This window comes from Pristis pectinata, chromosome 11, assembly GCF_009764475.1.
Source record: "Pristis pectinata isolate sPriPec2 chromosome 11, sPriPec2.1.pri, whole genome shotgun sequence".
Taxonomy (NCBI): Eukaryota; Metazoa; Chordata; class Chondrichthyes; order Rhinopristiformes; family Pristidae; genus Pristis; species Pristis pectinata.
Genome location: NC_067415.1, coordinates 38,294,158 through 38,582,515, shown reverse-complemented (window position 1 = coordinate 38,582,515; position 288,358 = coordinate 38,294,158). Strand labels below are relative to the sequence as shown.

At 40.5% G+C, this 288,358-nt stretch overlaps 5 protein-coding genes across 14 annotated transcripts; 4 read left to right on the top strand and 1 right to left on the bottom strand.

Moving 5' to 3' along the window:
* The first annotated feature begins 6,147 nt into the window (after positions 1 to 6,147).
* Positions 6,148 to 37,373, top strand: LOC127575928 (interleukin-18 receptor 1-like). 7 transcript variants are annotated; one of them, XM_052026176.1, is made up of 13 exons: positions 7,069 to 7,135; positions 7,632 to 7,754; positions 13,902 to 13,985; positions 15,605 to 15,884; positions 18,313 to 18,487; positions 19,546 to 19,693; positions 21,643 to 21,711; positions 26,948 to 27,074; positions 27,502 to 27,647; positions 29,828 to 29,971; positions 31,371 to 31,532; positions 34,941 to 35,223; positions 37,228 to 37,373. In XM_052026176.1, the coding sequence occupies exons 3-13, from the start codon at positions 13,922 to 13,924 to the stop codon at positions 37,229 to 37,231; spliced, it is 1,602 nt and encodes a 533-aa protein (XP_051882136.1). In that variant the 5' UTR covers positions 7,069 to 7,135; positions 7,632 to 7,754; positions 13,902 to 13,921; the 3' UTR covers positions 37,232 to 37,373. The 7 variants fall into 7 exon arrangements, with proteins under 7 accessions (XP_051882141.1, XP_051882136.1, XP_051882138.1 ...); XM_052026178.1 differs by adding an exon at positions 14,647 to 14,724 and having other exon boundaries at positions 34,941 to 37,373; XM_052026177.1 differs by having other exon boundaries at positions 18,427 to 18,487; positions 34,941 to 37,373.
* A 27,006-nt stretch (positions 37,374 to 64,379) lies between these two features.
* LOC127576158 (X-linked interleukin-1 receptor accessory protein-like 2) lies at positions 64,380 to 119,287 on the top strand. Its single transcript, XM_052026546.1, has 17 exons — positions 64,380 to 64,579; positions 65,614 to 65,791; positions 68,573 to 68,747; positions 74,295 to 74,363; positions 77,379 to 77,637; positions 78,672 to 78,849; positions 81,633 to 81,807; positions 87,355 to 87,423; positions 90,439 to 90,697; positions 91,732 to 91,909; positions 94,693 to 94,867; positions 100,413 to 100,481; positions 104,997 to 105,120; positions 108,829 to 108,965; positions 111,627 to 111,776; positions 113,572 to 113,751; positions 118,597 to 119,287. Exons 1-17 carry the CDS (start codon positions 64,380 to 64,382, stop codon positions 118,947 to 118,949), a joined length of 2,928 nt encoding a protein of 975 aa, XP_051882506.1. The 3' UTR covers positions 118,950 to 119,287.
* A 6,271-nt stretch (positions 119,288 to 125,558) lies between these two features.
* LOC127575784 (sodium/hydrogen exchanger 2-like) lies at positions 125,559 to 194,311 on the top strand. Of its 2 annotated transcripts, XM_052025874.1 has the most exons (12): positions 125,559 to 126,015; positions 137,964 to 138,427; positions 144,369 to 144,619; positions 161,860 to 162,077; positions 163,388 to 163,590; positions 172,056 to 172,145; positions 174,449 to 174,519; positions 183,668 to 183,829; positions 184,389 to 184,485; positions 186,839 to 186,961; positions 188,162 to 188,249; positions 192,573 to 194,311. In XM_052025874.1, exons 1-12 carry the CDS (start codon positions 125,718 to 125,720, stop codon positions 192,917 to 192,919), a joined length of 2,412 nt encoding a protein of 803 aa, XP_051881834.1. In that variant the 5' UTR covers positions 125,559 to 125,717; the 3' UTR covers positions 192,920 to 194,311. The 2 variants fall into 2 exon arrangements, with proteins under 2 accessions (XP_051881834.1, XP_051881836.1); XM_052025876.1 differs by lacking the exon at positions 172,056 to 172,145.
* A 1,558-nt stretch (positions 194,312 to 195,869) lies between these two features.
* On the bottom strand, positions 195,870 to 223,099 carry mfsd9 (major facilitator superfamily domain containing 9). Of its 3 annotated transcripts, XM_052025877.1 has the most exons (7): positions 222,944 to 223,099; positions 215,709 to 215,936; positions 211,910 to 211,997; positions 210,756 to 210,799; positions 203,484 to 203,613; positions 201,750 to 201,959; positions 195,870 to 200,269 (listed from the first exon to the last, which is right to left on the bottom strand). In XM_052025877.1, the coding sequence occupies exons 2-7, from the start codon at positions 215,787 to 215,789 to the stop codon at positions 199,467 to 199,469; spliced, it is 1,356 nt and encodes a 451-aa protein (XP_051881837.1). In that variant the 5' UTR covers positions 215,790 to 215,936; positions 222,944 to 223,099; the 3' UTR covers positions 195,870 to 199,466. The 3 variants fall into 3 exon arrangements, with proteins under 3 accessions (XP_051881837.1, XP_051881838.1, XP_051881839.1); XM_052025878.1 differs by lacking the exon at positions 203,484 to 203,613; XM_052025879.1 differs by lacking the exons at positions 215,709 to 215,936; positions 222,944 to 223,099 and adding an exon at positions 222,758 to 222,843.
* A 7,312-nt stretch (positions 223,100 to 230,411) lies between these two features.
* On the top strand, positions 230,412 to 263,452 carry LOC127575786 (transmembrane protein 182-like). Its single transcript, XM_052025882.1, is given in 6 exon segments — positions 230,412 to 230,642; positions 233,244 to 233,340; positions 233,343 to 233,363; positions 244,321 to 244,419; positions 251,588 to 251,725; positions 263,226 to 263,452. Coding segments are annotated over 6 exon segments (732 nt in total). The 5' UTR covers positions 230,412 to 230,492.
* The last annotated feature ends 24,906 nt before the right edge of the window (positions 263,453 to 288,358 follow it).

Sequence of the window (288,358 nt, the reverse complement as noted above, 5' to 3'; positions counted from 1 at the left end):
GGGGACTTTTTACGCAGAGCACGATTGATATCTCGAACAATGCCACCAGAGGTGGTGATGGAATCAGATACAATCACTAAGTGTAAAAGGCATTTAGAGAGATACTTAAATAGTACCTAATTTGGGCAAACACATTAGTGTAGATTGACAAAAGGATCAGCACAGATGTTGTGGGCAGAAGTGTACTCGATAAGATATGAATTGAAACAGAGTAGGCAGCTTGGCACCACTAACTTGTTCTGACATTTGCCTTTTCTGATTGTAATCATTGTACTTATATCTAGCCTGCTCGCTTATCAATGTCTACCTTAAAAATATTCTGAGTGTTTTCTTCCGCTGCTCTCTGAGACACACAACTCTCTGAGAAAAAAAAATGACTTCAACTCTGTCTTAAATGAGCAATATATTATCAAGCTAGTTCTAAATTTTCACAAAAGCGGAAATATTCTCTTCCCATGCACCCTTTCAAGACTATCACAATTTTACATGTTTCAATCAAGTCCCCTCTTAGTTCCAAAACATCTTCAGATATACACCTAACCTGTCCCTCCTTGCTTCATAAGACAACACCCAATCCAGGTATTAGTCTAGTAAACCGTCTCTGAACTGCTTCCAACATACTTACATTCTTCTTTAAATAAGGAGATCAATAGTGTACAAAATATTCCAGACTTGGTCTCACCAATGCGTTATATAACTGAAGCATAACATCCCTACTTTTGTAGTCCATTCCCCTTATAGTAAATGATAACATTTTGTTGGTTTTCCTATACTGTACATGTATACTAGCATTTTGTAAATCATACAAGATGGAGGTATACCAATTAATAAAGAAAACACAGGGGTCCAGCAAAGATCAGTAATTGAGCCCCAGCTATTCATAATGCATATCAATGACTTAGATGAAGGGACTGAATGTAATATTGCAAAGCTTGTTGATGAATCAATGCTGTGTGTGATTGTGAATTGTGAGGGGACTTCAATAAATGCTGGAGACACAAGAGACTGCAGATGCTGGAATCTAGAATGACAAAAAATCTGCTGGAGGAATTTAATGGGTCGAACAGCATCTCCTGGAAGAAAAGAATTGTTGACATTTCGGGCCAAAACCCTACATCAGGACCTTAGTCAACCCAATTCCTCTTTGTATGACAGTCCTGTTATTGCAGGAATCAGTTTGGCAGATATTAATTTCATTCCCTCTGTGGCACTCAGTTCTGATGCAGGGTTTTTGCCCGAAATGTTAACAATTCCTTTCCTCTGTTCGACCCACTGAGCTTATCCAGCAGATTGTTTGATGCAATAAGAGCTTCAAAGCAACACAGACCAGTTGAGTGAATGGGCAAGAACATGGCAGATGCAGCATAATGGGGATAAATGTTGACTTATCCATTTTGGCAGGAGAAACAGAAAAAACAGAGTGTTAATGGATGGTGATAGATTGGGAAAAATTGATGTAGAAAGGGATCTGGTTGTCTTTGTGCACCACTCACTGAAAGCAAATATGCAGATGTAGGAAGCAGTTAAGAAGATAGGCTGGCCCTCTTTGCAAGAGATTTTCAGTGCAGGCGCCGTAATGTCTTTCACTACAATTATACCAAAAACTTTGGTGAGGCCACACCTGGCATATTGTGTGCAGTTTTGTTTTACGTCCCTAAGAACTTAGATGTGTGCCATAGAGGGAGTGCAATGAGTGTCCACCAAACTGATTCCTGTAATAACAGGACTGTAGTACAAGGAAGAAATGGGTTAACTAGGCCTGTGTTTAATGGAATTTAGAAGAATGAGAGGAGATCTCATTGAAATGTACAAAATTCTGACAGCGCTCAATAGGCTGGGTGCAGGTAGGATGTTTCACCTGGCCAAGGATAGGAGGGGAGTGGATATAGAACCAGGGATGATAGTCCCAGGATTACATTACATCCTTAAGATGTGATAGCAGCTTTGACTTGTTATGGCTCTGGTGCAATCCCCAGAACAGTTTCTGTAAATTAGGATGTGCAGAACAGAATTATAGAGTCATACAGCACAGAAACAGGCCCTTCAGCCCAACCAAGAACCAAGATGTCTATCCAAGCTAGTCCCATTTGCCTGCGTTTGGCCCACATCTCTCTGTATCTTTTCTTTCAAGTGAGCTGAGTATGTTTCATTCTATCTTGCCAGAGACCTGTGGATGCTGTGGCAAGGCAAGGGTTAAGATAGTGTGCAGGCAGAGGTGGTGGTGCTGCTGCAAAGCTACCACCTGATGCAGACCCACTTTTCCAAATGCCATCCAATGGTTTATCATCTTTTATGCAGAACACCAGAGGCCATCCATACCAACCCATAAGGAACCCTCTCAGTTTTTCCCAAGGCAGTTGTGTTCATATACAGCAAATCTGCGTCTTTTCCCACCAATTTCAAACACCATGTTTTAACCTTTCTGCGTCACAGAACAATGATATCACCGACTGTTTACTCACCCAAGCACCAGAGACCCTGTGGGCTTCTCACCTCTTCGGGAACCCCAGTACAGCATGGTGAATTAATTGCCAATCTCCTTTCTGCTATTCAATTGCATTCTGTGATTGCTGTTGTTAAATGTAAGGCTGATACTAATGGAAATGATGAAGTGTCTAAAGATAATAAACTGGCTGATTATGGGCATGTGGTAATGTGTTCAGACTGCCAACACCTTCCCAAACTCTATTGATGTACATTTACAGTGTGACGCATCAGAGACTGAAAAGACTCTATGGACTTCATACAATTACCTAAGTGTATGGGTTATTGTTGTGTACTTGTTATTGTGTGTTTATTTTCCGGATGGGTAGAAGCCTATCCAGCTTGTAGAAGTGATGCTACAACTGTTGCTAAACTTTTATTCATTCCTAGGTTTGGAATCCCTGAGAAGATGTCAAGTGACAACACTTTGCAGTGTAAACAGCACTTTGCTTTGCCCGCACCACCCACAACTGAATGGGGCAACAGAACGACAGAATCGAATCCTGAAAAACAGACTGGTTAAATTATGCGAGGAAACAGGGCTGAAATGGCCAGAGGCACTTCCCCTGCCCTCATGACAATGCGCTGTGCTTCAAACCGTTGAACATCTCCACATGAGACAGTATTGGGAAATCCCATGCTCTTACCAGTTGCGCCTTCCCTTTCTGTCAAACAGATGGACATCCATACCATGAGTGAAAGCGTGTTGCAGTATTGTATGGCACTAACGTGAACTCTTAAAAGTTTCCATCAACAGGTAATTGAAGCCCAGAAGGTCGTGACGACTACAGAGTGCCATACCTACCAGCTGGGAGTTTGGGTACTTGTGAAATCCTATTGACGGAAAAATGCCTTGAACCCCAGTGGGAAGGTCCATATCAATTGTTGCTGACCATGCACACTGCCATGAAGGACCAGGGAACGGGTGGCAAAGACTCCGAGGACAAGTACTAACTAACTAACTGAATTATTTGATCACTTCCATTTGGAGTTTTAAGTACTCATTATGTGTTTTAGGTTATGGATGTTCTGTGTGCCTGTCCTTTGCTTAAGTGCAGAATTGCACTTTTTACATCTTAGTTATGAATACACTCTATGTTCCAGTCAGTCAAGTTGTTGGGTATGTTCTAGCAGACCCAGGAATTCAGCGGGAGGCATTCCCTTGGATCCCATCCCCTTTTTTTTCTGAAATGGAAGCCTGGCACCATTTCAACAACACGACTAGGAAAACACAGCGTGGTACCTAGCGGCCGGGGAGGGAACTGGAAAAGAATCAGGAAGGCCCAAGACTGGTGGTATTGGGAAGCAAGGTTGGGGCACTGGACTGCAGTTTGAAGGAAAGATGTATACTATCTCCCAGCAAGTAGGCACCGGCTTTGATGGGTGGTATTTGCCTTCGTATAACAGGACCCTAGCACCACCCTCTTTAACCATGATGAGGCGAAGGAGAGGCGAAGGATGGACCTGCCAACAGCAAGATACTACCTGGGTGGGAAATAGCACATAAAGATTCAATAATGTGCAAGCCACTGCATCATCCCTGACCTTTAACAGGACATACTGCGTGTGCAGCATCAAGGCGTATCCATGGTTGCCGAAAGGACAGAAAGACTGTTGCTATTTGGCCTACATAATACCACATATGCACCACCTGCCATTGCTCTCCCTACGTCCAGCTGTGCGAGGCCACCCTCGAAGGGCTACCACAGAGGCTGAACGCTTCTGGATAATAGCGGCTCCATTCTGGGGACCTGCAAGACTGGTTCGCGAAAACATCAATATGGCCTTGGCAATGAAGAAATTGGCTAATGAGATAGTCCTAGCATTACAGGACACCAGCCAGGCCATTAAGGACATTACATTGAGATGGAAGTGATTCGAACTGTGGCCCTCCAGAGCTGGTTAGTGTTAGACTTCCTACTGGCCGAGGAAGGCAGTACTTGTGCCATTATCAGTCGGGAATGTTGTATGTACATTCCTGACTTGTCCGAAAACATCACTGATTTGGCTGCACACATCCAGAAGGAGGCTAACAAGGTTAGAAAGATTGGGCAGGAGTTACATAGGACCCCTTCATCACCTTGGGGTCTCTTTAGTTGGTTCAATTCCCTGTTTGGCGGGGGGGAGTTGGGGCAGCTCCATCATACAATGGATACTCGGCCTTATTTCTGCTGGTTGTGATATTCATTTTGACAGTCTGCAGTCACCCATGCTGAGCAAGGTCCTTGAGAGCACAACTCCTCTTTGTATAGCAAGGGAGCCGAGGTCACCAGGCATACCAAGACAAAATGCAAACTAAGGATTGCAAGGTGCACACTAACGATTGGACAATTACTTTACTAAATCTAATGTATTATTGGCTATTAACATGTTGTTTCTATTGGTCATTAACATCTATATTAATAGAATGTGATTGATATTTTATGTGTGCAAATGAGGGATTCCAAGGTGCCCAAAGATTTTAACTGGTCAATATCTGTTTAAAAAGACAACTCTGTTGAAATTTTAGAATAGTTCTGTGTCAGGGGCCGGACTGTTCTCCTTGTGCACAAGTAACTAAAGTGTGATTGGGAAATGAGTGCAAATTGTCAGAGTCCAGTTAATTGGCGACGACAGACCCAGAGGTGAAACAGGCACATTGCTTTGCAATAATTGCAGGGTCTTCCTTGGTGCAGGGTGCTATTAACTGGATGCATATCACCTTCTGGACCTTGTTTACCAGCTCAGAGATGTATTGCAATGGGAAGGGATTTTACTCCCTTTATGTCACACTGCTGTGAGGCCGAACACAGTGCACCATGTAGGTCTGGGTCTGTATCCTGACAGTGGAAATAATGTTTTCATTCAGTGTTGCTCTTTTATGCTATCTACACAAGCAAGGTCAGAGTATCCCATACACAAGTGGACAATACGACCTCAACAAATGTCAAGTTTAGCTCACAAAATGCAATAGAACTGACCAATGGTGAGCACATTCTACTGTTACTACTGTTTAGTCTGTCCAGAAGGAACCCTGCGTTGCTCAGCACACTGGCTCCCGACATTTGTGGAGGTCTGTTATTTGTTACACAACCCTGCCAATAAGAGGGTTTGATCTTTCCTGCCAGCATCTGTGTGGTACAGGAAGAGGGGAGGAGGAAGAGAAGAGGACGGAGAAAAGAAATATAGCTATCCCTATCTGTCTGAACTACTCGTGATCACCTTCTAATTACAATATACACAATTGAGCTTCCCAGCTTGACAAACTGTTTTATATCTTCCTTTCCTTTCTTCATTTGGTGATCATTACACCTGCTGCTTGCTTACAACACACATAACACATATCCATTGGTCGGCACACACTCCATTCTGAGCTCTGTTGTGGGAGGAGATTACCGGGCAGAAAGAGAGAGAAGATTCAAAATGAGCCCAAAGCTTTCTTGAATGAAATGCATCATCCCCATTGACTCCCAGGAATCTCCGATTCATCACTGCTCAAAGTGGAGAAGGAGAATTGGGGATGGTATTGAGAACCTCCAATCCATGCGTCTGGAGCACACAGCATTCCGGTGTAAACGGTGGAAGGAGCGCACTGTCTCACAAACCATCCCATCAGGCAGCTCCAGCCCCATCTGTGGAAGAGCCTGCATTTCCCACATCGACCTCACCAACCACCTGAGAACAAAAAGAACTAGCGTGGAAGTCAGTCATCCTGGATGCTGAAGGACTCACAAAGAAAATTCCAAGGAGGAATAATACCGTGAGTAGGAGACACAGGAGACACTGCAGATGCTGCAATCTTGAGCAACACACAAAATGCTGGAGGAACTCAGCAGGTCAGGCAGCATCTATGAAGGGAAACGGACAGTCGATGCTTCGGGTCAACACCCTTCATCGGGATTGAGACTGAGAAAGATCTCGACCCGAAACGTCGACTCTCCATTTCCCTCCATTGATGCTGCCCGATCCGCTGAGTTCCTCTTGCGCTTTGTGTGTTAATACTCTGGAAAGTTAGTAAAGTTGTTTGGAAAGTTAGTAAAAATCCTACCTGTTGAGGCACTGTTAAGGAATGGTTGGTGTGAATGGTCTGCGTGCCAAATCAGAACAGAAAATTACCGAAGAGAAGCTTTAGATAAGCTTCATTAGATGATCATACTGAGAATCTACGTTTCATTTCCACCTTGAAAGTCAACTGTTTACCGTGTTTGCAACTTTCACTTCCATACTGAACAGACGGCAATGGAAGCACAGGAATTAACAGACCTTAACTTCAGACACGAATCTTTGCCTGAAGTTAAAGTGTGTGCTCGGTGTATCCAGCAGAGTTCATCGATTTCCCAGGAGGCAGCTTTGAGTCATTCCAACGGCAGATGAGTTCCTGGTCTTGGGTTTGAGCAATTTGCTGACGTCCAGCATCTCCCCATCCTTCCCCACCCCCCAACTTCCTTCCCCCCCACTCCCCCCCAAAACTTCCTCCCCCCCCCAACTTCCTCCCCCCCCCAACTTCCCCCACCCCCCAACTTCCCCCACCCCCCAACTTCCTCCCCCCCCCCAACTTCCCCCCCCCCAACTTCCCCCCCAACTTCCCCCCCCAACTTCCTCAATAAAAACCCGCGTCCTTCCTTGGTCGCCTCGCCAGATGCATCCTCTTCGCACCGACTTCTGTGCTCTGGTAAGTTTCCGAAAATCAAAAGCTGGCAACCTCCTCTAGGGCTCGAAGTCGGGTTTCGGGACGGAATGCGCATTGCCCAACAGCCAACCCTCTTCCCTTTACTTTGAACGCAGGGTTATTGTGATGGCGCGTGTGGAGAGCTTTTCGGACACAACTGCCTAAGAAAATTACATCACAACCATAACCTAACCCGCTAAATTATTCAACTGCCCATCTGCACCCCACCTTTGGTATGCAGGATCCCGGAGTCTTGCTTTTAAGTACATGCGCACCCTGGATGTAAATGCGAGAAATAAATATGCAGTACTGTAATGTGTTGGTATTTCAATCTGCTCCCCTTGCTGGGTGTGGCTGGGATTGTGGTGGGATCTCTGAGGACCAAATTGACCAAATAAATGTGCATGCTTACGAGCAAAGCCATTTAATTTACCATATATGGGAACCAAACATAACCCTTTATTTTTGGTATCTCTGCTGGATTGTCGGTGATCACCAGAATCGGTTTCACTACCGAATGATAAAAGGAGAACCAAGAATTTCCGATTTTGTAACCCTTCTAAGTCATCACCGCTGCGATTGATTGGCGTTGTCATTAACTCTTTGCTCCCGTAATATAAAGGTAAGTCCGTTAAGCTTTCTAATTATCGTAGTTAACGTAGAAAAGAGCCCAACGTTTTCTAACACTGTAATTAAAATGTGCCGTGATGATTTCAGTAAAATTGTTTGTGCATATCCTTTCTAAGGTAATTTTATTTTATCCAGAAGTTGAAACATTACAGAGACCTGGTTGCATGAGGGACAGGTCTGGCAGCTCAACATTCCTGGGTTTAGTTATTTTAGGTGTGATAGAGAGGGGTTAAACAGGTGGAGGATTGCACTACTGATGAGGGAGAATGTCACAGCGATACTCAGAGGGCTCATCCACAGAGGCAATTTGGGTGGAACTCCGAAATAAGAAAGCTGCAATTTTGCTGATGGGATTATACATCAGGACCCCCAGTAGCCACCCAGAGGTGGAGGAACAGATCTGTAGACAGATTATGGAAAGGTGCAGAAACAAAAGGGTTGTCATAGTGGGGGACTTTAACAGTATTGGTTGGAATTTCCTTAATACAAGAAGCTTAGATGGGGCGGGATTTCTTCAATGCATCCAAGAGTGGTTCTTGAAACAGTATGTGGAGAGTCCAACTAGAGGAGTGAACGTACTGGACCTAGTTTTGGGAAATGAGCCAGGCCAGGTGACAGACCTGATAGTAGGTGAACATTTTGGAAATAGTGACCACAACTCATTATGTTTTAAGATAGTTATGAGTAAGGATAAAATAGAATCTTCAGGAAGGTCCTAAATTGGGGGAGGGCAAATTAATGACAGGATAAGACAGCAGCTAAGGGGCATTGATTGGGAGCAGCTGCTGTTGGACAAGTCCACGTCTGACATTGTGGGAGTTGTTTAAAGACCAGCTGATCAGAGTGCAGGATTGGCATGTTCCAGTATGGAGTAAGGACAAGGATGGTAAGGTAAAGGGAGCTTGGATGACCCAAGAGGTCCTAAATTTAGTCAGAAAGGAAAAGGAAGCACATGTAAGGTTTGGGAAGCTAAAATCAGACTGGGCCCTTGTGGAGTATAAGGATAGCAGGAAACCTTTAAACTGTGGAAAGTCTGTGCAATGTTGGTAGTATGTTTATTTCCACTGAAGAAGTTTGGTGCTTTCCATCTGATCTTTTGTTTTCAGTGGTTGACACTTCCAGAATTTTTTGGCAGATGATTATCTTTATTAAAGGTTGTAATGGTTTGACGATTCAGGAACACTACTGTCATACAATTGCTCTGTATGTCATGTGCGTGTGTGTATGCACATGTGTATGTGTGTGTGTGAAAATACAAATAGACATTTTGTAAGAACAAGGCTATCATATTTTTAAAAAGTATTGAGAACCTAAGAGTGAACAGCTCTTTATGTGTGATAAAACCAAAAGTATAAAATATAGGTGTGAAGTCATGGTAGAGTAAGATCACCCTTAGTTTTAAGCTTCTGCAGGTTTGTTGGTGTTGCCAAAAATATGTTTGAGTAAAAGATTTTAGAACAGAATAATTATTCAAATAACCTTTTCCCATGTTGATCGACTGTTTTCAATGGCTTGTTGCCATTGCTAATACGAGCTTAATTCCTGAGTGGTAAATCATACTCAAAGATATCTTTACTAAGGTTTCTGAATTAGCAGGACACAGGTTTGTGATAGCCATTTTCACAGTTATATTTCTGAAGCTTTACAGAGATAGAAGAAGTGGGTTTTTACTTTATGAAACATATGATTAGTTTGATTTGCTTTTGTAAAAGTGGTCATTATGGTGTATGTCTTAGCTGCACTGGAAATTGGAGTCTTAAGGATGGTGGGTTGTTACTATTTTAAGAGTCAGTGTCATTAGATAGGTTTTACATGTATATATTTTGTGTTTACTCAGTCTTTGAGATGGAAATACATCATTTAATGATAAATTAGCCATAAGATCAGATCAGAAAGATAAATGAAGTATGAGTCTTCCTGAAGATTCAAGACTCAAGATAACTCTGCCAGAAGTAAACTAAGGTTATTTTAAAATATTTTTCCAGGGAAAGTGACAAGATGAATAAAAACACATACAGAATTTCATTAAAAAGCTGTGATAAAGAAAGCACAACAAGTTTGGTGTTGAAGAGTATTTTTAGAGCCACTGTTGGAGAAATACTTGTTGATAGTGGTCTGTTGCAACTGCAGTACATTCTCTCACCTACCCTTGGCTCAAGAGTAGGTGAGAGAATGTACTGCAGTTGCAACAGACCACCATCAATCCATTCAATGTAACTGAATCAGTGCCAGTGGTTTCCCTCTTGTGACAACATGAATCTTATTGTATTCAATCTGTGTCACATACGTCAGCTGCAGAGAACATAAGGAATAGCAATAGGAGTCAGTTATTTGGGCCCCTCATGTCTGCTCCACAATTAGATTGGATCATGGCTAATTTTTTTGCCATGGCACCATTTTCTTGCACTACCCATATAACATGTGATTTCCTTAATATCCAAAATTCTATTGATTTCTGCATTAAACATCAAGTCAAGTTGAGTTTATTGTCATGTGCATGCACGGTGAGGTACAGCTATAATGGAAAACTTGCTTGCAGCAGAATCACAGGCATGTAGGTTCAGACAACATACAGAATATAAATTATACATAAATTACACATAAATTATACCAGAGTGAAGAAAAAAGTGTGCAAAACAAGATATTAGTGCAAAAATGAAACACAAGTGGAGACCAGTCCATGGTAGTGTAAGAGGTGATCAATAGTGTTCTGTTGCTGCGGTAGGATTAGAGTTGTGCATGTTGGTTCGAGAATTTGATGGTGTAGGAAAGTAACTGTTCCTGAACCTGGTGGTGTGGGATTTCAGGTATCCGTATCTTCTGCCTGACTGTAGCATTGAGGAAAGGGCATGACCTGGATGGTGGGGATCATTGATGATGTGTGCCTCCTTCTTGAGGCAGCACCTCCTGTAGATACTTTCAGTGGGGGGGGGGTGGGTAGGATGTGGCCATCATAGGTCACGTTGTGTCCATTACTCTCTGCAGCCTCTTATGTTCCTGTGCAATGGAATTGCCGTACCAGGCCATGATGCAACAAAGTCAGGATACTTCCTTGCATCTGTAGAAGTTAGAGTATTTGATGACATGCTAAATCTCCTTAAGCTTCTAAGAAAGTGGATGCGCTGGTTGACCTTCATTATTGCATCTATGCGGTGGGCCTAGAATAGGTTATCTGAGATGTTAACGCCCAGGGATTTGAAGCTGCTTCCTTTGACCCACCATGTGGCCTCCTGACATCCCTTTTCTGAAGTCAATGATTAGCTCCTTGTTTTGTTGACGTTGAGCGTGTGGTTGTTATTGTGGCACCACTCAACCAGGTGTTCTATCCCACTCCCGTACACTGACTCATCACCACCCATGATTCGGCCAACAACAGTGGTATCATCAGTGAATTTGTGGATGGTATTGGAGCTGTACTTAGTCACACAGCTGTGGATGTAAAGAGAGTAGAGCAGAGGGCTAGGCATGCAGCCTTGAGGTGCACCAATGTTGATAGGCAGTTAGGAGGAGATGTTATTACCGATCCATACTGATTGTGGTCTGCCAATGAAGAAGTCAAGGATCCAGTTGCAAAGGGAGATACAGAGGCCCATAATTAGGAACATAATTAGTGACTGAACTTCCAAAACCCTCTTGGGTAGATAACTCCAAAGAGTCTCTCCCTCTGGGTGAAGAAATTCCTTCTCATCTCAGTTCTGAACGGCACCCCCAATTCTGAGGTTGTGACCCCATCCAGGGAATATCTCTTTATGACATAACAGTAGGCCATTTCAGCCCATTGAGTCCATGCCAACTCACAGATTTTCCTCGTAACCTATTTTCTTCCGAGATTCTACCACTCACCTACACACTAGGGGAAATTTACAGCAGCTTCTTAACCCACCAATCTGCACATCTTCAGGATGTGGGAGGAGACTGGATCACCAAGGCAACCTATGCAGTCACGGGGGGAACATGCAGACTCCATACTATCAGCACCCGAGACCAGGATTGAACCCAGGTCACTGGATCTGAGAGGCAGCAGCTCTACCAGCTCCACAGCTGTGACACCCCATCCCAGCATTCACCCTATCATGCTCTTTAAGAATTTTGTATGTTTCAGTGATTTTTTTTTTCTAAAACTTCTTATAACTCTTTATCAACTGTAGACTTGTTGTCCTCCATTATTTTCTAAAGGTTTTTCCATGTGTTCTTCCATGCAGTTCAACACAAAATATTTGTTTAATTTCTCTGTCATTTTTCTCTTGTCTCAGTCTGTAAGAGTCCCATATTGACTTTTGCTAATTATTTCTATTTTATATATCTATAGAATCTTTTATAGTCTGTTTTTAGGTTTCTCACTAGATCACTCTCAGTTTCTAATTTTCCATTCCTTATCAATACTTCAGTCATCTTTTGCTGAATTCTGAAGTTTTCCTGGTCTTCGTGTTTATGGTTCTCTTTGGCAACATTTTCCTTTGATTGAATACTGTCTATAAGTTCTCTTGTTAGCCACAACTAGACCTATTACATTTTGTGCCTTGTTATTTCAGATCTTGAAACATAAACCATTGCTTGCTTACTGTCATGACTTTCAATGTAACTTTCCAATCCACCATAGCCAGCTCACTTTGTAGTTTGCTTTATTTAGATCTTAGACCCTGGTTGCAGATTGAACTAAATCCTTTGCACAAAATGTTATATTATGATCATATTTCCATAAAGGCTTCTTAATTACCAGATTATTAAATGATGCTTTCTCATTACACTGTACTAGATCTAAAACAGCCTGTTCCTTCTTCAACATTTTGATCAAGAAAACCATCTGTCATACACTACCTGAATTCATTCCTCCTGACTATTATTAATTTGGCTATTTGTCTACATGTAGGTTAAACATCTCCATGATTATTGTACTACCTTTGCTACATGTGCCTCTGATTTCCTTATGAATATTGCAATTTGAAGTCAGAAGGCATATCGTCAGTAGAAAACCATTATGGTCCAATCGCAACTCTTTATATTGACTCAGTGGCTGAAATGCAGCTGGCACAGTTGGCTGCTGTGGAACAATTGCTGCCAGGAAACTGGGTATAGAACTGCAATATGTGCTGCCACACAGCCATATCAATTGGATGATGAGGGAGTGGAATCCCTATGATTTCTAAAAAAAATTGGCAGAGCTGATAGGTGGCACCTGCAATGTGATTAGCTTACAATGAATCACACTAAATCCCCTTGGTGACTATGCTTGCTTGTTTTTGAAAGATACCTCCAATGTTGCTTTATTACCTCAGCACTGCCTGAAGTGTTGGTCTAAACCAAGTCCCAGAAATAGGATATGAACCCGATCACACTCAAAGGAAAATGTCAGCACAATGCTGACATCTAAACTAAACAACTAGAAGTAGAAATTACCATGAACATCTATTAGCTCCAGCAACACTAATGTAAGGTTGCTCTAAATATTATGCACATTTTAGTTTTATTGATTTGCCCTGCCATATTCCCAGATCCCTGTAATTTAACTTCAAAAAGTTAGATTTGATTACTGTTTTCAGCCTAGGAATGGGGACAAATTGGTAGATGGAGAAACTATTTCAGCTGATTGGAGCATCTTAGAAGTAGGAGCAAATTCTAAAGTTTAGTTCCAGGCCTTCCAGGAATAGAGTTAGGAAACACTTCAACATGCAAAAAGTGGTACATTAAGGAATATTAGAAAAGGTGGCTATAAGGAGCTGGTTGACACATGATTTCAGCCATGATTTCTTGAGTGGTGAAATGGTCTATTCCTTTTCTGCTGTTCCAAAATGTGAGAGAGCAAATCAGGGAGTGCAAGCCACTAATAAATATAAGTTCCAAGAAGCTTCTTTACCCAGAGAGCAGTAACAAATAAGAATTTACAATTCCATAGAGTAATGGAGGGAAAAAAAGCAGTATGTATTTATGGAGAAGTCAGGTAAATACATTAAGGTGACAGGAATAGAAGAATCTGGTGATGAGGGTTGTTCAGATTAGGTTCAAGCTCCTGTGGAGCAGAATATTAGGCCAGTTGGCACAAATGCAATTTCAAATATGGAAGTAGTCATTCTGGATGTTATTAACATTCTTTGATTTTATTAAATTAACATTTCCTAACATTAGTAATATGTCATTGCAGTGTCGAACTGCAATCAGATCATGGTAATGGATGTGAAATATTTGGTATTGATAACATTCTGTTACGTTGTGGGAAGAATTCAAGGTAAGCAAATCCGTCATCTGTATTCCCTGAAGTGTGCTATATCTAGCCCAAACAAAATATTTCAGTTCTGAGAGGAGCCATGCAGCCTCCACAGAAAAGGTTGTCAGTAGTCACCAGATCCATTGTCCCAGTTGGGTGCAATGAGAGGCCATTCAAAATGCCTAAATGGAACTTACACCAGCTCTTAGCTGGCAAAAGTTTCACTGAACCCTATAATATGACCAGCGGTTGAATTCTTGCAGTAGGTTCTCATAGCTCCTTTACAAGCCCTCTGGAATACAGTAAACCACCAATAATCTACTATCTGTTCAGAAATGCTGATGGTTTGGCATCTGGCTCACTGGGTTCTGTTTGCTGCACTCGTATGAAGCTCACCGGTTCCCTGGAAACTTTAACGTACTGCATGGTGTCTTAAAAAATGAATTAAAAGGATGTTGGTGTATTAATAGGAGTAATACCCATAGTCTGGAAAATCTGCCAGTCTGGCACCACCAACGTTTTGAGCATGTCGGGTTATCAGAACTTAAATTGCACTCTTGATGGAAACAAGTATCAATTCAAATTCAACCTCCACTGGGAGAACCCTACATTTGTCCCCAACTGAAATTTCAGCCAAAAAAATTGTAGAAGTATTTTCATAAATTAAACATTTTTCTTGAAGTAAAAGATACTGGAGGAAATCTGAGGAAACAATCCATCGGCTGAAACCCACTTAGCTGAGTTCTACTGGAAGAAGCAGGTAACATACAGCTATTTCCCAGTTAACCTTTGCCTAATATGAGACCTTTCTATGTTACTGATTGAGTGAGATTATTCCAAGCCAGATGAAGCATTGGGGCATGTCAAACCCAGGAAAGACCCTGAGGCAACCACAGGACTCATATTAAGCATTATAAAGGGCTTCCTAAATCATTCTGCGGAGCACTCTAGGTGGGCCACGGAGCAGACTCAATGGGCTGAATGGCCTAATTCTGCTCTTATGTCTTATGGTCTATTCTGGAGGGCACTTTAATTGCCAGGGGAGGAACCCAATCCATTATGGGATGTCAGGCATATGTTATCTGGACACAGATTCTATTCAATCTCTTGGTCTTTATACATTGCTAGATGAGTGCTACAACACTCATTTATAAAAGAAATAAATTCTGTTGCTTTTTGCAGTTAAATAACAATTAGCCCCGCCACACAGATTCGGGAAGTCCAGGGACTGTCAGGACAAAAGCAGCAGCAGGGAAATTATTATCAATCATAAGGAGGGTAAAACATAGTTCCCTGCTCCCCCCAACCAAGTCCGGTCACACTGGCAAGATGAGTCATGTGAATATCAAATGAGTCATTGATTCAATCTGGTTGCAAAGCTGGTGCAGTAGAATAGCCTTTCAACTGTAGGCATTGGTAGTAGTGGCATTCCATTTCAGTAATGAATGATCAGCCTCTGGAAAAAATATGCACCAAAAGAAAACTCTATTCTCGTGAAATCTGCGTTTTGTATTAAAGGAAAGTCTTTGAAATGCATTAACTCACAGTAAACATCCAAAGATTGAATCTATGTAACATAGTTTCTAGTATTTTACTGTAAATTCTGCAAATGATTGATTTTTGTTTCCTTTTGTTGTTAGGAAGTCTGACTAGCAAGTGTTTTCCATATAAATCTGGACTAGTCTTCGTTACCGAAGGGGAGCACGTCCGTTTAACGTGTAATCTGTATAATGCATTCACTCCACTTGACATGAGCAACCTTCAAGCACACAGATTGAACATCAGCTGGTTCAAACATACTTCTGAAGGTGGTCATAAAAAGCTTTTAGGAGAAGCAGGCAGGATTACCTATGAAGGAACCTCATTAGGATTTTGGCCTGCATTTGTGAATGACACTGGGAATTACACTTGTTCTGTCTTGTAAGTAGCAATGAGGATGATTATCTACAGTTCAGATTTTCCACATGTTGTAACACCCAAGTGACTTCACTATAATTTCCCATATATTCTACCCCACCTAATTTGGCACAGCTCCAACCATTTTGCCTTGTAGTACAGTTTTCTTTGAATAAGTATCAGGTATATTGGAAGCCACTCCTCAAACAGGCAGGGACTTGTATAGCTTCATATTTTGGGGCAAAACTGTCCTGTGGATGCATAGATGTTGTTTGTAAAGAATGTTGACAGAGAATTAATGTTCAGCATTTCTTGAGAATCAACCAATGCTATGGACTGATATAAAGGAAAATATTGTGATGTTAGTCACGTTTGGATTGTTTTAGATTTTAAGTTGGCACCTAATTTCAAAAAGTAATTGACATACTCAGTGAATCAATAAGAATTAAATAAATTAAATTTTATTTACAGCGTGGTAACAGGCCCTTCCGGCCCAACGAGTCCACGCCGCCCATTTTAAACCCAATTAACCTACCCGTACGTCTTTGCAATGTGGGAGGAAACCAGAGCACCTGGAGGAAACCCACGCAGACACGGGGAGAACGTACAAACTCCTTACAGACAGCGACGGGAATCGAACCCTGATCGCTGGTGCTGTAATAGCGTTGCGCTAACTGCTACATTAATGCATAAAGTGACCTTCTCGGCAATATAGTGAAAACAAAAGACCGAGTATTAGATTCTGTAATGAACATATGTATAATAGTATGGAATATTCCATTGGGTGGGCCAAATAATCTCTTTTCTGTTCTCATTGTTGAGATTGCTAACTCAACTTTTGCCAATCTACGCATTAAAATAAAAAGGATTATTTTCAGTAGATGCAGTGTTTTAACAGTGGTGTGGAGCTAAAGGATTTTATGATAAATATGTTTGCTGTATTTGCATGTGATGCAAGTCTTGTGTAATTTCTTTGACCAGACTTGCAGAGATTTAAAACAAAATCATTAATAGTGCTATTCCTTTTTAATAACTTTGTGAAGCTGTTTAGCTTTGTGAGTTAGGAATTACGTTGGGTCTCTTTGTAGCTTGATGCCTTTTTGATATACAGGAATGGAATATTGATCTTGTGATTTTATGGAAATGTATTTTAACATTTTATTCAAAATACTTGACATCACAAAATGTACTGGGAGAATTTTGACCCTTGAGGATGCAGGTGATTTGGGAAAACTTTAGAGTTCTCAATCCTGAGCTCAATGCATCTGCAAACTACTCAGTGATGTTTTAATTGGAGGCAGTTGCAGGACTGGTGACTAGTATACCATGAGGATGTTGCATAGACGCTGCTAATCTGTACAAAGTTTTAACAGAAATGATATTTTTAGCAGTGTTTGGGCAGGATTCCTCTGATTTGGGAAGCTGGGCATGGAAAATGGTTGAAACCAAGAGATAAGAAAGAAAAAGTGTCAGAAATACTCATGTGTATCTGAATGACTTAAGTGGTGGTCATGCCACATGGGAGATGGAACTCCCACCAGTTACATCATTTAATCTCTTGTGGTCACCACTCCATTACAGACATTCCTGGTGCACGCTCATTTTCTGACTTTTCTGGTTTTGATGAAATGCCATTGAGCTTAGAAATGAATTCCGCTTCCTGATCTACAGAGTAGTTCCAAAATTTTCTGTTTTCATGTCAGTTTTCCAGGATCTCCAGTTTGTGTTTGCTTTTCTGTCCCAGATAAGGGCTTTTACAGCATGGCTTGTGGGCCAGAAAGGGCAGAATAGCTCCTGTTTTAAAATAACTTGATTAAACTCAGACTCCTGCAATTAGCTAACCACGTCTTCTCATATGATGTTCAAATTGCCTCAGTCTCCAAATGCATGCTTTTATAAGCATGCCTGACATCGTTCCCCTCCTTTACTGCTTGTGCCTCCACACCCCATACACCCTCACTCCCACCACAATGTCAATCTGGCTGGTGGCTGGGAAAATCATCAACTAAAAAAGGACAGTCTGTGGAATATCAGCATAAATCTGAGTTTCCCATCCAAAGATCCTCCCTGTCACTCTCTTCCAGCCCCAATAAATCAAGGGTCAAAATTAATTAAAATGATTTCACAGTATTTATTTTTATTTATTTCTGTTTGGGATGTTGGCATTGCTGGAAAGGCTAGCATTTATTGTAAGCCTCTGACTGCATTTGCAAAGTTAATTGTGGGTTACCTTCTTGTATCATCGTAGTCCTGCTGGTGAATGTACCCCCACAATGCTGTTGGAAAGGAATTCCAGCATTTAGACCCAGTGACTATGGAAGAATGATGATCAGAATCAGGCAGAAGGAAATATCTAAAAATACTTAGAAATGATGAAGATTAAACATTGTGGTTGTACATCAATAATAATTGTAACACTACTACATTTATGTTGTTGATTTTGTGTTTACAGCAATAGAACTTATAATGTTAGTAGTGCAGGCACCTCTTTGAATGTACACAGGAATGAAGGATTGTGCTCTGATTGCTTCTTTTCTCGTACCGAATCTGTTGGAAAATCAATTAGGTTGTCCTGTCCAAAACTGAAAGATTATAACAGCAAGGAAGATAATATCATATGGATGAAGGTAAAAACATTCTTAGATTTTATGTACCTATGTATCCCCATAGATTAGATATCAATTTAAAGGACTAAATTACTTGTATGTGCAGAAATTCTACAAAATCATGTTACTTTAAAAAAATTATATTCTCAAATAAAATGTAAAATAGAGTCTGTAATAATACTGTTGTAAAAACACATCTATTGGAAAAGTTATGGTAATTATTTAAAACATGAAGATGTTATACTTCAAAAGTTATTCACTGACCCTAAGTGAATGTGGACTAGCCAAGGGATGAGCTACAGTTCGATATTAATATCTTCATTCCATCTTTTCCTTTTTTGTTCCATTGATGACTCCATAATTGAGTAAAGAATTGTACTTCTACAGCCAACAATCTACTAAATCTGCTAAAAATAGCTTTCTTTTAATTTTAATTTGAAAATAAGTCTGAATATAGTAGCATTGCTACTTGACATGTCAACTTAGCATACACTAGTAGATGTGTAATTGAGCAAGCAGAAAGGAGGTGAGTGATGTCAACTGGGATGATAATTTCATATTATTTTAAAGGTTTTGAAGGACATGTAAGAGGATAATCAAAATTATGAAGGCATACATGACAAAATAAAGCCATTCTAAAAAATTTAACCACATGAAGTTATGAAGGCAGTAGGATATCATTTAAGAAGTTCTGTACTGTTTTTTAATGAGGTGGTATAAAAAGGTAAATCCATTCTGTCAAAAACAAAGAAGCAGAAGACTCTGCAATCAAAATTAATCTGTTCTGCCAACAAAAGTGCATTTGGAAAAATTCACCCACTTCCAACTGCTGTCAGCTCTACTGACTATTAGTAGATTTACAGAGTATCATTCATAAGATTATTAATGCATATTAATGGAAAAAATATTTACCATTATATTTTAGACGGTAACTTGCAGATTGGGTCACTCAACACTTGTGGAAATTGATCACTATGTATCAATGTAATAAAAAATGGTTGACTTCCTCAATGTGTAACAGACATCTTCCCTGACAATGCAAATGGAAAATACCACCATTATATTCTTGTAACTTTCAGGACTGCAAGGACAAAGTTCACACAGGGAATGCATATACCATTTTGAAAGTGGAGGAAAAGAGTGCTGGATATTACTCATGTGTACTCACCGTAGGAAAAGATGGAGTACAATATAATGTTACAAGAACAATTAAATTGAAGACCAAAGGTATAATTATTACCTAATTCACAATTTCAATTAAATAAAATGCTTTCTGATGTGAGTTGGAATAGCCTTCATGGGTGTTGGGATTGGTCTAAAAAGTGAATTCCTTTTGTTCATATGGGCTCCTCCTTAAAGGGACAGATTAGCTAAGGATGGACAGTCATTGCTGAGGGGTTCTTGATGCTGGCAGGCAAACCCAGATGATCTCAATCCACCAGGACAATTACATTTGTATATCTAGTTGAGTGAGATGGTAGGGTACAGGTGGAGATAGGATTGAGAAACAAAGAGGTGGCAAGGAAAATCTCTGGAAGATGTGTGATTGGTACCATTTGAGGAAGTATTGGTGACATGTTGCTGAATTTTAACTCCACTTTTTGTGGAAATTAGTCTGATTGACAGGCTTCCTTTCCAATCAGATGAGGAAATGTTCTGAACAGAGTGCAGGAGCCATCCTCAGGAGCAGATTGATCTGATCTCAGGCCTGGGTGTGGGGGATGTCTGGTCCCACAGGTGAGACCGATCACTGCCTCCAGGATTATTTGTGAAGAGACAGTCTGATGTGTGAAGAGTGAGCTGTCTGCTCTTCTCTATGAAACTGTCCCCCTTCCTTTCAAATGGCAGTTTTTTGAGGCCTAAATGGATTAAATCAGAGGTGGCCAGCCTCATTAATGTATTAGTTGCCAACTTGCCTCCCTTCAGTGGGTTCATGTATTCATTTATACGGTGAGGGTGTTGCTGGCCAGAGCAACTTCCCATACCCACCTTCCCCCCCCCCCCCCCCCCCCCCCCCCCCCCCCCCCCCCCACAACCTTGTCCCACCACTATTAAACTTGGAAATGGATAGGTTAGAGGGAGATAGGCTTTGAGATTTTTAAAATGTTGACACATTTTTGGATGTCATTTTACCTGAGTTGCTATTATGTCTGTGGAGCCATGGTCCAAAATTGAAATTCAGAGAGTTTTCTTTTGGCCTTTAGAATAGCTTTTTACACCTATGGCAATATGGCATCCTCTGCCTTCTGGACTTAATAATGGTCTTGGGGTTAAAACTAAAAGAATGGAGTGGGCTGCAAATTCCGAGGGAGTCAGATTGAAGTAAGCAGTATGAAAGGAGAAACTCAAGTGCCCATTGTCATAATCTCAGGTTTTGATAAAAATATTTCAGTAGTTTATGTACAATCTAAAATTACACCTACTTTGATACCTTTGAGTCCAAGTTGTTCATTGGTGTGAGTCAAAGGCAGTGTAAGAACCAACAACCTTTTTAACCATTTCTCCTTTCAATAATCATCTGAGAAAGGATATACTGTATCTATCGAACAAAAGCTTACTATTGACGTTTCAAAGTTTAAAACATAAGGTATTTATTTCTGTATTTATAATCTTATTTTAGTTACAGCCATAAAATTATCTAATTCAGCATTATGACAGGGTGACAATCAAGGTGGTTATCAAGGAGTTACTGGAAGATGATGTAACTCAGACTTCCTATGCAAATCCAAGGATTCCACCCATGATGCGATTTTAAGAATTCGGTGAGATATTTACCAGCTGAAATCCAGTGTGAACTCCATATGGGCCTTTTTGAAAGATCCCACATTGCATTCAGTCAGGGATAATGGATGCAGAATTACTCGTTACCTTTGTCCTGAAGACGATATACCTTCCCTCAGAGATGAAGCATTTTGTTTTGGCCAGACGAAACTCATCTTCTTCTACTAGAACCTCATCCCACAAGACAGAATTAGAGTTCATTGTTCTGCTTCCAGCGATTTGATTCAGGACTGTGTCATGGTTCATGGTTGGATAGGATCCCTTCCCCTGACTGTCTTACAATGGAAGAGTGTTTGACCTTTGTTTATTTCAGTATGTCTGCTGTTTAAATGTGGTATAATGGTCTTCAATTAAAAATTAAAATCTGTTACTAACTTTCATGTTTTTTTCCACAGGGTATGTTGAACGATTTATACCAAAATTAGTTTATCCTGGTAGGAAAGAACAAATTGAGGTTGAACTAGGTATGTATAATTTTGAGTAGCTTTTTAAAACAACATCTGTTGAAAGTGCTGCTCATGCAGGAGCTTACTCAAGTACCATTCTTCATGTGTCATTCAAGACTACTAAACACCTGCCTACTTGCTACCAGGAGTGATTGGATAGCAAGAGCTCTACTTTTTCATTGCAATTCCAGGCACAAAGCTGAGATCTGTTATTAAAACCAATGGCCAAGAATCTAAACTAGCAATCTCTAGCCTATGTGGTTTAGTAGCCGATAAACTGGATTTCTGTGTTATTTCAACAGCAGCATTAGCCCATTTATTTTCAACACCAATATATCAGTGCCTGTTGTCACAAAGGAAATCCTTCAGATATTTGCTGCAGTCATTTGCCTCAGGAGAATTTGGTGTGGTATACTCAGTCATGCTGTCGACTATCGAGAAATCTTGGGCATGAGAACCTATCAGACTCCAGCTCTAAGAGTAGCAAAGCAAGGCAGCTGGCCACCTGCTCATTACAAAAGCACAGAGAGAAGCCCTGGGTTCCCTGAAGGTGAACCCAAGAGATTCCTGGGTTGATGGCGACCATGTCATTGAGTTAATAGAGAACCAGTGCCAGGGTTTTTGGAAATTTGTGGAAGCTGATAGATTGGTCATGTTATAATGTGATTCATCCTGGTTAGGTCAAGTAGCGGTTAAACTTGCCTGCCTCATGACTTCTGTTTCTCAGACCGGAGAACGTTGTAGGAATGTTCTGGTGAGCATGACAGTAAAAACTGGCTTGTAAAACACAGAAGCACGAGATATGCCTTATCTTCTAGAAACTATCTGCGTGATCTATTTTCCAATTTGAATAGAACTCGGAGGCCTGAGTTCCTCACGTTGCCTGCAGATTTGGTGTTCCTTTGCTGGATTTACTGTAGCTAATCACAGAATATTTGATTATTGAGGGAAACTTAATGACCCCACTGTTGGAATTTGCAGAGTGCTTGTCACCTAATGCATCCTAAATGTGGGGAAAATGATTTTTGAGTGGCATTGTGAGAGTGGCTGTTTTGAGGTTGAAGTGCTGACTTTGAGGTATCAGTGTTGAGGCTTTGTTGAGAGTGGCTTTGGCAAGGAGGCTGAGCAGTGGTGTGACAAGATAAGGTTAGAGCAGTTGCATGCTCCTCCTGCAGAATGTGGGAGATCAGGGAAACTCCCAGTGTCCCTGGTAACAACGTCTGCGGGAAGTGTGTCCAGCTGCTTCTCCTGACTGAATGCATCTAGCAGCTAGGATGGCAGTTGCAACTGCTCTGCCCAAGACCACAAGAAATTGCAGGGGTGTGGACAAAGTTCAGCACATCGTGAAAACCAGCCTCCCCTCTGTGGACTCTGTCTACACTTCCTGCTGCCTTGGTAAAGCAGCCAACATAATCAAAGACCCTTCCCACCCTGCACATTCTCTCTTCTCCCCCCTCCCATCAGGAAGAAGATACAAAAGCCTAAAAGCATGTACCACCAGGCTCAAGGACAGCTTCTATCCCGATGTTATAAGACTATTGAATGGTCCTCTAGTACAATAAGACGGTCTCTTGATCTCACAGTGTACCTCATCATGGCCCTTGTACCTTACTTTCTACCTGCACTGCACTTTCTTTTTAACTGTAACAGAATATATTCTGCATTCTGTTATTCCTCTCCCTTGTACTACCTCGATGTGCTTATGTTTTGGAATGCTCTGTATGGATGGCATGTAAAACAAAGTTTTTCACTGTATCTTGGTACATGTGACAATAATAAACCAATTACTATTCTCAAGGATGAAGGCAAGCAACCAGAAGTTGTTGTACATATTGGTACTAATGACATAGGTAGAAAAAGGGTTGAGGTCACTGCAAAATTAGGGAGTTAGGTAGAAGGTTAAAAAGCAGGACTTCTGGTGTTGTAATTTCTGGATTACTCCCTGTGCTATGCGCCACTGAGGGTAGTAGGAGGAAGATAGGGCAAATGAATGCATGAATGAAGGGCTGGTTAAGGTGAGAGGGATTTGGGGTGGGGGGGCACAGGGGGTGAGACCCAAAGTAGTAGTGTAACAAATGAGAATGTTGAAGCAAACGTGGAGTTTAAAATGAGCAAGTCCAGTGGGCAGGACAGGGAGCCAGGAAGGTGTGGTAGGCTAAACTGCATTTATTTTAATGCAAGGAGCCTGACAAGTAAGGCAGATGAACTCCGGGCACATAGGATTGTGATATTATAGCTAATACTGAAACATGGTTGAGGGGTGGACAGGACTGGCAACTCAATGTTCCAGGCTATAGATGCTTCTGGTATGATAGATAAGACAAGATTTCTTTATTAGTCACATGTACATCGAAACATGCAGTGAAATGCATCTATTGTGTAGAGTGTTCTGAGGGTAGCCCGCAAGTGTCACCACACTTCTGGCACCGATATAGCATGCCCACAACTTCCTAACCTGTACATCTTTGGAATGTGGGAGAAAACCCATACAGACACGGGAAGAACGTACAAACTCCTTACAGGCAGCAGCTGGAATTTAACCCAGGTCGCTGGCGCTGTAATAGCGTTACTTTAATTGTTACACTACCATGCCTGCCCAGGTAGACTTAAAACAGGAGGGGGGAGTTGAAATATTAGTTAGGGAGAATATCACAACACTACTTAGAGAAGATATTCCAGGAGGAACATTCAGCAAGGCCATATGGGTAGAATTTAGCAATAAGAAAAGGGTGATCATTTTGATGAGATTATACTATTGGTATTGGTTTATTATTGTCACTTGTACTGAGGTACAGTGAAAAACTTGTCTTGCATACCGTTCATACAGATCAATTCATTACACAGTGCAGATACAATGAGTTAGTACAGAGTGCATTGGGGTAGTACAGGGTAAAAATCAATAACAGAATACAGAGTAAAGTCTCACAGCTACAGGGAAGTGCATTGCACGTAGACAATAAGGTGCAAGGTCAAACAAGGTAGATTGTGAGGTCAAGAGTCTATCTCATCGTATAAGGGAACCGTTCAATAGTCTTATCACCATGGGATAGAAGGTGTCTTTGAGCCTGGTGGTATGTGCCCTCAGTCTCCTGTATCTTCTGCCTGATGGGAGAGGAGAGAAGAGAGAATGACTCAGGTGGGTGGGGTCTTTGATTATGTTGGCTGCTTTGCCAAGGCAACAAGAGGTATAGACAGAGTCCATGGAGGGGAGGCTGGTTTCCATGATGTGCTGGGCTGTGTCCACAACTCTCTGCAGTTTCTTGCAGTCCTGGGCAGAGCAGTTGCGATACCAAGTCACGATGCATCCAGCTAGGATGCTTTCCATGGTGCATTGATAAAAATTGGTGAGTGTCAAAGGGGACATGCCAAATTTCTTTAGCCTCCTGAAGAAGTAGAGGTGCTGGTGAGCTTTCTTGGCTGTGGTGTCTATGTGGTTGGACCAGGATAGGCTATTGGTGATGTTCACTCCTAGGAATTTAAAGTTCTCAACCCTCTCGACCTCAGCACTGTTGATGTAGACAGGTGCATGTACACAGCCCCCTTTCCTGAAGTCAATGACCTGTTCTTTTGTTTTGCTGACATTGAGGGAAAGGCTGTTGTCATTGACACCATGTCACTATAGGCCTTCAGTAGTCAGCAGGAATTAGAAGGGAATATATGTAGGGAAATCACAGGTAGGAATAATAGGGTTACAATAGTAGGTGATTTTAACTTCCCTAATATTGACTGGAACTGCCATAGTGCTAAGAGATTAGATGGGGAAGAATTAAGTGTGTCCAGGAAAGTTCTCTGAAGCAATATGTAGATGGCCCTACAAGAAGGGGGCAACACTTGATGTCCTGTTGGGAAATGAGGCTGGACCAGTGGCTGATCATCTTTGCGACCAGTGACCCTAATTCTATTAGGTTCATGATAGTTACGGAAAAAGATAGGACTGGTCCACAAGTCATAAATTGGACCAAGGCTAATTTTGATGGCATTAGACAGGAACTTGCAAAGATTAATTGGGAGAGGCTGTTAGCAGTAGACTTTTACAAGTGAGATAAGAAGAATTAAGGGCTAGCATGTTTCTCTTAGAGTGAAGGGCAAGGTTGGAAGGATTAGGGAACCCAGGATGATGAGGGATGTTGAGGCTCTGGCCAGGAAAAAGAAGGAAGCATGTGTCAGGTATAATCAACTGGGATCAAGTGAGTCACTTGAGGAGTATAAGGGGCGTGGGAGTACACTTAAGAAGGAAACTAGGAGGGGACAAAGGGGGCATGAGATGTCCCTGGCAGATAAGGTAAAGGAGAATCTTAAAAGATTCTACAAATATATTAAGAGCAAAGGGGTAACTAGGGAGAGAATAGATCCTCTTAAAGATCAGTGTGGTAATCCATGTGAAGCCATGGGAGATGGCGAGGTCTTAAATAAATGCTTATTGGTTGTATTTACCTTGGAGAAGGACATGGAAGCTAGTGAGTCCAGGAAGAGAACAGTGATATCCTGAAGCATATTAATATTATGAAGGAGGATGTGTTGGTGGTCCTTAAGCACGTAAAGATGGATAAACCTATGGGTCCTGACTGAGTGTATCCTACGATGTGGAAGCAAGGCAGGAGATTTCTGGGGCCCTGGCAGATATTTTTATATAATCCTTAACCACAGGTGAGGTACTGGAAGAATGGAGTGTGGCTAATGTTGTACCTTTATTTAAGGGTTGCAAGGACGAGTCAGGGAGCCTTACGTCAGTAGTGGCAAAGTTGCTGGAAGGGATTCTGAGGTACAGGGGTTATTTGCATTTGGAAAGGCCAGGCCTGATTAGGGATAGACAGCAAGGCTTTGTTTGTTGGAGATCATGTCTCACAAATTTGATTGAGTTTTTGAAGATGTGACTGAGTCCCAATGGTGACCAAGTTTAATTTGCTCTTGCTCTCTCGATCTCTCTTGTCTGATTTAGATGTTTATACAAGAGGTGAATATAAGCAGGACAGTGATCCTGGCATTTAATCCAAGATCACAACCACAGAGGATCTATGTTGCTGATCTTGACCTGATAGAAGCTCCAATCCAATTTGGGAGCCCATGGAAGGAATACAAGTCTTCAGTCCCATTCTGAATTTTCTGTTCAGTTAAATGAGTGATAGGGAAAACAAAGATTATCTTGTTAGAATTTAGTTAATTAGAACAGTAAAAATACATTAAAAGGGATAATTAATTAAATAATGTTACAAAATCAAAGTAATATACATTATTGAGCTTTTTTTTGTTTTAGGAGATAAGAGAGAAATTGAATGCAAAGCAGTTCTTGGCTACAAAAACAATCTTTTCTGCATGCTATATTGGCGATATAAAAACAGATTCTTTGAGATAAATGGAACAGTCTATGAAGGTCCTGTGAGGTAAGAGGTATACTGATATAGATTATACGCTGCCCATTGTCGTCTTTTGCAGAGAAAACAGATCATTGGATGCAATATCCTCCAGAGTTCAATTACCGACTGTGTTGATTTTCCAGTTTATTGCTTTATATCAGCCTTTGTTTAAACTGGGAGGTCCTCCAGGATTACAGTCACTGAAGTAAATAGCTAACATTTATTTTCATAGTAATTGATGAAAATCCATAGAAGAAAGTAAGTTTTATTCTTGGTGTTATTAATCCAAAATCCCATCAAGCATGAGTAAATGTGCAATTATACTATCATGTTCCATTTAACACCTCCCACTTTTATAAACAGCTTATAAACAGTTCCACACAAGCCTTGGGTGCTTAATTAACATCATTCAGTATTTTCAATAATGAAACTCTCACAATTCTGTTCCCTTTAGGAATGTCTCAGAAGGCAATAGAATATATATGATAAGGCCCCTTGTGTTCAAAGGAGTCAAAGCAGAGCATCTGAATGAACCTTTTACTTGTGCTTTAGATTGTCCAGAGACTAACTTAAATGGTAACATCACTCTTCTGGAAAAAGGTATTGCATTCTCTCATTATAGTAATCGGACAATAAATTGAAGCTGGAACACTGGATTACTTCTGATGATCAAAATCAGTGAAAAATTAAGCATCTGGGTTAGAATGTTCCAAGTTATTTTAGGTCGGCCTCAGATTGAGCAATAGTTATGTTGCTTGGGTTTTCACTTGCAGTGGCTGCTGCATGTCCATGGCTGATACTTGGATAGAATTGACTTGTTAAGAAAATAAGGAGGTACAAAACAGGACCAAGAGTAGATCATGTTATCCTTTGAGCCTCCTCTACTATTTAATAAATTATATCTTGTCTGATCTTTGGCTTCCAGTTTTCTGATTTCTCCATAGCCCTTGATTCACCTACAGTCCAAAATCCATCTATCACACTTTGGAATATACCGCATAACTCAGAATGCACAGCTCTCTCGGATAGTGAATTGCAAAGATTCTTAAGAGTAGAAGTTCTTCCTTGCCTGAGTCTTACGTAGCCGACCCCTTATCCTGAGATTATGCTTCATCGTATTATGGTGCACTATAATTTTGATTAGTCCACCTTTGTTGAGTGCTTTAGTTTTATACAAGCACTCATCCTGGTTCATCAAGGCAACAGGGATACAACTCGTATAAAGGGAGTATGGGAATATGAAAAGAGGTCAATTGTTAAATTCTGTCTAGGCTCTAATTCATCACTGTTCTTTTTTTATTGTAGTGCAGTTACCTATTCTCTTCATTGCATTGATATAATGTGTGAGAAAAACTCAGAAGCATTAGCTATGGATCATGTTAAAACTGGAAGGTGTTATTGTGGTTTGCAGATGAATAGCATTTAATAAGGAACAGAACTATCGGTAGTGGGAGGGAGAAAAACAGACAAAAAGAAGAGAAACCACTAAAACGCTTGTTGAAAACCAGAGATGGATAAATGACATGACTCAATAAGGAGGCAAAGTGAGAGAAATGAAAGACAAAAGCAAAATGCTTCTGTTCGTCAACCGAAACAGAAATGGCATTTTTTTTTCACCACCACTTCAAAGATGGGCTTCTCCCCTTTATTGTTTATCTATTTGTATGTGTTTTTTTTGTTTCCTTTTGTTCCTTCCATTTCTAGATGCTGTTTACGTGTCATTTTTTCCATTTCTGTAGAAGGGTCCAGCCCTGAAACATTCATTATTTTGATCGTCCCATACCTTCTGTCTGACCTGCTACGTTTCCAACACTTTTTTTTATATACATGCAGGATTTTACGTTTTGTCTAAAGTATTTGCGTTAGGTTTGGATCAGCACGAGCAAGTGTAATGGTGGGAACCAGGGGAAGGGAGAGTGAGAAGAGGGAAGGTGAGTGCTGCAATCATGATTTCCACAGCACCTGCTGCAAACTGATAATCAGTAGTAAGTTAGATTGTGTCAAAAATTATTGTTACACTCTACTAATTCCTGCCCACTTCAAATAATTGATTAAAATAAAGATTGAAAAACCTGCCAATGCTAGAAATCTGCCATTAAGTCAAAAAGTGCTGGAAACACTCAGCAGGCAATATCTAAATGAAGATAAATAGTTAGCATTTCAGGTCTTTGAATGTTTAAAATAAACGGCTGAAACAATGCACTGATAAACAACATTGCTGAAGCCTGACAAGTGGTATTTGCTCTGTATCAATACCACCTAACTGCACAAGCAATAGAAGGTCAATCCACTGCTCTTATCTTCTCCACCATTCAATAAGCTCATGGCTGATCTTGTACCTTAACAGCATGTTCCTTCACTAATCCCATATCTCTTGATTTTCTTATTATCTAAAAATCTGTCAACCTCTGTCTTGAACGCACTTGGTGACTGAGCCTTCATGGGACTTATGGGCATTGCATTCCAAAGATTCACTACCCTCTGGGTAATGAAACCTCTGGGTACTGAACAGCCAGCCCCTTATTTTGAGATTGTGACATCTGACACCTGGCCAGAGGAAATGTTATCCCTGTCTATTATCCCTGCATCCATCCTCTCATTTGTACATTTCAATGAGCTAACTTCCTAATCATTCCCTTTCTCACACATATACCTTTCCATAGAGAGAAAGATAACTGCAGAAACTGTAGAGCTTTGTGTTCTCTGTGGTTAATAGACACTGCAATATTTGATTGGTATTCTGCATTTATGAGACTGATCACAAATTTTATTTTCCTTAGGCAAGCATGACACCAGTCTAATATTCCTGCTGCTCTTCACAACCTTGGCTGTTATCATTATTGTAGCAGTTGTCTATGTCAGGTTCAAGATAGACTTTGTTCTTTGCTTCAGGGACTTAACCTCCAGGGATGAAACTCTACAAGGTAAAATTCTGAAAATAAAATGTATATATAAATCTTATTTTGATTCATATCAAAGCAATGGATCATGTGCGCAGACAGGTCAGCACCTCTGCCTGGTCAGGACATCGACACATCTGTAAGATGGGGTTGCAATCACCTGCATCCTTCCACATCCTAAGCAGTCTGTTGTGAATTTTAAAAATGCACCAAAATTCATTCTAAGTCACAGAAACACCAAACGCTTTTACTATGCAAATGATTTCTAAAGCAGGAACTGCCACATCACCTTCCTACTCCCACCACCATCAACCAGGTGACGTCAGCAGTTTTAGCAAACTTCACAGTTCTTCACCCTTTTCCCCCCTCCCACAGGCCCCAGACTCCTCCAGGAAAGTGATACCTTCCAGCCTGGAAGTGCAAAAGTAACTTTGGTGACTGGTACTTTGGAATTGTTTTACCTGGAGTTTATTTTGAACCGACTCTGCGTTCTTAGCAACGATACACCGTTCCTGTCACAAATACATGACGTACCTCCTCCACTGCCAGAAGAATTCCAAGCGCAAACTGGAGGAACAGCACCTCATTTTCCATTTTGGAACCTTGCAGCCTAACGGAATGGACATTGAATTCTCCCACTTCAAATAATCCCCACACCCCTTCCCCACAAACATCCCTCCCTCCCCCATGCTTCTTCTCTTCTTCCCTTTCCTAGCCTCTTTTTTTCTACCTTTTTTTTCCCTTTCTCTCCTTACCTTTGACCCATCCCGCCAGTGGATCCGCTCTCCCCTCCTCCCCCGCACCTGCCTATTGCTATCTCTTACCTGCATCTACCTATCACCACCTTGTGCCCACCCTGCCTCCCCTCTTTTGTCCACTAATCATTGCTCTGCTTTTCCCTCCTATATATTGGGCTTCCCCTTTTCCTATCTTCAGTCCTGAAGAAAGGTCCTGACCCGAAACGTTGACCGCCTGCTTTTCTCCAAGGATGCTGCCTGGCCTGCTGAGTTCCTCCAGCATCATCGTGTTTTTCATCTAGATTCCAGCATCTGCAGTCCTTTGTTTCTCATGAAGTAATAATTTGTTTAAATCATTTAACCTGGGTCCAATACATGTTGTAGGATTTGGTTTAAATTAACATGACGCCTCCTCTTGATCTAGAGGAGGCTTGGGAAAGCAAATCATGGCCACAGGTTTGGTGAAAATGGGCAGGTTATTATCTACTGTTTTTAAGGTGCTGTTTGCCTTGGATGAAAGCCTAAAAATTTAGACCAGCAGCTTTTCACAATATCCACACTAATGACTGGAGCTTTCCATTTCAGTGCAGCTCATCCATTGGTATATAAGGCAATAGTCATCAGTACATAATATTCAGCGCAGTAACTACAGTAATTAATACTGATATTTTGGATTTGATTTTCAGATGGTAAGGAATATGATGCATATGTATTGCTTCTTAAGAGCAATGAGGCTCTCATCAGTGCTGAGGGAGAAACTTTTGCTTTGAAACTGTTACCTGCAATTCTAGAACAAAAATTTGGTTATCGGCTGTGCATTTATGAACGTGATGTTCTTCCTGGAGCAGGTAGGATTGCCTCTTCAACTTAAATGCAGTGCTGAAAAAATACACTTTTATGAGAAAATACATTTATTAGCATCTACTTCCTTAAACCTTTTCTTTATCTTACCTCTAACCAGGAATGCAAAAATTTCATCAATGTCTTTGTCTTTGATGCTTCAAGTGTGCTCCTATTCAGCCAAACCCATCCTATTCCCTTCCACTGCATTTCTATCTCTCTCTCTCTCTCTCTCTCTCTCTCTCATTTCTTCTCTGACTCTTGGCTCATCTCATGCATTCCTCTTAATGTCAACCTAACTTTGATTTCTAGACAGCATACCAAATAATATTGTAAATACTTTCTTCTCACTGTTTTAAATTCATTCATGGGATATGGACATTGCAAAGCCAGCATTAATTGCCCATCCCTTGTTATCCTTGAGAAGCTGATAGCAAATTGTTTCATTTAACACTTGCTGCCAGTGTGATGAAACTACATCTGTTGAATTACCTGAAACTGTTGAATTTAATATTGAGTCCCAAAGCTGTTCCTTAAGTTAATGTTAGGCCTCGTGGGAAAAGAGTATGAGGCCGCAGACAGATAGGTCAGAGGGGGAATGGGATGCAGAATTAAAGTGACAGGCAACTGGAAGCTCAGGGTAACCCCTGCCAAATGAATGCAGGTGCTCTGTAATGTGCTCTCCCAATTTACGTCTGGTTTCTCCAGTGTAGGGGAGACCACATTGTTAAAACCAAATACATTACAATACATTAGATTAGATGAAGTGTGAGTGAATTGCTGCTTCACTTGAAAGGACTGTTGGGTCCTGGATGATGGGAAGAGCAGGTGTTGCATCACCTGAGGTTGTATGGGAAAATACCACGAGAAAGGGAGTGGTTGGTAGATGGAAGGGCAGAGCAGGGAGTTGTGAAGGTAATAGTTCCTTCAGAGTGCTGAAAGGGGAGGGGAAGAGAAGATGTGCCTCATGGGGCAACCTTGTTATGGTGGAGAAAATCGAGAAGGAGGTTGGAGGTAGGTGGGGATAGTGACGACCAGGAGAACTCTACCTTTACTCTGTCTGGGAGGACGAGGGACGACAGTGGACACATGGGAATCGATGAGATGCAGTCAAGGGCTTTAACAATTATGGTGAAAGGGAAACCATGGTGAAGGAAAAAGAAAGACATCTTAGTGGCACATGGCTGTGGAAAGGCTCATCATTAAAGTGGAGGCAGGGGAACTGGGACAATGGAATAGCATCCTTACATATTTTTGGGTGATACTCAATCTACTTTGAGTTAAAAGTTGAGAAGCCTGAATCCATCATCAGTTGCTCCTCCCACAGACTCCAAATTTCTGTCACTAATTCTGTCCCCTACTTTGACTGAAGTAAACTGCTCACAATTTTGTCAATCAACTTAGATGATTGTGCTGTTCTGCATCATATCAAAAGGTCAAACATTTGAGGAAAGATATGAACAATACAATCAGCAGGTCAGGCAGAATTTATGGAGAGAGAAAAACAGAGTCATAGAGCAATACAGCATGGATCCAGGCCCTTCGGCCCAACCAGTCCATGCCAACCACAGTGCCCACCCAGCCAGTCCCAATTACCTGCATTCAGCCCATATCCCTCCAAGCCCCACCCCTCCGTGTACCTATCCAAATGCTTCTTAAATGGTACTATTGTACCTGCCTCAACCACTTCCTCTGGCAGCTTGTTCTATATACTCATCACCCTCTGCATGAAAAGGTCGCCCCTCAGGTTCCTTTTAAATCTTTCCCCTCTCACCCCAAATCTATACCCCCTAGTTTTGGACTCACCTACCCTGGGGAAAAGACTGTTACCATCCACCTTATCTATTCCCCTCATAATTTTAAACATTTCTGTAAAGACGCCCCTCATTCTCCTACATTACAAGGAATAAAGACCCAGCGTGGCCCAACCTCACCCTATAACTCAGGCCCTCTAGTCCTGGCAACATCCTCCTAAATCTTTTCTGCACTCTTTCCAGTTTAACCATGTCTCTTCTATAATAGGGTGACCAAAATTGTACACAGTACTCCAAGTGTGCCCTCACCAACGACTTATACAACTGCAACATAATGTCCCAACAGCTATACTCAGTGCACTGACTGATGAAGGCCAGCGTGCTAAATGCTTTTATCACCATCCTGTCTACCTGTGACTCTGCTTTCAATGAACTATGTACTTGTACTCCTAGGTCCCTCTGTTCCATTACACTCCCTAATGCCCTACCATTAATAGTGTAAGTCCTACACTGGTTTGACTTTCCAAAATGCATCACCTCACACTTATCTGTGTTGAAATTCATTTGCCACTCCTCGGCCCACTTCCCCAACTGATCAAGATCCCACTGTAATCAATGATAACCTCCTTCACTATCAAAAACTCCTCCTAATTTTCTGTCATCCACAAACTTACTAATCAGGCCTTATGCATTCACATCCAAATCACTTATGTAAATAATGAGTAACAAATGTTGCAACACCAACCCCTGTGGTACACCACTAGTCACTGGCCTCCATTCCAAGAAACAATCTTTAACCACCACCCTCTGCTTCCTACCTCTGAGCCAATTTTGAATCCACCTCCCAACTCTCCCAGGATTCCATGGAACCTAACCTTCCAGACCAGCCTGCCATGTGGGACCTTGTCGAAGGCTTTGCTAAAGTCCAAATGGACAACATCCACTGCCCTACCCTCATCTACCCTTTTGGTTACCTCTTCAAAAAACTCTAAAAGATTTCACATGCACGACTTTCCATGCACAAAGCCATGCAGGCTTGGTTTATCCAAATGCTGGCAGACCCTTTCCCTCTGAATTCCCTCCATAACTTCCCCACTACTGATGTCAGGCTGTGGTTCGCTGGCTTGTCTTTGCTACCCTTCTTAAACAACAGAACAACATTAACCAACTTCCAGACTTCAAGAACTTTACCAGTGGCTAATGATGAAGCAAATATCTCAGCAAGGGCCCCTGCAATTTCTTCTCTAGCTTCCCACAAAGTCCGAGGATGCACTCGGTCAGGTTCTGGAGATTTATCCACCTTATTGTGCTATAAGGCTGCAAATACCTCCTCCCTTCTAACAGGGTTAACATTTCAGATCAATGATCTTTCATCAGAGTTCTCCACAGAAGCTGCCTGGTCTGGTGAGTATTTTTAGCATTTTCTGTTTCAACCTCAGGTTTCTAGAATCTGCAATTTAATTTTTGCCTTTGAGAGTACATTCGTGATTTAAGAAGTTTGACAAATCTGAATCGTGCAGCCAAGGAGCAGCATAAAATAAAGCATTACAAATATCTGAGTATTCAGGTTAATGATCTGTAAAGTAGCACAGGTTTGTGATTTTGTATGTGTGTGTGATTATTGTATTAAATTATTTGATCATCTACTTTTTTTCTTTGCAGCTTCTGCCAGTGAAATACTTTCCTACATTAACAAATCCAGAACATTGATTATTATACTGTGTGCGGAGTGCATGGCAAATGATAGTTCTACGTATGGCCTGATGACAGGTCTTCATCAAGCTTTGGTTGAGAGGTTAATAAAGCCAATACTTATTGAATATCTTCCAATAAGAGACATTACACTTTTACCACAGTCACTTCAACTTATTCTGAAATCAGACAGATCAGTGAAGTGGACAAATGAATCTCTATCACAGAATTCATACTTTTGGAAAAAGATAAGGTACCTTATGCCAGCAAAATACACTAAAACAGCTGGGTGGTCCTGAAGTGGAAGAACTGGTTACTCATTCTTTGACACCAGAATCTGATAATCAAGTGATTATGTGATTACTGATAATGAATTGTGGAAAATTCGTTGTGTCTGTGACAATAGAATAAATAGTTTTCAAGTTCGGTAAAATCTTTAATATTTTGAAATGAAATTACAAAAGGATTGACAAATAAGACAACTAAGTATGTAACAAGAAGTAGTAATGTGACAAATACTTGCCCTTTTAATCTGCAATCTACAATATCATACCTCAGTACTTAAGTAATCTGATCTCTTCAAAGATTTCAATTGGCCTGAGGATATAGAGAACTATAGAGGATAGAATAAACATCCCAGAAATAAATATAAATCAGGAATTCAGGAAGCATGGGAGACAATCAGGAAAATTACCATAATCAAGAAAGTGGTAGTGAGCAAGTATTTGCAGCTGTGGGCGAAGAAGTAATTGAATTCTCATGTGTTTCATCCGAGGGTTTTCAAAGAAGTGGTTTGTGAGATGGTTGAAGTGTAATTATTAATTTTTTCAAAATTCCCTAGATTTTGGAAAGGTCAAATAAATTAGAAAATAGTAAATGCAACTCTCTTATTCAAAAAGGAAGAGATAGAAAGCAAGAAACTACAGGTTAGTTAGCTTAACATCTGTCATAGGGAAAATGTTAGAAGCAATTCTTGAAAATATGATGGCAGGTTCTTAGGAAAATTCAAGGCAACCTGGCAAAGTCAACTTGGTTTTGTGAAAGGGAAATCATGTTTGACCAATTTCAGAATCGGGTTTTATCAGAACACTTTGAAGCTGTTTCGCGAGCTGATGATAAAGGCAGACTGGTGAATCTATGATACTTAGATTCCAGCAGACATTTGATGAGGTATTACACCAAAGGCGACTGTGGAAAATAAAAGTTCATGGTGTAGGAGGTAACATATTGGCATAGGTGGAAGATTGGCTGACTAACAGGAAACAGTTATTTTTCTGTTTGGCAAAATGTAATGAATGGTGTGCCACAGGGATCTGTGCTCTCAAGAATTACAGGTTATCCAACTAATTTGGATGAAAGAGCTTAAGATATAGTTGCTAAATTTGGTAACACAAAGGTAACAAAAATAAATGAAAAATGCATATTATCTAACTGGGGAGAGATTGCAGAACTCTGAGAAGCAAAGGGATCGAGGTGTCATGAGGTATCATGATTCACAAAAGGCTAGTATGCAGGTAAAGCAAGCAATTAGGAAAGGTAACAGAATATTATTGTTTACTGCTAGCAGAATTGAATACAAGAGAAGGGAGGTTATATAAAGCATTGGTGAGCCCATATCTAGAATACTGTGTATAGTATTGGTCATCTTATTTGAGAAATGATGTAAATGTGAAGTAGTTCAGAGAAGGATCGCAAATACTAATATGAGGAAATGTTGGGCAGGCTAGGCTTGCATCCAATTAGTCTACTGGGGTGGGAGAAGGCTTTGTTGAAACATATAAGATCCAGAGGCATCTTTCCATGGTAGATGTGGGATATGTTACTTTTTGTGGGGGAATCTGGAATAAGAGGTCACAGTTGGAAGATAAAGGTTTGCCCATTTAAGACAGAGATGAGGGAATTATTTGGCTCGTCAGCAAATCTCTCAGCAGGTACTGGCTTCCTCAAAGGTCAGTGGAAACGGAGTATTTGAGTTTTTTAAGGCAAAAGTAGATAGCTGCGTGATAAGCCAAGGGTAGGCTTGAATGCAAAGTTGAGATAACAGTCTATGGTGACCTTGTAGATTGGTGGAGCAGCTCCTTCTGCTCCCAATTTGTACATTTATATGTTTAGAAGGAACATATATGTGCATGTTCTGTAACTTTAGCATGTTTTTCAGAAATTTGGCGTTATTAATATTGTCTGTTTACTGTTAATTCTTCAGCAAGGTCTCAAAAGCAGCAAAGCAATGAACACAACTTTGTTTTTTATATTATAGCTGATGGAGAAAGGTCGAACATAACATTAGGAGAACTTACTGCTCTTCACTGAATAGTTATGCAGGGTTTTTAATATCTGCCTGAAGTAATGGAAAGGTCAAATGGAACATTTGAAGTAATCTTTATTTCTATTATTAATTGATTATTTGTCTAGCACCTCATGAAGAGTTATTTGATTTAACATTGAATGTTTTAATAAAAATAAAATTACTCCATTTTACTTACATATGTTGTAGTCATGAATTTATAATCTGATCAGATTTTTTTCAAAATGTTTAAAGGGCTGGAAAATTTTCATTGGAGATGGCAGATCTTTGGAGGAGAAGCCATGTTATACCTAGTGAGTGCAATCCTTCTGGGCTCTAATATTCTGACTGCACAAGGCTCATGGCATTATGTGTGGAAGAATAGTCTTTGCACCAGACTGGAAAATATTATTGCTGGGCCGAGTGAGAAAGTTCAATAAAAATCAAATTTTCAGTTTTTAATAATAACACATATTCAAGAAAGGGATTTAGTTGAAAAAGTGTGACATGATTAAAATGTGAAGATCAACTTAGTTAACACAAGATATTGTTTTTAACATTAAACATATTTCAAGAAAACCCTTGTCACATACAGACATGAATGCTGATGATTTTCATTGAGGTTCAGTTGATGGTTTAAAAGATGTAGAAATGATTAACTTGTTATAAATGGTTTTATTAACAGCCAGGGAATGTTATGACAATTCTGGCAGCAAAGTGTGACACCAGAGCCAGCAATATATCGATTGAATTTATCTATATAACTAACATGATTTGCTTTTTCATTTATGGTAAAATTATACAACCGTTATAACACAGAATAGAGTATAAATTTGATCTTACATATAATTTTAATTTGCAATTATTTTAGATAACTTGTTCTATGCATTGAAGTTTGTACTTAATAAGACTATTCATTATAAAGTGCTGCATCACTAAGTCAGCCGACTAAGGATATTCCATTACATTATAGATGTCTTGCTTTTATAAAATCCCATAATATTGATATATTGGGCATAAAAAAGAGAATTTTAATAAATACTCTTCATTGGTGTGAACCTCTAAAAATTTGCTTGTTTTGGAAGCCTTGATGTATAAAAAAAAATCTACCAGGCATGAATTAACCAGCATTTAATATTTGAGAAGTCATTTTCAGGCTTACACAAACATCCTTTAATTGCTGTCTGGATGAAATAATACTAATACTTAAGGTTCATATTGTTTTAGTCAATCGACCATGACATTACAATGAGGAATTGAACAAACCTCTGATGTTTGTGTGGATGGAAGATGGAACACTGTTTGCTGAAAAAACATGTGGCTGATCCAACACAATGTGATTTCTAGCACATGCCAAGCTTGACGATGCCAATTACTCAAGTATGATGGTTAATCAAGATTTAGCCCTCAAGCTCCCATAGAACTGCATACCCCCCAATCAACCTGGCCCCTCCCATGGTGCTGATTCTCTGTTGGCCCAGGCTTTCCTTTGGTACTGTCCTTCTGTCAGCCTGGCCATTCTTTTAGACTTAAGATATTCCAGCTGCAGTACATGTTGACAAGGAGAATGGTCAAGGAAGGCACAGAGCAGGACATGCTGCTGGACAAAGGAGGAGGGACTCGGGGAGGTGGGTTCTCAACAGAAGCCCATACATTGTATAGGAAGGAATATTATCGAAAACCCAACTGCAAAGCATGATTGAGTACTTTGTGTGCATGCAGTGAAATCCTGGATGTTCGATCTATACCCTACGCGCAGAAGAATTGTACATGCATGGAGGCTGCAGGCTATATGCAGTGAGGTCAAACAGTGATCAACACTCAGTTGTCACCACTAGTGGTAATTCTACCACTCTGGAGAGACCAGTGAATTGCATATGCCTCATGCAATGAAACACTGGAAGGCTAAGACCTGCTCCTGAATTAGCTAAAGAGCTTGACGTTAGCCAATATGAATCCGCACACTCTAGGGCATTGACCTTCCGTAAACTAGGTTGTCTTTTCAGCTCCACTCGCCCTTTCTATATGGAGTCACACCCTTTCACAAGATCACAAGACAGAGGAGCAGAAACAGGCCATTCGGCCCATCGAGTCTGCTCCACCACTTCACCATGAGCTAAACTATTCTCCCATCTAGCCTAAGTTCCCGGCCTTTTCCCCATATCCCTTGATACCCTGACTAATTAAATACCTATCAATCTCCTCCTTAAACACCCCCAATGATCGGGCCTCCACAGCTATAGGTGCCAATGAATTCCATAAATCCATGACCCTCTGGCTAAAGAAATTTCTCCTCATTTCTGTTCTAAATGGGTACCTTCTAATTCTAAGACAGTGCCCTCTTGTCCTGGACTCACCCATCAAGGAAAACAACTAAGCCACATCTACTCTGTCCAGTCCTTTCAATATTTGAAATGTTTCTATGAGGTCCCCTTTCATTCTTCTGTATTCCAATGAATACAGTCCAAGAGCCGACAAACGCTCCTCGTATGTAAGCCCTCTCATTCCGGGAATCATCCTCGTAAATCTTCTCTGAACCCTCTCCAACATCAGCACATCCTTCCTAAGATAAGGGGCCCAAAACTGCACACAGTATTCCAAATGTGGTCTCACCAGTGCCCCATAGAGCCTCATAAACACATCCTTACTTTTATATGTTATTCCCCTCGAAAGGAATGCCAACATAGCATTTGCTTTCCTTACTGCCGATCCAACCTGGTGGTTGACCTTTAGGGTATCCTGCACGAGGACCCCCAAGTCCCTTTGCACTTCTGTACTTTGAATTTTCTCCCCATCTAGATAAGAATCTGCCCATTTATTTCTTCTTCCAAAGTATACAACCGCACATTTCTCAACATTGAATCTCATCTGCCATTTCTTTGCCCATTCTCCTAAACTGTCTAAGTCTCTCTGCAACCTTTCTGTTTCTTCAATACTTCCTGCTCCTCCACCTATCTTGGTGTCATCTGCAAACTTAGCCACAAAACCATTTATTCCATAATCTAAATCATTGATATACAGTGTAAAAAGAAGCGGCCCCAACACTGACCCCTGCGGAACACCACTAGTAACCGGCAGCCAACCAGAACAGGATCCCTTTATTCCCTTTGCTTTCTGCCTATCAGCCAACGCTCCACCCATTCTAATATCTTTCCTGTAATTCCATGGGCTCTCATTTTATTCAGCAGCCTCTTATGCGGCACCTTGTCGAAGGCCTTTTGAAAATCCAAATACACAACATTCACAGCCTCTCCCTTGTCCATCCTACTTGAGATTACCTCAAAAATGTGTTCCTGAGCCACCATCCTGAACTTTTTCTGGCTGCCACCCAACCTTCATATTAACACCGCCATCATATCTTTGCCATCCCTCAATCATCTCCCCAGCAAACACTCCCTAACACACAATCAGTTCTTCAGCCCTCTACCAGTCATCTTCCCAGCAACCCATAAATGTTCATTTCACCCCAGTGTTTTCCTCACTCCCCCTTCTTTTCCCCACTCCCTCAATCCACAACCAGCTCTTCAAAATGTATGAAAGTCCAGAGAAAATAACTATATGTGGTTCTGGGTGCAAAGACTATCCTTCCGCATATTGTGCTATGGGCTTCGTGCAGATAGAATATCAGATCCTGGAGCTTGTACTCATTGACCATGATACGGCTTCTCCACCAACACAGTGACTCTTAAATGTGCCATCTCTACTGAAGATTTTCCAGCCCCTTAATTTTTGTGCTCCTTTCTGTTGATTTTCTTTTTAAGAAACTTATATAATTTTTAATTTTGTTTTGTATGTTGTCATTAATAACAGCCTTATTTGTTGAAGTGTCTGACAGTATTCAAACCCTATCTGCTTGAGCAGTTTACCCACCCACCCAGGTGAAGTCCCCAATCCCACTCTTTTTCTCACTTCGATTATATGACTGAAAATGCCAAAGAAAAGCAGTTTATTTCTTCATGTACGTTTCTCCTCTCACAATCCTACTTGTTTTTATGCTTGCTCATTTCCCACTTTGTCCGGGTCATTGAGTGGACAATGTTTCCTGATTTTACTGCTTTCAGAGTTTTGTCAACATGCTTGGGCAAACTGGAGCACTCTATCACACGCTGATAGAGGGAATGATGTGACAGACAGGAAACCAGATGATTAACCAAACTTCCAGACTTTTACCCATCTATACTTTCTACTTTGATATGATCAAGTGTGCATAAACTTGTTGGAGAAACTTTCTTTAAAATCCATCATTAATTTCAGAAGCTGTTAAGACCCTATCAAATGGCTCTGTGAGAATAATCCTGCACCTTTTTGTAGGGCAAATTCAAAATGATCAGGCAGGGTTCAGATCACCTGTGCTGGAATAAATGGCTAATGAAGCAGTTAACTCTTGGCAGGACAGGGAGTTTGTTCTGCATCAATGATTTCAGGATTCTATCAGCACAGTGAGTGTTTATAAACTAGATGGATCAAAATGCTTTACTGCAAAGATTTGGGAGGAACAGGATCCCGCCAGCCCCACCCACAGATTGTCAAACAGTTTCCTCTATTCCCTGGCATTTTATCAGCTGAGTATCCTGATATCAGACTTCCAAAACAGGCACACTCTACCAAGCTTTCTCACAACAAAGCATTACTAGGCGAACAGAACAAATGGTTCAAGGATGCTTCTAAAGCACCATAGAGTCATACAGCATAGAAACAGGTCCTATCTATCCATGGGGTTCTGGATAGGTTTGTCCCATTGAGGCAGGAAAAGGATGATAGGGTGAAGGAATCATGGTTGACAAGAAATACGGAACATCTAGTGAAGAGGAAGAAAGAAGCTTACTTAAGGTTTAGAAAGCAAGGATCAGACAGGGCTCTAGGGAGTTACAATGTAGCCAGGAAGGAGCTTAAGAATGGACTTAGGAGAGCTAGAAGGAGGCATGAGAAGGGCTTGGTGAGTGGGATTAAGGAAAACCCTAAGGTTTTCTACTCATATGTGAAGAACAAGAGGATGATTAGACTGAAGGTAGGACTGATTAGGGATAGAGGAGGAAATGTGCCTGGAGGTAGGGGAGGTCCTCAATGAACACTTTGCTTCAGTATTCACCTATGAGAGAAACTTTGATATTTGTGAGGGCAATGTAAAACAGACTGATAAGCTAGAACATGTCGATGTTAAGGAGGATGTGCTGGAACTTTTGAAAAACATTAGGATAGATAAGTCCCTGGGGCTGGATGGGACATATCCCTGGATACTATGGGAAATGAGAGAAGAAATTTCTGAGCCCTTGACGATGATCTTTGCATCCCCACTGGCCACAGGAGTAGTGTCAGATGATTGGAGGGTGGCAAATGTTATTCCTTTGTTCAAGAAAGGGAGTAGAAGTAACCCTGGGAATTATAGTCCAGTGAGTCTTACTTCAGTGGTGGGCAAATTATTGGAAAAGATTCTTAGGGACAGAATCTATGAGCATTTGGAGAAGCATTGTCTGATTAGGGATAGTCAGCACGGCTTTGTGAGGGGCAGGTCATGCCTCATGAGCCTGATTGAAATCTTTGAGGATGTGACAAAGCGCATTGATGAGGGTAGAGCAGTGGATGTGGTGTATATGGACTTATGTAAGGCATTTGATAAGGTTCCTCATGATTGGCTCATTCAGAATGTCAGGAGGCATGGGATCCAGGGAAACTTGGCTATGTGGATTCGGAATTGGCTTGCCCATTGAAGGCAGAGGGTGGTTGTAGATGGAGCATATTTTGCCTGGAGGTCAGTGACCAGTGGTGTTCCGCAAGGATCTGTTCTGAGACCCTTGCTCTTTGTGATTTTGATAAATGACTTGGATAAGGAAGTGGAAGGGTGGGTTAGTAAGTCTGCAGATGACATGAATGTTGGTTGTGTTGTGGATAGCGTAGAAGGATGTCGAGGGTTACAACGGGACATTGATAGGATGCAAATCTGAGAAGTGGCAGATGGAGTTCAACCTGGAAAAGTGTGAAGTGATTCACTTTGGAAGGTCGAATTTGAAGGCAGAATACAGGGTTAATGACAGGATTCGTAGCAGTGTGGAGGAACAGAGGGATCTTGGGGTCCAAGTCCATAGATCCCTCAAGGTTGCCGCGCAAGTTGATAGGGTTGTCAAAAAGGCGTATGGCTTGTTGGCCTTCATTAGTCGGGGTATTGAGTTCAAGAGCTGCGAGGTAATGTTGCAGCTCTATAGAACCCTGGTTAGACCACACTTAGAATATTCTGGTCGCCTCACCATAGGAAGGATGTGGAAGCTTTAGAAAGGGTGCAGAGTGGATTTACCAGGATACTATCTGGATTGGAGAGCATGTCTTATGAGGATAGGTTGAGTGAGCTAGAGCTTTTCTCTTTGGAGCGAAGGGGGATGAGAGGTGACCTGATAGAGGTGTACAAGATGATAAGAGGCATAGATCAAGTGGACAGCCAGAGACTTTCTCCCAAGGCAGAAATGACTCATATGAGGGAGCATAATTTTAAGGTGATTGGAGGAAAGTACAGGAGGATATCAGAGATAAGCTTTTTACACAGAGAGTGGTGAGTGTGTGGAACGCGCTGCTGGGGGTGCTGGTAGAGGCAGATACATTAGGGACATTTAAGAGACTCTTAGATAGGCACATGGATGATAGAAAAATTGAGGGGTATGTGGGAGGGAATAGTTTGATTGATCTCAGAGTAGGTTGAAAGGTCAGTATCACATCGTGGGCGAGAGGGCCTGTACTGTGCTGTATACTACTCCCATATAGCAGCACTTGGTCCATAGCCTATCGTGCCTTGACAATTCAAATGCTTATCTAGACACTTGTTAACTGTGGTGAGTTCCTGCTTCCACTTCCTTTCAGACAGTCTAGTTGTGATGTCAATCACCCTCTGGGTGAAAAGAATCTTCCTCAGTTCCCTTCTAAATCACTTACTCCCACCTTAAATATATACCCACTGGTCTTAGACACATCTGCCATGGGGTAAAGTTTTTTATTTACTCCCTAACCCATCCATATGCCCCACATAATTTTGTATACCTCTGTCAGTTTCCCCCCTCAGCCTCCTCTGTGCCAAAGAAAACAAGCCCAGCCTATCAAGTCCCTCATTGCTGAAACGTTCCATCCCAGGCAACATCCTAGAGGATTTCTTCTGCATTCTTGCCAATGCAATTACGTCAGTCCTAAGGTATGGTGACTGGAACTAGATGCAATATTCCAGCTGTGATCTAACCAATGTTTTACAAAGTTAGACCAAGACTTCACTGCACTTATATTCTATGCCCCAGCTAATTATGGCAAGCACCCATATACCATCTTTACTACCCTATCTACCTTGAAAAATATGTAATATCTCCACTGAATCATAGGAATCTCTGGCTCCTGACTGCTGAAAATGAGGAAGGAGCATTTGGAAATTGTCTCTCACAGCTTTTGCTTCCAAATTTTTGGTTTCAGTTATTTCTAATAGCTCTGGATCAAAATAATTACCCAATTTCCCTACAGCATCAAGATATAATTTGTCCTGCATGGCAGAGATTTATCTATGCTTGTTAAATGTTCTGAGTTCCTGATTCCTCTTCCTCTCAGGCAGAGTATTCCTGATGTCAGCCACCCTCTGGGTGAAAAGATTTATCTATTGTTCTTCTAGACCAATCTTCATCAGGAGTATATTTTTTATGGCTTACATCACATTATTTTTGGCTCAAATCATGCCACCTTCTCCTCAAATTTTCAGGAGACTGTTCACTTTAAAGAAGATCTCCATTTATTAATTCATGCACTGAATAGTTTTCAAGTTCACTCATACATGTTGAGGCCCCTGATGTAGCCAGTCAGAGTAGCAATTCAACAGTTACACAGCTAAGAAATTGAGATACGACCTCCATAAAGCTATCAGAGATGCCAAGAGACAATACCAATACAGAATCGAGTCACAGACCAGTTGTGACAGGGCTTACACACTATAGTGGGCTACAAAAAGTCGGGCAGCAAAGTCAATGACAGCGCATCCCTTCCTGATGAGCTTAATGCATTCATTGCATGTTTTGAACAGAAGGATATTGGAATGTCACCACCCATCCTGACAGCTTCCAATGCACCTGAACCCACAGTCACATTCTGGATGTAAAATCAATCTTCCAGAGAGTGAACCCACAGAAAGCCTCTGGCCTGGATGGTGCCCCTAGCTGTGTCCTTAGATCCTGCGCAGATCAGCTGGTGGGGTATTTGCAGACATTTATAATCTCTCCCTGCTTCAACCTGAGGTTCCCACCTGTTTTAAGAAGACCACTATCATCCTGGTACATAAGAAAAACAAGGTAGCGTGCCTTAATGACTACCGCCTGGTGGCTCTGACGTCCACCATCATGAAGTGCTTCGAGAGGTTGATCATGGCACGCATCAACTCCAGCCTACCAGACAGCCTTGACCCACTGCAATTTGCCTACCGCCAAAACAGGTCTACAACGGGTGCCATCTCCCTGGTCTCACACTCATCTCTGGAGCATCTGGACAGTAAAGATACCTACGTTAGACTATTGTTTATTGACTAGAGCTCCACCTTCAATATTATAATTCCAAGCAAACTCATCTCCAAACTCTGAGACCTGGGTCTCAACACTTCCCTCTGCAACTGGATCCTTGACTTTCTGACCAACAGACTGCAATCAGTAAGGATAGGCAGCAAGACCTCTGCCACGATTATTCTCAACACTAGTGCCCCATAAGGCAGTGTCCTCAGCTCCCTATTCTACTCCCTATATACTCATGACTGTGTGGCCATATTCTGCTCTAATTCCATCTACAAGTTTGCAGATGACACCACTGTAGTGGGCCGTAACTCAAATAACGATGAGTCAGAGTACAGGAAGGAGATAGAGAGCCTAGTGATATGGTGTCATGACACAACCTTTCCCTCAATGTCAGCAAAACAAAAGAGCTGGTCATTGACTTCAGGAAAGGGGATGGTGCACATGCTCCTGTCCACATCAACGGTGCTGAGGTTGAGAGGTTTGAGAGCTTCAAGTTCCAAGGATTGAACATCACCAGCTTCCTGTCCTGGTCCAACCAGGTAGACCCCCATGGCCAAGAAAGCTTACAATCACCTCTACTTCCTCAGGAGACTAAAGAAATTTGACATGTTCCCTTTAACCCTCACCGATTTTTATCGATGCACCATAGAAAGCATCTTATCCAGACGCATCATGGCTTGGTATGGCAACTGCATCATGGCTTGGTATGGCAACTGCTCTGCCCGTGACCACAAAAAACTGCAGAGAGTTGTGAACACAGCTCATCACATCATGGAAACCAGCCTTCCCTCCATGGACTCTGTTTATACTTCTCGCTGCCTTGGTGAAATAGCCAGCATAATCAAAGACCCCACCCACCCCAGACATTCTCTCTTCTCCCTCTCCCATTGGGCAGAAGATACAAAAGCCCGAGAGCACGTACCACCAGGCCCAAGGACAGCTTCTATCCTGCTGTTATAAAACTATTGAATTGTTCCTTAGCATAATAAGATGGACTCTTGACCTCACAACCTACCTCGTTATGACCTTGCACCTTATTGTCTACTTGCACTGCAATTTCTCTGTAACTGTAACACCTTATTCTGCATTCTGTTATTGTTTTACCTTGTACGACCTCAATGCACTGTGTAATGAATTGATCTGTACAAACGGTATGCAAGACAAGTTTTTCACTGTGCCTCCGTACGTATGATAATAATAAACCAATTTACTGATTTACCAATTAAACCTGGAATCTATGTCAATGCTGCTGTTCCTTGACACTGGCTTGCAATGCTTTGTGTGCTGTCTTGTCAGTACTTGAGGAGGCCTTTGTAAAAACGATTCCGTGTGTTTACTGGAAAACATGCTGGAAAATCATATTGGTTCTTCAAACTCAGCTAAAATTTACTGAACAAAAATCATCAATGAACAACAATCCTGAGGGACAACAGTCTGGGATCTCATTCTCATCTTCAATTTATAGTCTTCAAAACTGCGTTGAGGCATGGGACATAAATATTGAAAAGGTAATGGTTTCAAGGCAGAATAGTTGATTTATTTACATGTTTGTGTCTCAGACTCCTGCTGCAGACTGAGCTGGTTCCACTCAGGGTCCTGTTACATGGTTTACGAAGCAGCAAGACATTACATAACACTCCTGTCATGTTGTGTGCCTACAAAATATATATATATATATTATATATTATGTGTATATATATATATATATATATTTTTATATATATATAGAACACACACACAGAACACACTATAGCCTTCGCAGAGATATTTCCTAGTCCCTTGATATGATTTTTAAAGGTCAGATGGAAGAGCTCACTCCTTGTCAGAATATTCTGATGCATCCAAAAACTGGTTAGACAGGAGATTTGGCTTAACCAACTGTTAAAATTGTTTTCTGCTGACATATGGGCAGAGATTGCTCTTCCTTCTCCCCTATCTATTCATGGGTTCCTTGCATTACCGAGTCACGAAAGATCAGAATGGTTAGGGATTGTAAGTTGACACAGGAGGATTCACTCATGAAAAGTTGAAACGTTCCTATGGGCCCATGTTTGCAACCGATAGGAAATTCTAGCCCATTAAATGAATGCAAATTATGCTATTGAACAGGATGCAGTAGATACAACAAAAATTAAATGGAGCCCCTGAGACAGTTTACTTTGTGCTTCATTTTAATTCCATTGGGTCCAGCATCTTATATCTGACTCAAGTGGTGAATTTGTGCAATAATCGACAATATAACTAAAGTTATTTTAAACTTGTAACTAACTGGTTTTAAAAGTGGAGACTATGTCTTTTGAGAAGTGAAAAAGTTTGAAATTGGAGAAATAAGACAGTGGTTAATTATTCCTGATTACCCAACAAGCCCTGTATTTCTTGATTGGACTTCATGATGTTGAGTTTATTGTCATGTGCACAGACACAGTGAGGTACAGTACAATGAAAACTTGCTTGCAGCAGCATCACAGGTATGTAGGTACAGACAACACACAGAACATAAATTATACATAAGATGTTACCACACAGTGAAAAAAGAAAATAAAAGACTGTGCAAAAGCAAGGCCTCAGTGCAAAAAAAATCATAGACAAGTTCATGATAGTGTAATGAGGTGGTCCGTAGTGTTATGTTGCTGAGGGAGGGTTAGGGTTGTGCAGGTAGGTTCAAGAACCTAATGATTGCAGCAAAGTAGCTGTTCCTGAATCTGATGGTGTGGGACTTCAAGCTGTACCTCCTGCTTGACTGCATTGCCCCATAATAGTCGATCTAGACAGTTGTGAGTAATAAGATGAGGAGGAAACCTTTGATCAGCTTCAGTAACCTTTTATTAGTCATCATAAGCAGTTATTGATCTCCCCTGAGAATTTGATGAATGGGCTAAGCAAGTCCTTTAACAGCTAAAGCGGCTGTGTGACACTGTATTCAAGAGTTAAGTACTATCAATATTTTGAAATCAGACTTGCTCATGTTGTGCTTTGGAGATGTTGGTTACGTCTTGTCCTGCCTAATCCTGTCTGTGGGCTAATTCCAAAAAATCTGTTGCAAATAGAAGAACTCTCAACCTCCTGCAATGGTTTGAGTCAAAAGAATATAAGAATGTAAAATTGTAGGAGATATAAGCAGGAGTAGGTCATTTCTCTTCTTGTGCCTGTTCCACCATTCAATAAGATCATGTTTGACCTTTCTCTTCTGTGCTAACCCGAATCTCTTGATTGCCTTGAAAATGTAAGATATAAAACATGATCAATAACTTTCCATGTAGATTAGGTTAGATAACATTTCTGATATTGTGTTAAAGACATTATTCCCATAATATTTCATTAGAGAAATCCATATGTGCCTACTGTATGTGTTTGTGTGTGTGTGTGTGTGTGTGTGTGTGTGTGTGTGTGTGTGTGTGTGTGTGTGTGTGTGTGTGTGTAGTGGGGAGGAGGTGGTGCTTCCTGAAAGTAAGGATGGCCCATTTACATGATTTTTTAAATGATATTAGATTTGGCATTTGCACTAACTATGCGCCAAAATTGTCTGTGTTCCAATTTCTAGGCATTTTTAGCTTGTTGTTTTTGGAGACTGTAATATGTTGGAGGTCTAGGTTGTCCTTAAGGGGGAGAATTGTTTGTTCCCGGTGAATTGGCTGTTTTGTGTTATTTTAAGGATATTTAATAAAAAATAATTGACCCATATTTGTCTGCTATCCATTGGAATGCAGAGAGGTCACACTGCAAAACTCTGAGAGCAGCAGAAGGCTTTTATCTTCCATCAAATCTCCCTTCCCACCACACATCACTACCTGCCTTCAATATTCACACCAATCCCTCATCCGGCTGTGGGCCATGGAACAGGCCCATGGGTTTTCCGAGTTTCTTCAGAAGTTGCACAAGACAAATCGTTGTTGCAAACAGTCTCTGATGTGCCGATAGGAAGCAGGTGAATGGTTTTACAAGGCCATTCATGGGGCCTGGTCTGTCTTATTCACATATTAATCAATCCCAGAAAAGGAACCCGTGCCCCCCCACCCCCAACAAATGGCAGGACCTCTAGCTTTCCAGCAGCCTGAAGAAAGGTTCCCTGCAGCAAAATGGGAAGATTCCACTATAAAATCCTCTTAAGTCATTAATGGCAGGGTACTGACCTCATAAATGAGCACATCCTGGGAATTTGCTATGGACTTTGGGGAGAAAAAAGCAGTGAACAGAAGTTGTGTACCCTAGTATTTAGCAGATCTGTGTGAGTGGAGTGAGGTACAGTTACAGTTGGTGACCTTGAGCAATGCTCCTGCTGAAGATGGTTCCCAGCTTTGGTACAACTTATTTGAGTTCATTGTGGTTAGCCACCACTACTGTGAGGATCCTGCATTTTATCAGCATCCGGTGGTGGTGATGATGGTGGTTGGTGGGGGGGGGGGTGGTGGTGTATGCTGGGGTGGGGTAGTTCTTTGTAAGTTATACATGGAATTTTAAATTCTGATCAGTTATGAAGACAGAAAGTAAAAACAAAGAAACTAAAAATTAGTAGGATGACGAGTGGAATGGGAGTAACTATTACATAAATTAGCATTAACATTGTACTAACTGTAACGTTTAGGGGAGGGAAAAGGTGATATGGGGGATTTCATGAGAATATTATGGGTGAGCAACGGAATTTCTCAAGTAGCTATCGCTTGACTGTTGTGGTCAATAGGCAATAGCAATTCTAATGTCATGCTTCCGGTGAGAAAGCAAGCTCACAGCTAACATTGACAGCAGGTGTAAACAAAATTAAAAATTAAAATGTTGTTTTCAGAGTGGATTAATGAAGTTCGTTTTAATGAAACAATGAATAGCACCAAAAGTTAAAGTTTGGAACTTCCCACACATTACATGATGATTTTGAATATTACCCAAGTGATTTTGCCAAAAAATTGATTGCTTTTAGAATTAACTACTTACTTCTGGAATTTTTTTCCAAGAGGCCCACGCACATGACAGACATGCAGAACTGTTGAGAGTGTGCAGTAATGTCAAAGGCATACTGTGCACAAAATTCATCTTCTTATCCGGGCATACACATTCGTGCATAACAACACATTGTGCTGGAAATACTCAGCAAGCCAAGCACCATTTGTGGAGGGAGAAACTGAGCTAATATTTCAGCTCAATAACCTTCCATCAGAAGTAGGAAAAGTTGGATATTAAACATGTTTTGAATTGCAAAGGAGGAGAGAGGTGAAGAAATGAAAGGGAATTTCTGGATTCGGGTGAAGCCCGAGAGAGTCTGAATGACACAAGCAGTGATAGTGCTGACTGGGAGAGGATGTCGAAGGCTTGTTAATCACAACTGATCTTTTTGGAGGACATGTAAATAGAACCAGATGAATGAGAAGAAAGAGAGTGAAGAAAGAAAACAATGCTGTAACTGTGAGATACAAAACATTGAAATTGTTAAAATAAAGGAGAGTGTTGAAATACTTAGCAGGTCAGGCAGCATCTGTGGAGAGAGAAGAATGGAAATCTCCTGAGTATTTCCAACAAGTTCTGGTTTTATTTCTTATTTCCACAATGTACAGTTCTTTGTTCTCTGTAGAAAAACCACTGCAGCAAAACAGTAATTCTACTTAGGGTTGAGGGAAGTAATTTGCTAATCACAAATGTGAGCTGCTAAAGGATCCCTTGATCTGTCCTTGTCAATGGGTAATGGCTAGTTTTGGTGCCTGAAGCACAAAGATGCCATGCCCCATGTCCTTGTGAAGGTTATAGAATCATAGAATTGTACAGCATCGAAACAGGCCATTCGGCCCAACTCGTCCACACTGATCAATGGACCACGTTCCCTATTAACCCCAGCACTTGGTCCATAGCCTTCTATGTCTAAATGATTCAACTGTTCATCTGGATTCTTCTTGTATGCTGTCAGTGACCCGGCTTCAACCACTCTTTCAGGCAGTGCACTCCAGGAACTTACTGCTCTCAGGGTGAAGGAAACTTCTCTCAAATCCCCTCCGAATCTCGTTCCCCTTACCCTCAACCAATGTCCTCTAGTTTTATCTACCTCTGATATGGGGAAAAGTCTCCTGAAGTCTATCCTATCCGTACCCATCATAATTTTATATCTCAATCACGTCCACTCTTAACCTCCTCTGCTCCAGGGAGAAAAGACCAAGCTTCTCCAGTCACTCCTTATAACTGAACTGTTCCAACCCAGGCAACATCCTGGTGAACCTCTCCTGTACCCTCTCCAGCACCACCACATCCTTCCTATACCTTGGTGACTTGAACTGCACGCAGTACTCCAGCTGAGGTCTGACCAACATTTTATAGAGTTGGAGCATAACTTCACTACTTCTGTATTCAGTGCCCGGACTAATGAAGACCAGTAAGTCGTATGCCTTCCTAACCATGTTGTTTACGTTTATTGCCACCTTTAAGAATTTATGGACTTGTACTCTGAGGTCCCTCTGTTCCTCAATACTCCCTGAGGAATATGAGGAGTGACTAGAAAAGCTTGGTCTTTTCTCCCTGGAGCAGAGGAGGTTAAGAATTGCCTTGATTGAGATATAAAATTATAAGGGGTATAGATAGGATAGACTTCAGGAGACTTCTATTTATGGTGTATGTCCTAGCCTCATTACTGGATTATCCATCTGCCATTTCTCAGCCTATTTCACCAAAACATTGGTATCTCTCTGCAGCCTAAGACTACCCTCCAGATTATCAACAACTCCACCAATCTTCGTGCCACCCACAAACTTATTAATCTTGCCTCCCATATCCACATCCACATCATTCACGTATATTACAAACTACAAGGGTTCCAGCAACGACCCTTTGTGGAACATCATTAGCCACAGGCATCCCATTGCAAAGACAACCCTCTACCTTCACCCTCTGTCTCCTATTCAGTAAGTGGAAGGCCTTCAAAGGCGAAATTTTGAGAGTGCAGAGTTTGCATGTTCCTGCCAGGATTTAAGGCAAAGTTAACAGGCTTAGGTAACCTTGGTTTTCAAGGGATATTGGCAATCTGGCTAAGAAAAAGAGAGAGGTGTATAGCAGGTATAGGCAACTAGGAACAAATGAGGTACTTGAAGAGGATAGAAAATGTAAGAAAATACTAAAGAAGGAAATCAGGAAGGCAAAAAGAAGACATGAGGTTGCTTTGGCAGATAATGTGAAGGTAAACCCGAAGTGTTTCTACAAGTATATTAAGAGTAAAAGGATAGTAAGGGACAAAATTGATCCCCTAGAAGATCAGAGTGGTTGTCTATGTGTGGAGCCTCAGGAGATGGGGGAGATCTTAAACAGTTTTTTTGCATCAGTATTTACTCAGGCATAGTGTATATGGAAGGAAGGGAAACAAGGAGTAGTGTCATGGAACATATAGAGATTAAAGAGGAAGAGGTGTTTGCTGCCTTACAGCAAATAAAGGTAGATAAATCCCCTGGGCCTGGCATGATATTTCCTCGGACCTTGAGAGAGACTAGTGTAGGAATTCAGGGGCCCTGGCAGAATGTCCTTAGCCACGGGTGCAGTGCCGGAGGACTGGAGGGAAGCTCACGTTGTTCCGTTGTTTAAAAAAGGTTCTAAAAGTAAACCAGGTAATTACAGGCCAGTGAGCCTGACATCAGTAGTGGGTAAATTATTGGAAGGTGTTCTGAGAGATTGGATATACAAGTATTTGGACAGCCAAGGGTTGATTAAGGATGGTCAGCATGGCTTTGTGCATAGTAGATTGTGTTTAATGAATCTTGTAGAGGTTTTTGAGGAGGTTACCAAGAAAGTAGATGAAGGAAAGGCTGTGGATCTTGTCTACATGGACTTTAGTAAGGCCTTTGACAAGGTCCCACATGGAGGTTAGTTCAGAAGGTTCAGACCTAGGTATCCATGGCAATGTTGTAAACTGGATTCGAAATTGGCTGTGTGGGAGAAGACAGAGAGTGGTAGTGGATGATTGTTTCTCAGACTGGAGGCCTGTGACTAGTGGTTTGCCTCAGGGATCTGTGCTGGGGACCATTGTTGTTTGTTGTCTATATCATGATCTAGGTGATAATGTGGCAAGTTTGTTGATGACATTAAGATTGGAGGCGTTGTGGACAGCAAGGAGCCTTTTAAAGCTTGCAGAGGGATCTGGACCAACTGGAAAAAATGGGCCAGAAAATGGCAGATGGAATTTAATGCAGACAAGTGTGAGGTGATGCATTTTGGAAGGACAAATCAAGGTAGGACATACACAGTAAATGGTAGGGCACTGAGGAGTGCGGAGGAAAAAAGGGATCTGTTACCTCTTCAAAAGAATATCAGTCAGATTGGTCAGACAGGATCTGCCCTTGACAAAGCTATATTAGCTATCTCTGATTAGTCCCTGCTCTTCAAGTGATCATTAATCCTTTCCCTCAGAAATTTTTTCAGTATCTTCCTTACTGTTGACATTAGGCTCATAGGTCTATCATTACCAGACATTTCCCTGCTGCCCTTTTTGAAAAGGGAGACCATGTTCGCTGTCCTCCCAGTCAACTGGTATCTCACTTGTCTAGCAAAGGATTTAAAAGTCTCAGCCAGAGCCCCAGCAATCTCTTCCCTTGCCTTCCATAGAAGCCTGGGATAAATCCCATTCAGTCCTGGGGATTTAATCCACCCTTAAGCCCTCCAAAGCTTCAAGTACCTCCTCTTTATTTATGGAGACCTGCACTAGATTTTCACCAGGAGCCTTCTCGGATAACCTCCTCAATACTGAAGTGATGTAATCTTTGACTCACAGTGCAATATCTCTTCCCTTTGACTTCCTCTCTGCCTAGCCTGAAAATTTAAACCCATGCTCGGTAAAAACAGCCAACATAATCAAAGACCCCAGTCATCCTGGACATTCTCTCTTCTCCCCCCCTCTCATTGGGCAGATACAAAAGCCTGAAAGCACGTACCAGCAGGCTCAAGGACAGTTTCTATCCACTTATAAGACTATTGAACAGTTCCCTAGTCTGATAAAATGAACTGTTGACCTCACAATCTACCTCATTATGGCCTTGCACCTTATTGTCTGCCTGCACTGCACTTTCTCTGTAACTGCAATACTATATTCTGCATTCTGTTTTTGTTTTCTCTTGTACTACCTCAATGCACTGTTGTAATGAAATGATCTGTATGGATGGCATGCAAAACAAAGTTTTTCACTGTACCTCGGTATATGTGACAATAATAAACCAATTTAATTGACCTTGGGAAGGTAGTGCTGAGCTGCCTTTGTGAACCACTGCAATTACAATAACAGCAATGATACAACTGAACAGCTTCCGAAGACATTTCAGAGGGTGGTTAAGAATCATTCACATTTTTTTGTGGATCTGGTGTGAGGCAAAAGCTAGAATGAATAAAAGTTAATAAAGTTGGAAGATTTCCTCCCCAATGGAGATCAGTGAACCAAATCAGAATGTGTGAGAATATTTGGCACCTTAAACTGCATGTCTGAAACCTGTTGCAAATTAGTTTGCAAAGCGACAAACATTTCTTCTCAGCATCCTTTTCACTCCACGTTTCAGCTTCCACACTCCAACACCCCAAAACTGAATCAAAACTAAAATAAGAATTGGTAAAGTATGTGAAATTTGGTGTGTCCAGATTGTTCTCAAAGAAACCAGAAAACTAAGTTTTTATTTCTAAAAAAATGTTTACCTCAATAATGATTGAAGGAAAGATAAATTAAATTGTTGCCTGTCATTGTGTTTCGATTTCCTGTTAAGACCGTACAGCCAAAATTATGAAGAAATGTTTTTATTTAGAATGTGCACCACAGGAAACCATAAGTGCAAGATATAACCCGTCTTTATTTCCTTATTGAGAGCTATTTTGATTAAAAGTATTCAACCTCACAAATATATTTTGCTATTTAAGTCAGCATTTTTTATTCTTAAAAAGCATGAGAAGTACTATATAAAATATTTTACTTGTATCATTAGGAATATAATAGGTAAGAAAATTGTAAGCGTATATGATAGACCATGTTGATTTCCGTCCATTTCCCTTTGTTGCCTACCGCCGTAACAGTTGCAGAAACGATGCCTCTATGCAGCAAATCTTCTGCAGAAGCTCCAGTTGATTCAGAAAAACTAGCTCCAATGATGTGCAGGTACTTGACAAACGCAACAGGTTATAAATGTGGACCGGAGAGTGATCGTATAGATAAGGTACGTGTAGCCTTAATGGAACGAGACCTGTGTGAACCCTTTGAAACTGTCAGTGACTCAGAAAACAAACGGAAAAAGTACTTCTGATAACTTTAACATACTTGCAAACAATAGATAACAGCTATATTCCATATCATTAAAGAAACAGGTAAACAACTTATCATATTAAAAATTCATGGAGATTCTTAATTTTCAGTATTTAGTTGTCACTCGTATTAAGTCATTGTATCAAGTTGAAGTGGTAAATATGCCGTTCATTATTCTCCGTTCAATACTTGCTTATTTGTTGTTAATATATCTATTTTAATACAAGTTGTGCTTTGCTAAAATTATGCTCAAGACTTAAGTGTATGTTGCCTTTCTGAAGTAAAGTTAACTGTTGGATTTATTTTTGTTTGCAATATCTATTAGAAATAAGTTGTACTTGAAAATATGGTGTAAAAATGATAAAATGATGTGTACTCTTTTGATTGTCCAGGACGATTATTAGATTTTTCTTCAAGTTATGATGTGAATATCTCTTTAACTTACCTTGTTGATAATGCAGCTGTGGCCTGAGTGAAGTTGAAAACACACGTGGCCCCAGCCATGCAGTACCAGTATATTTTACCCACGATGAAACAAAAATAAAATTTTGGAAGCACTTAGTAGGTCAAACAGCATTCGTGGGGTAAGAAACAGAGTACCAAGGAAATTAAATTTTTATATTCTGTAAGCTTGCAGGAAGCAGCACTAATACAATTAACAATGCAATGGAAGAAAATCTTTTCATGCTACTTTCTGTACTCATGGAGAACCTCACAGGTTTCATTAATCTTGTTGCCAATTTCACCTGGTCCATGTCTGACCCTCCCTCCCCTGTGTGTCTCCATCTCAGGAAAGAAATTTGCAATGGATATATCCATTCTAAGTTTACTAACTTCCACAGCTGCATTGACTGAATCTCTTCCCAACCTGCTTCAGATGACTCTATTCCATCCTCCCAGTTTCTCCATGGTATTAGCTCTGATGAGGAGACTTTCCACACCAGTGCCTTTGAGATGTCTTCCTTTTTTCTTAATATGTCTATCCCTCTACCATAGTTGACATTGCCCTCAACCTTATCACTTCTATTTCCTGTATGTCTACTGTCACTTGGTCTCTTCTCAGCCAGAACATGGATAAGGTTCCCCTTGCCCTCACTTTCCACCCCATCTGCTCTACATTATGGATCAGCCTCCATAATTTCTGTCACCTTCAACGAGATTCACCATTAGACACATTTTGCCCTTCCTTTCAGCATTTCAAGGGAATCATTCCCTCCCTGGTCCATTCTTCCATCTACATGCAAACACCTTTCCATCACCAACCCCACCCCCACCCCCCTCACCACCCAACACTTTCTTGTGCAACTTCAGGAGAGCCAACACCTGGCCTTTTACCTCTTACTTTCCCACAATTCAGGGACCCAGATGGTCCTTCCAGGTGAAGCAATAATTCACTTGCACTTATTACAATTGAACATCCTGTATTTTCCGCTCACAACATGTTCTTTTCCACATTGGAGAAACCAAACTCAGATTAGGTGATCGCTTTGCAGAGGACTTTTGTTAAGTTCACAGAGGTGACCGTGAGCTTCCAGTAGCCTGTTACTTTCCTTCTCCCACTTTAATTGCTCTGTCTTTGGCCTCCTACATTCCTCCAACAATGACCATAGTAAGCTTGAAGAACAGCAATTCATCTTCCATCTAGGTACCACATAGCCCCTGAGACTCAATATTGAATTTAACGATTTCAGGTAACCACTCTGTTTTATGTCCCTCTTTCCATTGATTAGTCTTTCAATTTGTTTTCTTTTTACTTCATCTGTCTCTAACTGTCAGTATCTACAGTAGTTGTTACCTTGACATCTTTGTCCTGCACCCTATCACAGACATTCCCTTAGTTCTTTCCACTCCTTCTCCTTTCTACAGCTTTAAAGCACACATCAAATGGAAGGTACAACCCAAATGCCAACTCAGTTTCTCTCCCTTTCAATTGTTGCTAAGTGCTTCCAGCACTTTTTGTTTTGGATTGCAGCATTGATGGTTTTTTACTCCATGCCGATGGTGAGTTGAGTTACGTGCATCATGTATGTTGGGCCTTCTTGGTAGCTAGGACCTGGAATGGCAGGTGGAGGTCATGCACACTTCTTATATTAAAACACAAAGAAAAAATTATATTGAAGAACTATCCAATAACCACAAGAAGCAATATAAATGTTTGGATGCTTTATTGAATGCACAGTGCCACAATGGTCAGATTGACATGTGGGCATAAAACTGCTCATAAGAAATAATGGAAATGACTGTAAATGAGCTGGCAGCCTTTTTAAATCCCATTGAAGGGGAGGAGTGAATTTCCCATCTTTGCCAACTTCAGAGAAGGTGTAAATCCAAGGAAAAAAATGATAAGAAACATAAGATGATGTGATTTTTTTAAAATATAACTGAAAACAGTTTGATGGACACAATACTTTTGTCCCCCACTCATTCACATGTCCCAATATCCATTTAAAAACACACATCATTGTCATCGAGTATCCACCACGGAAATAAGCCCTTCTGCCCACTAAGTTTGCACTGACTAGCAAGTACCCATTTACACTAATCCTACGCTAATTCCCATTTTTGTGCAGACCTTATTTTTCTGTGAAATTATTTGCTGAATCACTCTACACTTGGAGGAATTTCTAACAGTCATTTGGTATTACTCTGATTAACAGTTCCTTGGAAGATTTGAATTATTTTGTGATTGCTTGTTGAAAATATTTTGTAGGTTAGATTTTAACTGCACTTTGAATTGGCTTTGAAAATTTATCCTAATCTTTGTGAAATCTGAGCGATTGAACCAGATTTTATGACAGCAGTAATCAAATAATAAACCTGTATTGAGAGTGAGTGCTGCCTTTACAGTTTTGGACTGAGTGACAGGGGCACGATTGCACTTGGAGGGCACCTTAAAGAAACATACACACATACACAAGCATTATTAATGTGTTTAGTAAACCTAGAAGTCTGGAGCATACCTATGTCCAGTACCATACCTGGTTGATTCCAAAACTGGCCATAAGGTAAACACTAGTAAATCCAATAGGAATTCAAGGGGAATTTCTTTATTCAGAATAATTAGGACAATGATGTACAATGCACCAAAACCTTTCCTTCCACCACCCTCACCACCACCAGTCCAAACCTCATGATGACATGAAAGTAGTTGCAAAGACAAGTTGTGATGAAGCTATTGTGACTCTGCAATGGGAAATAAATAGGTTGAGTGAGTGGGTGAAAAGTTGTCAAATGGAATTCAGTGTGGGAAAATGTGAGGTCATGCACTTGATAAGAGGAATCAAATGGCAGATTATTAACTGAGTGGAAAGAGACTGCAATTGAGTGAAGGAGGTACTCTTGGCATTAATCACAAAATGTTAGCTGAAAGTGTAACAATTAGGGAAGAAGGCAAATGACTTACTGGCCTTTGCTCAAAGTGGTTGGAGGATTGGAATTTAGAAAAATGTAAGTTTTGTTACAATTGTACAGTGTATTGGTAGGGTGATACCTGGTGTACTGTGCACAGTTTTGATCCCCTTATCTAAGATAGGATATAATTGCACTGAAGGCAGTCCAAAAGAGAGTCACCAGTCTAACTTTTGGGATGAGAGGATTGTCCTATCAAGAGGAGCTGAACAGGTTGGGTCTGTATTCTTTGGAGTTTGGAAGAACAAGGGGTGGTCTTATCAAAACATATAAGATCCTAAGTGGGCATGACAGGGTAGATGTTGCCTTGTTTTCACTAGTGGGAGAGTCTTGAACACAGGGACATAGTTCCAAGGTAAGGGGCTGGTCATTTCAAATGGAGGTGCATAGAAATTTAGTTCTGCAGAGGGTGGTGAATCTCTGGAATTCGCCATACCAGAAAGTTGTGAAGGCTGGTTTATTAGAAGTATTCATAGTGGAGGTAGATACATTTTTGAAAGGCTAGGGGATTGAGGATTGTGGGATTTGGCACAGAGGAGGAGTTGAGTCCTGGGGTAGATCGACCATGATCATATTGAATGGCTGGACATGCTTGTGGGCCAGATGGCTACTTCTGCTCCTATTTTCTTGTGTTCCTGTGTTCAGAACCTCTGATGTGACACCAAGTTTTGGGTAGACAGGAAGTCCTGCTGCTTACCTTCCATGTGGATACCAAACTTTTAACATTCCAAGAAAAATTGCCTAAAGTACAGTTTTCTTTTTGTGTGATTGATAGCCCTTCAAAACATTAACATGTCAACTAAACTTGCCAACTCAGAGCTTGAAGCCTTTACAACCTGAGTGTTAGTTGGTTCCAGACTATTAAACTTTGCATCTTTCAATGGCCTTGTGACTAAGTGAGAATTGTAGCTTGGTTCTGGTCTCCAAGTATTCTCCTGCAATTGCCACCAATAGATTAAAACAATAACCCCCACAAGCTATGAAGCAGAGGACTACACAGTACCCCAGTAATGAATGAAACATTGTAGACCACAATGTGCCCCAGCTATTTCCAGAGTGGCACAGCTGGAAGTTAGGAGATGATCTCTAGCCCATTTATGGAAGAGTGGTATTGTTTGAAGCCTCCACAGAAGCAGGTATTGGAAAATAGTAAGTGTGAGAAAAGTTGATGTAAGGTATATTAAGATTGACATAATTTACCCTCTCTCCTTCTATATTCCCAAATTTGTACAATTACTAAATTCCCCGGTTAGTTTGAGAGGGCCTTGTCTCAAGCACTGTTCTTGTGCATGATGCTGATGCTGTTGTTGATAGGAGGGGATAAGATGCCCTATTTATAGGCCTTCAGAAGCCCTATTTATTGCAGTGTATCCAGGGAGGAGTCTAGGGGAAATTCCCAGTCAGTTTCAATGAGAGAGGAGCTCCATCAGTTCCCAAAGCAAATGTCCTATCCTGCCCTTGGGACCAGTGTTTACTGGAACCCTCCTGAGGTAAAATATTTAGCTCAATGGTATAAATCTGTTGAACCTATATGAAAAGTTGGTCCAGCTACTATTACTTCCAGTTCTGGTTGTGTCACTTTGTAAAGGAGATTTAGGTGCTGAAGTGGGTGCAGGAAAGATTTACTGGAATGGTTTCAGGGGTGAACAATTTTAGCTATGTGGCTCGACTGGAGAAGTTGGAGTTGCTGTCCTTGAAGCAAAGAGGGATGAGAGAAGATTTGATTGAGATGTACAAGATCAGGACTAGTTTGGATGGGAATTATCTAGAGGGAATTTATTTAGAGGGAAAGATGCCCCCATTAGTGATGGTTTTAGGACCAGGGGACATAGATACAATACATAGTTTTGGACAAAAGATGCAAGGGGGATGTAAGGGAAAGATATTTTTACACAGAGAGCAGCCATGAACCAGAATTCACCATCCATAAAGGTGCCGGAAACAGAGTCAATCAGGGTTTTTTTAAGCAGATGGAAAATAATTTGTAGGTTTATAGGGAAAGGACAGAGTAATGGGACATACCGGATTGTTCTATTGGGAGCCACCCAATGACTCTATCAGCCAAGTGGCCTCCACCCATGCTATATTTACTCTATGAGTCAGTGGTTCCATGAAAACTAGCATTACACTTCTTGCAAATTTCGTGTTGTCTCACTTTCCCAACAACCTTACCGTTGGATCAGTGTGTTAACTCAGAAAACGTAGCTGGTTAGTTGACAGGACCAGAGCTTTCAAGGTGATTCAGGGATGGCAGAGGTGGAGATGGGAGTGGGAGGTGGTGGAGGGGCATGGGAGAGGCAGCAGAGGGAGACATACAGTAAATATAGAAGGTCAACAGAAATTTTGATGAGTTCTTCCTTTTCAGCATCTTGATTTGCAAACTGTTAAAGGTGATGGTGGTTTATTTGTGGTCAGAAAGTCAGGTGGCCAAAATAAAATGAATATTAATAGTAAGCGTAAGGTTGGGGAAGAAAAGTTAATGAATATTTTAAAACCAATGGAATCATAGGTTTTGTGTATAACAAATGTACTAATCCTATCTTTTTTTTATTTGAAACAGGATGATAAAGAATTTTTGGTTTATATTTTTTACCTTCACAACCTCAGAATTGAGAGAAGGAAACATTACTACACAGCCTCTGTATTCCTCAGATTCCTCAGGTTAGATAATGTCACTATTTTTCACTACACAAACACTTTTAAATCATAAGATGAGATTTTAAGAATTTACACCAATGAAACAATGCCCATCAGAAGCATACAATGACAATTTGATCTTGAAGGTCACAATCTTTGGGGAATCATTCTGTAGTTTATGATCAATGGTCTCATCTGAATTAATCTGGGGAATCTCCTTTGAGCTGCCTCCAATGATACTATATTTTTTAAGGTAAGTGGACCTGCCCCTGCTGCACAACACTACCCCCTGACAATAATGTAATTGTAGCTGATGTGAGTCACCTTTTCTATTTGGGGAACCAGCTCTCAGTGAAGGCAGACATTAATGATGAAAGCCACCACCTCCAGAGAACTGACACAGTCTTCCACTGCCTGAGGAAAAGGACATTTGAAGACCAAGAACTGAAACCCAGCACCAAACACATGAGCAGTATATCAGATACGTGGACCATTTTACAATAAAGAACTTCAAGTCACTGGGGAAGTATCACCAACATTGCCTCTATGAATTCCCCTAAATCCACTGGCTGGCAGAATAAGTGAACCAACTGTCTCCTGGCTTCAAGGTTCTGATTGTGCTCAACCAGCTCCAATGGGCAGGCCATATAGTCCATATGACTGACTCCAGACTCCTGAAGCAACTACTCCACTCGAAGCACAATTCAGGCAGTTCCATGGATGATGGAGGAAACCCATCACAGATATCCTCAAAACATCTCTGAAAAAAAATGACATCCCTATAGTCTCATGGGATCCCTGGCCTGAGGCAATTCACATTGGCTGAAAAATATTGGGGAAGTCACCATGCACTCTGGGTTCCTTTAATGGGACCACGCAGAGGCTGAGCAAGCAGCAGAACCGAGTCCACCCACGACATCGAGCTCCAACTGTCTCCCTGAGGCAGAGACTCTGGATCTCACAAAATACTCATCAGTGACCATAGAATTCACTGATTCGGAGGGGCAGCAAGTTAACTTTCCCCAAGGGGATGCCTATGGTTGATAGTTAACCTTGGGAATTTTCTACCCAAGGAGACAGAGGAGACACAGTTCCTGAGTATATTTGAGACACAGAATGATAGATTTTGGGATCTGAAGAAAATCAAGGGATTTGTAGTTAGTGCAGGAAAGCGGCACTGAAGAATAGGTCTGCTGTGATCCTACTGAGTAGTGGTGAGGGGTTGAGTTCATTCCTATTCCTATTTTTTGAAAACTGCAGAAGCTGGAAGCCTGAAATAAAAACAGAAAATGCTGGAAAAGTTCAGCAGGTCGCGTAGCATCTGTCAAATGAGAAACAATTAATGTTTCAGGTCTGCGACCTTTTGTTCTGGCAACATTCTGATGAAGGGTTACAGACCCAAAATGTTGACTGTTTCTCTTTCCACATATGTTGTCTGACTTGCTGACTTATTCCAGCATTTTCTGTTTTAATTCCGGCTCCAATTTCCAATATTCTTGTGTTCTTTAGAGTTTAAAAATCAAAATCAATTTTAGTGTTGCAAAGCAGACATTGAAGCCAGTGGAAAGGAAAAAATTAGCTGGGTGAGGAAGTTCCTTCTCTATCAGTCCTGAATGGTTTAATAGAACAGTAGTCTTTTCCTGGGATTAGAATTGATCACTAGAAATTTTAAGAAACATTTTGGAAATTTGAATTAAACGTCTTCACACTTTCACTGGTATCAACAAAAGGTAATTTTACTAAGTCTATTTAAGCATAGAAAATGAACATTAATATCTGAATGCAAAATAAAAGCTGCATTTTCTTGTAAAGAAAACAAAATTAACACTCCAGGTAGTAACACACACAAAATGCTGGAGGAACTCAGCAGGTCAGGCAGCATCAATGGAGGGAAATAAACAGTCGATGTTTCGGGTTGAGACCCTTCATCACGTTGTTGGTGCATTTCCTTCATGTGCCTCATAAAGAAATGGTGGGTAAGTAAGTTCGGTGAGGCAACTTTTGTTGAGTATACAAGAGATAATTAGAGTGACTTTCCTAATATTGTTATGCATCTTTCACATTATACAAAAATTTGATTGGAGTAGTTGATTCGTAATATATAAAAAAGGCTGGGCTGACTATCTCTTAAAGCAAGTTGGAAGGAATCTAATATATCCAAAATGCTAGCATATCTCATTGAGAGCTTTAAGTAACCATTCAACATTGCATGTAATTATATGGAATGGCTATATTATAATCATTTATCTTCAACACTTTATTTCTCTATAGGTTGTTTCAATTCTGCACTGCAGGAGTACCACTATGCATTTGTGGGTGATCCTTTTGAAATGACATGTGAGCTAAATAATCTCAGTGATAACAATTCCATTAACTATTCAAAGGACCTATTATTATTGTACAGAAAAGGAAAGGAAGGAATTGCTCAAAAAATTAATGACTGGAATGAAGTTGTTAGTCAGAGAGGAAAGAGCTTTTCATCTTCAGCGATCAGCGCAGCTGATTCTGGCACTTACTTTTGTCTTCTCAGGTATGTGAAACAATTTAAAAATTTTAATATTAAACTGTTTAATGCTCAACCATTCATTTATTGTTTGCTTATTTATAAATCATTTTCTGGGCTTTTCAAGTCATTATGGGACAACATTAGGCATGATTATATATTGAGGGAATTAAATACAAAAAGTAGGTAGATAAATAAATCAGTACCTTTGCTAATTCTGGTCATGTAAAATAGAAATAAAGAAATGGAACAGGAATAAGCCATTCCATCTCTCTGCTGTTTAGTTACATCACAAATCACAACTTATTTACCTGCAAAGCACTTTATCCACAACTTTGTGGGAAACAGAGTTTCAGATATCCACAATCCTTTATATTTAAAAGTGCATCCTGATTTCTCTCTTGAGTGGCAACATTACTTTAAGATAATTCCCCCTAGTTCCACATTCTCCTCCCGGTGGACCTTTCATTGAATCCACCCCATCAGATCACTTTATCATTTTAAACATCATCTCAAACTTTGACATTCAAGCAGTTACAAAAACATGATAGTGACTTGTATTTGTCTAGTCTATTTAATGCAGCAAAACTTCATTTGAGAGAGTTCAAACAAAATTTAACATCAAGGTGAATGTAGAGATTTTGGAGCCGATGATCAAAGCCTGGTCAGAAAGGTAGATTTAAGGAGTATCCAGATGGGGGAATGGGAAGTAGAAAGGCTGAAGAATTTAGGTTGAAGGAGAGGATTTCAGGGCTTTGGCCCTAGCAGTTGAAAACACAGCCACTTTGGTAGAGTGATTAAATTTGGGGATGTTCAAGAGTACAAGGTGAAGAAAGTTTAGACTTCTGTGGTAAACTTGAGACCAAGTGGAAGATGACAAATAATTATTGTCAACATTGTAATTTGTTCCAACGGAGATTTGTTAGACGAGGTGATGCATTGTTGGTCCTTCAAGTATATCATTGAACACTGTATGAAAATTTGTTGAGGAAATTGGAACACATTTGAACAGCATAATTTTTTTTACAGTATGCTTAAATATATTTGTGTTTAATAAACAGAAATGCTAGCCTTTGTCTTAAGGTGGCAGTACTACGTGTGCAAAAGCTGAATCAAACAGGTTGTCAAGACATTCAAAGCTGTGAGGTTCTCCTAATTCGGCAGAGAGCAGATACAATATCATGTCCAGGAATTCAACATTTCAATTCCTCAGCAAGGTCTCCTGTAGAGTGGTATCAGGTAAGTGCCTTGCATCTGGAATAGATGAAACATAAAATCGCTTCCAATAATAGATGATTACATGGGATCATCCAGGGATTTTAGGGGCAAGAAAGCAGAGAAACTAAAATCCAAGCCAAATAGAGCAAAATTAAAATATAAGGTTTAGGACATGGAAAAGAAATTATCAAAGTAATTATCATTATTCAAGAATGATTTTCTTTTATCAAAAAGAAAAATCATTTAGTGAGGCTGATGTTGCCTGTAATTAAAACAGAACATTAGTTTGCTGTGCAGGGTTAGTGAAGTTAATTATTTATAGCTAGATTGAAATAGCAAAAGTATACCAATACCAGTTAAAGAGGCAGCTGGGGTCAAAGCTTAACTTCAATTCAATCACCTGTTGAAATTTTTAAGCGATTTAGTGCCACCCAGCATCACCTCATAGTGGTATAGCAATTGTAGCATAATACTTTTTCACATTAGAAATTATTGCCATTATGGTGAGTAACAACATTGCAAGCTTGTGTGTTGCACAGAAATAATAAACCATAGAACCATAGAACAACACAGCACAATACAGGCCCTTCGGCCCACCATGTTGTGCTGACCTTTAAACCACTCCTAGGACTATCTAACCCCTTCCTCCCACATATCCTCCTATTTTAAATTCCTCCATATGCTTACCTAACAATCTCTTGAACTTGACCAACATATCTGCCTCCACCACTACCCCAGGCAGTGCATTCCATGCACCAACCACTCTCTGGGTGGAAAACCACCCTCTGATATCTCCCTTGAACTTCCCACCCATTACTTTGAAGCCATTCCCTCTTGCATTGAGCATTGGTGCCCTGGGAAAGAGGAACTGGCTGTCCACTCTATCTATTCCTCTTAATATTTTGTATACCTCTATCATGTCTTCCCTCATCCTCCTTCTCTCCAAAGAGTAAAGCCTTCTCTCCCTTAGTCTCTCCTCAATCCATACTCTCTAATCCAGGCAGCATCCTGGTAAATCTCCTCTGCACCCTTTCCAATGCTTCCACATCCTTCCTATAATGAGGTGACCAGAACTGGACACAGTACTCCAAGTGTGGTCTAACCAGAGTTTTGTAGAGCTGCATCATTACCTCGTGGCTCTTAAACTCGATCCCATGACTTATGAAAGCTAACATCTCATAAGCTTTCTTAATTACCCTATCCACCTGCGAGGCAACTTCCAGTGATCTTTGGATATGAACCCCCAGATCCCTCTGCTCCTCCACACTACCCAGAATCCTGCCATTAACCTTGTACTCTGCCTTGGAATTTGTCCTTCCAAAGTGTACCACCTCACACTTCTCCAGATTGAACTCCATCTGCCACTTCTCAGCCCAGCTCTGCATCCTATCAATATCCCTCTGCAAGCTTCGACAGTCCTCCACACTGTCCACAACACCACCAACCCACCCTTCTACCCACTCATCCAAGTCATTAATAAATATCACGAAAAGTAGAGGTCCCAGAACCGTTCCTTGTGGGACACCACTAGTCACAGCCCTCCAATCTGAATGCACTCCATCCACCACAACCCTCTGCTTTCTACAGACAAGCCAATTCTGAATCCACATGGCCAAGCCTCCCTGGATCCCATGCCCTCTGACTTTCTGAAGAAGCCTACCATGTTGTATCGTGACTCATCAAGAATGCACAAAACATAATTAAGCATACTTTATTGAAATAGAGAACAGCTACTGGGCCAAGCATAAAGCAAAAACAAAATGGAGATCAGGGTCTGCTGTGACTGCAGATAAATGCAGCACTATTCACATCCCAGGATCACACTATATTTACATGGAGAAAGTCTTTATGGCTGCCGGTGCTTATACAACTGCAGCACAATATGATCTACCTATCTGAAGGAAAGAGAAAAACAAGAATCTAGAAATTCATTCACGCAATTCCAAACAAAATGATGCTATTGAAAACTGGGCTAGAGTAAAATAATTTTGCGCACATTTTTTTGTTGGATTTTCCTTTGCTGCAGCACATTTTCTCTGGTGTAAAACTCTCTTAAATGGCACTATTGACAGATCTTGCAGTGAGATCTTCAAACACACTAATTTGAAAAACAGTTCTTATTTACTTGCAGAACAAGCAGGTTTTACTAACTGCTTTTCTTCTGACACTATTATTTAAAGTGCTGGCAATTAAATTAGTTATCCTCACTAAGATCTTTAACCTTCTATGACCTTCAGTACAACCTCATCTGATCGCCTGGATTGTTTGGACCAAGGGAATAAGTTCTAGGCCAAAGTTTCAATGTTTCAAAACTGAAGACTGAACTGCACACAAACAGAACAAATGCTTGATGCCATTGTTATAATTTCAACTGCAGGTTGCCCTGTTCTTGTGAGAAATTAAAGCACCAGGAAATTGAAGTTTGTTTTGAAATGATAATTGTGTGGCTGAGAGCCACCTGTCCTAACTTATAAGGGGGTCTTGAAATGGGTAGCCATTTAAACACACTTAAACATTAACAGACTTGCCCTACAAATTACAAAGAAAATAATGTGAAATAGTACCTGGGCACAATATAACTGGCAGTAAAATGAATATTGAAATCAAAATAGCTATTTGAGTATTGAGTTGTGGAAGAGAAATATAGCTAGAAACTGATAATATTTATCTCTGTGAAATATTTTAGGTCATGTCAGAAAGATGCAATCCAAGACCTTCCTCCAACTCTAATCACGGGCAAGATATTATTAAACTCTGATACTGTGGCTTTGGCAATTAATTATTGGCTTTACTTTCTTCCAGAATGGGGAATTAGTCAAAGAACGTGATACACGAGTTAGTCTCAAGATAAGAAATGACCAAATTCATTTATATAGAATATATGAAGAAGATTCTGGCAACTATACGTGTACCTTTAAGTTCTTTGAAAATAAAATATCATGGCTTGTGAAAAGGACATTTACTGTGAATGTTATAGGTAAGTGGAAAAATGCACCAATAATCTTGAATTGGTTTGATAAGGACCTTTGCTGTAAACTTGAAGGATTTTTTTCTACTTTAGGGCCCTACAGTTTTATAGCTCAGAGTTTTTTTTAAAACAATCCCTGCCTCAGGTAATCCTTCAGACTGTTTCATGTACAGCACAATGGATTCTTCTTCATTTTTTGAGCAGGAACCATGAAGAGTGTGGGAAAAGAGAAAAATCCAAAACCTTTGTGTTTCACCTTTTCCAAACAGTTATAAAGCTTAGGTCTTCATAATGAAGTGATCTTCTTCAGATTGTGAGTAAAGCTTGACTACTAAATGGTTTGTCTGCCATGTTAACCAAGCTACAGATAAGTCACCTCTGACCACATGATTAAGACACATTCAAAAGCCAAGGCTTGGAAAAATATGTAACAATTGAATGAGAAAATCAATATTCAGTTTATCAAATAATACAGGCCAAGACTAGCACAAAGGAGTCTTACCATCTAATCATTTCATCATCACCCACTTGGCATAGATTTTGGTAAGTAAGATTTGTAATGTCCTGATGGATTTTCAAAGGCTTTCTCCAAACATATAACCTTATCTGAAACAAAACTGAATTTGAAAATCGGAAATAAGATTCTATGCTTTTGATTATCTGGTAATTCAGTATTTAAATATCATCATCCAATTCTCAAGTGGAGCTTCTCTTTGAACATAGTGTCTTCCAAAATTCAATGGTTCAGATGTCTTATGATTAAGAACATAAGTGTCTTCCAAGATTCAATGGTTCAGATGTCTTATGATTAAGAACATAGTGTCTTCCAAGATTCAATGGTTCAGATGTCTTATGATTAAGCATCAAATAAGCAGACTCAAAAGACTGAAAATGTCAGATATCAAATCTTTAGCATTATGGCAAACTAACAATGACCTGCCTTGGGATAGGAAAAGTTGCTTGTGTGAATGTTAAATTAATATGCACTAGATTTGGGTAGAGTTGATGGAGTCTATCTAATTGTATTCCCTGTATTAGAAAAATGATGTAGGTTGAGTTGATAAAAGTTCAGGTAATGATATTGATTGAGATGAAGTTACAAATCTTTTTTGGGGGAGGCATGGCCTATTCACTAAGGATGGATTACACCTGAACTCCAAAGAGTCCAATATCCGGGCGGGAATGTTTAATTTAGCTGTTGGGGAGGGTTGAAACTAATCTGGCAAGGGGATGGAAACCAGGATGTTAGGATACAAGATGTTAGGGTAAGGGAGGAGGTTTATAGAAACAAGTCCAAGACAGTGTGCAGTGAGGATGGTAAGAAGGACAGGCAGGTGAAAAGTCAGGATAATTTGCTGAACAACAGAAGTACAACAAAATCAGTAGCAGATACCGGACTAAATGTGCTATATTTAAATGCACGTAGCATTAGGAATAAAGTGGATGACCTAGTGGCACAACTACAGATTAATAAATACGACATTGTGGCAATCACCGAGTCATGGCTTTATGATGGATGTGATTGGGAACTAAATGTCCAGGGATACACAGTGTATAGGAAGGATAGGCAGGTCGGCAGAGGGGGTGGTGTGGCCATGATGGTTAGTAATGATATAAAATCAATAGAAAGGAAGGACATTGGGTCAGAAGAGGTGGAATTCTTATGGGTGGAGCTAAGAAATAGCAAGGGTAAAAGGACAATAGTAGCAGTTATATACAGGCCCCTAATAGCAGTCAGGATGTGGACTATAAGTTGCAGTTAGAAATAGAAAGAGCATGTCAGAGTGACAATGTTAAGAGAATTATGAGGGATTTTAACATGAAGGTGGACTGGGAAATCCAGCAAGGCAGTAGCTCTCAGGAGAGTGAGTTTGTGGAATGTCTACTGGATGACCTTTTGGAGCAACTTGTTGATGAGCCCACCAGGGGATCGGCTGTTTTGGATTGGGTGCTGTGTAACGAACCAGAGGTGATTAGGGAACTAAAGGTAAAGGAACCATGAGGAACTAGTGATCACAATATGATTGAATTCAGTTTCAAATTTGAGAAGGAGAAGCTGATAACTGGCGTATCGATATTTCAGTGGAACAAAGGAAATTACAGTGGCATGAGAGAGGAACTGGCCCAAATTGATTAGAAGAGTAAGCTAGTTGGAGGGATGGCAGAGCAGAAATGGATGGAATTTCTACAAGAAATAAGGAAAATGCAGGATAGATATATACCAAGAAAAAATGTTTTGAATGGAAAGAAGGCACAAGTATGGATAACGAGAGAGGTGAAGGCTAAAATAAAAGCAAAAGGGAGGTCATACAAGGAAAGAAAAATTAGTGGGAAAACAGAAGACTGGGAAACTTTTAAAAACCTGCTGAAAGAAACTAAGAAGGTCATTAGGAAAGAAAAGATGAATTATGAAAGAAAGTTGGCAGATAACATTCGAAAGGATACTAAGAGTTTTTTAAAATATATAAGGAGTAAAAGGGAGACACGGGTTGATATAGGACCAATCAATAACGGTGCAAGAGAGATTATAATGGATGATAAAGAGATGGCAGAGGAATTAAATGAGTATTTTGCATCGGTCTTCACTGTGGAGGACATCAGCATTCTACCGGATAGACAGGGGTCTCAAGGAATGGAACTGAGTTCAGTTAAGATTACTAGAGAGAAGATGCTAGGAAAGCTAAATGGACTAAAGACTGATAAGACTAAATGGACCGGATGAGCTGCATCCCCGAGTTCTGAAGGAGGTGGCTTTAGAGATTGCGGAGGCACTGGTGATCATTTTCCAGGAATTAATAGAATCCGGCATGGTTCCGGAGGACTGGAGGGTCGCAAATGCAGTTCTGCTGTATAAGAAAGGTGGGAGGCAGCATAAAGGAAACTACAGACCTATTAGTCTGAAGTCGGTGGTGGGAAAGTTATTAGAATCGATCCTCAAGGATGAAGTTATGGAATACGTAGAGGTGCAAGGCAAGATAGGTCCAAGCCAACATGGTTTCGTGAAGGGAAGATCCTGCCTGACCAACCTATTGGAGTTTTTTGAGGAAACCTCAGGTAGGGTGGATAAGGGAGAGGCGGTAGATGTTGTGTATTTAGACTTTCAAAAGGCCTTTGACAAGGTGCCGCACAAGAGGCTGATTAATAAGATGAGAGGTCGTGGAATTACAGGTAGGATAACAGAATGGGTGGAGCATTGGCTGGTTGGCAGAAAGCAAAGGGTGGGAATAAAGGGATCCTGTTATGGTTGGTTACTGGTTACTAGTGGTGTTCCGCAGGGGTCGATGTTGGGGCCGCTTCTTCTTACTCTGTACATTAACGATTTGGATGATGGAGTAAATGGTTTTGTGGCTAAGTTTGCAGATGACACAAAGATAGGTGGAGGAGTAGGGAGTATTGAGGAGACAGGAAGGTTGCAGAGAGACCTAGATAGTTTAGGAGAATGGGCAAGGAAATGGCAGATGAGATTCAATGTTGAGAAATGTGCAGTTGTACACCTTGGAAACAGAAATAACTGGGCAGATCATTATCTAGAAGGGGAGAAAATTCAAAGTACAGAAGTACAAAGGGACTTGGGGGTACTCATGCAGGATACCCTAAAGGTTAACCACCAGGTCGGATTGGTGGTAAGGATCAGACTGTACAGAAGAATGAGAGGGGACCTCATAGAAACATTTAGAATGTTGAAAGGACTGACAGAGTAGATGTGGCCAAGCTGTTTCCCTTGGTGGGTGAGTCCAGGGCCAGAGGGCACAATCTTAGAATTAGAAGGTACAGGTTTAAAACAGAGATGAGGAAAGATTTCTTTGGCCAGAGGGTAGTGAATTTATGGAATTCCTTGCCACATACAGCAGTGGTGGCGAGATCATTGGAGGCGTTTAAGGAGGAGATAGATAGGTATCTAATTTAGTCAAGGTATCAAGGGATATGGGGATAAGGCTGGAAGCTGGGGTTGGAATAGTTGTTTTTATTTGCTCATGGAGCAGACTTCCTCTCTCCCACATTTCTCATTTCTTTTTTCCTTTTCCCCTTTTCCTTGGAGAAGACTCGATGGGCCGAACGGCCTACTTCTGCTCCCTTGTCTTGTGAAATCAGCTTATCTAGAATGAGGAAAAAAGGGTGAAGGTGAAACTAAAATTGCAACAAAATGCCAGTTAAAATCTAGTTCATCTGACCAAAGTGGATGATGGTTCACTTTCAGTTTTATGTCACACCAAAACACTGTCCTGTTTTATGTTAATGCAGCCTACGTTGTTATGAAGCTGCCTGTTTATGAAAATCAAACACATAGGGTGCTAGAAATTGAAAAAATGATAAAGCAGTGGTGCATGGGGAGCTTGAGTCAGTCTGTGCAAAGCCCCTTGGATGGGATATTCTCCATAATGTCCATAACACCACATGCAGTGTTATAGGTTTTGCACATGGAAATGCACAAAAGGATTTTCCTCAGCCAATGTTTACCTTTGTAGAGAGAGGAACTGTTTTGAGGGGAGGGGCAGATATTGTGTGTGGGGAGAGGATCCCAATGTGAAGACGAGCATTGATGTATGCTGGGGGCAGTTATTGACTGTGTAGAGGAACTTGTCAGGGAGATCGTGTCAACAGTGGAGCTATTGGGCAGGACAGGTGTGGAGATGATTGTGGGATGTACAACTAAGGATACAATCTGTGGCAAGCCACTTGAGAAGATGATCTGCGAAGTTTTCTTTTCAACTGGGGAGGTAATCTGGGAAGATGGTGACGTTGGTTGGGGAGATGATGGCGGGGTTGAACTGTGGTGAATCTGGGCCTGGTTGGACGGAGAAATGATCAAAGTGGGAGTCTGGTTTCTGGAGGATGACCAGTGAAAATTTGTAAAGTTAGAAGCTGTAGTTTATGAGCCTCAACTGCAATGAACTGTGAGGGCCAAGTACTTAATTCCCCTTGTAGTATATCTGTAAGCATGGACGTGCTCTGTATTTGTATGTTTGCTCTTACTTTCGTCCTGCTTTAATGTCATATGGTATTCCTTGTTTGCATAATGTAATATTGTCATAGACATTCAGTGTGCCAGCTTACAGTCTCAACATGCAACTAGTTTAAGAGTCAATAGTTTTTGCCTCTGCCTGTGGTGATTCTGGAGAACACTCTCCAGTTTGGTTTACATTTGATTTGAGGGATGGAAGGTCAAGGTTAGAAAATCAGAAACATGGGGCCTACCTTGTAAGTAGCACGGATAAAAGCAGATGAAGAGAGTCTCATTTTGATTCAACTTCCTACGCCGCCTGGTACTTGTCAATGGCAAATTCTGATGTCAATAGGTTACACACTTTTAAATATTAGCAAGATAATTAAATCTAAGCAATGCAAATGAAAATCAAAAAATCTGTGGATGCTGGAAATTGTAATAAAAACAGAAAGTGCTGAAAACAGCCAGAAGGTCAGACAGCATCTGTGGAAAGAGAATCAGAGTTAATGTTTCAGGTGCTCTGTTTTTATCTAAGAGACAAAAGGCCTGTTAATCCATAGCATCACGGCACTCTGTATTTGATCATTTTACAAGTTACATATTCCTTTCAGATGCTGACACAAGGAAACCTCCAATTGTAATTGACCCACATGGAGTAAAAACAATTGAAGTGGCGCTTGGTAAGTCAGAAAAAATTCACACATTTGGAAATAAAGTTTGGATATAGCATTTCAGATGCTATAACCTGACACTGCCAGTGGGAGTGGCACACATGTTCAGAAATTAGTGAACTTCCAGGCAAGAACTCAATAGGAATGTTGTTCCCCTGTGGGATCAGATTTACCTTCTGCATTATAACTCTTGACACCAATGAATTGAACGGATCAACCACTTCGTTGCCACTTATAGTATAACTTTAAGCATGGATATGCTGTGTATCTGTATATGTGAAGTCACTGTGATCCTGGTGGACGGGAGCGACAAATAGTGTGCTTGTTTGTAACAATGTCACAGACACCCAGTCTACACTGCTTGGCGCTATCCCAATTTGATATAGACTTTCAGCCTGAACACTCAAATGTAGAGATCCCCATGTACTTTGTAAAAGACACCTGCTTAGACTGTGTGTTGCCCAGTGGGAACCTGGAGTGAATCATTGCCCTCCCTTCTGCTGACTGTGCTATGCTGGGTACCCATAAGTGCCATGAACCGGGTATAAACCATTGGCCTCTATTGCTGCTCCTGTCACACGGAGTTGCCCATGACTCAGCGTCAAGATGCTGAGTGTGAAGACTGGTGTTAGGCAGGCTGCGGCAAGTGATGGAGCTACTCAGCACTGAAATGTGGGCCTCAGAGTTAAATCTTGGCTGGTACGGTGAGTGTTGGCTATTGCTGGAGGCTGGCACAACACTCTCCATGCGTTGCTGACCGATCATCTGGATCCTATGGACCCTCTCATCACCTCCTGTTGGATGTGATGGAATCTGCTGTCTCCCCCTCTCTTTGGCTGCACGGCTCTCCCCAACCCAGAGGTTTCTCTATGGTAACAAGTGGGGTTTTCCTGCAACCACACACATGGAATCTCGTTTGTCTAAGTCCTCTGCATGTAGCGGTGAGAGCACAGATAAACCACAGCAAGCCACAGTGTCAGGAGGTAAAGGAGTTGGCTCATCACCAGTCTATCACAAGCAACATATTCCGTTGTGTCACTATTGAACAGAAGTGGAATAACAAAGCCAGACCAGCTGGCTACACTGGGGGCCTTGGCACATGTGGTCAAATCTGAGAATTATTCAGCATTAACATAAAACAGACACATTATTTAAAGTGAACAAAATCATGGAAGTTCCTGGAGAACGTGATATCATGAGAGCCCAAAACAATGTGATTACAGGTGTGAAAAAGGCAATACTCCAGATGCAGATTAGGCCAGAAATGTATAGCATGTTGGCAAATCTTCAGACAGTCAGGGTGAAAGGAGTCTTGTTTAAAATTCTGTGCAGAAACTTAATGATTATTTTAAACTGGATGGCAAAGCTGTTAGAAGTAGCTTTATGTTTGAACCGTGGAGCTAGAAGCAGAGAGAGATGATTCGTGAGTGCATTGTTTCACTAAAAAACTTGTCCTTGCTTTGCAACTTTGCTGCCTTTTTTGGTATTGTACCTCATTCAATAGGTTCGTGTACAGACAGGTAGATAAACAAATTCAGGAAAAGTCGTTGTGAGTGCGCAAAACCTGGCATTTATGCGATATTGGTGCATCAATGGAAATAGCATCCAGAAATGCTAGAGAATCCTTTCCACCACAAACAACTGGTATAGCTGCAGTTCACAGTCAGATTGTTGTAACAAGGTGCAAGGTTAGAAAATCAATTGAAATGTACTAGTGAAACCAATTCAGTCAGTTGCTATTGCATTATTATGTGCTATTATGTAGGTATAATAAAGAACTACAGTTCCCAGTAGGCAATGCAAGGGGTCACATGGGGAAACAGAAAGTGGCTGGAAAGAGCAGGAAAAGCCAGCCAGCCTGGTGTTGTAAGTCTGTGCAGTCTGTTGTTTTGTTGTTTTAATAAATGTTCCGATGTTAAACCCACGCCAAGTTTGTCTCGTGATGAAGAACAAACCTAACAGCTATGATCCCAATGATCATCACTCACTTCAGCCTTCTAAGTTTAAAACAGACAACTTTTTCAATTGCTAACAGTGAGGTCACATTTTAACAGCCTGCTGATCCCAGGATAAGAAAGCCAGTTTCAATGACAATTCGAAACAAAAAAAATTAGGACTTTGTAGTTTGTAAGTTAACTCAGAAAATAAGGAACTGGTTTGTACAGTATGCTCACCACAGGCAGAAACAGTAGCAAATGGATGGACTTTTGAGTAAAGGTATTACTAACTATCGCAGTGATATAAAACAGATAATGAGTAAATATAATTAGTCTAGCAAGTTTAGACAGATGCTGTTGATGAAAAATACTGTCAAAATGAAAACCAATTCTAGTGAGACTGCACTGTCAATTAAATACATAGGGCAGCAGAATGAAGAGCAAGTACGACTAGCCATTACTGAATAGCCAATGAAAACAAGTAATCTTTAATTGGGAAAAACTGGTTGAGAAAACCAAGCTACATCGGAAGAAAGTTTTCAGTAGGATAAACTCAATGCCTCAGCATATCGTTTGCTGTAGAAGTATAATGATACATGATCGAGTTCAATTACACTGACATAAATGGGGTGCAATCTGCACATTTGCATGAGATGAAAGGTAAAGCCAATCTATTGCAAGCCAAAACCAGTCCCATACGCTCCAAAGGACCTAGTTGAAAATTAATTGCCCTAAACAAATATTGTGCATTGATAAACTGACCAGAATGAGTGGACCATGTCAATATTGTTGTGCCTAAGGTAGGCTGTGTGGAGACTACAAAAATCACAGGCTGGTAACAGAGTAGCAGGGTCAAAGGTCTACCACAACATTAAACTGTTATTTTCCTCAGCTCTGCCAGTGTGCAGAGTCTAATGAGAACAAAGGCTGGGCTGACTATCTCTTAAAGCAAGTTGGAAGGAATCTAATATATCCAAAATGCTAGCATATCTCATTGAGAGCTTTAAGTAACCATTCAACATTGCATGTAATTATATGGAATGGCTATATTATAATCATTTATCTTCAACACTTTATTTCTCTATAGGTTGTTTCAATTCTGCACTGCAGGAGTACCACTATGCATTTGTGGGTGATCCTTTTGAAATGACATGTGAGCTAAATAATCTCAGTGATAACAATTCCATTAACTATTCAAAGGACCTATTATTATGGTACAGAAAAGGAAAGGAAGGAATTGCTCAACAAATTAATGACTGGAATGAAGTTGTTAGTCAGAGAGGAAAGAGCTTTTCATCTTCAGCGATCAGCGCAGCTGATTCTGGCACTTACTTTTGTCTTCTCAGGTATGTGAAACAATTTAAAAATTTTAATATTAAACTGTTTAATGCTCAACCATTCATTTATTGTTTGCTTATTTATAAATCATTTTCTGGGCTTTTCAAGTCATTATGGGACAACATTAGGCATGATTATATATTGAGGGAATTAAATACAAAAAGTAGGTAGATAAATAAATCAGTACCTTTGCTAATTCTGGTCATGTAAAATAGAAATAAAGAAATGGAACAGGAATAAGCCATTCCATCTCTCTGCTGTTTAGTTACATCACAAATCACAACTTATTTACCTGCAAAGCACTTTATCCACAACTTTGTGGGAAACAGAGTTTCAGATATCCACAATCCTTTATATTTAAAAGTGCATCCTGATTTCTCTCTTGAGTGGCAACATTACTTTAAGATAATTCCCCCTAGTTCCACATTCTCCTCCCGGTGGACCTTTCATTGAATCCACCCCATCAGATCACTTTATCATTTTAAACATCATCTCAAACTTTGACATTCAAGCAGTTACAAAAACATGATAGTGACTTGTATTTGTCTAGTCTATTTAATGCAGCAAAACTTCATTTGAGAGAGTTCAAACAAAATTTAACATCAAGGTGAATGTAGAGATTTTGGAGCCGATGATCAAAGCCTGGTCAGAAAGGTAGATTTAAGGAGTATCCAGATGGGGGAATGGGAAGTAGAAAGGCTGAAGAATTTAGGTTGAAGGAGAGGATTTCAGGGCTTTGGCCCTAGCAGTTGAAAACACAGCCACTTTGGTAGAGTGATTAAATTTGGGGATGTTCAAGAGTACAAGGTGAAGAAAGTTTAGACTTCTGTGGTAAACTTGAGACCAAGTGGAAGATGACAAATAATTATTGTCAACATTGTAATTTGTTCCAACGGAGATTTGTTAGACGAGGTGATGCATTGTTGGTCCTTCAAGTATATCATTGAACACTGTATGAAAATTTGTTGAGGAAATTGGAACACATTTGAACAGCATAATTTTTTTTACAGTATGCTTAAATATATTTGTGTTTAATAAACAGAAATGCTAGCCTTTGTCTTAAGGTGGCAGTACTACGTGTGCAAAAGCTGAATCAAACAGGTTGTCAAGACATTCAAAGCTGTGAGGTTCTCCTAATTCGGCAGAGAGCAGATACAATATCATGTCCAGGAATTCAACATTTCAATTCCTCAGCAAGGTCTCCTGTAGAGTGGTATCAGGTAAGTGCCTTGCATCTGGAATAGATGAAACATAAAATCGCTTCCAATAATAGATGATTACATGGGATCATCCAGGGATTTTAGGGGCAAGAAAGCAGAGAAACTAAAATCCAAGCCAAATAGAGCAAAATTAAAATATAAGGTTTAGGACATGGAAAAGAAATTATCAAAGTAATTATCATTATTCAAGAATGATTTTCTTTTATCAAAAAGAAAAATCATTTAGTGAGGCTGATGTTGCCTGTAATTAAAAACAGAACATTAGTTTGCTGTGCAGGGTTAGTGAAGTTAATTATTTATAGCTAGATTGAAATAGCAAAAGTATACCAATACCAGTTAAAGAGGCAGCTGGGGTCAAAGCTTAACTTCAATTCAATCACCTGTTGAAATTTTTAAGCGATTTAGTGCCACCCAGCATCACCTCATAGTGGTATAGCAATTGTAGCATAATACTTTTTCACATTAGAAATTATTGCCATTATGGTGAGTAACAACATTGCAAGCTTGTGTGTTGCACAGAAATAATAAACCATAGAACCATAGAACAACACAGCACAATACAGGCCCTTCGGCCCACCATGTTGTGCTGACCTTTAAACCACTCCTAGGACTATCTAACCCCTTCCTCCCACATATCCTCCTATTTTAAATTCCTCCATATGCTTACCTAACAATCTCTTGAACTTGACCAACATATCTGCCTCCACCACTACCCCAGGCAGTGCATTCCATGCACCAACCACTCTCTGGGTGGAAAACCACCCTCTGATATCTCCCTTGAACTTCCCACCCATTACTTTGAAGCCATTCCCTCTTGCATTGAGCATTGGTGCCCTGGGAAAGAGGAACTGGCTGTCCACTCTATCTATTCCTCTTAATATTTTGTATACCTCTATCATGTCTTCCCTCATCCTCCTTCTCTCCAAAGAGTAAAGCCTTCTCTCCCTTAGTCTCTCCTCAATCCATACTCTCTAATCCAGGCAGCATCCTGGTAAATCTCCTCTGCACCCTTTCCAATGCTTCCACATCCTTCCTATAATGAGGTGACCAGAACTGGACACAGTACTCCAAGTGTGGTCTAACCAGAGTTTTGTAGAGCTGCATCATTACCTCGTGGCTCTTAAACTCGATCCCATGACTTATGAAAGCTAACATCTCATAAGCTTTCTTAATTACCCTATCCACCTGTGAGGCAACTTCCAGTGATCTTTGGATATGAACCCCCAGATCCCTCTGCTCCTCCACACTACCCAGAATCCTGCCATTAACCTTGTACTCTGCCTTGGAATTTGTCCTTCCAAAGTGTACCACCTCACACTTCTCCAGATTGAACTCCATCTGCCACTTCTCAGCCCAGCTCTGCATCCTATCAATATCCCTCTGCAAGCTTCGACAGTCCTCCACACTGTCCACAACACCACCAACCCACCCTTCTACCCACTCATCCAAGTCATTAATAAATATCACGAAAAGTAGAGGTCCCAGAACCGTTCCTTGTGGGACACCACTAGTCACAGCCCTCCAATCTGAATGCACTCCATCCACCACAACCCTCTGCTTTCTACAGACAAGCCAATTCTGAATCCACATGGCCAAGCCTCCCTGGATCCCATGCCCTCTGACTTTCTGAAGAAGCCTACCATGTTGTATCGTGACTCATCAAGAATGCACAAAACATAATTAAGCATACTTTATTGAAATAGAGAACAGCTACTGGGCCAAGCATAAAGCAAAAACAAAATGGAGATCAGGGTCTGCTGTGACTGCAGATAAATGCAGCACTATTCACATCCCAGGATCACACTATATTTACATGGAGAAAGTCTTTATGGCTGCCGGTGCTTATACAACTGCAGCACAATATGATCTACCTATCTGAAGGAAAGAGAAAAACAAGAATCTAGAAATTCATTCACGCAATTCCAAACAAAATGATGCTATTGAAAACTGGGCTAGAGTAAAATAATTTTGCGCACATTTTTTTGTTGGATTTTCCTTTGCTGCAGCACATTTTCTCTGGTGTAAAACTCTCTTAAATGGCACTATTGACAGATCTTGCAGTGAGATCTTCAAACACACTAATTTGAAAAACAGTTCTTATTTACTTGCAGAACAAGCAGGTTTTACTAACTGCTTTTCTTCTGACACTATTATTTAAAGTGCTGGCAATTAAATTAGTTATCCTCACTAAGATCTTTAACCTTCTATGACCTTCAGTACAACCTCATCTGATCGCCTGGATTGTTTGGACCAAGGGAATAAGTTCTAGGCCAAAGTTTCAATGTTTCAAAACTGAAGACTGAACTGCACACAAACAGAACAAATGCTTGATGCCATTGTTATAATTTCAACTGCAGGTTGCCCTGTTCTTGTGAGAAATTAAAGCACCAGGCAATTGAAGTTTTGTTTTGAAATGATAATTGTGTGGCTGAGAGCCACCTGTCCTAACTTATAAGGGGGTCTTGAAATGGGTAGCCATTTAAACACACTTAAACATTAACAGACTTGCCCTACAAATTACAAAGAAAATAATGTGAAATAGTACCTGGGCACAATATAACTGGCAGTAAAATGAATATTGAAATCAAAATAGCTATTTGAGTATTGAGTTGTGGAAGAGAAATATAGCTAGAAACTGATAATATTTATCTCTGTGAAATATTTTAGGTCATGTCAGAAAGATGCAATCCAAGACCTTCCTCCAACTCTAATCACGGGCAAGATATTATTAAACTCTGATACTGTGGCTTTGGCAATTAATTATTGGCTTTACTTTCTTCCAGAATGGGGAATTAGTCAAAGAACGTGATACACGAGTTAGTCTCAAGATAAGAAATGACCAAATTCATTTATATAGAATATATGAAGAAGATTCTGGCAACTATACGTGTACCTTTAAGTTCTTTGAAAATAAAATATCATGGCTTGTGAAAAGGACATTTACTGTGAATGTTATAGGTAAGTGGAAAAATGCACCAATAATCTTGAATTGGTTTGATAAGGACCTTTGCTGTAAACTTGAAGGATTTTTTTCTACTTTAGGGCCCTACAGTTTTATAGCTCAGAGTTTTTTTTAAAACAATCCCTGCCTCAGGTAATCCTTCAGACTGTTTCATGTACAGCACAATGGATTCTTCTTCATTTTTTGAGCAGGAACCATGAAGAGTGTGGGAAAAGAGAAAAATCCAAAACCTTTGTGTTTCACCTTTTCCAAACAGTTATAAAGCTTAGGTCTTCATAATGAAGTGATCTTCTTCAGATTGTGAGTAAAGCTTGACTACTAAATGGTTTGTCTGCCATGTTAACCAAGCTACAGATAAGTCACCTCTGACCACATGATTAAGACACATTCAAAAGCCAAGGCTTGGAAAAATATGTAACAATTGAATGAGAAAATCAATATTCAGTTTATCAAATAATACAGGCCAAGACTAGCACAAAGGAGTCTTACCATCTAATCATTTCATCATCACCCACTTGGCATAGATTTTAGTAAGTAAGATTTGTAATGTCCTGATGGATTTTCAAAGGCTTTCTCCAAACATATAACCTTATCTGAAACAAAACTGAATTTGAAAATCGGAAATAAGATTCTATGCTTTTGATTATCTGGTAATTCAGTATTTAAATATCATCATCCAATTCTCAAGTGGAGCTTCTCTTTGAACATAGTGTCTTCCAAAATTCAATGGTTCAGATGTCTTATGATTAAGAACATAAGTGTCTTCCAAGATTCAATGGTTCAGATGTCTTATGATTAAGAACATAGTGTCTTCCAAGATTCAATGGTTCAGATGTCTTATGATTAAGCATCAAATAAGCAGACTCAAAAGACTGAAAATGTCAGATATCAAATCTTTAGAATTATGGCAAACTAACAATGACCTGCCTTGGGATAGGAAAAGTTGCTTGTGTGAATGTTAAATTAATATGCACTAGATTTGGGTAGAGTTGATGGAGTCTATCTAATTGTATTCCCTGTATTAGAAAAATGATGTAGGTTGAGTTGATAAAAGTTCAGGTAATGATATTGATTGAGATGAAGTTACAAATCTTTTTTGGGGGAGGCATGGCCTATTCACTAAGGATGGATTACACCTGAACTCCAAAGAGTCCAATATCCTGGCGGGAATGTTTAATTTAGCTGTTGGGGAGGGTTGAAACTAATCTGGCAAGGGGATGGAAACCAGGATGTTAGGATACAAGATGTTAGGGTAAGGGAGGAGGTTTGTAGAAACAAGTCCAAGACAGTGTGCAGTGAGGACGGTAAGAAGGACAGGCAGGTGAAAAGTCAGGATAATTTGCTGAACAACAGAAGTACAACAAAATCAGTAGCAGATACCGGACTAAATGTGCTATATTTAAATGCACGTAGCATTAGGAATAAAGTGGATGACCTAGTGGCACAACTACAGATTAATAAATACGACATTGTGGCAATCACCGAGTCATGGCTTTATGATGGATGTGATTGGGAACTAAATGTCCAGGGATACACAGTGTATAGGAAGGATAGGCAGGTAGGCAGAGGGGGTGGCGTGGCCATGATGGTTAGTAATGATATAAAATCAATAGAAAGGAAGGACATTGGGTCAGAAGAGGTGGAATTCTTATGGGTGGAGCTAAGAAATAGCAAGGGTAAAAGGACAATAGTAGCAGTTATATACAGGCCCCTAATAGCAGTCAGGATGTGGACTATAAGTTGCAGTTAGAAATAGAAAGAGCATGTCAGAGTGACAATGTTAAGAGAATTATGAGGGATTTTAACATGAAGGTGGACTGGGAAATCCAGCAAGGCAGTAGCTCTCAGGAGAGTGAGTTTGTGGAATGTCTACTGGATGACCTTTTGGAGCAACTTGTTGATGAGCCCACCAGGGGATCGGCTGTTTTGGATTGGGTGCTGTGTAACGAACCAGAGGTGATTAGGGAACTAAAGGTAAAGGAACCATGAGGAACTAGTGATCACAATATGATTGAATTCAGTTTCAAATTTGAGAAGGAGAAGCTGATAACTGGCGTATCGATATTTCAGTGGAACAAAGGAAATTACAGTGGCATGAGAGAGGAACTGGCCCAAATTGATTAGAAGAGTAAGCTAGTTGGAGGGATGGCAGAGCAGAAATGGATGGAATTTCTACAAGAAATAAGGAAAATGCAGGATAGATATATACCAAGAAAAAATGTTTTGAATGGAAAGAAGGCACAAGTATGGATAACGAGAGAGGTGAAGGCTAAAATAAAAGCAAAAGGGAGGTCATACAAGGAAAGAAAAATTAGTGGGAAAACAGAAGACTGGGAAACTTTTAAAAACCTGATGAAAGAAACTAAGAAGGTCATTAGGAAAGAAAAGATGAATTATGAAAGAAAGTTGGCAGATAACATTCGAAAGGATACTAAGAGTTTTTTAAAATATATAAGGAGTAAAAGGGAGACACGGGTTGATATAGGACCAATCAATAACGGTGCAAGAGAGATTATAATGGATGATAAAGAGATGGCAGAGGAATTAAATGAGTATTTTGCATCGGTCTTCACTGTGGAGGACATCAGCATTCTACCGGATAGACAGGGGTCTCAAGGAATGGAACTGAGTTCAGTTAAGATTACTAGAGAGAAGATGCTAGGAAAGCTAAATGGACTAAAGACTGATAAGACTAAATGGACCGGATGAGCTGCATCCCCGAGTTCTGAAGGAGGTGGCTTTAGAGATTGCGGAGGCACTGGTGATCATTTTCCAGGAATTAATAGAATCCGGCATGGTTCCGGAGGACTGGAGGGTCGCAAATGCAGTTCTGCTGTATAAGAAAGGTGGGAGGCAGCATAAAGGAAACTACAGACCTATTAGTCTGAAGTCGGTGGTGGGAAAGTTATTAGAATCGATCCTCAAGGATGAAGTTATGGAATACGTAGAGGTGCAAGGCAAGATAGGTCCAAGCCAACATGGTTTCGTGAAGGGAAGATCCTGCCTGACCAACCTATTGGAGTTTTTTGAGGAAACCTCAGGTAGGGTGGATAAGGGAGAGGCGGTAGATGTTGTGTATTTAGACTTTCAAAAGGCCTTTGACAAGGTGCCGCACAAGAGGCTGATTAATAAGATGAGAGGTCATGGAATTACAGGTAGGATAACAGAATGGGTGGAGCATTGGCTGGTTGGCAGAAAGCAAAGGGTGGGAATAAAGGGATCCTGTTATGGTTGGTTACTGGTTACTAGTGGTGTTCCGCAGGGGTCGATGTTGGGGCCGCTTCTTCTTACTCTGTACATTAACGATTTGGATGATGGAGTAAATGGTTTTGTGGCTAAGTTTGCAGATGACACAAAGATAGGTGGAGGAGTAGGGAGTATTGAGGAGACAGGAAGGTTGCAGAGAGACCTAGATAGTTTAGGAGAATGGGCAAGGAAATGGCAGATGAGATTCAATGTTGAGAAATGTGCAGTTGTACACCTTGGAAACAGAAATAACTGGGCAGATCATTATCTAGAAGGGGAGAAAATTCAAAGTACAGAAGTACAAAGGGACTTGGGGGTACTCATGCAGGATACCCTAAAGGTTAACCACCAGGTCGGATTGGTGGTAAGGATCAGACTGTACAGAAGAATGAGAGGGGACCTCATAGAAACATTTAGAATGTTGAAAGGACTGACAGAGTAGATGTGGCCAAGCTGTTTCCCTTGGTGGGTGAGTCCAGGGCCAGAGGGCACAATCTTAGAATTAGAAGGTACAGGTTTAAAACAGAGATGAGGAAAGATTTCTTTGGCCAGAGGGTAGTGAATTTATGGAATTCCTTGCCACATACAGCAGTGGTGGCGAGATCATTGGAGGCGTTTAAGGAGGAGATAGATAGGTATCTAATTTAGTCAAGGTATCAAGGGATATGGGGATAAGGCTGGAAGCTGGGGTTGGAATAGTTGTTTTTATTTGCTCATGGAGCAGACTTCCTCTCTCCCACATTTCTCATTTCTTTTTTCCTTTTCCCCTTTTCCTTGGAGAAGACTCGATGGGCCGAACGGCCTACTTCTGCTCCCTTGTCTTGTGAAATCAGCTTATCTAGAATGAGGAAAAAAGGGTGAAGGTGAAACTAAAATTGCAACAAAATGCCAGTTAAAATCTAGTTCATCTGACCAAAGTGGATGATGGTTCACTTTCAGTTTTATGTCACACCAAAACACTGTCCTGTTTTATGTTAATGCAGCCTACGTTGTTATGAAGCTGCCTGTTTATGAAAATCAAACACATAGGGTGCTAGAAATTGAAAAAATGATAAAGCAGTGGTGCATGGGGAGCTTGAGTCAGTCTGTGCAAAGCCCCTTGGATGGGATATTCTCCATAATGTCCATAACACCACATGCAGTGTTATAGGTTTTGCACATGGAAATGCACAAAAGGATTTTCCTCAGCCAATGTTTACCTTTGTAGAGAGAGGAACTGTTTTGAGGGGAGGGGCAGATATTGTGTGTGGGGAGAGGATCCCAATGTGAAGACGAGCATTGATGTATGCTGGGGGCAGTTATTGACTGTGTAGAGGAACTTGTCAGGGAGATCGTGTCAACAGTGGAGCTATTGGGCAGGACAGGTGTGGAGATGATTGTGGGATGTACAACTAAGGATACAATCTGTGGCAAGCCACTTGAGAAGATGATCTGCGAAGTTTTCTTTTCAACTGGGGAGGTAATCTGGGAAGATGGTGACGTTGGTTGGGGAGATGATGGCGGGGTTGAACTGTGGTGAATCTGGGCCTGGTTGGACGGAGAAATGATCAAAGTGGGAGTCTGGTTTCTGGAGGATGACCAGTGAAAATTTGTAAAGTTAGAAGCTGTAGTTTATGAGCCTCAACTGCAATGAACTGTGAGGGCCAAGTACTTAATTCCCCTTGTAGTATATCTGTAAGCATGGACGTGCTCTGTATTTGTATGTTTGCTCTTACTTTCGTCCTGCTTTAATGTCATATGGTATTCCTTGTTTGCATAATGTAATATTGTCATAGACATTCAGTGTGCCAGCTTACAGTCTCAACATGCAACTAGTTTAAGAGTCAATAGTTTTTGCCTCTGCCTGTGGTGATTCTGGAGAACACTCTCCAGTTTGGTTTACATTTGATTTGAGGGATGGAAGGTCAAGGTTAGAAAATCAGAAACATGGGGCCTACCTTGTAAGTAGCACGGATAAAAGCAGATGAAGAGAGTCTCATTTTGATTCAACTTCCTACGCCGCCTGGTACTTGTCAATGGCAAATTCTGATGTCAATAGGTTACACACTTTTAAATATTAGCAAGATAATTAAATCTAAGCAATGCAAATGAAAATCAAAAAATCTGTGGATGCTGGAAATTGTAATAAAAACAGAAAGTGCTGAAAACAGCCAGAAGGTCAGACAGCATCTGTGGAAAGAGAATCAGAGTTAATGTTTCAGGTGCTCTGTTTTTATCTAAGAGACAAAAGGCCTGTTAATCCATAGCATCACGGCACTCTGTATTTGATCATTTTACAAGTTACATATTCCTTTCAGATGCTGACACAAGGAAACCTCCAATTGTAATTGACCCACATGGAGTAAAAACAATTGAAGTGGCGCTTGGTAAGTCAGAAAAAATTCACACATTTGGAAATAAAGTTTGGATATAGCATTTCAGATGCTATAACCTGACACTGCCAGTGGGAGTGGCACACATGTTCAGAAATTAGTGAACTTCCAGGCAAGAACTCAATAGGAATGTTGTTCCCCTGTGGGATCAGATTTACCTTCTGCATTATAACTCTTGACACCAATGAATTGAACGGATCAACCACTTCGTTGCCACTTATAGTATAACTTTAAGCATGGATATGCTGTGTATCTGTATATGTGAAGTCACTGTGATCCTGGTGGACGGGAGCGACAAATAGTGTGCTTGTTTGTAACAATGTCACAGACACCCAGTCTACACTGCTTGGCGCTATCCCAATTTGATATAGACTTTCAGCCTGAACACTCAAATGTAGAGATCCCCATGTACTTTGTAAAAGACACCTGCTTAGACTGTGTGTTGCCCAGTGGGAACCTGGAGTGAATCATTGCCCTCCCTTCTGCTGACTGTGCTATGCTGGGTACCCATAAGTGCCATGAACCGGGTATAAACCATTGGCCTCTATTGCTGCTCCTGTCACACGGAGTTGCCCATGACTCAGCGTCAAGATGCTGAGTGTGAAGACTGGTGTTAGGCAGGCTGCGGCAAGTGATGGAGCTACTCAGCACTGAAATGTGGGCCTCAGAGTTAAATCTTGGCTGGTACGGTGAGTGTTGGCTATTGCTGGAGGCTGGCACAACACTCTCCATGCGTTGCTGACCGATCATCTGGATCCTATGGACCCTCTCATCACCTCCTGTTGGATGTGATGGAATCTGCTGTCTCCCCCTCTCTTTGGCTGCACGGCTCTCCCCAACCCAGAGGTTTCTCTATGGTAACAAGTGGGGTTTTCCTGCAACCACACACATGGAATCTCGTTTGTCTAAGTCCTCTGCATGTAGCGGTGAGAGCACAGATAAACCACAGCAAGCCACAGTGTCAGGAGGTAAAGGAGTTGGCTCATCACCAGTCTATCACAAGCAACATATTCCGTTGTGTCACTATTGAACAGAAGTGGAATAACAAAGCCAGACCAGCTGGCTACACTGGGGGCCTTGGCACATGTGGTCAAATCTGAGAATTATTCAGCATTAACATAAAACAGACACATTATTTAAAGTGAACAAAATCATGGAAGTTCCTGGAGAACGTGATATCATGAGAGCCCAAAACAATGTGATTACAGGTGTGAAAAAGGCAATACTCCAGATGCAGATTAGGCCAGAAATGTATAGCATGTTGGCAAATCTTCAGACAGTCAGGGTGAAAGGAGTCTTGTTTAAAATTCTGTGCAGAAACTTAATGATTATTTTAAACTGGATGGCAAAGCTGTTAGAAGTAGCTTTATGTTTGAACCGTGGAGCTAGAAGCAGAGAGAGATGATTCGTGAGTGCATTGTTTCACTAAAAAACTTGTCCTTGCTTTGCAACTTTGCTGCCTTTTTTGGTATTGTACCTCATTCAATAGGTTCGTGTACAGACAGGTAGATAAACAAATTCAGGAAAAGTCGTTGTGAGTGCGCAAAACCTGGCATTTATGCGATATTGGTGCATCAATGGAAATAGCATCCAGAAATGCTAGAGAATCCTTTCCACCACAAACAACTGGTATAGCTGCAGTTCACAGTCAGATTGTTGTAACAAGGTGCAAGGTTAGAAAATCAATTGAAATGTACTAGTGAAACCAATTCAGTCAGTTGCTATTGCATTATTATGTGCTATTATGTAGGTATAATAAAGAACTACAGTTCCCAGTAGGCAATGCAAGGGGTCACATGGGGAAACAGAAAGTGGCTGGAAAGAGCAGGAAAAGCCAGCCAGCCTGGTGTTGTAAGTCTGTGCAGTCTGTTGTTTTGTTGTTTTAATAAATGTTCCGATGTTAAACCCACGCCAAGTTTGTCTCGTGATGAAGAACAAACCTAACAGCTATGATCCCAATGATCATCACTCACTTCAGCCTTCTAAGTTTAAAACAGACAACTTTTTCAATTGCTAACAGTGAGGTCACATTTTAACAGCCTGCTGATCCCAGGATAAGAAAGCCAGTTTCAATGACAATTCGAAACAAAAAAAATTAGGACTTTGTAGTTTGTAAGTTAACTCAGAAAATAAGGAACTGGTTTGTACAGTATGCTCACCACAGGCAGAAACAGTAGCAAATGGATGGACTTTTGAGTAAAGGTATTACTAACTATCGCAGTGATATAAAACAGATAATGAGTAAATATAATTAGTCTAGCAAGTTTAGACAGATGCTGTTGATGAAAAATACTGTCAAAATGAAAACCAATTCTAGTGAGACTGCACTGTCAATTAAATACATAGGGCAGCAGAATGAAGAGCAAGTACGACTAGCCATTACTGAATAGCCAATGAAAACAAGTAATCTTTAATTGGGAAAAACTGGTTGAGAAAACCAAGCTACATCGGAAGAAAGTTTTCAGTAGGATAAACTCAATGCCTCAGCATATCGTTTGCTGTAGAAGTATAATGATACATGATCGAGTTCAATTACACTGACATAAATGGGGTGCAATCTGCACATTTGCATGAGATGAAAGGTAAAGCCAATCTATTGCAAGCCAAAACCAGTCCCATACGCTCCAAAGGACCTAGTTGAAAATTAATTGCCCTAAACAAATATTGTGCATTGATAAACTGACCAGAATGAGTGGACCATGTCAATATTGTTGTGCCTAAGGTAGGCTGTGTGGAGACTACAAAAATCACAGGCTGGTAACAGAGTAGCAGGGTCAAAGGTCTACCACAACATTAAACTGTTATTTTCCTCAGCTCTGCCAGTGTGCAGAGTCTAATGAGAACAAAGGCTGGGCTGACTATCTCTTAAAGCAAGTTGGAAGGAATCTAATATATCCAAAATGCTAGCATATCTCATTGAGAGCTTTAAGTAACCATTCAACATTGCATGTAATTATATGGAATGGCTATATTATAATCATTTATCTTCAACACTTTATTTCTCTATAGGTTGTTTCAATTCTGCACTGCAGGAGTACCACTATGCATTTGTGGGTGATCCTTTTGAAATGACATGTGAGCTAAATAATCTCAGTGATAACAATTCCATTAACTATTCAAAGGACCTATTATTATGGTACAGAAAAGGAAAGGAAGGAATTGCTCAACAAATTAATGACTGGAATGAAGTTGTTAGTCAGAGAGGAAAGAGCTTTTCATCTTCAGCGATCAGCGCAGCTGATTCTGGCACTTACTTTTGTCTTCTCAGGTATGTGAAACAATTTAAAAATTTTAATATTAAACTGTTTAATGCTCAACCATTCATTTATTGTTTGCTTATTTATAAATCATTTTCTGGGCTTTTCAAGTCATTATGGGACAACATTAGGCATGATTATATATTGAGGGAATTAAATACAAAAAGTAGGTAGATAAATAAATCAGTACCTTTGCTAATTCTGGTCATGTAAAATAGAAATAAAGAAATGGAACAGGAATAAGCCATTCCATCTCTCTGCTGTTTAGTTACATCACAAATCACAACTTATTTACCTGCAAAGCACTTTATCCACAACTTTGTGGGAAACAGAGTTTCAGATATCCACAATCCTTTATATTTAAAAGTGCATCCTGATTTCTCTCTTGAGTGGCAACATTACTTTAAGATAATTCCCCCTAGTTCCACATTCTCCTCCCGGTGGACCTTTCATTGAATCCACCCCATCAGATCACTTTATCATTTTAAACATCATCTCAAACTTTGACATTCAAGCAGTTACAAAAACATGATAGTGACTTGTATTTGTCTAGTCTATTTAATGCAGCAAAACTTCATTTGAGAGAGTTCAAACAAAATTTAACATCAAGGTGAATGTAGAGATTTTGGAGCCGATGATCAAAGCCTGGTCAGAAAGGTAGATTTAAGGAGTATCCAGATGGGGGAATGGGAAGTAGAAAGGCTGAAGAATTTAGGTTGAAGGAGAGGATTTCAGGGCTTTGGCCCTAGCAGTTGAAAACACAGCCACTTTGGTAGAGTGATTAAATTTGGGGATGTTCAAGAGTACAAGGTGAAGAAAGTTTAGACTTCTGTGGTAAACTTGAGACCAAGTGGAAGATGACAAATAATTATTGTCAACATTGTAATTTGTTCCAACGGAGATTTGTTAGACGAGGTGATGCATTGTTGGTCCTTCAAGTATATCATTGAACACTGTATGAAAATTTGTTGAGGAAATTGGAACACATTTGAACAGCATAATTTTTTTTACAGTATGCTTAAATATATTTGTGTTTAATAAACAGAAATGCTAGCCTTTGTCTTAAGGTGGCAGTACTACGTGTGCAAAAGCTGAATCAAACAGGTTGTCAAGACATTCAAAGCTGTGAGGTTCTCCTAATTCGGCAGAGAGCAGATACAATATCATGTCCAGGAATTCAACATTTCAATTCCTCAGCAAGGTCTCCTGTAGAGTGGTATCAGGTAAGTGCCTTGCATCTGGAATAGATGAAACATAAAATCGCTTCCAATAATAGATGATTACATGGGATCATCCAGGGATTTTAGGGGCAAGAAAGCAGAGAAACTAAAATCCAAGCCAAATAGAGCAAAATTAAAATATAAGGTTTAGGACATGGAAAAGAAATTATCAAAGTAATTATCATTATTCAAGAATGATTTTCTTTTATCAAAAAGAAAAATCATTTAGTGAGGCTGATGTTGCCTGTAATTAAAAACAGAACATTAGTTTGCTGTGCAGGGTTAGTGAAGTTAATTATTTATAGCTAGATTGAAATAGCAAAAGTATACCAATACCAGTTAAAGAGGCAGCTGGGGTCAAAGCTTAACTTCAATTCAATCACCTGTTGAAATTTTTAAGCGATTTAGTGCCACCCAGCATCACCTCATAGTGGTATAGCAATTGTAGCATAATACTTTTTCACATTAGAAATTATTGCCATTATGGTGAGTAACAACATTGCAAGCTTGTGTGTTGCACAGAAATAATAAACCATAGAACCATAGAACAACACAGCACAATACAGGCCCTTCGGCCCACCATGTTGTGCTGACCTTTAAACCACTCCTAGGACTATCTAACCCCTTCCTCCCACATATCCTCCTATTTTAAATTCCTCCATATGCTTACCTAACAATCTCTTGAACTTGACCAACATATCTGCCTCCACCACTACCCCAGGCAGTGCATTCCATGCACCAACCACTCTCTGGGTGGAAAACCACCCTCTGATATCTCCCTTGAACTTCCCACCCATTACTTTGAAGCCATTCCCTCTTGCATTGAGCATTGGTGCCCTGGGAAAGAGGAACTGGCTGTCCACTCTATCTATTCCTCTTAATATTTTGTATACCTCTATCATGTCTTCCCTCATCCTCCTTCTCTCCAAAGAGTAAAGCCTTCTCTCCCTTAGTCTCTCCTCAATCCATACTCTCTAATCCAGGCAGCATCCTGGTAAATCTCCTCTGCACCCTTTCCAATGCTTCCACATCCTTCCTATAATGAGGTGACCAGAACTGGACACAGTACTCCAAGTGTGGTCTAACCAGAGTTTTGTAGAGCTGCATCATTACCTCGTGGCTCTTAAACTCGATCCCATGACTTATGAAAGCTAACATCTCATAAGCTTTCTTAATTACCCTATCCACCTGTGAGGCAACTTTCAGTGATCTTTGGATATGAACCCCCAGATCCCTCTGCTCCTCCACACTACCCAGAATCCTGCCATTAACCTTGTACTCTGCCTTGGAATTTGTCCTTCCAAAGTGTACCACCTCACACTTCTCCAGATTGAACTCCATCTGCCACTTCTCAGCCCAGCTCTGCATCCTATCAATATCCCTCTGCAAGCTTCGACAGTCCTCCACACTGTCCACAACACCACCAACCCACCCTTCTACCCACTCATCCAAGTCATTAATAAATATCACGAAAAGTAGAGGTCCCAGAACCGTTCCTTGTGGGACACCACTAGTCACAGCCCTCCAATCTGAATGCACTCCATCCACCACAACCCTCTGCTTTCTACGGACAAGCCAATTCTGAATCCACATGGCCAAGCCTCCCTGGATCCCATGCCCTCTGACTTTCTGAAGAAGCCTACCATGTTGTATCGTGACTCATCAAGAATGCACAAAACATAATTAAGCATACTTTATTGAAATAGAGAACAGCTACTGGGCCAAGCATAAAGCAAAAACAAAATGGAGATCAGGGTCTGCTGTGACTGCAGATAAATGCAGCACTATTCACATCCCAGGATCACACTATATTTACATGGAGAAAGTCTTTATGGCTGCCGGTGCTTATACAACTGCAGCACAATATGATCTACCTATCTGAAGGAAAGAGAAAAACAAGAATCTAGAAATTCATTCACGCAATTCCAAACAAAATGATGCTATTGAAAACTGGGCTAGAGTAAAATAATTTTGCGCACATTTTTTTGTTGGATTTTCCTTTGCTGCAGCACATTTTCTCTGGTGTAAAACTCTCTTAAATGGCACTATTGACAGATCTTGCAGTGAGATCTTCAAACACACTAATTTGAAAAACAGTTCTTATTTACTTGCAGAACAAGCAGGTTTTACTAACTGCTTTTCTTCTGACACTATTATTTAAAGTGCTGGCAATTAAATTAGTTATCCTCACTAAGATCTTTAACCTTCTATGACCTTCAGTACAACCTCATCTGATCGCCTGGATTGTTTGGACCAAGGGAATAAGTTCTAGGCCAAAGTTTCAATGTTTCAAAACTGAAGACTGAACTGCACACAAACAGAACAAATGCTTGATGCCATTGTTATAATTTCAACTGCAGGTTGCCCTGTTCTTGTGAGAAATTAAAGCACCAGGAAATTGAAGTTTTGTTTTGAAATGATAATTGTGTGGCTGAGAGCCACCTGTCCTAACTTATAAGGGGGTCTTGAAATGGGTAGCCATTTAAACACACTTAAACATTAACAGACTTGCCCTACAAATTACAAAGAAAATAATGTGAAATAGTACCTGGGCACAATATAACTGGCAGTAAAATGAATATTGAAATCAAAATAGCTATTTGAGTATTGAGTTGTGGAAGAGAAATATAGCTAGAAACTGATAATATTTATCTCTGTGAAATATTTTAGGTCATGTCAGAAAGATGCAATCCAAGACCTTCCTCCAACTCTAATCACGGGCAAGATATTATTAAACTCTGATACTGTGGCTTTGGCAATTAATTATTGGCTTTACTTTCTTCCAGAATGGGGAATTAGTCAAAGAACGTGATACACGAGTTAGTCTCAAGATAAGAAATGACCAAATTCATTTATATAGAATATATGAAGAAGATTCTGGCAATTATACGTGTACCTTTAAGTTCTTTGAAAATAAAATATCATGGCTTGTGAAAAGGACATTTACTGTGAATGTTATAGGTAAGTGGAAAAATGCACCAATAATCTTGAATTGGTTTGATAAGGACCTTTGCTGTAAACTTGAAGGATTTTTTTCTACTTTAGGGCCCTACAGTTTTATAGCTCAGAGTTTTTTTAAAACAATCCCTGCCTCAGGTAATCCTTCAGACTGTTTCATGTACAGCACAATGGATTCTTCTTCATTTTTTGAGCAGGAACCATGAAGAGTGTGGGAAAAGAGAAAAATGCAAAACCTTTGTGTTTCACCTTTTCCAAACAGTTATAAAGCTTAGGTCTTCATAATGAAGTGACCTTCTTCAGATTGTGAGTAAAGCTTGACTACTAAATGGTTTGTCTGCCATGTTAACCAAGCTACAGATAAGTCACCTCTGACCACATGATTAAGACACATTCAAAAGCCAAGGCTTGGAAAAATATGTAACAATTGAATGAGAAAATCAATATTCAGTTTATCAAATAATACAGGCCAAGACTAGCACAAAGGAGTCTTACCATCTAATCATTTCATCATCACCCACTTGGCATAGATTTTAGTAAGTAAGATTTGTAATGTCCTGATGGATTTTCAAAGGCTTTCTCCAAACATATAACCTTATCTGAAACAAAACTGAATTTGAAAATCGGAAATAAGATTCTATGCTTTTGATTATCTGGTAATTCAGTATTTAAATATCATCATCCAATTCTCAAGTGGAGCTTCTCTTTGAACATAGTGTCTTCCAAAATTCAATGGTTCAGATGTCTTATGATTAAGAACATAAGTGTCTTCCAAGATTCAATGGTTCAGATGTCTTATGATTAAGAACATAGTGTCTTCCAAGATTCAATGGTTCAGATGTCTTATGATTAAGCATCAAATAAGCAGACTCAAAAGACTGAAAATGTCAGATATCAAATCTTTAGCATTATGGCAAACTAACAATGACCTGCCTTGGGATAGGAAAAGTTGCTTGTGTGAATGTTAAATTAATATGCACTAGATTTGGGTAGAGTTGATGGAGTCTATCTAATTGTATTCCCTGTATTAGAAAAATGATGTAGGTTGAGTTGATAAAAGTTCAGGTAATGATATTGATTGGGATGAAGTTACAAATCTTTTTTGGGGGAGGCATGACCTATTCACTAAGGATGGATTACACCTGAACTCCAAAGAGTCCAATATCCTGGCGGGAATGTTTAATTTAGCTGTTGGGGAGGGTTGAAACTAATCTGGCAAGGGGATGGAAACCAGGATGTTAGGATACAAGATGTTAGGGTAAGGGAGGAGGTTTATAGAAACAAGTCCAAGACAGTGTGCAGTGAGGATGGTAAGAAGGACAGGCAGGTGAAAAGTCAGGATAATTTGCTGAACAACAGAAGTACAACAAAATCAGTAGCAGATACCGGACTAAATGTGCTATATTTAAATGCACGTAGCATTAGGAATAAAGTGGATGACCTAGTGGCACAACTACAGATTAATAGATACGACATTGTGGCAATCACCGAGTCATGGCTTTATGATGGATGTGATTGGGAACTAAATGTCCAGGGATACACAGTGTATAGGAAGGATAGGCAGGTAGGCAGAGGGGGTGGTGTGGCCATGATGGTTAGTAATGATATAAAATCAATAGAAAGGAAGGACATTGGGTCAGAAGAGGTGGAATTCTTATGGGTGGAGCTAAGAAATAGCAAGGGTAAAAGGACAATAGTAGCAGTTATATACAGGCCCCTAATAGCAGTCAGGATGTGGACTATAAGTTGCAGTTAGAAATAGAAAGAGCATGTCAGAGTGACAATGTTAAGAGAATTATGAGGGATTTTAACATGAAGGTGGACTGGGAAATCCAGCAAGGCAGTAGCTCTCAGGAGAGTGAGTTTGTGGAATGTCTACTGGATGACCTTTTGGAGCAACTTGTTGATGAGCCCACCAGGGGATCGGCTGTTTTGGATTGGGTGCTGTGTAACGAACCAGAGGTGATTAGGGAACTAAAGGTAAAGGAACCATGAGGAACTAGTGATCACAATATGATTGAATTCAGTTTCAAATTTGAGAAGGAGAAGCTGATAACTGGCGTATCGATATTTCAGTGGAACAAAGGAAATTACAGTGGCATGAGAGAGGAACTGGCCCAAATTGATTAGAAGAGTAAGCTAGTTGGAGGGATGGCAGAGCAGAAATGGATGGAATTTCTACAAGAAATAAGGAAAATGCAGGATAGATATATACCAAGAAAAAATGTTTTGAATGGAAAGAAGGCACAAGTATGGATAACGAGAGAGGTGAAGGCTAAAATAAAAGCAAAAGGGAGGTCATACAAGGAAAGAAAAATTAGTGGGAAAACAGAAGACTGGGAAACTTTTAAAAACCTGCTGAAAGAAACTAAGAAGGTCATTAGGAAAGAAAAGATGAATTATGAAAGAAAGTTGGCAGATAACATTCGAAAGGATACTAAGAGTTTTTTTAAATATATAAGGAGTAAAAGGGAGACACGGGTTGATATAGGACCAATCAATAACGGTGCAAGAGAGATTATAATGGATGATAAAGAGATGGCAGAGGAATTAAATGAGTATTTTGCATCGGTCTTCACTGTGGAGGACATCAGCATTCTACCGGATAGACAGGGGTCTCAAGGAATGGAACTGAGTTCAGTTAAGATTACTAGAGAGAAGATGCTAGGAAAGCTAAATGGACTAAAGACTGATAAGTCTCCTGGACCGGATGAGCTGCATCCCCGAGTTCTGAAGGAGGTGGCTTTAGAGATTGCGGAGGCACTGGTGATCATTTTCCAGGAATTAATAGAATCCGGCATGGTTCCGGAGGACTGGAGGGTCGCAAATGCAGTTCTGCTGTATAAGAAAGGTGGGAGGCAGCATAAAGGAAACTACAGACCTATTAGTCTGAAGTCGGTGGTGGGAAAGTTATTAGAATCGATCCTCAAGGATGAAGTTATGGAATACGTAGAGGTGCAAGGCAAGATAGGTCCAAGCCAACATGGTTTCGTGAAGGGAAGATCCTGCCTGACCAACCTATTGGAGTTTTTTGAGGGAACCTCAGGTAGGGTGGATAAGGGAGAGGCGGTAGATGTTGTGTATTTAGACTTTCAAAAGGCCTTTGACAAGGTGCCGCACAAGAGGCTGATTAATAAGATGAGAGGTCATGGAATTACAGGTAGGATAACAGAATGGGTGGAGCATTGGCTGGTTGGCAGAAAGCAAAGGGTGGGAATAAAGGGATCCTGTTATGGTTGGTTACTGGTTACTAGTGGTGTTCCGCAGGGGTCGATGTTGGGGCCGCTTCTTCTTACTCTGTACATTAACGATTTGGATGATGGAGTAAATGGTTTTGTGGCTAAGTTTGCAGATGACACAAAGATAGGTGGAGGAGTAGGGAGTATTGAGGAGACAGGAAGGTTGCAGAGAGACCTAGATAGTTTAGGAGAATGGGCAAGGAAATGGCAGATGAGATTCAATGTTGAGAAATGTGCAGTTGTACACCTTGGAAACAGAAATAACTGGGCAGATCATTATCTAGAAGGGGAGAAAATTCAAAGTACAGAAGTACAAAGGGACTTGGGGGTACTCATGCAGGATACCCTAAAGGTTAACCACCAGGTCGGATTGGTGGTAAGGATCAGACTGTACAGAAGAATGAGAGGGGACCTCATAGAAACATTTAGAATGTTGAAAGGACTGACAGAGTAGATGTGGCCAAGCTGTTTCCCTTGGTGGGTGAGTCCAGGGCCAGAGGGCACAATCTTAGAATTAGAAGGTACAGGTTTAAAACAGAGATGAGGAAAAATTTCTTTGGCCAGAGGGTAGTGAATTTATGGAATTCCTTGCCACATACAGCAGTGGTGGCGAGATCATTGGAGGCGTTTAAGGAGGAGATAGATAGGTATCTAATTTAGTCAAGGTATCAAGGGATATGGGGATAAGGCTGGAAGCTGGGGTTGGAATAGTTGTTTTTGTTTGCTCATGGAGCAGACTTCCTCTCTCCCACATTTCTCATTTCTTTTTTCCTTTTCCCCTTTTCCTTGGAGAAGACTCGATGGGCCGAACGGCCTACTTCTGCTCCCTTGTCTTGTGAAATCAGCTTATCTAGAATGAGGAAAAAAGGGTGAAGGTGAAACTAAAATTGCAACAAAATGCCAGTTAAAATCTAGTTCATCTGACCAAAGTGGATGATGGTTCACTTTCAGTTTTATGTCACACCAAAACACTGTCCTGTTTTATGTTAATGCAGCCTACGTTGTTATGAAGCTGCCTGTTTATGAAAATCAAACACAGAGGGTGCTAGAAATTGAAAAAATGATAAAGCAGTGGTGCATGGGGAGCTTGAGTCAGTCTGTGCAAAGCCCCTTGGATGGGATATTCTCCATAATGTCCATAACACCACATGCAGTGTTATAGGTTTTGCACATGGAAATGCACAAAAGGATTTTCCTCAGCCAATGTTTACCTTTGTAGAGAGAGGAACTGTTTTGAGGGGAGGGGCAGATATTGTGTGTGGGGAGAGGATCCCAATGTGAAGACGAGCATTGATGTATGCTGGGGGCAGTTATTGACTGTGTAGAGGAACTTGTCAGGGAGATCGTGTCAACAGTGGAGCTATTGGGCAGGACAGGTGTGGAGATGATTGTGGGATGTACAACTAAGGATACAATCTGTGGCAAGCCACTTGAGAAGATGATCTGCGAAGTTTTCTTTTCAACTGGGGAGGTAATCTGGGAAGATGGTGACGTTGGTTGGGGAGATGATGGCGGGGTTGAACTGTGGTGAATCTGGGCCTGGTTGGACGGAGAAATGATCAAAGTGGGAGTCTGGTTTCTGGAGGATGACCAGTGAAAATTTGTAAAGTTAGAAGCTGTAGTTTATGAGCCTCAACTGCAATGAACTGTGAGGGCCAAGTACTTAATTCCCCTTGTAGTATATCTGTAAGCATGGACGTGCTCTGTATTTGTATGTTTGCTCTTACTTTCGTCCTGCTTTAATGTCATATGGTATTCCTTGTTTGCATAATGTAATATTGTCATAGACATTCAGTGTGCCAGCTTACAGTCTCAACATGCAACTAGTTTAAGAGTCAATAGTTTTTGCCTCTGCCTGTGGTGATTCTGGAGAACACTCTCCAGTTTGGTTTACATTTGATTTGAGGGATGGAAGGTCAAGGTTAGAAAATCAGAAACATGGGGCCTACCTTGTAAGTAGCACGGATAAAAGCAGATGAAGAGAGTCTCATTTTGATTCAACTTCCTACGCCGCCTGGTACTTGTCAATGGCAAATTCTGATGTCAATAGGTTACACACTTTTAAATATTAGCAAGATAATTAAATCTAAGCAATGCAAATGAAAATCAAAAAATCTGTGGATGCTGGAAATTGTAATAAAAACAGAAAGTGCTGAAAACAGCCAGAAGGTCAGACAGCATCTGTGGAAAGAGAATCAGAGTTAATGTTTCAGGTGCTCTGTTTTTATCTAAGAGACAAAAGGCCTGTTAATCCATAGCATCACGGCACTCTGTATTTGATCATTTTACAAGTTACATATTCCTTTCAGATGCTGACACAAGGAAACCTCCAATTGTAATTGACCCACATGGAGTAAAAACAATTGAAGTGGCGCTTGGTAAGTCAGAAAAAATTCACACATTTGGAAATAAAGTTTGGATATAGCATTTCAGATGCTATAACCTGACACTGCCAGTGGGAGTGGCACACATGTTCAGAAATTAGTGAACTTCCAGGCAAGAACTCAATAGGAATGTTGTTCCCCTGTGGGATCAGATTTACCTTCTGCATTATAACTCTTGACACCAATGAATTGAACGGATCAACCACTTCGTTGCCACTTATAGTATAACTTTAAGCATGGATATGCTGTGTATCTGTATATGTGAAGTCACTGTGATCCTGGTGGACGGGAGCGACAAATAGTGTGCTTGTTTGTAACAATGTCACAGACACCCAGTCTACACTGCTTGGCGCTATCCCAATTTGATATAGACTTTCAGCCTGAACACTCAAATGTAGAGATCCCCATGTACTTTGTAAAAGACACCTGCTTAGACTGTGTGTTGCCCAGTGGGAACCTGGAGTGAATCATTGCCCTCCCTTCTGCTGACTGTGCTATGCTGGGTACCCATAAGTGCCATGAACCGGGTATAAACCATTGGCCTCTATTGCTGCTCCTGTCACACGGAGTTGCCCATGACTCAGCGTCAAGATGCTGAGTGTGAAGACTGGTGTTAGGCAGGCTGCGGCAAGTGATGGAGCTACTCAGCACTGAAATGTGGGCCTCAGAGTTAAATCTTGGCTGGTACGGTGAGTGTTGGCTATTGCTGGAGGCTGGCACAACACTCTCCATGCGTTGCTGACCGATCATCTGGATCCTATGGACCCTCTCATCACCTCCTGTTGGATGTGATGGAATCTGCTGTCTCCCCCTCTCTTTGGCTGCACGGTTCTCCCCAACCCAGAGGTTTCTCTATGGTAACAAGTGGGGTTTTCCTGCAACCACACACATGGAATCTCGTTTGTCTAAGTCCTCTGCATGTAGCGGTGAGAGCACAGATAAACCACAGCAAGCCACAGTGTCAGGAGGTAAAGGAGTTGGCTCATCACCAGTCTATCACAAGCAACATATTCCGTTGTGTCACTATTGAACAGAAGTGGAATAACAAAGCCAGACCAGCTGGCTACACTGGGGGCCTTGGCACATGTGGTCAAATCTGAGAATTATTCAGCATTAACATAAAACAGACACATTATTTAAAGTGAACAAAATCATGGAAGTTCCTGGAGAACGTGATATCATGAGAGCCCAAAACAATGTGATTACAGGTGTGAAAAAGGCAATACTCCAGATGCAGATTAGGCCAGAAATGTATAGCATGTTGGCAAATCTTCAGACAGTCAGGGTGAAAGGAATCTTGTTTAAAATTCTGTGCAGAAACTTAATGATTATTTTAAACTGGATGGCAAAGCTGTTAGAAGTAGCTTTATGTTTGAACCGTGGAGCTAGAAGCAGAGAGAGATGATTCGTGAGTGCATTGTTTCACTAAAAAACTTGTCCTTGCTTTGCAACTTTGCTGCCTTTTTTGGTATTGTACCTCATTCAATAGGTTCGTGTACAGACAGGTAGATAAACAAATTCAGGAAAAGTCGTTGTGAGTGCGCAAAACCTGGCATTTATGCGATATTGGTGCATCAATGGAAATAGCATCCAGAAATGCTAGAGAATCCTTTCCACCACAAACAACTGGTATAGCTGCAGTTCACAGTCAGATTGTTGTAACAAGGTGCAAGGTTAGAAAATCAATTGAAATGTACTAGTGAAACCAATTCAGTCAGTTGCTATTGCATTATTATGTGCTATTATGTAGGTATAATAAAGAACTACAGTTCCCAGTAGGCAATGCAAGGGGTCACATGGGGAAACAGAAAGTGGCTGGAAAGAGCAGGAAAAGCCAGCCAGCCTGGTGTTGTAAGTCTGTGCAGTCTGTTGTTTTGTTGTTTTAATAAATGTTCCGATGTTAAACCCACGCCAAGTTTGTCTCGTGATGAAGAACAAACCTAACAGCTATGATCCCAATGATCATCACTCACTTCAGCCTTCTAAGTTTAAAACAGACAACTTTTTCTATTGCTAACAGTGAGGTCACATTTTAACAGCCTGCTGATCCCAGGATAAGAAAGCCAGTTTCAATGACAATTCGAAACAAAAAAAATTAGGACTTTGTAGTTTGTAAGTTAACTCAGAAAATAAGGAACTGGTTTGTACAGTATGCTCACCACAGGCAGAAACAGTAGCAAATGGATGGACTTTTGAGTAAAGGTATTACTAACTATCGCAGTGATATAAAACAGATAATGAGTAAATATAATTAGTCTAGCAAGTTTAGACAGATGCTGTTGATGAAAAATACTGTCAAAATGAAAACCAATTCTAGTGAGACTGCACTGTCAATTAAATACATAGGGCAGCAGAATGAAGAGCAAGTACGACTAGCCATTACTGAATAGCCAATGAAAACAAGTAATCTTTAATTGGGAAAAACTGGTTGAGAAAACCAAGCTACATCGGAAGAAAGTTTTCAGTAGGATAAACTCAATGCCTCAGCATATCGTTTGCTGTAGAAGTATAATGATACATGATCGAGTTCAATTACACTGACATAAATGGGGTGCAATCTGCACATTTGCATGAGATGAAAGGTAAAGCCAATCTATTGCAAGCCAAAACCAGTCCCATACGCTCCAAAGGACCTAGTTGAAAATTAATTGCCCTAAACAAATATTGTGCATTGATAAACTGACCAGAATGAGTGGACCATGTCAATATTGTTGTGCCTAAGGTAGGCTGTGTGGAGACTACAAAAATCACAGGCTGGTAACAGAGTAGCAGGGTCAAAGGTCTACCACAACATTAAACTGTTATTTTCCTCAGCTCTGCCAGTGTGCAGAGTCTAATGAGAACAAATCAAGGATCAAATCTTTGCCAATGGCTGCAAATGCCTAATCTGTAGCTCTATTTACACACTAACGATTTTTGGGAAAAAATTGAGTCTTTTTTACTGGTATGAATAAGATTAAATAAAGTGAATTGTTTATGGAGGTGCAGCCATTCTCTGAAATCCCACCTGCAAATGCCTGACAACCCAGTTCAGCCACTTCTTGTGGGAGCATTTTTGCCGCTCAGATATGGGTGTATCTTATGGACAGTGAAGTAGCTGCTTTTAAGTGGGCAGCATTGTTCTACGTTAATCAACACAGTTAATATTTTGCTTCATTGTTATTAGCTGCCTTTGAGCAGCTGCTGAGTATGGGTATTCCAGCTCAGTGCTGAAAGCCCTGGATGGTAAAACTGGGGAGGAGTTCTTGAGGGTCTCCAGACGCCAGCTTTGTATGAAGCAAATGATGCATGCTGTGTTTGCAAATAGCAAAGACATCTCTTTGTCTGTGGTACTGAGGAATGAACTGGACTGTATACTTACCTGCAATGGGGTGACAGTGTTCTGTCAAGCACAACACGTTTGCAGATGGTATCCATATGAGGATTTTACATGCATATCCATGGCTTTTATGCGGGAAGTTGACACTTTCCTCATGTGCCAGTCCATGCTGTCCAATAAACTCGATGAAGAAGAAACTCAGGATGAAGAGTTCCTATGAGGGTCACAATTATTTGTTCTACTGAGAAAGTTTTTAATTGAGGACATCAGCAAACTTGTTCCCTGTCCACCACCCAGACCTGAGAAATGTATCAAACAACAGTTGTGTGTGATGCTTGAATTAGCATTGTAGTGTTGCTTTTTTATCATGCTATGTTACTGAATTTCTTTTTTTAAGAATGCTGTTTGTAATTCCTCCTTAAGGATAGTTCTGAGTATGCCTGGTATCTTGGGTGTAGCAACAAAAATAACAGCCATGTTTCCCTTGTGATCAGCAATGAATCTGGAAATTTAATCAAACTGGACTAGATGCAGTTTATACTTATCATAGAGAAGGTATGGTAGTTCAAAATTTCTAGCCTTGATTGGCCTCACAAGATATGTGTGCAACAGCAAGAAGTATAATTACCTTTAATTTCCAATTTAATCAAACTGGACTAGATGCAGTTTATACTTATCATAGAGAAGGTATGGTAGTTCAAAATTTCTAGCCTTGATTGGCCTCACAAGATATGTGTGCAACAGCAAGAAGTATAATTACCTTTAATTTCCCATTGGTGGCTGTGAATATTTGCCGCTGCACACATAAGATCAACATTCCTCCTGAGTGCAGCTTATGCCCTGTGGTTTCAAAGAGTAAGGATGCCTAACTTGACATTAGGAACTCAACCCATTCAGTACGGAGAGGGACAATTTTCCATTCCCCAATTAGCCTCCTTGGCAAATTTTGAACTTCCAGAAAAGACAGCTATAGACCAAACTTGCTCAGTCTGCTTTTCCTGCAACTGTGGATCACTTACATTTGGTCAGGCATACCTGTTGGAAAAATCAGGGAATCCCAGCTCCTTCAGCCACACATGCAGGGCATATTGGACAACGGAGCTATTTTAAAGTCATTATCTAAAACAAACTCAGGCTTCTGTGAAATGATAACCTGCACCATTTCTAACAATTCATATGTTTTATTCCAGGTAGTTCTGTGCAAATAACGTGCAGAGTTTCATTTGGTTATGAAAGGAATTTTTCCCCTGTGATAAAATGGTTAACAAATGAAGGTGAGATGGAAAATATGAGAATCCAGCAGGGCGAAGTTAAGTAAGTTTTAAATCTTTGAAATCATTTTATTTTATTAGATTACTAAATTTTTCATTGGTTTCTATATTTAGGCTTGGCTCTTGATAGGAAAGATAACTTATCTTTTCAGTATTTGGATAAAATTGTAATGTAAACAAATTGGCTGTCCATACAAAAAGTCAATTGTTAGAGTTATAGGTGTCTCTAATACATCAATAAATTGTTCACTTGAGGTTAAGGAAATGGTGTGTATTTTTCCCACTGTTTCTGTTAAGTTGTTTCAATATGTCTTGTCCATATCACTTATTCATACTCGGTAAACTATAATATATAGCCTGGCAATTATGATGTGGTCTGCAAATCATGCAGTAGGGTTGTTGTAAGAGTGTGCTCAAGTATATTGGATATGGGCCAGGTGCTACAAATTTCACTAATGGCCAAGGTATAGGCTGCATCTGGGACTGGGCCCTGATCAGGAGGGTGGGGGTGGGGGTGGGGGTGGGGGTGGGGGTGGGGGTGGGGGTGGGGGTGGGAAGGTGAGGCCTGGAGATCAGGGTCTTGTGGTATAAATCAGGAAGTTGATTGGCTGGTAGTTGGAAGTTGGGAATGTCAATCAGAGATCAGGAGAGTTAGGGAGTGTGGGCCCTGGCTGACTGGGGGATGAGGTCTTGTTTGGTATGGTGGGGGTTGCCTGCAGGAAAGGAGGCACATTGTGGAACTTCACTGTGTGGGATTCCAGCCCTGGTTAGTGTGATTAAAATCTGGTTATTCTGGAAGAGTTCAATGGCAGGGATTCCTTGGAACAATACAGACTAATTTTGTTAGCAATGCTCTTAAAAAGTGTTGTACAGAGCAGCATATAATTTGATGTGTACGTGAAGTGATTTGTGGGTAAAGGTCACTTGTTGAACTTCTGGAATGGCAATGCTCATCTCAGAAATGGTCATGATTGTGTTCCACCCCAAAATATTTATTTCCTGATGTGTAATGCTGAATTTCTGGGCCAAAATGTTATAGGTAGCAAGATTTAAGGGGGACACTTTGAATGCATTTAACTTTAATAATTAGAATACTTGTTAATTGATGAAATACATAATTTTTCATAATATGAAAAATCTGCGATGTCAACATTCAAAATTTATTTAGATGAGTACATGGATAGAAGGGGCTTAGAGAGATATGGATCAAATGTGGGCAAATGGGACTAGCTTGATGGGCAACGTGGTCAGCATGGATGAGTTGGGCTGAGGAGTCTGTTTCCATTACTCTATGCCTCCAAAAGGGAACTGGAAAACTAGTTTTTCTTATTCTTCATCTGTTATGTAGCAATTTCAAAGGACAGTGATTGCTCTTGAAGGATAACTTTCCTCTTGCCCTTATGGTAACAATGTTCCCTGTCACTTTGTATTTGTGTTGGGGGTGGGGAAGTAATGTTCCTTTGGGGTCTTGCCCTACCTACAGTTTGCTTAAAAACTTCTGCCTTGCTACAGCTGGTATGGGACATTTTCAAGCCCTTTACTCTTAAAGAGGATGATACAATAATACTTCCAGCAGGGAATTTGATATATCAGTGATTTGCTGAGGCCATATGAGTATTCTTCTCCTTGGCAAAAGCTGGCTCCTTATTGGCTATATTATTATCATCAACATCAATTAGCTGAAGGGTCTTCTAACTTGGAGACTCTGTGTCTGGGGGAACCATCAGTCATAGAGGTAAACCAGATTCCTTGAGAGACAAATGATCGCTGTGTCTCATAGCTGCTGCATGTACTTTAATGTTGCTGCATTGGCAAATATTTCTCTAAAATAAAATCAGAAAATATTTACCATGTCAGGTTGCATCTGTGGGGCATGATTAATGGTCAAATATCCTTCATCTGAGCTGAAATGTTAACTTTGTTCCCATAGATGTTGCCTGGCCTGCTAAGTATTTCTAGCATTCTCTGTTTTTATGTTAGATTTCCAGCATCTGCAGTTTTTATTTTTATTTTTCAAATATTTCTCTCCTCTCCACTGGTATTTTCCCCAGACTCAAGCCTATGGCTATGAACTGAGCTCCCAACAAAAAACTAGAGAGCATTGATGTTGTTAGTGAAGCTGATCAAAGTGAATTGGATGTTGAAGTCATGGCAGGGTTACATAGATCTGGTACTTTTTTTTGTTGTTGAAGAAAATAGGGACCTTTAATTTTGAATTAATGCTCTGAAAATATATTTCTGTGATTTTTTTTTAAAATCAAAATTCATTGATATTGAAATATCCACCAGCCTTTTGGACAGTCTAAAGGTCATAAATACTTTTGTAACAGTTTCTGTTCTGTTACTTCTGTCATATCTGTAAGATTTTACAATCATGACCCTAATTTATTACTACTTCTCATTTAGTTCTTTGTACATTTGTTTCCATGATGTAGGTAGGTGTTACTTACATTTACTGTATTTGTTAAGTTCAGTCTTAACTTGTGCAAGTGAGGTAAAATCAGTCAAGGTTTACTAAACACTGAACTTAAAATAAAATAAGTATAATCTTCTCAAATAATGTATGTTTCAAGATATTAGCAAAAATTTCTGATGTAAAAATCAAATATCATGACCTCTAAATTCTAATACCCTTAAATAGCTTTAACTCTTCAACTGTAAATATATATTCATCTTGAATGTACTTCTCTCCAACCCTGACTCTGAACGCAACTCACTCCAATGATCACATCGAGGAATCAGTTGCGTTTGTACAGGAGATCATCCTTATGCAAGATCATCCTCTTGCAAGCTGTTGCTTCAAACAATTTCAAAGATTACACACATCTAGAGTTCACTATAACTCAGTGGTTTTGAACAGGACCTGTCCAAGTGATCACTCTTCTCCCATGCATTCTGGGGATCAATCCAGTCTGCATTTCCTGATTTATTGCCAAAATGTGCCCTGACCCCTCTTATAATGCAAAAATTACACCTTGGACAATTTGATTGACACAATCAGTCCTTGGATTGTACCACATTTATCATAGTTCTTTGTTGGATGTCCATCATAGTGATTCTTCCTCATGAATTAATCCATTATCCTCCCAAGGGAAGGCCATCCTGTTTGATATTTTGATTAAGGTATTTGGATGGGAAGATTTCTGGGCTTAAATAGCATCTTGAAAAGCTGATCAATGGGTTTCACTCCAGAAATGACTTAAACATTAATGTTTCTAAAAAGCTTGGAAATTAACCCAGACTTGGTGGAACTGAAGTTGGTGCTTCTCGAGGGCCAGATACAACCAGATCACATCAGAGATGTTGCATTTCTATCCATTTATACCTGATTAATGTGAAGTACTATAAAACAGTACCTTTAATATCTACTCTGTGTGTTACATCTGATAAAAGCATGTATTTCCTTATTGACTGGGAACAGAATACATTGTTTAATTGGTAATTCAATTATGCTGACTTTTATTACCAATGTGCACTGTCATACATTCTTATGTGCCTGCAATTTTAACAAAAATGTTAGTTCCTTTAAAATAATGTTTTGGCTCAGGTAATTATCAACCCAACTTTATACCAGTACAATTTCAACATGAAAACTCATGTTAATTCTGTGCCAACCATAGACTGTCAGTGTAAAAAAAAGTCAACATTAAAAACTGTACTGAACAATGTCTTTTGTCGTTTGAAGAAAAAACATCTCTCATAACTTTTCATGTAAATTAAACTATCTGTATTCATCTTGTTAGCTCAACTAAAACAAGGGAGAATATTTATTGATTCGGGAAGCAAAGCTGAACAAAGTTACTGAAGAAGACTTTAATACCAACTTCACGTGCTTCTCCCAGAATTCCCAGGGAAATTCTTCTGGGGTGCTCAGACTCAAAGAGAAAGGTACGTGACCAACAAATGGAGATTATATACTATAATATGAAAATTATATAAAGTATTAAATAAAGATTGGAATATCCACATGACTAAAGGGGAGCTGAAATATCAAAACTAATCTTGTAAATAGTCTAATATTTTATGTATTTTAAATCCTATACTTATGAAACATCCAATGAAGGAAATTAAAAAAAAAACAAATTACCTTTCAGTGCCAGATCATCCGTCAAGAAGTAGGCCTTAGTTTGCCATTCAGATCTCCCTGAGCATTAGATTTTCAGGGAACTTTATTGGTGAGTCTGATTTGTAAAACTTTGGTTCATGTCCATTGAAATGAATTGTGCCAGAGAAGAATGTGAAGGCATATTCAACCACTAAAGGCAATTTCCACATTAAACTATACATGTCTGCATGGAGCAATGTTGGCAAATGTTGGTGTTTTCACTATCATTTGCTGACACCAAATCCAGGCTAAGGACTTATTGCTGTCTCAGAGAAATATTTTATTTCCTATTATGGAATAAGGCACCAGCTTGCTGCTGGTGTTGTGATTTTGAATAAGCCACATGGAGATGAGCTACAGATGTAAAAAGTCTTTATTCAGCAATGACGAGCAGATATTCTGGAATAAATGCTCTCAGAGAATCTCTAAAGTACATTGAGATTTTATATTCATTAAGAACAAAGATAACTGGAGGTGATTAAATGGTTATAATTACACAATTTATGTCAACATTTTGGGTGTAGACGAGTAACTTTGTAGAATTACATATTTACAATAGGAGTACATCTTAAATGACAAGACATCTTTGAATATTCAAGTATATGTGCATAGTCTGAAGTGTTCTGAACACAAAACCCCAGACACTCAAATTTAGTTCTTTTTATCACAGTATGGAGGGATGGCTCCCTGGTAATACAAATACCCCAAATATTGATTGATAGAACAAATACATCTTTAACTATGTATTAAGTGGCAGAGTTATGTTTTTAACGATGCACTAAGTGATAGGATGGCCACTTAATCCCTTCCCTGATCTCATCCTGGGAGCTTCAATATGGGCCTGTTAACACAAACATTCATCTCCTTGTTTTGCCCTGCATAATTTACAATAGTGCAAAAACCAGAATGTCCACTCTTGATGGCTAGTTTCAATATCCTTAAAGTATTCAATCTCATCTATTGCATTCAGTGCACGTGATGTGGCTGTCTCTGTATTGGGAAGACCAAGCACAGACTAGTTGACTGATTTGCTGGGCACCTATGCTCTGCACAAAATGGCAATCCCCAGCTCCCAGTTGCATACCCAATTCAATTCCCCTTCCCATTCCCATACCGACTTATCCATCCTCAGACTTCTACGCTGCCAGGTGATGCCCAATACAAACTAGTAGAGCAACCCCTCGTATTTCACCTGGGTAGTCTACAACAGAATGGAATGAATATTGCCACTTTCAGGTAACCCTGACCTCTGGTGTGTTTTTCCCTCTACCCTCCTCTCTCCTTCCGGTCCTCCCATTTTTGCCCCTTCTCCCATATCACCCCTTCAGCCCCCATCTTCGTCATCGTGCCACCCCCCCCCCCAAGTCCCCCCCAGGTTCCATCCACCTACTACCACAGATTTTCACCCACCAGCACCCCCTCCTCCATTTTCATTCTAGTTCCATCTCCCTTCACCTCTCCCCCTAATGGTTCCCATTATCTACTTCCTTACTTATCAGATTCCAGCACTGATGTCCTTTGTGTTCCTGCTTATCACCCTCCGAGCTGTCTTTGTCTTCACCTTTACCTTCCACCTGCCACTCTCCTGCCTTTTTGTCTGCCTCCATTCATCATCCACCTGTCTCGTCTCCCAATTCCACCCCTCCTCCTCCCTGACTTCATCTGCCCATCATCCTTCACTCCCTGTTTCACCAATTAACTACTGGTCCCTGTCTCACCATGCCCTCCCTCTCCTCTTTGTACTGGCTATTTCCCCTCTTCATCCCTAATGCTAGGTATTGGATGGATATTACTTTTTTTTGGAAGACTGGTTCTCCTTTGTATTAATAGCCACTGTCCACATAATTCCTGAAAAATGAACCATGCTTCACAATCCCTAACATTGGTTTACAAATTATTTGTCTTGCCCTGAGTCTAAAGAATTGGCTGAATTCATGGGAGATACATGCATATCACTGCAGTTTTAAGACACTCTGGTCTAATCTTCATTGATAAAAAGGGGTAGTAAGAATCAGCTGCAGAAGGTTGAGGTCTGGAGGATTTTAACCTGGGATCATGTGCCTTCCAAAGACATGAACCAGCAGCAGGCCAAGTGTTAGTTGTGGAATTTCGAAGCAGCAGCACCCAAGGTGTAGCAAAATGTAAGCTGTGGGAAGGGGTAGGAGGCAACCCATTGAGTCACAGGAAAATGCACAGCAGCAAATTTGCTCTTGGATAGTTTTAGCATCATTGTCATTACTACGTTTCTCAGACTATTAATTGCAATCCACAGTGAAGAATTTTCTTTTTGTTCTAATTCAAGCTTTTACTCATCTGTTTGAGAAAGTTGGGATACAGTGACAATTTGCCTTCAAATGTAAAGAGTGGGGAAAAAAAGCTATTTAAGGAGAGCTGTACCTATATAACATATTTGATGTTCCTGCAATTTGATGTTATAATTACAGTGTCCTCCACCTTTCAAATAAAAGTGATAACCATATCTACATCACTAATATTTGTGGTGATTGTTTCTGGATGTGTTGGAGTATATAGATTTTGGATTGAAATTGTTCTACTTTACCTGCATTATTTCTCAAAGGATGAAACCATTGGAGGTGAGATTAATTATTGGTTCTTAAGTATTGATTGCATTCAACTCAACTTGGGCATTACTATGTTTACAGTTGTATGTTTAAATTATAGCATACTATATTATTAAAAGTCCTGGGTCTAATTTAAAATATGCTCATAGTATTTGGGGATTCCATATATAGGAAAGATGGCACAGTGGTGTAGGTGGTGCCGTCTCTGTGGACTTTGCACGTTCTTCCCATGACAGTTTCTTTCGGGTGCTCCAGTTTCCTCCCACAATCCAAAGACGTGTGGGTTTGCAAGTGAATTTGACACCGTGAATTGCCCCTAGTATGTTGGTAAGTCGGATTATCTGGGGGGAGTTGATGGGAACGTGGAGAGGATAAAAATGGATTAGTGTAAGTCAGTGCTTGTTGGTTGACATGGTCTCAGTGGGCCAAAGGGCCTGGTTCCATGCTGTATGACTCTATGACTGAAAACTTATATTTCCACATTTCTTCAGTGGAATCTTGTAATATTGGGGTAATTAAGTAGCATTTTTTTTTTCAGTGGGAATTAAAGTGACAGTAACTGGGAGCTTGGGATTACTGACTTTATCAGGATTGGAATAAGTCAGAGCTTTAAGACGATTTTAAGATGAGGTGGGAAGACTATGGCTGTGGCCTGTGATTAAAGTAGGCAACAGGAAAGTGAAACGATAAAGGTGTGATTGTGCACGGTGAAAGGGAATGGAACTGGTAAAGATAAAGAAACAATTGTACATCTGGATACAGGTAAGTGGGGAAGAGCAAAATTATTGCAATAAAAACAGAATGCTGGAGGTATTCAGCAAGTCAGACAGCATCTATGGAGAAAGAAACAGGTCAGTAAACTTTCAGTTCCGACGAAAAGTCATTGACCTAAAATGCTGATTTTGTTTCTCACAGCATGGGTTCTGTCTATCTTGCAAAGTATTTCCAGAATTTTCTGTTCTTATTTAAGATGTCTAAAACTGCAACTTCATGCTTTTCTAACAAAATTAGAGATAGATAGATATTTATTTATCAGTCACATGTACATCGAAATGCACAGTGAAATACGTCTGTTTGCATTGCTAAGAATGTGCTGGGGGCAGCCCGCAAGTGTCGCCACTCTTCTGGCACCAATATAGCATGCCCACAGCTCCTAGCCTGTACGTCTTCGGAATGTGGGAGGAAACCCATGTAGACATGGAGAACCTACAAACTCCTTACGGGCAGCAGCGGGAATTGAACCCAGATCGCTGGCGCTGTAATAGCATTACGCTTACCGCTATGCTACTGTGCCATGCTGGGTGGGGAGATGAAACAGGTGGAAATGTGTTTTTGCATTAGCTACTGTACTATTAGTCTGATGTACACATATGATCTTCAGCAAACAACAATAAAGCAATCATCCAGTCACTAACGTATGGTTAGTAGCAGGTTATTGCCAAATTGACTATTACTTTTCCAATATTCCAACAGCAAATATACTTCAAAAGTAGTTTATTGGATATGTGTTTTTTGACTTATGCAAGTAGTGAAAAGGTGCAATATGTCTTTAAGTTTTATCTTTCTTTCAGTTCTATGGAAGTCAATAACTGAATGCTGCACTGAGAGCTTAATAGGCAACTGATGTGTTACCATCTAATTTGTATCACTTCCATGTCTATTCTCATTCACAATATGTGAAAAATTTTAAATATGATTTTCATAAATGAATTTTATTGAAATTTACATTCTTTTTCGTTTGTAACATGTTCAAAATGGTCAAACTAATATTTGTTTCTTCCTCTTGACTCCATCACCTTTTAAAAAGATGGGAAAGAATTTGATGCCTTTGTTTCGTATGCAAGTTCTTCTTCATCGGGAGAGGATGTTGAGAGTGATGGCTATTTTACAGAGGAGAGGTTTGCCCTTGAGCTGCTTCCTAGCATGTTGGAGAATCAGCATGGGTATAAGTTGTGCCTGCTTGAGCGAGATATACTACCTGGAGGCAGTAAGTGCTTTTGGTAATTTTCCGATTAATTTTAATTCCAATATGGCCTAGAAGTAATACTGCAATCAAGATCCTAACCCTCACCCAAAATGGGTCATGGCAGTGGCCACAATCAACCATTTCTATTGGGGGGTCACAGTTGCAAACCTCTGTTGTACCTGTGGCCTGAAACTTCCAGTGCAACTGAATGAATGTTATACATTTTCAGGAACAAGACTGTACTGCCTGGAGGTAGGGTCCAAGGCTTGGCTCTGGGTTTTCGCATGACTGATAGGTGTAGGTCCAATCAGACTTGTGCTGCGGCTGGGAGGTTGGAGATTGAGGCTCCATTGTGGAGCTTGGGGATTATGGGATCGGAGGGTGTTGGAGCCTAGCCTTATGGCAGTCAGGAGATCATGGAAGTGGGTGATAATGGGATTGAAGTTTCAGGGATCAGGATCATTGGGTGTGGAAGGGACTTGATATCTAAAAGTTCCAATCCATCACTGGAATAAAGGCAGGTGAACCTCTGCCTCATCTGGAAGGGCTGTTCAAGTCCCTGGATGTTGGCGACATTGGAGGTGGAGGGACAGGTGATATGATGACAGCTGCAGGGGACAGGGATGGGTGGGTAGGGAGTGATGTGCTGACAGGGAGTCACAAAGAGTGTGGTCCCTGTGGAATGCAGAAAGAGGGGAAGATGTGACTGGTGTTGGGATCATGCACCAGTGGAGCTTGCAGACACTGCAGAGGATGATGTCCTGGATGCAGAGGTCAGTGGGGTGCAAGATAAGGACCACTGCTATGTACTGGCAATCATTCCTCTTCCCTGTCAGTCCTGATGCAGGGTCTCAATCTGACTTGCACCTTTTCCCTCCACAGATGCTGTAAATGGTACTTGTTCTGTTTTAGTCCAATATAACATGATTTTCAATGGCATAACACTGAAAAATACAACATTTTGAAGTAACTATATCTATTTAACACTGCATAAGAGGATTGCCTGAGTAATGCCCCTTCAACAGGTAAACCCAAGTAGACAAATGGTTGATTCTTCTCTCCTGCTCTCAATTCTAATGTCACATGTCCTCCTACATAAAATAAGAAATCAGTGCCATCCCTTTAATTTATGATTTCTCCAAATCCCACAATTTAAATAGCTGAAATGTGTATGCTTCAAATGCACCAACTCCTGGAATACCATAGAAAATTCAAGTCTTCCTCCATCCAGGAATTGGCACTACAGTGTGTGTTGAACAGTAAATAATATATAAGCATTTTCAGCAGGAAAACTTTCATATTATTAGGGTTCCCACAGCTGAATGGCCATAATACTGGAGCCACTTTTAGATTGACTCAAATGAATTACTGTGTGACTGGCTGAAATAAAGAGTTTATTAATATAAAGATATGAGTTAATATTTCAAAGACTGGGCCATTAATGCCATGCCTGAATTTTACTCTTTAACAGGCTGCACTTTTCATCTAGTTATACAAAGCTTTAGTAAAACACTTCATATGTTAAATTATACCAGGTAATTTCCATGTTTTGACATGTGTCATAACCAGATTATATTGTAGTGGAGAGACAGGCCAATTGTTTAACTCTCCACACAGTAATAGAAAGAGGAAAAATGAGAGAGCCTAATCTGAAGTCTTGTAAAAGAAAAAAATATTTTTGGGTTTGTTTGGTTCAGAGTCTGCAAGACCAATGTTCAAGATCCACTCTCTTGTTTTTATAGTGATGAATCTGATTCCTTATCTCGGTTACAGAATCAGAGCACAAATCTTTATTGGGACTTTTTTTTGTCACTCAAAGCATACAAAGCTTCATTGTTAAAGCAGCTTTGTACCTCTCTGCTTAGGACTGACTCTCTCCCTTTCTTTCCCTTAGCTCTATAGAGACAGTGGCAGGTGGGTGGAAAGTCAAGGGAGAGCAGACTAGCTGGGAGAGGAAGAACAGGAGGGTTGTGGTACGGAGGATCATAGGAGTAGGGAGTAGAAGAGTAAGGGGGAGAGAGGAAAGGCTTGAGAATGGGGTGAGAGGCCGAGAGAGGGTAAGGACAGAAAAAGGGACAGTCAAGTAGAGAGGCACTGGGGAAAGGAGGGGACAGATGAGGGGGAATGATAGAGGGGTACTGAAGAACAGTGTAGGCAATTCTGTTATTTGATGCCTTTCTGTGATAAGAGTGTGTCTACGTGTGGTTAGAGCTGAGAAGGCATCTGTGTGTGTGTGTGTGTTCATGTACGTGCATGTGTTAAATCTAAGCAGCTCTATCACAACCTAATGAGAGCTGGTGGGTAGTAGTTATTCTACCTTAAAACATAAATGTGCATGCACACACCTGCCACTCCATATCCTAGCAGAAACAGGTCACCTTCCACCCTATATGTTCTGCCTAAGAAGTCCTCAACATTGAGTAGTGGATGATATTAGGTCTGCACAAAACTATTTTGAAGTGAAATGTTTTGGTGCCCCAAAATTTCAAGTGGAATACAAACTGGAGAGCTCTTTTACAATGTCAGAAGGAGCATTCCCATTCCCATTCCTGCTGATTTCACAAAAATAATTGGAATTTTTGAGGCCTTTTTGGAATCTTCTCCAATGACCACCTTTAAGAGCTTTAGCTTGGGTTGCTGGAAATGCTCGTTGAATTTGGGGCATCATATCCTCCCTGAATGTAAAGGAAATGTAGGAGTCTGGTTCTGAAATTAATATAATGGTGCTGTACTGAAGAGATGCTGGCCCTCATTTCATTTAATGAAAAGGTGCCTAATAAAAACCCCAAACAGATGAACAGTGATACAAAAATCTGTAAAGATCAGGTGCAGGTGCAGGTTCAGGTTCATAACTGTTAACCCTGGGGCCCATTTTAGTATCTAGTTTGGGCGTGCACTGATTTTGTACTCCCACTGTTCCTATTTAAATATAAAGCTGCTTTAAACTGGTTTCATGTTGAGCTGATATTTATGAAGTCACTCCAAAACAAATGATTACATGCCTGAATTGGCAGTAACCTTTCTTTTCTCTCTGCTGATAATACATTCGTCTGTTGTGGACTAGATTTTCTCTTGTTCCAAATTTCTGGCTTCTGTAGCCTTTTCCTTTACTCCAAAGATAGGAGCAGCAACATTGTTCCCTCATACAATCCAGAGGGATTCAAATTGTCTGAAGACTTACTTATACGGTGGTGGGAACCTTGGAGGAAGCAGTGAAGGATTGTTCACTAAGCACTTCTGGCTGAATATGATCCCGAATGCTTTAGCCTTGTTTTTGGAAGTTCTTGGAGACTCCTCCTCTCATTAACTGTTACATTTGTCCATCACTATTCAGAACTAAGTATAGCTGGCATGCACATCTTTGATCTGACGATTTAGTTTGTGGGACCTCTCAGCTCTTGCCAATTGCATGCATAGAATGCAAGTAGACCTGTGTTGCAACTTTACTTAATTATATAAATTCACATTAAAAGCTCTTCTTGCACATAAATTTAAGTGATTTACTGAATTATTTTTATTTGTTTATACACTAATACTACATTCCAAACTTGTTACTTGCTACCATAGTTGCAATTCTGCAGTGTGACTCTCCTGGACTGCAGAATTGCAACTATGGTTTTGGGTTGAGACCCTTCATTTGGACAATCCGATTCCTTCACAGATATTGCCTGACCTGAGTTTTTCCAGCATTTTCTTTGTTGGATATGCTCAGTGAATGGGGGGAGGAAAGAGATATTAAATGATGAAAGTTGATTGGTACAAGGCAAAATGATGTTGTATTTGACAATAATTAAATATGTCCAGAAGAAATATTCGCAGTGGAACAATAACTAGCAACTGCTCTGAGAACAGTTGGAATCTGGCAGGAACTATGTTATCTGTCCTAATCGTTAAACTACTATCAAAATACTATCCTATTTTGTGTTATTCAGATTGTTAACCCTGAGTTGTGAAGTGGTTGTTGCTGATCAAAATATGAATCTTAGTAAAATCGCAGAAGTGTAATTAGAACCATGAACAGAAATTATAAGAAAACACTCGGCAGCCATCATTTTCCATTTATATTTCAGATTTACAGTGTGTATGGCAATTTTCTTTTATAAATTAAAATATATTTGGGATTATGGACAGTTGAGGCAATTAAAGACTTAAAGCCTAAAGAGGGAGCTAGCTAGAGACTTGCACTCCAGAATTGCGGCTATGGTGGCAAATAACAAGTCTAAAATGTTGTATCAGTAAATAAATCTGTTTGTACAATGTAAATGGGAAGGATGGTGCCATTGTCCTTGGAATGAATGCACTAATTGGGAAACCCTGTCCTTGAGATTAACCAATGCTCTATAATTTCAATGTGTGCAAGTTTCTGCCATTGGTTCAATCTTTTGCAAGTCCCTCCTGCACTTCTGAAAATATTTAACTTTGATCTGTATAGTAAAATAGTAATAGTAAAATAATTTCACAGAGAACAAAGGGATAATTATTAGCCCCAAGGCATTTGCATCTATTTATAGCATACCTTAAACGGATAATTATGGAAGAGAAGATCTACAGATTTACTTGTGGAAACTGAATAAAATTGGGGGGGAAATATCTGCATTGGTAAGTTTCTCTCTGGTTCTTCAGTTACAAATAGAATTAAGTGATAGAACTTAATTGTATAGTTATATTTTTAACATGCATAAGGATACTGAAGTGGAATATTGTGAAGACTGCACAGTATAAACCCAGTTATCTCAGTTTAGTGGACACTCCCCAGAATTTAATTGCATGCCCTACATGACAAATAAATGCATAGATTTATGCCTTCAGAGTCCTAAACTATGCAAACTTTATATACCATTCACTAAAACTTATTTTTTTTTCCAGTTTATACAGAAGATGTTATTTCCTGCATAAAAAGAAGCAGGAGAGTAATAACTGTCCTCAGTCCAAATTACTTTGCTTCGGCTGGATCAAGACTCTTTGAACTGCAGACAGGAGTCAACAGCATGCTTGATAACTTCAAAACCAAGGTGATTTTGATCAACTTCCATGCCCTACCTCATGGAACTGACCTTCCGGACAATGTTAAAAGGGCTATTGCAGTACTGCCAGAGATAACATGGAAAGGAAACAAGTCTTCTCCTCCATCCTCAAAGTTCTGGAAGATGCTTAAGTACTATATGCCAGTGAAGAAAAAATTATGTGCGAAACATGAGCTGTCAGAACCTTTAATCTAATGGACAAACTTTGGCATTTTTAACTACTATATCTGTTATTTGCTCATTTAATTCAATTACACATTACATATTGCCAATAGTACATGGAAATCACAAACTGTCTTGATTTAATTGTATAAATAAGTATAGATCAACATAATGTAGCTTATAAAAAAAGGTGTGTTCCTTGCATCAGTTTTGGTCTTGCTGCCAGTATTTTGAGTTAACTTGCTTTATGATGAGAACTTTTGTATTGGGTTTTCAAATAAAGTAAGTTTCCACCTTGAAAAGAAAAGTCAGTATTAGAGATTGTGCATTACAGGGTTATGTGAAGAAGGATGGAAGAAGGCTTATGTATATATAGATCTTACCTTATTTATTTATTAGAAACTCATGCAGACACGGGAAGAACGTACAAACCCCTTACAGATAGTAGCAGGAATTGAATCCGGGTCACTGGCACTGTAATAGCATCACGCTAATGGCCTGAATGAGTTGAAACTTTAATCCATTCACCCTTAGGAGGAAAGACAGTAATTTGGCTACGAGAAGGGTTCTATACATGCTGTCACACCAATTATGGGTACTTTACAGTAATCTGTTATATCATTGGACCAGGAGCCAGTGTTCTGGGCCGTAGATTGAGATATTAGTTCCAATCCCACAATGGCAACTGGAAAAATTAATGTAATTAAATACCCGGAATTTTTTTAAAGTTTAAAAAAAATTAAAATTATTTTTTAAAAAAGTACTCTAACATTAACTGTGAAATTATTGGATTGTAATAAAATCCATCTGATTTACTAATATCTAAATCAAAGAAAATCTTGTCCATTCTGGCTTATATGCAACTTTAATGTGCTTGACTCCTGAATGCTTCCATGCTTCAAGCACATTGGAGATGGATAATAAATGCCACCATCAAGAGCAATATCCAAATTCCATGAATGAAATAAATAAATGAATGTTTGCAGATGACATGCTGTTGGTTGGTTGTCAGACTTGTAGCAAGTCTCCATCTCAGGACAAATTAGGAACACCGAACCTTTACTTCCAAGATGAAGCAGAGATAAGGACACTGCATGGAGAATTTGATCACTAATTTGTGAAGCAAAAAATAAGTCAATGTGAGAAATAACTAGTGGCCAAAAGACTTTTCATGAAAGACCATAGTCTGGTTTATTACTATTTTCCCATTCTTTTAAGATGAGATGAGATCTTTATTAGTCACACGTACATCGAAACACACAGTGAAATACATCTTTTGTGTAGTGATTTTGGGGGGCAGCCCGCAAGTGTCGCCACACTTCCGGCGCCAACATAGCATGCCCATAATTTCCTAACCTGTACGTCTTTGGAATGTGGGAGGAAACCGGAGCACCTGGAGGAAACCCACACAGACACGGGGAGAACGTACAAACTCCTTACAGACAGCGGCCGGATTTGAACCCGGCTCGCTGGCGCTGTAAAGCTTTGTGCTAACCACTGTGCTAGGGAGCAAGGTTGAGTTAAATTTTCTTTTGTCTTTTATTCTATTAACTATTTGTATCTGACCCATTCTAACCAAGCTTTCAATCCAATTGCGATGACTGAGTAAGTGCAACAGTGAGCATGTGAAAGACAATATTCAGATTGGAGTCAATCCTGCTGTTACACTCCCAGGCAATGTATCGATAGATATCAGACTGTCCTGGCATAATGGATATGAGGGAGCTTATATTGATCAGCATTATTGGTAAGAAAATATGCAAGGAAGATTCAAATTTATGAAACTTGCATAGATGCAATTTAAGTGATTATTATGTTTGGTTAAGGCATTATTACAGTTGTAAATGGGATGAGAAAAGTTGATCTGTAATGAAAAAAATTAGTAAATTGACTTTTCACTTTAATCAATCAAAACTTGAATCAGTCTACAGTTTAAATTTAGGTTCAATTAATTGTCTGGTGAGAGCTCATGGATGTTTATTCAAAAGAAAAATGTCTTCAATTTTTAGGTTTACAATTTTATGAAATTAAATGACAAAGTCACAAATTATGTTTTAACTTAATCGATTGGTTGTATTATTTCCAAACAATTTAAAAAAAAGTCTGGAAAGACTTTGTCAAAGATAATTACATAAGGTTTTTGCATATAAGTTGTGTGATTGTTAAATAAGAGTTCACTGAAGTCTGGACTAAGTAGATTGAAACTGCATCAGACTGGGTGTATTTATATTTAGATGAACAGTGAATCACAGCCAGGAGTTGCCTCATTATACATTGGAATGTGATGATCTAATGTTCTCTGTTAACCAGTAGAGGCAGACAATAATGTCAATAATTATTCTCAAGGGAAACTCAATCTATAAAATTGTTTTAAAGTAGAATGCTCTTAAACATACAGAAGCACAAGTAAATAGACTTTCAAACACACATTGCTATGTTAATATTACTAATCACTGTATGTGTTAATTATTAATCCACTAATACAAAATCAATATTGCAGAGGTTGGAAATCAGAGAAAGCTGGAAATAAGCAGCAATTCAAGCAGCAACTCTGAAGATGGAAAGAGAGTTGATGTTTTAAATGACTAAACATTTAATCAAACTGGACAATGTTTGAAATAAAACAAAGTTTCAAGGTGCAGAGAAATCAGGAAGGACAGGAAAAGGCACAAGGGGAGGAAGGTATATGATAGAAGAGATTAACTGTCAAAAGAAATGAGAGTGCAAAGCAAAAGTAATAAAATGAGGGTCCAGAGGAGGACCCACAGTGAATAGCAGAGCATTATTTGTACTGAACCCAGTGATGAGTCCATAGGCCTGAAATACAGCCAGTTGAGTGATTTAAAAAGCTCACATTCGACATTGTTGGAACATTTTAGGAAGTTATGAATAGAAAATATGATGGAGAATTAAATTTATAGCTAATGCCTCCTTGGGTGATATTGTGTGAACTGGGATCCTGTGGTCTCTTAGCAATCAAATGCACAACCAAGCAATATTTTGGCTTTAATCTCATTTTCCCACGCTCACCCTATATCGCTTGACTCCCTTGTAGTTTAAACACCTATCATCCTTTGCCTAGAGTATGTTAATGACTCTGTCTTCACAACCATCTGGGGTTGAGAATTCCAAATAGTCAAGGCTCTTCTTCCTCTCTCTATCTTAAATGGATTGCCCCATTTTCTGAAAAGGTACCCCTCAGTTCAGATGGCCTTTTGTAAGTCTGCCACATGGGGTGGATTTATAGTCACACTTAACCCAGACTAGATTAAAGTGACAAATTTCTGAACTAGTTTGGTTTTTAACAACAATCTAGTAGTATTTGTGGGTCATCATTACTAAAACTGGCTATTGTTGTAAATTTCAGATTATTAACTGATTTTAAATTCCACAGCAGCTGTAGTAGGATTGGACCTCAGGTCTCTGCATTGTTAGCTCAGGCCTCCGGATTATTAGTCAGGCAATTTTACAACCATATCCTTATAAGCAATAGCCTGTACCAACCAGAACTCCAGCAATACTAAAGAAGTTTGAAGGAATTGTGTAACTGATTAAAAACTTAAAACAAAAAATACAAAAGCTGGAAATCTGAGGGAAAAACAGAAAATGCTGGAAATTCACATCAGGTCAGGCAGCATCTGTGGGAAGAGAAAGAATTGATTCCAGGTCAAGGTCCTTTCATTGGAACTACAAAGGCGAGGAAATCAATTTAGTTGTCAGTTACTGAGGTGGTGGTGCAAATAATGGACAGGACAAAAGGAATATTTGTAATAGGGTGAGGCCAGATCAAATGCTGCAATGGGGTATTTAGAGAATGGGATTAATTTTCATTTTATTGTAATTCTAGGACAACTCTTAATAATTGACAATCCCTAGGAGGAAGTGCATAATCCATAATTTGGCAAACAAAGTCAAATGAAAATTTTAGATTTGGTCAACTTGGAGATTCTTGAACATGGCTATAAGTTTCCAAATATGCCAGCTCTCCAATTTTGTGAAAGAGAATCACTGCATAATTTCATCTCATGAAACCTTTTTTAAAATTCATTCATTTTTGGGGATCTGGACATCACTGGCAAGGCTAGCATTTATTGTCCATCTTTAATTGCCCATTGAGAAGGTGCTGACAGCTGAGACTTGCTTGGCAGTTAATAAGCATTTTAAGAATCAGCCTCGAGGTAGGGGTTATCAAAAACAAGAGGGCACAGGTTTAAGGTGAGAGGAAGGAGTTTTAAAGGAGATTTGCAGACCCAGTGGGAGGTGTGGTTGATGGGCAGGTAGGGGGGTGGGGTGTAGGGTTTGGAAAGAAAACTGTGTGTGAGAGGGCCTTGGTTGATCAGGAGGTGAGAGAAAGGAGATGTATTGTAGCTGGTCCTATTCACTCCAGAACACCTGAATTTCCCCAGAGTGGCTTTATCCAAACATTTACCACAATTTAGCACCTCACCTCCCTTATTTGGTTCCAAGTCCACTTTTCCTTCCTTTACTGTCAGACTCCATTATTTTCAACCCTTTGCTGCCTCCACCTATCATCTCCCAGCCTCTGTCGCTATCTCCACCCTTCCTTCCCCTACTTGACTCGATCTGCCAATCAACCCCTCCTCACCTGGATCCACCTATCGCTTGCCAGCTCTTGCCCCACCCCTCCCCTTCGCCACTTTCTACTGGCTATCTCCCCTCTTACTTTCTGCTCAGATGCAGGGTCTCGACCAGAAGCATTGAATGTCCTTCTCCCTCTACAGACGCTACCTGACCCGCTGAGTTTCTCCAGCAGCCTGTTTTTTGTACCAGATTCCAGCATCTGCAGTCTCTATGTCCCTTTCCTTTCTCAATCCAGCTGAAGGATTGAGAAATTACAAATAGGAGGAAGATGTGGAAATTGGGCACAGAACAAAAACAAGGAGGAACAAAAAGTCCGGTATAGGAGAGACAAATAGAAATTATAAGCAACAAAAACCTTACACTTTTAAAATAATCCAACAATATTGGGCAGCACAGTGGCACACCTGGTAGAACCATTGCCTCACAGTACCGGACACCTGGGTTCAATCCTGATCTCAGGTGCTGAACTGTGTGGAGTTTGCACATTCTTTCTGGGACCGCATGGGTTTATTGATAGGTTTATTGGCTGCTGTAACTTGTCCCCTAATGAAGAGGTGAGTAGTAGAATCTAAAAGTGACCACCTGTCAATAGGATGGTAAAGAAAGTGTATGGCATGCTTGCCTTTATTAGTTGAGGCATTAAGTTCAAGAGTCAGGAAGTTATGTGCCAGGTTAGGCTACATCTGGAGCATTGCATTCAATTCTGGTCACCCCATTATAGGAAGGATGTGGAGACTATGGGGGGAGTGCAGAAGAGGTTTACCAGGATGCTGTCCGGATTAGAGGGCATGTGCTATAAGGAGAGGATGGACAAACTTGGGTTGTTTTCTCTGGAGCGGCAAAGGCTGAGGGGAGACCTGATAAAAGTTTATAACATTTTGAGAAGCATAGATAGAGTAGACAGCTGGTATCTTTCTCCCCAGGGTCAAAATGCCTAATACTAGAGAGCATGCATTTGAGGGGAAAGTCCAAAGGAGATGTGTGGGGCAAGTTTTTTTTAAACACACAAGAGTGGTGGGTGCCTGGAATGCACTGCCAAGGGTGGTGGCGGAGGCAGATATGACAGAGACGTTTAAGAGACTCTTTGATAGGCACATGAATATGCAGAGAATGGTGGAATATGGACCATGTACAGACAGAAGGGATGAGGAGTTATCTTAATTAGTTCAGCACAACATTATGGGCCGAAGGGCCTGTTCCTGTGCAGTACTGTTCTATATTCTAATCTGGAGGGAGTTGATGCAAATGTGGGGAGGATAAGAAAAATGCGATTTATGTAGCATTAGTGTAAATGGGTGGTCGATGATCTGGGTACATTAGGTGGGCTCAAGGCCTGTTTCATGCTGTACGACTACGATTGGAATTAATACCTGCAGGAACAGGACTGCTCTTGAAATATCTGATTTTCGGCACTTGATAACAGTATAACTTCCAGCGCTACTATGCACGTCCGTTCTACCTATAAGCAGTTGAAATTTTAGATTTCCATTCAAAAATCTTAGCAGAAAGACAAGATTCACATCCACAAACTTTTCCAAATCAACGCCATCCTTCAGTTTTTAATCAATCAAGTGCACGTTAAACTGCCTGTTCCCTACCTTAACGGCCTTTGGTGAAAATCACCTTCCTGGTGTTGCTTTATGTAACTTTCAGAGCGTTAGGAATGAAAATACCGTCTAATATTACAGTCATCCGAGAAAACTTGCCTGCACCCGTTGAGATCCCTGCATTTACACAGCCAGGTGGGACTCACTGCTGCCACAGGTTGTTTGGGCAAAGGTTGCGGTTTTACCCAAACTGAAAACGGAATCTGTACAGGAAAATTATGGGAACGGTGTGTAACTCGGACCGAGCCGTGCTGTAGTTGATAGTCATCAGCTAACCAGGCCGAGGTTGCTCTGCATTCCTCGGATACTTGTTTCAGCGTACAGGACTTGATTTACCTGATACACAGAAAGGGGAAGTCGGGTATCATTGAGCTGTAAAAGTAAGCAATGAGCACGTTCATTGGAGGGCGGAAGTTGTTGCACCTGTTGAACTTGTTTAGGGGACTCTTGCTGACTTATCTAAATAGCCTGGGTTAGGCCAGGATTTGTTCAGACCATGTACTGACTCTAACGCTGCAGAATGCTCTGTAATTAACTTGGCTGGTGCTTTTTGGCAGAGCAAAGTGCTGATTCCATTTCAGTGTCTGTGACTATGGGCGGTGGATCAGCCTGGATTACTGGCAAACACTGCCGTTCATTGCTCCTTGTTTATTTCATTTTACTTGCTTATTTTTCAAACGCGTTTGTGGATGCTTCTGGAAACGATACGATTTTCAGTAACCAGGACACGTTGGGCAGTGAGCGGCATCAAGATTCTAACAAATATTACAGCTCCCCGACCTCTACACACAAGGATGAGCGACTTAGTGTCTTCTCTCTGGATTACTACCATGTACAGGTTCCCTTCGAGATCACCCTCTGGATACTCCTGGCTTCCTTAGCTAAAATTGGTAAGCTTGAGAAGATCAACGAACTGGCACCATGTGCAAGAAAATTTCCACAAGTGGAAAACAGCTGTTTGATGTGATTAAATAAATTTTGTTTATATTAATGACACTGATATTAACGAGAATCCAACCATTACAGTTTAAAATCACAATTTTACTGGATTGGTTATTGTGGGATCTACAAATTCTTCCTTTGTCTGTCTGTACCCTTTAATAGTTATCCCCTCATTGAGTAGTAAGGGGGTTCTCCATTTCAGTAAACCCATAAATTTAAAAAGTTAAGTGCAGTTAAAAAGATTAATTTTATTATTACATTGTTCATCACCTTGCCTTGGGTAAAACTTTCAGTATTGTGTGCCTTTTACATGTTGAAACTTTTATTTTAAAGTGTCTGTATTTTAAATAACTACAATCTTCATCAAAGTGGCCTTTTGCCTTTTTTTGTGTGTGGATCTAGGGAGAGCAAAGCTGTTGATGTTTGAATTCTGAATGAATCACAAAGTTGTTGATATTGACAAGTAGCAGCTGTACTGTTTTGGTAGAGAATCAAAGGGAAGAGAAAGCTTTCCTGGGGATATTACAACCTGTTAAAAGGAACAGGACAAGAGTGAGAGTAAACATGTGCGGGTAAAGTAAATGTACTGCACTGTGCTTCTGTGGTGAAGAAATGGTAGTTAACCAGGAGATGTGATATGAACATAACATAAAATTAATTATATGACATTCAGTGTTGCATGTTTCACCTAAAACTAAATAGTTGGTAAAGAAATCTTAAGGGAAAAATTATCTGCTTGGAGCTGGTTCCTTTGCATCAAGCATCTAATGAATGAGATGAAAGATAAATATTGGTAACAAGAATGTCAATCACGTTAGTAATTCAGTTAACCAGATGAGTGCTGTAATGGATAAGAAAAAAACTGTTTCCTTAATTAATAAAAATTTTTGATGACCTGAAATTTTAACTCTATTTCTCTTCTTAGATGCTCCCTGTTGTGCTGAGTATTTTCAGCACTTTCTGTTTTTACTTTGGATTTCTAGCATCTGCAATCTTAAAATTTTTATCAGCAACTTGGAAAAATATTATCTGTTCATTATCAAATTCATAATGCCTTTAATATGCATCCCAAGATACTTCACAGAACATAATCAAACAAGAAATTAACAGTGAGCCAAAGCAAAAAAGTTGAAGGCAGGTGACTGAAAGTCTGGGTAAAGAGGTGGTCGGTTTTCAGGAGTGTCTTGAAATCGGGAAGAAGGTAGTAACACTTGAGAATGGAATTCCAGAAACTGGGATTGGCACTGACGTGCTCCCACTTGTGTCATTTTGCAAGAAAATAGGCACTTAGTTGCAGCCCACTAAATGCACTATTTTGTCTGGTCTGGCATTAGGTTGTACCACCTTGTGTTTTGGTTATAGGGTTCTCTTGACCTCAACAATTTCAATTTCTCTGTGGAACTGAATTCTTCAGAAGAACATTCATCTACCTGTCACCTATATTTAAGTTGGCATGTTACACACCTCCCCCTGTACCATAGTTGATGGAGCCCTCGCTCACAATTTTTCCATTTCCCGGATGTCTGTACTTGCCACTCCCCCCTCAGACAGAACAGATATAGAGTTGCCTTGGTCCTTGGATTTCTCCCAACCAGTCTCCACATCCAGGACATCATCCGTCACCGTATCCACCAGCTGCAAGGGAATCCTACCACCAGTCATATTTTTCCCCCACCCCCCGCCCCTTCAGCTTTCTGCAGGGACCACTCTCTTCATGACTCCCTGGCACTTTCCACTGCAAACAGTAGAAGGTTCAACATGTATCCCTACACCTTGTCCCTCACCATCATCCAGGGACCAAAACAGCCCTTCCAATGTAAGGCTGAGGTTCACGTGCACCTCCTCCAATCTCGTCCATTGTATTTGGTGCTCTCGACGTGACCTCCTCAACATTGGCAAGACCAAGTGCAGATTGGGCAACTGTTCTGCGGAGCACCTGCACTCTGTCTGCAACGACCATCCTGAGCTTCCTGTTGTATGTCATTTCAACTCCCCTTCCCATTCCCCTTCCCATTCCCCCCAAACCTGTCTGCCCTCTGCCTTCACCACTGACGTGGTGAGGCCAAACGCAAACTAGAAGAACAACATCTCATATTCCACTTGCGTCGCCTATAACCCAATGGTATGAGCACTGAATTTTCCAATTTCAGATAACCCATTCCCCCTGTGTTCTTTTCCCACTTCTAGCAGTCTACCTAGGTTCTCTCTCCCTTTGTTCATCTGTTCCATTTCCCCACCTTCCCCCACTTGGCTCCCTCTGCCCATCACTCTCACACATATCAACCTGGGTTTCTTCTCCCACGGCCTACCTTGTTCTCCCCTCCCACATCTGGTTCCATCTGCCTAACATGCTTCCCTTATCTGGTTCCATTTATCACTTTCCGTTCTCTGTCTCTACCTTCTGCACCTCCCACACCTGGTTCCATCTGTCTCTGAACTTCACCTCTCCCTCACCTGGCTCCATCTGCCTGTCATCCCCCACCTACCAGTCCCTGTCTCACCCCTCTTTCTCACCTCTACACTCTTAGTCCTGATGCAGGGTCTTGACTGGAAATGTTGACTATCACTTTGCCTCTATCTATGCTGCCTGACCTGCTGAGATCTTCCAGCAGTTTGTTTTTTGCTCCAGATTCCAACATCTGCAACCTCTCATGTCTCCATGCTATACACACTTGAACAGTGACTTTCTACTCGGCTGAACAGATTCTCTTCCCAGATCTTTAATTCTTTCACCTTCTCCAAGTAAACTCTGTTGTAATGGGAACTTGCATGCATTGCAATCATAGTAATCCTTTATGGACTCTGTCTATACTTGCTCTCGGTAAAGCAGCCAGCATAATCAAAGACCCCACCCACCCGGGACATTCTCTCTTCTCCCCTCTCCCATCAGGCAGAAGATACAAAAGCCTGAAAGCACGTACCACCAGGCTCAAGGACAGCTTCTATCCCGCTGTCATAAGACTATTGAACAGTTCCCTAGTATGATAAAATGGACTCTTGACCTCACAATCTACCTTGTTATGACCTTGCACCTTATTGCCTATCTGCAATGCACTTTCTATTTAGCTCTGACACTTTACTCTGCATTCTGTATTGTTTTACCTTGTACTATCTCAATGCACTGTGTAATGAATTGATCTGTATGAACTATATGCAAGACAAGTTTTTCACTGTACCTTGGTATAAGTGACAACAATATTCCAATGATGATCTGGCACCCTTGGGTATTTGGTGGTGCCAGACTAGCAGATTTTCTGGACTATTGGATGTTAGTCCTGTTAATATCCAAACAAACTTGTTTCACTTTTCATACATGTTGCACAGTAGTGAAATAACTTTTCCAGAGGATTTAAAGGGAGTAGGAAATAGCGCAGCGCTCCAGATCCTGGCTCCAGCTGCAAACCTACCCACATTCCAGACCCCAACCCCAGCTCCAATCACACACCTGGTTCACAATCTGGACCCTGGTCCAGACCACATGCTCGACCCCCACATCACCTTTTAGGTTTTTGTGAGGGAACCAGGTGCTGGATTATCATAATGTCCAAACAAATAGATGCTGTTTAACTCTTAATGTCTTTAATTTTGAAAAAAAACTTTTGAAGCATTTTTTTCAATTTGGGGTGAGGGACAGCCCCTTCTAGTCTCATCCTTGCTTTTGATGGCATTCTATTCTGCTATTGCTCTGATCTTAAATTTAATTCCTTTTTGCTACCAGTTTCCTCTATCCTTACTATTACACATTCCATCCTAATGTTTCCCTTTCAATTCTCTTTCCTTTCTCTTTCCCTCTGCTACACATTCCCAAATGCTGTTTCATGGATAATACTTGTTTCTCTGGAAGATTTCTTTTGTGACTCCCTGCTTCGCTGTTACATCGTTCTGTTGGCTGTACTTTCTACGTTGGTACTTCTAACTTCTCTCTTCTTTGGTGAACTCTCTCAATCCTGTGGCTCGCGATAGTGACATCATCTAGTTTTCACCTTCCATGATACACCCCCCCACCTTCCCACCCCCCAACCCCTCTGCATTTGCCATTCAATTTCTACCATTTCCCTCAACTACAACATGATGTGAAAAGCAGGCACATACTATGATCCATTCCTTCCTTTCTCTTCTTTATGAAGAGGAAATCTGTTTCTGGCATTTCATTTCTCCAGCATGTACACTTCAGCTGGTCTCTTTTTGGCACATTTCTATACAGTTGTAGCAGATGCAATGCCCATGTATCGATGGCTTCAGTCACCTTGTGTGCTGCACTTTATTGGTGATTGGGGGTAGGTGAAAGAATTCATTAGGTAACCACATTTCTACCCACTTTTAGATCTGCCCAGTCTGTCGTTTGTGAGTTAAATTCCCTTTACCATCTCCAGACGTGTTGTCCACCATTTCCCATGATGTTCTTATCTGTCCAAGCACAGGCTTCCAAGGGAGGATATATATTTTCCTCCAGGCATTTTGCAGCCTTCTAACATTATTGCATTTAGATATGGCATATTTGTCTTGGATAGACAGATTATTTTTGACAGGATGCACTTAGCCAGGACATCAACCTGACTTTATCGTTGACTGCTGATGTACTTGCACTGCTGTCTGACATAAATTATCGTCAGTTGCTGGAAATGCTTCCCTGGGCAAATTTTATATAAACAAGGTGTGTGAGTGTTAAACAATTCAAAATCCCCCCTGAGATATGGAGGCCAAGGAGGGAGAATGTAAAGTTTATATACCATCATGTATCAATCACTGTTGAAACGTGTGCTTGAAATAAAATGTGATTACTACTATGTGTGGGCATGGTGCAACTTACTTAAACTGTGATTCATTATCTTTTGATAACAAAATCAAAAGATACTTGGTTTCAATGAAGTGAGGATAAAGTTGAAGCTGCCAAGCCCCTTATTTTATTACAGTGTTCTCATCATATATTGTATGTGTACTATGTCCTTGATTAGGCTTTATCTGTGGTTTCACTTGGCATCAGTCCATCATACAGAACAAAAGAGTGTTCTTTCTTGATGCATTCAGATAAGAATCTAAAACTGTGTCCCTGGGATTTTGCAATATTTGTTAATTCATAGTTGGTTTGGGTTTGAAAGTTGCTAGTATGACAACCTTGCTCTCTAGCTTACTGCAGTCATTTCCTGGCATTGCAGCCAATGATCAATAATAATTATTCTTTCAATTGGTTCCTGCTATCTTCTTGCATCTCCTCACTGTCCAGTCTCCTTGGCATGCATGCAATTATTATAGACTGGCTTGGATTGTGTGTTTAATTGAACTTGTCCCAACACTACGATATTGTGGATTAACAATACAATTGAACAATACAGCACAATACAGGCCCTTCGGCCCACCATGTTGTGCCGACCTTTAAACCTTGTTTAAGACTATCTAACTTATTGCTGTTGATCAATATGTTGTCAATATATTTAGTTTGGCAAACCTATTCATAAAGTCACGGAATGGTAACGGCACAAAAAGAGGCCATTCAGCTGATCATGTGCATAATAACAAATTTGTTCTCTACAGAACAAATACAGTCATACGCCATGGAAACGAGTCCTTTGGCCCAACTAGTTCATGCTGACCAAGATTCCAATCTACCCATGTTTGGCCCATATCCTTCTAAACCTTTCCTATCAATGTACCTGTCCAAGTACCTTTTAAAATGTTGTTAATGTACCTGCCTCAACCACTTCCTCTGGCAGCTCATTCCATATAATGACCTCCCTCTGGGTGAAAAAGTTGCCCCTCAGGTTCCTACTAAATCTCTCCCCTCTCACCTTAAACCTATGCCCTCTCGTTCTTGATTTCCCCAACCCTGGGAAAAAGACTGTGCACATTGACCCTATCTATATACAGTATCTCTCATGATTTTATACACATCTCTAAGATCAATCCTTATTCTTCCATGGTCCTTTGAAAACAGTCCCAACCTGCTCAACCTCTCTCCATAACTCAGTCCTTTGAGTCCTGGCAACAACCCCATTAATCTCCTCTGCACTCTTTTCAGCTTAACGACATCTTTCCTACAGCAGGGTGATAAAAACTGAACATAATATTCAAATGTGGCCTCACCAACATCATGTGCAATTGCAACATAACCTCCCAGCTTCTATACTCAATGCCCTGACTGATGAAGGCCAGAGTGCCAAAAGCTTTCTTCACCATCCAGTCTACTTGCAACACCACTACTCCAAGATCCCTCTTCCACAACACTCCCCAGGGCCCTACTGTTGACTATGAATGTCCTACTCTGATTTCTTCCCAAAATGCAATCTCTTGCACTTGTCTGAATAAAACTCCGTTTGCCATTCCTCGGCCCACTTATCCAGCTGATCAAGATCCCTCTGTAAATCCTGATAACCAACTTCGTGGTCAATGACGCCACCTATTTTAGTGTCATCTGCAAACATTAACCATGCCTTGTACATTCTCATCCAAATCAGTCTCCGTCTCAGCATCTCCGATCTACCCTTGTAACTATAATCCCTTGTCCCAGGAACCAGATTTGTATGTCTTTTCTGGACCCTCTTTAATGCTTACACGTTCTTCTTCTAATGTGATGACCAGAATTGACATAACAAAATATGGATCCACCTTCAGTTGAATTATTGAGGTTCAGCATAAATTGCCTGCTTTTGTGTTCTGCTGCTAAAGCTCAGAATTGTGAATGTCTTATTGACAACTTTCTTAACCTGTCCTGCCACTTTCAATGATTTTTGCAAACAAATCCCTCTGCTCCTGCACCTTTTGTATCCTTTATTCCGTATTGTCTTTCCTCAGTCTTCCTATCAGAATGCATCTCCTCACATTTGTCTGCAATAAACTTCGTCTGCCATCCAGTGGCTATTCCACAAGCCTGTTTGCATCCTGCTACAATCTGTCACTATCTTCTTCACAGTTCAAAGTACAGCCAAGCACTGGTGCTTTTTGGCAGTGTAACTATTGGGAATACCCATAGAAGACAGGGTGCTTGTAGACAGAGTGTATTCTGACTGGAGGTTGGTGACCGGTGGTGTTGCACAGGGATCTGTTCTGGGACCCCTGCTCTTTGTGACTTTTTTTTATAAATGATGAGGATGTGGAAGAGTGGGTTAGTAAGTTTGCAGATGACATGAAGGTTTGTGGTGTTGTGGGGAGTGTAGAAGGTTGCTGTCAGTTACAACAGGACATTGATAGGATGCAGAGCTGGGCTGAGAAGTGGCAGATGGAATTCAACCCGGAAAAGTGTGAAACGATACACTTTGGAAGATTGAATTTGAAGGCAGAATACAAAGTTAATGGCAGGACTCTTAGCAATGTGGAGGAACAGGGGGATCTTGGGGTCCACGTCCATAGATCCCTGAAGGTTGCCTCACAGGTCGATAGGGTTATTAAAAAGGCATATGATGCATTGGCCTTCATTAGTCGGGGTATTGAGTTCAAGAGTTGCCAGGTAATGTTGCAGCTCTATAGAACTCTGGTTAGGTCACACTTAGAGTATTGTGTTCAGTTCTGGTTGCCTCATTATAGGAAGGATGTGGAAGCTTTGGGGAGGGTGCAGAGGAGATTTACCAGGATGCTGGCTGGATTGGAGAGTATGTCTTATGAGGATAAGTTGAGTGAGCTGGGGTTTTTCTCTTTGGAGTGAAGGAGGATGAGAGGTGATCTGATAGAGGTGTACAAGATGATAAGAGGCATAGATCGAATGGATAGTCAGAGACTTTTTCCCAGGACGAAAATAGCTCACACGAGGGGGCGTAATTTTAAGGTGACTGGAGGAAAGTATTGGGGGAATGTCAGCGGTGAGTTTTTTTTACTCAGAGTGGTGGGTGCATGGAGGGCACTGCTGGCTGAGGTGGTGGAGGCAGATACATTAAGGAGATTTAAGATACTCTTAGTCCTCCATTTTTCTATCATTCATGTGGCTATCTATTTTTCTATGTGGGAGGGAAGGGTTAGATAGATCTTAGAGTAGGATAAAATGTTGGCACAACATTGTAGGCTGAAGGGCCTGTACTGTGCTGTAGTGTTCTATGTTCTAAGCGAATGTAGTATATTTTGGATATTTCTGACCTGTGTCACAACTTGGATGGGTAATGGTGTAATCTATATTTGACTTTAACAATACTAAACTAGTTGGGGAAAATAAGTGCTTGAAGTTGAAAATGAAAATGGGTTATGCGAGTTGGAGTGTAATGTATGGCATTTGGAAGTCTACTTTTGTAAGAATGAGTAAAACAGAATGTTGTTAAAGTTAAAAGACTTTAAATGTTGGTATTTAGGGGTCCATGATTTAGAGTTTAACATGCAGACATACAAACAATTCGGAAGACAAATAGCAAGTATGTCTTCATTGCATTTGGATTGGAATACAAGTGTAAAGAAGCTTTGCTGCAATTGTACAGGGCTTTGTAGATTATGGAAAAGGAAACGTCTTCTGGGTTGTTTCTGGCAATACAAAAACTACCATACGAAGACATTGTGTAGAATGGGTCTGTGTTCATCTGGAGTTTGTATTCTCTGGAGTTTGGAAGAATGAGAGGGGATCCCCAAAAAACTTGTAAAATTTGTCGCAGGCCTGTCAAAATAGATTTTGAACGGATTTCCACAGTAGATGTAGATTAAATTATGTCATTCCATGTGCAATTCTCCTTTTAGTGCATTGAAGAGGGGAATAAAACTGCATGATTCTGTGATGGATTAAAACCCCACTAAGTCTCATACTTTAACTTTTTATCTTTTAGGCCTCCTCCACTATTCTCCAATTTCCACTGATCTTTGAGTCTTCTCTGGCTGGCCTACCAGACCTTTGACCTAAAGTTGTTGGCCTGCTTTTCTCATACTTGCTCCTCCAGCCCAGACATGATCTTGGGCACTACTACATCCACAGCAGAAGGCTCACAACAGGAATGTTTTTTGATCTGGTTCGCTATTGCTACAAACACATAATATCCCCTAAAGCGAGGACTAGAATTTCTACACCATTGCACTTAACCTTAAGATGACCCTGAATTCAAGAGGTTACTTGGAGGGAGTATTTTGTGTAGATTAAGCTGTGATGTTCTGTTGGCATCACTTGTCAATAATTTAAAATATTTGGAGTTCCCAAATCTATGCTATGGTGTGTTAACATTTTTGTTTTTTTTTTCTTGATTATTTAGAGGATTTGGAAACCTTTTGACCATGCAAGCTTAGCCCTCCTGAAAGTTAAATAGCACAGCACAGAAATCAGCCCTGTCAACACATCTTTCAATCCACTTTCCTTTTGTTCAGGGCTTGTCTGTGTTCCTGCACTATTCCATTAGTAATGACATTTATTTGTGAATACCTGTATTTTATTTCCATGCTTCTCAATATTGAACTTGCCTACACAAGGAACGTTCTTCTCACCTACCCTATGAGACTTCTGCATATATTATTTCAGATCTCCACTTAATTTCTTTTTGTCTTAAAATAAACTTTTTTTTTTCCGATGATGTGTTTCTTGATTGATTATAACCTTGCTGTTCTGATATTATCCTTGTACATCTAGAGAAGGACGAATCCAAAATGGTAGCACATAATGATTCAGAATGAGTTTGTGTGGTAAGGGGAAATGAAGTGCTGTTTTGAGTCTTGTGGAACCTTGACCATCCATCCTAATGGGAATTGGCAGAAAACCAATTGTGTTGCCATCTGGGTACTAGGGTCCTGACCATTCTTGTTCCTTTCTGCCCTAAAGCTGGGTACAGGATGCATTTTTATTAAAACCCTATTCTTGATGTGACATGTTCAGGTGCTTACAGTGTTGAATTTTTTACCACTTTGTTACAAATAATTTGGTGATTTGAGGAAAAGTGTAAAGTAAAACTTTCCACTGATGCAAGAGAGGTGCTTTGGAATAATTAGCTGTTTGATTAGACTTTTGAGCTTATGGTTAACAGCAGCTCATTAAGTCTTCCAGGACATCTGTTTATGACATGTTTTATTGAGCATAATGTATTGCGATTGTACTACTACTACTACGTTAATGGAGTGCAAGATTTGTATCCAAGTCATGCATAGAGAAGTTAATTTGGGAAGAAGTACTTTGGCTGATGTGTGTAATCTTTTTCAAGTGTATGGGAAAACTACTGTGAAACTACAATAACACAAATTTGTCATGTTGAATATTAGATAACAGTATTCTGGTAATATTTACAGCATTACAAAACTAAATGCTTCTTGGTGTAAGAGAAGTGAGAAGACTTGAGCACAGAACTGATGCTTAGTCATTTTAATGCAGCACAGATCACATTTCCATGAAATGTCCTTGTGGTCACATTTCACCAGTGATTCGATTGGCTCCAGTCCATTTCCAAAAGTATCAGTCTAAACATCCTTGAGAAACAGGAGGTGACCTCTGGACACTTTGCAAAACTACTTCAGTTGATGTTCAAGCGAAAGGTCATTAACCTGAAACATTAACTGTTTCTCTCTCTACAGGTGGTCCAGCACATTCTGCTTTTATTTCACATATCGAGCAGCAGCTGTTTCACTTCTGCTTTTCTTCCGGGAATACTCTGCTTGAAGCTTTGCTCCTCACACTGACAGGATTTTCTTTTGTCTCTTTTGCTGCTCTGGTGAAAGGTCATTAACCTGAAATGTTAATTCTTTCTCTCTACACAATACTCAGCAGGTCAGATAGCATTTCCAGTTTCTTTGGTCACTGATTCTGCATCCCACTCTTATTAAAGTGGAGTACGCTTTTCGACTGTGATTTAGTTGCGAAGTAAAATTTCACTGACTTCTGATTAAATGTAATCTGGAACTACCAGCCCTTTATACAAAATGAGGTCTGTCAATGCCTTTTTCAAACTTTTTAAAATCCTTCCCATAATCCAGATTCTTCAAGCTCTGGCAACCTTAACAATTCATTTCACTTTTTCTTGGGATCACATTGCTTTAACTGGCATACCGCTCTTAACTGACTTTCATAGCTGTGGGTTTGATTGTTCCAGATATCAGTTTTGTTTTGCCTACAAGTTTATCTTCCTTCCACAGTATTCAGTGCTGCCGCCCACCTTTCCCTATGACCACACTCTTTTTCTGGTGCTGACTCGTGGTTGGGCTTCTGACCCACCCAGCCACCATCTCCACCTATTGCATTGACTCATCGGGGTGTCTGTCTCTGTTTCCCTTGTTATGGTGTCAAAAAAAAAGGCAAAGCAGCTGATTTGGGAGGGAAAGACTACTCTGTTCACTGCTTCTCTCTTCCTGTTCCACTGAGTACTGAACTTGCTCAAGCACCTTAATCCTGTCTCTGTTCAGCATTTTGGGTTTCAGGGTGTAGTCTACGACAATTATTGACAACACAGTTTACCAATTATCTTGGACTGCAGCTCACCTCAATAACTCTGGTGTTTACAATGCTTCTGGATTATGTACTCCTTATTCGCAGTGCATGTCCAACATTGTGCCTGTGGGCGTCTCGGCTCATTACTGAGCAGTGTGCTGTAGGATCTACACTCATTATAATGTGCTGAGAGATTATTTTGATATAGTTGAGAACTTTATTTGCTATAATCTTTTGTAATACATGTGCTGCAATTTTCCATTCAGGGTGGGGGATGTATTCCGTGTACTTTCCGAAATTTTGTCTTGATTCGCTGAGATCATTGATGCCTTGTAAACTGAAGCTCCATTCAGCCCTTGTTTGAAGTAAATTGAGATGATCATCGTCCCGAAACAATTCTGTTTCCGCTTCTAAAGAATCTGCTGAGTGTTCGAACATTTTTTGTCTATAGCTCAGATTTCTAAATTTTTCTAACTTTTTTTAGGTTTTTTTGGCTTTAAAATATTGTTCTACTGAATGTCCTGTTCCACATAACTTTCCTGAATTGCTCTGTGTTTAATAGGCTAACATTTTTGTATTTTGCTTTTCTTGCAGGATTTCACCTGTATCATAAACTCTCCACCTACGTGCCAGAGAGCTGTTTGCTGATCATCATTGGGCTATTAGTGGGAGGAATTATTTTCGGAGCTGAAGAGAGATCTCCTCCTGTTATGAGCACAGATGTATTTTTCCTGTACTTGCTGCCACCCATAGTCCTTGATGCTGGTTACTTTATGCCTGGCAGGCTCTTCTTTGAAAATATTGGGACCATCTTGTGGTATGCTGTGGTTGGAACCATATGGAATATAATTGGCATCAGCTTGTCATTGTATGGGATATGTCAGGTTCAAGCTTTTCAACTGAGTGACATCACACTGCTGCAGATCTTATTGTTTGGAAGTTTGATCTCAGCTGTGGACCCTGTTGCAGTTTTAGCTGTCTTTGAAGAAATTCATGTAAATGAGCAACTTCATATCTTGGTATTTGGAGAGTCACTGCTTAATGATGCTGTCACTGTGGTAAGTAATTCAGTCATTATCCTTTAACTTAATATTATATCCATCTTTAAAGATCCTAATCCTTAACACCCCTCCCCATTCTATATTTTGTGACTATTAACTAATCTCCAACTAACTCTTTCTCTCAAGAACTGATTTATCTTAAGTGCTCATCAAATAAGAGAGAATTTATCTTCTATTGCATCCAGTGCACTGATCAAATACGATTTCTGTTACTTTTCTAATAATCTCAACATCACCCCTTACTTCAATTGTCTTTAAAGTTGTTCACCACCCACTTTCCTCCAATGAGATGTTAACACACTAAGTAACTGATGTAGATGGGAGCAGGAATTTAATAGCACATGCACATGAGAGAAGTGGGCAAACCTGTGGTAGATAGAGTTCAGTGTGGAGAGTTGAGGCTACAAATGAGAAATCTTGATATTTTCCTGAAGTGAGGAAGCTAGGAACAGTAAAGGGATTGGAGTGTTGGTACACACAAGTCACTAAAAGATAATTTACAGGTAGAGAAGCTATTTATCTCTGGAGGTTAGTGGATTATGTTGCTATACCCAGAAATGATGTAGATGATAATTTGCTTTAAAGAACAAAACTAATTTGGCTTGCATTCTTTTGTTCAGAAGAGCTTAGGGTTAATCTAACTATATTTAATAGTTTTTTTTCTAGGGTAGAAAGATGCTTTCTTTTTTTTCTAGTGGGGAATCAAAAACATTTTAAAATTAATTACAGTAAACTATTTGGGTGAGAAATTGGGAAGCACAGTGCTAAATGGAGTAATTGAAATCTGGAACTAGCTTCCCCGAAAGGCATAGGTATTGGATCAGTTCAAGTTTTCAAAACTGACAGATTTTGATTGGTGAAGATAGAGGCATAAAGAAAATGTGGATGAGTTAAATTTAAGCATTGATCCAACATGATTTGAATGTGTGAAATAGGCTTAAGTTGAATGGCCTATTCTTTACCCATATCTATATCTCCATTTCTTCTTAACCCCCCTCACCCCCTTAAAAAGTCAAACATCATTAATGTTGCATGTGAATGCAAAACCCCCCTGTTCTAGGTATTGCAGTGCATTTAATATCTCATGATGGGTGAACTCTTTGAAAGCTTGCATAACAATTGCTCTCACAACATCTTTTAATACAATCCAAAGAATGGAATTATAAAGTAGGTTTGTACTGGGCTAGGGCAAACTTTATTCTTATTGCTTTTTTCTTTGATTGAATTGTGTTTATGGAACAGAAAAGCACACCACTCTGTTCACCTACACCCTGATGCTTCAAATTATTTATTACCAACTGAATTAATAAATGATTTTAGTTACATGAAAAGGTATAGTGAAATATTTCTAATAATTTTTGTTATTGACTGACATAAAGCAGAAGATACCCCACGTAGGAACCACCTTAAAGTTCCAACTGTGTCAGATATTAGAAAGCCTACTGTAATTAACTGCAATCACTGATTCTTTCCATTCTTCATTTCCTGAAGATACTAGTTTAGTTTGGTTTCAAAGCTGGTCAGACAAGGTGAGTCTTGGAGGCTGTATACGAATGCAAGTGCTGTTGCTAGGTGACTGTTCACAAGAGCAAGGCCTTCAGTAATTGTATTAAAGGGTGACTTCATGCCTTTGGGACACACCTCTCATTAATAGTGCTGTCTACTGCTTTTAATGCAAAATTAATTTCCACTGAAACCAAATTTGGGGCTCATTTACATTCATTCAAATTTTGGATAATTCTTATTCAGGTACCAAACTTAGTATACAAACTTGTGCTCTGTGATTCCGTTGTTGATTTGGCATTACTGATGTCATTTGGAGACCAGAAGTTTCCACACTTCACCAGTGAATTGCCTTCTCACCCTGGTAAAGATGATGTATGTAGAGCCGTGAGATCTCATTGATCAGTCTCAACACAGCATTGTACACTATTTTAGTTTTGGAGCTTTGTACACTATTTTAGTTTTGGAGCTTTGTGATTCCTCTTTTAACTTTGCACTGCTGAACACTTGAAGGACATGTTTTCCCAAAACCAGCATGATGAAAAGCATCATCTATTTAGACAGTAAGTGTTAGTCACATGTAGTGAATTTAAATCTAACCTTTTGTGTTTTTTTTGAGGGGCTGGGGGCACTGAGCATGTGTGGTTAGTGTTAGCAGTGTGTGCTCCTTTGCCACTTGTACTTGACTTTGTGTGCTCCTGGCATTTGGACCCAAGGTTCTCAATGCCATCCTGGATGCTGCTTCTCTATTTTGAGTGTTTTTGGCCAGGTATTCAGTGGGGGTATTACTTTTTTTCTTCAAGAAAGCTCTGAGAACATGCTGGAGATGCAAGTGACTGCAAATGTTGGAATCTGGAGCAACACACAAATCACTGGAGGAACTCAGCAGTTCAGGCAGCATCCATAGAGGGAAATGGACAGTCGATGTTTTGGGTTGAGACTGGATTGGAAAGAAAGAGGGGAGATGGTTTGTTTGAAGGGGTGGAGCAAGTGCTGGCAGGTGATAGGTGGATCCAGGTGATGGGCAGATGAGGAAGGGGGGGGGAGTAGGAATGATGTCAGAAGCTAGGAGGTGATAGGTGGAAGTGACAAAGGACTGAATATGATGGAATCTGATAGGAGAGGATGGTGAAGCATGGAATAAAGGGAGGGAGGTGGGGAGGGGAACCAGTAAGATAAGTGTGTAGGTGATGCACAGATGGAGAACGTGGGGGAGAGGAAAGACATAAGGTGATGTGGCCAGTTGGATCAGAAAAGAATGGGGCAAGAGGGACAGAGAGGGAGTGGTTACCAGAAATTTGAGAATGCCATGTTTATGCTGCCAGGTTGGAGACTGCCCAGGCAGAATGTGAGGTGCTGTTCCTCTAATTCATGTTTAGCCTCGACCTGGCAGTGGAGGAAGCCATGGACGTCCTTGAATTGTTTCCTGTGTCCACTTGATAGTCTCTTCCTATAATAGTGTTCAGAGTAGTGGGTCTGTCTTGGGAGACGAGCATCAGGGATACAAGCAATGTGGCCTGCCCTTGAAGACAAATAACTCAGATTGGATCCTTGTTGCTTGAAGTCTCACCCTGGGAGAGGATGTTGCTATTTAGTTCACTTATCCTGCCAGCGGACTTGGAAGATTTTGCAGGGATGGCTTTGGTATCTTTCCAGTGCATTGCAGTTCCTTCTCTACATTGTCCATTATCTTAAGTGTACATGAGGACAGAGATCACTGCAGTCTCCTGGGCCATTAGCTTTGTGACTGGTTTGAGTTCTTGATTTTCAAACATTCTTCTTCATATGGTAGCCAAAGGTTGTATTGCACTGAGGATGGAAGTAAGTGTTGTCATTGATGTCTACCTCAAACAGAGGTGGAATACGGGAAGTAGTCCATGTTTTTTTTTGTTAGGACCTATACATTTATTGTTGGTGGTTTGTAGCATAGACACGTTTTTCAGGATCTATACATTTAGTGTTGGGGATAGTAGTTTGTAGCAGGGACAGGTTGATAGAAGACTATTGTTCAGCTTGCATTGAGTATTATGCCCATTTTGTTACTTAAGTGAACAAGTTGATAACTTGGATCTTGATTGTGCATTTGTAAGCTTTGTGTGTGTGTGTGTGTGTGTGTGTGTGTGTGTGTGTGTGTGTCCGTACTACAGCTTGATAATTTGAGGCTACACTGGATCTGGAACAGAGGTGATGTAGGTTGATGAGTTTCCATTTGCCCTGTTAGATTATCCCCTCTATAGTGGGAAGCTTGTATATGAGGTATGGGGAGTAAGATTGAGAAAACTGAGCTGATGATGAAGTGTGATATGAATTTACACTGAAATAGGATCTGCTATGGACTTGTTGGTTGCTATCATGCCTCGTATGCCATCATGAGGCAAATTTAAAATGGAGAGCAATTTCTGCAGACTGCCAAATTTAAGAAGGGTGTCCACAGCCACTTTGGAGTCAAAGGCCTTTGTGAGGTTAAAAAAAAATTACCATGTTTGATACTGGTCCCTGCATTTGTCTTGGAATTGACAAGAACATATTCATTGTGCCTCTTAATGAATGGAGTTCAACTTGTGATTTGGGAAATGGATATCTGAACACTGGGAAGAGACAGTTGAGAAGGACTCTGGCAATAACTTTCCCTGCAGCAGATGGCTTGAAGACCCTTCTGTAGTTACCATAGTTAGATTTGTCTCTTGGAGATGGCCGTGTAGTTTGCTGGCACATTCTGCACTTCCCAGCCTCAGGTGATGAGATTATGAATTTGTGGCCAGAATTGCCCCTGCCAAGCTTTAGTTCAGCAGTGAATGCATCTGCTTCTGAGGCTTTGTATTTTTTTCAGTTGGTATATGGTCCCTTCAACTTGTTAATTTGGGTTTGTGGTGTTGCTGAACCAGATAGTTTATTGTGGAATGGAGCCAAGGATGCGGTCATGGCTGAGGAGTTCGATAAATGGCCCTTCTAATGAGCTCTGACTGCCATTCTGTTTTTGGTAAATTCTTCTCTAATCGTGGCTGTCATCAGGGTAGGCCCTTGTGTGTTTGGGACATAGTTCAGTACGTCATGGTTATCAGTAGAGTTATGGAGTCCTACAGCATAGAAACAGGCCCCTCAGCCGACCACATCTATGCTGATCATCGTGCCTATCTATATTAAACCCACTTGTTGCCTTAATTCCATATCTGTCTTTGCCTTGCTCATTCAAGTACCTGTCCAGATGCCTCTCTAATGTTATTACTATTCCTGCCTCCAGATACTGACTACTATTTGTGTGAAATATTTACCTCTTCAGATCCCCTATTAAACCTCCTCCCTTTTCCTTAAACCTATGCACTCTAGTTTTAAACATGTGAAATAGACTCTGGCTATCAACCGTATCCATACCTCTCATAAATTTGTATCCCTTTATCATGTCACTCTCGACCTCCTTTGCTCCAGGGAAAACAAACCTAGCCTATCCAATCTCTCCTTATTACTCAAGCCCTCCAATCTAGTCAACCTCCTTGTGAATTTTTTCTGCACCCTCTCTACCTTAATCGCATCTTTCTTGTAGTGTGGTGACCAGAACTGCATGCAATGCTCCAAGTGCGGCTTAATCAATATCATGTGCAACTGACATGACATCCCAACTCTTGTACTCAGTACCTTGGCCAATGAGGGCAAGTGTGCCATATGCTGCCTTCGTTACCTGCTCTACCTGTGTTGCCACTTTTGGGGAACTATGTACTTGCACCCCAAGGTCTCTCTGTTCATCAACTCTCCCCAGGACCCTACCATTCACTGAGGTTGTCGTGCCATGGTTTAACTTCCCAAAGTGCATCTGTTTGCATCTGTGAGTAAAATTCAATCTGCCATTTCCTTGACCACTTTCCCTGTTGATCTAGATCCTGTTGTATATCCACCAATTTTGGTGTCATCTGCAAACTTGCCAATCGTATCACCTACATCAAACTGGTTTTGGTGTTTTCTGATGGAGAAGCCAAAAGATGGGTACTAATTACAGTGGATCTCATGGAAACCTGGGTGTTATAGACACTTTGAGGCTCCTGTTGGTTGGGCATCATCAATTCACTGAGAAGGTCCTGTCAGAGGAGAACTAGCTTTTTATGGTCCCCTTGAGCCCATGAACATTGCTTGTCTTCTGGCAGTGTTTCTGTTGCTGTTGTTGCTTTGGGCTCGAGCTGATGGAGGAAAGAGAGCAGATTGGGTAAGTGTGGGAGAGAGGCCCCACAAGGCTCACTGGTCCACCTTTGATTCCAGGTATGATTGTTCCCCATGAAGAAATTCCTTTGTTTCTTTAAAACAAAATGAAGCTTATGGTACAAACATTAGGAATTCTTTTTGATTTTTGTCTTTATTATTGGTTTGATTTGACTATGGTGAGGGAACCCCAGCTATCTAAACTGGTACTACTGGATGATGATATGTTTTCTTTTGTCTCTTTCAGGCTCTGTATCACTCATTCAAGTTGCTCTGCCAGATGCACACCATTGAAACTGTGGATGTCTTTGCTGGAATTGCCCAATTTTTTGTGGTGGGCATTGGTGGCATACTAGTTGGAATTGTCTATGGATTTGTTGCAGCTTTCACCACCCGCTTTACTCAGAATGTACGCATAATTGAGCCGCTGTTTGTCTTCTTGTACAGTTACCTCTGCTACCTGACAGCAGAGATGTTCCGCATGTCTGGCATCATGGCGTGAGTATTTGATAATTTGTCTACTGAGTTAATTGAAGATTAGTTTAACTTCAAAGTCATGTTCTCTTAATGCAACTTGGATAGTGACTAATCAGTTAGTACTTAAATGAAGGATGTACTAAACAATGGTAGTTTGCTACATTTTTACATGCATTATGCAGCTCAATTTGAGAAAATAAATTAAGTAGTATTGCAAAACATTGATCTTCTGATACCTTCAGATTTTGGAATTTTAAAGGCTGGTGATTTTTTTTTTGCTCCTGGAGAAATGAAGGCAGATTTTCCTCCTTTTGTACAAGGAATATCTGGTTCCCAAAAGCAGCAAAAAGGACCCAGCAGCATAATTCTGTTATCAGGTTTGTAGCTATGCCCTGAGGTGCTCGCACTCTGTGTGAGACTGAGCTATGCACCTTTGCTGTGCAGTGCCTATTTTGCATGCAGTGAGTGACTTGCAGATGAAAAGTACAATAATATACTTTAGCAAGACTGACCTGTATTTATTAGTTTCACCTCCTGAATGATTATTTTATTAAAGGCACTGCTTGCATGTCATCTGATTGTGAATGTTGGTTTTAGGTGAGGTGACAGGTAATGTGCCAGAATTCCCTAACCCAGGATCCAGATGAACTGGGAAAGTGGGCAAGGGAATGGCTGATGGAAACTTGGACAAGTGCAAAGTGATGCATTTGGGAAGTCGAACTAGGCCAGGACATGCACAGTGAATGGCAGGCTCTAGGAAATGTTATTGAACAGTGAGACCTTGGGGTACAAGTACATAGTTCCCTGAAAGTGGTGACACAGGTAAATAGAATGGTGAAGAAGGCATACAGTATGCTTACCTTCATTGGCCAAGGCATTGAGATAGGAGTCGTGGTGTCATTACAGTTGTACAAATTGTTGGTGAGACTGCACTTGGAGGATGGTGCACGGTTCTTGTTGCCATGCTATAGGAAAGATGCGATTAAGCTAGAGAGGGTGCGGAAAAGATTCACAGCAATGTTGCCTGGACTGGAGGGCTTGAGTTACAAGGAGGGGTTGGATGGGCTAGGACTGTTTTCCCTAGAATGAAAGGAGACTGAGGGGTGACCTTTAGAGATTTATAAAATTGAGCGGTGTGGATGGGATAGATAGTTGTTTTTTTTCCAGGGTAGGGGGAGTGTAAAGCTAGAGAGCATAGGTTCAAGGTGAAGGGAGAAAGATTTAAAAGGGATCTGAAGGCAAGTTTTTCCATACAGAGGGTGGTGGGTATATGGAATGAGCTGGTGGAGGAAGGTACAATTACAACATTTGAAAGACATTTGGACAGGTACATGAACAGGAAAGGTTTAGAGGGATATGGACCAAATGGAAGCAAATGGGATTAGTGTAGATGGACATTTTGGTCAGCATTAAGACAGTTGCATTAAGAGTTTTTTTTTGGGGTGTTTTGGGCAGCATGGGATCAAACAAGTAGGAGAGGGGAGTCTGATAAAGATGCAGTTTTTTTTGAAAAGGGAAATGGGCTGCAGTTGCAAGAATTTACAATATTTGAAGTCTGAACTTTTAAGAACAGTTTGCATACAGTGTGTCTAGTTGTAGTAATCTGGCAAAATGATTATTTTGGATAAGGCAGTGACACTGCAGTCTCCAAGTTTTATTGGTTACTTTGAATTTTAATTGCACAGGCATATGATTCTCATTTTCATGGGTTGCATTGCAATGGTGGCTAATTGGGGCATAATATGTTGCTGTAATAGATGGGGAAATCCTTTATTCCAGGAGATGTAGTTGGAACAGGATTCTATCCATTACTTCACTCAAAATTCACTCTATAAATTCTTTGGCTTATGAGTTCCCCCTTGCTCATCATAAAAACTTGAGATGGAAACACACAGGTGCAGGAGTGGGCCATTTGGCCCTTCAAGCCTGTCCTATCATTCATTGTAGCTGATCTTCTGCCTCAGTGCCTGCACTATCCCTGTATCTCTTGATTCCCTTAATATCCAGAAATCCATTGATTGGTTTTCAAGTAACTCTACACCTGAACTTTCATAGCCCTCTGGAGTAGAGAATTCCTCTACGATACTTTTTTTCTTTTCTCTCCTGTCCTAAATGGTTTATTCCTTATTCTGAGACTGTCATCACTGACCCTAGACTCCTCAGCTGGGGGAAACATTCACCCTGCATCCAATGTATCTGTAAGAATTTGTAAGTTTCAATGTGATCTCCTCATCCTCCCTTTCATTTTTGAAATGCTAGAAGATATAGTAAATGAAAATTGGGGAAAAAAATAACTGCAGTTGCTAGAAATCTGAAATAATAACAGAAAATGCTGGAAAAACTCTGCAGATCAGGCATCATCTGTGAAAAGAGAAAAGTTGATGTTTCCCTTCACTGAGAAAGAAGGAAAACAAGGTTACAGCCTGCCAATCTGGAAAAATATCTGTTTATTCCCACTCTCGACTTTCTATCTAATTTAACCAATTCTTACTCCATGTCATTGTATTGCCACCCCATTCACTGTGATCTAACCTTGGTGATCAACTTTTATGGGCCTTGGGAGTCTCAAATCCACAATGCTCCAATAGAACACCTGAGTTACCTCACTTGATTAATCTCTGTATTCTCATAACGCAGTTAAAGTCTTCTTTCATTCTTCATATATTCTTATTCTGCATACTGAATCAACAACTGCCCATCTTGACACCTATACTCAATGTTTATAATCCAATGACATTTTCACATTCTTATCTAAAACATAATTGCATAGTTGAGCTGATGCCTCACAGCAACAGACACCTGGGATCAAGCCTGACCTCTGGTCCTTGTCTGTGGGGAGTTGACATATTCTCTTTGTGACCATGTGGGTTTCTTCTGGGTGCACTGGCTTCCTCTCACACCCTAAAGACGTGTGGGTTGGTAGGTTAATTAGCCACTGTATATTGCCCCTGGTGTGTGGGTGAGTGGTGGAAACTGGAAGGATGAGAATGTGGGGAGAATAAAAAAAAATGGGAATTATGTAGGACATATTGGGAACCCATGTCGGCAGGAGCGATCTGCGAATGTTAAGGGGCAGCTCAAAGCGAACAGAAATCCTGAAAGTGCTACCTAGCTGGGTGGTTGATGGTCAGCTCGGTAGGCTGAAGGGCCTGTTTCCCTGCGGTGTAACTCTGTAACTTGTTATAATTTCAAAAGCATCAGAATAAACATTGGTTGAATCTTACTTGACATGACTTCTCACTCAGTGAAGCTTGAGGGTATTTGTGTGCTGAAGTGACGCTGCATTGTGAGGGACAACATTAATGCACGCTATGCTCAGAGTTGTATGCATTAAACCCAGCAATTCCAAGCCTTTCACTCACACAAACTGCAGAGTAGGCCTTTGCCTCTGCGATGCCCCAGCATGGTGAGTGTGGAGATGGGGGTAGATCAGGTGAAGAGGATGATGAGATCAAGATTAATGGCCTGCCAGCAGTTTTGGGGGGGGGGGGGGTGGGGGGAGAAGATTGTAGGGAGGGGAAGATTAGAGGTAAGTAGATGATTTGGGAGAAAGGTGACTGGAAAGGGAGAAAAGTGGTGCTTGGAAGGTGAGTGAGCTAGAGTGGGGTCTTGGGAGGTTAGAGGCTGAAGAGATGAGGGGGAACAGGGAGGATGTGTTTTTATATATACAAATTTTATATATATATATATATATAATTTGTGTATATGTATGTGTATATATACATATCCAGTCATGGGGGAGGGTGGCTTGGGAGTGTGGCTATAGAGGACATTGAGAGAAAATGGGACCCCACTTTAAGGTTGTACAACTGATCCTGGAAGGTATTTTACTTTGTGTGGCGTAATGCACAAAGGGCCTTGGAAGTGTGCAGTGACATCCAATGATGTGCAACATATTCAGGTGGCACTTTTAGGATTTTTGTTTGCTTTGAGCTGCCCCATAACACTTGCAGATCGCTCCTTCAGAGATGGCCTCCAGATATGTCTGTGAGGCTGCCTTCTGCATGTCCTAAAAGGGTCTTTCCTGAGCAGGGTCCAGGCTGGCACTGGAAGGTGTAGCACTGATGGGGACAGAACCTATAATGAATGCAGGAGTGGGTCTTAACCTAAAAGCTAAGACCTGCTTCAGCAGTTGAGGCCAGTGTATGAGTATTAGAAAGTTGCACAATAGCCCTGTGTATGCTAGTTTGACACGACCATAAATGTCTAGCAGCCTCTGTATTTAAGTGCTTCGGCATGCAGTACCACACAGCAACTTGTAGAATGGACAATGTACATTATTGGATTTCCAGTTTTGAGTCTCTGTCATGTTTTGTTTCAGTCTGAGAGACAATATCCCTCCAACTGTTGTGATTAAAATGGGTTATCTTTCCACTTATCTCATTTGTTGTTTGGTTTTCCTTTATAAAAAGTGGCTGAAGGCAAATTGATCCATATCAAATGGGAACTAATTTGAGTTTCTGATTCATCAGAATTTTTCCTGCTATGACAGCTGGACCTTTGATAGGATTGGAGAATTGCAAAATGTTTTCCAGTACATCTGTCCTTTCTGGTGCAACTGAATATGCAGAGCACCTCTTGTGGTTTCCTACTTTGCCAAGGCACCTTCTTTAGATATATCTTCTGCATCTGCCGTCAATGGACTGGAACAACACCAAGCCAGAAAATAAGCACGCTGAGCACATGGCCAATGTGATCAAGTGTTCCAGAAAATTTAATGGCCCATAAACCAGGGAGCTTGAATTTGCCCGAGGTTGTAACTTCTAACAATGACGGTTTATTTTTACAAACTGGAGCAGGAAACAATTGGTTTAAAGTTTGCCATGAATGAGATGCTTAATAACTTAAGGGGAATGACGTTGTAAATTACTTATTTCAAATTATCATGTTTATAAATCTGAATCTCTCGTCCAGAAGCTGAATAATTAAATATTTTCCAAGGATGAAATGGATACTTGTTTGGTTTTGTGGGGAATAGGAATGTGAAGTTGAGGCCAAGATCAGATCAGCTGTGTTCTTTTCAGAAGACAGAGCAGGCTTGAAGGGTGACCTTCCCCTGCTCTGAATTCTAATTTCCTGTTCTTGTGTTCCCATTATAATTCAGTTGTTTGAGGTTGATGTCCACTTTAGGATTTTGCATGACTTTCTCTGATACTCATTTAATTGACTTTTGAAGTGCAACTGGGAGTGTATCTAATCTTGGTCCAAATGCCCAGTCTGATCAGTCACTACAATGCTGCCTTGTGTCATCAAACTATCCTGCAATGAGTATGGAACACACAATTAAAACAACCAGAGGGCTTGCAAAGTTGATGCTTGCTGGAATTTATCCCATGCAGTCCTTTATTTCCATTTGTGTTTAATATTGGAACCGTGTTTTGAATCTGATAGCATTTGATCTAAGATTTTGGCACAACACTGTGGGCCAAAGGACTTGTTCCCGTGCTGTACTGTTCTATGATTAGTCTCCACAGCCCGAAGGAGGCGGTTTAGGGGATCAGCCGGGGCAGTCTTGAGGTGAAATGTGTTTAGCCAGAAGTTGTATCGCACTACCTGTTTTGTGTCACATAATCCAATTTTTATAAAAATAAAATGGATGGATATGGGAACTTAATGGATGCTTTGCAAAGCCGACAGTTTCCTTTCTGGGTTCTTCCATATATGTATGGTATAATGTATAAAGTGCGGTGACATCCAATGACATATATTCAGGTGCCACTTTCAGCTTTTCTATTTGCTTTGGGGTGGTCCATGATACCTGCAGGTCACTCCTGAAGACACAAGCTCCTGATGTGTCCGTGAGACCTGCTTTTGCATGTCTTAAAGGGGTCCCTCCAGAGCAGGACTCGGGTCAGCACTGAGAACCTTTTCTCTGGTCGGCTGCCTCATGTTATTGACTAACTGCCTGCCCTTTGGGCTCCCATTTACTCAAACCTGAAAATCACAGGTTGTCAGAGTTGATCCTTGGCAGCTGACTCTTGCAAAAATTCCTGCTTCATCACGGCTGATATCAACACTCGTGCACTGAATTGGAATTCAGTGATTTTTTTTTATTATTATTTCCTTCCTTCAATTTTTTTCTATATGGTTAACCCAAGCACTGCAACATACAGGCTTCTTGTCCACTTCCCCACCTCTGACATTGCCTCTTTATTTATTGGTGCTTTAAATCTCTTGTACTTCAGTTCAACATTCCTCCCTCTCCATGCTAAATTGGTACATTTCCAGCGAGGGCTTCTCTTTCACCAGGTGTTCCTTACCCAGCCTCTGGCCAAAGGATCCATCCTTCTTTGCCTGCCGTTCAGCAAAGAAGTGTTAGCCCAGTTTTCTCAGCTAACTGCTGATATGTCATGCTTCTGCTCCTTCAGCCTTCTTTCCCTGCAACTCATTCAACACCTTCTTCCATACTGCAAGATTGATTTGCAGTATGGAAGAAGTCAATTGTAGCTGCTTCCTGTGTCTTTTTTTTTGAGAAACTTTCCTCCCCCTTCCCAAAGCTCTACTCTGTTTCCTCTCCATCACTGTCCTGGGCACTGAGCTGAACTTTCATTCCTGTGTTCTCTCCATTACTGGTACCAACCTTTCCCATTTTCAAAACTGCTTTCACTACTACTATTTGCATCTGAAATGCTTGTGTAAATTCCAATATTTATTTCATTCATTCATTCTGCCTTTTGGCCTGCCTCCCATAGAATCTAGTTCACTGTGCATGTTTGCTCTTCCAAATTAATTCCTGCAGTGCTTCATACTTGGTCTATTTTGGTCCCTCTGCTGCTGAACATGTATCACAGTGCTGGCACTGCAGCTTCTGCAGACTAACTCAGTATCTCCCTGAACTGTCTGTTCCTCAGACTTTGCCCTATAAGGTACTTTCTCCTGGTATTTTCCCTGCCTTGTGATTGGTGCCCGGGCTTTTGTCTTGGTCTCTCACATCTCAGCTTCCTTATCTAACATGTTTTCAAAAACATTCCTGAGTAAGATGGAGTTTAGTGTCTTGGATATTTGTTCATCCGTGAATCACTTTTAGGACTTTCCATGTTGAAAGGATCATGATTTACAAACATTACTTTATTATCTGCCCATTTTTGTCTTATCTGCTTGAGATTTGATTGGGTGTGGTTGGGGGGTTGCTGGGAGGGAAGGGAAGAAAGTCATGTATTCAGATTAAATGCTTGTCAAGGGATCATTGCCATTTTAAGTCCTATTTCCACAAAGAAAAAAATCAAGAAAGGATTAATTGTGACTAAGTACTACAAAATGAAATCTGTAAATGCTAGTGCTCTTGCTTTTAAATTGCCTGCATATGTTCAGTTTTTAAATTCTTACTATATAAACTATCAATGTCAGTTCAGTGACTTGAATTTTAAATCTGATTGCTTGGCACTTTGTTACTGACTGGCCTGTTGTAGTTTAAAAACAAAGGTTTCTTTGTGAAAGAAACGTCTTGTGGAGGAACTGAGAGTCTGCCTGTAGCTGCTTTGTTAACTTCTCAGAAATTCAATTCGCTTAGAAGGTAGATTGTGTTTGTTTCCGTTGAAGTAAGACCACAAAACTCCACCTCTTTTGTTCAATACTCAACCACTTTGTTCCTCTGGTGGTTATAACTTTTTTCTTAAAAATAAAGAAAGGTCCACTGGTAAAGTATGTGAACATCTCACTGCTCTATATAAGATTAGGATTTGGTTGAGAATTCCTGTTATTTTTTTGTTAAAGAGGAAACTGTAACCAGCAAAATATACAAGATGTGGGTTATATATTTCAACTGTAGGTTAAGAAATGTAACTTGAGTGGCAAGGAATGCTCTTGAGAGTGAGAGAGGGATCTTTCCTGGTGTACATCAGAGAGAGAGACAGCACAGAAATGGGCCCTTTGGCTTGGCCAGTCCGCACTGACAATCAACCACCCGTTTACACTAATCCTACATTAATCCCATTTTTAAAAAAAATTCTCCCCGCATCATCAACTCCCTGCAGATTCTATCACTCACCTACATACAAGTGACAATTATAATTTATTCCAGGTAGATTTGTGGCAAAATGTTCACTTGTGGCTGTGTAAAGAATTTTGGAAATCTAGAATTCCTTGAAAGTTGCATTTGAAATTTGAATGGCTTATTAAAAGAAATTAATGTTTTGCAAGATTTTTTGTCATTTGTAATTTTTTTTAATGGTTTTGACATTTAAATGAGCATTTCACAAGTCTAAATAACAATTTTCTTTCATAATATTTTCTTTCTTAAATGCATTTGAAAGACGAAGGTGCAATGAGATCCCCTGGTGGCAGAAAAACTACAAAGTCACACCTTGGTTTCTCCACAGTACTTTAGCTTTATAATAAGAAAGTTAAGGGTGTAGAACCATGTTTGACCTGCTGATTGCACAGGTTGTATAAAGTTATCTGATTTGTGAATTTTAAACATGATTTTTAAAGTCTGAGCAATTAATAAACCATTTGTAAGCCCTGCAAGATCCCAGTGGATTTGTATTGTGCCTTCAAAGTCAAATTGGAAAAAATATCAGTTTACCTTGTTAAACATGATGCTGCACAATGATGCCCACTTTGCCAGCAGTGCAGAATCCATTTTGATGTATTGGCTTGTGTGGCTGATGACCTTTAGTGAATCTGTTGAACATGTGTATCTATATTTTTCAAAGGTATTAATTTGTACAGTGATATGGATGGGTTGAAATGTGTTTAATGTGAGAAGTATTAATAAAAAGGGTGATGAACTTAGAACATGGATCAGTATGTGGAATTATGATGTTAATATTCATCTCTGGTTTGAAAGAACCCAGAATACAAATGAAAGTGAAGGCATGAGATATGTGCAAGTCTTAGACTGTGAAAAGTCAGGAGTTTGGGGGAAAAATGTGGCAGAATAGAAGATATGTCATTTCAGTCTTCTCATTTTGGTACCTTCATTTGCATGTGCTCATCATATTTTGGTTTCCAAGAATAAATTGGAAAGCTCAGGAAATGCAATAAAGCTCAAGTCGTTGTTAGTATTGACCTGGAGTGTTTTGACATAATCATCAAGGCTAATAACATTGTTTAAGCACTAGATTAGAAATGGTGAAGAATAAAATATGGTGCCATAATATTAGTAGAGATCCAACATTTGTTTAACTCTAGCAAATTTGTTGGAATCACAGTTCAATAGATGTCCTATTTGATGAAACTGTTGCCAAGCAAAAAGTGCACTTCAATCCACACCAGCTGAAATACTTCAGAGAGGGAATTTTGGCAAGCAGGTCAAATGAAGAGGCGGCAGTTGGGGAATTGTATTGTCTGAGGGACTTGGCAAGGTGGTTCTTGGACAGAGTATTGAGGGATTGATTAATCTATGGGTGAAATGACAAAAGAGTACAGGCTAAACTGTTTAAGGTACAAGTGCTTGTTTTTGAGAAGGACATGAGACTTGTGGTTTTGATGGCATGGGTGCTAAGATACAGCTTCAGGTGGAGAGGTGAGTTTATTGGCAAAGCCACAGGGCTAGCAATAACTTCCTTCTCCATCAGGACCTAACCATGTGAGAGGCAAGGTCAGCTTTGGCAGGAACCCAGCTAACCAAGGGGACATGAAGGGTGTGGACCACAGGTCACATTATTATGGAAGGCCCCCCCCCCCTACAGAAGTCAAGGAAATTGTGCAGTTTCCTTCTGCCTGTGTAAAGCAGCCTGCTGTGATGGTTGTAATAAAATCGAATAGCAGGCACCCTTTTTTTGCAGAAGCAAACAGTTTGTCTGATACAGAATTGCATTCCACAGTTTGTTCAGAGACAGGGAAATGTGTGACTGAATCCTCCCACTAAGGGTGACGCTGATAGTGACTTCACAGCTGCTATCAAAATAAATGGCCAGGACATTGTGAGGCAGGAGAGTGTGGATGCTACAGCAGCCTGCTTAGTTTGGAGCTGAGATACCCAGAGGCACAGTTTTGAACAAATATAACTAAAGAAAAATCTCTTTTAAATGTGTACTTTGGAGATTTCTTGACACACTGGGAGAAATGAGATGCAAAGGGCCCAAAGCGATTGGGAAGGTAAACTACTGAGGATTGTGGTGCTCTACACCCAGAAACTGATGGTGTTGGACTCGAGCACCTGGGGATGACAGATTTTGTGCAAGTTCAGTGCTCAGTGGAGCAGGAAAGAAGCAATGAACAGACAGAGTCTTTCCCTCCAGAATTGTCTGTTTTTGATTTTTGGCACTGAAAAGGAGGAAGGACACAGGCACCTAGATGAACCAAGGGTGTAAGTGGAGATAGTCCCTTGGTGGGTTAGAAGCCAAACCATTTTACAAGAGCGAGAGCGGGAGTAGTTTGGAGAGCAAGTCTCGTTGCTTAGCCAATTGGGCAGCAGCAGCCAATTTAAAAAAAAAGGTTAGCTCAAGTGGAGCAGCCATTGTGTGAGTGGCTCCGTGTAAGAGTGGGATTTGAGGCTTTGGCATGAAGAGGCAGAGTAAGTGAGCGAAGGCTAAGGTGAAGCTTGGGTAAGGTCTCTTTTTTTTTCTTCTTATTGCACAATTTGGAGCACTGAGCCGAATGCGTGGCTGAAGAGTTGGTGCAGGGACGGGGTTTCAGATTTGTGGATCACTGGGATCTCTTCTGGGGAAGGTATAACCTGTACAAAAGGGATGGGTTGCACCTGAACTCGAGAGGGACCCAATGTCCTTGTGAGCAGGTTTGCGAGAGCTGTTGGGGAGGGTTTAAACTAGGATGGCAGGGGGATGGGAGCCAGAGTGTTAGGTCAGATAATGGAGCAGTTGGTGTAAACGTAGATGTAATGTGCAGAGAGACTGAGAGGAAGAATAGGCAATGGATAGGTCATAAACGCAGTCAGTTGGATGGGTTGACCTGTCTTTACTTTAATGCGAGAAGTATTAACAATAAGGGTGATGAACTCCGAGCATGGACTGGTAACCATGGAATTACGATGTTGTGGCCATTACCGAGATTTGGCTGTCACAAGGGCAGGATTGGCTGCTTTATGTTCTGGGGTTTAGATGTTTCAAAAGGGATAGGGAAGGAGGTAAAAGTGGCGTGGGGGAGTGGTATTGCTAATCAGGGATAGTGTCACAGTTGCAGAAAGAGAGGACATCCTGGAGGGATCGTCTACTGTGTCAGTGTGGGTGGAAGTCAGAAATAGGAAGGGAGCAATCACTCTATTGGGAGTATGCTATAGGCCCCCCAGTAGCCACTGGGACACTGAGGAGCAGATAAGTAGGCAGATTTTGGAAAGGTGCAAAAATAATGGGGTTGTTGTCATAGGAGACTTCAGCATCCCTAATATTGATTGGCAACTCCTTAGTGCAAAAGGTTTAGATGGGGCAGAATTTGTTGGGTGTGTCCAGGAAGGATTCCTGACACAGTATGTGGACAGGCTGACAAGAGGAGAGGCCATACTGGATCTAGTACTAGGCAATGAACCTGGTCAGGTGACAGACCTCTTGGTGGGCGAGCATTTCGGAGAGAGTGACCACAGCTCCCTGACCTTTCACATAGCCACGGACAGGGATAGGAACAGACGATATGGGTTTTTAATTTTTAATTGGGGAGGGCTAATTACAACGGTATTAGGCAGGATCTTGAGAGTGTAAATTGGGAACGGATGTTCTCAGGGAAATGCACAGAAGAAATATGGAGGCTGTTTAGGGAGCATTTGCATGGGGTTCTGGATAGTTTTGTCCCACTGAGATAGGGAAAGGATGGTAGGGTGAAAGAACAATGGTTGACAGAGAGGCGAAACATTAGTCAAAAGGAAGGAAGAAGCATATTTGAGCTTTAGGAAGCAAAAATTAGGCAGGGCTCTTGAGAACTATAAGGCAGCCAAGAAGGAGCTTAAGAAGGGACTTAGGAGAGCTAGAAGGGGACATGAGAAGGCCTTGGCAAGTAGAATTAAGGAAAATAATCTACACATACATGAGGAATAGGAGGATGACTAGGGTGAGGGTAGGACTGCTTGGAAAGAAGAGAGAAATGTGCCTGGAGGTGGAGGAGGTAGGAGTAGTCCTTGATGAATACCTTGCTTCAGTGTTCACTTGGGAGAGGGACTTTGAATGTGAGGTCAGTGTAGAACAGGCTAACATGCTGGAGCACGTTGAGGTTAAGAAAGCAGTAGTGTTGGAGCTCCTGAAAAACAAGTCCCCGCGACTGGACAGGATGTACCCCAGGTTACTACGGGAGGCGAGGGAAGAGATTGCTGGGGCATTGACAATGATACTTGCATTCAACCTGGCCACAAGAGTGGTACCAGAGGATTGGAGAATAGCAAATGTTGTTCTCTTGTTCAAGAAAGATAGTAGGGATATTCCTGGGAATTATAGACCAGTGAGTCTTGCGTCAATGGTGGGAAAGCTATTGGAGAGGATTCACGAGCATTTGGAAAAACATAGCCTTATTGGGGATAGTCAGCATGGCTTTGAGGGGCACGTCATGCCTCATGAGCCTGATTGAGTTTTCTGAGGAGGTGACAAAACAAATTGAAGGTAGAGCGGTGGATGTGGTGTATATGGACTTTACTAAAGTGTTTGACAAGGTTCCCCCATGGTAGGCTCATCCAGAAAGTCATGAGGCATGGGATCCATGGAGACTTGGCTGTGTGGATTCAGAATTGGCTTGACCACAGAAGGCAGAGGGTGGTAGTAGATGGAGAATATTCTGCCTGGAGGTCGATGACCAGTGGTGTTCTGCAGGGATCTGTTCTGGGACCCCTGCTCTTTGTGATTTTAATAAATGACTTGGACGAGGAAGTGGAGGGATGGGTTAGTAAGTTTGCGGATGACACAAAAGTTGGAGGAGTTGTGGATAGTGTAGAAGGTTGTCGAGGGTTACAACAGGACATTGATAGGATGCAAAGCTGAGAAGTGGCAGATGGAGTTCAACCCGGAAAAGTGTGAAGTGATACACTTTGGAAGAATGAACATGAAGGTGGAGTACAAGGTAAATAGCAGGATTCTTAGTGTGGAGGAACAGAGGAATCTTGGGGTCCAAGTCCACAGATCCCTTAAAGTTGCTGCGCAAGTTATATGGTGTTTAAAAAGGCGTAAAGTGTCCTGGCCTTCATTAGTCAGGGGATTGAGTTCAAGAGCCATGAGGTAATGTTGCAGCTCTATAAAACTCTGGTTAGACCACACTTGGAGTATTGTGTTCCGTTCTGGTCATGTCATTATAGGAAGGATGGAAGCTTTAGGGAGGGTGCAGAGGAGATTTACCAGGATGCTGAGAACATGTCTTATGAGGAAAGGTTGAGTGAACCAGGGCTTTTCTCTTTGGAGTGATGAAGGATGAGAGGTGACTTGATAGAGGCGTATAAGATTAAGGGGCATAGATAGAGTGGACCTTTTTCCCCAGGGCGGCAATGGCCAATACCAGAGGACATCAGTTTAAGGTGAGAGGAAGAATGTTCAGGGGAGATGTCAGAGGTGGTTCTTTACACAGAGAGTAGTGGGTGCCTGAAACGCACTGCCAGGGGTGGTTGTAGAGGCTGATACAATGGGGACCTTTAGAAGGCTCTTAGATAGGCACATGGAAGTAAGAAAAATGGAGGGATATGGGCTGTGCAGGAGGGAAGGATTAGATTGATCATGGAGGAGGTGTTCATATAATTCTGCACAACATTATGTGCTGAAGGGCCCATACTGTGCCTTACTGTATTGCTCTGTTCTATGATATAATAAGATATCTTTTGGTCACATGTACATTGAAGCACGCAGTGAGATGCATCTTTTTGTGTAGAGTGTTCTGGGGGCAGCCTGCAAGTGTCGCCATGCTTCCAGTGCCAACATAGTATGCCCACAACTTCCTAACCTGTAGGTCTTTGGAATGTGGGAGGAAACCGGAGCACCCGGAGGAAACCCATGCAGACATGGGGAGAACATACAAACTCCTTACAGACAGTGGCCGGAATTGAACCCAGGTGGCTGGCGCTGTAAAGTGTTATGCTAACCGCTACACTACCATGCCTGCCCAGTCAGCACCAGAAAAGGCTGTGGTCATAGGATAGGTGGGCAGCAGCACACATACTGTGGGAAGTGCCCCAGAGGCAGTCAGATACAGAGCAAGCATTGGGCAAGCTGCTGCAAAATTTACAAGAGAAATGGCTTGGATGTTTAGAACAGTCAACTGCAAAAGCTGTGCAAAGCCATTTGAGAATGGTGTTTACCAGTTAGTGATGTAGTCCCAAAAGAAATTGGAAATGGATGGCTGAAATTTTCTAGCACTTATGAAGAATCGGGACCAGGGGACAAAGGACTGTTAGTTCTGGGTTGAGTTTGATTGAAAGTCAGTGATCGAAAGATGACTAAATGATAGTTGAAAGAGAACACCAGTTTAATGAGAATGAAACGGTGGGATGGAGAGACAGCATCATTAAGGTAACCAGAGACCAGGGAATGAGACAGTGGCGTAGCTAGTGGAGCTGCTGCCTCACAGTCCTGGAGACCCAGGTTCAAACCTGACCTAGGGTGCTGTCTGTATGGAGTTTGTACATTCTCGATGACTGTCTTCGCACACTGTCGTGGTCAGAAACAGGAGAGGAATTGGTGTTTGGAAATGTGAAGTTGGCAGTGATATGGCTATAATTGGACAAATAGAAGACAAAACAAGACAAGATATCTTTATTAGTCACACGTACACCGAAACACACGGCATCTTTTGCGTAGAGTGTTCTGGGGGCAGCCCACAAGTGTTGCCACTCTTCTGGCACCAACATAGCATGCCTACAACTTCTTAACCCGTATGTCTTTGGAATGTGGGAGGAAACCGGAGCACCCGGAGGAAACCCATGCAGTCATGGGGAGAACGCACAAATTCCTTACAGATGGGTCTCTGGCACAGTAATAGTGTTACGCTAACCGCTACACTACCATGCCTATCCTTAAGAATAGTAAAGGGAAAAAATAACATCATCTTCAATGTCAGAACAGTACTTCTCTGAAAGGGCATCTTAGAATCCATTGAGTTGGGAGAGATGGGATCAAAGGTGGCAGTCCATATCAGGCCAAAACAAATGCGGTCAAGGCTTGGTATCAGTATGGAAAGCAAGATCAACAGCAGGTCTGCCTTCTTGAATAATCGGAGCCTGATTTTAAATATCAAAGTTTATGGAGTCCCTTTTGAAATGTCTGCTCTTGATGCAGTTGTTGCAAATCATGAAGTTCCTACCGAGGGATTGACCATCTCCAGATGAATCTGGATAAAGTGAGAGAAGAGTGTTGCAGCAACAACATTGGGATACATCAAGCAATAAATCACTTCAACATGATGGAGGCTGATGATATCTGTTCAATGTGCCATTGCCCAAACACAGCAGAAACAGCTTTGAGGTGTTTTGGCAAAGCCAGAGGAGGCCAAAGGAAAGGGAAGCAGAGGTGTCTGAAAGTTAAGGCTTTAAAAGAGGAAGCAATGGAGAAGAGCAGCACAAGAATAAGGGATTAAGAACATCAATACAAGTATACATTGGAATACTGAGAATATAGAAATGAGGTGCAGGAGTTGGGAAGAGTCTAATGACTGAAATAGTTGTGCCACTTTCTCAAGAGACAGACTACCCCAGAGATGAGTCACAAATGCTCTGGTACAAAATCTAATGGAGTGGGGTTGCAAGGCAGAGGGATGGCAGGTTTCTGGGTAATAAACCTCAAAATGTCTGAGAGTGTATGTATATATTTTTTGAAATGTAACTAGATTAAAACATTGGGTGTAACTATGCATGATAACTTTAGTTGACCAATATGCATAAACCAATAAACAACTTTACACTGGTCTATGCAGCATAGTCTGTTAGCTACTGAGGAAATCTATCTTTGTGACTGACAAGTTGCTCCAACCATAGAAAATCATGTCATCTTTTTGGTAGCATCTTGTACTCGCCACCACAATGACCAATTGGTTATATTTCCACTTAAGTGATGAAAGATCAAGCCCTTGACAGAAGCGGGAATGTATTACCTCAAGTCTCTGTACATTGAAAGGTTGTAGTTAATGACAGGGTTGTGTGTCTTTCAGGTCATGAAGTTGGGTAATGCTAATGCTATGACTGTAGACTAATAGAGATTACTCATGGCCCTCTCTACAAAGAGACTTCCTTTTTACCAGTTAATCCTGGGCCTTTAACCTCAAATATCCCCTAGTCTGGGATGCCTTAAAATAAATTGACTATGCTTAATCCAGCAAAAGAGATAATTTTAAAAGGGAGAACTCCCTTCCTTTCCCAATAGACTGTTGAGAAAGGGAACTGTTTCCGTGAACTGCACTAGGTGGTCAGAATTACGGAAATATTTGCTCATCATTAAAAGACTTGGGGAGATTTGCTTCACTCAGCTATTAAGCAAACCCCCCCTTTTTGTCTGACCACACATTGTTTCACTCTCACTCTGTCTCTCACTCTCAGTTTTGCTCTATTTCCTCCTCCACCCCCAAGGAAATTGACACTAAACTAAATAAACAAAGTCAATGCTTCATCTTTCTTTCAAGAGAAAATTCCACTTGTGTCTAGTTACACATCTTTCCAGAGTTCGTGTGAACATCTGCTAGTTGGTGAAGAGGTGATGAGGGTATGAGATTTTCCTCTCTTGGGTGGTATTCATCATGATTATTTGCTCTATCCTCTAGCCCACTTCCCTAGATTGTCAGATAACCATGGGTGACAGGCTCATCAACAGCATTCTGACGCTGGATTAGAAGATGCAACAAGAGCTAATAGAGCTGTATCTCCATCAGCAACTCCTCTCCCCATCTGCATAATTGCCCTCACTCCTGCTGTATCAGTAACCTGGGAACTTCAGCTGACCATCTGGAAGTGTTGGGGGCAGCTGCATGGCCCTCTGCCTCCAGTAGGGACTGCATTGCCAGGTTCCTGGGACCCATGGGCAACTTCCACATTGTAGATCCAGACTGTGCTGAATTAATCAAACCTGCTGCCAACTTGAGGAATGCGCAGAAAATGGGGAATTTGGTGGGTGAGAAAATGAAGGCATGCAGGAGGGAAAACCCAGCTGATGGAATGAAGTTGTGTTAGGCACCCTCCTGCATTACTCCGGGGTTTTACTTGACATCTGACATTTAATCATTCACGTTTTCACTGTTGCTAAATGGCAATATTATTCAATAGATTGGTACAATGTCAAATGGTGCTTTTTAACTATTCGGTTACTGGGCCTGAAATAATATTTCAAATGGGAGGGGAAAGTTGCATCCTTTGTTTCTTTTATAATGTTTGTATATCACTCACTTTCAAACAGAACCAATATTTTTCCCTTCAGATTGATAGCCTGTTCAATGAGCATGAAGCGCTATGTGGAAGAAAACATTTCGATGAAATCCAGCACCACTATTAAGTATTTTCTGAAGATGTGGAGCAGCGTCAGTGAGACTCTCATTTTCATTTTTCTTGGTGTATCAACAATCACAGAAAAGCATGAATGGAACTGGGCATTTGTTTGCTTCACTTTATTGTTCTGTTTGGTTTGGCGTGCGCTAGGTAAACATTTGTTTAATACTATCGGTTTTAACTACATAAAGCTGTTTCTCTGGCTCTGCATGCACACTAAAGATTCTTTTTTTTTGATCCAATCCCTTTTTTTTCACCAAATCTATAAAAGGGATATATATGTGTGTGTGCATATAATATAGATAGATGTGCACTCTAACGTGTCCTGTTTTCCAAAAGTTGTTGGCATTGCCCCCATGAAACCTATTGCATTTGGGTGCAGACCCAGAAAAACCTCCCCATCAATCCATAAACGTGTAAAGGAAAAAATGTAAATTCATTTTCACTGTTGTTTGCATCGTTCTCTTCAAATCTCAGTTAAAATCTAATTGCTTCTAAATGATCAGAAGTTGTCCCAAGAAGTTTATGGAGATGAGACTTCCTTGGCTGTTCAGTTGAAGGAACAAATGAGGCAACAATTGCTTGGTGCTTCAGGATGTTTTGGCTATTTTTCCATAAATGAATGTTCAAATTATATTTGCAAATGTTTCCTTTCCAACATACATTCCTCTCTCTACTATGACAGTTATCTATCTGTTCCAAATAAGTGAACTGGAGATATTGGTAATCAATTAGGCCCAACCAATTCTTCTAAATCCACCAAACTTTCATTGAAGTGCTTTGGGGCAAGGTCTGACAGAATTCTAAAATGTGGAATATAAGAGCAGAGTTCAGAGTTATTTAAAAATGATGTAAAACCATCCATTGATATGGAAATGTGAAATGGGCTCATTGTTTTTATTAGAGGGTGTCCAGTTTGATGGATCTAACAGTAGAATCAGATTCGCATTCGAATCTAAACAGCAACTCTTTGAAACAAAGTAGCTTACTATTCTTATCTGGGCAGACCTACAATGTGCCTTCAAAGAGACTGAAGAAGGCCAAGAATGTCCACTTCAGGCCACATTTGGATGCTACCATTACACATTTTCCTTTCCCAGCTTGCATTATCATATAGTTGGATGCTGGGCATTGTGAGCATGTCTCTGAGTGTAAGTCTGTATTTGAGAAGTTGCTGGTACTTTATCCCAGAGAATATCTAAACTGAGACTCTGAACCTGTGACAATCTGTTCAATATCATCTCTCTTTGGTTAGTAATATATCTGCCACTTGCATTTGTCGTGCAAGGATGAGCAAACCTTTGGAAAGCAGGTATATCCCAATATCAGTCTGATGCACTAATCTGCCAGTAATTTAATGTGTCCATCCTCAAAGTAGTAAAGTACTACTATAATAGTTGATGTGATCTCTTGTACATATATTGCACCTAGTTTTTAACTCAAATTTGTCTCTCTCTCAGGTGTTATTGTACTGACTTGGATTATTAACAGATTCCGTAAACTATTGGTCACCCGCAAGGATCAATTTATCATCGCCTATGGAGGGCTGCGTGGGGCAATTTGCTTTTCGCTCGTATTTCTACTCCCATCACATGTCTTTCCTCGGAAGAATTTATTCATCACAGCAACTATTGTGGTTATATTCTTCACTGTCTTTATTCAGGTTAGAGATGTAATCCCTGTATTTTTTTGGTTGTTGAAATCTTCTGCATAAAGTCATAAACATATTAACAACTGTCAAGATAACTTTTTCCTTAATGTCCTTGCACTACAGCAGTTCCTACACCTATACAGCACTGACTTTGCTTGTATTACATGTCATCCGGAGAAAAAAAATTAATGAAACCTATCTGGAAGTTTGTGTGGTTTATACATGTGGACAAAGCAGGGCAAATATTTCAAATTCTTCAAGTTCTCACTTGCACATGTAAGCTTCCTCTAGTCTGTGGCAGTTTGTTTTTCACGAAACTTGGGTCTTGATTTTATTTCAATTGTTTTGGAAAACTGAATACAAAAACAGCAAATGCTCAAATACTCACTGGTCACACAGCATCTCTGGAGGGATACAGAGTTGATGTTTCAGATTATTGACCTTTCTTCCAGAATTCAGTTGAGTATGCTGAGTTTCTCTAACATTTTCCATTTTTATTTTGTTTCCAGCATCTACAGTGTTGTGCTTCTGGAAAATGTAATAATTTACCTTTTTTAAAAAAAGGAGGACAGTATAGAGCCTGAGAGGTAGTAGCTTTAACTGTTGACAGCATGTTTGCCAATACAGGAGTAATCAATGCTCAAAAGGTGAGGATGGAGCTGCACAGATATCTTAAAGTTATAGTCTGCAGGAAACTAGAGAGATGAAGGGTTGAAGCAATGGTTGTACTTAACTTTTAAAGATGAGAATATTGAAACCATCTTATTTACTGGGGAAAAAATATTACCTTGTGAGCATAGGTATGATGGGTGAACAGGACTTAATGCAGGGGCAGAGAGTCATGAAGTTAGACAGCACAGAAACAGGTGCTTTGACCCACCACGTCCACGTTGATCCTCTTCCTATACTAATCCCATTTGCCTGCATTGGGTCTGTATCCTTCTATGTCTTACCTATTCAAGTGTCTGTCTCAATGTCTCTTCAATGTGGTGATTTGTATCCTACTCCATCACCCCTCTAGATATCAACCACTTGCTGCAAATAATGATAATAAAACAAGATTCTCCTCGTCCCCTTTAAAACTCTCACTTTTTAAACATATGTCCTCTTATTTTTGATATCCCTACCATGGGGAAAATGATTCTGCCTATTTGCCTAGTCTGCCTTTTAATTTGTATACCTCCATCAGGTCACTCCTCAGCCTCCTTTGCTCCAGGGAAAATGAGCACAGCCTACTCGGTCCTTCCCCATAACTAAGGTCCTCCAATCCAGGCAACATCCTGGTGAACTTTTTCTGTATTTTCTCCAGCACAACCACATCCTTCCTTCCAATCACATCCCTCTCCACCATCGGTAGTATCAACAGGAGGCGCTGCCTCAAGAAGGCAACATCCATCATCCAAGATCTCCACCATCTAGGCCAAGCCATCTTTTCGCAGCTACCATTGGGCAGGAGGTAAGAACCTGAAGTCCCACACCACCAGGTTTAAGAACAGCTACTTCCCTTCAACCATTCGGTTCTTGAACCAACTGGCAAAACCCTAATCACTACAGTTTAGCAACAGTATGTCCACTTTGCACTAAAATGAACTTAGTTTTTTTTTGTTCTAATTGTGTTCTTTCTTGTAAAAAAAATTGTGTATAATTTGTTCTTGTGAATTAATTTGTTATTGTAAATGATGTTATGTGCCTGTGATCCTGCTGCAAGTAAGTTTTTCATTGCCCTTGTACTTACATGTGCATATGACAATAAACTTGACTTTGACTCCTATAATAATGGCAACCAGAAGTGCACACAATACTCCAAGTATGACCTAACCAGTATTTTGTAAAGTTGCAACATAACATTCCAACCTATGAAGGCAAGCATGCCATATGCCTTCACCCCCCACTATCTACCTGTGCTTCCCCTTTCAGGGAACTATGGACTTGAGCCCCAAGGTCCCTCTGTTCATTAATATTCTTTAGTGCCCTGCCATTTACTATATACATCTTACCCCTATTTGGCTTCCCAAATTGCATCACCTCACACTTGATGGGATTAAAGTCAATTTATCAATGCTCTGCCCAATTTTCCATCTGATCTGTATCCTGCGGTAGCCTTGGACAAATTCACTAAGCATACCTCGTACATTTACGCCCAAGTCATTAATATACATAACAGGGATCCCAGCACAAATCCCTGCAGTGGACTTTCAGTCAGAAAAGTATCCTTCTACCACTATCCTTTGTCTCCTATTACCAAGCCAGTTATGGATCCAATTAGCTAAATTGTCTTGATCCTGTGTGCCTTGCCCTTCTGGACCAGCCTACCATGTGGGGCCTTGTCAAATGCCAGGCTAAAGTCCATATATACAGCACCTAATGCCTTGCTTTCATCATTCTTTTTAGTTGCCTTCTCCAGAAAAATTAATCATATTGGCGAGGCAGAATTTCCCCAGCATAAAGCCATGCTGTCTATTGATGGTCAACTCCTGCTTTTCCAAATGTACTTAAGTCCTGTCCCTTAGGATTTTCTCCAATAAGTTCCCTACTGTTGACACAAGACTCATTGACCTGTAGCATGGGAAGCTTTTAGATTACCTCAACTGAAAAGGATAGAACAATTGAGGCCATCTAGGTGTGTGTTGGAATTGTCATGCCTAGAGATGTGGGTGGGAGTTTTGGCAGTAGAGGACTGGAGGCAATGAGACTGGGTCTGTAGACAGTGGCCTTGATTTTTTTTTTGGCCAGTTGTAAAGCGGTGGTTCTTGTTGCTGACCTTGAAAGCTGCTAACAAAGATTTGGCAGTGCCTGTGGTAAGGGTTTCCATGTCAGGTGTCAGATTTGGTATATTATTGATTGTTTATGATGGCAATATTATGAAGCAGGCTGAGCAACCAAACACATTGAAGAATTCTCAGAGAGCAAATCACAGAGGGCATAATTTTTATTATTTGTTTGCAAAGTAAAGATTGTAGCATAATGTAGAATTTGAAGTAGCAGAGCTTTTAGAAACACTTGTAGGAGGAAATTAAAATTTTTTTAAGGGCCAAATAGGAGGTTGAAATTGAAAATTTCACTCGCCTTGTGTTACAAAGTGCACTTTCTTTTTACACACAGTAAGACTTGATTGTAAATACCTAAACTGTCAGCCATTCAATTACGCTGGAGAAGTTTGCACAACAGAGCACAGTTTGCAGGAGCAAGGAATCATCATGACGAAATAGTGGCAAACACTTGCTATTTTGCTATTGATGCAGTTGTAAAACTCATGGAATTCACTTCATTTTCCCAATATTTATTTAGTAGAAATTTCTGCCTTTGCAGTACTGGATGACATGCTAGCAGTTTAGACGAGTGATGATGGGAGAAAGCTGGGTATAATCGACACGTGAAAACTGATACTGATTTCAGACATTGCTGAGGGTGAACTCTCCACTGTGTCCTAATCACCCTCGCTAATCTGTAAGGAGTTATGCATAATAACAAACCCAGCAATGCACTTCATAAATGCCTTTTAATGTTCTGGTTTAACTGATGTCAATAAGTCATAGTTTAGGGTTTATTACAGGTTTGAAGTACTTTTGCTTGATTTTGCTTTGTTACAATACAATAAAACCAGAATTGAAATGAACATGGGTACAAAAGTCACTAATTTCCTGAGCATTGGTTTTAAAGTAACACTTGCTATTTCACAAGATGCATATATTTTATCACACACAAGTTAACACTTTAGCTTATTGGGATGTTGCCCTCAAGCGGATGACCTTTCGGTAATAGAGCTGAATTTGTTGTTCCATTGAGCCAGAGCCATGTTATAGGTGCCGGTAGCTGCAATTTGCCTATTGCATTGTAGCTATTTTTTCTTCAATATGTGGAGGATAGGGGGTATTGGGTGGGGTGATGTATAAAGGGAGGATGATTTGGTGTAAAATGTGTTGATTTCTGAGTTGGTTTCTATTTTTATGCCCTCTCCAAATCTCTGATCTGATGATGGAACAAACAGAGCAGCTTTTAGTGAGAGGGAAATGTGGGACTGAAGTGGTTAGCGTAACACTATTACAGCACCAGTGACCCGGGTTCAATTCCAGCCGCTGTCTGTAAGAAGTTTGTACGTTCTGCCCCTGTCTGCGTGGGTTTCCTCAGGGTGCTCCAGTTTCCTTCCACATTCTAAAGACGTATGGGTTAGGAGCTGTGGGCATGCTATGTTGACGCCGGAAATGTGGCGACACTTGCAGGCTTCCCCCAGAACACTATGCAAAAGATGCATCTCACTGTGTGTTTCGATGTACATGTGACTAAAAGATATCTTGTCTAATTTGAGTGGTACAATCTGCCTTCCATCTTTTCTATTCTCCACTTGCTATCTGCATCAGATAATATTGAAAACTCATTCTGTTGTAGACTACAGTTGTTCATTGTTGTGTTTTTTCTTTCTGCAAGCAGACTTCATGTTTACATTAAATAGTTCTCTCCTGGTGACTATTTATTGAAAATATACACTGATTTTATAAAACATACCTCCAGGAACCTTTTGGATCTAAAGCAGTCAATATTAGCATTTGCAAATTTGGTGTCTGCTTGATAGTAGAGAAATTGTGTTGCGTTGTCAATGTAGCTTATCTATTTATTGATCTCGTTATAGGTTCAAACCCTAGTAAAGAATTTCAACACCTAATTTAGTCTAAATCTTCAGTTCTGAATGAGCGTTACATTTTTTTTGAGGCAGCATTGTTTGACTGAGATGTTAAATAAAGGCTCTGTTTTGAAAATGCGGGTGATTATTGAGGATTGTATTAAGAAAGACAGGAAGTTCACTATACTGGTAATTTTTTTTATAGTTCAAAGCAGCATAAACAGTGACAGGTTAATTTGTCACACTTTGCTATTTGAGGGATCTTGTTTTGCACTTTGTGGCTGCATGTTTACCTGTATGAATGTGACTGGGTTTTAAATGTAGAGCACTTTGGGGCATTCTGAGAGAAATGAAGGTTTATTGAGAACTACAGATTGGACAGAAGAAGACCAAAGAGCCGTGCATATTTATGCCTGTTCTCTGAAAGATCTATTAAGTTAATCCCAGGTCTCCTCTTCTCCTATAGCATTGTATCTTTTCTCTCGTCCAAGTCTTTTGAACATTATTGGTAAACCTATTTCCAGCACCCTTTCAGGCAATGAGAGTCATCTTTAACATGTGCCAGAAAAGTCAGCAATTTGTCTATATTCCAACAAAACATTGACTTTGAACACCACCAAATCTCTTATTCTCTATCCAAAGGAACTATTTATTACTGTCTTTGCTCATAAATCAATTCCTGTATTCTGAATCTGTACTCCATTTTGATAAATCCTTCACATACCCTGTTTTTCAGACCCCTCCTAAATAGTTAACCATAAGAATGAACACCATATCCCAGAAAATTTTATGTATGATTGCCAAACTGTGCCAAATTTGCATTGTATACCTATACCCACTGAGAATTAAATTGAGGCTCTCTATTAAGACTCTTGAAATGGGTTGGTAATTCATCACTCAAACTAGGTGCTCAGGTAAAAAGAGTATTTTCCTTGCTCTAGATGTTACTCATTACTTGCCCACTCCCATGCTTAGTTTTTAATTTGGCACGAATTTATCTTGATGTGAGTAAATGGTTGAAGAAGGGGTTTCTAAACACTATTGAAGGAGTGGTGTGTGCCATTCCAGAAATTGATGTAATTGATGCAAGTCAAAAGTATCTAGTCAACCTGTCAGTTCTGAGGTGGGGGAAAATGTAAGCTACACAATTATTGACTTTCTTCCCTATTGGTACTGGTTTATTATTGTCACTTGTACCGAGGTACAGTGAAAAACTTGTCTCGTGCAGTGAAAAACTTGTCTCGCATACTGATCGTACAGGTCAATTCATTACACAGTGCAGTTACATTGGGTTAGTACAGAGTGCATTGATGTAGTACAGGTAAAAACAATAACAGTACAGAGTAAAGTGTCACAGCTACAGAGAAAGTGCAGTGCAATAAGGTGCACGGTCACAACAAAGTAGATCGTGAGGTCACAGTCCATCTCATTGTGTAAGGGAACCGTTCAATAGTCTTATCACAGTGGGGTAGAAGCTGTCCTTAAGTGTGGTGGTACGTGCTCTCAGGCTCCTATATCTTCTACCTGATGGAAGAGGAGAGAAGAGGGAATGACCCGGGTGGATGGGGTTTTTGATTATGCTGGTTGCTTCACCAAGACAGTGAGAGGTAAAGACAGAGTCCATGGAGGGGAGGCTGGTGTCCGTGATGCACTGGGCTGTGTCCACAACTCTGCAGTTTCTTGCAGCCCTGGGTAGGGAAGTTGCCATACCAGAGCAGTACAGTACTCTTTGTCTGGATAATCAGCAAAGTTGCGACAGATTACATCTGAAATAATAAAAATATACAGATGTCTAACCAGCAAAAATCAGAGTTCATGGGCTTGGAGACTATCTGTTGGCTTTGGTAGGGAATTGATTAGGAGCTGAGCGACAGGAGGGTTAATGGCTATGTACTCAAATTGGATGGGACGTGACAGATCTGTATGAAGACTGTGACCAACTGTATTTGTAAATGATGAGGGTGAAGGAGTGGAGAGCATTTCTTAATTTGCTGATGGCAATAAATTGGATGATGAGGTAAATTATGTGCAATGGCTACAAGAGCAGATTAAAGGTTGAGCATTCTGCAGTGAGTAATTCTGAACACCGAAACCTTTTCCACCATCTCTGAATCATGTAGGAGTGTGATTGGATAGTCTTTACCCGCTATATGAGTGCAGCTCTAACTGTCATCTCAATGGTCACCACGAATCAATAGTACTCCGTCCACCGCCCTGTGTATTTATTCCCCCATCGCAGATTGCCAGATGTGTGTACCATCTTCAAACTACACTGCAGCAACTTGTTAAGACCTCTTTGATAGCAGCTCCCATATCAGGGACCTCAACTACATATGAGGGCAAAGGCAACAGTTGCAAGGAAACAGAGCCACCTGCAGGTTCCTATTAAAAGTCACTTGTTGCCCTTTGTCATTGCTGGGCCTAAATCTCAGAATACCTCCCCTCAGCAATACTGTGGGTGGGGTGTCACTTTAATTGCAAGGCCTGCAACAGTTCAATGGCTCACCACCACCTTCTCAAGTGCAATTAAGGATTAAATGAATTAGCAAAATTTGTAATAGATTTCAGTGTGAGGTTGTCCACACTGAGCATGAGAAATGTTAGCAACTGCACATGTGTATAGAGAGAGTGGAGGATCCATGTGCTAAAATCATTAAATACTAGTGGTTGGGTATAGAAGTGATTCGAAAGGCTAAATGGTATTGATCCCGAAGAGGACTGGAATAAAAAGGAGAGCAAGTAATATTAAACTTAGAGCTCGGTTTATTCCCTGTGTAGTGAATTTCATTCACTTCTGGGGAAATGCACCCCAGAGGTTTTATTGGTCTTGAACAGAGGTGGGGAGAGAGGGTGGGATGAGTTAGCTTTAAAATTAGTACTAGATGATTCAGGAAGATTTGAGAAGGGGCACTCCTGACAAAGGGTAATAGTAATCTGGAGCTCCAAACAACTGATAGATTATTTAAGGTGTCATTGAACCAGGATGGAGATGGAGTTAATAAACAGCAATTATTTGTTGACCCAATTGAATGTAGCTCAGAGTTGTATTCGTGTTCTTCTTCCAATCTAATGCCGATTTTACAATATTGGAATATAATAATTTGATCATGATTATTTAGTGATGGGTCACTGAAAAATTTGGGGATTATCACAATGATATTTTGTTGCAAGGAAACCTCTTCTGTCGAATTGAAAACACAACAGAGACTTATCCATTAGCTGTGGATGTTGATGGCAAAGCCAAATTTTATTGATTATTCTTAACTGCCTCAGGGATAATTATAGGCCAACTCCATTGGTGGGTCTTGATTCACACAAGAGCCAGAATGGGTAAAGATGCAACAGTCCAGTTCCGTAATCCTTGCGCTATTCCTGATTTTAATTTAATTATTTGAAATTAAATTCCACAGCGACAGTGGTGGGATTTGAGCCTGTGTTACTGGATCAATGGTCCAATACTCTGAATACCAGGCCAGTAACTTGCTGCCACACCCATAAGATTGAAGGATTGGAAGCATTTTTAGACAACATTTTACTTCTGCAATAAAAACATTTCGGATAGAACTTTGTCTTCTATGTATGTTCAACACTTGATACAGTAACTAGTGCATTGATTTCACTACTGAAATTCAGTTCCACTGAATTTTGATTTTAGAAATGGAGTTCAAAATGCATATATTAGTCCACGTGCTATTAAGACACAGGATGAATTTCTGTCTCTTAACATTCAAAGTTTTACACTTCCCAAACAAACGTGTGTCTGTATTTGTCAGAAATACATTTTTGAATGCTGATTTTTCTCTCTCTCTCTCTCTCTCTCTCTCTCTCTCTCTCTCTCTCTCTCTCTCCCCCTTTTCAGGGAATGACTATCCGCCCATTGGTTAAATTTTTGGAGGTTAAAAAGTCAAATAAAAAGCAGCCAACAGTGAACGAAGAGATTCAAATTCGAGTAAGTGGTCTGTGTATCAGTTATTGTTGCTTGTGTGTATTACAACTTTGCAAATATATAGCAACAACTTGTAACATAATATATTTTCCAAATTATCCCACTGAAGTATATGGGAAAACAGATACCAATCCAGGGATGATTTTAAGAAATTTGATCAAATCCAGTTGGAGAAGGAGGTTTTAAAGAAACAAACATCTGACTTTCAGTTTCTTTGTTTACACAATCCTCTCTCATCATTTCTGCTCCACCTTCCTTGGATTGGCTTTTGACTACATGACTGAGATGCTGTTGGTATAACGTCTTTACTTTCCCTTCCTGAACTTCCATTGCTGAGAATCATCCTGATTATCACCACCTCTTCTAAATTTATGTGCTTGGTCCCAAATCTGTTTCTCTGGGTCTGATTCTTAAATATGCAACCTGGAAAACTCTTGGTTCCTTCCAGATTTGCTTTGGAAACCTGTTCTACCTCATCAACATTCCCTTCCCTTCTTTGGCCACTGGTTTTTGTCTAAATCTAACTGCTTGTAAACTTGGCATTTGTGAGATTGGGAGTGAGTTTATGAACCACTTTCACCACAACATAGCACATCTCTGCCCTAACTCAGCAGCAAATGAAACACTTCCATTACTTCATTATAGGGTCATAGAGTTGTACAGCACAGAAATGGGCCCTTCAGCTCAACTCATTCATGCTGAATATGATGCCAGTCTACACTAATCCCATTTGCCTGCATTAGGCCCATATCCCTCTATTCCTTTTTCTACCCAAGTACCTGTCCAAATGTCTTTTAAACATTTGTAATTCTATCTGCCTCTGGTATGGTACGGTAGTGTAGTGGTTAGCATAATGCTATTACAGTGCCAGCAACCGGGTTCAATTCTGGCTGCTGTCTGTAAGGAGTTGTACGTCTTCCTGTGACTGCGTGGGTTTCCTCCAGTTGCTCCAGTTTCCTCCCACATTCCAAAAAGACATACGGGTTAGGAAGTTATGGGCATGCTATGTTGGCGCCGGAAGTGTGGTGACACTTGTGGGCTGCCCCCAGAACACTCTACACAAAAAGATGCATTTCACTGTGTTTTGATGTACAAGTGACTAATAAAGATCTTAATCTTAATCTTAATAACCACCAGCCACTGCGAGAGGAAAAACTCCCCTCTAGATCTTCTTTAAACTTCTCCCCTCTTACCCTTTAAAACTATGCCCTCTAATTTTAGACTCCCCCATCCGTGGAAAAATACTCTGACAATCTACCCTATCTATGCCCCTCAATTTTATAAACTTCTAAGGTCACCCTTCAGTCTCCTATGTTCCAGTGAGAATAAACCTAGCCTATCCTATTTCTCCTTATAACTACAGCCCTGCATTCCATGGAACATCCTGGTAAATTTTTTCTGCACTGTTCCTAATGCCACCACATCTTCCCTGTACTATGGTGACTAGAACTGTATAAATACGGCTTGACCAATGTTTTGTATAGTTACAGCATGATATCCTAACTCTTGTACTCAATGCCTCGGCCTAGGCAGGGAAGCAAGCCAAATGCCTTCTTCACTACCCTACCCTCCTTGTCTCTATACTTTATCATTCCTTGGTGGTTCACTTGATTCACACCATCTTCATATTATCTCCTGGATTTCCATTTCCTCAAGTTGCATGTTTACCTGTGTTTAGATCCCAGCAAGGCCTCAAATTTTCAGCTCTCTTAAGTCTCTTTCAACTGTGTCACTTTATCTAACTGAAGCCTTGTCTGGCTCCCACCCTTCTCTTCTTCCAGCACTGGCAACCTTCAGCCAACTGCTCCACACTCTATTGTATGCCCTCCACCTCTTTGCCTTCCTCTTGTCCAATCAGATTTTCCTTCAAGTCACATCTTTTAATCAAGGTATCAATCAATTCCTCTAATCTGTCCTTGGTCTTGGTGTCCATTCACTTCTTGGGTCAGCAAGGTGACATTGGTTATTTTCCTCAATGTAATAAAAGGATGCTTATTAACCAGTGTGCAGAAGCTCCATTTAATTTTCTGCATCCAAAGAAAATATAAGCTGAAAGCTCAGCATTATCAGATTTTGTACATCTGTGCTTCTGTCAGAAGTGATGTGTGCACAGAAGGGAATGTTTGATGTAGTTTGGGGCTCCACCGTTCCTTGAAGATTGAAAACATCACTCATCCCAGTCAATTCACAAAACTGCAGCGCTCCTGCTCATTCCAGCACGAAAACTAATCTGGTTGTTTTTTTTTTAAAGACCTGCAGGAAAAAATCTTAAGTGTTTTAATTCTAAATCTCATTTCCATGTCTAGTTTTTTGACCATGTGTTGGCCGGAGTTGAGGATGTCTGTGGACAGTGGAGTCACTACTACTTGAGAGACAAGTATGAACTTATTGCTTCATTTCCATGTTACTTGTAATAAACTAAATGCTTCTGATTTATTTTAAAATCATTATTGTTTTGCACATGTATGTTTTTGGTCCAATTATCTTTCTAGCAACCTAAATGCCAAATCAATTCTGCTGGTTTTAAATTTTTTTTGTAAAATTAATCCATCACTAAACGACAATCACTGATCCATTTGCACAATATCTGCATGATGGATTTGTTTCTAGTTGCCGCCTTAAATCAGAAACTACTCTGCCCAATTTCCAACTCAAACTTCAGTGAATAGCCTGTGCCAGACCAGATGTATAATAGTACTAATGGATACTCTGCTTTGTTACTTCTCACTCAGTGCTAGCTCTGCCCAGTATCTACATGTCTTCACATTAAAATGCAGTGTATATACATCAAAAGAGGTTGTGGTTCATTTGCAAGGCAGAACACCAAACCTATATGCATGCTAAGACTTCAAGCTTCAGTTATGGATTGGCACAATGGTACAATCAGTTGATCTGTTGCTTCACAGCTCCAGTGACCCAGGTTCAATTCTGATTTCTGGGTGGTATCAATGTGGAGTTTGCATGTTTTCCCTGTGACTGCATGGGTCTCTTCTGGGTGCTCTGGTTTCTTTGCACATCCTAAAGATTTGCAGATTGGTAGATTAATTGACTACTGTAAGGTGCCCTGTGTGTGGGTGAGTGGTAGCATCTGGGGGGAATTGATGGCTAAATGGGAAGAATAGGTCATAGGGAAAATTAGTGAGGAATGGGATTGTTCTGTGAGCCAGCATTTGAGTTGATGGTCTGAAAAGGCTGCTGCCTTTCTTGTAAGCAAATGGTATAAATGTGGAATAATTTATTCAGGGTTGCATTGTTGCAGAGTAGGTTGACCAGGTGATTCCCTGACAAAAAGATCACGGTATTTCTGCGCACACTGGAAAAACACCAACAAAGTACACTGCTTCCATCAACTAACAGCTCCACTTTTTGGATAAAATGTATTTTTCTCTATGCCTCTGCACTCTCAAAAATGAGGCACAAGTACCTTATCAATGTCTTCATTTCACTTAACCAGCTTTTGCTTTTAAGTGATCAACAATAACTTATCTAATCTAGTAACTGGTTTCCCAATCTTCTTATAGGCTTTGGTGTTGACTTAGCTTTTGGAGAGCTTGGTTTTGGATTTGAACTTGGTTTTGTTTATTTGTCAGATGTGCGGGTTTGATATTCACTCCTTAGATTGCACTAGATCCAATGTGATAGAACTCTTCGTCTCTATAGCAGGGGTCATATGATATACTTGAACACTTCAGATGTTATCCCGAATATCAACTAAACTTCTCTTAGTTTCTACCTCCCATTTGCATGAGCTTGACTTATTAAGGAGGGATAAAAAGACACTTGTTTTGCCTAAAACTGTAGTCCTTCTGCTTTATGCCATAGTGACTATCTTGACTGAATTGTTTCTGTAGAAGCTAAATTTGCTTCAACAGGGCTAAAATGTGTCCTCATTTTCCCTTCATTTTCTCTACCTTCTCTTCACCACGAGTCCTCCAGGTATGAACCCCACAGCACCGTTTGGAGTTGTTCTGTACTTGAGCAAGAAGTTGGCCAACTGGTGTTCAGTGCTCAGTTTTGAATCTTTCTGCAGCACTTGCTTCTTGGGAGCTTTTTTAAAACTCTCCTGACCAATCTTTTGGCACCTTTATTTGAAGCTGAATGACACAGAGCAATGAGAATATGTTTGATGCCATTCCACTTCATGAAATTTGTGAACATCATGGACTGAAACTAGGAGCTATTATCAGAAATGAGCTCCCCAGGTAAACTGTAATATGCATGTACAGGCAGTCCCTGGGTTACATAAGGGTTATTTTTCCAGAGAACTGTTTGTAAGTCAATTTCTGAGTCAGAAATGTCCATTTTCTATAGTAACCCATATCGTATCGCTGTACATACACTTGCTATAAATCTTTAATTTCATTGAATAATCACTCTAATATTATCCTTAATTAAACTGATGGAATATATACTGTGTTCATCATTAATTAATACTATGAAACATTTTTATTACTATTAGCTTGAAAAGTGCATTAAAAAATTTATGGGAGAATTTGAATAAAATCTGATATCCGTAAGCCAGGTCATTAATAACCTGGGGAGCCCATGTATCTATATCAGTTCACCTATAGTATATTTAGTGTTGGTACATAAACCATGTATGTTCCTTCTGGTATTGATTGACAGTCAATTCACTTTGAGTGACTGTGGATCAATACCAGAAAACTGCTAATACCTTTTTTTTAAACTGAAATCTGTGTACTCTCCCCCATGGCCATGGCCGTGACTCCAGGTTTTTGGTTGCTTTTTTGCAAAATGTTGGCAAATGCTGCCTTTGCTCACAAATATTTTAAGTGCTGGAAGTACTCGGACAACATTTGTGGAAAGACAAACAAAGTTAACACTTCAGGTCAATGATTCTTTGTCAGAACTGGAAGACTGAGCTGAGCAAAGTAAGAGAGAGCTTCACCAAGGTGGGCTTTTCTTGAAGAGAAGTGGCAGTAAACTGAACTGTACTTTTAAAGCAAAACTACAGCTGCTAGAAATTTGAAATGGCAAAAAATAAGTGCTGGAAATACACAACAGGTCACGCAGCATCTATGGAGAGAAACAGTTGATGTTCCAGATGAATGATCATCTGGTTATTTCAAGTACTTCTCCATTTTGTGCTTGCTCCATGTGAGAGTGGGAGAGGCAAAACTGATGGGTTTATCTTGCCCATCCTCCATCGCATGATGATATATTATGGGATAGTTATAATAATTCACTTCAACTTGCATGCAGTATCATAATGAAGGAGAAGTTTACTTGTTCCATATCAAAGCTTTCAGCCATTTCTAATGGCTTTGGATTAATGCAATCTTCCAGTTTCTGCACAATGTCTTTAAATAAGAGCCTTTCTACCTTTTGACACAAGTTCAGCAGCATGTCTTGTCTTGCCTTGTGTTTCTATCTCAATCTCTGGAAGAGATCTCACTTTAAGTTCATATCCTTTTGGGCTCTTGATATTACTTTCTCCAACTTGCATCATATTTGTCACTTTGAATGAAGGAATGTTCTTTAGTATATCAGTTATGATTTTGGTTGTATGTGTTGAGATTCCCATTATTTGGGCAGCCACATTGTCCCATTCAAATTTGACAGTAATGAGGTTGAACTTGTTGCTTGACTGTCACATGCAACATTGCTGTTCCTTGCTGCCGTGTCTTGCTGTACTGTATATGAATTTTCATCGATACAAGCAGAGGTTTCGGAAAAATGAGACTCCGTACAAGTGGTTGCAGGAAAACATCACAAAAAAAATTCTATTTTGCTACAAGCACATCTAAACCTGCTAAATGATGTCATCAATGTGCTTCAACCATCTTGATGAAAATCTACTTGAGATCCCATTCACATCACCAACTTATAATGTGCTTACAAATGCATATACATCAGGTCATGGTTTATATGCATGGTAGAACACTTGTATGTTTATCAAAGCTCTATGTTTCTGCTCCAGAATGAGTGCCCCAGTCATTGTTATGAATTAGGCACACCATACAATTTTCCTTAGGCACGTATGTCCATGCACATAGATGCACAGTTGTTTCTTCTGTCTATGGCTCAATTCCTGTAAGTTTGCTCTCATTGGTCACTGCTGACATAGAAGGCAGCAGTTCCAGATCATTGATTGTGTCTTGTACTGATTGGTGGAAGAACAGGGAGATGAGGTACATACACCCAGATGAAAGGGTGTTAAGAATTAATTCTGCAATTGATTAACAAAGATAAAGAAGGAGAGCAATGCATATTTCAGGAAATAATTAGGTTAAAGGACACATCAATAAGTAGCATTTTGATAAACCTGGAGTATCCACATGGAGTGTCAAAAGACAAACAACCTTTCAATTATCTTGGGCTGTGACTTTTTTAAAAATATTGACTACTAGAAAGAAATTACTTGAACTGCAAAGAAACAGAGCTTGGTAGTTCATCAATTTTCCTCACATCTTTATATATTCCCCATTTGGTTATCTGACCATGTAGGAATGAAATAGGAATTTCATAAGCAATTCTTGAGTATATGCTATTTGAAACGCTGCAGGAATTAAGAATGTTGGAGCAGTAATTCCTTAATCCCTATCCCATCATTGGAGTTGTGCAAGGTCATTCAATAATTAACTAGAAATCCCATCAACTTGGGGGTTTATTAACTGGAGTGGGGGCAGCTTCACAAAGGCAACCAGCCCAGTGGACAATTACCTGGCCGGCCAAAGGTAGAGTGCATACCCTTAAGAGCTAAGAGTGGCCAATGACTACTCCCGATGAAGATGATCTTTTTGTGTTGTATGCTATCCCACACTAGTGATTTGAATCTCTGTATCTTAAATAGTCTATCCATTTTGTGCTTACCACAGATTGTTTAATTAGTATAGACATCTTGCTGTGGTAGATTTGTGCATATTTCTAAATGTAATTAAATCTGGAGAAGATTTTGTCAGTGTTTGGTTCAGCACTGCCATTTTTTTTCCACCAAAGGCAGTTGAGGAATGTGATGAGCAAGCCACGTTTCTCCAGTGACCTTTCTCGATGTGGATCAAGTTGTCCAACCCGGGTTACACCGGCCCTTCCCATTTTACCATGCTGGTTACCTAGGGTATTTGCCTTAAAATCTAGATTGGCTGTGCATATAATAAAAGAAGGACCTGAACTTCCATTTAAAAAAATATATATACAGCACTCACCAGCGTTGAAATGCTTGTTATAAATTTTGCTAGGATTGAGCCAATTGAATAGTTTTTAAATTTTAAAGTGCTTAATGTATTTAGTCAAAGTATTTTGCTTTGCTATAGTCAGTGGGTTGCTTTGAAGGACCACTCCACTTACTCAAATTATGGAAGTAGTTTTTAAGTTAATGTAAAGTGAAAGTAACAAAAATATCCAATTTTGTTTAAAGAGCTTGGATTCCTTTTATGTTATTATTGGTGTTGAACTACGTCAATGAACAGCATTTTAGAAAAATTGTGCATCTGGTGGATCTAGAGTGTTCTAATGCTCCCTACATTAAAATAAAAGTAAATGGAGCGAAGAGCGACTGTTAGAATATAAATGACTACCATGAAATCATCACTAATTGGTGTTGACAGGCAATGAAACAGAGTTTTGCTGTCAATATTCTAAAGCATTGAAAATATTTACTTTATAGCAAATACATTTAACCTTTAAACAAAGAAACCAATATTAAATACATTTAGACTATTTTATCCTGAGTGCAATAAAATTTGTGTGTTTTGTCGATTTTTATATACTCAGTCACATCTACCGTAGTTCTAAAGTGCAATATATGTTTAGATTTTTATAGCTTTTAGCAGAATGGGAGTTGTGATACCACTGTTTCCTCCTGTTCTAGTTGACGTAGAATGCCGTGTCTTGTTAATTATCTTCTGAAGGTTAATAATTATCCTTGAAGCTAACAACGACAAGGGTACAATCTGTCCAATGAACGGTGCTCCAAAACATTGTTTTATCAGCTTGTTTTAGAAATTTTGAAAATTTTCAATGAGTTATTCAAGGCAGTTAAACAGATTTTTTTAAAATGTCATCATATTGGAAAATTCCGCTAACGCTTTGAAGTAATTGATCCAATTTAATCCATTGGCCACATGATTTTAAACTGAGATTTTTGGCATTTTTAAATTTAAATCCTTGAAGTAATCTGCAGTGTTTATAAAATTTGTGGCTCAAGTCTGAACTTTTAAAGGAATTAATTCTTGTGTTAACACCATAGTTTCAAAACGAGCAATGCATTTTAACTTATTCAGCAGAGTTAATGATTCAGGCCAAAGATTCTTCATCAGAAATTCTGACAAATGGCCTTTTGACCTGAAACATTAACGCTTGGTTTTCTTCCGACTGATGTGGCCTGACCCTCTCAGTATTTTCCATTTTCTGTTTTCATTTTAGATTTCCAGTATTTGCAATGTTTTTGTTTTCATGCCTTTTGACTTTCCATTTTATCAATGGATATTATAAGGGCATTCTGGAAGCAATAACTGGTGATGTTTGATCTATGGGTTTCTTGAAGTCAAAGGTCAAGACCTATAAATCAGCACCATCTGTAGAACTGATGATTATACTCAAATTGCTACCACTTTGCATTCATGTTTTACTCTTTATTAAATGTCAAATGGTAAAGTAAAAGAATTGTCCATGAAATGGGGGGACAAAATGAAATGCGTGGTTTTGAAGAGACTATCACAGCTGACTGTAACTGGAGATGATTTAAATTAGGTACCTTGACTTTCTTTTGGATGTAGCAAAATTGTCCTTGAAGGATAAAGTGTACTGTTTCAAAATAATATACCTGGTTAGGTTTACCATGTGTATGGATTCTTGAGTATGGAAGTAGTAGTCTGTTTTCCCTGTAGATTAGACAATTTTTGCTGATGACTTGAAACTGCCATTTTTTTAATTATTATTTTTAAGTGGACCACAAGGTGCTGTAGAACAGAAATGCAGTGATGTGATCACCAATGAGATTGGTTTTTCAACTACTTGTAGTGTCTTTCAACACTGTTTATCTGTATGGACATTCAACAAAGTTTCCAGAGCAGCATGCTCCTGATCCAAGATAACCCGAATACCACCCCTTTATAACTAATGTTGAAAATTCTCCTGTACATTTGTTAATGCAAAATTAAGCTTGTCTTTCACATGTCGAATGTTACCATCATTGGTGAGGAAAGCTTTTATTGCCATCTTGACTTGCGATCAAGGAAGATGGGGTGAAGTACTGTCTTGGACTCATACTGTGTATGGTGGCTGGTGAATATACTGGCATAGTTCTATTGGGAGTTTACTAAGTAATATTGAGGAAGTGGCAATATTACTAAGTCAGAATGGTGTGACTTGGAGATGATGGTTTTCCCATGCACCTGCTACCCTTGTTCTTCTAGGTGATCAGTGGCATGGGTTTGGGAGGTGCTGTCGAAGAAGCTTTGGTAAGTTGCTTTAATGGATCTTGTGGATGGTGCATACACTAGCCATGGTTGCTGGTGATGGAGGGAGTGATTTCAGGTGGTGGATGGGGTGTGAATCGAGTACTCTGCTTGTCCTGATGTTGACCTTTTGCATATTGGTGGAACTGTACTCTTTTATGTAAATGGAGAGAATTCCACCATAATCCCTGATAATGCCTTGTTAATGGAAAACCTTTGTGGAGTCACGAGGTGAGTCAATAGCCATTGAATATTAAGCCAGTAACCTGCTTTTACAGCTACAATATATTTGTGGCTGATGCAATTAAATCTTGGCTAATGTTGAACCCAGAATGTTGATGGTGGGTTTAATGTATCTGCTTCTGTGGGTTCCTAGTCTCTGATGTAGTCTCATGCAGAGTAATCAGCACAAAACACCCGGGAGCTGTAGAAGCTGTTTGGTTCAGTCAAAGTTCTTCTCAGGTTGCATGCATGTGCAGAACAGTGCACAAGTGATCAAATACAGCACATAGTATTGTCATATTGATTTGCATTTACAACACAGCTTGTCCTTTAAGAAAAAAGTGTTTCAACAACATTTACAAATATTACAAGTTTAGCCAATTAACTGGAATTTGAATTTATTTGATCTTTTATTCAAGCTGAAATAGTCTGCATGAATCTTTCCGAATCTCTCATTTACTCTTTGCCAGTCTATCCCAAGAATAAATTTCCAATGTAGAGTTCCAAATCCTGCTTTATTATCTCTGACCTACCTAGCAGTGTTAAATTAAGAAAAATTGTGAACCCTTTGTAATCTGAACAGCTTTCCTTTTGTAGCTTGTGCCCTGCCATTTGCTTTGTTTCAACTGCCTTTCTTCCACTTTCCCTTGTAGATTCAAATAAACAGACTCTAATGTGTTCCATATATCTGCAGGGGAACACCCTTTTGTGGAGTGTGGCATCAATCCGTAGCTCAGGAGAGTGTCTGCAAGTTGCTGTTTAATAGAGATCTGCAGTGCATGACTTGCTCCTCTAGTTCTTTCACTGCTTTATCTGATCTTTCAGCTTCTGTTTGAGGCTGGGAGATGTGGAGTGCTTATTTTTTTTAACTTTATTTACAGCATGGTAACAGACCCTTCTGGCCCAACGAGTCCGTGCCCCCCATATAAGCCCATGTTAACCTACCCGTACGTCTTTTGGAATGTGGGAGGAAATTGGAGCACCGGGAGGAAAGCTACACAGACCATGTGTTGTGAAAATGAATCTGAGCCCTTCTGTGGTGTGTCCACAGATGTTGCCTGATCTGCTGATTGGTTACAGCATTCTGTGTTTTTTATTTTAGATTTCTATCATTTGCAGGTTTTTGATTTTTGATCTCATAAACTAACCTTTAATCTTTGGTGCTTGAGGCTAAACTTAAGTCACTCCAAGGTGCAGTTGTTCAACACATTGACTTTGGGTAATTTCAAATTGTTTTTCCATCCTGTCCTCCTCCAACAGTGTGCTAAGTACACCTCTGTGGGTTCACAGTCCATAATGGGTTAGCCTGGCAAACAATCGGAGCTATAAGAAGTGTATCAGGTTTATTAAAAGTTCTCCTTGCACTGTGGGCCAGTTGTCACAATAGACTTGTGATCAAATATGTCATACAGTGATGTCATACATGCACTGCACTGAGGTTTTAGTCAGTGGTAATGCTGTTAAGGTTTAGTGGTTAGCTTCTTTAGTTTTGGAGATTTTATTTGCCTGGCATTGTGTTGCATGAATGTAACATGTACCCACACTGAATGTTGTCTGTCTGCTACACATGGGCACTGACTGCTGGATGGGGTAAGTCAATGAATCTATTTTGTATGGGTTATTTTTAAAGGGCGGTTACAGTAGTTGGTATACTTTTGTCCAGGAACCATTCTGCTCTGGAAACTATTACACAAGCTCTCTCTGCAAAAGCATCCCTCCTAGGTGAAAAGGAGAGGGCATGTGGTGTTACTGAAAGAAAGGAATTTGAGATGACCTGTACATCTGTCTACTATAAAATGCATCAGCTCATTGTTGATAGTAAATAATGTAACTCATTGTGCCTCATAGTCAGTAATACATTTTGATCTTGGACTTTGCTTTTAGAGCCAGGAAGTTTGATCACAGTTATTTGGCAAAGCTTTTGATTCGGGGTAATGAACCGAAGAACAGTATTGTTGCTCTTTATAAGAAGTTGGAATTGAAACAGGCCATTGAAATGGCTGAATCTGGTCAACTCAGTAAGGTGTCATCATCTGCTTCTCTGTTGTAAGTAAAATATTTAATTTCATAGTTAAATCAGAAGTTAAGTGTGTAGTCAAAAGTTGTAACTAAACAATTAAGAATTGGAATTAGTTCTGTCAAGTGTGAGATTTGATTATGGGTGTTCCCAATTGCGTTAATTCAGTGCGGCACTGGTATGGGAGGAAATGAGCTACATGTAGTGCATTGTTTCAAAAAGGGTTTTCGGTCAATACATCAAATTAACTGAATTTGGATTTTAATGGTAGGGAGTACAGAATGAATATGATTTTTGAACCTTTTAAAATTGGGGGTTACATTTTTTATGATGAAATTGTTACTCTGTTAATTTTCATTCAGCTTTCACTAGCACCCTTTGCTTGTTGCATACTTTCATTTGGAAGAATAACAAAGTTCCACCTTTTGAGTTTCATCTTTTTATTTTAACTTGCCACTGAATTGCTTGGTAGATTGATGAGCAATATTTGTATTTGGATGAGGTTTTGAGAGCTGTATTTTTTTAATTTGATTTTAATTGAATCACATCCCAGTTAGTTTTGTTATTTTACTTTATCTGAATTTTCAGAAGTAAAAAACCTAAGGAAGTTAGAACTCTTTCCTCTGAAGAACTGAAGAATATGAAAGAAATCTTGGCTAAAAATCTGTATCGGACTAGACTGAGGGTAAGCTTAATAATCTATGGTGACTGCTGAATACCAAATAAAACTTCTCAAGTCAGACCTAATACAAAACTATGAATGCTGGGATGATATGCTACTTTGTTTCCTTGTAGCATTTTCCTTTTAAATGCAAGAAATGTTAGAACTTGATTTTGTAACTGTTTCCCCAGAGTGAACCATGCTGCTTCTGTGCTCTGCCTTCATATGATTTTACTTAATGCAATCCTCTGCAATACCAACAGATGCTCACCAGTTTGTAGGCCTTGCTGGCATTGCTGCCTTTACTGTTCATCTACTGCTGCCTTTCCATAAAAAACAAAAAATAGATACAAGAATTGGCCATTCAACTCTTAGAGCCAACTTTTTACTATTTGACGAAATCATGACAATCCTCAATACCATGTTCCATTTGTCTTCCCATACCTCTTGATGTCATTTGTGTCTAGAAATTTATCTACCTCCATAAATAAATGACCTCGCCTCCTCAGCAATCTGTGGTAGAAAATTCCCTATTTACAATCATCCTAAGTTTCTCAGTCTTGTATGTCTTGTCTGTGTCCTGAGATGCAACCCCTCATTTTAGATGCCTCAACCAGGGAAACACATTCGTCCTTGGGCTGATCCTACCTCCATGTAGTGTTAGGTTTAAAAAAAAATTACAATTTCCAGTATTAATAAAAGGGAACTTTCCAAGTTAGTGGTAAAGATTTATGAACTAGGATTGATGACTTGGTTAGCTTGTTGAAATTTTTGCAGTCATCTAGTTCTTTTGGCTTTGTATAGAAAGCTTTGTCAATACACTGTGCAACTTTTAAGCAGGAAAAGAATTGTTGATGTTTCGTGTCGAAACCCTGCATCAGGACTGGAGCAGGGTTTCAACCCAAAACATCGACAATTCCTTTCCTCCCACAGATGCTGCTCGACCCACTGATTTCCTCCAGCAGATAGTTTGTTGCTGTTGAAACAAATATGATGTTGTACATTAATGAAGCCAGTAATTCAAGCTTCATTGTGAGAGCATTTCTGGGAACTTCTGAAGCCACAGCACTAAATCTCTTCTGGCAGAAGGTCCTGGCTGATTGTTTTTGCCCTCAGGGCACTTACCATCACTGAAGTGAAATAAAAATCATCATGTCTGAGGTGAGCAGTTGAGAAGGTGCCAAACAAGACCAGAACCAAGGAAAATGTAGGTCATCAATAATTTCCCTTTCTTCCTTTGGGCCCATAAGATTCCCAACAGGACAAAAAACAAAAACAAACTACTGGAGCAACTCGTTGGGTTGAGCAGCAGCTGTGGAGGGAAAGGAATCATTGATGTTTTGGGTTGATCAACAAGGTCTCGACCCGAAATGTCAACAATTTCTTTCCCTCCACAGATGCTGCTCGACTTGCTGAATTCCTCCAACAGATTTTGTTGCTCCCATAATGACATGTCCAGAATTGAAATGCTGCCACTGATATCGCTAGTAAGGCAGTCATGGCATGAGTATGTCAGGAGCTAAGTGCTGGAGAAAGTACTCGCTGTTAGTTTCAGACTATTCTGTGCACTTTAAAAGCTTTGCATGTTTCAACAGCCTTCAGTGAGTTCTGAAGCTACCCAATCAGGTCTTCAGTGTCAGTAGAGTTCCCCCTTTTTAAATAGCACAAAAAGCAACAAACTAGTGCAATGTATACCCAGTTCTATTGAAGGAGTTCTACAGTGGCGATGAGTTGCATCTTTGAGCTAAAATTTATGTCAGGAAGGGCAGCAACAAGAGGTGCATGAATGGCATTTGATGCTGGGAAAACATCAGGCATAGTAGCATGTTTTGCATGGGAGCTGCTCATTCCATTTCACCTGGAAATGATCACCAGCATGACCTACTCTGAGTAAAACCAAATTGTCTATGATTAGTAGCTAATAAAGGAATGCTAATAAATCCATTTGCTAGGCTAATGGTTTTTCAACTATGGTAATTCCACATGTGCTGCATTTGTGCTATGTTTTAAAGACTACAAAACTAAGTTAAGCATCATACTTTTTTTCTGCAGCTGGGATGTACTTTTTTTCAATAAGATATCAACTTAAAGAATAAAAAAAAGTTGCTTAACATGGCATTTTTGTCTATTGCAACTGAATGTGTACATACAACATTTCAGCAACTGATTTAATAATTTGTGCCATTCATCTCGAACATTAACAGTCTAACATTTTCTGAATACATCTCGGGGAACGAGCACTGCTAAGAATATGCAGTCTACATTTAAGCAAATTACTTGGTATTCAACTCACTGTCCCATACTTGTAACATTTAAAATAATCAAAGATTTCATGTCTATGCATTAATGGATGTACCACGAAATTTCTGAATTACAGGCACCATCCTACAACAGGCACAGTCTGCCAAGAGAGGCCACTGAGAATGAGGTTAAGGAAATCTTAATTCGGCGACACAACAGCTTACGAGAAAGTATGCGCAAAACCACCAGAGGCCGGCAGGTGTGTCCCAGAAAATGCTGCATTACTGTTTGTTCACCCAGCACTGCATGCAAAACGGGAAATAGTGGCAAAACCTAGGCAGTTATAAACTATTCTGAAATTTTAAAATTATTTTGGAAATTATTTGGTACAATTTCCAAGCTAGTGCTGCCATGATTATGAATCCTGGTAAGTGGAAATCTAAAAATTGAGTAGTTCAACAATGCATGTTAATCGTACAATTTTGAGTGTACTTTGTACATTAGCTATGTTGCTGAGAAAACCAATATTTAAAACTATCATTCTCATAAAATGCAAATTGCTGGGTGTTATGATAATCGGTATAAGGAACAAAAAGGAGAAACGATAGGAAGTGTGTATGAGGGAATACCGGAAATCACTTTTGGTTAGTAATATAATTACCTTTCAAACATCTATAATTAAAAAGTGCTAGGCAGACTTTTTTTATATGGGTGGAACAAGCTTCATTATGTCATACAGCAACCACAATTCTGGCATGAAGGGTTAAATTGTACCTTTAAATTTCAATAGTCCGCCATTCCCTTGCCAACATGTGGAACTGAATGAGCAAAAGGGAGGGTCCTTTCTCCCCTTTTTTACATCCCCCCCACCACCATTGATCTTCCCAGTATATCAATCAGTATATCAATTTTGGATTATTATAACTTTCCAATTTGATCCTTTGGGCCTTGTATGTAATGCATTTTATCTGAAACACAATTGCTAAATGTGATTTGTGTACCAATAATTTACTTCCATAAATTTGATTTCAGTCCATCATGCATGTAAGCACGGAGCCTTTTGGTTGGTGCACACTGCACAAGGGTTGTTACTTGTGAGATTATTTTGTTTTTGCCATGATTATGTGATTGAACAGCACAATCCTTAATCACTGGAACGGGTCTTTACCGTGCACTATCTTCTGGTTAAAAGGCTTGTCCCTACTTAAGCTGTGGCCAGACGGTCCATAAGTGAACATTTTATGAGTACATGTTTTTCCTTATCTACACATTTATAGTAATTGCCATTTACTTCCCTCACACAATTGTTCTCCTCCCTGTACTGATCTCTCCTCCTTCCCCACTGAAGAACTTCTAGGCCTTAGATACTTACAAACTAATTGCTGCTGCCAATGTCAAAAGATGCCACAAGGCCATTGGATTGTAGTTACTTACTCTATCCACTTTCCCTCTTTTTCAGTCTGGTGCAGTAAAAAATCGTCCAGCTTCACTGCCTCAAAATACCAGAATTTCTTCCAGAGCCCCAAAGAGGAACATTGCTTTCACAGGTAACGTCAGTACTGCAACATATTATTTTTTGGAAAACTATTTAATAGGGAAACTTTTAACACCACAGAGGCAATGGGGGGATAAAATGAGGCTGTGGAGAAAGGGAATTAAAGAAAAAAAAACTGCAAATGCTGGAAGTCTAAAATAAACTCTGAAATAAATGCTGGAAAAAGTAGGTTAGGCAGCATTTCTTGGTTCTGATACCATTTATCAGAACTAAGAAAGACTGAAAACAAGTTGATCTAGAAGCAGAGAAGGTGGGGAGGGAAATGGATGAAAAGATGTGGTCATTAAGGAGCAGTTAAGATTCTTTGTAGGAAGGCCAAACTAGGCAACATTAGCAACTCATTATATAGACAAAACAGTTGAATTTTTTATAGTGGACGAAAAGATATCGGTTTCATTGAAAATCAGGAATCAATGTGGGGTTGGAAATTGAAAGTGTACCTGCAAACTTTCACCACTAGGTACACAGTGGTGAGAGTAAGAATCTCAAAGTAAATCTAGTAAAGGAGCAGGGGAAATTATTGCAACTAAAAGCCAACAAATTCCATGGAAATGACCTGCACTCCAGATTTTTAAGAGGTGGCTGTAGAGATGGTCGATACATTTGAAGTGATCTTGCAAATAGCCCCAGTGGATTGGGAGGAGGTGAATGTAACACTACTATTCTAGAGAAAAAAAATCAGGAACTTCAAGCCAATAAACCTCTCGTCAGTTGTCTGGAAAATGCTTAAGTCCATTATTAAGGAAGTGCCAACTGGAAGTCATGTGATGAAGTGGATTTAATGTAATCTTGAGAATAGGAAGTTGAGCTGATAAATCTGAAAGTTTTTTGAGAATATAAGTGAATGTGGTAAAACTAGATTTTCAAATCTATTTGCTAAGGTGCCACAGAAGTGCTCATAGCATTAAGAATAACATATTAGTTTGGGTAGAGGATTAGTTAATAGGAAATTTGATTAGAAAGAGAACAGTAGGAATAGATATGTCAGTTTTAATTTGAAAGGCTGTTGTTTGGATATCACAATTGATGCTGGCACCTTTGGTTATATAGGTTATAAGTGTGATATCTACTTTTGCAAATGTAGGTGGGAGTCTAAGCTGTGTGGAGGATACAAAGGTGGTTTGTAAGGTTGGGGAATGTGATGTTCATTTTAGTAACGGTAATAGAAAAACATGGAATAGTCATGTACACTAAATGGGCAATGTAGCAATAGCAGACATTGAGCTCTTGTTCTGAAATTCAGTTCTATTGACTACACTATGAGTTTACATCATGCATCAGAGAACAAACTTTTTTCTAAGAATATTTATTAAAATGCAAGAAATCGGTAAATGCTGTTAGAGGGATCTGAATGTCTTGTACAGGAAACATAAATTTTGTGGGCAGATATAGGATATCATCATGAAGACTAGCAGTATGTTAGTCTTTTATTGCAAAGGGCTCGGAATATAATGCAAGGAAGTCCCTGGAAATGAGCAGGGTTTTGGTGAAACCCAATCTCATAAACTGTATATGGTTTTGGTCTCATTATACCTCTAGAAGGATAGACTTGCCACTGAAGATCAGCAGTATATATTTGCTAAATTATATTCCTGTGATAAGGTTGGAGAGGATTCTTAGGAATAGGATTTATGAGCATTTGGAAAACCATGGCCTAATTAGGGACAGTCAGCATGGCTTTGTGTGGGGCAAGTCATATCTTACTAACTTGATTGAGTTTTTTGTGGAGATGAAGAAGGTAAATGATGAAAGTCGAGCAGTGGATGTTGTCTACATGGATTTTCTTAAGGTGTTTGACAAGGTCCCTCATGGGAGGCTTATCCAGAAGATTAAGATGCATGTGCTCCATGGTGATTTGGCTGTTTGGATTCAGAATTGTCTTGCCCGTAGATGACAGAGGGTAATAGTCGATGTAATTTATTTATCTGTGATTAGGGGTGTTCTGTAGGGATCCATACTGGGACCTCTGCTGTTTGTGATGTATATAAATGACCTGATTGAAAATGTAGATGGGTGGGTTAGTAAGTTTACGGATGACATAAAGATTGGTGGTGTTGTGGATAGGTTCGGAGATTGCCAAAGGATACAGCGGGATATAGATCAGTTGCAGATATGGGCGGAGAAATGGCAGATGGAGTTTAATCCATGCAAATGTGAGGTATTACGCTTTGGGAAATCAAATGTAAAGGCAAGACCCTAATAGTGTTGATGTAAAGAGGGATCTTGGGGTCTAAGTCTATAGCTCCCCGAAAGTCCCTGCACAGGTTGATAGGGTGGTAAAGAATGCATATGGCATGCTTGCCTTTATTAGTCAAGGCATGGAATTCAAGAACAGGAAGTTGTGTTGCAGCTTTATAAAAACTCTTAGTTAGGCTGCATCTGGAGTATTGCATTCAATTCTGGTCACCCCATTTATAGGAAGGATGTGGAGGCTTCAGAAAGGGTGCAGAAGAGGTTCACCAGGACGCTGCCTGGATTAGAGGGCATGTGCTATAAGGAAAGGTTGGACAAACAGGTTGTTTTCTTTGGAGCAGCAGAGGCTGAGGGGAAACCTGAAAGTTTGAGAGGCATAGATAGAGTGGACCACCAGTATCTTTTTCCCAGGGCTGAAATGTCATTTAAGGTGAGAGAGGGTAAGTTCAAAAGAGATGTGCAGGGCAAGTTTTTTTTGCACAGACTGGTGGGTGCCTGGAATGTACAGTAGGGGTGGTAGTGGAGGCAAATATGATAGAGGTGTTTAAGAGGCTTTTAGATGGACACGTGAATGTACAGAGAATGGAGGGATATGGACATTGTGTAGGCAGAAGGGATTAGTTTTGTTAGGCATTTAATTACTAGTTTAACATCTAGTCTACAACATCGTGGCTGAAGGGCCTGTTCCTATGCCGTACTGTTCTATGTTCCAAAGTGGATTCTCCTAAGAGGAGAAATTGAGTAGAATGTACGTATACTCACTGGAGCTTCGAAATGCAATCTCATTTTGAGAGGACAGTTACTGAGAGACTGGTTTCCAGGGACCACAGTAGAAGTGGGGACTTTCATTTTGAGAGAAGAGGTAAGCCATTTAGTATTGAGGAGAAAATACTTCATGGAGGGTTCTGAATCTTTTGGAATTTTCTCTCCAGGATTTGAACATTCTGATTTTAAATTTATTCATCCTGGGCTTAAATATTTGAACCCAAATTAAATCGAAGCCCATGGGGAAATGGGCAATTAAGTGAGGGAGAGGGTCAACCATGATCTTGTGAGTACTGAGGTTGTATGACTGACTTCTGCACTTTTTTTTGTATTTAATGTTTTACATGTGTTTTGGAATTAGAAATCCATTTTTTCCGTAGATTATGAAGGATTTTAAAAAGAGCCGATGGATATGGTCAGCAGTAGGTTAGCCAGCAACATGAAAAATGTGCTCTCGATAGAGTGACATAAGTAATATTATTGGCCCATGTGAGGGATGTAAAGATGCAGTAATTTTAGAACCATGGTATGGAGGCTGGTAAGATAGGTGTGTAATCCGGGGGGGGACAAAAAAGGAAATGTATATTGATTGGTATCCTCATTAAAGGAGATGATGATGAGTGATATATTGTTAAATGATAATAGGTTGAGCTCATTCATTTGAGGTATAGTCAGATATGGGGAGAGAATAATGCCCCAGGACTCTTTGAAGTAATGGAAAAATAATCTGTCCACTTTCAAAACATAGTAATGTCTGTTAACGTGTTCTAATTTCAAAACACTATGACCTGGATTTCATTGAGTAATGATAGTAAAATTATCAAACTTTGTCAGCTGCACAAAATAATGTGACAGCATCCTTGGATTTTCCTGTGTGCAGAAATACAGGAATCTGGAAGTTGGCAGCAATTTGTTGCTGGGTGCAGGCTGTGCTCCAGTGTTTAAGAGAACAAACTTGGATTAGCTATTGGACTTGCTAGTGAATTCACTGGCAGGTCTTAGGAGATGTTCTGCTCGTTTTATTGAAAAAGGGTGCAAAAGGCTTGGGTGAGAACTCAGTAATTTCATGACACAGTAAGTCTTTCCAGAATTTTTTAATTAAAAAAACTCCAAGACCCTTAATTAACAAAATATTAGTTTAAGTTTTTTTAGTTTGTTTTGGGACATTTTTGAATGTCCTGAACATTTAGCACTTAAATAAAATTATTATTTCCAGATAAATATGGAGGCATGTATGCTTTTGATTTATTATATAGTGTCAAAACAGAATTAATTTGTAAATGATTCTCTAGTTTTCCTTCGATGTAAGAATAAACCTTTGATTTTTGTATGTTTGCACTGTGCTCTTGATTGTCAGTGGGAGAAGACATCAACTCAGAAACAGATTCTTTGCAGCTAGGGGACCTATCACAGTCCAGAACAGGACCAACCCCTCATCAGAAACCAAGCAGAATGGAGTGGCCGAATGAAGTCCAAACAGAGGACAGTAGGAGTCATTGGCCTACTTCTGCTCGTCAAGCTGAAGGTGGAAGACGTCAAGCACTAATGCCAAGGATAAGATTTGGTCAACTGGATTCTCAAGATTGTGAAAGTGGAAGGAGCCGTCAAGGATTTGTGGAAATTCCACCAGTTGGGTGGATGGCAGAAGATGCACATGAGGAAGATACTGAAATCGATGATCCCTTGCTAAGGAAACCAAAATGATACCAACCAATAGTTGAATCAGTGTTGAGATTTTATTCACTAGATTCATGTTATTACTTGCAGAAATTAAAGTTGTGTTTCAACTAATTTGTGCGAGTTTAAACAAATGCATTTGGATAAGGAATTAACTTTTTTCCCTGCTCATGAATTTTAACAAAGCTAATGATTGCCAAATCAGCCTGATCCTTTGTTTTAAATTAAAGCTTCGTTTTTAACATTTATGGTTTTGGCATATAGAGTGGCATATAATCTAAATTAATTTAGAAATAACCCACATTGACTACTCATTCATTTGGCATATTTCCAGGCAGTTCATGGCTACTTCCTACTCATCATGCCAAAGTGCAAAACTAATTCTCATTTTACGACTTTTCCCTGAAAATATAATTAGTTCCCTGAAATCCCATAGTTTCTATTCAACCAGTTTTGCGGCTTCCACTTTCAAACAATGGAGCCAAAACATAGCTTGCTTCATCTCCAATGCCTGGAGAAGTCCTTAAACTGCTTGCAAAATTGATGGGAGGAGATCATGCACAATCCCAAATGCCTATTCTTTGCTATCCATCTGATTGAGTGTTGGTTTTTAATTTGTTCTGATTTGTTGAGATTAACTCCTACTTTTGGCTCATCTTGCACATGACCCACAGTGCTTCTCCACTTCCCACCATTTGGGAAATGACTCTCTTCCATTGTTCTCTTCCCTCCCTATTCTCTCCTCGCTTCCACAATACCAGTCATAATCTTTTACCCTTCTCTTCCAATGACCATCCCTTCCCACCTGCTTTTCCTTTTACCCTTTCCTCTCTCCCTGTGTTGGCATGTTCAAATAAGGCAGTTCCTTCTGAACTTACCTGACTTAAATGTCCAAGTGAACATCAAGATTTAGTGGATGACATTTTTAAATTTTATGATTGTGAAAAAAGTTGCAAAGGCTGAAACTGAAAAGATTCCTCTAACTGCTTCATATTGAAATTATGCCAGAAAATTGGTGTGAAAATGTGTTCACAGAAGTGATACTTCTATTTATCTGAATATTTGCTTTTTTTATTGACTAATTGGTTCTTATTGGAATATTTGTATAGATTTTAAACTTGAATATACTTTCAATACACAGCAGTTTAATTTAAGTTCCATGCACAGCAAATGGCTTTCATTAAATATTAGTGTGGCTAAGGTTACAGTCCACATTTCAACTGTTGCTTCTCTATTCTTGGGTCCCAAATGTGAAAGGTATTCAGTAATTACATTCAAGCAAGTTCAAAGCAATTTTTTAAACCAATTTTTTGTGTAATGCATTTTCTTAACATAATACTGGAACTTCAGGTCTGTTTCTCATTTTCTCCACCAATGGGAAATGTACTTTCAAATGGTTTGGAACTTGAGGCAGTGGTCTTTGAGGCTGTTCAGCCAGAAGTCCAAAAAGGAAGCAATTTCTGTTGAGTAGCAGTAAAATTGAGAATGTAAGCCAATAGTTCAGTGCTGAATGGTCACATTTATTTTCCAAGCAGAAAGTCAGCCTTAGTCTCTAGGGGGAACAGATCTGTTTGGTTGGATATTTGAGAATAAGCTGAGAAAATTGGATGCAAGGGATACTTTACAGGCAGGCAGAGTGTTGGTCAGTCAGAAGTATTGCAGTCTATGAGAGTTTGCTCTTGACTCAACTGTGCATTCTGCAATCTCATTCTGAGTCCAATCACCACTAATCTGCGTTATTGTATAAATTGTAATCGTACCTTTTTAAAAATTTGTTAAGAACCCCAGGAGAAGTTAGTGATTTATAGATTTTGAGCAATGAAGCAGACGGAGTCATAAGGAAATTGCCTTTGTGCTTTAGAATACCAAAACCATTTTTTATTCTCCTTGATATAAAACACCAACATGAGTTCCTTGCAAGATTGAAAACTGCAATAAAGAATCCAGTTGTGGATTTTTGAAGAATGAAAATACTTAAAGCAAGCCATGGTCTCCTCCTTCAGCAGTGTGAAGAGGGTGCTTTCTGAGAATATCAAAATATTGTGCAGGATGGAGGATAAAAGCCCTTGGAAGGTGAGGTATTTGCCATTAAGACAAATCAGTGAAACAATACTTTTCACTCTTTGAGCAATTATCTCTGCAAAATATCAGTTTGATTTAAGTCCAGTCCAATACTGCATTCCCTACACTAGAAATTAAATTGGGACTGTGTGGCCTGGTTTTAACTTTACATTAAGTCTTGTGGGAGCTTATTTACACATGAAATTGCATCAGACTCAAACAGACCCAACCCTAATATGCATTGGTAAACTAAAAGTTTTCACCAAATTATGTCATTATTTGCAAATCCCTATTTCTGCCTGCACTGGCAAAGGTTGCAGTTTTTTTGGTTCCAATTTATGATGCTTGTTAAACAATATCAATAGTACAAGGAGTGCAACGTGCTAGTTGGTTGCTTTTAAAAGAAAGTGCTGCTGATGTTGGGAGACTTGACTAGAAGCAAGTACAGATTAACCAAGCATCTTCCACAATTCATAGAGCATGCTGCAACTAATGGTGAGCATAAATTTAAGCAGTTAACTGCTAAGATGCGCATTCATTGGTGCTTCAAGTGGCAGCCCAATTATCTGCAAGCTATTACTGAAGATTGCAGTAGGGCAAGGCTAGTGACTCGGCAGATTAGGGACCTTGGGGAAAGGGGTGCTGACATGTGCATCAGCTAGGTGTCTATGGCCAGAGAATCTTCAGAGACACCATAATCTTACCCTGATCTCTTGAATCAAGAGCATATTCTCAGGCTCAGGTTTTCCAAGGACGTTATCATGGAGATGTGTGGCGTTCTGTGGGAAGACCATTGCTGGGAATGCTCTTTCCATGGATTCTCCAACAACATTACCACAGAATTATTCCATTATCAGCATGATGGGTGGGTGTGGGGGGGGGGGGGGGGGGGGGGGGGGGGGGGTGGGGTGGTATGACAGTAATGGAATATCTGCGTGTTGCCACTATCTTAGAAAATACTCACTAACTGCACATTGCACAATTTTTGCAGACAGAAGTGTTGAGAATAGGCTAGGACTGTTCATTAACAACACAGGAAGCAGTGCAATTCACAATGAAGCATGTTCAGTGCATTGCCACCATACTTCTGACCACATCATAAGCACAAACATTATAATAGTTTCACCAAAAGAGAATGTTGAGCTGATACAGCATAGATGATGTTAAATTGTGTGTATGAGTGCATGTTTATGTAAGTGGCTTTGAGATAGTGATAGCTAGTAGTTGGATACCAAAATATTTAAGGGAGTGAGGAATTTTTATTTACTCAGGAGGACCAGAGGCCATGGCACAATTATCAATAAAGTCAAGAATCAGTTGAGAATATGCTGAAAAGAATTGGAGGTGAGGGGATATGCTTATCATGAGAGTCAGTGCTCTTGTGGATAATGAACACCAGTGCAGACTGCTTGGACAACATATCCCCTAAACTTTACTTTGTACAAATTAAACATACGATGATGGGGAGTTGCAATATTATGACCAATGACCAAGGACCAAGAATTACAATGATACACCCAAGTTAGGATGGTCTGGACAGAGAAGAGAATTTGGAAGTGACCATATTACATTGTACCTTCTGCTCGTCCTTCCAACTGGTGGAGAATGCAAGTTTGGGAGGTATTGTCAAAAAGGAACACTTGCATTCTTTCATGTCCTAATGATATCCCAAATGTCTTACAACCAATTAAATTTGGTTACTACAGGAAAGGTAGCATCTACTTTGCAATTACTAAAGTTCCCTGAAAATCATTAATGAGAGAATAACCAGATAATCTGTTTTTGCCAGTGAAAGACTCCCTCAGTACTATATTGGAGGGTTGACCTAAAGTTTGTGTTCAGGTGTCTGGAATGGGACCTGAACCTAAAAACTTGTGCTTCATTAGTTACATTGCTGCTAGTGAACCATAGTGATGACCAAAATAAAATCTGGAATAAATTTGGGGAACAACAAAAAGCTTTTGCTATTACTACTGGTGCTGTTAATACTGTGATGCATCCAAGAGATAGGATACACTGTAGTTATCACTGGAAGTCAGAGTGGTAGATATCTTAGACAGTGGATGGGCTGGTGAGTAAGATGAATATTTTGTCCTTCAAATGCTGTGGCTAAATCTAGAAAGCCAAATCAGGATTTCCATTATACTCATATGGAGTTAGGAGAGCCATTCACCACAACATACCCTGTGAATGACCTGCTCCAGGAGCCATCATGATTCCATTGGCAGCCCCAGGATATGTGTATATCAGATGGTGTGGTTAATACTACTGGATGCTACATAGAAGAGATCAGGTACAGTTAAGTGCCTTACAGGTCATCCAAGTCTGGTTTACGTCTAAAGAACTAAAAAGAAGTTGAATTTTGGTCAAAGAAAGATCATGGTTGGGGCCTAAAGCACAGCCCCAATTTCTTGCAGCAAAGCTTCCAATTGCATCCTGATTGACTTCCAACAACCACCACCATTTTTAAATCAAGTAAATGTTGAAGAGTATCATCTCAACTCTCATGCTGACAACTCTCACAGACTTTTTTTTTTAAACTCAGGCTCCTTTCATGATTGTTGTCTTGATTTCAAGATTGTCACCAAAGTAATTCAGCTCTTCTGTCCATATTTGGTCCAAGGCTATAATGAGGTCTGTAACAAGAGGTCTTAACAGGCAGGTCTTAACAGGTTCAGTGGATAAATCATAATGCAAAAGGACTGTCATTCTCAGCAAGCCTAAAATCATGCCAGTTCACAAACTGTATGAACTTTCAATACGGCAAGTTCCACAACAGGCAAGATTTCCGAGTAATCACAAGGTTGCTTCCTGTCTGCTGTTACTACCAAACATGTTGTTGCTTTGGGTGTGTGTTTATGCTGATCTTTGTTTTCTGGCATAGATGTGAACTCTGCAGGAAATCTTGGTTTGTTCCTGTCACTGGGTTCAGCACACAGAACAAGAATTTGAAAATGACTTGTTTAAACACAGGTCGGTTCAAATGTATTGTACATACATTCCACCCTTTGTAATGTCAGCAATTTTAGATTGTTCCATGAAAAGATTAAAAATGAAGTCATTTGCAACTAGCTAATGCAATGCAAATATTAACTAGCTATTTTAACTATACACTTCAGTTTGATCACATTCACCACAGTGCAAATTAAATATCTGTATTCAGATTTATGAAATAACTTACTTAAATTAACAAGTTTAAGGCCTACATTATAATCAATTTTACTTGCACAGGAGCAAAAGCTGTCCTCTACACATTCAGTGTAACAAAAAAAATGCATTTAAAATTTATACAGCAGTTCTAATGGAATGAAACATCCCACAAGATAATGCAGGAAGATATCCTTAAGTGCTCAACAGGCAAAGAATAGGGGATTGGAAAGAATGACCAAAACTTCAAATAAAATGTGTATGCTTTAAGGAAGCTCTCAAAAGAGAAGGGAAAGGAATTTCTGAAAGTGAAAGTTAGGTGGCCAAAGGTTAAATATAGTAATGTTAATCAATCAGCCTTTAAATGGGTCTTTGGGATTTATGATACAAATAGGTGAGGTTGGCACAAGAGCCTGGAATGCAGACAGTTTAGGCCCTTGAGTAGGTTCTGGTTATCTGGGAGAATGATGGGCTCGAAGGAAATGGTCAGGGAACGTAGACAGCTGAACAAAGATGGATGCATGTAATAGGCTGTAAGGCATCAGAGTATTGGGAAGAAGTTTTCTAGGGGTATTGGAGCAGGGGAAGAAAGTAGTGAGGAATTGAAACATAGCATGCAAAGCTGTTAGGGGTGGATTAAGAATGGGGAATGGTGAGGTGGGGGGTGGGAAATTTGGGAGCAAATGAGCGAGAAGTAGTGGTCTAGGCCAAAGGAAAATATTTGCGCTTGGGAGGATGGAGCATTGGGGCCAGAATGGGCACTTTTTCAGATTGCTTGGATGTATAGTCAAATAGACACAGATGGATGGGAAGCTTAGGTGTGGCAATAACAGACAGATATCCATATTGGAAAGTGGGATGGTATAAAGTAAGTGACACTGTAGAGAACAGTGCCAAAGAGGCAGGTTGTTTATCAACATGACAGTAACTAGACTTCACAAATACATTCTAGTGGTTAAAAAATGTTTTGAGACATAAGATGCCACAAAATGCAGGTTTGTTTGGATTGGGGAGGCAAGTACATGAAGTATGATATGGATATCAACTTGGATATGATAAAAATGGTGTGATTTGAACTTTTCATACACAGAGTACTTATGTAAAATTTAAGTCCATGATGGGTCATAAATAAAATTTATCATCCAAACTCGTTTCGTTACAAGCAGAGTTATGGTTTTACAAGCCTTGACCTCTTGCAGGTGGCTATTCTCCACCTGTGAACACGCCATTCACAATAAGGACAAAAATCAGTAACAGACAGAAACACAGACCAGTACAGAAAATTAGTTACACATGAGCACAATACTTTGGCCCACATATTCTTTCAGAAAAAGTCAGTTTATCTGCCAACACTTGCAGTAATCCCTTACTGTAACTTGACTTTAGCCTCTGTGGTTTTGCAGAGTTTTGAACAAATGGAAATCATGAGTAAAATAGCTAGTAAAGCCAAGACTGCCCCAAGCCTTGGTGGACCACATACGCTCACCTCCTGAATAAGTCCAGAAAGCAGTGGGGCAAGTATCCGAGCAACAGCAGTCACTGACTGTCCAGCTCCGATGAGTGTACCTCTGGCCTGCTTCTCAATCCTGCTCAGTTCCACATCTGTGACACACATACGGCCAATAGTGGTTGAAAACCCTAGAACAGTTGTGCACAGCACAACAATCTGAATGGATGTAGCAAAGGAGTACACCGCCATGGTGCAGGATGTGAGGATACTGGAATGTAACAATAATAATAAGGTTTTGTTGTTGTACAGTCGGGCAACAGAGCCTGCTATACAACCTGACAGAGTGCCAATTATTCCACCATAACTGATGAGGTATCCTATTAGGCTTGGTGGCACACTAAATCTTTCTTCAATGGCCAGAACAAAATTGCTGAAATACAAGAGGTTAGCTAGAGCCATCAGAAACCTTACCAGAAAGATGTCCCACAGATTAGAACAGATTAGTCCTTTTATTTTTTGTCCCACGGATATGCACTGACTCCAGAGAGGATCTGATGTTTTGTGTTTCATTACTCCATTGCTTGCTCTGTCCAAATGTTTCCTGTTTTCTTCTTTACAGAGACTAGTGCATGTGCTTTCACAATTGGTTTCTGTCATTAAGTGCAATTCTTGTGTTGGAACATAGAACCATTCTTTGTAAGGCAACCACCAGACTACACCTATAATAGTAAAATACGAGAAAAAAGAAAATATACACCACTAGCATCTAAATAAAACATTTTATACATTTACAGCAGTCCTCAAATGCAGAGAGATGTCTCATCAGAAGATCCTGGACCCTGAACAATTACGGCAAGTGAAGGCAGCAACATTTTTTAGGTTAGATGAATCTGTTTTGTGACTGGACTGGTTACAGAGAAAGAACATGGGTTGAATGTCAACTAGTAAGTAAAGGCTCAAAGTGACCAGTAATATCATCCTTTGTCTTCCTACAACATCACTCCAGGAACCCTAAGCAAAAAGAAAAAAAGGAATTGCTTTTTGAACAAATGGAAATCATGAGTAAAATAGCTAGTAAAGCCAAGACTGCCCCAAGCCTTGGTGGACCACATACACTCACCTCCTGAATAAGTCCAGAAAGCAGTAGGGCAAGTATCCAAGCAACTGCTCGGAACTGCTACTAATTTGAATTAGAACCCTATACTAAATGGAAGATAATTTCCTCATTGTGAATATGGTATTAAGTTCCCAGAAATACAAACTCCTGAGAGGTTGCTCCCTAATGAGTGTGGCCAGTCATCAAGGAGAAGGGTATGAACTGACAATGGCTATGTTCATTTACTGCCTGCATTCTATCATTGGAGCTATACGTTCAGAAAATTAAGGGAAAACATCAAATATTCACAGCTTGTAATGTTTATCATTCAGCGTCTTGAATAATGTTTTCAGCAATCTGGTTTCATTTTCTTGCTACGAGTACAAAGTTTGTTTCCAGAGAAAGAACATGGGTTGAATGTCAAGTAGTAAGTAAAGGCTCTGTACATGAGGTTTAACATGAAATGTTGGTTCAAAGAGTCAAAGGGCTAAGAGTCCCTTCATAAATGCAGGGTGATTTTGTCTATCTACAACATAGTGAACTTGATCTTCAATATACTCTAGATGTACAAATCCACACTGAGGGTCCCTTCAGTATGTCAATAGTTAGCTTGAGAATGTATCAGCTTAGCCAGACGCCAATATTGAGTGGATATAGAGAAACAACTATAGAGAAAATGCTGGAAATACTCTGCGGTATTGGCTGTATCTGTGGGAAGAGAAAGAGTGTTAATGTTTCAGATCGAAGACCCTTAGACAGAATTGGGAAGGAGACTAAAAAAGCTTGTTAAACTGCAGAAAGGGTGTGGTAGGGGAATCTCTGATAGGGTAAAACTAGGGTAACCAGAGGGAAACTGTAAACAAGGTTATCTGGGCAATGAGTGAATGGGAGCAAGGTTATCTGAGCAATGAGTGAATGGGAGCAGTTAGAGAGTGAGAACATAGACAAGAGAGGTTTTTTTGGCTGACCTAAATATTTTGAGGAAACGGTGCCAGGGGTCTTACTGGAACCAACGACTGCAAGAGAAAGGCTTAAAAAAAGTGATGATTTATTTGGGAATATACACAATGAATGTAGCCATGTTACACACAGAGGAAACATACCTGCATTAACAAAGAAAATGAAACAGCAGATGAAGCATGTTGTGTAGAAACCTCCATCCAGCTCAACAAGATATCCACTAAGTATTGGGCCCAGGATGAATCCAACACTGGAAGCTGCACAGAACCTTCCCATCACATAGGGGCGTTCATACCCAGGAACTATGTCTGACAGAAGAGCTTTTAAGATAGTCTGTGTATGTTTGAAGATACCTGGAAAGTAGAGAACACATCGAGAAGACAGACGGCAAGGTATTAAATGATACAGGATATCAATTCTGTTTGACAACTTCATACATGTCTACATATAGGATGCAGGAGATCTGCAGATTCAATAGTACGTGTTAGTGGGATGTTTATCTAGGGCAAGAGCTGAGTGGAGCACAGATCAGTCAGTAAAGCAGTAATAATTAAATATTTCATGGTATTCATTAATGACTGGATACAGTAGATATCCTATGCTAGGGAGATTATTCAATGAAACAAAAGAATTAGAGCATGCCATGTAGAGCAATATGATATAGGTAGTATAGGAAACGGTGTTTCTGACATGGAGAAATCAGCTTACAGACAATTCTTGCAACTCTTACATAACCTGGGGATTGCCTACACTTTACTGTTATATTGTACCTCTCTGAAGTGTTGTGGAAATAAGCTACATGCATGGACATTCCTCTGTCCACTACTTTAGCTACGGTCTCAAAGAGCTCAGGGTCTTGTCAGAATGACTTAAGCTTTACAGATTGGTTCAGTCAGTTCATTTTTCTCAGGTGCTCTGTCCTTACTTTTTTTTTTAATAACTTCAACAGATATTGCGCAAAGATTTCATCTCTTAAGTAGAACATTGTTAATATAGTACCTTAACCTAAAGGAATAATTCTCAAACCAAAAGCAGTAAGTGAAATTTAAGATAAAAAGGAACAGAACTTGTCAGGAATGTAGAGATTTCTGCCTGTTGGGAAGACGCGTTTTGGGCCATCCATATAGGCAGGTGAAGCATTTTTCCATAAATCAGAGCACAATTACTACAGGCCTGGCAACATTCCACTCACTCACATCACAGCTGGACTGTGACTAAGCAGCAGCAACAGGGAAAACACAAAACAGCACAAATATAATGTGCAGAATATCAGGCATATCTGTGAAACTAACTAGTTGTGATGCTTCATCACACTTTTCTTTCATGGGTTTTGAAAATAAATTGCAAAGAGCTAAGAATTTAAGGACAAGGGAACAGATTTTGTACATTATCTTTCAAAACTGCTCAGTACCTTTTCATTTTTCTGCACAGTTGAACACTGGTTTACTAAGTTCTGATGACAATCAAAGTCAATTTTCTGTCAGCTGTCTGGGTCAGAATATGGATCTAAATACCATCACAAACACTTGAGTAGAAGATATGATTTACATAGCATTCAGTTTGTGGAAGTTATCAGTTTGAGACCAAAAGCCAGAATACCTATTTATAACTTGCACACTGTGCATGAAATTCATGTCACATGAAAATATACATGAAATAAAGTTCCATTGATATCGTAGTCTTGACATGGTATGCAGTACATAAACTTTGAAAAATTACACTGAGTAAAGAAACAAGCAGTGTAAAATCAAAGTTTTCATCCAGCCATTGTACTCACTGTCACAACTTGCAAGCTATCAAATCCCTTTTATTTTCAAGCCATCACAAAGGCCAAACAGTTTGCAGACAAAGGTTTGATGTTCAAATTACAAGCTCACCTGTGGGAATCCTAGCCAGTATAACCAAACAGACGTTACTGGAGACACCTAGCAGGCCATAGCTAAATCCGCTAAGTATCAAAGTGACCAATAATATCCTTTGTCTTCCTACAACATCACTCCAGGAACCCTAAGCAAAAAGAAACAGAAATTTAACTGCTTCTAATTTGAATTAGAACCTCATACTTAAATGGAAGATAATTGCCTCATTGTGAATATGGTATTAAGTTCCCAGAAATACAAAATCCTGTGAGGTTGCTCCCTGATGAGTGTGGCCAGTCATCAAGGAGAAAAGTATGAACTGACAGTGGCTATGTTCATTTACTGCCTGCATTCTATCGCTGGAGCTATGCGTTCAGGAAAGTCAGGGAAAACGTCAAATATTCACAGCTTGTAATGTTTACCATTCAGCATCTTGAATGTTTTCAGCAATCTGGTTTCATTTTCTTGCTACGAGTACAAAGTTTGTTTCCAGAGAAAGACAGCTGCTTACCAAACCTGATAATGGGGGCCCTCTGCTGGTTAGCTGAAAGCTTACAATACCCAAGTGCAGCACTTTAAAATGTGGAACCTCTTAGAAGAGGGCAGAACTGAAAAGGAAGAATGAGAGGTATAGACTAAATGTTATTGTGCACAAAACGAGGGGGACCTGAGTGTTTACGTGCATAAATTTTTTTTGAAGGTGGAAGGAGAGGTTGGGAGAGTGATTGCTAAAGTATGTGGGATTCATGAACAAAAGCACGGATTATAAATGCAGGGAAATTAGATTAAAACTGAACAAATACCAGTTAGGCCACAACTAAAATACTGTCCAATTCTGATTGACACACTTTAGGGAAGATGAAGGTCCTGTTCAGAAAAGATTTAATGGAATGTTTTCAGACATCAGAGATTTCAGCAATAAGATTAAAATGGAGAAGTAGGGTGGTTGTTAGAGATAATATGGGTTGAGCGGAGATTTTACAGAGGTGTGCAGGTTAACTTGGGAAAACAGGTAGACACAGATTTAACGTTTTAGGCAATAAAAACATAGGAGATGTGAAGAAAAACATTTTTTAATTCTGAGAGTAATTAGGATTTGTAATTCTCTGCCTGTTGGGGAAGGTGGAACCAGAAGGAATTAGATATGCACCTCAGAATAATTTGCAAGAATTATAGGAAAGAATGGGGAAATTAGTTTGATGGAATTGTGTTACTAGGAACTGTATAAGGTAATGGGTCTAATGGCCTCCTTCTATGCTATAACCATTTTACTGATTCTGTGTTTAAAGCTAATCTCACTAAAAGATTGCAACTGTTAAAGTAACATGAACACGTGAATGGCACCTGATGAATTCCTCACACAAAGGACAGCACCTTAGTCAACGCTGCAGTGGGAATATGCATCTGCTGTCAGGGGATGTCGCAAAGGTGGATGCAGCCAGACTGAACCCACCTGTTAGAACAAATCCTTCATGCAAAGATCGCTCTAAAGCATATATACAGAAAGTTCAGCAGGGAGACTTGCCATTTTGACAAACCATTAAAATGCCAATATTCATGCTCTGCTTGAGTCTCATTCAGGCATCAATTTTAACTCACTCCATGTGGGGGAACTTAAGCTGAGAGTTAAGACAGAGGCAGTTAAAATGGGGAGAGGACTTTGCCTGCCCATTCCTATCCCAATCTTCTCAACTGCAGTTTTTAACGTGATGCAGCAGGTAATTGCCCTGTTGCAATGATGTTTGCCTTAAATATGGGTCATAAGCAGCAAAAATGATATTTTAACCTCTGGTCTAAGTTGGAGAGAATAGTGACTTCTCCATCATAGGATACAATAGTCCACTCCTTCACTCCCCACTATCCACTGCCTTCAGGTGTCCTACAGATGAAGCCTGACCATTAAAATTGCTCAGGTTTCAACATCACCTTTGCTGTAAAGTTCTTGTGTATTTTCCTGTACTCCTGTTATATTAGGACCCTCTCACTTGACTATAAACGGAGATGTCTCAAGTATACTAAAACTTAAACTTGTATTTATTCATGATCCTCCAACACTATTTTATATAGTTGTAAATAGGTCTTCATTGTAGCAATGAATCTATATGGGTAAACCTGGTGGATAGGCCATTTGACTGTGGAGGACATCACACTCAAAGTTATTCTTTCTCTTATGTCCTAGGTATTAGGATAATGTGCCTTTCCTTAACCATTTGATTTTTGGACTAATTATAATCCAAATGCTGTTCTGATTAAGTTCAGCTAACTGGTATCAACTTGCAATTTTAAGATTTACATTCTTAGTGCTCACCATGTAATGCTGTTTAAATATTGTACCCATAATTAGCCAAAAACATTGTGATGCTAAGGTTTATTCCAAAAAGTAATTATCAAAAGTACTGGCAAAAAGCCTTCCATGTCATTGTATATCTACACTTTTTAAGAACGGTATAGACCAGAGAGTTTCAATAGGTGCCTGGCATTTTAAAATGAATGCTTTAAAGGTTCAAACTTATTTGAAGTTACTTTAGCTGTATGTATAGCACCAGTTTAACATCCATTTTAGACTGCAAAACAATTCTGTTCTATTTAAAGATAGAGTCAAATGATTCATTGCTTTAAACAGCTGCTGCTCCCTAACAGAGGCAGTAGAATGTGGTGCAATGGGGTCCAAATGAATTACAAGCTGTCCCCGGCTAACAAATGGGTGTCATTGTTACAGATGTCCATAAGTTGATTTTGTCCATTAGTCAGAAAATACACAAAAATAACTTGATATGGTAACCATACCTCCACAGTGTTGTAATGAAAGGCATCAAAAGCACATTAGAATGAATCAAAAGAACAATTACTAATAGTGGAGACAGAAGAAACTAGTTCTGCCATTCATAGGAATGAATGTATGTACAAAAGGCTGACTTTCAAATTTATTATTATGGGAGCTCAAATGTATGTACAGGCTTTCATAAGTCAGAGCTTTGTAACTGGGGAACAGCATGTGTTATACTCAATAAAATATTTTCTTTGGAAAAAATTAAAAGAATATTTTCTTGATTTGGTGACAATGGTGGGTGTTTTGAGAACCCTGAAGAATTTAACTGCATGAGGAATTGGATGAAAACATGATAATTAATAATTGAGACATAACAAAGACAGGATCGCTTTTCAACTTTTGAAAAGCAAGACATTGCAGATGCTGGAAATAAAACTAGAAAATGCTGGAGATACTCAGTTGGTCGCATCTGGGGAGAGAAAAATAGAATCAACATTTTAGGTCACTGATCTTTCTTCAGAACTGGAAAAATGTGAAAACAAGTGTTTTAAGTTGGAGAGAGAGGAAGGGGTGGAGAGAACAAAGGGAATCTCTCTTACAGTGTGGAGACCAAGATTTCTGAGGTGACTTAAATACTGTTGGTGCCAGGTAAACTGATCTGCCTTGAGGAGAAGTAGTGAAGGGAGTGGGACCAGAAAGGGGAAAAAACCATGAAATTGTAAGCTGCTGCATGATTTGAGTTATTGGTTTAATCTTGCTTAAGAAGTTTCCTAATAACTAGAGCATTTGGATGGGCAGCAGTAGCTGGCATTTTTCTTCATCCTGGTTCATGTGCATGACAGAGTTAATAATAGTGAGAATGACAATGCTTCAACATTGAAAAGTGAAAATTACTACAATTCCAGAATTGCTTTTAAGATATTGTTTTTAAAATCGATGTTATTTAGTGGCTTTTTATGTCTAAGAGGCACTGTTCTTTTGTTTTGGCATCTGGGCAAGTGTGATACTGAGCTATTTGCAGGCACTGAGCTATCTGCAGGAGCCACAGAACCCCCTTGTTTTCTACAATCATGTGTTACTATACTCAGAAGTTGAAAGCATTGGAATTTGTCTGCCTTCAAGATGGTAAATATGCAGTATGCAAGTCAGACAATAATGCATTTATATAACCTTTAGCATTGGTAGCACAGTAGAGCAGTTAGTTGTCTCACAACTGCAATGAAGGCTTAATGTAAATGGTCTGCATGGACTCAGTAGGCCCAAGGACCTGTCCCTATGCCTTATGACTCTATGATATCAGTAAATGGAAATCTGAAATGCTGGAAATAAATCAGCAGATCAGGCAGCATTTGTAGAGATTAAAAATAAGATGAATTAACATTAAGGTGAATGACACAAAAGGCTGGATATCTGAACTTACTGAATTCAATATTGAGTCCCGAGTGCTGCAACAGGGTTGGAAGAAAGATGAGAAGCTGCTCCTTGAGTTTAAGTTGGGCTTCATTGGAACAGTGTAGGCCAAAGACGGAGGTCAGAGGGGATGTGGGCAAGCATCTGGAAGCTAAGGGTCTCCCATGAGATAAATAGAGATGTTCTGCAAAGTGGTCACCCAATTTCTGGTTATTAAGGGAAACAAGGGAGATGTGGACACTGCAGGAAAATGGCATTGAGGCAGTAGACCAGCTATGATCTTGATGAACAGTGAAGCAGGCTCAAAAACACACATGGTCAACTCTAGCTCCCAACTTCTTAAGTTTTAAGGTAGGTAAATGGGCAGGTATTGCGTCTCCTGTGGTCGCTTGGGAAAGTGCTGTGAGAAGAGGACTGGTTGGTGGCAATGGAAGAATGAACCATGGAGCTGCAGAGAGAATGTCCATTTCAGAATGCTGAAAGGAAAAGGGAGGATGCGTTTGGTGGTAGAATTTCATTACAGCTGGCAGAAACTGAAGGATGATCCGTTGAATAGAGGCTTGTGGGGTGGAAGGTGACGACCAGGGGACACATATCCTTGCTCTGGGTATAGGGAGGGGTTGAGAGCAGAAGTGTGCAAAATAGAGCAGACATGGATGGCAGGTCTGTCAACTAAGGAAAACAGTTTTGTCACCAGAACAGGTTCGACAGAACCAATTAACAAGTGTTCAAAACCCTCTGTTACCTGGACATTTTTGGTGTTTGTGCTTTGGCATATATTCCCTCTGTTCTCTGCATCCCTCCCCCTCTCTGCAACTTTAAACATGCTTGTTTTCTTAATTTTCCTGTTTTGATGAAAGTTCATCGACCTGAAGCATATACTCGTTTTGACTACCTACAGAGCATCTCCAGCATTTTGTTTTTCTTTTGTCCCTTTAGCCTGACGTGACTAAATTTCCAGGAAGACATCATTAGTTGGTGTACTAACTACAATACACGTCTACAAAGTTTTTAGTTTTGATGCAAGTGCCTGGAAATCAGAGCTCCCCATTATTGGTGTGGTAAACATGTTTTGCAAGTAGCATTAAATGTCAACCAGTGGTCACCAAAAAAAATTGTAAAAATCAGGACATCCTCACTTTAAGAGATTTCCATTATGGATGTGGTACAGTCCAAACACGTTCAGTTCACAGCAAATGCAATTAGATAAAGGAAAGCAGGATGGTGAAGAGAAAATTGAGGAAAATGAGCATGTAAAATGGCCAGAGTTGGGATGGGGGCAGGGTGGGGGTGGGGGGGTAGGAGAAAAGGAATGATAGGGGAGGAAGGAAACAGCACCCTGATCTCGCAAGGGAGACGTCCTCCCCAACTGAGTTACAGAGGCGGCGAACAGCACCCTACAGATGGGAGGCTCTAAATAACAGGATTACTGACCATCAACAGAACTGTCTCACCTTACCTTTGAGTGCTGAATTGCAAATAGTTTAAGAGCCAAAGCTTCCACGTTCCTGAATTAAATAAAATCTTAAAATCATCTACAGGTAGTTGTGTTATAACTGCTAACAGTTCTGCTGTAACTGCAAGATACTCAGTTCCTCCAGCATCTTGTTTTCCCCCCCCCCCCCCACCCCATCTGTTATAATGTGTGTTTCCATAATGCAGATTTTATATAACATGATTGATGAATTAGGGAACATTCTTCGTATTATGTGGGCCAAATTGGTTAGAATGCAATTTTGGTCAGGAACTAGCCCCTCAGTAATTAGACACCATTGTCATGCCACCAGTTTCACTATGGAAGGCCATTAAGAGAGTTACTTTGGCAATTGACAAGCAATTGCTTCTATTGACACTTGTGTAATGATACTTTATTAAACAATGAAACAAACAGCCTTCAGTATTTTAAGCTTGCAGTATTAAAGTAAACTTATAGCTATTAAAAAGACTTATTTTTGAAAATCCTGTAAGAAAAATAACTTTGTTATTGCGAGTCTGAAACTCTCTAGCCTCTAACCCCCTTTTTCCCCCATTGACAATTGTTTTTTTGAGTCATAGAATCACAGCACTGAAACAGGCCCTTCGGCCCACGAACTTTGTGCTGACCATCAAGCACCCATTATGTGAGGTTTCTTACAATTGCAATTGTTGCATTATAGCAGAACTACCTGTATATGGGAAAACAAAAAAAATATGAAAGGAAGACAATATCTTTGGTTGTCATTCCACACTCCTATATCATGGCTACTGCCATTTCATTTTCTGAGAATAATTTTGGAATAGTTTGCCTTTATCTCAAAATAATTTATAAAACCCCTAGAGTATTTAACTAATTTTTCCCTAAACTAGTCAATTTAGCATATTGCTTTATTCAGAGTTTATTTTCACATTTCGGAATGTGTTGAAGTGCTTACCAACAAAGAATATCCTGATGATGATGAGAGACTGGGAGAACTGTAAAATCTTTCCACTTAATATTTGTACTCATGCTTTGATTTATTATTATTTAGCAACTTTAGTTGAACTAAAAGTTAATTTACTTATCTTCAATGACAAGCAAGACAGTATCAGGTCTTTTTGTATAAAATTCAAATCTGTGATCATTGAGAAATTGGGTTATTGTTTATTTGAACTACATATATTCAAATTACTGTGTAATATACTATTAGCAAAATTTTGCTACTGTTAGTGAAGACATTTAAACCAAAGTGAAGGGGTAAATGCTAAAATGAGTCCACACTGGTGCAACTTGTATTGTGGTACCAATTAGGATCCTTTCAGTCCTTGGTCTGTATCAGCCACCTGGCATTAAGGAAGGTTGAAACATTCAGCCAAATCTTCTGTTCTGTGCATAACTCAGTCAGATCTGCACATCTGGGTAGGATCGCAAATAAACAGAGCCCTGATATTTTCACATGGCAAAACTGTCAACACCACTCACAGGAAAGTAATTTTGTATAACACAAATAAATATGTTTCTCTAAATGAAGTTTATTTAGTATGAAAAGTTCCATTAGCTGAGGAATTGAAAGTAACAAGGTTATTCAGATTTTATTTTAAATGTTAATCATAATTTGACTCTTGTTGCAATACTACTGAGATGTGATACTTACAATTACTACACTGGAAAACAGTTGGAGGAGTCCATACAGAGAACCTGAAATAAAGATATACCACTCAGTTTTAATGAAACAGCTATTACTTGTATAGATCTGAACTTATTTTAAGAAACAAAAATTCCTGATGACAACTCAAGCAAAAACACAGATGGCATTGTGGGTGGGGGTGGGGGGGCACGCAAGATTGTGATATTTAGCAGTAGGTAGACTTAGAACAGTGGATTCCCTAGAACAGCTGGATGAACTGGGTTAGGGTTTGTGGATCAGATGGAACAGGTGTGCTTCCTCTGCACCTCCCCCTCCCCAAGTTAACCTGTGAACATCTTTGATCAGCCTAACCCATCTCCCAGCCCTGTCAAGTGTCTAATGTCTGACTCTACACCCAACCTCCCATGACTTTCACCCCATATTGGGCACACCTTCTGTTCCCCAGAGTTTCTGCCAAGTTTAACATCTAGGCCACTGCAATTTTTTTTCAACTTGGATTGCTGGCCACAGACTAGGCAATGACTGTTGCAAAACACTCAGAGTTCAGCAGAGGGCATGTTGAATTTGGGGTGAAAGAATGGGAGATGAGTCAATGACAGGAGATGACAGAAATAAAATGTATTTCAATGCCAGGAGGACCTGGTCAGCTATTGCCATTCCTCCATTATCTTTTCTGAAAAATCCCTTTCAGGTGAGATCATGCCACTTGCCTTGTACCATAGGTGACCACTCTCCTCTTGTAAATTACCCAAGGTTATACTCAAGCCTACAACGCGAGTGCGAAGCGTTGACATGCCATTTGGACAATAAGATTGTTGTAGCCGAGCTCAGTGCTGTGATAGGTAATTCATTCTTGTTTACTTCACTGAATCGGTAAAGGAAACGCGAGTGTTTTCTATCACTGTTTTAAACTGGTGTGTTAAAGCAAATGTCATGCTTTTCCCCAATGATGGGGCTGACATGTCTGGGCATTAAATATGGAACAATAGTGGTTCCTGCTACCTAGTACCACAGATTGTATTCCTCTATACACTGAGCCATCAGCCCTCTGCATTATTTATTTTAATGAACAAACATTTATAAAGTAAATATTTAAATAAAATACATGCTTAATAACCATCTACTGAACTCTTCAAAGAATGCTGTTTTAACACACTGACCTATTAGTCCTGTTACTGTCGAGCTTCCTCCAAGAAGCTTGATGTGTCGACTTAATAAAGGAACTACCAAACTCACACCAAATAAGTCCTAAGAAAACACAGACATAATAAACCTAATCAAGGACATCTTGATATACACAAATATAGATATTTCAACACAGATTGAATAACTGGAGTTTCGACGCCTCTTTAAACCACTGTCAGGTGATACAGCAAAGATGAACAGGATCTGATTCTGACCCCCTGTAATTGTTTCTGTTACTGATCAGAAACAATTGAAGATTAAACAATTAAAACATAAAAATTGCCTTTTTGATTCTTTATTAAAGTGTCCCTGATGATCAGCAACATTTAGTTACAGTTCCAAGGCCTTTGAGAGCAACAAGCTGTCAAAAAGCCACCAGGGCGACTGAGGGAGCAGGTTCTCAGGGTCTGACAGTCAAGCGGTCACTCGCAACCAGTTCCACTTTGCAGGATAACCTAAGTATGGAGGGTTAGCTTGGCTGTATTTGTGAAAGGTTAACCAGTGGAGGCAGGCACCACAGGCAGCGAGTTTGAGCAGCAGGTCAGATGTAAGACAGTCAAGCTCACCATGGTTACAATTACCTAGATGTCAGTCCCCCCACTAGCTTCATTTCTCATCTGCTCTAGTTCACTTCCATTACCAAAACCAATCTTGTTGGACAGCTTACTCTCTGAGATAAAAGGAGTTGACTTCACACTGCATTCCTTTATCCTATTACCTTACATCCAGCTAATTTCAGCATTGTTAAAATCTCCTTTAATCATCATGCCATTTCTTTTACACTCTCCCCGAATTTGTTGGTATATTTCTTCTTCCACCTCCATTCCACTACTATATGGTCTATCAAGTACCTCTGTGTGCTTAATGGATGCAAAAAAGATCACCAACTTGAATTTTATTTTTGTTTTACTTCATCATATTATTCTTCTTTCATTACTTTATCTCAGCTACTCCTCTTAGCTTTTTTTTTGCAGCTCATCTTTTCAAAAGATACTATATCCTATAATAATTGATGCCATAAGCAAATATATGAGTGTAAGAAACACTTAAACTTTCTTACACAAGGTAATGGAACAGATAGAGATCAGACATTTTAGGAAGATTTAAAGACAAATAGGCCAAGAGGAACTGGTTATCTTTGGATAGGATAGCTTATATAATCCTCAATCTTTTCACTCTCATTAGTGACAGTTGACTATTAAACATGGGGTTAAAATGCAGTAAAATGCATTTGTGCCCCATATCACAGTGCCTGCATCACACTGCACTAACACATCAGTTTGAGAATTAGTGCATAGCACAGTACAATGGACTCTAAATTTAGTTTAAGCTAATAGCTGCATTCTGTAAACTACTGAACGTCAAAAATCACTGCACACATATCTACACAAATGGACGTGGCTGAGACAGGATCCTCAGATAGGATATGCAACAAGACATTTATATGTTTCCATAGTACAAATACCAAAAATAACTTAAACCTACAGTTAGCAACAAATACCTTTGTGGTTAGTTGGTGCAAATCCACCTGCATGAATTTGTATAGCAGGCTACATGAACTCTTAATCCTGAGCTAATATCTCACCATTAATGGGAATGTAGTAGTGTTGTAAATGCTATCATTAAAATTAACTGGAATGTAAGCTAATAGAATCCAAAACAAGAAAAAAAAGTTAAACAAAGTAAAATGTTGCAGATGCTGGAAATCTGAAGCAAAGTAATAACCAGGCCAGGCAGCATTTACAGGAAAAACAAACAGGAAAAAAATCAGTATTTCAGGTGTCAGACCAGCTTCAGTGGTAGAGCTCACTTTTCGGGCCAAAATCTAAGCTTGCCTTCTGCACCAGTTGAATCCACCTTGCATGCCACCGATCAAAGAGAGACCACTTCTCCCAATTTGCCAGCATTTATTCCTCAACCAGCAATGTCAAAAACAGGTTGACTAAAATTGTATGCCACTATCTACTGTGGGATCTTGGTGTGGGTAAAAGTAGTTTACAACAGCCACTAGAGCCCAAAAAAAGTATTTTTTTTTTGCCTCTAAAGCCTCAAAATGCAAAGCATAAGGAGGATCTTTTATAAATGTTTATTTCCCCCCCAATCTTTAAAACTCAGTCTTGGAGAAACAAGAGAAAATAACTACACCAGAGTTCTAGAAAACTCTGGATATGGGCTTGAGTTATAAAGAGATTGGATAGGCTGGGACTGTTTTCCCTGGAGCTTTACAGGTTGAGAAGTGATCTTATAGAGGTTTATAAAATCATGGGGCATCGAGATAGGGTGGATGATCACATTTTCCCCCCAGGGTAGGGGAGTCTAAAACCAGAGGGAATAGGTTTGATCTGAGAGGCGAAAGGTTTAAAGGGGATTTGAGGGCAAGTTTTTCCACACAGGAGGTGGTGGTGTTTGAAACGAGCTGCCAGAAGAGGTGGTAGAGGCAGGTACAATTATGATGTTTAAAAGGCTTTTGGACAAGTACATGGCTAGGAAATGTTTAAAAGGATACAAGCCAACACAAGCAAATGGGATTAACATTTGTGGGCACCTTGGTCAGCACAGACAAGTTGGGCTGAAGGGCGTTTCCATGCTGTATAACTATGAATTTCCTTTGACAATTCAAGACAATCATGTGAGCTCCAAAAAAGGGTGAGATTTTATAATACATCACTTTCATAATCCTCATACAGTATGTCCTGATGTGCAAAGGAATGAAAATTGTATAGATTATTTACATCCATCACTTGAGTGTCAGTTGTACTCTTCAGTAGCTAAAACAACCAAAAATGTTTACATCACCCTTCTGAAATTTGAAACATACTGTGCTTTCTGGCCTTTTGGTCATTAGCTTAGTGCATAGAAAACTGTATTAAACGACACAATTATTTCATGTCTAAAGCTGAACCCATGTAACTGCATCCTAGAGCTCAAATCAAATTGAAAATCCTCAAGGAGCCAGTTAATTGTCTTTCTTCTCAATCTAATCATAATTATTGTCTTTATTATTTACTTCTAAGATCAGGATGTCATGAGGGAGGGAAATGAATTTCTTAACAATGGTCATGTCTGAGAAATTTCTAAATCTGGACAAGTTGGGTGCTTTTAATTCCTGTTCCAGAAGTAAGTGAACACACTTGAACTCTAAATTCTAGAAGATGATCAGCCCACATCCATTCATTGGAGAATTACTAAATGAGTATCTCATCACAAGGAAACTTCAAATAATTATATATAGCTGTTGGAATCCTACTTGTAAATTGATTTAAGTGCTTGCCTGGCCTGAGACATCCCTGAAATGTGAACAATGTTTTAACTTCCTCCTGTACGCAGTTCTTTTCAGTTCTCTTTCATTCGAGCAAATAAAGACTTCAAATCTTTGATCATAGCCTGCGTAAACAACACTTAAGGTAGTTCAAAAATCACGAAGAAACTTCATTTGTGTTTATATCAACCAGTTCATTAAGTGGAAGTCAATAAAAAGGCAGGATTAGTTCTGTCGACTTTAGAGCTATGGTGCATTGATAAAAAATCCGATTGCATCTCAAAAGATGTAAAGTTTGCAGATTAATTCAGCTCCAAATTAACTGTGTAGAGTATTTGCTATCAGGACGTATGAAAAGTGCTGATCTCTAGGACCAAAGGCTGTCTCAAAGATGCTGTGGAAGGAAGAATCCTCGATTTTAAGTCCCACTTCCTGCAAGAACAGTCGTGCAAAGGTATTGTTCGTCAAATCCGCAGAGGGAAATACCAAGCAATCACACAGCAGGTGCAACTTACCAGAAAGCCCACCAGATACAGACACAGTACGAGAGGCGGGCGGCTGGGGGCGCACGAACGGCGCCGGAATCCCCCGTCCATTGCCCCAGTCTGCGGCTCTGAGCTGGCACAAGGGACACGTGACCTCACGCAAGCGCTTCTCGTGCCGAATGGAACCCTGTGTCAGCGGGCACGCGAGCCCCGGCCATTCTGTCATCGGGAACTGCACATGCGCATTCCCTTCGCAGCCTGCGTTGCAGACAAGTTGTTGTAAATGCAGTTTCAGAATTGTGTTGGGCGCCAAGGGGCGACTCAAACTGACCTTTTACTTTCGACATTTATTTTTTTAAAAATATTAAGAATATCCTGCTTATTCCAAAACTAGTTGCACGCTACTTTAATAAACTGAAGCCATAGCGTTTTACAACGGGAGGAGATCTTAACAGCAATGCCTTACATATCAGAAGATCATTTGATACTTCATGCTCGCACGGAACTTGTGTTCCTCTCTTACAGCGCACGGCAGCTGTCAACATTTTACAAATTCTATGTTAGAAATCAGGCCAAATGTTTTTCAGAGCCCAGGGGACTTTGGTTCCACTTATAAACCGTATTGTCTAGAAATTTCACCCATTTTGCCCTAATACAAAAACCAGCCGATTTTGCAAAATTGGGAACATTCTCATTTTAAGAAATCGTGGTTGTTCTTCTCTCATTTGGACGCGGCAGCAGCTGATTTGCGCGTTCACTGGCGGCTGCCGTCACATTCGCACATCGCCGCCGGGAAACGGGTGAGCCCATGGCAGCCGCACAGGTCACATTGGGAGTGAGTGAAAACGTGGAAGCGGGTTGGAGGAAAAGAGGCAGAGGGATGGAAATGAAAGTGGGAGGGCTAATGGAGCAGTGCATGGTCGTGCTGCCATGACTAAGCTTCTGTCACAGTGAACATCCGGGCCGCAGGTCACAGCACCTGAGGCACAGATGCTGTGATCTTTGTCCGTGCTGCCTACATCAGTAAGGGGGAAAACAAAACCTTTGTACCAGACTCGACAGTTTCCATGTATCTGTGTGATGCAAATAAAACTGCAGACGCTGGAAGTAAGAACTTCAATTCCCAAACGAAAGGTGACACTTGGAGATCCAGCAGATTTAAGGCTGAAACAAGCGGCAAGGGCAATTTCAATGGAAATTTGAAACAACAGAAAGAATGATCCCATTGTTTGGGTATTTATTCAGACAGCAAGGAATTGGGTTCTGATGAAGGGTAATTAACCTAAAACGTTGATTCTGTTTCTCTCTCCTGACTTGACAATTGAAACTCCCTTCACTTTGCATTCAGGAAAAATATGTCTGTGGATGACACCATCTCCCTTTCACTACTTTCAGCTCTGGGTCACCTTGACAAAAAGAATACATATGCCAGAATGTTATTCATTGATTACAGCTCAGCCTTCAACACCATAATACCTAATAAACTCATCGCTCAACGGTTGGACCTTGGCCTTGGGGGGGGGGGCCCCCCCATCTGTAACTGACTTCTGGACTTTCTGGCCTGTTGAGCCTGCTCCACCATTCAATAAGATCATGGCGGATCTGGCCGTGGACTCAGATCCACCTACCTGCCTTTTCCCCATAACCCTTAATTCCCCTACTGTGCAAAAATCCATCTAAGAGCATCTTAAATATATTTAATGAGGTAGCATCTACTGCTTCCCTGGGCAGAGAATTCCACAGATTCACTACTCTCAGGGGAAAAGCAGTTTCTCCTCATCTGTCCTAAATCTACTCCCCCGAATCTTGACCTATGTCCCCCGGTTCTAGTCTCACCTACCAATGGAAACAACCTTCCCGCCTCTATTTTATTTATACCTTTCATAATTTTGTGTGTTTCTACAAGATCACCTCACATTCTTTTGAATTCCAGCGAGTATAGTCCCAGGCAACTCAATCTCTCCTCATAGGCTAAACCCTTCATCTCTGGAATCAACCTGGTGAACCTCCTCTGCACTGCCTCCAAAGCCAGTATATCCTTCAAGTAAGACCAGAACTGCACGCAGTACTCCAGGTGTGGCCTCAACAGTACCCTGTACAGTTGCAGCATAACCTCCCTGCTCTTAAATTCAATCCCTCTAGTAATGAAGGCCAACATTCCATTTGCCTTCTTGATAACCTGTTGCACCTGCAAACCAACCTTTTGCGATTCATGCACAAGCACTCCCAAGTCCTTCTGCACAACAGGATGCTTCAATCTTTAACCATTTAAATAATAATCTGATCTTCTATTTTTCCTTCCAAAGTGGATGACCTCACATTTACCAACATTGTACTTCATCTGCCAGACCCTTGCCCACTCACTTAACCTATCTATATCTCTGCATAATTTGCTTTTCCACTTAGTGTCACCAGCAAACGTAGATATGCTACACTCAGTCCCCTCTTCCAAATCATTAATGTATATTGTGAACAGTTGCAGGCCCAGCACCGACCCCTGCAGCTCCCCACTCACCACTGATTGCCAACCAGAGAAACACCCATTTATCCCAACTCTCTGCATTCTATTGGCTAACCAATCCTCTATCCATGCCGATACATTACCCCCAACTGCATGCATGCTTACCTTATGGATAAGTCTTTTATGCACCACCTTATCAAACACATTCTGGAAATCCAAGCATACAACATCCACCTGTTCCCCCCTATCCACTGCCCTCATTATATCCTCAAAGAATTCCAGTAAGTTTGTCAAACAGGACCTGCTCTTCCTGAATCCATGCTATGTATGCCTGATGGAACCACTTCTATCCAGATGTCTTGCTATTTCTTCCTTAATGATAGCTTCAAGCATTTTCCCCGACTACAGACATTAAGCTAACTGGCCTATGGCTATCTGCCTTTTGCCCACATCCTTTTTTATATAGTGGCCTAACATTCGCTGTCTTCCAATCCACTGGGACATGCCCAGAGTCCAGAGAATTTTGGTAAATTATCACAAGTGGATCTACTATAACTTCCACCATTTCTTTCAGTACCCTGGGATGCATCCCATCAGGACCAAGGGACTTGTCTACCTTTAGGCCCACTAGTTTGCTCATCACTACCTGTTTAGTGACAGCAATTGTATTGAGGTCCTTACCTCCCATCACATCCATAACATCTCTTTGGCATGTTAGAAGTGTCCTCCACCATGAACACTGACACAAAATAGTCATTCAAGGCCTCAGCCATTTCTACATTACCCAACATTAATTCCCTCTTATCTTCCAAGGGACCCACGTTCACTTTAGCCACCCTTTTCCACTTTATATAATTATAAAAACTTTTACTGTCTGTTTTTAATCTTTTGTGCAAGTTTACTTTCATAATCTATCTTCCCGTGTTGCTTGTTTAGTGGTTCTTTGTTGCTTTTTAGAAGTTTATCAATCTTCCAGTTTCCCACTACTCTTGGCGACATTGCATGTATGAGCTTTTAGCTTGATGCTTTCTTTTATTTCCTCAGTTATCCAAGGCTGGTTCTCCTCACCCTTACTGTCCTCGCTCTTAACTGGAATATACTTTTGTTGAGCAGCGTGAAAAATCTCTTTGCAAGTCTTCCACTGTTCCACCATATAGCCTGTTTCCAGTCTATGCTAGCCAACTCCTCCTCATCCCATTGTGGTCTCCCTTGTTTAGGCATAATACACTGGTTTTAGATCAAACTATTGCACCCTCCATTTGTATGAGAAATTCAATCATACTGTGATCACTCTTTCCAAGAGGATCCCTATCTATAAGATTGTTAATTTTACCTGTCTCATTGCACAGGACCAGATTTGAGATGGCATTTTCCCTTGTAGGTTCACTAACATGCTGTTCAAGAAAGCTATCATGGATGCGTTCTCTGAAGTCCTCCGAGACTGCCTCGACCAACTCGATTCGCCCAATCCATGTGGAAGTTAAAGCCCCCCATGCCAACTACTGTTCCATTCTTATATGCATAAATGTTTCTTGGTTTATTGCCTGTGCCACTGTAATGTTATTATTCAATGGTCTTAGACAACTTCCACCAGTGATTTTTTTTCCCTTTACTATTCCTAATCTCTACCCAGATGGACTCAACATTCTGCTCCTTAGATCTTATATCGTCCCTCACTACTGACCTGATCTCATCCTTAATTAAGAGCACTACCCTACCTCCCTTACCTTCCTGCCTATCCTTCCATATTACCTGATACCCTTGGATATTTAATTCCCACTCATCTCCACCCTACAAACATGCTTCTGCAATGGCCACTCAATCATACCCTTTGTACTGATTTATGTCACCAGTTCACTGACCTTATTTCAGATACTATGGGCATTCAGATAAAGTGCCCTTACACGCATTGTCCTTTTTGAATCTAGTAACCGCATGGGCCCCAGCTATGCCTGCCCCTTTGTCAGCTACGTGGAACAGTCCACGTTCCAAGCCTACACCAGTAACAAACCCAACTCTTTCTCTGCTACACTGACGACTGCATTGGGCTGCTTCCTGCACCTCTGCTGGGCTCACCAATTTCAACAACTTCCACCCTGCCCTCAGATTCACTTGATTCATCTCCGACACCTCTCTCCCCTTTCTGGATCTTCTATCTCCATTTCTGGAGACAGATTAACCACAGACATCTTCTACAAACCCACTGACTTCCACAGTTACCTTGACTACACCTCCTCCTACCCTGTCACTCGTAAGGATGCCATCCCCTTCTCCCAGTTCCTCCGCCTCATCTGTTCCCATGATGAGGCTTTCCATTCTAGGACATGAGGTGTCCTTTTTCAGTGACCAGGATTTCCCTTCCATCACCATCAATGCTGCCCTTACCCATATCTCCTCCACTTCCCACATGTCTGCCCTCACCCCCCTCGACATACAGGGACAGGGTTCCACTTGTCCTCACCTACCACCCCATGAGCCTCCACATCCAACACATCATTCTCCGCAACTTCTGCCACCTCCAACGGGATCCTACCACCATCTTCCCTCACCCCCTCTGTCTTCCGCAGGGACCGCTCTCTCCGCGATTCCCTTGTCCACTCATCCCTCCCCACTGATAATCCCCCTGGCAATTATACCTGCAACTGCACCAAGTGCTAAACCTGACTGTACACCTCTCCCCTCACCACCATTCAGGGTTCCAGACAATCCTTCCAGGTGAGGCAGCACTTCACCTGTGAGTCCGAGGGTGTCATTTATTGCATCCAGTGCTCCCAGTGTGGCCTCCTGTACATCAGTGAGACCCAACGCAGATTGGGCGACTACTTTGTCGAACACCTTTGCTCCATCTGCCACAACAGCCAGGATCTCCCGGTGGCCATCCACTTCAATTCCACATCTCACTCCCATACTGACATGTCTATCCACGGCCTCCTCTACTGCCACGTTGAGGCCAGACGCAGGTTGGAGGAACAACATCTCATATTCGGCCTTGGGAGTTTCCAACCAGATGGCCTCAACATCGATTTCTCTAACTTCCAGTAACCCCACCCCTTCTTCTTCCCCCCAACTCCTTTGTCTTCCCTTATTCCCGTGGCTCCCTTCCCCTGCCTTGATGACCTGCCCATCTCCTTTCTTCCATCCTTTATTCCATGGCCCACTGCCCTCTCCTACCGGTTTCCTTCTTCAGCCCTTTGCCTCTTCCACCTATCACCTCTCAGCTTATTACATCTTCCCCCCCCCCCCCCCCCCCCCCCCCCCACCTACCAACCATCCCCCTCTCACCTGGACTCACCCATCACCTGAACTCATCTATCCCCTGCCTGCGTGTACTCCTCCCCCTACCTTCTTATTCTGGCTTCTGCCCGCTTCCTTTCCAGTCCTGAAGGGTTTTGGCCCAAAATGTCGACTGTATTTCCCCCCATGGATGCTGCCTGATCCGCTGAGTTCCTCCAGCACTTTTTATGTATTGCTCCAGATTCTAGCATGTGCAAAATTTCGTGTCAACCTTTGTTTCCTTTGTTTGACTTTTCTGTACTCCACTCTCATTTTTCTCTTTTCTAACTTTTGCTCTGGTCTCTGCTTTGTTTCCCCATCTTTCTGCATGGATTCCCATCCCCCTGCCATATTAGTTTAAATCCTCCCCAACAGCGCTAGCAAACAATCCCGAGGACATTGATCCCAGTCCTATCCAGGTGTAGACTGTCCACTTTGTACAGTTCCCACCTCCCCCAGAACTGGTTTTAATGCCCCAGGAATCTGAGACTCTCCCTTCTGTACCACCGCTCAAGCCACATATTCATCTGAACTATGCTGCTATTCCTTCTCTGACAAGCACATAGCATAGGTAATAATCCTGAGATTATTACTTTTGAGATCCTACTTTATAATCTATCTCCTAGCTCCTAAATTCAGCTTGCAGGACCTCATCCCACATTTTCCTATATCGTTGGTACCTACGTGCACCACAACAACTGGCTGTTCACCCTCCCCTTCCAGAATGCCCTGCAGCTGTTCTGAGACATCCCCAACATTTGCACCCAGGAGGCAACACATCAACTGGAAGTCCTATTTGCAGCTACAGAAGCCCCTGTCTAGTCCCCTTACCATGGAATCCCCCATCACTATAGTTCTGCCACTCTTTCCTGCCCTCCTGTGCAGCAGAGCCACTCACGATGCCACAATCCTGGCTACTGCTGCCTTCCCCTGATGAGCCATCTCCCCCAACTGATTCCAAAACGGTATATCTGTTTTGGAGGGAGATGACTGCAGGGGACTCCTGCACTACCTTCCTGCTACTGCTCTGCTTGTTGATCACCAATTCCCTATCTTTCCCTAGGCCTTTTAAACTGCAGTGTAACCAACTCACTAAACATGCTATCCACAACATTCTCAGCATCACAGTTACTCCAAAGTGAATCCATGCGCAGCTCCAGTGCCATCATGTGGTCTGTCAGGAGCTGCAGCTGGACACATCATCAGGGATACTGGCAGCCTCCCTGAGTTCCCAGATTGCACAGGAGGAGCATGACACAGGTCTCAGCTCACCCACCATGACTAAAAAGATTTGAGGGAAAATAGAGAGACAGAAAAAATGATTAAGAACCTGCCCTCACCTTACCTTAGTGTTGCTCGCCTTCCTCATTGAAGCCTGGTATTCACTCTCAAAATGGCTGCTCCATAATGACCACACTGCTAACTTTTTATTAGCTGCTGATAATTAGCCAATCAACTATTAACTAACAATTAGCTGACTTACCCCTTAAATTCCTGCAAGTAAAACTCATAAGCAATCAAGGAGACTCACTTCTTTTCAAATCTCCCACTCTTGTTCCATGTCACCAACTCCTTAGCCTCCGCTTCTTCTCACCAAAACCTCTTGAGCCACAGCCTTGGCTTCCCACTCTAACACTGGCCCACTCCTCTTGTGACACAGCCTCAGCTCCCCACTCACACAATAGGTGCTCTGCTTTATCCTTACTTCTTTTTATTGGCTACTGGTAACTAGCCAATGAGCCAATCAACTGTTAACAACTTGCAAATGTGCCTCTTTTAGACTCCTGCAAGGTGAAACTCACTAAGCACAGAGACTCACCTCTTTTCAAATCTCCCGCTCCAATCTCACTCCAACTCCCTAGTCCTGCAAGTTGAAACTCATAAGGACAAACACACAGACTCACCTCTTTTCAAATCTCCAGCTCCAAATCTCAAACCCTTGATTCTACCTCTTCTGTTATTGTCACTTTAGCATTTCTTTTTGCACTCCCTCAGTTTGCACTATTCTACTTTGTACCACTCTGTTGGTTATGTGCTCATTGCTGTATTTACTGTTGTATTTATTATTACAATGTATACCGTTTACTCTGTAAACTTCACCTGAGCAAGGAATTCCATTGCGCCTTGGTGTACTTGACGATAAACTAACCTCTCTCATCTTGTTTCTGGCATTTTCTGTTTTTTGTTTCAGATTACCAGTGTTTTGCTTTAATGAGGAATTGGGATTCTATGCTACAAGCAAGAATGGCAGACTTCAAGCAGACTTTAGATTGACATGCAAATTGATTCTGCCAGAGCTAGCCAATAAGTCAAGAAACTTGTTCTTGCAAACTCAGCCGGATCCTGTTGATAAAAAGCAACATCAAAATGAAAGCCTGGTCAGGTGAGGTTTTACAAACATTATGGCTAATGGAATGAGCAGTGCTGCAAAACAAGCAGCGAGTACAGCTACCCATCACTGTAGCAAATGGTGAAAGCAGGCCAACTTTAATGGGAAGGACTGACTGAGCACACTCTGGCTGGTTTGGAATAGTGTTTTCAGCACTGACACTTCACCATCTCCTCTTGACATATTCTTGGAAAGTTATGATAATATGAAGACAGCTCCACTGGCATAACAGTACAATGCATATATTTGCGTCAAACCAAATGCAAAGCCAGCCTGTTAACAAGGCCAGATCAGTCCCATATATTCTAAAGAGTTAAGCTGAGAAGTAACTGGAAAGAGCTAGAATAAAATGGTGTGCTTCTGAAAGCTGAACAGAATGATCGGCTATGCCAATCATTGTTGTGCCTAAGGCAGTGTGGAAACTTCAAAGTCAATCTATAACATTGAAATCCAAAAAAACCCACAAATGTTGGAAATATGAAAGAATCACAAAACAATTGCTGGAAATACAGACTAGGTCAGGCAGCAGTGGTGGAAAGAAAAACAGTTATGTTTCAGATCAAAGACCCTTTGTCAGATCAAGCAGAAGATGATGAATAATATCCGCTACCCACTCATAGCATGTACTTTAAATTAACAGGATCAAAAGTATTCACAAAATTAGACCAATCCTATTCTCAATTCACTGTCAATAAAAATAGTAAGTGGTACCTGATTGTCAATACATAAAAGGTTCTACTCATACATAACGTTACCCTAGGAAATCCAGTCTTTGAACAAGATTTTCCAAGTCACAATGGGGTGATTCTTGCATTCTTGGAGTCATTGCTTGTGTGACCAAGATGAACTGTTGATTGCCTGAACATAGAAGAGGGAAATCTTCAGATCTTGAAGGAATTGTTTAGGAGATGAAATGATCATAATTTGAGTTGGTTGCTAATCAGTTGCATGTTTTTGCTATGAGAAGCAGAATACCTTAGTCAGAAAGTGATGTTAGTGCACTAAAACCAGTAAAGGAAGAAGCAGAGGCCATCAGCAATGTGCTGAAACCTAAAAGCATAGTAGAGCTAAGGTTGTTCTTCAGAATGGTGCAGTATTAAGCGCAATTTCTTTAAGATTTTGTGATGGTGCTCACACTATTGCATCACTTGTTGAAAAAGAATGTGAAGTGGATGAACAAGAAACAACATAGTGCATGTGATGAATGCAAGAAAAGGCACAGGAGTGAAGCTCTCTTTGTTCACTATAATGGTATGAGTGAGTTGAAGTTAACATGTGAGAATCAAGTTATGGTTCAGGTTCAGTAATAAGCTACTTGATGGATGACAGGCAAGAGAAGCTGATTACTTTTATTTCTCACATTCTCTGAAGAAGCAAAAGTATAATAATGCACAACTCACAAAAGAGCACTAAGAATAGTACTTGGAATCAAGAAATTCAACAGTTTTTAATCTTAGTAACAGACCATATCCCACTCCCAGTGATAGTCAAAAATACTTAATATTGCATTATGAAGGATGCAGAGATAGGTAATCCTTCTTTCATATGACATCAATTCAATCAAGGCAGGAGTTCCAAGCACAACATGATTGTGAATAATGTGCTATGACTACCACATGAGAACTTTGATGTTGAAATGTGATCTTCAAATTTTATAGCTGATAAGAACTTCCCAGTGACTGCATATGAAATTACAGACAAGACAGAGAAAGATGCAATAAAGAAAAGGATCAATGAACAGAAATTGAAAGAATCTAAACAGTGTACTGACAAAGGACCAAGACTGCTCTAGAATCATCATAGAAAACTGTCATGTGAGCAAGGTTGCAGGAAGTGGGATTATAGAGTTACATTGGTGCTTTGAGGGAGAAGATTTTTTGACCAAACTTCATGCCAGTACACAGAAACAGTCAGTATGAAAGCAATTGTAAGCAGCTTTGTTTACAGGCTTGGTGCAGACAGTAACCTAGAATCATTAGATAACCAATGCAGTATTTGGCAAAGTTGTAGGTACAAGCCAGCTGAAGTGTTATAAAATATTTTATAGCATTTGGGATGTTGTCATAGCTGGTATTAAGCATGTTGTAGCAGAACTAATATCCTAACCTTATTAAGCAAGAGAGACCTATTCTGTATGATTGTGTTAGCAGGCTTGTCAGTACTAATAATAACAAACAAAAAACTCACTAGAATTTTTTTGAAGATAAGATCCAGGGATATGTCAATTAGGACAATACCAATGAAAATGTAAAGACAATTTATGCGTTATTTCAAAATAGGCAGATTATGAACGAGTTACAGGATGTAAAAGATATAAAATAAGTTACATGCTTGCTCCTAAAACAATTAACTTCTTTAGGAATGCAGGAAGATGTGATCATTTTGCAAATTCGTGTTCAGCAGAGGACATGTGGCTTCTCTAGCAAGCTTCTTGAGTGCAAATGACCTTTGGAAAGATGTGGTATTGAATGATTGAATCAAAGAGATATTTTGTTATGTCCGCTTTCTGACTAGGAGTTGCAGTTTCATTTTGGGTTGGTCAAGAAGTTTTAACTAAATAACTGGACATTAATCAAGAAGGTGCTCATCTAAGATAAGATATCTTTATTAGTCACATGTACATCGAAACACACAGTGAAATGCATCTTTTGTGTAGAGTGTCCTGGGGGCAGCCCACTAGTGTCACCACGCTTCTGGCACCAACATAGCATGCCCACAACTCCTAACCCATAGGTCTTTGGAATGTGGGAGGAAACTGGAGCACTCAGAGGAAACCCACGCAGACACGGGGAGAACCTACAAATTCCTTACAGACAGTGGCGAGAATTGAACCTGGGTCGCTGGTGCTGTAATAGTGTTACGCTAACCGCTACACTACCTTGCCTGCCCACATGCATAACCTTAGAACTGGATGATACTGGTTACATATAGCTATACTTAGACTATAATAATCACTATATGAATTGTAATTTTTTAAAAAGTCACCCCAGAACTCTGTAACTGGTTGGCTTCCTTGCATATTGTTGAATAAACTGATAAGCAAAGGAAACATGAGTCTTGACTGATTACAGCAAGTGCAGAGGGTGACTGAACTCCCACAACACAATAAAGAACAGCTTTGCAGTCAGAATCATTTACTATTAAACATTTTCAGAATGCATTTGTAGACTTTTGTGAAAAAGGGAAAGGCAATTTCCTGGTCAGACATAGTCACTCAAAGGAAATCAAAGACTCTGAAACCTGATTATTTGAGTAAATTAATAGATGTTCATTAATGGGTTTGTTAGCCCTATCTCATTATTGCTTTAATAAAAGGGGAGGGGGTTACAACCGTAAGCATAGGCATGCTTTTCTCTCTGTATCCATTTTGTGTTCATAGTGCGATTCTATTAGATAGGAGAGTCATGTGGCCAGTGTTGGTGAAACATAGCAATGTCACAAAAATATTCTGATTCTCAGCTTAATGTCTTAACATATAAATATTTAAAATGTGAGACATAATGAACCAACATTTTTTTTGATATATAGTGTGACCTTTTGGGAAGGCTTTACAAAAATTAGGACAAACTACAAATGTAAATTCACTACAAGTGGAGGCAGCTGAGTTGCAGATGGCAATTCACCCTCATTCTTTCCATTGTTGTTGCCATTTTGTGCCCTATTTTTTTTCTCCATTGAGAATTTGAACATTTTGAGAGATTGGAAGGGCCATTCGGAGGCAATTAGATACTGGTAGGATGGTCAGAATGCTTGGATAACGCTTTAAATCATGAGCATCAGAAATCACTTAGTTTAGATTGCTTTGGTTTCTACATTAACAAGAACAGTTAAACTGACTTGCTTCTACATTTTTTCACAATTCTTCCCTTGCACATTTTTGTTCTTACTGTTTTTACATTTTGAATCTCAGTGTGCAAGTTATTTATAACCAATTTACTTATATTAATGGAAATACCATTATCAACGGTATTTCCATTAATATTAAAGTTGGAGTTCAAGAACTGAAGATGGAGATTGTGGAATTGATAACTCTCCATGTTATCAGGAAAATAAAGTTTCCCTTTTGGACATGCTCAGGAAATCATAGCACACATTGAATTTTTTTCAAATATGTGAACATAAAACTAACTCTGTTGTAATTTCACCTTCAATCAAAAGAAAGTATAAAAAATCATTGCTATATATAAGGCATTAATAATTGATTGTAAAGGTCATCACATTCACAGTATATTTTGTTTATTGACAATAGAGTCTAGAGTTCACGTGGGATTGTTGGTGAAGGAGATTCAAATGTATTTTCTAAGGACACTATCACATGGTAGCTACTGGTGTAAAATCTGCCATGCTTGTGACTAATAAACTTACATAGAAGGGAACTTTGAAGATTAATTGTTAATTTTATTATATTTTCTTGATTTTGAAAGAAAAGGGTGGATTTAATTATTGGTGTAATATAATGGATTGCAATGTAAAAGGATTGACAAACTAGTACCCTCTCTCTATTTTTTCTTACTTCGCACTATCCAAAGACTGCAAGTACAGACATGTGCATTTGAGCAATGTGGAAAAGACAAAACAGCTGTTAGGAAAGGAACTGATCTGCAAAATGACATGCAAGTCAAATTACTGGGTGTATGCAATATCACAATCAATGACACTGGAAAACTTCATGCCTTTCATTGATAAATAAAGAAAAAAACAAAAGCAAATAAAAAAGGTAAATATAAAAGAACACAATGGAAGTTCATGGCTAAGGCAGCCTACATTGAGAAAAGATCAGTTGATTTGTTTTTCAGTATAACCTCCCTCAAAGTTATAAACATAATTTAAGAAAGGGAAAGTGGGAATTTGAACATTTTGCAAGGCAGGAAAAGACAGAATGGCCTTAGAATTTGTCAAGTTAGATAAGGGAGAAATTACATATGTGGGAAAGAAAAGAGACTAATTAAAAATCAGGCATGGTAGAATGAAGGGGGAATATTGGTATCGAGTGGGAAGCTGCAGTGGGAGGCCTGGCCAACTACACCAGCAGCTGCCTGACCAGACCCAACATCCTTAGGCTGCTCAGCAGCTTTGGGTCTGTTAAGATCAAGCAACTCAGAGATTATTAAGCCTGCAATCAGGGATGTTTTTGTGGATAAGGCTTTGGCAGAGTTTCACAGTTGGGAAAGCAAGAGCCTGAAGAAGAATTGAATGAAGTACCCTGAAACCAACCTGCTCAGACTTGAGATTAACATGTTGAATTCAGAAAATGACTCCAAATTGGCAAGGCCAATGGATGTGAAGAGCAAGGGTCTTGGAAATTTAAATATAAGTTAGGCAAAATGTAACTGGCAGAACAATAGCAGATGAAATTTAATGCAAGCATGAGTAAAGTGCTGCATTTATAGTATTTCTGTTGCAATTTCTGTTGTAGAGCATAAGAATGTTAAAGAAATAGCAATGGATGAACTTCAGAAAGCTGGGAATCAAAGTCATCTCATTGTTCACATATCCAAATAATTCAGTTATTTTTAGAAACGACTGAATGATGAAGAATAGATTTTAAGAGTCAATGTTTACTTGCTCAGCTACATTGGGAACACTTCTTTCTTCATAGTAGCAAGTTATTAAGTTTTGTTATGAAATAACTTTGCAGTAAATATGAGACAATAGTACATGGTCAGGGTAGGGTTAATATATGGTTAGAAATCTGTTCTGGATAATGTACTTGCCATGAATGGAAGGGGGAGTGACAACATAGTGAGATCATGTGTTTCAAATTTTATAGTATAAATCATATCTTGTTCATTTTGGATCAATAATGTTTTATTTGCTGCTTTTCCCAACAGTTAGGAGAACGTGAAGGTCATCCTTCATAAAATTCAGGGAATGGTATTTTATAGACTCGATGGGCCAGAGTTTCCTTCTATGTGGTAAGAATATTTGAAATAGAAAGTAAATATGATATAAACAGGGGATATTGTTAATCACTGGCTCACAGGTGAATTGTAATAAAAGACACAGGCTTGGAACGCCAGGATATTTTACCTGTAGTTATTCATTCTTCTCTGATTGTTAATTACGGCCAGTTTATAACAAAGCAAACATTATATGAAGCCAGAGCAGGCTCAATGGAGTAAAAAAAAACGTTGTTTTTCTTCCATACCCCATCTGGATGTACTCTCGCTACAGTTTATAACGCCAGCTTCTCAAACAAAACCAAACCCACTGTACGTGCATGCTACCTGAACGACAAACGGCCTTATAGACCAGATGTGGAACAGCCATGCATTGTATTTTGCTGCATCTTGGCCTGGCGTTAAAAACTCTAGAGAAACCCTATTGTTGACCTTATAAAGATTTTCCCCAAGTGCTAACTGCAACTTTTTGCTGATATGTGATGTAATTTCTCAGTGAACAGCGTTCTCTCGAATTCTACTTTTGAGATCAAAAGAAAAGAGAGGTCCGCAGCCCCTTCCAAGCCCAGTTCTGATATGCACATGGGAATTGGTAATAAGTCCCTCTCATGGTTACAAGAAGGTCGGTTATTTTTGAATCACCGCACCCGTGTGCAAAGAGGAGGGAGCAGTATCAGATTCCTAAACAGGACGGAGACGGAGAATGAGAGTGAGAGAGGGATCTTCCTGGATAACGTCCTACAGGCAACTCGACGGTATTTAATAATTTAGCATCAAGCAAGTGGATCACCATGAAACTCAGCGTAGCTTTGTTCTTCGCCGGAGTGTTTGGCGCTCTCGGTGTTCTACTCTTTCTTCTGGCTTTTGGCACGGATTACTGGCTTCTAGCCACCGAAAGATGTCCCTCAGTCCAAAATAGAATGGATTCAGTCACTGCAGAGGTTAGTGTCAATCTCCGTTACTTTGCAGCCCGCTGCAACTAGAACTAGTGGAGTGGCAAACAATGCAAACTTCCACAGAGCAAGGATATTAGTGCCTCGATTAAATAGCGGCAGCACAAGGACAATTAAATCAATTCATTTATACATTATCTACTTTTTGAATTCAAAGCAACTATTGAATTTTACCGAGGAAAAGCACAAAGCCGTCCAGGCTGGGGAAAAATGAGATAATTAAATAGCTTCAAACTTACTTTCGACCCATAAATGCCGTTCAGCGTCCTATAGATGTGTGTCTATCGTCTTAAAGACCTCTAAGATTCAATGAACAGAAAAAATATTTAGGCAGGTGGATAGTCAGTTTGTATTCCACAGGAGGTCTTTGCGCTAGGTTAAACCAGTTTATAGCAAATCATCTTGTTAATTCTTGCAGTTTTGTAATAATTCCATAAAATGCAATTCATTATTAAATGTGAATTATGTTTCTTAGCATCAAGTGTATAGCAGAAAACTGAAAACACTGCGGCTTAAAATAACTGGACATATTCAGAAATTAAGCCAGTTTCTTGAGCTGGGCTAACCATCTAATATTCAATTTGCATTATTAACTGTCTTCAACCGAGATCTTTATGGTTTCAGCCCACAAATTACATTGAGCGCTCCCCAGCGCTATGGACATTTCTCCAAATTCTTTAAGATCAGCAGATGATCTCTCCGAGCCTTGGTCCCACTTTGTAAGAGAGTCTTTTTCAGGTCTATTCATTAGAAGTTGTTCCGAGGTCTTTCGAAGTTTTGTAGGGGGTGTGGCGCTGGGAGTTCAGTTCCCAGTGGACCATGACATTGAGGAGGCAAGCAGTGTGGTTCAGACTGAGTTAGGCTGGGAATTACATCCAAGGTTAATTGGGCTAGCACTCTGACAACAAAGCAATAATGAAGACTTGGAGAGGGTGGATGGAAAGGTGCCAGCCACCCCTATAAATGATCTTGAAAAGGTGCTATGTAGAGATCCAAAGGGCCAAAAGTAGGTTCTTGGACACTCCAAGGTGACAAATCGTTGCCAGGAATAACGCTGAAGTTGCTCTGGCCACATTCTGATAAAATAAAGGGAGGACAGTACCTCTGACCTGGACAATGGAAGAGAAGTTTTGGATGAGAATATTGTGGTGACTAATCTCAAAACCTGCAAACAGGTGGAAGAAGAATAAAGTTACATAAGAGTGTAATGTATGGGAAATTACTCAGTTGACTTCCAGTTGTGCAGTGTTAGTTCAGCAGTAGATATATAGGTGTGTTATAGTAGCTGGTTGGAAAACATCCAGTGGAAACAATGGAAGCGTTGTAGGAAAACATATAAACTCAATCGAAAAAGTACTATGTAAATTTTTGCATGTTTCCAAGAATTAGATGTTACAGTCTAAAAAAAAGATGCATCTGAAATCTAATTTTCCTATGGGTGGGTTTGGGAAATATTATCTGAAACAGGAGCTTAAATATGTAATGCAAAAAAAGGGTTTGGAAAGTAATTGAAGCATTGTGAGGAAATTTATCTTTCAGGATGAAGATCTATGACAGCAGGTCATTTACATGGCAGGATTTTGATGTTATTAACCCATTTTTATGTCCTGTTTTGGTATTTGCTGCAAAATACCAAAGCATTTGGTATATCATGGCTTTGCTACCAATGTAATAAATATGACACCTTGATTGTCATGTTGAAGGTGTGGGCTTTATCACTAAATTACACATTGCCTTCTTATCCTAGGTCTCTGGCATCTTCTTTCCCTTTGTGCACATTGCTTCATTCCAACCTTTTTGGTTTGTTAAGCATTCTTTTTCTTTACTATATTCCAAACTTCACCTAGCTGCCATCCAAGGTCACCACTGATTCTATTTCTATATGAAAACTCAACACCTCAGAATTCTAATTGTATTAGCTTTAACTTATGGATATTGTAAGCATTAGGGCATAAGAATTTTCTTTTGTTCTTTCTGTGTATATGTTTACAAGAAGTGTGGAGGGATGTAAGACACATTGCATCAGAGAGTGCATTTATTTCCCAAAATGCACATGCAGTTTAGAGACATGTGTACTAATTATAAGAAGTCAATAGAATATATCATAAAATAAATGAGAAGTAGAAATTCAGCTGATGGTGGAAAACTGAAATACTCATCAGTTGATGCAGCATTTGTGGAGAGAGAAACAGAGTTATCTCTTCATATTAATGCCATTTCAAAAGACCAGTTTTCGTTTCTACAGGGCCAGGTTTATGTAGGATTACATAATATATTTTAAAACATGTCATAATGCATTTTTGTATCCAACAGTTAATATAATTCATTATATAAATATAGCTAATATAATGAAAGCATAAATATAACTAATTCAAACATGCTGACTATTTCAAAAAATGTCTTTGAAAATGTTTTGAAATATTAACATAGATTTTTCTAGTTTATATATTCAGATCGATTTAATTAGAAATGCAATTGAAATGTGAGAAAATATAAATGTAATAACATGATGAAATTATGAAAGTACATATGCCATAAATGAGAATACCATAATTGTTGATACAATTAAACATTTCTGTTTGTGTTTAGAAGGGAGATATCATTGTTTCACCTCATAAAGTTGGTGGCACTTTCCACCATGAAGGATTTTTCTGGAGATGCTGGTTTAATGAAGCAGTGATCGATAACATGTCTGGAAATTCTGGTTCAGTGAGTAAAAAATAATCTTTGAATATAGAAGAGAAAACTAGTAAATTGTAGATGAAGGCTCTGTAATTCTCAAAATTGCTTAACAAATGAATTCTCTATATTGGGAGATTGCAGTACTGTCGAAAATGGTTGAAATCCCAGATATAACCAATTCAGGAATAGAACATAAAAGTAAACTCCCACAAAATCATTTTGCAGTTGTGCAACAACAAAATCGTACACCTACAGACTATTGAAATGAATGACACTTTGATGAACCAAATACAAAAAGAAAGCTTTTGAATTATTGCAATGCAGGCATGCAATTGGAGATTAAGTAAGCCATTGCTATATGTATAACTGTATACTTCCCATGGTCATCAGAAGATTATGTCACACTCAACTGGATTGGAAATAATGGTCTGAATGTAAAAATGATCCCTTCACAGTGTGACATTTCAATGCATGTATCATTTGTGAGGATTTGAGCCTTTGATCCAAAATGTCAAGCAAATATTTGCTATAAGGTGTTTTTAACAATGTTATGTCCGGGTGTGTACTGTGTTGGAAAGGGCACATTAATTTGTCTCTCAGCAGATAGTGGTTATTGTGGTTGGTCTCCATCTTGAACCACAGAAATGGTGTAAATGGTGAGGAGTCTTCACAACATTGAACTCTGTGAAGAGCTCAGTGTCAGAATGTCATTAATTGTCTTGTGTCAAACTGTATTCAGTGGTGCCTTACAGTCTGTAATACAGGGGAATGTTGCTGAACTCTGAAGTTTTTGCCAACATTTCCTCACAAAATCTGGGCTGTTATTTCAGTGGTCATTTACTGTCCAGCTGCCATCTTGTCTACTTTCTGCAACCATCCTCTGCCTTTGAGGTTACTTATTTAAAGGAGAGTCTGCTACTTCTTTATGTGCTTTTGAATTAATTTGGGTGAATTCTTTTCATATTTTGCATCACTTGTTGTTATCATTTTAGCATTACTTTTTCTCCTTTTGATCTGGTTGCCAAGGGAACCTTTCTTCTAAAGGAAGAATAGCATATGGAGGGATGTCAGACAGAATGCATCAGTGAGTCATTTTCCAAAATGCACATCGAGGCAATATCTCCTCAAAACTGACTGCCTTCAGAAACGTGTCTGCTTTATATTCACTTCACGATGTATGCAAATCAGGAGTTGAACCAACAAGTTCAGAACAGAGCTAATCTCAATGAGGACTGGTATCAGGCAAGGTTGCGGTATTGTTCCAATACTTTTTTCAGTCTTTTTCATCAAAATATTGTGTGTCACCTCCAACAAGCATTCTATGCGAGGGGAGTAATCTACAGGACTAATAGAAGATTGTTCAACTTATGGCACTGACAGTGCCAGCGACCCAGGTTCAATTCCCGCTGTTGTCTGTAAGGAGTTTATACGTTCTCCCCGTGTGTCTGCGTGGGTTTCCTCCAGGTACTCCGGTTTCCTCCACATTCCAAAGACATACGGGTTAGGAAGTTGTGGGCATGCTATGTTGGCGCCGGAAGCGTGACAACAATTGCAGGCTGCCCCCAGAACACTCTACACAAAAGATGCATTTCACTGTGTGTTTCGATGTACATGTGACTAATAAAGATATCTTATCTTATCTTATCCAAAACCAAGTTCAATCCAGCCTCAGTAGTCCAAGATGTAAATAAAGACAATGTTTGCATTTGCATACCTTAGGCAGCCAAATTCCAGGTCATCTATTTTTAATGAAGTATAGGAGAGGATAGACCTTGCACCCAGCAAGGCAAAGATCCTCATCTAACCTGCTCCTATTGTGCAACATCCTCTGACAATGAAGATTCAGGACTAGTTCCTTGAAAATGTGGACCAATTTCCATATCTCAGGGGTCACTTCTCAGTGAAGGTAAACATTGACGATGAAACTTACCATCCCCTTTAGTTCGCCAACTGAGGAAATGGACATCTAAAATTCAAGATCTCAAGCGTGGCATAAAAACTTATGATCTGTGAAGCAACAGTGATCCTTTCCCTTCTATATGCTTCTGAGACCCTGGATTACCTACGGGAGTCACCTGTAAAGATATCATCAATGCTGTCTCCATAAAATCCTCCAAGTCCATTGGAAGGATGTTAACAAAAGTTAGTGTCCTTTCTGGAGCCAATGTCCCCCACACTGATGACCTAGTTATGCTCAGTCAACCACATTGAGCAGGCTACACCTGACATGAGATTCCTGAAAGAGACCATTCTGAGCTCTGTCATGGCAAGAGGTAACCAGTCAGTTAGAGGAAAAGATTCATCCCCATTGACTCCTGGTAATCCCTGGCCCGTGACCACTCAAAACAGAGGAACATTCAGGGTGGTAATGAGAACCATGGGTCCATGCATCAGAAGCACACATTAGCCCAGCATAAAAGGGGAAGGAGCACACTATCTCACAAACTTCTCACACATCTGTCTCATCAGATACCTTCTGCCCTGTCTGTGGTTTCCACATTGGCCTCATCAGTCACCTGAGGTCTTACAGAAAGCGTATCATCCACATTCCTAATGGACTGCCTGAGAAGAGCATGAAAAAGACATGCAGCCAACAACATAGGTGGACTTGTCTGAGGCACAGAGTATGTGTGGGCTGAGATTCACTCAAGAACTGTGACAAAACTGATTCATTTGTTTTCAAACCACAAAACCTCTGAACTTTATGCCTTGGGCTCATTCATTCTTGTTGTCATCAGCACCACCACGCTGAGAAAGTGCGTCAAGTGGATAGACAATTAAATGTTTTCTAAAGTCACCAACGTCATTACTTTCAACATTGGCAATCACCAACAGCATGCAAGGCCACGCTTTACAACCCACCTACAGCATGCAGCTGGGGGTTTCACAATAAACACATCAACATCATGGAAAGATGAAACTGAGATTCTGACATATAAACAGATGAGGGATGTCTGACCCATGTGGCTAAGGTCAATGTTTCCTCACATTTCCGTAACCTACAATGGTGCTGCAGTGTGGTACAATGGTGCTGCAAGGAGTGCAGATATTTCATAACACCAGCAAATTCCTCTTCATCTCCATCTTAAACAAGGTAACTCATTTATTCTGAAACTATGCCCCTAGTTCTAGATAATCTCATGAGAAGAAACATCCTCTGAGTGTTCACCCTGCCAATCCACCTTAGAACTTTGAATGTTTCAGTAAGTTCACCTCATTCTTCTAAATTCCAATGAGTATAGGCCCAACCTGCCCAACTTTTCTTCATGCATCCATCCCTTCCTCCTGGGAATCAACCCAGAAAACCTTCTCTGTACTATGTTGGCCACTTTCTTATTGATATGCCATGCCAGTGGATACTGCCTCACTTCTGACTTTCCCTCTTGATTTCCTTAATGTTCAAAAATCCATAGATCTCAGCTTTGAATATATTCAAAGGCTGAGCATCCACAGACCTCCGGAGTAAAGAATCTTTAATCCTCTGTAAAGAAATTTCTCCTTCTCAGTTGTAATGACCAACCTCTTATACTGAGCTTATGCTCCCTAGATGTGGACCCTGTAATCCCAGTTCTTACATGTCACATGTAAATTCCTCTCAGAAGTGATGTCTAAGTGTTCTCTAGCACATGTGCGTCATTGCTGAAGTGAGAAGAGGAAAAGGAAGGTGGATGGGGTGGGGGGAGTGGGGGTGAAGACATCAGAAAATCTAAATGGTATCCTTAGATATAACATTTAGTCCAGTTTTAGTTATGGCTGTACTCCTGTGAGGTGCTTTAAGTTTCCCACTGTTGTGTATAGAGCAAATTTCATGGCAGTCATTAATCATTGGATTTTCCATCGATGACTGTCTTAACATGATCTCCACAAGATGAGAAAGAGGCAGAGGACAGAGTTTGATGGACATCAAAGTCCTTTATGACAGTAAGTTTGCAGATTCCCCAGCAATATTCTGCACCATAAGAGTAGGGAAGATGCCTAAGATGGAGTATCACAAGCGCCACAGAGGATTACAGTTTTTCAATTCCTTGCAGTCCTTGCATTAACACAGCACATATTGCATGCAGTGAACTTTGCTGGACCGTCCTTGATCAGATCTTCTCCCTTAGGCAGTCCCTTGGGCTCAAGGATGATTTTCTTCCAATTCATTTCCGTGGATTTTGATGTGGAATTCATAAACTCTGCCACAAGTGGAGCCAGAGGTTTTGATGGGGAGGAGGTGTAGGTAGTTTGGGAAGAGGGTGCGCTCCTTCCAACAGTTTGCACTGGGCTTCCTGTTTGATAACAACTAATGGACAAGATTTCAATGCCATCTCGAAAAATTATTTTATATTTTGAGCAGTCCTAGTCCAGGGATTCCCTTGAGTCAGTGGGAATGTTACACTTTTTTAAAGGAAGCTTTGAAAACACCCTGGAATCATTTCCTTTGTCCACCTGATAATCTCTTGCTGTGATGGAGCTCAGAAGAGAGTGTAAGTTTTGAGAATTTGGTGTTGGGCATGTGATCTGCCCAGCAGGAGGGTCTGAGCATAATAGGGCCTCAATACTGGGCATAGTGGCCTGGGAAAGGATGCTGACATTTGTTTACTTTTCTACCAGTGGATTTGGAGGATTTTGTGCAGCTTGTGGTGAGTCAGTCCAGTGTTTGGAGGTGTCTGCTGAAGATAATCCAGGACTCAGAAGTACACATGAGGGCAGGGATCACTGCTATACAGTGGATCGTGACTTTGAGCCTGGTTTAAAGTCTTGAGATTCAAACAATCTTTCCTCAGATGGAAAAATCCTGTACTGGGTCCACTAAAGGTACTGATGAATTTTATCGCCAACATCGTTTTTGTAGAGAGGTGGCTCTTAAGATGTGGTAGGCCATTGTGTTTCAAAGCTCTTGTCAGGGACCTTATTGTTAGAGCGTAGTGTTGCACATCTGGAGAAGGTTGGTTGAGGACCTTTGTTTTGCTGATGTTAAGTGTAGGTCCATTCTCTTGTTGCTTCAACGAATGAGTCAAATATCATGTGGCACTCCATCTCCAAACATATGCATTAGCATGCATCATCTGTGTACTGCAGTTCAATGACTGAAGTTGGGGTGTCCTTGATTCTGGAGTGAAAGGGATGTAGTTGACATTGTCCTGCAGATTAGCTCCAGTGGGGAAATTGCTGGAGCTGAGGTGCAGTATTAGAGTGAGAAATATTGAGAAAAGTAATGTGGCGACAATGCTGCCTACCTGAAGTTCTTTTTAGGAGATAGGAGGGAAAATTAATCCATAAATGGTAATCCTTGGACAAAATGTCTGCCACACATTTGGTACATTCGGCTGAGCCATTCTTCTTTAAGTCACATGTTTTCTATTGGACCTTGGTCTTCTGCTGCCTGTAGTGATGTTACTTTTCAGCTGAGGAAAGGTGAAGTTTCCAATTCAAGAATGTCTCGTGATTGTGATTAATTAACTCCTGGATCTCTTGGTATTTGCATCATTGCCAGTCCTGGTATTTTCTGGTAAAGAAGCCATCCTGCTTCAAATGCCCTCCATCTAACCCATACACCTTCTGTCTTGCACCCTGCTACTTCGTCCCCTCTTTTCTCCTCCACATTGGGATAGAAGTAAACATGTAATATTGCCCTCTCTTTTCACTGGTCCTCTCCCCCGCACTCACCACTTCCCCCAGAGTCATTCCATACCCTCTCTCATTCTGCAGCTCTGAGGAAAAAAATCCAAGCTCCGTAAGTGATGTTCACTCAGCCACAGACTGGGGCAGCTGATGCCGGTGCACTCGGGTTAGTGAACAGGACTGTGGAAGCCTCTGGAGTCTCTCTTCACTCACCCCTTCCCTCTTGGATCCTTCCTCTGTCTTTTCCTCTATGTTCCCCAGCTTTCTCCCCATTTTCCAGCTTCTGGCTGCTCAGCCTGCAGTACAGCCCGGGCCCCTGAAGCCAGCACTCACTTTGCACCAACCAGACAAGCTTCCTGTACCTCAGTCCTGAAGTCTACATTGAATAGAGAGGTAGGTGGATATATTAAAGTTCGTTGAGTGACATTGCTTAATGTGACGTGCTGTGTTGACCAATATCATTGAGCAATTTACATTCTTATTATGGCACAGAAAAGAAAAAGAAAAGCAAAATAGTTAAAAAGCGAGTTAAAAAGTTATTCCTGCAAAACCCGTTCAGTTTTGGCTGTGAGAGTGCCACATGATTTGGGCTTCAGTATACGTGTGTGTTCCAGGGAGAAAGTGACTCCACAACAGAAAAATACTGGAGAAGCTTTATATAATCCTAGGCAGTGGCTGTGCCACTATTTCCTTCCTTGCTACCTCTTATCCACATAGCTCCTGGAGCTGACTCCCGACAGGGAACAAAACACACAATGGGAGGGTGGGAGAGTTCATGTCAATCGATTCACTCTCTCTCTTCCCTGCAAGCTGAGTAAAATATAAATACAGCACCATCTGGTGCATTATAGATGTAATTACAACTGAATTAATTAAGTTGTTACATTACGTGGAAAAGATTCGTACCAAGGAAATGTAGTTACGGTTATGAATGGAGGAATACTTGCTAGAGAAGGTTATTAATAAAGGATTAACATTTAGAATTATCACAAAATACTGTGCAATTGAGTGACAGGAAAGCAATAATTATAATAGGCAGTATAATATAGTGAGAAATCTATTACCTTCATTAACTTTAGAAGATATTTCAACAGTTGCTGGCACTAGGTGCATTACATAGTCCATTGCACATTGAGATTTATTGTTCCTTCCTGAGTTATTTCCAAGCGGCATCGATTCTGAACTGATTTGTACAACCCGACAGAGAACTGGGATTTCAATATCTCGAGTGATTTCAAATGCACATTCCACCTGGACTGATAACCATTTGCAGATTATCACATTATCTTTAACCAGGTGCAATCTTTCAATTGGGTTGGCATCCAATGAAAGATAGATTCACCCTGGGTAATAAATCTTGTTTAGGTAGATAAGGAAAAAGTCAGTACATTGATGAACAGATTACATTGTGCTTTCTTCACGGAAGATAAGACATTTCAAAACCCCTTTTGCATTTTAGGTCCATTCCTTTGTATTCATTTATTTGTTCATATAAGCAGAGAACTATTTATATCTTGTAAATTTTTGAAATACATACAGAGCAACTGACTGGAGAAACAAAGGACTGCAGATGCTGGAATCTAGATGAAAAAAACGATGATGCCGGAGGAACTCAGCAGGCCAGGCAGCATCCATGGAGAAAAGCAGGCGGTCAATGTTTCGGGTCAGGACCTTCTTCAGGACTCAAAAGGACCCAAGATAAGTGCTCCAGGTTGATGACCTTTCATCGGAACTAGAAAATGTTTGATAATGGCTTATGAATAATTCAATATGAAAAAATATACTTTGGGGAGGTGCAGCAGGATAATAGAGGGACAAATGCCAAGTTTAGACGAGGGCCCAATGTTTTGAAACCCAAAGCATAAAGAAATCTAGAAAATACCCCACATGTCAGGCATGTACACAGGTCTGTTCATAGTGATTACCCACCAGTGCAGAGAGCAGAGTCATATAGTTATACTGCACAGAAACAGGCCCTTTGGCCCAACCCATCCATGCCGACCAAGATATCTATCCTAGTTAGTCCCGTTTGCCTGTGTTTGGCCAATATCCCTCTAAATCTTTTCTACCCACGTACATTGTAATTGTACCCACATCCATCGTTTCCTCTGGCAGCTAATTCCATATCCTCACCACCCTCTGTGTGAACGCATTTCCCCTCAGGGTCCTTTTAAATCTTTCCCCTCTCATCTTTATTAGTCACATGTACATCGAAACACACAGTGAAATACATATTTTGCTTAGAGTGTTCTAGTTCCGATGAAAGGTCATCAACTTGGAACACTTATCTTGGGGTCCTTTTGATTCCTGAAGAAGGGTCCTGACCCAAAATGTTGACTGTCTGCTTTTCTCCACGGATGCTGCCTGGCCTGCTGTGTTCCTCCAGCATCATCGTGTTTTTCAGAGCAACTGACTGATGCCCAACCTGCTTTACAATGATTTTGTGTGTGAAACCATTTGAAGATATTTGTAAGCTATAGCTTTCATTATAACTAGCCAATTGCATGTGTCCTGTTGAGTTCCAAGTATACAAGCACACCATTTAAAAGCTGTTTCAGTATTACGTTTAAGGCAACAAAAATGAACAAGAGCTTGGGAAGCAATACTTTGTACACTTGAATTATCTACTATGTAGGTGGTGTAGCCTTGACCTGACACTTTTGTCAAAATATCCCAGCTCCTGCACCCATTTCCAGGTCATCCACACTGAGATGATCTAGGCTGCCAACTGCTCCAAGGAATGCTGTAGAGAAGTCCTCTGCTAGAAAGGCCTGGAAGAGTTAATAAGCACAATCGGAATACACATGTAACTGCGTCTCCACACTGCCAGTTATCAAACGGAGTTTTGAAGAGTGTGGGGGAAAAGTTGGATGGAGCTGGAAAACTGGTATGAGATTTGAAATGTCTGGTTGTCACAGAAGTCATGCAGGGAACTTATACTCGGACATCATTGGTATTATTGGAGTAACCAGCTAGCACCAACTACAGTTCAGGTTCCTGAGTGATGTCGGAACTGGAGTCGTCCAGGCCAGTGGGTGCCGGTTGCTTTCTTTAAAGGGAGTAAGAGATGACCATGAGTCTCTTGTACAAGAGTATTCAGTGACCTCCCTAAAGCTCCAGTGAACCGTAAATTGTGATTTCCTAATGTCTACTACAGTAGCCTGGAAGGAGGATCTGCAAATAAATTGTGATTTAGGCTATAACCAGTAAGGCAGTTCCAGCCCTCCGCTGTGGCTGCACTTGTCCCTACAGCACGCAACCTCTTCCACCCACCCAGGCCCCTCCACACAAATAACCCCCTTTGTAGTGCAATCTTCCAAGTTATTACTTCTCATTTAGGCACATATTTGAGAACTGAATCCTTACAGCCCCTGTGGCCTGGACTTCCTGCTCAGAGATCTTCATCCCTTTCACTTTCAATGGTTGCCTTATTTGTTGGGGTTTCTCCTGATTCTCTCTATCATGCTGCACTCCTAAGGTCATGGCCAACAAATTCCCATTCATAGGGTTTGGCTGAAGATTTCACACAAGACCCACTAGCCAAGATTAACACCTCTGCCCACTGAGCTAAATATGCAGACACTCCCCAGCAAACCTTTTTCTTAGTCCCAAACGGCAGGTTTCCTGTGTACGTAACATGGTGCATCAGCGGGATGGCCACAACCCATTTGGCAGTACTGGTGTCAAATCAACATTGTACAAGAATTGTTGTCACCTACTGTCTAATCTGCATACTTCTGGCTATTGCAAGTGTTCATGAGTTAGATGCTATTTGTGCATTAAACTGAGGGTTTATCAACTTCCAGACATTGAAAAAAGACGCACAATGGAGCCTTATTTTTGAGCCCATGTCTTTCCACCACTTATCTACCAACTCCATTTTCACTTTCCATATTTATCACGGTTGCAGTTTATTTTGGTAGGTAATTTTTGTCCAACACAGTTTTGAAAGAATGGAGAAATAAACAAGTAACATTTATAGTCTTCTTATAGACCATAACAATTTTTGCCTCATGTTTAATTAGACATGGGGTGGCTTATTTATTATACATATTTGCAGTTAATCCTTATGGATTACTGATGTTTTAGCAATAGGAGCAGACAATTTATTCTATAATTTTCTGGATGACAACCTCTTTACAAACATTGTTTCAGTTTATGCATGACTGGTGGATATCGAGAAGTGCAGAATTTTCAGTTCTTGAATAATCATAGTTTTATAAATCTTTCATCTAACAGCTATACCCTAGAGAAGTTTAAGATGATGGTGGTCTTACTGATCCTAGAAGGCTGTGATTATCTAGACTACTAAATCATTGCTTTGATATAACAGTATGCCTGAAACCTTTTGCAGCTCAAGAACTCAATGATTGTCTAGGTGTTGTGAGGAACACCCTGAACTTTGGGGATAATGTGGAAGAATTGCACTGCCTTGGTGAAGCAGCCAGCATAATCAAAGACCCCACCCACCTGGGTCATTCTCTCTTCTCTTCTCTTCCATCAGGTAGAAGATACAGGAGCTTGAGGGCACGTACCACCAGGCTCAAGGACAGCTTCTATCCCACTGTGATAAGAATATTGAATGATTCCCTTAGATGACGAGATGGACTCTGACCTCACGATCTACCTTGTTGTGACCTTGCACCTTATTGCACTGCACTTTCTCTGTAGCTGTGACACTTTACTCTGTACTGTTACTGTTTTTACCTGTACTACCTCAATGCACTCTGTATTAACTCAATGTAACTGCACTGTGTAATGAATTGACCTGTATGATTGGTATGCAAGACAAGTTTTTCACTGTACCTCGGTATAAGTGCCAATAATAAATCAAAACCAATACCAATACCATTGCATTTCATGGTAAAAGTGAGAAAATCCTGGCAATCAAAGAATTAGTGATTGGCTGATATGCATCCAATGCTCTGCAGATAGGCTGATGTTACAGCAGCTTGGAGCAACCTGAAGGCAGATACCTTAAGAAGAGTAGGCTTCCATTAGATAGCTCTTTGCAGTCTTCCATAATCAAATGAAATGGATTTTTAATAGATAACATGAATGATTAGCATAACTTTAAAATCTTTAATAAAAGTGGTCTTTATGCTATCAGGTATGAGGCCTTGAAATTAAGTTGTGGGGTTTAAATATAGCTAGATTATATGAGGTAATGACTGATTTATTTTAAATGGTTTAGGTAAAATAACACAGCAGTACTGTTACATGTACCTATCTGTGCTGATCTCAGATGCTATTATTCTAAAACTATAAATCATTAACTAGATAAACCAGTTTATCATCAATGGATGGGGGACCACTGTAGGAGGATGTTATGATCACTACCTATTACTCAGACTCTTTTATTTTCTTTATTCCTCAGCTAACAAGCCTCCTTCAAAATACTGTACGCACGCTTACCTTCTCCCATTCCCTTTGACAACAGAAGCACATAATTCCACAGTTTATGAGACTGCAATCAGTAAGTAAATACAACTTATTACACAGAATTGTAGCAATTTCTTTGGAAATTACAGGACAATGATAATGTAACTGATTATAAGAGATTCAGGGATTTGGCTTTTTGAAATCACAAAATAACTTTTGTTTATGCTTATTTACATCAGGTTAAAAAGAGAGATTACAATGATGAAATCATTCCTGGGTATTTTATATTTTTCATGGATTGATTTTATTGGTTTTGTGCCAATGTTGGCACTAACAGCAGCCAACCTCACTTCTACATTTTTTTAGCACTATCATCACCCACCATCAACATCCTGGGGGACACCATAAGCCAGAAATTTGTTTTAACCAGCCTCATAGATACGATGGCTACAGTAACAGGCAGAGACTGGGTATTTTGAGCCAAGTGACTCGTTCTCCCCAAAGCCCTTCTACAACCTACAAGGCATTCATTAAAAATATGATAGTGTAGCGACTCACCGTCCGAGCAAGCGAACCGACTTGGCTGTCGGGTCGCGTGTTGTCGGAGCGGCGAGGCCCAAGATGGGCTGGGCCTTCATCTTCCCGAGCGACGGAGAGAACTCACGCATGGGAAAAGTTTGATGACGTAGCGCATACATCATTTCCGTTTTCGGTGGGCGGGAACTGTTCCTCTTAAAAGGCCCACGCAAGGTGGGAAAATAAATCAGTTTTTGTTCTGCAGCCCACCGACTAGTGTCTTGCTTTCGCATCGCGGTAGCAGCCGCTACATTGGTGACCCCAACTGTCCAAACAGATTTTGGACCCGCACAATGGATGACAATGCAGCAGCCTACGCAGTGGCACTTGAGCTGCCCACCTTTTGGACGCTTTGGCCCAGCCTCTGGTTCGACCAGGCTGAAGCACAATTCCAACTTCGGCAGATCACCTCCGACTCCACAAAGTACTACCACGTGGTCAGCTGTCTGGACCAGGAGACAGCCGCCAGGTCGGAGACTTCATCCAGTCTCCTCCTCCGGAGGATAAGTACCTGGCTTTCAAAGACCTTCTTATTCGGAACTTCGGCCTCTCCCGTTGCGAGCGCGCTGCCCGCCTGCTTCATCTCGACAGCCTGGGGGACAAATCCCTATCGGCCCTAATGAACGAGATGCTGGCCTTGGCTGAGGGACACAAGCCTTGCCTAATGTTCGCACAGGCCTTCCTCGAATAACTACCCAATGACATTCACCTGCTGTTGGCCGATGCCGATTTCAGCAACCCACATGAGGTAGATGCCCAGGCAGATGTCCTGTGGAAGGCCAAAAGCTAGAGCAGGTCGTCCGTCTGCCAAATCGCCAGGCCGCGAGCCCAACGCCTACCTAAACCAGTACCAGCAGCCGAGCGACCACACCCCAGAAACACAGACGACAACACTGGCGACCAGCTGTGTTTCTACCATCAGAGGTGGGGCGCGGAGGCCTGTCAATGCCGCCCACCCTGCAAGTTTCAGGGAGATGCCAGAGCCAGCTGTCGCTGATGGCTATGACAGCTGGCCGCCAACACAGCCTACTATTCATTCGGGACAAGCAGTCCGGGCGTCGTTTTCTCGTCGATACTGGAGCAGAAGTCAGTATTTTGCCCCCGACTGGCCGTGACACTCATAACAGGCAACAAGGTCCTGTACTCAGTGCCGCAAATGGCACAACGATACGGACTTTCAGTACCCGTACACTTCAATTACAATTCGGTGACAGCCGTTTTACCTGGAACTTTACCCTTGCCGCCGTCGCCCGGCCACTCCTCGGAGCCGATTTCCTTTGGGCCCAAAGCCTGTTAGTCGACCTGCGAGGGAAGCGGCTAGTGCACTCCAGTACTTTCCAAACCTACCCCCTGGGAGAAGCCAGACTACCAGCCCCACGCCTGGACTCCATTTCCCTGTCTGGCAACGAGTTCACTAAGCTCCTAGCTAAGTTCCCATTGGTTTTGGCACCTCATTTACAAATTCGATGTCCAAACACGGGGTGCAGCACCACATAATTACCACAAGGCCACCCCTTCATGCCTGAGCACGACGACTACCTCCAGACAAGCTCCGCCTGGCAAAGGAAGAGTTCCGCCGCATGGAGGAGCTGGGGATAGTTCGCAGGCCTCCCCCCTGCACATGGTCCCCAAAGCCACCGGCAGGTGGAAGCCCTGCGGCGACTACTGCAGGCTGAATGACGTCACCACCCCGGACCGCTACCCCATCCCTCACATCCAGGACTTCGCGGTGAACCTACACGAGGCCCACATCTTCTCCAAGGTGGACCTCGTCCGGGGATACCACCAAAGCCCGGTGCACCCTGACGACGTCCCCAAAACTGCGCTTATCACTCCATTCAGCCTCTTCAAATTCCTTCGAATGCCGTTCGGCCTTAAGAACGCCGTGCAGACTTTCCAGCGGCTGATGGACGCAGTAGGCCGAGACCTGGACTTCGTGTTCATTTACTTGACATACTAATCGCCAGCCGTGACCACCAAGAACACCTTTCCCACCTCCGCCAACTGTACTCCCGTCTCCGTGATTTCGGCCTCACTATCAACCCGGCCAAGTGCCAATTCGGACTTGACTCTATCGATTTCCTCGGCCACAGAATCACCAGCGAAGGAGCAACACTGCTACCTGCCAAGGTAGATGCTATCTGCCATTTTGCCCGTCCAACACGGTCAAAGGCCTGCAGGAATTCCTGGGGATGGTCAACTTTTACCATCGGTTCATCCCTGCAGCAGCCCATATCCTGTGCCCTTTGTTCTCGCCGATGTCTGGCAAGGGCAAGGACATCGCCTGGAACAACGAGGCTGCGGCTGCCTTCGTTAAGGCCAAGGACGCCCTGGTAGACGCCGCGATGCCGGTACAACCTAGGACAGACGTCCCAACCGCCCTCACAGTGGACGCATCCAACACTGCGGTTGGTGGAGTACTGGAACAACTAATCAAAGGCCGTTGGCAACCCTTGGCATTTTTCAGCAGGCACCTTAGACCACCCGAACTGAAATACAGCGCTTTTGATCAGGAACTTCTAGCGCTGTACCTGGTGGTTCAGCATTTCTGGTACTTTTTAGAAGGCAGGCCTTTCACCGCTTTCACTGACCATAAGCCCTTGTCCTTCGCCTTCTCCAAGATCTCCGATCCCTGGTCAGCTTGTCAGCAGTGACAGTTGTCCTACATTTCCAAATTCACAACGGATATTCAACATGTCTCCGGAAAGGACAATGTTGTTGCTGAGGCGCTTTCCAGACTGACCATCCACAGCCTGTCCCTGGGTGTGGACTACACAGCCCTGGCTGACGCACAGCAAGTCGACGATGAGCTGCCCAGCTACAGAACCGCAATCTCGGGCCTGCAGCTCCAAGATTTCTTAGTCGGTCCAGGTCAGCAGACCCTCCTTTGCGACATCGCAACAGGTCAACCCCGCCCTATAGTTCCGGCAGCCTGGCGAAAACGCGTTTTTGACTCGGTACACGGGTTGGCGCACCCGTCCATCAGATCAACTGTTCGACTGGTCGCCAGCAAGTTCATCTGGCATGGCCTGCTCAAACAGGTCAGTGAGTGGGCCAGGACTTGTCCGCACTGCCAGACATCAAAAATCCAACGATACACCAAGGTCCCACCACAACAGTTCGAGCCTACCCGTAGAAGGTTCGACCACATCCACGTTGACCTCGTTGGTCCTCTGCCAGTTTCAAGAGGAGCCCGGTACCTCCTTACCATCATGGACCGGTTCATGAGGTGGCCAGAGGCAACCCCTCTATCCGACATCACGACTGATTCCTGCGCCCAGGCGCTGCTCACAGCTTGGATCCCACGTTTTGGTGTTCTGGCCCACATCACTTTAGACAGGGGCACCCAGTTTACCTCCAGCCTCTGGTCTGCATTAGCGAACATGCTAGGGACGCAGCTGCACACCACCATGGCCTACCACCCTCAATCAAACGGGTTGGTGGAACGTTTCCATCGCCATCTGAAATCAGCCCTGATGGTCCGCCTGAAAGGTCCTAACTAGGTCGACGAACTGCCTTGGGTCCTGCTCGGCATACTCACTGCCCCCAAGGAAGATCTCCACGCTCCGTCAGCTGAACTCGTGTATGGTGCGCCCCTGGTCGTCACAGGGGATTTCATATCCGCCCTTCAGGACCAAGAGGAACAACCCACGGCAGTCCTGGAAAGACTGTGCGAGAGGCTCGGCAGCTTGGCACCAATTCCCACTTCGCGGCATGGTCAAGCCCTGTCCTGTGAGCCCAAGGAACTATGAGACTGTAAGTTCGTTTTCGTTCGCAGGGGCACACCCTGGGCACCGTTGCAACGACCATATGAGGGGCCGTTCCGGGTCATCAGGAATAATGGGTCCACCTTTATTTTGGACATTGGGGGCAAGGAAGAGGTCTTCACGACAGACCGCCTCAAACCGGCCCATTTAGATCTACAACAACCGGTTGAGGTCTCAACACTGCGACGCAGAGGCCGACCTCCTAAGCAACGGCTAGCACAGCCCGCGAACCTTGGGGACCGTATCGCTGGTTCTGGGGGTGGGTTGTGTAGCGACTCACCGTCCGAGCAAGCGAACCGGCTCGGTGGTCGGGTCGCGCGTCGTCGGAGCAACGAGGCCCAAGATGGCATTGGGCCTTCGTCTTCCCTGAGTGATGGGCAGAACCCACGCGCGGGAAAAGTTTGATGATGTAGCGCATACGTCATTTCCGTTTTTGGTGGGCAGGAACCGTGCCTCTTAAAAGGCCCGCGCAAGGCGGGAAAATAAATCAGTTTTTGTTCTGCAGCCCACCGACTAGTGTCTTGCTTTCACATCACAGTAGCAGCCGCTACAATAGAGTATTTTTCATTTTCCAAGTGTAGCTTCAACAACAGTCAAGAAAATCTCAGCCTAAAGTCGACAACCAAATCACTATGACCAGAATAAAAGATGCTTCAAACAGGATTTCACTTACAATTATACAACATAAGCTTTAATAAATATAACACAAAGCACGTTAAATATTTATTACATGTTCCTTGGCAAATGGGGAGTATTTCATGTTAATTCAGATATAACAGGAACAGGCAATATAATTCCAATATTGTCTATGATCTACCAGCAAGGTTTTACAAGTCCCACTGGTGTGTAATTGGAGATTGCACCAAAAGAAATTTCACCTTATGTTTCCCTCATAAATGATCTTCTCCAGCTTATTGTCATTTTACCATGACAACAGCACCTCAGTAGACTATAGGTTGTATAGGTTTCCATCCTTTACAGCTGGTTGAAATCTTACATAGTTCTTTCCAGCTAGAACCAAGTCTGGCATATTGACTCCTCTTCAGTCAGGCAAAGATAAAATCCAGGAAACTTAACAATTCTGGCATAAAGAATTACATCTAACTGACACCCCTTTCACCATCTAAACACTCATTCCCTCCACCATCAGTGCAACGTAACTGTATTGTGTACCATCTACAAGAAGCACTTCACCTACTTGCCAAGGCTTGTTTGGTAGCATCTTCATAAGCTGCCACATGATAGGCTAACGGCAGTAGGCGCATGGCAATTCTAGAAGCTGCAGATCCACATCCAAACCACACATAATCATGGATTAGGATTAGATCAAAGTTCTTAATTGTTTCAGGGTCTAACTGCTATGGGAATTCCTTCAATGCCTGGAGCTCCCTATCACTTTCTCAAGAACAATTAGGGAATGGCTGTAATGGCTGTAAATGTAGAACTTTCCAGAAATACTCACGTCCCTTAAATGAAGAAAGGAAAAGAGGTACTTTGTAGCTGTCATTGAAACTTAAAAATAGATTATATCTATGAGATCACCCCAAGATGTTTCAAACTTACCATGGGCTGATTTTATTTGGTTCAATGTCAATATATTGCTAACAACTCTCATTGTAGGCTTAGGTGTTTGACATATGCAGCCTTTCACATTTCTTTTTATGCATAAAAGCATTATTATATGCCAATTAAGAAGCAATATGGCCAGATTTATATTTTGCAGTACTGTCGGATAAGCTCGTAACTGAACTCTATAACCAAGTGTTTAGGTGTTTTGTCAAAATGCATTAGTTTTCACTTCTTGCTTCAGTTTACAAAGTTTACAGGTGATAAATTGCTGCAGATAATACTGTTTAAATAAGTCTAATGTCAAAATGTGTGTGATTGAATGACATTCGGAGAGAAATTTGTCATTGGTGTCCACAACTGTGTGGAAATATCTGCCACAGACTGTTGGAATTGATTATATAGAAGTGAGTCCAACTGGCAGTTGATACTCATGCGCGTGTTTAGTACCTGCACCCAATGTTGAATTTTTAACATGCTTCCCCTTTATCCTTGAGACTATTTTTATCTTTCCCCATCAGCAAGTCAAAAGTAATTAATGTGATGGAAAATTCTCAGGTTGTATGGATGAGTGCAAATCCAAACAATTTGACTACATCCATAGAGTCATAACATGGAATCAGGCCTTTCAGCCCATCTCATTCATGCTGACCAACTTGCCTCCCTGAGCTAGTACCATTTGCCTGCGTTTGGCCCAAACCTACCCTATCCATATATTTATATTTCTTTTAAACATTGTAATTGTACCAGCCTCTACCACTTACTCTGGCAGCTTGTTCCATATACTCACCACCCTCTGTGTGAAAAAATTGCCCCTTAGGTCCCCTTTTTAAATCTTTGCCCTCTCACCTTAATCCAGGAGAATCCAGCCCATTGAATCAACATCTTATCCACTATTTTACATAACAACTTCTTCTACCATTGGTGCATCGTAATGCAATGTGACTAAGTCAAAATCTTGAAATTCCCTACCTGACACCCCTGTTAGTGAAACATTACTATACAAAATGTCATGTTCAAGAAGATGGCTTATATCACCTTCTGAAGCACAGTTAGGAATGAGCAATAAATGCAGGTCTTACCAGCGACAGCAATATCCTGCAAATGACTGGAAACAAAAACATGGCAACAGCAGAAAGGAGAAACATTCCTGTCGATATTGATGACTTTTTGAAAATATTCTTCATTATTTGAGTTTCAATAAGAAGAGAAATGTATTTGCCAATGTCTGCACTAAACAAATAAGCAATGAGAATATCTACACAGATCCCTCATTTAGAACATAGCTGACTAAAGAAACAATGTTGACCTTTTCATTAGTTTAACTAATGCACATGTTGTTTGTGCTTTTAGTTTACCGTGGTTTCTGGTCTGTATTCATGATGTTGGGTGTCATTGCTGCCATAGTAGGAGGCTTCATCATCATCTGTGCTGCTCCATTTTCCAATTATAATCTCTACAAAGCAGGTGGCGGACTATTTCTATCCGCTGGTAAGTGGAATATTTATCTTTTGTAAATATTTTACAGGACTTGGCTACTTCATGTGTATTACATAATAAACACTCACTCAGCTCCAAGTTTAACAATGAGTAGTGTGACATGGATTTCAGTGCAATGATATTAGATCCCCTTAGATAATGGCTTACTGTTACTTTTACATTTCTGTATTCAAACTGCATCAATACATTCATCTACATTAAAATGGTATGTACTTCTTGCTTCCATATTTTGAATAAGTATTTAGAATAAACTAACTGTGCAGTGGCACAGACAGTGGAGCTACTGACTGGAGGTCCAGCAACCTGTGTTCAGTCCTAACCTCCGGTTCTGTCAGTGTGGAGTCTGCAAGTTCTCCCTATGACCATGTGGGTTTCCTCTGGATGCTCTGGTTTCCTCCAACATCCCAAAAATATGAAGGTTGATATGTTAATTAGTCACTGAAAATTGCCCCTGAGTGTGTAGGTGATTAATAGAATCAGTACTTGATAAGAATCTGGAAGAACAAAATAGGATTAGTGTACAATTAGTGTAAATGGGAGCTTAATGGTCAGTATGGACTTGGTGGGCTGAAGGCCCTGAATCCAACTTTGTTACAGTCACATTTACAGTTTTTAGCTTGTAGTGGTGAACAGTCACTGTAAACCTGAGGAATGGAGCATGGAGTTTGTGCCTGGAGCAGGCAAAATCATGGGCTGCGTGACTATGCCCTTTAAAGGAATTCCAGCTGCATTCTCTATCAGATGTATTGGATTGGTGTTATTTGGAAGAGCATCTAAAAGAAGCAAATATTGAGGCTTCCCTTTGTTCTTTTCTTATTATGTAAATTGATTTATCATAATTTATGTATTATACCAGTACCTAATAGCCATGCATATATATTAGTTAATTATATCAATCAATTGGCGCAGCTTTCAATTTAGTAAGCCATTTTTTTCCATAAGAACATTCATATGTATGCATAAACATTAAGGACATAAAATGGGCGGACAAGCCAGTGACAAACAGTTAACTGCAAAAATGATAATTGGGAATTTCAGAAGGACATCAGCAAGTCAGAAGGTTGAGCAATACAATTCAGATGGAAATTAATGTGAAGAAAAGCAAGGTGATGTTTCTGGGGGGTGGAGCGGTGAGAGTGGCAAGGGAACGGTTCATTAAGTGCTAAAGCTTTTACAGACTAAAAGAGCAGTGAGTCTTAGGAATTCAAACACAAGTCTTCAAAGGTTGAAGGATGTTGACTAACCATGAATAAAATGGGAATTATGGGAACACAATCAGAGAGCCAATGTTAAAAATTTCTAAAGCAGCCATGCTGGGTTGAGAAATATTATTGTATACAATTTAGGCAAGATATGTTAGAAAGGACTTCAAGGCTTAGGAGAATTACAAATGAGGGTCAACAAGATGATAAGAGGAAAAGACTTCAGTTAGGATGAAAAACTAGTGAGGAGCTCTAACAATAATGTTCAAATCCTGGGGTGTTTTTAAAAGGTAAATTAAGAAAAGCTATAACCCAAGGCAACCAATCAGTGGGGCAACATTTTGTTTTAAAAGAACATGGAAATGTCTACTAGAAAGAGTGGTGGAGTAGATTCCACCCTAGCTTTATGATGATGCTGTGGGAGTTCAATCACCCTCTGCACCCGTATCTATCCTTTGTTCATTGGTTTACTTGAATATGAGATGGTATATGCATTGGGAGATGCAGCATTGAGATACAACCATAATTGCATTGAGCAGTGGAGCAGGCTCAAAGGACTGAATGGCTTACTCTTGCTCTATTTTCAATGTTTCTATGCAGAGAAATGAAAATAGGGATGAAGTCCCTAGAAATACATTTATAATACCATTCCACTTCTTTAACTCTAAAACTGAAAGGTAATTGTATTCCTTTTTAGAAATGAGGGTAGATTTTCTGAATGCCTAGTCCCAGAATGGAGACTTATCCATTGAGAGTGCACACCTGGAAACTGCAGGCATTGCTCACTGTCAAGAAAATAAAAGAATAAGGATTTAGATGGTGAGGTCTGTGATTTCCTTACAGGCAATTGTTATAGGTGTGTCTCATTTAAAGTGTGCATTTATTCCTCTTCCCTATTTGTTCTGAGGTGGTTCTATATAGCTGTGTAGTTTGGTTGGATGCTACTGATGCTTCTCTGGAGCTAACCATTTTGTTGCATGGGACTAGTTTCACACATAGTAGATTTGATAAAAGAATGGCATGTTTTCCTTTCTTTTAGTTATTAATAGACCAGTTCATCTTTTATGACAATCCATCAATTTTATGATCGCTTTATAGAATTTAATCCCAACAAGTGCAAACTGATGCATTTTGGAAGGTCAAATAAGGGTAGAACATACACAGTAAATGGTAGTCTCTAGAGAGTGTTGATGAACTTTGGGGTACAAGTCCATAGATCCCTGAAAGTAGCATCACAGGTAGATAGGGTGGTGAAGAAGGCATATGGGATAATTGACATTATCAGTTGTGACATAGGATATAGGAGCAGGGATATCATGTTACGGCTTTATAAAACATTGGTTAGACCACATGTGGAGTATTGTGGGCAGGTCTGATTGCCACACTATAGGAAGGATGTGATTGCTCTGGAAAGAGTACAGAGGAGATTCACCATTGTGTTGCATGGATTGAAACATTTCAGTCGTAAGGATAGATTGGATAGGCTGGAACTGTTTTCCCCTGGAGCAGAGGAGGCTGTGAGGTGGCCTGATGAGGGAATTGATAGGGTAGATAGTAACAATATTTTTCTCATGGTAGGATGTTAAAACAAGAGGGCATAGGTATAAGGTGAGAAGTATAGGGAGGTTTAGGGAGAATATGAGGGGGATTTTTTTCACACAGAGTGTTTGGAATCTGGAACTTGCTGCTTAAGGAGGTGGTAGAGACAGGTACTCTTAAAAATGTTCAATAAGCATCCAAACAAGTATTTGAATCACTGAGGCATAGAAATCCATGGACCAAATGAGGGTAAATGAGAGCAGGATGGCAAGGAGATGGTGGGTCGAAGGGCCTGTTTCTTTGCCGTACAACTCTATGACTCAATGATACTTTTATGCCAGATTTTGATTCTTAATTGTTTTTAAACTCTATGAAATTCTCAGCTGCCTTCATAGAATTTGAACCAGTGTTCTCTGGTTCTATAGATCAGACTTACAGTACTTTGGCAGATAAGTTACTAGATTCTTTAGTTTTGGCACTTTGGCAATAAGCGTTTCAGTTCAATCTCTCCAGCTCTATGAATTGATAAACCAGGGCCATATATGTGAGACAATGTACATTGCTATAGTATCTCTTGAATAGGATCAAGTCCTTCAGCTTTAAACTAGGATATTTTAGGACTGTAAAATTCACACATATAAAACAGATTTCAATAGCAAACACTTCCAAACTGATAAAAGAATAAAGATATGTAATCATATAGCATCTTTCTTGATTTTAGGATTTCTCAAAATAGCATAGGGCCAATTAAGTATTTCTGCAGTGTAGGCACAGCTAGATGCAAATGCAACACTCCCACAAACTCCAATGTAATAATAACCAGTTAATTTGTTTTTGGTGATATCCATTGAGGGATACATATATTGACCAAGATACTAGGGATAGCTTTCAATGTTTTTCAAAATGGTGCCGTAGGATCTTTTACAACCATACACTTGAGCAGACAGGACCTCAGTTGAATATCTGTCTGCAAATCCCAACACCTCAGCACCTCCACAGTACCCCACTTGAGTGTTTGCCCAGATCCCTGTGTAAAAATCTGTGGCATGGAATTATAAACGACAGACTTCTGATGCAGTCTGAGTATTGCCTTCTTACTTTAATAGAAACTCCAACCTTTTACAAGAAATAGCTTGGCAACATTCCAGCTACATCTTGTCAAACTCCCATGCTCAATTTAGATCAAAATGTAACAGCTGCTCCAACATGTTGCTGAATGAACAAGGACTCTTCAAATTGTGCTGGCACTGAAATGTATTTTGAGAAAATTCAGTACATTCCACAACAATTTCATGGAGATGATGCAGAAATAATCAGTTAATGTCAATCTAATAAACTGAGCTAAAATGCCAAAACATCTTGACTTTGAGGAAAAAAGTGTGACTGCTACTGAAATTTGCCAGTGCTCTTTACTTTTCATACCATGTGGTCTAATTGTAAAAATTCAAACGAGATCTGAGCTCTGCCTCTAGATAGAATACTAAAGTTTCTGCACCTTAAATGAGAGGAGAAAAATAATAGCAGTTGCAGGATAAACATGGTGATGTTCCTCTCAATGTGGCAGATATGTTCAGTTCCAAGAAAAAAAAGGAGTAAACAGCAGGGTCTGTGAAAACGAGGGCTAATTTTAATCTAAACTTGTTCAGTGGAAAATTAACACAATCAGATTAACATTCACTTTATACGTTACCACATCTTACTCCCCATATGGGAGGTGCACTAAAAGGACAGGAGTGACTAATGTTTTAATTGTCTGTGCAGCTGAGTAGTTTAGTACACCATGGAGAGTGCATAAACATTTAACTATATCCCCCTTGCTTGGTGAGAACGGTCAGGGGAGGACTTAAAGTTAGGTCCTCTTGCAAGTCTGAGGCTGCAATGTGCCATCTGGTGACTTCTCACTACCGTCATTGATTTTGAAGTTAGCTGGGGTTCCTTCTTCACACAGACAAGTCAAATCTGGGTTTAAAGTTCATGATGTCAAAACATTAAGCAGACCTCTATGGGTTTGTCACCTGATTCCTGAATTATGCTCTCTTGCCTGCCTCCCATTTGCTCTTGAAAATTGGGGCATCAGTGTAGTAACTCATGTTGGATATAGACTGATCAGGGGTTCCATTCCCTGCACGATATTAATGACTCAGCAACTGGCATTTGCATAACAGCTTAAATGTAACTAAATATCCCAAGCTGTTTCACAAAAATGGTAGCAAGAAAATGTGGCACTGAATGTTTTAAGAAAAATTAGTTTAACGAAAGAAATGTTTTATAAGAAGAGATACCAAGATTGTGAGTGTGTTCAATCTTGTCAACCACTGATGGTAGTTAGGAAGAATGAGCCGGGATGAAATATCTTTGTTATTGTCACACTGGATAGAATTAGTAATGTTGCTAAGAGCTATTCTGGTCATGTGGTGGGTGGAAACCTGACCAGCGAATGAGATCTGGAAGAGAAGGTTGCTATTATGGACATAAATTCAGCAGGATTCAACATGTTCAGAGAATTTGGAGAGGAATAGGAGGCTGGAGAACTGGTGATAGTTGGCAAAGATGGAGCAGTCGAAGGTTGTTTTTTTAAGAGATGGAAGATGATGCCAGCTTTGCAAAAGAAGGGGAAAATACCTGAAGAGGAAGAACTTTTACTGATATTTGCTAAATTGCAGGGAAAGAAGAGAAATTGGGGCAGTCAATAGTCGAATGGGATTGGGTCCATGGAAGCCACAATGTAGATGTGATGTCCAAGATGAGCTCAGAAAATACATAAGTGGAGATTGGAGAGAATTAGAGGAAAACCCATGTTCACAGCAATGGCTAAAGAGATCCTTAGAAGTTAGACCAATGGGTCAGGGGATGGAAAGGAAGTGGCAGAAGCAGCTGATTTATTCTTATGATACATTGTTGGCGGTGAGGGTGAAGTAGAGAAAATGCTTAAGAAGATGGTTTGCAGTAGACACAGGTAGCCTTATGTACATGAGTGATCGTAGACTACTGGCCAGTATTAACAGATAAAACTTGGATCTAATACTATTTTGTGTGGTGCAGCTAAACCTGCCAATGAATGACAGTTCTAAGAACTTCTGGTTTTATTTTCGCTGTTTCAAGCTAACATTGTTATTTAGTCTAATTGAAAAATCTGCCTTGGCATGAGTTACCTAAAAATGCTTTGCTAGTTAAAATATTTTGAGAGGGAAAGCATGAGCAACTGCCAAATAATGGTTACACAAGAGTGGCCTGGAGTAGTGAAGCTGCTAATTTATAAAGGACGGTCATGTTTGATAAAACTGAGAGAACATTTTGTACTGATGACTGAAGCAGGTTCCAGGTGATTACTCTTGATATTATTTATGTGACCTTGCAGAAAAATATGTAATAAAATCACTCACGAGAGTCTGTTAGCTAAAGCTGAAACTCATGGAAATGAACTCCAGTCTATCTAGGAAACCGGCTGAGTGGTGGAAAGTAGAATATAGGAGTAATGGGCTGATGCTCAGATTGGCAACATGTGACTTGTGGTGTCACCATATTTGTAACTTTGCTTTAAGTAGCCAATGGCTGCATGCAGCATGACCTAGACAACATTCAGGCATGGTCTAATACACAAGCATGGACTGACATACACACCACACTAGTGTTAGGTGATGATCATCTCTAACAAGACAAGAGCCTAACTACCTTTGCCTGAGGAGCAATGACATTATTCTCATCAAATCCCCCCATTTAGACTGGACCAACAATTAGATACTGTGGCTACAAGAGCAGGATAGAGGTGGAGTATCCTGTTGCAAGTGACATTTCAAAGCCTTTTGCTATCTATAAAATATAAATTGGTAGGTTAATTAGGTACTGGTAAGTTGCCCCTGACTGTAGATAAATGGAGGAAGGGAAAAAGAAGTTGCAGAGTGACAGGGAAAAAGAGAAGGGAATGGGACTGTTGGGATTGCTCTGCTGGGTCTTGGCATGGATCTTATGGGGCTGAATGGCCTCCCTTTGTACTGTAATGTCAATTGTGGACAAGTCAGCCTGGTGATAGAATACTTTCTACTTGCCAGGCTGAATGCAGTTCCAACAATTATCAAGAGGCTCAACATCATCCAGGATGAAATAATCAGCTTGATATGCACCCCATTCACCAATGTTAAACATTCACTCCTGTTATCACCAGATCACCATGTTCAGTGCATAAACCATAAATTGGGTTGCCAATGATGCAAAGATAAGCAGCACTGTAATCAACTGGAAAATTAAATTCTAAGGAGAGATTAGAAGCTTAAGTGAGTGGGCAAAATTCTGGCAAATAGATTTAAATGCAAATGCAAGCCACCAACTGTGGACCCAAAATATGAGTCATTATGTCATACAGCGTGGAAACAGACCACTTGGACCACCACATCCACATCGACATGTAGGCACCTATCTATATTTATCCCATCTTCCAACCATAGCCCTCTAAGCTGAGGCAATTCAAGTGCTTGCCTAGATACTTCTTAAATGCAGGCTCTTGACCCAAAACAGCGACAATTCCTTTTCCTCCCACTGATGTTGCTTGACTCACTGAGTTCCTCCAGTAATTTGTTTATTGCTCCAGATTCAAGCATCTGGAGTCTTTTGTGTCTCTACTTCTTAACTGCTGTCATTATCTCAGTTTCCACCATCCTCTCATTCAGTGTATTCCAGATATTCATCACCCTCTGGTTAAAAAATGTCCCCCTCGGATCCCCTCTAAATCTCTTTCCCCTTACCCTAAATCTATGTCCTCCAGTTTTGTTCACCTCAGATATGGGAAAAAGTTTCCTGCAGTCTACTCTGTCTTTATCCCTCCTGATTTTATATACCTCAATCATGTCCCCTTTTAATGTCCTCTACTCTCACATCTCCAGCCTTGCATCATAACTGAAGCCTCCATCCCAGGCAACATCCTGGTGAATCAAGCTCTGCACCCTCTCCAGCATTATCAACATCCTTCCTACCGTGTGGGTGACCAAGAACTGCATGCAATACTCCAGCTGAGTTCTGACCAATGTTTTATAAAATTGAAGCATAACCTCCCTGCTCTTGTATTCAGTGCCCTGACAAATGAAAGACAGTATCCCACAATCCGTCTTAACTACATTATCTGACCTGTGCTGCCACATTCAAGGATCTTTGGACTTGTACACCAAGATCCCTCTGTTCCTCAGTACTCCCTAGGAACAGACCTTACCATTCATGCTGACTGCCCTAGCCTCATTAGTACTCCTAAAATGTATTGCCTTACATTTATCAGGATTAAACTGCCATTTGCCATCTACCATTTCTCAGCCCATTTTGCCAATACTGATATCACACTGTCGTCTAAGACTACCTTCAACACTATCAACAACTCTATCAATCTCCATCAATGGTCAAAGAAGATACCTTCTCAAGGTTGAAAGCTGGAAACTATGGAAGCCCAAGGAGATATAAGGCTCTATATATGTCAAGCACTAAAATAGCACGGATAGGTAAAGAAGACAGTTTCCTCCCACATTCCAAAGATATGCAGATTGGTGGGTTAATTGACCATTTTAAAATGCCCCTAGTGGGTAGTTGAGTGGGTGCGAGTGGCTAGAGGAAGTTGATGAGAATGTGGGAAGAATAAAAAAATGGGATTAATATAGGATTAGTGTAAATAGGTGGTTGATGGTCAGTGCAGATTTGATGGGCCGAAGGGCCTGTTTCTATGCTGTGTGTTTCTATGACTCTATAGAATAATTAAAATGGCTAATAATCTGGTTATTGGAAAAGTATAAGAAGAAGTAATAAAATTCAATGCAATTATTTACATTAACTGAGAATGCAGACAGTCCCCAGGTTGTGAGAACTGTCTGTAACCCGAACTGTCCGTAAGGTGGAACTGAACAAAGACAGTGTGTGGGAGAGGATCAGAGAAACAGCTGTGACGGGAGAGCGAGCAGGCACGGGAAGAGTGGCCGTCAGCCGGCCTCACTGACCTGGTGAGTGAATGAATGAGTCGCTCAGCATTCCCAGCTCTACTTGGCTCAACCCAGCCCCCGATTGTTGCAGCTTGGAGGGGTTGGGGAAGGGGTGGGGAGAGGAGGTGCACAGAAGTGCTCTGTTACCACCCAGTAGAAGATGCCTGCAGCACCGCAGCAGCCAACAAATCCATCCCCATCCATCCCACCAGTCTCCCTAATGCTCATTTGTATGTACAAAGGCGGCCATAAGTTATAGGTGTTTCTAATTGGTAATTGGTTCATTATTGTCACATGAACCGTGAAAAACATTGTTCTGCATGCTATCCATACAGATCATTCCAAACCATCAGTACATCGAAGTAGTACAAGGGAAAAGCAATAACAGAATGCAGAATATAATGTTACAGTTACAGAGAAAGTGCCAAGCAGGCGGACAATAAAGTGCAAGGGTCACAACAACATAGATTGTGAGATCAAGAGTTCACCTTCCTTGTACAAGAGGTTTGTTCAAGAGCCTTATAGCAGGCGGGATAGAAGCTGTCCTTAAGCCTGGAGGTGTGTATTTTCAAGCTTTTTTGTATCTTCTGCCCAACAGAGAGGGCGGAGAAGAGAGAATGATCAGGGCGGAAGGGGTGTTTGATTATGTTGGCTCCTTCACTGAGGCAGCGATAAGTGTAGACAGAGTCCTACATGTGTACTCTGCCCCACTCCTGACGCAGGCTGTATGGAAGTGGAGCTGTGTGACCAGGCAGCAAGGAGAGACTGAAATTGGCCAAACATTTCTGTGAGGGATGTTGGAGGAGGAGTGGTGTTGGGGAGGGGGTGTGGGGGGAATGCTGGCCTTGTAGATTAGAATTTTACTATAATAAGCACTTATCTCCTGCAGCCACCTGTTCCTGTCACTGTTGAGTTACTGGGGTTTGCATGGTTTCCCTTGAAAACAAACAAACACACACACACACACACACACACACACACACACACACACACACACACACACACACACACCACACACACACACACACACACAGCACTGCTGTATCAGACCTGTACATAACAGTTGGGTCACATTTCATGACTCTTAATTTTAAATCCCCCACGTGACGCTTTTATATAGAGTTTATGTAGAGTTCAGATAAAGTCCTACTGGATACCTGTTCACATCTTTTATAAATACCATCATCTCTTGTGAGTTATTTTATGAGTTTCCTATTGTTTTTTATTGCTTTGAATAGCTCACTGAATGTGTAAATGTATGTAAAATGCCTCTATTGCTTGAACCCATCAATGTTATTGGTGGTGAAGAGGGTAGGCTCTGCTTTGCACTGTGAAGATTTAATGATTCTTTGCCTTACTTTTAACCAACCTCTGCTGAAGAAAAGCTGATTTGAAGAGTTTAGGGAATAGTAATAAAACCAGTTTTTAACTATTATTTCCCTTCTTCATATCCATGCCTTTTTCTGATGATACCTCCCAGTCAGCCACCAACCTCCCATCAGCCATCAATTTCACAAGAACATAAGAAAATAGGAGCAGGAATAGGCCAACAGGCCTCTCAAGCCTGGTCCCTCCATTTAATATGATCCAGTTGATCAATGCTGGCCTCAACTCCTCTTCTGTCCCCCATTGCTCTCAATTCCTCGATCTTTCAAATATTTATCAATCTGCATCTTAAGTATTTCTCTTAATCTGGCCTCTACCACCCTTGGGGACAGAGAATTCCGGAGATTCACTTCTGAGAGGAGAAACTTCTATGCACCTCAGTTCATTCAAATCAGACACAGGCCTCTTTTTTTTTCAAAGTGCCACTCACCAATCACTCCTGTACTGACTGACCTATATTAGCCCCATTCAGGCAGCCCCTTGAATTTAGAATCTTTATCCTTGTTTTCTATCCGTCATTGCCCTTCCCTACCTATGCAACTTCCTCCAGCTCTACGCTCTCTGAGATATCTGCATTCTTCTAAACTTGCCGGTTGTGTTTCCTGATTTTCCAACATCCTATTGCTTGTGGATGTGAATAAGCCCTACATTCTGGATTCACCATTTAAATTTTCCTATCTCTAGAACCTACTATTCTTTTAAAACACCTTCAAATCCTGTGTCTCTGACAAAGTTTTGTATACCTTGATCCAAATATATGGAAATTTAAATTCTATGTAAATTATATGTAAAGCAATTTGTCTATGTAAATTTTGAAACACAATAATTCTAAATTGTTGGAAAGTATCCCAAGTGACCTCCAGCTCCAGACTTTGACCTGCGGCTCTCCCAAAATACAGATCTAATGTGGGCAAATGAGATTGGTGTAGATGGGCAGAATGGTTAGCTAGGACATGGTGGGCCAAAAGGCCCATTTCTGTGCCGTACAACTCTATGACTCTAAATGCATATCCAAATTAAGAAATGATAATGAAGTTTCATTGTCATATTCATATCCTGGGGATTTCTGGACTTTACCCAACACACCCCTACTTTCTCCCTTATGTTTCTCTTAAAAACAGCAGCAAAAATGTCATGTTGCATGTTTCTCTCAATTTTATCCTGTATTCAAACTCCTTTTATATTTGTTTCTTCCCAGAGCAAAACATTGAGCTGGGCTAAAATATACCTTATGCAACTAAATTTAGTTAGAATCTGCAGCTCTCCTGGCTGTCAGAGAATGAAGAGCAATCAATTACTCCAAGCTGATGGTGGTAATGGGATAGAGTGAACTTAGAGAAAATAGTATTTAAAAAAGTGACATTGAAAGCAAATAATTTAAAAAGAAATTAATTTATTTTCTTTTCCTTCCAGGTATTTTATTCACAATACTGGTCATTATGTACGTTATCTGGATTGAAACTGTCATTGATATTCAAGAATACATTCAGAAACAGAGAACGCAGCTCTGTTTTGATTTTGACCTCAGCATTCAGTATGGATGGTCTTTCATACTTGCACCCCATTGGATATTCTTCTCCTTACTGGCAGGCTTACTGTTCCTTCTTGCTGGCCACACCATTCAAATTCAATATGATTAAAAGACAACTTTTGTGCATTAAAAATTAGAAATCAATGCTCTTAATACAAAAAGAGTTTGCCAAATGTTCACATTAGAACAGAAAATTAATTTGTCTGTATCTTCAAACAGCATTCTGGTGATTTTCTTCACATGGTGTACCATGAACAATCTTTTGACTTGTTAACCATTTAGATGTAGGTGCAAAAATGAAATTGCTGAAAAATTAAAAATAATCTCAAACCAACTATTTTAAAGCCTTGCAGTGTTAGTTTGAAAAAATAATAATCCCATCTTATATAATAGTTAAAGAGATAGTGTTGTTTGCTTGGTAGGTTATAATTGATTGATGGCTGTACAATAAGGAATTCATTTTCTCTTGATTTCTCCAAAGGCAAATATTAAGAGACAGCTGAATGCAATACTTGCAATGGTTTAAATAATTAGCAATCTTGGCATAATCTTTGGGTTGCTGATATTACTTTCAATGTATATGATACCAACAACGGTGTTGATTTCCACACTAAAACCAGTTATCCATTGGAGATGATATTCACCAGTTACTGTAGATTTATGACAAAGGGAATTCATTTGTGAACTAATCTAAAAGTTCCACTTCAGCTCATAATTGACTGATGGGAAAATGAAATATAGTGGGTTGTTTTGCAAATTTTGATCATTTAATGTTTGTATATTTCTGTTCAGGTGTCACCCACACATACAACTCAAAACAGGTGCCAATGGAATAAAACAGTTGTTAATTCGAACAAGAGGACAGAACAGTGAACTACTCAGTTAATTAAATTGATGGCCAAAGGTAGAATGAATGTGAGGTTGGAATGCAAGTTCCTGTTCCCAGCCAAGAAACATCTCAATTTCAGGTCATATACTGGAGTTACTGTACCAAGCAAGGACAGAGAGAAATCAGTGCATAGATTTGTTCAAGATGATTACAAGACAGGCTATCTATTCCCTTTAGTTATTTGGCAACTATTCTCATCGCAAGAAACTACTGCTCTCTAGTCAGAAGATCTTATCTTAGAAGGAGCAATGTAAAGATCTTTGTTTATTTAGGAAAATGAAGAATTTTGCATGACTGTGTAATGTGTGTAGTTAATGCATGAAATCCACTTACCTTACATACACTGGTAGTACCTTCTACAACACTATTTCAGTGATTATCAATGGTGATGGAGGTTCACTCAATTGGGCATTTTAGTTTATTCATACAGATTGGCTGAATGATCAGCACAAGGAAATGTCTCAAATACTCATTGTAAGAACTGAGAAAGAGATATGCCAATAACCTTAGATCAAATGTCCTGTATCTAAGATCCCCTGCTTGCACCATTTTGATTAGTACCTAATCATTAGTGTTGGTAATGTTTGAGAAAATACCACTTTATATAGTGTTTAGAATTTCATTCAATCACCATAGGTTGTATGTTCTCTCCGAGACTTCCTAGCTCAGACTGCAGGGTTACTTGAATGTTAGACAATGTGAACTGAAGCATTTTCAAGCATTTCCTATGTTGCTAAGTCTTGGAGGTTGAACTTGCAATCATTTGTTTCATTTATGATGAATTATAGTCAAATCATTCATTGATGCAGCATAATGAGCTCGTTTGTGAAAGAGAATTTGTCTCTGCCATGGATTTCTACAAAATGTCTCATCCGTCATAGTATGCCTGATAGTTACGACATTACGTATATCTTGGTGCTTCTTCGGTTTAATTTGCCCCATATTTATCAGAGATGTGTTCTTTCCGATACTTTTTTAGTGTACGTCACAGAGATACATCATCCTTTGGGTTTATATTCTATGTGAGTGTTTATATATTTTTTGATCAGATCTGGTGCAGTGACAGTGATAATGTGAGTGACTTCCACCACAGCTTGTATGAAATAGATTTCTGTGTCCTGCACAGTTCAGAATATTCCATGGGGAGAACAAAATTGTAGATGACAACTATTATCATATTTCACTCTTGGATATCTTCAGCAGACACTCCAAGTATCACATTTCCATCATGGCTTAAGAGAACTTTGAGCTCCCGTGACTCACCATTTGGAATCAAGTGTAGTTTATTTTTTTATTCAAAAAATGTCTCCTATGCAAGGTTCAAATGACAAATGCAAACTAGCTTTGTTCTTGGCATGGGCTTTAGGGATTGCATGCTTAAATCAAATATTTCTATTCTCATATCAATTTCACAACAATTGGGAATACACTGCTTTTTCAGATGTATTTTTAGGACTAACCTGAAATCAACTTAATTTTTGATTGATGGTCATTTATTTTGCTGTTGAAGAACTTATTTCCTTCTGGCTCAGATATTACACATTGACAGGCAGAACCCTTTCTGGTTGCTTTGCCAGCTTACATGAGCAAATGATAATATGGCACCATACAGAGGAACTATTTTTGCTTTTAAAATAATTATCCCTGGCAAAGCAGAAGTGAATTTCCTCAGGAGATTACCTGGTCAGCTCCTGTAACTTTGGTAGGGATTGGCAGAAATCTCATCTCCACAAATCAGTGTGGTCTCCACTGATATTCCTCTGATGGACAAATTGACCAGGAGAAGTCCCAAGGGAATTCCTTGTCATATTGTTGGAATCATGGATAAGTTTGGAAGTATTCTGTTATTTGATGTAAAATTATGCAAATTTTTCAACATATACCATAGAGAAAAAAATCCTGTGTTATGGCTAAGACTGACTGGTCATCTGGTAAAATGGATCAATTGCACATTAGACAACCCAGCTGTTTTTGGTCCATTTAATTAAGCTGTTTCTACACAAGGAGTACAATCCTTTCTGCAAAGTTACAATCTGAGTAACAAAATTGAAGAATCACCCAATTTCTCTTGAAGGCAAGCTGGATAAATTCACACTGAGGTACAAAGTGAAAAATAGCAATGTAGCTCTCCACTGTGTCTTGGAAAATATGTCCAGTTGTTTTGTTGAGGTAGGCATGGAATGGATCTGTGAGTCATATAATAAGTATATAGAATAAACCTTTGGTGGGTCTAAACATGTAGCAATATTATGACATTTTTACAGAATCATACTTTTCATTTTCTTTATTCAATGAAATTGATGTACTTTTTACTTGTCACGATCACCAAGAAACTCAGTCAAAATATTGAAAGGATATATTTCCATAATATGCATGTTTACACAATCTATTTGTTTGAGTTTTGTGATTTTCCTTTAAATATTTCTCAACAGAACTATAAAGCAATTATCCTATTGAACTTCTTTGAATTGTTTACATATTAGAATGTCTCAGATTTATGCCGTGTGGCTGAGTTTGCTTTTCTTTGTTATTTATTAAAATAATTTGAGGCAATTGTTCCCTTCAACAGTTGGGAAATCATCTCAATAAAATATTTGCAACTGATGTCTTGTTCATACTTTCCCCATTCATTTTTAGAAACAAGTTTTACACAACAATTTTTTTTACCAGAAAGTTGTAGAAACCAACAAAAAGTAATTGCATTACTGAAAAGTTCAACATTTTAGATTACTTCAGTTTCATTTCCTGTTATTATGTAGAGGAAGTCTATCAATCAGCAGAAGTTTTACTTGCTAAAATTAAACCAAAAGTAAGGAAAAGGATGTTTATTTTGACTAGTAGGCAAAATTCAGGACAGGCACATGGATTTGATCCTACCAATAACAGGGGTGGAAATTAAATAAATTTGCAATTTTGCAACCAATAGCCATGGTTTGTTGTAAACACCCATCTGGTTCAATAATGCCCTTCGGAGAGGAAACTCTGTCATCCTTACCTGGTCTAGCCCATATGTTCTTCCAGGCCCACCAATATGATTGGCTCTCAATTGCCTCCTCGATTCAAATGCATTTAGGGATAGGCATAAAAATTAATTGCCATCAATTTTCACATAGCATGAATTAATAAATAAGGACATTCTTGGCAGTTCTATGGGTGATAATGCAAATCATTGAGGACTCTATATTAGCTCTTTCACCTTTGATTCAGGTGGCTATGTGTACAAATCTTATCCCAGTGACCTGTGCACAAAATCCAGCTTGATATTCCAGTGCAGTCCTGAGGGAGTGTTGCACTCTCGGAGGTTTCTGGTTCACCAGATGCCACTATTTCAGCAGTTTCACCTGGTCTCATGGCAAAAGTTCATCTCTCAACTAACATTAACTTTGAAATGTTTATTTGGTCAATACTTGTTGTTGGGCATTGCTACATAAATTGGTTACCATGCTTCAAACATTACCTCAGTCCTAGATGTCAAAAAGTGCCTAATAGGCTTCCAAATTTTCTGGAACACATTGAAGAAAGATGCTATGTAAAAGCAAGTATTTTATCCAAAGTCATTCTATGACAAGTAAGGTTACATTTCAATATTGTTTTTGTTCTCTAACAGTGGTTCTGATTTTACAGCCCGAAGTAAATGTCAACCAATAATGGGAAAAAATCAATTGCTCCAGGTAGCTCTATTCCTTTCAAAATATGGAAGTTTAATCCTTTTATTTCTGTTCTTTCCTTAGTCATATCATGTTTCACCAAGTTGTTCTGTGGAAAGGGAGCATAGCTTTATGAGTCAATGTACAATGTTGGGTAAATGGGAATGCAGAGTTGAGGTTACAATTGAATCAGCTACAATTGAATCATGATCCTTAGGGCCCACATGACTTACTCCTGCTCCTAATTTGTATGTTCTTAATAACGGATTCTGATATAGTTCATTTATTTTCTTATAATTTCACCTTGTCTTTTTTAAATGATTATTTTCACAATTCCACAATTTAAAGGGACAAGTTATGAAGCTTTGGATTCTTTTGGCTAGAGCTTCAGTAGTTTTCTTCAATAGTTTCAAACCCTGTTAATGGAAACCATCAGATCCCAAACATTCATAGTCTTCAGTGCTGAATCCTTATTTCGAACACTTTCACTGCTCCAGTTCACAAGCAATGTTTATGTAATCTGTCCTTATAAAGTAATCATTTAAAACCTGCGATTATTCTGCTGAATATCTCCATCCTTACATTGAAACTCTTCTACCTTGCCAAAACCTAGAATACAGTACAAGTGTTATATGCTGTGGAGTCACCAGATTTTGATTGCATACATACTGTACTTTACTGGTGTGGTAGAGGTAGCTATGTGAGTGCCTTCCTTTACAATGTATGATGCTATAGGATTCTATATTTTGATTGATTGAAAAAACAAAATAAAAGTTATTGATAAAGTATTTTTAATTTGCCTTTAGTTGATCCCAACATTTCCACTCAAAGGCATTGAACAGATGTGGATCACTCTTTGAAAACAATCAGGGGTGAAGGACAATTTGTGTTTCATTATTTCTTCACATCACTGGGAAACATTTCCTGACACCTAAAGTTTGAAACATGACACCAGTTGACTTGTATTGCTAGGGTTTCTTCTGGCAATTGCATCTGGAATTTCGAGGTGAAGGACATAATTCAGTGGTCATACAATCTTCTGTTCCAATAAAACTGAAAATAGCCTAGAATTCTTCAGCCATTTAATAAATGCTCAAACGCGCTGCTGGATGAGTGACTTCTGTATGCTTGTCCTGAGATTAAAATGCCATCTGATATTTCTACTTAAGGAGTACCATTGGTCTGTAGGGCAAATACCTGCTTGTCCTTTCCTGTAACAACAGTATTTGCACCCTTATGACTGGCACACGGTGAATGCCTTCACAGTTGCTGTACAGCTTGTTAGCTCAGGCTACTACCATTCATGGCAAGAGGGCATTACTCCTGAACAGCTTACTCTAGAATTTACATATTCTTTATTCATTTAAACAGACGTGTGTATTTGTTGTGATTACCAAGCCACTTATGTAAGGTATATAAGGAAAATTGGGGCAGAAATTCAACTTGTTTTATTTTTGTAATGGATAGCACAGCTTCCCTATATAGTTTTTTGACAGAGCTGTTAAACAATTTGCCCCTCTCAGTGACCTGACATTTTATAAAGTGTAATTTATTTGGTCTCTTCCCTGGAATTTATTTCTTCCTTGTTGATAAAAAAAGGTGTTACAACTGCTCCAGGGTGTAATTAGAAAATAATTTTATCAAAATATTTGTAAACCATGGCAGCAACTCTTGGATTTGGGTACAGGAATAGGAAGTTAACCTTCAAAAACATGTATGCTGGGAAGCCAGTTTCACCTCACTGACTTCCTCATTTAACTGGAGCATTTTAAGCATTTTGAATGCAAGCCTCTTGGGAGAGATAGGTTCTGCAATAAATTTATTAAAAGTAATTTGTTACTGAGACTGAGTTCCAAATAAATTTATTAAAACTAATTTGCTACTAAGTTGCAAATAATTCAAGATGTTATTTCTAGACAGCAATTGGCAAATTATTCTTCTAAAATATTTGGACTTGGTAGGGCAGGGCATAGTTCAGACACAGGAATGGCGAGTTAACTTGCGGGATCATTACCTACTTTGAACCCACTGACTTCCATGCTTAGCTGATGTATTTAAACTCCTTGCTTCGAAGCATCTCAGGACAGGTGGCTTTCCCATTAGCTCTTGCTAATTGCTCAGCTGGAGCAATGTTTGAACTGTCCTTCATATTTGGCAATTCAGTTCTACAGACATTTTGAATGATTTAAAAGGGACCTGAGGGGCAAGTTTGTCATACAGAGGGTGGTGGGTATATGGAACGAGCTGCCAAGGGAAGTGGTAGAGACTGGTACAATTATGATATTTAAAAGACATTTGGACAGGTACATGGATAGGAAAGGTATGGGCCAAATGCAGGCAAATGGGACTAGCTCAGTTAGGCAACTTGGTCAGCACAGACAAGTTGGGCCAAAGGGCCTGTTTCCTTACTGTATAGCTCTATGACTATTTGCCTCTATGATTGCAATATGCCATTTTTTAGCCATTCTCACAAATTGCCCTCTAACTTTCAACAAACAATGCACATATAACCCTGGATCTCTCTGTTATTGCACCCTATTTCAGAATTGTGCTCTTTTGTTTATAATACCTCTTCCCATTCTTCCAACCAAAATGCAGCACTTCACAGTTCTCAGGATTAAGTTTCACCTGCCATCTATCCACACATTCCACCAACTTGTCTATATTCTCCTGTATGCCCTATTGCTATCCTCCTCACTGTTTACTATGCCTCCAGGTTTTGAGTCACCTGCAAGTTTGGATATTGTGCCTGCACATCCAAATCCAAGTCACTAATAGAAGATAAGATAAGGTATCTTTATTAGTCACATGTACATACGAAACACACAGTGAAATGCATCTTTTGCGTAGAGCGTTCTGGGGGCAGCCCACAAGTGTCGCCACGCTTCCAGTGCCAACATAGCATGCCCACACTTCCTAACTCGTATGTCTTTTTTTAGAATGTGGGAAGAAACCAGAGCACCCGGAGGAAACCCATGCAGACGTGGGGGAGAACGTAAAAACTCCTTACAGACAGTGGCCAGGAATTGAACCTGTGTTGCTGGCTCTGTAACAGCATTACACTAACTGCTACACTACCGTGCTTGCCCTTAATGTCTTAACTTATACTAATATATATTAAGATAAAATGTAGTCTTAGAGCCAACTATTGGGGAACTCCACCGTACTCTCCCCTCTGGTACAGAAAAAGACAACCTTGCACAGCTGCTCATCTTGTCACAAAGTCAATTTTCTATGATTTTCTTCCATGGCTTTCAGCCTTGATGGCAAGTTATTGTGTGGCACTCTATCAAAAAACCATCAGGAAATTCATATATACCACATCAACTGTATTTCTTCCATAAATCCACTCTGACACTTAGAGCTGTATAGCCCCCTGAACAGGACTTTCAGCCCATCATGTCCATGCCGGCCCTTTTGGCCTCTACAACTAGTCCCATTTGCCTGCATTAGGTCAGCATCTTCTTATGCCCTGCCTATTCAATTGCCTGTATAAATACCCCTTAAACATAATGACTGCATCTGATTCCTCTGACAGCTCACTACAGCTATGAACCACTCTCTGTGTGAAAAACTTTCCCCTCAAATCCCCTTTAAAACTCCTTCCACTCACCTTAAACCTATGTCCTCTTGTTTTTGATACCCCTGCCATGGGAAAAAGATTCAGACTGGCTACCCTACCTGTACCTCTTATAATTTTATATACCTCTATCAGGTCACCCCCAGCCTCCTTCGCTCCAGGGAAAACAAGGCCCAACTGATCCAACTCTCCTCATAACTAAAGTCCTCCAATCCAGGCAACTTCCTGGTGAACTCTCTCTGCACTCTCTCCAGCACCCCCACATCCTTCTTGAGTGCAGCACCCAGAACTACACACAGTACTCCAAGTGTAGTGTAAGCAGTGTTTTTATAAAGTTGCAACATAAATGTCCCTACTTTTATATTCTATGCCCCAATCTGTGAAGGTAAGCATGCTATTTACCTTCTACTTGTAATGCCACTTTCTGGGAACTACGGATTAGAACCTCAAGATCCTTCTTTTATTCAAACTTCCTTAGTGCCCTACCATTTACTATGCATGTCCTACCCTTATTTGACTTCCCAAAATGCATCACCTTACACTTGTCGAGATTAAATTCATTTGCTAACATTCTGTCCAACTTTCCATCTGATCTATATCATGCTGTAGGCTTAGACAAGCTTCCTCACTATTCACACCACCACCAAAACTTTGTGTCATCTGTAAACTTACTAATCATACCTCCCACGTTCACATGCAAGTTGTTAATATATATCACAAACAACAAAGGTCTCAGCACTGATCACTGCAGTACACAACTAGTCACAGACTTCTACCATTACCTTCTGACTCCTATCCAATTTTAGATCAAATTAGCCAGCTCATCTGGGATCCCATGTGCCTTAACCTTCTGGACCGGCCTACCATGCAGAACCTTTTCAAATGCCTTACTTAAGTTCATGTCGAAAATATCTACTGCTCTGCCTTCATCACTCTCCTCAGTTACCTCTTCAAAAAACTCAATAAAATTAGTGAGACAAGATTTCCCCCTGCACAAAGCCATGCTGAGTATCCTTGTGGTGTCTCTGCCATCAACCGTACAGAAATGCTATCTTTTAGAATTTCTCCAGTAATTTCCTTACTACTGATGTAAGGCTCACTTGGCTTATCCCTGCTGCCCTTCTTACATAAAGGAGCAACATTGGTAATCACCTGTCTTCTGGCACATTACCTGTGGCAAACAAGGTACAAAAATCTCTTTCAGTGTCCTAGCTATCTTCTCCTTGCTTCCCATTGCAACCTGAGATAGGTCTCATCTGGCCTTGGGGACTTATCAAACTTCATGCATCCTATGACAGCTAACACCTCCTCCTTTTTAACACTGACCTACTCCAGATTATCCCCATTCTCCTCCTCAAACTCACTATCTTCCACATCCTCCTTTCTTGGTGAATAGTATTCATTTGGGATCTTGCCCACATTGCCTGCTCCACAGATAGATTAGCCCTTTGGTCCCTGAAGGCACCCACTCTTTCCTTGGCTACCCTCATGCTCTTGATATAGTAGGTCTTGGATTCTCCTTAATCTTATTTGCCAAGGACATTTCATGGCCCCTTTTTGCCCTCCTAAATTCTTCTTTAAGTTTTCTCCTACACACTCTATATTCATAGAACATAGAACAGTACAGCACAATACAGGCCCTTCTAACCCCTTCCTCCCACATATCCCTCTATTTTAAATTCCTCCATATGCTTATCTAGTAACCTCCTGAATTGACCAATGTACCTGTCTCCACCACTGCCCCAGGCAGCGCACTCCATGCCCCAACCACTCTCTGGGTAAAAAGCCTTCCTCTGATATCTCCCTTGAAATTCCCACCCATTACTTTAAGCCATGCCCTCCTGTATTGAGCATTGGTACCCTGAGAAAGAGGCGCTGGCTGTTCACTCTATCTATTCCTTTTACTATTTTGTACACCTCTATTATGTCTCCTCATCCTCCTTCTCTCCAAAGAGTAAAGCCCTAGCTCCCTTAGTCTCTCCTCATAATGCATACTCTCTAAACCAGGCAGCATCCTGGTAAAGCTCCTCTGCACCCTTTCCAATGCTTCCACATCCTTCCTATAATGAGGCAACCAGAACTGGACACAGTACTCCAAGTGTGATCTAACCAGAGTTTTATAGAGCTGCATCATTACCTCGCATTCCTCAAGTAAGTTTTTCATTACACCTGTGCATATATGTATTTGTGCATATGACAATACATTTGACTTTTTTTCAAGAGACTCCCTCAATTTTGTTGCCTATACCTGCAACATGGTTTCTCTTTTTTCCTGATCAAACCGTCTATATCCTTTATAATTCAAGGTTCACTAATCTTGTCACCTCTGCCTTTCATCCTTATCAGAACATGCTGGCCTTTACTAACTCTCTTATAAAAGACTCTCACATGCCAGCTGTTGTTTACCCATGAGCATCTGCTTTGAATTTACCTTCACCAAATGCTCTCTTACACCATTGAAATCAGCCTTTCCCCTATTCAAGACCTTCACTTGAGGACCAATCTTATGCCTTACAGACTTATGATCACTTTTCCCAAAGTGTTCCCTCACTGACACTTTTGCCACTTTGCCCAGCTTCATTTCCTAAGATAAGGTCGAGTACTGCCCCATCTCTAAAAGGACTGTTGTCTCAAAAAACTTTCGTGAACCATTTAACAAATTCTGCCCCATCTAAGCCCTCAATCTCAGTCAATATAGTGAAAATTGAAATCTCCCACCACAACCCTATTCCTCTTGCACCTTTCTGTGGCTTGCTTATATATCTGTTCCTCTAAATCCTGCTGACTATTGGGAGGCCTGCATTATAACCCCAGCAAAGTGATTGCCCCGCTCTTATTCCTAAATTCTACCTACCCATGTGGCCTCATTGGATGATCTCTCCAGGATATCCTCTCTGAGTACTGCAGTGATGTTCTCCATAATCAGTAGTGCAACTCTCCTCCTCTTTTGCATTCCCCTCTGTCGTGTTTGAAACTTCTACACCCTGGGACATTAAGCTGCCAGTCCTGCCATTCCCTCAATCACATTTCTGTGATTGCAATAACATCATAATTCCAAGGTTTGATCCATTCTCTCAGCTCATCTGACTTACCTGTGAGGCTTCTTGCATTAAAGTAAATGCACTTGAACCTGCCAGTCCTCCTATGCTCCCTAATCTGCCTCTGTCTGCCGACTGGACTTGCTTGGTTTATCCTCTACATTTTTCTCCCCACCTGTTGCACAGCTATCATGCTTTCCACCCCCCTATTTAAACCCTTCTGAGTAGCATGAGCAAATGTTCCCGCAAGGAAATTGGTCCCCTTCTTGTACAGGTCCCATCTAGCCCAGAAACAATTCCAATGATTCACATACCTAAAGCCCTGCCTCCTGCACCAGCTCTTTAGCCAGACGTTCATCCCCCTATTTCTACACTCTCTAGCATGTGCTACAAGGAGCAATCCTGAGATTCTAACCCCAGAGATCCTTTTTTTAAGCTTCTGCCTAACTTCCTAAACTCACTTTGCAGGACCTCATTCCTTTTTCTACCTATATTGTGAGTACCAATGTGTACTACGACCTCTGGCTGTTCTCCTCCCTCCATCTTCAGATTGTTCTGTACCCAACCTGAGATAACCCTGACCCTGGAGACACAAGAGACCGCAGATGCTGGAATCTGGAGCAACAAACAATCTGCTAGAGGAGCCCAGCGGGTTGAGCAGCATCTGTGGGAAGAAAGGAATTGTCGACGTTTCAGGTTTCAACCCAAATCATCGACAATTCCTTTCCTCCCACAGATGCTGCTCAACCCACTGAGTTCCTCCAACAGATTGTTTGTTGCTGAGGCAACATACCATTTGGACTCTCCCCCTTGGCTATAGAAGCACCTGTCTGTTCCCCTCATTAACGAATCCCCCACCATTACTGTTCACCTAAACTTTTCCCTCCCATACTGTGCATCAGAGCCAACCGTGGTGCCACAAATCTGGCTGTTGTTGCTGCTGCTTTCCTCTGAGGCCAACCCCCTGCCCCACCCAACCCTCCAACAATATCCATATTGATATACCTGTTTGAGAGGACTACTGCACTAACTGACTGCATTTACTACCCTTCCTGGTGGGTGTCAATAGTCTTTCTAGTGATTCTCCAGACTTGAAGTGAAGATGAATGAAAATGTTTAGTATTTCTGGCATGAAAAACCAAGTCTTTCAGAGGGTTAGATTTTTTGTTTGGTGAATACAAATATAATAAAAAGACTTTTTTGAAAAGTACTTTCAAATCAAGAAATGTGCTAAGTTCTTTCCACAAACTAAACTTCCAGCAGCCTGCAAGTTTCCTTCCTTCAACAATTCTTGATGTTTTATTTTGAGAGAAAGGATATTTTAAGAGAAAGTACATCATCTACTACAGCCCCAGTTTCAACCGTAAATTTCTTTCCATTATTGTTGATTGCAGTCACGTTCTAAACTGAGCAAAATAAACCCTTAATCTGGCAGACAATCTCTCCTATTATTTATTCTTGATTTCCTGAGTACATTGGGTCAAATCATGCTGGGTAATTGGTTCTATAGGGAACGGTATTGCTTCAGGAAATGTACAAGTTGCCAAATGTGGAAGTCTAAATTGTCCTGAAGGTCAGATGGTGTTCATCGAACTGTCTGCTCCACTTGCAGGCTCAACATTGAGTCTAATGGGAAAGCAATGTTTTTTTTGATGAAAACCACAATCATTTTTGGATTTTGCAGAAACATTACTAAATGTTGCAATAAACTGAGTGATCATCATATCCCCTGAACTAAGTATGGGACAGGGTGCAGGCTTAACGGCATAAACCAAATAAGCATGAAGGACCACACATCTGAGTAGTAAAGTTTGTGAAAACCACATATATTGATGAACATAGTCAACTATATTACCACATTGATTAAGTTTCATAAAAATAACCTTAAGAACATGGTAGGGTGCTCTGCTATTTTGAAGTCTTTGGAACATCTCTCCTAACTGCAGTAACTAGAGACCCACTGCCTTGGGTCTAATAAGTATGGATGAACCTGTGACCACCATCTACTCCAGTTGAAAAGGACAAGGACCATGGGTCATCCATCCTGTCTAGTTGGAATGCCACCACTGACCCAAGGAGGACTCTTTATTTGTGGGACCCCTCTGGCAAAACCAAGGGTGCTGCAGGACAAGAGATACAGAGGCCTCTATTGGCACTCGCACTTGACCCATGTGAGGGACAGCTGTGGATGGTGTCGGTGGGGGTGGGGGTGGAGGTGGGGTGTCAGTAACTGGCCAAGCTTCTTTTCTAATTTTTCATTAAGGTTGTTATTTCTGAGGTGAGAGAGGAAGCCTGAGGGGGCATGAATGAGGTTAGAATGAAGTTGCTAAGTAGTCTCCTGCAATTCATCATAAATGACTTAAGAACATAAGAAATAGGAGCAGGAGTAGGCTATATGGCCCGTCGAGCCTGCTCCGCCATTCAATAAGATTATGGCTGGTCTGGCTGTGGACTCAGATCCACCTACCTGCCTTTTCCCCATAACCCTTAATTCCCCTATTCTGCAAAAATCTATCCAACTGTGTCCTAAATATATTTAATGAGGTAGCCTCCACTGCTTCCCTGGGGAAAGAATTCCACAGGTTCACTAATCTCTGGGAAAAGCAGTTTCTCCTCATCTCTGTCCTAGATCTACTCCATTGAATCTTCAAGCTATGTCCCCTAGTTCTAGTGTCACCGACCAGTGGAAACAATCTTCCTGCCTCTATCTCATCTATCCCTTTCATAATTGTTATGTTTCTATAAGATCTCTCATTCTTCTGAATTCTAATGATTATTGTCCCAGACGACTCAATCTCTCCTCATAGGCTAACCCCTCATCTCTGGAATCAACCTGGTGAACCTTGTCTGCACCACCTCCAAAGCCAGTATATCTTCCCTCAAGTAAGGAGACCACAAATACACGCAGTACTCCAGGTGTGGCCTCAGCGGTACCCTGTACAGTTGCAGCATAACCTCCCTGCTTTTAAATTCAATCCCTCGAGCAATGAAGGCCAGCATTCCATTTGCCTTCTTGATAACCTGTTGCACCTGCAAACCAATCTTTTTTGATTCATGTACAAGCACTCCCAAGTCCCTCTGCACAACAGGATGCTGCAATCTTTCACTATTTAAGTAATAACCTGATCTTGTTTTCCTTCCAAAGTGGATGACCTTGCATTTACCAACATTGTACTCCATCTGCAGACTCTTGCTCACTCACTTAACCTACCTATATCTTTCTGCAGACTCTCCACATCATAGGCACAATTTGCTTTTCCACTCAATTTAGTGTCATCAGCAAACTTAGATACGCTACACTCAGTCCCCTCTTCCAAATCGTTAATGTATATCGTGAAATGCGTATATCACAACTGTGGGGCCAGCACCGACCCCTGTGGCACCCCGCTCACCACTAATTGCCAATCAGAGAAACACTCATTTATCCCAACTTTCTGCCTTCTATTGGTTAACCAATCCTCTGTCCATGCTAATACATTAACCCCAACTCCATGCATCCTCATCTTATGGATAAGCCTTTTAATGAGCAACCTTGTCAAATGCCTTCTGGAAATCGGAGTATAAAACATCCACCTGTTCCCCTCTATCCTCAAAGAACTCCGATAAAAGTTTGTCAAACAGGACCTGCCCTTCCCGAATCCATGCTGCATCTGCTTGATGAAATCATTTCTATCCAGATATCTCACTGTTTCTTCCTTAACAATAAATTCAAGCATTTTCCTGACTACAGACGTTAAGCTAACTGGTCGATAGTTACCTGCCTTTTGCCTACATCCTTTTTTAAATAGTGGCCTGACATTCGCTGCCTTCCAGTCCGCTGGGACCTGCCCAGAGTCCAGAGAATCTTGGTAAATTATCACGAGTGGTTCTATTATAACTTCCACCATTTTTTTCAGTACCCTGGGATGCATCCCACCAGGACCAGGGACTTATCTACCTTTAGGCCCTCTAGTTTGCTCATCACTACCTGTTTAGTGATAGCGATTGTATTGAGGTCCTCACCTCCCATCACATCCATAACATCAGTCTTTGGCATGTTAGATGTGTCCTCCACCATGAAGACAGACACAAAATAGTCATTCAAGGCTTTGGCCATTTCCACATTACCCAATATTAATCCCCCTTCTCATCTTCCAAGGAACCTACGTTCATTTTAGCCACCCTTTTCCACTTTATATAATTATAAAAACTTTTACTATCTGTTTTTATATTTTGTGCCAATTTACTTTCATAATCTATCTACCCTTTCCTTATTGCTTGCTTAGGTTCTTTGTTGCTTTTTAAAGTTTTCCCAATCTTCCAATTTCCCACTACTCTTAGTGACATTGGATGCATGAGTTTTTAGCTTGATGCCTTCTTTTATTTCCTTAGTTATCTAAGGCTGGTTCTCCTCACCCTTACTGTCCTTGCTTTTAACTGGAATATACTTTTGTTAAGCACCGTGAAAAATCTCTTTGAAAGTCTTCCACTGTTCCTCAACTGTCCCACCATAGCCTATGTTTCCAGTCTACGCTAGCCAACTCCTCCCTCATCCCATTTTAGTCTCCCTTGTTTAGGCATAATATACTGGTTTTAGATTGAACTATTGCATCCTCCATTTGTATGAGAAATTCAATCATACTATGGTCACTTTTTCCAAGAGGATCCCTAACTACAAGATCGTAAATTTTACCCGTTTCATTGCACAGGACCAGATCTGAGATGGCATTTTCCTTTGTAGGTTCACTAACATGCTGTTCGAGAAAGCTATCATGGATGCATTCTCTGAAGTCCTCCTCAAGACTGCCTCAACCAACTTGATTCACTCGATATATGTAGAAATTAAAGTCCCCTATAACAACTGCCATTCCATTCTTACACGCATCAAATATTTCTTGGTTTATTGCCTTTGCCACTGTAATGTTATTATTTGGTGGCCTAGAGACAACTCCCACCAGTGATTTTTTCCCTTTACTATTCCTAATCTCTACCCAGATGGACTCAACATTCTCCTCTGTAGATCTTATATCGTCTTTCACTATTGTCCTGATCTCATTCTTAATGAAGAGGGCAACCCACCTCCCTTTCCTTCCTGCCTATCCTTCCGTAATACCTGATACCCTTGGATACTTAATTCCTACTCATCTCCACCCCGCATCCACGCTTCTGCAATGCCCACTCAATCATACCCCTTCGTACTGACTGTGCCACAAGTTCACTGACCTTGTTTCGAATACTACGGGCATTCAGATAAAGTGCCCTTATATTCATTGTCCCTTTAGAATCTAGTAAGCTTTGTGTCCTTTGCATTTGCCTTTTCTGTACTCCACTCTTACTTTTCTCTTTTCTAACTTTTGCTTCGGTCTCTGCTTTGCTTCCATCTTGTCTTTCTACACAGATTCCCATCCCCCTGCCTTATTAGTTTAAACCCTCCCCAACAGCGCTAGCAAACAATCCACCGATTTTTACTTCTTACTATCCTACTTCCTACTATTCAGCTAAAACAATTTTCTCTTGGGTTTGGTTCTCCACTGCAGTCACTTTAACTGCAGGAGAAATTTCTCCATAAACGCATTGAATTATGTGTTTTTACTGATACTGACTTCCAGTATTTGACGACACTGAGTCAATATTTGATTAAGATCAAGGGCTTTAAAGTTTGGACCTTCTTCTGTCACTTTGGCAGAAGGGCATCTGTGTGGCCAATGCATGGAAATAAAGTTCTTCATACCATCCCAAATGCTCCTTCTCCACACTAAGTGATCATGGTCAGAGATTCCCAGGAGTCTGTGGAAATGTTGCATTTCTTCAAGAAGGCTTTGAGCACATCCCAAAATGTTTTCCTCTGTCCACCTGGTAGTGACGTCCTATGATAGAGTTTGGAATTAAAGTGTCTGTTTTGGAAGTTTAGTGTCAAATATACGAATGGTGTAGCCTGCCCAACACAGCTGAATGAGTATGACTTGGGCCTCTGTGTTGGGGATTTTGGTCTGGGAGAGGACACTGGCATTGCTTTGCTTAACTTTGGCTGCTGCTGAACATGTTTATACAATTAGTGTAACACACTGAGTTCTGTATTTTCTTCATCTAACTCAGTTTTGCACTAACTCTGCACTAAATTGTATTCTGTATATATCATTTTTTGCACTATTTGTACTTGCACAATTTTTTTTTGCATTTATTGTATGTCTTCTGTTTTATGTATGTCCTCTGTTGTGTGAGTCTGGGGGAAATGACATTTTGTTCCTCCATGTGTTTTTATAGCATATGGGTGAATGACAATAAAGTAACTTGAACCCTTGAACCTTATCCTTGCATTGAATTTGGAAGATTTTGTGCAGACAGCGCTGGCAGTTCTTTTCCAGTGCTTTGAGATTCCTGTTATAAGTAGTTCCAGTCTCAGAACCACACAGGAGGGCAGGAATCACTGCTGCATGGTAGACCATGAGTGTTGTGCCAGTTCAGAGACCTTGATTTTCAAGTACTGTGTCGGTGCATTAAAGGCTTTGGTGAATTTCATCATTGATGTTTGCCTTCACCCAGAGCTGACTGCTGAGATATTGGAAGTAATCATCATGTACCTTAATTGGTGCCTCAGAGTTAAGTTGGCAGAGGACATTTGTCCATCCTCTCATATGCTTCAGTGAATGAATTGACAATGGCTTAGAGCTCGGCCTTGGAACAAGTGTGAATATAAGCATCATCCACCAACGCTGCGTGGCTTCTGAGGTACAGGTGACATTGGTTCAAGAGTGCAGTTTTCATTGGTTGAACAGTTTCCCATTTGTTCTAAATCTTCAGAACTTAGAGCAATTATCATGGTCCCAGTAGATGGTGTTCTATTGGTTGCATTATCATCATCAGATTTGGTAATATACAGGCCCTTCTGTTGGCAGAGGTCTTATAGTCATGCTATCTAAAAAATTACAATTCAACTTAGATATATAATCAGCACACTCACCCAACAATTGTACCTATCCTTTCACAGGAAGAAAGACTCCAGCATTGGAGATTTAAGTGGTTCTACCTTTGCAAATTTAAACTTGTTGGATGATTTCTTCTTTAAATGAAGTGGGATTACATTCTAATGGGCTCTCGTAGCCATTTGAAATCTCAGTGGTTGCTTGACCCTAATTTAACTGTAACACACTCCGCATCATCCAAATTGAAAGAACCGGCTTCATTGACAACAAAACCTGTTCCTGCTTCCTGATCCATTGTTCTGGCTGAGTCTTTATCTTCAAGTGATTCTTTTCACCGCTTTTCCTTCAAAAATGATTACTCTTCAGTACTTTCATACTTTGCCAAAAGCAGGACACAATTCTTCCTTGTGGCTCTCTCATGGTTCCTCCCACATTTCCAACACCCCCGTGTCTCTCTAGCTTCTTTAACCTTATTATGAAACTTCCTTCTGTCAACCTTAGAGATTTCCATGGGTTTACGCACTGGACTCACATTCTGTTCAGGTGAGTCATGGGTGTGTTTAAGCTGACCCTTCATCCTCTCTGCCACTTTACAAATCCCACCTGTTTTCCTTAAGGTCCGGTCAGTTTCTCAGAGCAAACTTCATTGCTTCGCCGAGTCTGCACCTGGAAGCATGAGTGCATCTCTGAATGATTCTTCTGGTGTAATAGCATGAAACTCTCAACCTCCAGCAAGTTTTCACAACGTTGTTCTATGCTGGTCTTGTCAGCCTCCTGCTTCCTCCAGTTAAATTAGTATTTCTAAAAAAGTGTTTAACCCACACATTCTCCACAGTTCTGCAATATTTCTATGTCTATTTTGAGAGCTTGGAGTGCTGCAGGACTTTCTGAAGCAATCAAGCACAGAATTAAGTTTTATTTGAACTTAAATGTAAGTTTAACTTTGAATTAACCAGACCGCTCCAATATATTCACTAAAATAAAGTGAGGGTTGTCTTAAACAATTACCTCTGCCTGCTGGTAATAGTATTCAATGCCACTTTAATCAACAACCATACCTACAGTTTGTTAGAAAGAAAAATAATCTTTTACTTGAAGTGAAGTAAAGAAACAACATAACATTTGGGAGAAATGTTTGTCCAAATGGCTGCCGCATGGAAGTGGATCGAAGATGTCTTTGGAACAACATTAAAAAAAAACCTGATCATGTGACATCACTGACCAGAGTAACAGTGTTTATTCAGTAATATCACATACCTTCCAGTTCAGCGGGGAAAGAAAGAAAATGAGTGCCGGTGAGACTCAACAATCAGATTGGCACTGGAGTATTGGCCCCAGTTCTCCAATCAATATGTGGTATTGGCCCTTGCGGAATGACGGAGACTTCAGAACAAGTCTCTCAACAGCATTGTTCCTGGTAATAGTGGTAACGTGCTTACAGATATGGGGTCAGGTGGATTTGGGAATAGATCAACATCGGAGTTATTACAGTCTCTCCCCTGGCTGGGATAACCCAAGTCAACGTCACCTCTGCTTTTTCCATTATCACTTATATTCATAAAAAACGAGTGCTCTCTTTCACTCAAACTCCTCTTTTCTTTCTAATGACTGAAATTCCCATTGGGTTTACCTCACCGATTTCCTGCAAGTTATTTCTCGCATATTCTAGCATCGTTTTCAGTTTCTCACCATCTGGTGCTAGAACTTGTAACCTCCATTTCAGTAATTTTGACAACTGATTGCTAGTTGTGGTTAGTTAAATGTTGCGTTCATAAAATTATTCCCAACTTGCTTGCTGACTTCTGATTTCTTCAAAACTGATATCAGCGAACATTTCTCTACGTTCAATTTAGTCTCCGTGTCCTTGCTGTGGTTTGCAGCAAGTGCTATGTATCTCCTACCTTTTTCAACATAACTTTTCTTATCAAATGTCGGCACAACATAGTGGGCCGAAGGTCCTGTACTGTGCTGTAGTGTTCTATGTTCATAGATATGAGTTTTAGCGAGGTGGTCACACCTAAGGTACAGGCAGAATGTAGTTCAGTGACCAACAGGAAAGCAAGAGGGAGTAGGCAGATAGTTCAAGATTCCCCTGTGGCCGTTCCCTGTATAAACAAGTATACTGTTTTGGATACTATTGGGGGGGGGGTGGAAATGACCATTCAGGAGAAGGCAGCAGGACTGGCTCTGAAGCTCAGCAGGGAGGGGTGAAGGCAGAAAGGACGATAGTGATAGGGGACTTGATAGTTAGGGGGGTGGAGAGGAGATTCTGTGGCTGCAAAAGAGACTCTGGAATGGTTGTTGCCTCCCTGGTCCCAGGGTCCAGGATGTCACAGAGCAGCTACAGAACATTTTCAAGGGGGAGGGTGAGCAGCCAGAAGTTGTTGCGCATGTTGGCACAAATGACGCGGGTAGGTAAAAGGATGAAGTCCTGCGGAGTGAATATAGGGAGCTCGGGAAGAAGTTTAAAAAGCAGGACCTTGAGGGTAGTAATCTCTGGATTACTTCCAATGCAATGTGCTAGTGAGGGTAAGAATAGGAGGATATGGCAAATGAATGTGTGGCTGAAAAATTGGGACAGGTATTCAAGTTTTTGGACCACTGGGATCTCTTCTGGGGCAGAGGTGACCTGTACAAGAGGGACAGGTTGCACTTGAACTGGAGGGGGATCAATATCCAGACAGGCAGATTTGCTAGTGTTACTAGGATGGGTTTAAATTAGATTGGCAGGGGGGCGGGATCCCAAGCATCAGGGAGGCAAATGAGAGGCTGGAAAATGATGCAGGAGTCAGTGACAGTAAGATGAATAGGATGACAGGTAGGAGAATGGCCAGGAGCGAGGAAAGCCTGTTTCAAAGACTCCACTCACCCGGAACATTCTCTCTTCTCTCCTCTTCCATCGGGTAGAGGATACAGGTGCCTGAGGGCATGTACCACCAGACTTAAGGACAACTTCTACGCTACTGTGATAAGACTATTGAACGGTTCCTTTATACAATGAGATGGACTACAACCTCACGATCTACCTTGCACCTTATTGCACTGCACTTTCTCTGTAGCTGTGACACTTTACTCTGTACTGTTACTGTTTTTACCTGTACATCAATGCACTTTGTACATCAATGCACTTTGTACTAACTCAATGTAACTGCACTGTGTAATGAATTGACCTGTACAATTGGTTTGTAAGACAAGCTTTTCACTGTACTTCGGTACAAGTGACAATAATAAACCAATACCAATACCAATATTTATTTCAATGCAGGAAGTTTGATAGGTTAGGTGGGTGAACTTGGGGCCTGGATAGCTATGTGGGTCTGGGATATTATAGCCTTTACAGAAACTTGGCTAAGGGAGGGACAGGACTGGCAGCTTAATGTTCCGGGGTACACGTGCTTTAGGTGGGATAGAGGCGGAGGAAAGTAAGGACGGGGAGTTGCAGTTTTGACTAAGGGGAATGTCACAGCAGTAGTCAGAGATGAAATTACTGAAGGATCATCCAGTGAGGCTTTATGGGTAGAACTGAGAAATAAGAAGAGGATGATCACATTGTTGAGATTGTACTATAGGCCCTCAAATAGTCAAAGGGAATTAGAAGAACAAATATACAGGGAGATTGTGCAGAGTTATAAGAATAATAAGGTTGTCATAGTAGGGGATTTTAACTTGTCTAACATAGACTGGGACTGCCATACTGTTAAGGGCTTAGATGGGGTGGAATTTGTTAAGTGCATTCAGGAAACTTCCTTTGGGCAATATATAGAGGGCCCTACTAGGGAGAGGGCAAAGGGAGAGGGTAATAGTGTGGGGCAGGTGACTGAGGTGACAGTGAGGGAGCACTTTGGGACCAGTGACCAGAGTTCTATCAGTTTTAAAATTGTTATGGAAAGCGACGGAACTGGTCCACAGATTCAAGTTCTAAACTGGGCAATGTGAATTTTGATGGTATGGGACAGAAGCTTGCAAAGGTTGATTGGAGGAGGTTGCTTGCAGCCAAAGAGACCACAGCAAGTGGGAGGCTTTTAAAAGTGAGATAGTGAGAGCTCAAGGTCTGCATGTTCCTGTTAGAGTGAAGGACAAGGCTAGTAGGAGCAGGGAACCCTGGAATGACGAAGGATATTGAGGCCCTGGTCAGTAAAAAGGAGGCATAGGTCAGGTACAGGCAGCTGGGATCAAATGAATCCCTGAAGGAGTATAAGGGATGCAGGAATGTACTCAAGAAGGAAATCAGAAGGGCAAAAAGGGGGCATGAGATAACTTTGGCAGAGAAGATTAAGGAAAATCCAAAGAGATTTTATGTTTATTTCGGGGAAAAATAGTAACCGGATAGAGAATGGGGCCCCTCAAAGACCAAAGGGGACATCTTTGTGTGGAGCCACAGGAGATGGGCAAGGTCCTTAATGAATATTTTTCCCCTGTTTTTACTGTAGAAAAAGACATGAAGACTTTGGAATTAGGAAAAGTAAATGTTGGGGATAGTCTACATTACAGTAGAGCATGTGCTGGATGTTTTGAAAGGTATGAAGGTGGACAAATCTCAGAGCCTGACTAGGTATATTCAAGAACACTGTGGGAGGCTAGAGAAGGAATTGTGGGAGCCCTGGCTGAGATATTTGCATCATCGTTAGCCACAGGTGAGATGCTGGTAGACTGGAGGGTAGCGAATGTTGTGCCTTTATTTAAGAAGGGCGGCAAAGAAAAACCTGGGAACTATAGGGCGGTAAGTCTAACATCTGTGGTAGGCAAGTTACTGGAGAGGAATCTGTGGAATAAGATGCATGTACATCTGGAAAGACGGGTTGATTAGGAGTAGTCAGGATAGCTTTGTGCATGGAAGATCATGTCTTGCGAACTTGATTGAGTTTTGAGGTGACCAGGAAAGTCGAGGGCAGGGTGGTAGATGTTGTTTATATGGACTTCAGTAAGGCCTTTGATTTGAATTCTCCTACTTTAAGTAATCCCCACATCCCTTCCCCCCCACCCCCACCCCCACCATGCTTCTTTTCTTCCCTTTCCTATCTGTTTTCTACCCCTTTTTTCCCTCTCTCCTTACCTTTGACCCATCCCCTGGTGGATCTGCTCTCCCCTCCTCCCCCACACCTGCCTATCACTATCTCTTACCTGCATCTACCTATCACCACCTTGTGCCCATCCCACCTCTCCTCTCTTGTCCACCTATCACTGCTTTGCTTTTCCTTACTATACAGTGGGTTTCCCCTTTTCCTATCTTTAGTATTGAAGAAGGGTCCTGATCCGAAACATTGACCGCCTGCTTTTCTGCACAGAATCTGTCTGGACCTGCTGAGTTTCTCCAGCATCATAGTGTTTTTCATTCAGGCCTTTAAGGTTCCACATGGTAGGCCGCTCTGGAAGGTTAGATTGCATGGAATCCCAGGAGAGCTGGTTAATTGGATACACAAATGGCTTAATGGTAGAGAGCAGAAGGTGATGGTAGAAGGTTGTTTTTTGGATTGCAGGCCCGTGACTAGTGGTGTGCCTCAGGAGTTGGTGCCAGGCCCATTGTTGTTTGTCATCTATATCAATGGTCTGGATAAGAATGTACAAGGCATAGTTAGTAAGTTTACAGATGATACTATAATAGGTAGTATAGTGGAAAATGAAGGAGGTTATCAAAAATTATGGGAGATCTTGATCAGCTGAGTAAGTGGGTTGAGGAATGGCAAATGGAGTTTAATTTGCTAAGTGTGAGTTATTGCATTTTGGAAAGTCAAATCCAGGTAGGACTTTCACAGTGAATGGCGGGCCCTGGGGAGTTTTGTAGTACATGGTTCACTGAAAGTGGAGTCACAGGTGGACAGGGTGGTGAAGAAGGCTTTTGGCATGCTGGCCTTCATAAGTCAGAGCATTGTATAAAAGTTAGGAGGTCATAGTGCGGTCGTACAGGACAGTAGTGAGGCCACACTTGGAGTATTGTGTCCAGTTTTGGTTGTCCTGCTATAGGAAAGATGTTATTAAACTGGAAAGTGTACAGAAAAGATCTGCAAGGATGCTGCCAGGACTTGAGGGACTGAGTTATAGGGAGAGGTTGGACAGGCCAGGACTTTATTCCTTAGATCATAGGAGACTGAGAGATGATCTTATAGAGGTGTATACAATCATGTGGGGCATGGATAGGGTGAATGCACTCTGTCTTTTTCCCAAAATTTGGGTATCAAGAACTAGAGGGCATAGATTTAGAGTGAGAGGGGAAAGATTTAATAGAAACTTGAGGGGTAACTTTTTTACACAAAAGGTGATATCCATATGGAAAGAGCTGCCAGAGGAAGTGGTTGAGGCAGGTACAATAACAACTTTTAAAAGACATTTGGACAGGTACATGCATTGGAAAAGTTTAGAAGTTGTGGGCCAAATGCTGGCAAATGGGATTAGCTTGGATGTGGCATCTTGGTCAGCATGGACCAGTTGGGCTGAAGGGCCTGCTTCTGCGCTGTATAACTCTGACTCTATACTGTTCCAATGGCCTCCAGCATAAACTCAAGAAAAAGCACCTCTGCATCCATTATATGGAATGATATTAGTTAACACATTGGGACTTGGTATTGACTTTAACTATTTCAGTATCCTTTTGTTTCTCTCCATACATGTGGCTGTATCTGTTTCAATTTTTCTCTCCTCTGCCTTGAGTGTTTTTTAACGTAATTGTTACCTTGACAACTTTAGAATGCAGTCTATCTTGGACATTCCCTCTTCACTCCAAAACCCTCCCACAAATTCTCTGCAACTTAACATTCTTGTTTTAGAGTCACTGAGTTTTCCAAAATTGAAAAAGGTCCTTCAGACCAATTCATCCATGCTGACCAAGGTACCTTCCTGAGCAAGTCCCATTTACTTGCATTTGGCCCATATCCCTCTAAACCCTTCCTATCCATGAACCTGTTCAAATGTCTGTTAAGCATTGTAATTGTACCTGCCATCACCACTTCCTCTGGTAGCTCGTT

Coding starts and splice junctions, on each gene's coding strand:
- LOC127575928 (XM_052026175.1), top strand. CDS start 13,922: ATGGTAATGGATGTGAAATATTTGGTATTGATAACATTCTGTTACGTT. Junction 15,885..18,312: donor AATTACACTTGTTCTGTCTT/GTAAGTAGCAAT, acceptor TTGTGTTTACAG/CAATAGAACTTATAATGTTA. Junction 27,075..27,501: donor GTCTATGAAGGTCCTGTGAG/GTAAGAGGTATA, acceptor TGTTCCCTTTAG/GAATGTCTCAGAAGGCAATA.
- LOC127576158 (XM_052026546.1), top strand. CDS start 64,380: ATGACATGTGAGCTAAATAATCTCAGTGATAACAATTCCATTAACTAT. Junction 64,580..65,613: donor ACTTACTTTTGTCTTCTCAG/GTATGTGAAACA, acceptor TTTAATAAACAG/AAATGCTAGCCTTTGTCTTA. Junction 100,482..104,996: donor AACAATTGAAGTGGCGCTTG/GTAAGTCAGAAA, acceptor GTTTTATTCCAG/GTAGTTCTGTGCAAATAACG.
- LOC127575784 (XM_052025874.1), top strand. CDS start 125,718: ATGGGCGGTGGATCAGCCTGGATTACTGGCAAACACTGCCGTTCATTG. Junction 144,620..161,859: donor CGCATGTCTGGCATCATGGC/GTGAGTATTTGA, acceptor TTTTCCCTTCAG/ATTGATAGCCTGTTCAATGA. Junction 172,146..174,448: donor ACGAAGAGATTCAAATTCGA/GTAAGTGGTCTG, acceptor TTCCATGTCTAG/TTTTTTGACCATGTGTTGGC.
- mfsd9 (XM_052025877.1), bottom strand. CDS start 215,789: ATGGACGGGGGATTCCGGCGCCGTTCGTGCGCCCCCAGCCGCCCGCCT. Junction 211,998..215,708: donor TGTATCTGGTGGGCTTTCTG/GTAAGTTGCACC, acceptor GTGTTTTCTTAG/GACTTATTTGGTGTGAGTTT. Junction 203,614..210,755: donor TGTTTTCCAGTGTAGTAATT/GTAAGTATCACA, acceptor CTTTTTGCTTAG/GGTTCCTGGAGTGATGTTGT.